At 36.2% G+C, this 288358-nt stretch overlaps 1 protein-coding gene and 1 long non-coding RNA gene across 2 annotated transcripts; one reads left to right on the top strand and one right to left on the bottom strand.

Annotated features, from left to right (window-relative positions):
* Positions 1–120383: 120383 nt before the first annotated feature.
* Positions 120384–207534, bottom strand: LOC130858306 (uncharacterized). The gene is made up of 3 exons (XR_009055040.1): positions 207488–207534; positions 204545–204729; positions 120384–120644 (listed from the first exon to the last, which is right to left on the bottom strand). It is a non-coding gene; the product is annotated as an uncharacterized LOC130858306 (long non-coding RNA).
* Positions 207535–207668: 134 nt separating this feature from the next.
* On the top strand, positions 207669–242788 carry WDR75 (WD repeat domain 75). Its single transcript, XM_057744564.1, has 21 exons — positions 207669–207795; positions 213006–213135; positions 218432–218497; positions 219374–219464; positions 223445–223569; positions 225154–225224; positions 226163–226282; positions 226732–226820; positions 229245–229403; positions 230253–230312; positions 230405–230520; positions 231620–231795; positions 232957–233114; positions 233574–233754; positions 234584–234678; positions 235463–235558; positions 236101–236270; positions 236846–236905; positions 239458–239607; positions 239990–240081; positions 240492–242788. Exons 1-21 carry the CDS (start codon positions 207710–207712, stop codon positions 240694–240696), a joined length of 2496 nt encoding a protein of 831 aa, XP_057600547.1. The 5' UTR covers positions 207669–207709; the 3' UTR covers positions 240697–242788.
* Positions 242789–288358: the final 45570 nt, after the last annotated feature.

The raw sequence follows: 288358 nt of genomic DNA, 5'->3' as shown, positions 1-288358 counted from the left end.
AAAAATATTATCAAGTATGCCTTTTCATAATATATCCTCTAATACTAGGTCAATGAAAAATATTTCATATCTCCTACCAGTTGTATCCTTATAACCAGGAAAAGTGCCCATTCAAGTGTGTTCTCCTACAAAATCAAAAGAAACATCTGTGTACTAGTAAATGCCAGAACAAAAATGATTGGGTAATTTCCTTCTTAGGCTACCAAGTAGACGGATCCCCAGAGAACCTAGACTGGGCACTTGAAAAAGCGCTTAAGAGCTTGACTCTGGGCCATTGGACTTTGGCCAAGGCAAACCTGTCTGCTTTCCTCCTCAGAAGGGGCAGTTGTGTTTGTAGTTTAAGAAAGGAAATCACTGATGCCCAGTAGAAAGCCTCCCAGAATTCCAATAGTACAGTTCTGCTGCAGGCCGGATGCAGAACATCACTGAGCACATGAAAAACAGATCTCAGGACCAGAGTAAGTCAGCATTGGTTCTGAGAGCTAGTTTATGTGAGGTTGCTCTAGTCTCTTGCACTGAGAAATTTTCACTCACCCAGCACAAGTATTCCCAGGATGTATGTCAGAACAGTTCACAAATAACAATCAAGGACTATAATAAATAAGCTCTAGATTCCAATCAAAAAGGACAAATATCTGGGTTTACTTTAAGTCAGCCCAGCTAAAAATGTGCTCCCATGTAAGTTAGTTCTATAGTACAGTACAATATTTTAGTATCCTGTGTTCATTAGAAAATACATTTCTCCAAATGACTTAGCACACAAGAAACCTTCATGAAAAGAACTTCTAAATGAAGCCATCTTTAAAAAGGCATCTTTCTCATCCAAATTTAAAGCTTTTTCCTCATCCAGATTCTTTCACACACAAGACTGAATGCAACAAAACTGTATGTTCGAACAATATTTTATGCATAAAACCAGTCTGGCCTACACTTGCCTAATCTATACTCCCTTCCTGTTTTTCCAAATTCAGATTATCCTCTTCAGTTGCTGGGTTTCTGTGAATGCTAGACCAAGCTAAGCAGTCAGAAGGTCAGAAATAAGCCCGGAAAACTAGTAAAAGCTAATGACGTCATAATGAATGTACATGTGTGCTCACCAAAAGACACGTATGAGAACAGACATATCAGAACTTATTCCTAATAGTCAAAAACCAGTAGCCAGGGCTTCCTAGGTGGCACAGCGGTTGAGAATCCACCTGCCAATGCAGGGGACACGAGTTCAATCCCTGCTCCAGGAAGATCCCACATGCCGTGGAGCAACTAAGCCCATGTGCCACAACTACTGAGCCTGCGCTTTAGAGCCCGTGAGCCACAACTATTGAGCCCATGTGCTGCAACTACTGAAGCCCACTGAAGCCTAGGGCCCGAGCTCTGCAACAAGAGAAGCCACGGCAATGAGGAGCCCGTGCACCACAATGAAGAGTAGCCCCCACTCACCGCAACTAAAGAAAGCCTGTGCACAGCAAAAAAAGACCCAACACAGCCAATAAAATAAATAAATTAATTAATTAGTTAATTAATTAAAAAAAACATTAGCCACCAAATGTGTATCAACCACAGAATGGATAAATAAATTTACGTTTATAATCATACAGCAATGAGAATCGATGATCTATAATTACATGCAGTTAAGTGAAATTGTTACAAACATAATGTTAAGCAAAAGAAGTCAATATTATGTTGTTGGTACATATTCTCTATTTCTATTTCTAAAAAGTTCAAACTCTGAAAAATTCACCTATAGTCTTCTAAATCAAAAAAGTGGTTAACTTGAGGGAGGAGGAGGAAACATACAGATTGGTTGTTTGCACAGAGGGGCTTTCTGGGTTGTTAAATAGTTTTGTTTACTTATCTGGCTCCTGACTACATGGGTCTGTTCACTCTGAGACAATTTATTGAGTGTATTGTACATACAAGATATAACACTTTTCTATATGTACATTATACTTCAATAAAAAGTTCATTTAAAAAATCCTATCATGTGTAACCTCTGAGGAAAAATAACATGTAAATGGACTAAAGGAGATGTAAGGGCAGGGAAAGCTTGTACCAGGGAAAGCTAGAAGAGAAAAGGAATAAGATGGAAGAAATATCTCAGAAAGTGACTGCCAGGCTTCTTAAGGGGGAAGGTATGGGAACTGAGGATAAACCCTAAACAGAAATGCTTGAAGAACACCGAAGATCAAGCCCCCAGCAAAACCCCAAATCAGTTTCTCCCTTAATAAGAAAATACATGTCAAAAACCAAATGCAACCAAGAAAAATAAATGGCATTGACTGTCTTCCCTAACTAATGATTGAAAATAAATAGTGAGCTGCCTAGCTCGTACCATGCAATCTCCCCAGAAATCAGTTGTCCTTTCAATTTAGATGAGATAGATAAAGTATAAAAAAAGGAATAAATAAAATATAAAAGAGGAATCAATTTTTTAAGTAAGAAAATAAGTATAACTTTGAAGCATGAGTTACTACGCATAACACCAAAAATGTTTTCAACTTGAAAAATCAAAAACATCTATACACCCAAAAACCATAACTGGAAGTAAGACAATTTTAAAGAGATTTGGGGAAATATCTGCAACTTATTTGAAAGACAGAGAATGAATATACTTGATTTGCTAAGAATACTCACAAACCAATAAAAATGTTTTAACAGAAAAATAGATAAAGGACACAATTAGGCATGTCACCAAAGAATACAACTAAATGAAAAATGAATCATTCTCAATGCATATCAAAACAATTATAGCATTTTGCAATTAAAATTGGCAGGGGGCTTTTAAAAATGTTAATAACTATTGTTGGTATAATACAGAGATATGATGGAGATATAAATATTAAAACCATCTTGGAGGACAATCAATCAGGCTGAATCAAAACACTGCATGCTGTACATACCAAGTTCAAGCTTGACCCTCAGCAGTCTTCAAAGAGAATCAGGAAGAGGTGGTTATGTATGAACAGTGATGACAGGAACTGTAGGATCAGAAGCTTGCTGGACTGTTTTGGGTGTGACACCAATGAGGAAGCAGATGGCTGGGCTTCTCGGGACTTTCGATACAGTAGGAGCTGGTCCATGAGGAGGCTAAAAATGAAGAAAAATATTCATGACAGACTAACTCAAAAGGGCCAGCTGCAAAATGATGAAAACCTCTCCTATCTTGAAAATGGTCTCTAATATTATTTTAACCTAAATATCTCTTACCACACCTTAATTATCACAGTCAGACTCTCAAGAAAATCTGTATTCAAATTTGGCAAAACACTAGCTGTGTTCCCTTTGCACCATTTTGCTGAAGAATAAAGCTGCTGTGGGCTTTTTTTCCTATTTACAACAAAGAGAATATAATCAGTGTTTTAAAAATATTTTTTTAAACAAAAGAGATACTTTTCAACTATGAAAAATAAAAAGAATTAACTGTTTAAAAGCAAAACCAAAGCAACAACAACAAAAACAAGCAAAAAATCCTTCACATATAATATATGTGCCAAGTTGGACACTGAGTTTTAGGGATATCCTGGGTTTTTTTCAATTTTTATGTTGCTGTGTTGTTTTGTTTCTTCCTATTCTGTTTTAGTTCTAGAGTGACCACTGAGTTAAGCCACATTAGTATGACAGTTACTGTGCACTGTCCCTGACTCCAGGGCACAGGTTCTATAGTTAAGCTGCCTGGGTTCAATCCCCAGCTCTTCTGCTAATAAGCTGCATAACTTTGGGCAATTTAAATATTTTCTCTGTGCATCAGTTTCCTCCTCTATAAAATTAGGAAAATAATAGTAATATATCTGCACTATTTTGTGAACATTAAATATCATTGCATAAATACTAAGGATAATTATTGATGCAGTAAAAGCGCTACATAGATAATGTCATTACATTTAGGTCTCTTAGCTGTTTCTGTTATTAAAGATAAAAAGTGTAGAGCATGATTTGTTGGTGATAACATTTCCAAGAACTCAAACCTGAAAAGCATATGTAAGTAACAAGAACTAGTACTAAATAGAGGAACTATAGAGGAGTGATGTCAGCAAGATGGTGGAATAGGATGCCCCAGACCCTCCTTCCTCCCACAGAAACACTGATTCAACAACACATGCACCAATTCCCTTTATGAGAAATCCAGACACAGTTAAGAGACTCCTGTACCCCAGGCGAGACAAAATCAGCCACACTGAAGCCAGCAGGAAAATTCATGGCATTCTCTTTCCATAATCCCTCTTCCTGGCACAGCACCACAATTGGGAGGAAACCCATCTCCTGGCTTTTTCCTGGGAAGTAAAAGAGAAGACTGGCCCACACATCTAACATTCTGACTTTTCAGAGGGGCTTCCCAAGGGATTGGCTTCTGTCTCACCTGTTTTAGGATGTTAATGGAACCCCAGCTACTCTAGGGGGGGCCACTGAACACAAAAAAGCTGGCTGGCACACTGATGCTCCAGAGGGCCCATAGTACAGCAGACAAAGGCTAATACAGCTCAGCAGCCTCTCTCTGGAGAAAGAGAAGAGTGGAGCATGTGACCAATTTTCCAGCTTTTGAGAGCCACCCAAGGACTGGTTTCTGTATAGCCCAACTCAAGCCCAACATACATGGATGATACTATAATAGGAGAACACTACAAGCCAATATTCCTGATGAATATAGATGCATAACTCCTCCACAAAATACTAGCCAACGAAATTCAACAGCACATGAAAAGAAGCATTCACCATGATACAGTAGAATTTATCCCAGGGATGCAAGGATGGTTCAATATTTAAAAATCAATTGATATGATATACCATATTAACAGAACACAGGGTAAAAATCACATGATCATCTCAATAGATGCAGAAAAAGCATCTGACAAAATTCAACACCATTTCAAGATAAAAACACTCCATAAACTAGGAATAGAAGGAAATTACCTTAACATAAAAAAGACCAAATATGACAAGGCCACAGCTAACATCTTACTCAGTGGTGGAATACTGAAAGCACTTCCTCTATGATCAGGAACAAATCAAGGATGTCTACTCTTGCCAGTTGCATTCAACATAATGTTGGAAGTCCTAGCCAGAGAAATTATGAAAGAAAAAGAAATAAAAGGCATCCAACTTGGAAAGAAAGATTAAAACTGTCCCTCTACACAAATGATAAGTAGAAGACACTAAAGATTCCATTAAAAAAAAAAACTGTTAGAATTAATAAATGAATTCAACAAAGAAGCAGGATACAAAATCAACATACAAAAATCATCTGCATTTCTCTACACTAACAAAGAATAATCTGAAAAGGCAGTTAAGAAAATAAATCCATTTATAATAGCATTCAGAAGAATAAAATACTTAGAAATAAACCAAAGAAGCAAAAAACTTGTATAATGAAAACTATAAAACTTTGCTGAAATAAAAAAAAAAGACACAAGTAAATGTAAACACATCTGTGTTCACAGATTGGAAGACTTAATATTGTTTAAATGTCTGTATTACTCAAACTGATCTACAGATTCAATGTAATCTCTTTAAAAGCCCAATGATCTTCCATTGCAGAAATAGAAAAAATAACCTTAAAATTCGTAGGGATCCACAAAGAACCCCAAAAGCCAAAACAATCTTGAAAAAGAACCACAGTGTAGTCCTCACACTTCCAACAGGATAATAATCTTTAAAGCATTAACTAATTTAAGATGAACTCTTGCCTGCATAACACAGGGATGCATACTGTCAGTGTTTTATGGCATGACTCTTCTTTCTGAGCTACTCTAGCTAATCAGTGCCTCTTGTGATTGGCTTATCTGGGTTTTACTCCAGTCTTGTTGACCCAGTAGTCATCAGTGTCTTTAAGATAGCTTTATAGACCCCTTTTCTGAAACATTATGTGTTGTTTTCATAATATGACTTTCAGAGGTTTTCTTAATTTATTTCCAGGTTCGCAGAAGAAGCTACATGGTAACTCTCAAGTGCAGTCAATATGTGATATAACACATTAACATTAGTAACATATAATGGGAAATTAATGGATCAATTAATCAATCAATAAATCTCCGGAGGGAAAAATCTAAGCCATAAAACTATATTCAGAGTACACATCATGAACAAAATCACATTATAATATTTTGTCTTTTCTATCCATTGGGATTTGTTCCCTCAAATTGGACTTCAAATCATATATTGTTTTATCATTAAAACCAAATAGCTTGCCACTCAGACAAGAAGATCCATTAATCCCCAATTTTATATTATTAATGTTTTATAGAATTTGCATTTTCATTCTTCACTTTTCTGCAGTGTTCAATGGTGCCCTGTTTTCTTCCACATCAAATATAATCTTCTACTTTCCTCACCATATATCCTCATTACTCTCTGAAATACAACACAGCTCTTGAAATTGAAGCTTAGAGAGGTGCATTGTCTTGCCCAAGGTTAAACAGCTAGTAATCAGTAGATCCAGGATTCAAATACAGCTCTAGCCAACACCAAGACCTCCTTCTTTTCACTGCATATAATATGCCTCACAAACAAACATGCCCTACAGGGTCCTACTTCACTGTGTTCATTCTTAGCTGAAAACTCGTCTGTTCAAATTTTACCCATCCTGTATGTCCAACTCAAACTTTGCTGCCTTCCATTCAAAGATACGTATTTTTTGTGAGAAACATCATTGCTATAATGCTGAAAAATATCAAATTGCAATAAAATATTAACTTTAAAATATGCTCTCAAAATCTATACCTGGAAGAGGTGCTTTAAATCAAAACTCAGATGGATTATTTAACATGAAGAAGCTCAAACTATGGTATGCTTACTATATGTGTTTTACTCTAAGGTTAATTTAGGCATGCATAAATTTTTTAAAAGAACTAAATAATATATACTTGGAAATCAATATGAATTTTTTCTTTCTCCTCACCAATCAAGACAGTTTCAACTCCTAGCCAAGACAGGGTTTTTTCTTAGGACATCTAAGGAGAACGCCTCTTCCTGGGTTTCCCAAAAAGCTCCTCTGTGTGCACCACTCTGTCTAGTGCAATATTGGCCTTGTGGAATGTCACCTGTGCTACTGGACTAGAGTTTTTATTCTCAGATGTTCTTTTAGACATTTCTCATTCATAAATCTTTATCAATTGATCTCTTTCAACATCAGCTTTTCTCTAAAAATATAATGTCCCCAAAATTTAATGCCTTTTCCCAACTTCTCTAGAGATGTATTCTTTCTCTCTGATTATTCTTTCCTCCCTTCCATTGGCTATGTTTTAATCTTTCATATTTTAAACTGCAATATGGTATAGGAATATTTTTAGAATCAATTTTGCTAGAAAGTATAGTTCACCATATGGTAGAGTCAAAGTTGAAACTGTATTTTCCCTATTGATGCCATTACAACTTATGTTTAGTATATTTCCTTTGGCTGGAGAAATGTATGCCATGTACTATTGAACTATTTCATAGCTAATACTGTGGAAGCCACAAAACCACTTAGCTTAATGATGAAAATAAATTAGACTTCAATAAATAGAATTTTGTTGATATTGTTGATTTTACTTATAGACCATTGCAAATACTTTTGATAAGTTATTTGGTTATTTTAAACAGAAATGCACCATTTTATTTCTGAAAAAAAAATTAACCTGTCTAAATAAAAAATATATCATATGAAACTTTCCAATCACTCATAAATACCTGAAAAATCCATTCCTAACCCAGAAATATAACCCAAATCACACCAGTTCACACAGCAGTTAATTACTCAGTAGTTCTAGTTTAGTATCTTTGTTTCATGTAACAATTTATTGAAAGAGGTGTCCCAGCTATGTCAGAGCTGAGACTGGGAATTGCAGCAAATAAACGGAAGTAGGTGATTTCCCCACTAGCAGTTAGCCACATGCTTTAGCTACATGAAGCTAAGGAACCACACAGAAAGGAAATTGAACCTGTCCACATTTGGGCTTTAGTTATGTACAGACTTGTGATAGACTTCAGTGTGGGGATGTGGTAAAATGTAACAGAAGCCAAATAATAGGCCAATAGAGAACAAGGCTACTTTTAGAGAAAAATCAGCATAAACGGAAAATAATTTCGGTACAATGGACCAGATTTAGCAAAACATCTCCTTGGTGAGAGAGACTGATGGTTGGAGATATAGCCTTAAGCAATATTCGAATGCATCAGATCCAGCCTTCTGAACTGGAGAGGGCTGTCTGTGGTCCTTGAGAAGGAGAAAACTATGGTGCAAACCTAAAACAACTCAATTGCTTCCTAATCAAAGAAGGAAGCAATTCATCAGATCAATTCTTCTGAGGAATAGTAACTTCTCCTCCACCTCCAAACAAAACAAAAAAGCAAGGCTGAGATGGAAAAAATGTTTCTCTGCTGGTCAGATAAGAGATCACCCTCAATCCAAGACAGGTAGAATACAGTACTAAGGAGGTTCAAGCATAGGTAGTAGAGATGCAGTCTATGCACCCTAATGAGACTTAGGCAAGCTGCGGCTCCTATGCAAATTGGCCAAGGAATACTGACAGCATCACAGATGGTGAAAGAAACAACGAAGTGAAGAGCGGGGTGATGGACAACAGTCCAGAGAGATGGCAGGAACGACAGTAGAGCTGCAGGACTGTGGAATGAATTAAAGAAGAGATAAGAACTGAATTTTCTTTGAGAAATCTCAGAGAGCCAAATAAAAGGGAAAAAATATTTGGCAGCTGATACCTCTTTACCTAACAGTCTTATTTAGTGTCCACAAACCAGTAGGTACATAGGCATATATTAATAGGAGCTAGGTTCCCCATCCTCTCTCCCCAAAAGAAGCTCCGTGGTTAAATAGGATTGTGAAACAAGCACCTATAACCTCTCTTCAAAATTCACAATACATATCAGGGTCAGAAAATTCCACAGTAGAGAAACCTAAAATAATCAAATTTATCTGCCCTAAGGATGCTTTTATTGCAACATACTTATTGTCACACTGAGCATTACATGGCATATTGACTATGGAATCCTAGTTTGAATTTTTATGTTTTTAAAATGCAAGTAACCCAATGCATTGAACAATGATAGGTTCTGAAAATATATTTGATGAATATTCAAAACCTTTAAAATCAATACATATTCTAATTTTTCTAGGAGTAAAATTAATTGTTGTAATTCACTTGGAAATATTTTACTCCCCAAATAGCTTAAGCTGCACTTCAAAAAAGTCAGCTTTTAGCTAGTCCTTATTATTAGCTCCAAAATATCAGATAAAGGGAATGTACTATTCAATCTACAAAATGTCACAGTTTCTATCCTAACAGAATTTCTAAGTTTTGCTTTTAACAATGTCACAAATTAGTAATTTTCATTCTCAAGATACAGCTGTGTATGCCATAATTTATGTTTGTACAACAAAGTCTGACATTTCAGAGACGTTTCTCTTATCTACAGCTATTTCCATGTTTTAAAAAATTGGAGAAGAAACAGATGTTGAATGGCGAAACATATTCTAAACTATTTCAAAAATATTTGGCAGCAAGTGCTGGAGCATTAGCAAAAGAACAGCTCTGTATAAATGGCAAGTTTATTTTGTATGTACTTTTCTTGAAAGAAAAATAATTTGAAAATAAACAAAGGAGAACTATTGATGTGTATTATATAAACATTTATTAATATGGAAACAGCTTTTAGTGAATATTATATTTCATGATTTTGAGTCTCTATAAAACGCCATATATATACTCATACATGTAATATATTTTAAAATTTTCAAGTTCCTTCTGCTTATTATAAACTGTGATTTTTTTTTAATTAGCCCTGATGATTTTACCTTTTCTTCCTAACTTTTAATTTCTACTATAGCTTTTAAACAAATCCTTGCTGAAGAAAACAGACCAATCCAATATTGCTCTACATTTATTTCTGAAAGATTCTTGTAGTTGAGTAATAACTCAAGTATTTGGGCATATCTGGTCATTTTGGATAATATGTTCATTTTACTCTTGGTCATCAAGCTATGTTTCTACATCATTAAGTGGCTTTAAACTATCTTTAAAGCTATTTTGGTGGATAGATTAAAGATGATTCCACTAAAATGAAGATTGTTATAATATTTCAAAGAGGTTGGGGCAAAAAAGCATTAGTTGGCTTAACTTAAATTTTGTTAATGAATTTTTTTTAACCACTTGTCCCAGGGATAGCCAATTCTGTAGTTTTCTTTGGCATACCAAGGACAATTTTATTAAAACAAACTTTCAGGGAATGAAGTTAGCAATATATAGGATAAGCATATACTATAAGCATATACTATCTCAAATTATTTTTCCTTTTGCTAAAATTCTCTAAGATGATATCATTTTATCACTAATCACAATCATATACCAAAATAGCCAAAATTCAGAGATAGTCTACCTGTAATATCAAAAGGAGGTAGCAATTTTAGATTTCAGTTAACGAACCTGTCATTAATGCAAAGCTTAAATTCTTTTCTAGTTGGCCTTGAAGTTTAAAGGTTGTGTATGATGTGGCCAAACTCCAGCAACTAATTTATGAATAAGCAGTAGACTGGTTATACTTTCCCATGGTAATTCAAGATCCAAAGTTTCTTTATTCAAAAATAATCTAGAACTCATTAGGCAATTTTAGGATACTTGAAGTACAAATAAATTGTCTTTGTCATTTTATTCCAGCATTCCAAATGTAGGTTTAGAAGTAGTCCTTTTATCTATGATCCCCTGAATGAATACTCCTGCTTAATTATTCAATTAAAAGTAAAACAATTCAAATAACAAAGACATCCCTCAATCACTAGCTGTCAGCTGGATTAAGGCCAGTGTAACTATTTGTGTGTCATCTTGTACATAAGCATGGTTTTAAAAATTGAGGAGGACTTGCTAGGTGGCACAGTGGTTAAGAATCTGCCTGCCAATGCAGGGGACACAGGTTCGAGCCCTGCTCTGGGAAGACTCCACATGCCACGGAGCAACTAAGTCCGTACGCCACAACTATTGAGCCTGTGCTTTAGAGTCTGTGAGCCACAACTACTGAGCCCATGTGCTGCAACTATTGAAGCCCACTCACCTAGAGCCTGTGCTCCACAACAAGAGAAGCCACTACAATGAGGAGCCTGAGGACCACAATGAAGAGTAGCCCCTGCTTGCAGCAACTAGAGAAAGCCTGTGTGCAGCAACAAAGACCCAACACAGCCAATAAATAAATAAAATAAATAAATAAATTTATAAAAAAAAAAGTAGAGGAAAGAACAGCATGTTTTACTTCTAGTCTGCAGCCAAGCCACATCTTCCAATGAAAATATATACTATATGAAAAGAGTGAACAATATTCAAGATACTTAAGGTGCTAGGGAATGGGAATACATAGCAGCGGCAGCTCCCACTTATATATAGGGAGCTTTCTCTGTGTACAGAGTACATTTCCTAGAGCTTTGGCCATATTAACTCATACAATTCACATATAACTCATATAATACACATATCAAACCTATGAAGTCGGTACTATATTACGCCATTTTACAGAGGAGGACTAAAGTGCAGAGAAATTAAGTAACATGCTAAGATCTTGCAGGCGGTAAAAGGAGGAGCTGTGATTAACATACAGACAGTTTGACTTCATGACCCTCACTCCAAACCAAGTAAAGAAGATTAATCAGGCTATTCTGCAATTCTAGAGACTGATATTTTAACCAACTGCTCCCAATTATTTGTCCAAACAATTTAGAGTCACTTTAGCTGGAATCTTCAATAGAGTGGCTAAACTTACTGATATGATTTCCTACAACCTTCTTCCCACGCCTACGTGAAACTTTATCTTGGAGCACTCCAATTTTCTCTACTTTTTTCCTTCATTGAAAGAATAAATATCACTCTTACTTTCCAAGACTAACTAAAGGTTCCACTTTAACACTTAATTCCATCCCCTACCATACACCTTAAAAGACCATGATACTTAACTGTCCTACTGCTGCACAGCATTTCTCCCTTCACTCAAGATTATAACATAGTCACATCTCTACTTTCTTTGATTAAAATAAATCTTCCCTCAACCTCTAGAGCTATTATCCCATCTTCACTCTTTTACCTCAGGAAATTTTTATTTTAACTAAGGAAAAGTGGCTAAAGCAGGGCCAAATTACTTACCATGATTTAGTCAGAGACCAAGAAGGAATCACAATATGAATTGCTCAACTGCTCTGCTATAAAGAGATCAAGACTTGGAGCCAGACATAGCCTCACCCACCAGAGGGCAGACAACAGAAGCAAGAAGAACTACAATCCTGCAGCCTGTGGAACAAAAAACACAGTCATAGAAAAACAGATGAGATGAAAAGGCAGAGGACTCTGTACCAGATGAAGGAACAAGGTAAAACCCCAGAAAAACAAATAAAAGTGGAGATAGGCAGCTTTCCAGAAAAAAAAATTCAGAATAATGATAGTGAAGATGATCCAGGACCTTGGAAAACAAATGGAGAAGATGCAAGAAATGTTTAACAAAGATGTAGCAGAATTAAAGAACAAACGAAGATCAACAATATAAGAACTGAAATGAAAAATACACTAGAAGGAATCAATAGCAGAATAACTGAGGCAGAAGAACAGATAAGTGACCTGGAAGACAGAATGGTGAAAATCACTGCCTCTGAACAGAATAAAGAAAAAAGAATGAAGAGAAATTAAGACAGCCTAAGAGACCTCTGGGACAACATTAAACACACCAACATTCGCATTATCGGGGTCCCATGAGGAGAAGAGAGAGAGAAAGGACATGAGAAAGTATTTGAAGAGATTATAGTTGAAACCTTCCCTAACATAGGAAGGGAAATAGCCACCCAAGTCCAAGAAGTGCAGAGTCCCAGGCAGGATAAACCTAAGGAGAAACACACCAAGACACATAGTTCTCAAACTGACAAAAATTAAAGACAAAGAAAAATTAGTAAAAGCAACAAGGGAAAAATGACAACATACCAGGGAACTCCCATTAGGTTAATGGCTGATCTCTCAGCAGAAACTCTGCAAGCCAGAAGGGAGTGGCACAGTATATTTAAAGTGATGAAAGGGAAGAACCTACAACCAAGAATAATCTACCCAGCAAGAATCTCATTCAGATTTGATGGAGAAATCAAAAGCTTTACAGAGAAGCAACAGCTAAGAGAATTCAGCACCATCAAACTAGCCTTACAACAAATGCTAAAGGAGATTCTCTAAGTGGGAAACACAAGAGAAGAAAAGGACATACAAAAACAAACCCAAAACAATTAAGAAAATGGTAATAGGATCATACATATCAAAAATTACCATAAATGTAAATGGATTAAATGCTCCAACCAAAAGACACAGACTGGCTGAATGGATACAAAAACAAGACCCTTCTATATGCTGTCTACAAGAGACCCACTTCAGACCTAGGGACACATACAGACTGAAAGTGAAGGGATGGAAAAAGATATTCCATGCAAATGGAAACCAAAAGAAAGCTGGAGTAGCAATACTCATATCAGACAGAATAGACTTTAAAGTAAAGACTATTACAAGAGAAAAAGAAGGACACTACATAATGATCAAGGGATCAATCCAAGAAGAACATACAACAATTGTAAATAGCTATGCACCCAACATAGGAGCACCTCAATACATAAGGCAAATGTTAACGGCCATGAAAGGGGAAATTGACAGTATCACAATAATAGCAGGGGACTTTAACACCTCACATACACCAATGGACAGATCATCCAAACAGAAAATAAATAAGGACACACAAGCTTTAAATGATGCATTAGATCAGATGGACTTAATTGATATTTTCATAGGGCATTCCATCCAAAAACAACACAATACACTTTCTTCTCAAGTGCACATGGAATATTCTCCAGGATAAATCACATCTTGGGTCACAAATCAAGCCTGGGTAAATTTAAGAAAATTGATATATCAAGCATCTTTTCTGACCACAGCACTATGAGATTAGAAATAAATTACAGGGGAAAAAAACATAAAAAGTACAAACAAATGGAGGCTAAACAATACACTACTAAATAACCAAGAGATCACTGAAGAAATCAAAGAGGAAATCAAAAAACACCTAGAGACAAATGACAACAAATAAATGATGACACAAATCCTATGGGATGCAGCAAAAGCAGTTCTAAGAGAGAAGTTTATAGCAATACAATCCTACCTCAAGAAACAAGAAAAATCCCAAATAAACAATCTAACCTTACACCCAAAGAAACTAGAGAAAGAAGAACAAACAAAATCCAAAGTTAGTAGAATAGAAGGAAAGAAATCATAAAGATCAGAGCAGAAATAAATGAAATAGAGACAAAGAAAACAATAGAAAAGATCGATAAAACTATGAGTTTAGTAAAGTAGCAGGATAAAAAATTAATGCACAGAAATCTCTTGCATTCCTATACACTAACAACAGAAGAGCAGAAAGAGAAATTAAGGAAACTCTCCCATTCACCATTGCAACCAAAAGAAAAAAATACCTAGGAATAAACCTGCCTAAGGAGGCAAAAGATCTGTATGCAGAAAACTTTAAGACATTGATGAAAGAAATCAAAGACGACACAAACAGATGGAGGGACATACCATGTTCCTGGATTGGAAGAATCAACATCGTGAAACTGACTGTACTACCCAAAGCAATTTACACATTCAATGCAATCCCGATCAAATTACCAATGGCATTTTTCACAGAACTAGAGCAAGAAATCTTATGATTTGTATGGAAACACAAAAGACCCCGAATAGCCAAAGCAATCTTGAGAAGGAAAGATGGAGTTGGTGGAATCAGGCTTCCTGACTTCAAACTATACTACAAGGCCACAGTGATCAAGACAGTATGGTACTGGCACAAAAATAGAAAGGAAGATCAATGGAATAGAATAGAGAACTCAGAAGTAAGCCCAAACACATATGGGCACCTTATCTTTGACAAAGGAGGCATGAATATACAATGGAAAAAAGACAGCCTCTTCAATAAGTGGTGCTGGGAAAATTGGACAGCTACATGTCAAAGAATGAAATTAGAACACTTCCTAACAACATATACAAAAATAAACTCCAAATGGATTAAAGACCTACATGTAACGCCAGACACTATAAAACTCCTAGAGGAAAACATAGGCAGAACACGCTATGACATACATCAAAGCAAGATTCTTTTTGACCCACCTCCTAGAATCATGGAAATAAAACTAAGAATAAACAAATGGGACCTCATAAAACTTAAAAGCTTTTGCACAGCAAAAGAAACCATAAACAAGACTAGAAGGCAACCCTCAGAATGGGAAAAAATAATTGCCTATGAAACAACGGACAAAGGATTAACCTCCAAAATATACAAGCAGCTCATGCAGCTTAATACCAAAAAAGCAAATAACCCAATCCACAAATGGGCAGAAGACCTAAATAGACATTTCTCCAAAGAAGACATACAGATGGCCAACAAACACATGAAAAGATGCTCAACATCACTCATCATCAGAGAAATGCAAGTCAAAGCCACAATGAGGTATCGCCTCACACCAATCAGAATGGCCATCATCACAAAATCTGGAAACAACAAATGTTGGAGAGGGTGTGGAGAAAAGGGAACTCTCCTGCACTGTTGGTGGGAATGTAAGTTGGTACAGCCACTATGGAAAACAATTTGGAGGTTCCTTAAAAAACTACAAATAGAACTTCCATATGATCCAGTCATCCCACTCCTGGGCATATACCCAAAGAAAACCATAATCCCAAAAGAAACTTGTACCATAATGTTTATTGCAGCACTATTTACAATAGCCAGGACATGGAAGCAACCTAAATGCCCATCAACAAATGAATGGATACAGAAGATGTGGCATATATACACAATGGAATATTACTCAGCTATAAAAAGGGATGAGATGGAGCTATATGTCATGAGGTGGATAGAACTACAGTCTGTCATACAGAGTGAAGTAAGTCAGAAAGAGAAAGACAAATATTGTATGCTAACTCACATATACGGAATCTAAAAATGGTACTGATGAACTCAGTGACAAGAACAAGGAAGCAGATACAGAGAATGGACTGGAGAACTCAAGGTTTGGGAGGGGGCGGGGGGTGAAGGAGAAACTGAGACGAAGCGAGAGAGTAGCACAGACATATATGTACTACCAACTGTAAAATAGATAGTCAGTGGGAAGTTGTTGTATAACAAAGGGAGTCCAACTCGAGGATGGAAGATGCCTTAGAGGACTGGGGCAGGGAGGGTGGGGGGGACTCGAGGAGGGGAGGAGTCAAGGAAGGGAGGGAATATGGGGATATGTGTATAAAAACAGTTGATTGAACTTGGTGTACCCCCCAAAAAATAATAAATAAATAAAATTAAAAAAAATAAAAGATCAATAAAACTAAAAGCTGGTTCTTTGAGAAGATAAACAAAATTGATAAATCTTTAGCCAGATTCATCAAGAAACAGAGGGGGAGGACTTGGGTCAATAAAATTAGAAATGAAACAGGAGAAGTTACAACACACACTGCAGAAATACAAAGCATCATAAGAAACTACTATAAGCAACTATACGCCAATAAAATGGACAACCTGGATGTAATGGACAAGTTCATAGAAAGGTATAACCTTCCAAGAGTGAACAAGGAAGACATAGAAAATATGAACAGACCAATCACAAGTAAGGAAATTGAAACTATGATTAAAAATCTTCCAACAAACAAAAGTCCAGGACCAGATGGCTTCACTGGTGAATTCTATCAAACTTTCAGAGAAGAACTAACACCCATCCTTCTCAAACTCTTCCAAAAAATTCCAGAGGAAGGAACACTCCCAAACTCCTTCTACGAGGTCACCATCACCCTGACACCAAAACCAGACAAAGATACTACAAAAAAAGAAAATTATAAACCAATATCACTGATGAATATAGATGCAAAAATCCTCAACAAAATACTAGCAAGCAGAATCCAACAACACATTAAAAGAATCGTATACCATGATCAACTGGGATTTATCCCAGGGATGCAAGGATTCTTCAATATACACAAATCAATCAATGTGATACACCATATTAACAAATTGAAGAATAAAAACCATATGATCATCTCAATAGCTGCAGGAAAAGCTTTTGACAAAATTCAACATCCACTTATGATAAAAGCTCTCCAGAAAATGGGCAAAGAAGGAACGTGCCTCAACATAATAAAGGCCAGATATGACAACCCACAGCAAAAATCATCCTCAATGGTGAAAAACTGAAAGCATTTCCTCTAAGATCAGGAACAAGACAAGGATGTCCACTCTCGCCACTAGTATTCAACATAGTTTTGGAAGTCCTAGCCATGGCAATCAGAGAAGAAAAAGAAATAAAAGGAATCCAAATTGGAAAAGAAGTAAAACTGTCACTGTTTATAGGTAACATGATATCTATAGATCCTAAAGATGCCAGCAGAAAACTACTAGAGCTAATCAATGAATCTGGTAAAGTTTCAGGATACAAAATTAATGCACAGAAATCTCTTGCATTCCTATACACTAACAACAAAAGATCATAAAGAGAAATTAAGGAAACAATCCCATTCACCACTGCAACAAAAAGAAAAAAATACCTAGGAATAAACCTACCTAAGGAGATAAAAGACCTGTATTCAGAAAACTATAAGACATTGATGAAAGAAATCAAAGATGATACAAACAGATGGAGAGATATACCATGTTCTTGGATTGGAGGAATCAGTATTGTGAAAACGATTATACTGCTCAAAGCAATCTACAGATTCAATGCAATCCCTATCAAATTACCAATGGCATTTTTTTTACAGAACTAGAACAAAAAATCCTAAAGTTTGTATGGAGACACAAAAGACCCCAAATAGCCAAAGCAATCTTCAGGAAAACAATAAATAAATAAAAATAAATAAATAAAACAGAGCCAGAGGAATCAGACTCCCTGACTTCAGATTACTACAAAGCTACAGTAATCAAGACAATATGGTACTGGCACAAAAACAGAAATATAGATCAATGGAACAGGATAGAAAGCCCAGAGAAAAACCAACGCACCTATGGTAACTAATATATGACAAAGGAGGCAAGCATATACAACGGAAAAAAGACAGCCTCTTCAATAAGTGGTGCTGGGAAAACTGGACAGCTACATGTAAAAGACTGAAATTAGAACACTCCCAAATACCATACACAAAAATAAACTCAAAATGGATTAAAGACCTAAATTTAAGACCGGGCACCATAAAACTCTTAGAGGAAAACATAGGAAGAACACTCTTTGACACAAATCAAAGCAAGATCTTCTATGACCCACCTCCTAGAATAATGGAAATAAAAACAAAAATAAATAAATGGGACCTAATGAAACTTAAAAGCTTTTGCACAGCAAAGGAAACTATAAATAAGACAAAAAGACAACTGTCAGAATGCAAGAAGATATTTGCAAATGAATCAACAGACAAAGGATTAATCTCCAAATATATAAACAGCTCATGCAGCTCAATAAAAAAAAAAAAATCAAAAAATGGCGGGATAATAGATGTTTCTCCAAAGAAGACATACAAATGGCCAACAAACACATGAAAAGATGTTCAACATCATTAATTATTAGAGAAATGCAAATCAAAACTACAATGAGGTATCACCACACACTGGTTAGAATGTGCATCATCAGAAAATCTGCAAACAATAAATGCTGGAGACGGTGTGGAGAAAAGGGAACCCTATGCACTGTTGGTGGAAATGTAAATTGATACAGCCACTATGGAGAACAATATCGAGATTCCTTAAAAAACTGAAAATGGAATTACCATATGACACAGCAATCCCACTACCGGGCATATACCCAGAGAAAATCATACTTCAAAAAGACACATGCAGGGCTTCCTTGGTGGTGCAGTGGTTAAGAACCCACCTGCCAATGCAGGGGACACGATTTCGATCCCTGCTTGGGGAAGATCCCACATGCAGTGCAGCAACTAAGCCCGTGAGCCACAGCTACTGAGCCTGCAATCTAGAGCCCATGAGCCACAACTATTTAGCCAGTGTGCCACAACTACTGAAGCCCATGCACCTAGAGCCCATGCTCCACAACAAGAGAAGCCACCACAACAAGAAGCCCAGGCACCACAACGAAGAGTAGCCCTTGTTTGCCGCAACTACAGAAAGCCTGTGCACAGCAACGAAGACCCAATGCAGCCAATAAATAAAAAATAAAATAAAGAAGAATAAATAAATAAATAAAACAAGTTGTAAGAAATTAATTAATTAAAAAAAAAAGACATATGCACCTCACTGTTCACTGCAGCACTATTTACAATAGCCAGGTCATGGAAGCAACCTAAATGTCCATCAACAGATGAATGGATAAAGAAGATGTGGAAAATATATACAATGGGATATTATTCAGCCTTAAAAAGGAATGAAATTGGGTCATTTGTAGAGACGTGGATAGATCTAGAGACTGTCATACAGAGTGAAGTAAGTCAGAAAGAGAAAAACAAATACTGTATATTAATTCATATATATGGAATATAGAAAAATGGTACAGGTGAACCAGTTTGCAAGGCAGAAATAAAGACACAGATGTAGAGAACAAATGTATGGACACCAAGGAGGGAAAGCAGTCGGGGAGGGGGTGATGAATTGGGAGACTGGGGCTGACATACATATGCTAATATGTATAAAATATATAACTAATAAAAAATTTATTTTCAAATAAAGAAAAGAATCAAGACAAGTCATAGAATGTCAACCTTGAAATACTGAAAGAAGTTTATTCCCTGATATTAAAAAAAAAAAAAAAGATGAAGCCAGAAATCTGCTTTGCTTAATGCTGTGAATTCTGGGCATCAGTCATTTGCAAAATATGGACAATGATGTCTATCCTATTATGTTCTTGGGAGAATTACATGTGACCAAGGGTGAGAAAACCCCTCAAACTCATCTTGGAACATAATAAATAATTTGGAAATATTTGTTGAACAAGAATTATAAGTAATAATTAAGTTAAAATTATTTTATATTAAGAAATAAGGAATGAGATCAGAATGGATAAAAAGGAGAGAGCACATGTATGTGAGGGAGAGAGACAGAGATCCAAATGGAGAAAGAATGAACAAGACTGTAAGCACTAATCCCCAGAAGGTGCTGTGGAATTCATTCATTCAACGAAGATTTATAGAGCACCTACTACGTTCCAGGCAGGGTTCTTGGCACCTGGGATTCATCAATAAACTAAGCAGAAAGAGTCTCTCTACATATTATTTTGTCTACTCCAAAAAATTAATCCTTCTAAGAAACCACCATGATAAGTTATTTCCTTCTTTGAAAGCCTTCAGCAGTTCTTCATCATCTACTTAATAAGTTCCAAACCCCTTAGCCTGTCTTTCAATGTCATTTTTTTTAACTCCAATCATTTTTTCAATGTATTTCTTACTATTTTAGCTTTTCCCTTACATGCAATCTCAGGAGGTGTAAAAAATAAGGTTTTAAAGGGACTCTAGAGTTCTTTTAGAGTTTTGAAGTTGAAGCATATTTGAGTACATCTGGGACATCTAAGAGACCTCAGGAGAAGGTGGAGTTGCAGATGATGGGGCTGTGAAAGGAAATTGGACTAGAGCCAGATTATAAAGGACATTATGTGCCACACTAAGAAGTTTGAGTTTCTTCTTAAAGGCAATTGGACACTATTCTAACAAAGGAGTGACATGACCAGATCTGTGTTTTCCAAAGGTAATTCTGGAGGCAGTGGTAGAGTAAATTTGAAGAGGAGATGTCTAGTGGCCTGGAAGGCAGCTAAGACAGTATTGCAATAATGATGAGAGATGGTGTTAGCTAAATAATACAGTGGAGTTGATGAAGCGGAGGATCTCATTTCTAAGAAACGTTTCAGCATTATTATCCATAAGGTCAAGGATAAGTTGGCAGAATGATTTAATGGTTATGTTGCTCTAGAGTCAGACTGCCTTTATCTGAACCCTGTCTTCCACACTTCCTAGATACATGACTTAGGTCAAGTTAACCCTGAGATTCATTCTTCTCATCTGTAAGATAGAGATAACCAAAGTATGTATTTCCACAGATGCTGTGAAAATTAAAGTCAATAATTCACACCAAGTTCTTGGCATCCTAACTGCTTTATTAAGGGTTCTGTAAATTGTTTCCCTAGAATGTAGCAACACATCATTCAGCCTTTAGGTCTCCCTCTCAGCTTTCTGTCCTCAAATTTGTTAAATTTTCCTTATATTCTATACATAATGCAATTTTACCTCTATTGGATCATTTTTCATGCCATCTCTTTCACTCTGGTTTCCATCTACCAAAATCCAACTTAATGCCATAGTCTATGGTTTAAACATCTTTGAATTCCCAGCACTTAGGTTAATTAAGCTGGAATTAAATTTGTTCAAAGTTCTCTGAAAACCTCTCCAAACATGATTTCTCCAGCCCCTGAACTTTCATAGAACTTTATATCAGTCTTGACCCTTACCACACCAGTCTTGCATTTGAGGACTTGATGTACATAACTAATATCCCTCCATTGCTACATGAGTCATTTCCCCACTTCAACTTTTCTGGGGCTCTACACATGATCAGATTGGTATTTTAGAAAAATAAATCCAATGCATAACTATTTGATGATTTTCTCATTCACTCAATGACAGATAATTGCAAGGAAAGCCACCAACTAGATTATAAAATCCTTATTGCCATAAACTGTCTTTGTAGTCAATACTTACATTTAATGTTTTATCATCTTAGAACCTGTTGCTGGGGAAGTACTGGAAGGGCTCATTAAGTAATCTTGGGTTCACAAGATTTGATCTTCTGTTGATTGCCCTTGGGTATTTTATGATTCTCAAAAATCTTTCCAAAAAGTAAAACTCAAATCTCAATTAAGATAATTTTAACTTTTAGGCACATGCTGTGCTGTAATTTAACAGAAATGATAGTTGTTTGTCCAGCTTGGGTCACATTACATTTCATTGTGTGGGCAGGCATCTGAATGTTTCACAAACAGCAGTTATAAGGGGTGTAAATATTGGTTGGCTTATGCTTAGCTTAGAAACTCAAGACTACTATGGCCAATGATCTAAACCATCACCACTGTTCCACTAAAAGATCTTGGGCAGCGCTTTAAAATGTCTTAGGAGGGCAGCCAGCCAAACACATGTGCCATCCACACTTCCAAGTCTGGGGATATGAGAAAAAAGGAAACCTGCCTGAACATGCTCAGGGCAGACTTTATACCCAGGCTGCTTCTGTTCTCTGGTGTTGTGCTCCCACCTGGGGCCCTGGCAGCACTCCCTCACTGCCTGCTGCCACTCAAGGCCCCGTGGCACAGAACATTCCCCCTGACATTACACCAGAATCAGGCTGCCTCTGCTTGTCACCAGAAGCCAGGAGACAGTATTCTACTGCATTTGAAGCAAATGCTGCTGAGGGATGCCAAGAAAAATGTGAACCTGGGGCCAATTTAGGAAGTAAATCACCTCACAGATTCTTGCTCAACCTAGCAACAAAAACCCTATGATTTGAAAGTATCAGTACACACCTCTTTCATTCCAAAGACACCCTAATCACTCTGTATCTTAAAGACTTTATTCTGCTCCTCGCAGACAGTTGTTATGCTTATTCATCAAATGCAAAAAAGAAAGTATCTGCATACTCCATCCTACGTTTTTTCCCAAGGGATAGCCCTAAGATTGTAAAGGACAAAAGTGATGTATCACTCCCACTTCCACCAATCAGAAAACAGGCTACCCAGGTTCTTCCCCATATATTAGAAACATACGCCTCTGATCTAAACACTTTGGTTCACAGGAGTCTAAGAATCAAAAGTTACATTCCAAATGTTGATTAAGAGAATATATGATTTAAGTTAAGCAGCTAAAATCCAAACATATTAGAGGTCAGAAAGATGGCGGTGAAGTAGAAGGACGTGGAATGCATCCCTCTCCACAGATGCACCAGGAATACACCAAAATATGCAATAATTCTCATAGAGAACCAGCTGAACACCAGCAAAAGACCTCAGACACCAGAAAGGACTGCAAAGATACCAACATAACTGGGTAGGACAGAGGGGGAAAAAAAAGGAGAAAGAGGAGGAGAAGAAAGGAAAGGGATGGGTCCCACACCCTGGGGCAGGGGGATCTGAAACAGAGGGGAGATTAACGAATCCCTTACCTGACGGGGAAACCCCTTCTCCAATAGGGAATTTCCCTGGGTCAGAAGGGAGACATTTGGGATTGTTCAAAGAGGGTAAAGTGGCTGATCTGTGGCATACGGGAAAGAGTGAGAAACAAACTGAGGATCTGCACTATGGCTCAGTGTGTCCGGATTGAGACATCTGTTCACAGCTGAACAGGGGGTCTGGGAGCTGGAATGTGGGAACCAGGGAACTGGTTCAGGGTGAGAAGCATTATTGGCAATGGGGAGACGGACTGAGAAGACAGGAGGGAAGAAATCCGCAGTGGAGAATGCCTACCTTGGAAAGCTGGGTGGCCATGGCAGCAGCTCAATACTGCTGACTCACAAACAGTAGGGAGGAGCCGTGGGTGTAGCCTTTCTCTCTCTCTCTCTCTCTCTGTGCCTTCAACGGACAAAGGAAGGGCCCCTGTGGGCCTGGCTAATGCACTCAGGGATAATAAAGGCCCCTGGGCAGGGCTAGCCTAGAGTGCCTGCAGCCAAGAGACAAAAGCCCGCAAAGTGGTCCGGCTCTGGAGACATTGTGTTTACACCTGAGTCACCGGGCATCGCTCTTCAACAGGAACCACCATGGCTGAATGAGCCACCGTAACCAAGGCAGGGCACCCTGGCGGAGTTGTAGCATGGGGGAGGAGCCACGGTTGCAGTCGCTTTCTCAGCCTGAGCCACCAGTGTCCCTCTGCAACAGGCACTGCCTGAGCTGCCGCAACCCAGGCCAGGTGCCACTGCTCACTCACCCCCAGGGGAAGGAGCCACTATTGTACCCTCTCTCTTCCCACACACCAGCGCTTATAGACGAACAATAAAGGAAGCTATGCTGATCACACAGTAATACAAAAAACCCAAGGTGGGTAGAAGGACACTTACAGCTGAGACCCCAAGGAAACAGAAATATTATTATTAATTCTATTGATCTGGTCCATTCTGGGGTCAGTTCTAGTTTTGTTTTTTGTTTTTTTGTTTTTATCAATTACGATCTTAGTTCTAAGGGATCTACATGTTTTATAACATATTTTTTTATTCTATATTTTATTCTGTTTCTATTTTTAGCCTTTTTATATATTTCTATTTCTAGCTAAGTTTTTTGTAGTGCTAACTGCATCTCTCCTATTTTCTTTTCATCTCTATCTTTTATATGTTTAAATTTCTTTCTTTTTCTTTTCACATTTCCAGTCACACTACACTCTTCTGTTGCCCTGTCTTCTATCCTTTTTTAGTTCATTTTATCTTAATATACTTATAAGCAATATTATCGATCTGCTCTCTTTCCTTGCTCTATTCTCCAGATGACACACTGCTTTGGTTTTTATTATTAGGATTGGTCTTTATCTCAGTTCTAAGTATAATTGTCTGATTTCGTGCTGAGAATCTTCAGTCTGTCTGGTGGTACTCTTGCTCTTTATTATATTTGATCCTAGCTTTCAAAATCTCCCTGGATTTGTGTTTGCGTGTGTGTGGTTTTTTTTTGTTTGTTTGTTTTCTTTTGAATTTCTGTTGGTTTTCTCTTTGATTGTCTGATGGCATACTGGGGTTGTTCTGTCAGGTCTTTCTAGTGCCTTATGTTCTATTGGATTCAGTATTTGTGTGTCTTATACATGTATGTTTCCTTGACTTAGTATTTGTTTGATTCAACACTCAGCCATTAGTGGGCTCAGACAGTCTTCTTTAAACCCCTTTATTGCCTGGACAAGCAACCTCTGAAGTCTGGACTAATCCATCAGAACTCAAGCAGGAGGGTCTGGGGAGGGAGCACTGAATCCAGGATGCTAGACTAATAGGGAGTCCTCAGAAACAGGGAAGATTAATGGCAGAGAACTCTCACAGAGCCCTGTGTCAGAGTCTAAGATTTGGCTTCATCCGAATTTCTGCAGCTGCCAGTGCTGGACACCTCACACTAAACTACAAACAAGACAGAAACACAAACCCACCCATCAGCACACAGACTACCTGAAGCCATATTGACCTCACAAATACCCTAAAACAGACCTCCTGACATGGCCCTACTCAGCAGAGAGAAAAGACACAGAGCCACACACCAGAAAGCAGACAACAGACGCCCCCACCAGGAAGCCTACTCAAGACACTGGACAAACCCCACCACAGGAGGCAGAAGGCAGAAACAAGAAGAAATATTACTAGGCAGCATAGGGAAATTACACAGCAAATCCTTTAAATTAGACAAAATGAGAAATCAAAGAAACACCATGGAGGCAAAGGAGCAGGAAAAAACCCCACAAGACCAAATAAAAGAAGGGAAAATAGGAAAATTGCCTGAAAAAGAATTCAGAGTAATGAAAGTAAAGATGATTGAAAATCTTGACAAAAAAATAGAGAAAATACAAGAAACAGTTAATAAGGACTCAGAAGAACTAAAGAGCAAACAAACAGTAATGGATAACAAAATAACTGAAATTAAAAATACTCCAGATGGTATAAACAGCAGAATAACTGAGGCAGAAGAATGAATAAGTGAGTTGGAAGATAGGATGGGGGAAATAACTGCCACAGAGCAGGAAAGAGAAAAAAGAATAAAAAGAATGGAAGACAGACTCAGAGACCTTGGTGACAACATCAAGCGCACCAACATTCGAATCATAGGCATCTCAGAAGAAGAAGAAAAAAAGAAAGGGCCTGAGAAAATATTTGAAGAGGTTATAGTGGAAAACTTCCCCAACATGGGAAAGGAAATAATTAACCAAGTCCAAGAAGCACAGAGAGTCCCATACAGAATAAACCCAAAGAGAAATACACCAAGGCACATATTAATCAAACTAATGAAAATTAAACACAAAGAAAAAATATTAAAAGCAGCAAGAGAAAAGCAACAAATAACATATAAGGGAAAACCCATAAGGATAACAGCTGATCTTTCTGCAGAAACTCTGCAGGCCAGAAGGGAATGGCAGGATATACTGAAAGTCCTGAAAGAGAAAAACCTACAGCCAAGAACACTCTACCCACAAGAATCTCATTCAGATTTGATGGAGAAATCAAAACTTTACATACAAGCAAAAGGTAAGAGAATTCAGCACCACCAAACCAGCCTTACAACAAATGCTAAAGGAACTTTGCTAAGTAGGAAACACAAGAGAAGGAAAAGACCTACAAAAACAAAGTGAAAACAATTAAGAAAATGGTAATCGGAACACATGTGTCAATAATCACCTTAAATGTAAATGGATTAAATGCTCCAACCAAAAGACACAGACTGGCTGAATGGATACAAAAACAAGACACTTTTATGTGCTGCCTACAAGAAACCCACTTCAGACCAAGGGATACATATAGACTGAAAGTAAAGGGATGGAAAAAGATATTCCATGCAAATGGAAGTCAAAAGAAAGCTGGAGCAGCAATACCCATATCAGACAAAATAGACTTGAAAATAAAGACTATTACAAGAGACAAGGAAGGACACTACATGATGATCAAGGGATCAATCCAAGAAGAACGTATAACAATTGTAAATATCTATGCACCCAACATAGGAGCACCTTAATACATAAGGCAAATGTGAACAGCCATAAAAGGGGACATCGACAGTAACACAGTAATAGTAGGAGACTTGAACACCCCACTTACATCAATGGACAGATCATCCAAACAGAAAATAAATAAGGACACACAAGCTTTAAATGACACATTAGACCATCTTGACAGTTAATTGATATTTATAGGACATCCCATCCAAAAACTACAGGATACACTTTCTTCTCAAGTGCACACTTTCCAGGATAGATCACATCTTGGGTCACAAACCAAGCCTCGGTAAATTCAAGAAAATTGAAATCATATCAAGCATCTTCCCCTATCACAATGCCATGAAACTAGATATCAATTACAGGAAAAAAACTGTAAAAAATACAAACACATGGAGGCTAAACAATATACTATTAAACTACCAAGAAATTACTAAAGAAATCGAAGAGGAAATCCAAAAATATCTAGAAACAAATGACAATGAAAACACAATGACCCAAAACTTATGGGACACAGGAAAAGCAGTTCTAAGAGGGAATTTTATAGCAATACAGTCCTACCTCAAGAAACAAGAAAAATACTGAATAAACAACCTAACCTTACACCTAAAACAATCAGAGAAAGAAGAACAAAGAAACCCCAAAGTGAGCAGAAGGAAAGAAATCACAAAGATCACACTAGAAATAAATGAAAAAGAAAGGAAGGAAGTAATAGCAAAGATAAATGAAACTAAAAGCTGGTTCTTTGAGAAGATAAACAAAATTGATAAACCATTAGCCAGACTCATCAGGAAGAAAAGAGAGAAGATGCAAATCAACAGAATTAGAAATGAAAAAGAAGTAACAACTGACATCACAGAAATACAAAAGATCATGAGAGATTACTACACGCACCTATATGCCAATAAATTGGATAACCTAGAAGAAATGGATAAATTCTTAGAAAAATACAATCTTCCAAGACTGAACCAGAAAGAAATAGAAACTATGAACAGACCAATCACAAGTACAGAAATTGAGGCAGTGATTAAAAATCTCCCAACAAACAAAAGCCCAGGGCCAGATGGATTCACAGGAGAATTCTATCAAACATTTAGAGAAGAGCTAACACCTATCCTTCTCAAACTCTTCCAAAATATAGCAGGAGGAACACTCCCAAACTCATCCTATGAGGCCTCCATCACCCTGATACCAAAACCAGGCAAAGATGTCACAAAAAAAGAAAATTACAGGCCAATATCACTGATGAATATAGATGCAAAAATCCTCAACAAAATACTAGCTAACAGAATCCAACAACACATTAAAAAGATCATACACCATGATCAAGTGGGGTTTATCCTTGAGATGCAAGGATTCTTCAATATATGCAAATCAATCAATGTGATACATCATATCAACAAATTGAAGGATAAAAACCATATGATCATCTCAATAGATGAGGGAAAAGCTTTTGACAAAATTCAACATCCATTTATGATAAAAACTCTCCAGAAGATGGGCATAGAAGGAAATTACCTCAACATAATATAAAGCCATATATGAGAAACCAAAAGCCAACCTTGTTCTAAATGGGTAAAACTGAAAGAATTCCCTCTAAGAAGAGGAACAAGACAAGGGTGTCCTCTCTCACCATTATTATTAAACATAGTTTTGGAAGTGTTAGCCACAGCAATCAGAGAAGAAAAAGAAATAAAGGAATCCAAATTGGAAAAGAAGTAAAATTGTCACTCTTTGCAGATAACATGATATTATACATAGAAAACCCTAAAGACTTTACCAGAAAAGTGCTAGCCCTAATCAATGAATTTAGTAAAGTATCAGGATACAAAATTAATGCACAGAAATCTCTTGCATCCCTATACACTAACAATGAAAAAGCAGAAAGAGAAATTAAGGAAACTCTCCCATTCACCATTGCAACAAAAATAAGAAAATACCTAGGAGGAAACCTGCCTAAGGCAGCAAAAGACCTGTATGCAGAAAACTATAAGACACTGATGAAAGAAACCAAAGATGACACAAACAGATGGAGAAACATATTTTCTTGGATTGGAAGAATCAACAAAGTGAAAATGACTGTACTACCCAAAGCAATTTACAGATTCAACACAATCCCGATCAAATTATCAATGGCATTTTTCACAGAACTAGAACAAGATATCCTACAATTTGTATGGAGACACAAAAGACCCCGAATAGCCAAAGCAATCTTGAGAAGGAAAGATGGAGTTGGTGGAATTAGGCTTCCTGACTTCAAACTATACTGCAAGGCCACAGTGATCAAGACAGTATGGTTCTGGCACAAAAATAGAAAGGAAGATCAATGGAACAGAATAGAGAGCCCAGAGGTAAACCCAAGCACATATGGGCACCTTATCTTTGACAAAGGAGGCACAAATATACAATGGAAAAAAGACAGCCTCTTCACTAAGTGGTGCAGGGAAAATTGGACAGCAACATGTAAAAGAATAAAATTAGAACACTTCCTAACACCATACACAAAAATAAACTCAAAATGGATTAAAGACCTAAATGTAAGGCCAGACACTATAAAACTCCTAGAGGAAAACATAGGCAGAACACGCTATGACATACATCAAAGCAAGATTCTTTTTGACCCACCTCCTAGAATCACGGAAATAAAATCAAGAATAAGCAAATGAGACCTAATGAAACTTAAAAGCTTTTGCACAGCAAAAGAAACCATAAACAAGACTAGAAGACAACCCTCAGAATGGGAAAAAATACTTGCCAACGAAGCAACAAAGGATTAATCTCCAAAATATACAAGCAGCTCATGCAGCTTAATACCAAAAAAGCAAATAACCCAATCCACAAATGGGTAGAAGACCGAAATAGACATTTCTCCAAAGAAGACATACAGATGGCCAACAAACACATGAAAAGATGCTCAACATCACTAATTATTAGAGAAATGCAAGTCAAAGCCACAATGAGGTATCACCTCACACCGGTCAGAATGGCCATCATCAAAAAATCTAGAAACATTTTTAGATTCCGTATATGTGAGTTAGCATACAATATTTGTCCTTCTCTTTCTGACTTACTTCACTATGTATGACAGATGGTACTGATGAACTCAGTGACAAGAACAAGGAAGCAGATACAGAGAATGGACTGGAAACTCGAGGTATGGGAGGGGGCGGGGGGTGAAGGGGAAACTGAGAAGAAGCGAGAGAGTAGCACAGACATATATATACTACCAACTGTAAAATAGTCAGTGGGAAGTTGTCGTATAACAAAGGGAGTCCAACTCGAGGATGGAAGATGCCTTAGAGGACTGGGGCAGGGAGGGTGGGGGGGACTCGAGGGGGGGCATCAAGGAAGGGAGGGAATATGGGGATATGTGTATAAAAACAGTTGATTGAACCTGGTGTACCCCCCCAAAAAAAAAAATAATTAAAAAGAAAAAAAAAATCTAGAAACAATAAATGTTGGAGACGGTGTGGAGAAAAGGGAACCCTCCTGCACTGTTGGTGGGAATATAAGTTGGTACAGCCACTATGGAAAACCATTTGGAGGTTCCTTAAAAAACTACAAATAGAACTACCACATGATCCAGTAATCCCACTACTGGGCATATACCCAGAGAAATCCATACTCCAAAAAGAAACATGTACCACAATGTTCATTGCAGCACTATTTACAATAACCAGGACATGGAAACAACCTAAATGCCCATCAACAGATGAATGGATAAAGAAGATGTGGCACATATATACAATGGAATATTACCCAGCCATGAAAAGGCATGAAATTGAGCTATATGTAATGAGGTGGATAGTCCTAGAGTCTGTCAAACAGAGTGAAGTAAGCCAGAAAGAGAAAAACAAATACTGTATGCTAACTCATATATATGGAATCTTAAAAAAAAAATGGTACTGATGAACCCAGTGACAGGGCAAGAATAAGGATGCAGATGCAGAGAATGGACTGGAGGACACGGGGTTGGGGGGGTGGGGGGCTGAAGGGGAAGCTGGGACGAAGTGAGAGAGTAGCATAGACATATATACACTACCAAATGTAAAAGAGATAGCTAGTGGGTAGTTGCTCTATAACAAAGGGAGATCAACTTGATGATGGGTGATGCCTTAGAGGGCCAGGACAGGGAGAGCGGGAGGGAGTTGCGGGAGGGAGGGGAGCGTACCTCAAAAGCTGGTACAAGATTGTAAAGCAATTATATTCCAATAAAGAGCTTAAAAAAACAAAACACCAAACATATTAAAAGTCTATTTCAAATATACATTCTATGCAAGTCAAAAATGTGTGTAGTTAATCCCCAATTAATTATTAAAACAGTTAAATCTGTGAAGTCACTTGAAATTCTTTCCAGTGTGCAATAAACTTTATAGGGTAATTTTAATGCCATCTGTACTTTTACTTTTCTCCATCTAAATGACCATCTTCTTTTCCCCAACCTCCATCCCAAAATTTCTTTGATGCTGGAATTTTGTTCTGAAACCCACCATTATTTGGATAAATGTTTGAAAAATGCCAATATTTTCACAAAACAAACTAAATTTGTATTGCCCATGGTATAATACGAGGGTGAGTCAAAAATCTGCACTCCAAGTTATATTAAAACCTCTGTTGGCCGCACTGTCTTTTCAGCACTTTCCATTCAAAGCTACTGTCTCCCCAGTAATTGCTGTGCAGGTGTGGATGTGTTATTTCAATTCATTTGTAATGGCAGTGCGAGCAAAAATGGATGTCCCACTTGTGATTTGCAAGAAAGAAGAGCAGTGTGCAGTGATTCATTTTTTGTGGTCTGAGGGTGTACCTGGTGCCGTTATTTATTAAGACTTTGTGTGCAGTGTGTAGAAAGTGTTTTATTGGGAAGAAGTGTGTATGAATGGATAGAGAAGTTCAAGGAAGGTTACACAAGTGTTAGCCATCACGAAGGAGCCGGATTCACTTCTGATGAAGAAGTGAAGAGAGTGGTGCATTCGTGGCTCGCAGCTCAGCCTAAAACATCTTTTAATGAGGGAATATGAAAGTTTGTTGACAGTTGGACAAGTGTATTGAAAAGTAAGGAGATTATGTCGAAAAATGATGTAACTGTCTTTTCTAAAATTTAATTAAAATAAATTCTACAGCCAGCGTGCGGATAATTTTTGACTCACCCTCGTAATTATTTGTGCATCAAAAGTGTCACTGCCATACAAATAAATACTTTATTTTTTTTTAAATTTTGACATGATTCAGTTTAATAAATATTTATTAATCCTTATTATAGGTTGGTGCCAATGCTAGCCACCATATGGAGCATAAAATAAAGTAAGCTCCTTTGAGGAGGTAATACTCTAATGGGTAAAACAGACATGAAAATATCTAACTATAACATAAAGTGGAATGATGTAAGAACTAATGTCGACTGTAAAGATGTTGTGAGAGTAGAGTAGGGAGAACTATTCACCTTGTTGCGGGGAATCGGGTAATGTGTTATAAAGGAAGTAGCACTTGAGTATTTGGAAACATGAATAAGATTGTTACAGAAAAGAGATGGAAGAATATTCTACTCTTTGAAACATCATGCCTTAAAAGTACAAGGAGGAGGAGGGACAAATAGTGTGGAATGGCCGGAGTATATAGAGGGCTGGAGCAGGAGCTGGGGCTTTAAAGGTGATTAGAGACTGATTATAACCTTCAGCATTGATTTGTTATTAATTTACTGTATACTCAGATGTAGCTATTGCAGGCCCGTTGTATTTCAAGTAGAGCACTCCTCCTGAAGAGTCAATGGGGATTAGATTCAGTCCATGTCTTCCTGTCTGCAAAGTCTAGAAGGTAAATTTAAGAATTTTTAATTTCATTTTTGTAGGCAACAAGAAGCTTCTGAAGGTCGTTGTGGAAACAGATGGAATAAATGAGCATGTATTTTGAGAGCACTGCTATTTGGTAACATGTTAAATAGATCAAAGCCACAAAAATGAAAACGAAATGGGTATGTATGGAGAGACACTTTTTCCTTCCTCTGCTATTTCCTTCCTGATAAAATGAGGGCCACTAGCAGTATTACTCATGGCTTCTCTTCTCACCTTGAGGGAGAAAATGACTTAACAGATTCATGAATTTCAAAGGAGAAACCAGTCTTATGGTGCCCTCCCATTCCTCCTCCTGTCCTCTTGGGAGAGCACATGTCCTCAAAGAACTTATGTTCCCCTGAGTTTCTCTAGTCTCCAAGTTGTCCACAGTTGACTCCAACTGCGCAGGTAAGGCTGGCTCATTCAGGAAGTTATCATTAGGAAAACTTGAAGATCTTTCCAAATCAATTAAGAGTGTTCTCAATATTTTTTACACCCACATGGTATTTTCTTTTTAAATGTACCATAATTATTTAACCTATCTACTATTGTTGGAATTTAAATTACTTGCAAACTTTCCTGTTATAAAACAATGTTGCATTTAGTGATGTGTACTTTTCTCACTTCACATACATATGAATGAATTTACCTTTAGGATAAGCACTCAGAATCAGAGGCTATATACATTCATAATTTTAGTCGATATTGCTAAGTTGTCCTTCTTAAGAGTTGTGCTAATTTATGTACAGCAACATATGAGAAAGCCAATTTGCTCCCACCTTGCTTGCCAACACAGTGTTTAGATTTTTATGCAGAGTTTCTCAGTTTCTAGAATATGTCTTTTATAGATCATTTTCTAGTCATGGCATTGTGAAAATTTTTATGTTTATTATTACATGATGTTTCTCAGTTTATATAATCCATGAGGTTCTGAAATATAAAAATTGTGTAAACGTCAAGGTATGTAAATTCCCTCAATTATTTGATTTTAATGTTTTATTATAAGATATCATTTGTCATACTATTATAGAAAACACAATCTGAGCCTCAATATAATTGAATTTAATTCTAATATATGGTTGTAAAATATATTTTACCTTTCTGGATTGAAATTTGAAATGTAAAAATATCTATATCATACTTGGATGTAATGTTTGTTACAACAGATATAGTAATAAATGTAATTATTGTCAATTAAACATAATATGCATTGAAATAAACCAGATCTTGGGAACAAAATGAAAATTAAGATAATGGTTGTCCCTGCCTCAAAGAAATTACCATCAATTAATAGCTATAATAGAATATATTTTAAAAGCAAATCTTTCAAATATAATATAACCCCAAATAAAGATGTGTATATTTTATCTAATCCAATGACAAGTCTTTTTAGCTACACCATAGTATCTCTTATTAAAATACACCAAAATGAAAAGTTAGCCTGCTGAATGGGACAAGATATTTGCAAATGATACGTTTGATAAGGGGTAAATATCCAAAATATATAAAGAGCTCATACAACCCAATATCACAAAAACAAACAACCAGTTAAACAATGGCCAGAAGAACTGAATAGACATTTTTCCAAAGAAGACATATAGATGGCTAACAGAAACATGAAAAGATTCTCAACATCACTAAGTATCAGGGAAATGGAAATCAAAACCACAATGTGATGTCACCTCACATCTCTTAGAATGGCTATCATCAAAAAGACAACAAATAATAAATGTTGGTGAGGATGTGAAGAAAAGGGAACTCTAGTTTACTATTGGTGGGAATGAAAACTGGTACAGCCAGCCACTATGGAAAACAGTATGGAGGTTCCTCAAAAAATTAAAAATAGAACTACCAACTGATCCAGGAATTCCACGCCTTGGTAGATATCTGAAGAAAATGAAAACAGTAATTCAAAAAGCTATATGCACCCAAATGTTCATAGCAGCTTTATTTACAATAGACAAGATATGGAAGCAAATTGAGTGTCCGTCAACAGATCAATGGATAAGGAAGATGTGAGATTACATACACACACACACACACACACACACACACACACACACACACACAGTGGACTATTAGTCATAAAAAAGAATGGCATTTTGCCATTTGCAATAATGTAGATGGACCTGGAGGGTTTTATGTTTAGTGAAGTAAGACAGAGAAAGACAAATACTACATGTTTTTACTTACATGTGGAATCTAAAAAAATAAATGAATGAATAAAAAAAAAAAAAAAACAGAAACAGGCTCACAGATACAGAGAACAAACTAGTGGTTACCAGTAGGGAGACAGGTTGGTGGAGAGGCAAGCTAGAGGAAGGGAACTAAGAGGTACAAACTACTAAATATAAAATAAATAAGATATAAGGATGTAATGTATAGCACAGAGATATAACTAATACTTTGTAATAATTTTAAATGGAGTATAATCTATAATAATATTGAATCACTAGATTTTATAATTGAAACAAATCTAAAATTATAAATCAACTATACTTCAATTAAAAAAATGCTCAAAATATAAAAAAAGAAAAAAAAGAAAAAAGAAAAGAAATACTTTTGTTATGAAATAAGTATATTCAAGTTTATTATAAAAGTAAGTTTTGTTGGGTTAATTCCTATTATTTCTGTTAAGTTAATTTCTGTCCATGCAAGAGTGTAACTCCAGACAATTAATAGATAACACTAAAAACTTTGGCAGAACAATCACCTACCTCATATTTTCTTCTACTGGTCCATAAAACCTAAAATATTTGGGCTGATAATTAACCTATGATGTATAATTGTGTGTCCAAAATAATTCATTTACATTGCTGCTTTTTCTCTATAACTTTAAATTACCATCCTTTTCTGAACAGACATCTTAGCTAATTACACCCGATCATCTGATTGGGAAAAGGAGACAACTAATTCAATAAAAAATAAAAGTGTCCTATCTTTGCTTAACATAGTAATTCTGGCCCCAGAACTGCTGAAAGAGCAATATGCGGTTTCTTAATCAAATCCTACCCTCAAAATGAGTGATTGTAAGGAAGGTGATATTTGATTGAGTTTTTGTGTATAAAAAGGGAGACATAATGTTGGGATTCTTTTTCATTCATGTTGAGATTTTATTCCTTTCACCTGAAAGAAGGCGGATTGGGATCTGTAGCAGCCCAGGAGATAGCCAAGTAGCCAGGGAGCGAGATGGTGGCACACGAAAAACATGCATCCGGGAGCCCAGGAGAATGCGCGTCAGTCTCAACGCTGACAGCCGAATGAGCCAAGGCAAATCACCTGTCAATCTGTTTCAACTTGTTTCCTTGGTTCAAAGAATTTAACCAGATGGTCTCCAAGATCCCTTCCTGGTTCAATATTCTAGTCTGTACTCTGATAATTCCAACCTTATCCATCCTTATCCAACCTCTGACTTCCACTATCCCAAAGAGAGCTGAACAGAGAAGTGAAACTTCTGTGAGTATGAAAGGAGTAAGCTGTGACTTCCAGTCTCCTTTCACCCACCTCAGGCAAGTAATCTGTAATGTACCCTTGGTCCATTTTAGCCCAAAAATGCCTCTGGTGGCAGAACAGTTGTTAGTCAAAGAAAAGAGTGTGCTAGGAGATAATTATGCATGCAAGAAATGTGTATTAATTTCCTTCTCAAAATGTGAAAAAAGTAACAATGTTGTAAGCCATTCTAAGATTTTCCATTTATAGATTCTTATATTAATATTCATTCAAGTCTAATTTTCCAATGTTATTTTTAACCTCACATAGTGTGATTATTCTACTTCACTATGGTAACCATATGTCACCAAGGCAGCCTCAGTTCCAATTGTCCCAAATTTAGACCAAGTTTCAAACTTTATCTCTTTTTTTAAGTTTAGGAGATGTGATTACCCATATACTTAATTATTCTCTTTCTGTGTCTTTCTTCTCTGATTACAATAACAAACTTGATATGAAAAGAGTAGACTAAGGAGATATCCAAAATTTTAAATTTCATATCTTTGTACTTGGCTAATAGTTTCACAAGCTGATGTGGTGACAGAAAAAGTTGGACCCTGACATAAGATTTACCCATTAAGTAGACACAGAAAGTGGGAGATATTTAGCTACAGTAACTGACTACACAGTTTTGAATTCCTGTGAAGGAAAGTCAGGATTGTTCTACTGTTGATAGCATTTCCATAGTGGATATATGAGGGTCCTTATGAAGGGAAAGAAGCAAATTAAGTTTAGGAAGCTGGACAGACTGGCAGTTGTCTTCTGGGCAGAATATACAAGGGCCCCAAGATCTTGGTAACTGGCCTGAGAGCCCAGTTAGTACAAGGAATCCACGCAAGAAAAAGACAAAAAAGAGCAAGGCGGGTCATCAGATACCCCGTGCTGGGCATGAGGATATATGGAAGCAGGGGAAATGTTTATTTCTTTAATTTTATTTTATGGTGGCTGTAGATATCATGATATTTTACTTTTAAATCCTTCCGTATACATCTCTAAAATATAAGTTGTTTTTAAACCTGTATTACATTCCTCTTTGAGAAAGTGCTGAAAACTACAGGGTCAGAAAAAAAATACATACACATACAATGTCTTATCGGCAATTTCAGAGGATTCACAGCTTTCTAAAAAGTTAGCCGCAGGCTTCAATCTAAAACCTTTAGCGAAGAGAGATTTGACTTTGCAAGGTGATCTAGGAGGGTAGTGGCCAGCACATGTCAAATCTAGTTAGCAGCTAAGACCAGTGGAGAGGCCCCAGTTTCTAGAATTGGGAGGATAATTAATAGTCAGCCTCCATGGGAAGCCAAAGCTGTTTATCACCATCTTCTGTGTGTCCTATTTGGTCTAGAAAGTAGAGCAGGGATGACTTGTGGTATGAAAATCAGTGGGCCCAGCTCTCAGGAGCTGAGTCTAACAAAGGTCAAAAAGTAAGGTATCCAATAAGGCTGAGGCAATCAAAGAATCTGCTGCCTGTGCACCATGCCCAAACACCACAGACAAAAATAAAGTGGGATTTTAAGGGTCAGACTTGAATAATAAAGGTCAGAGGAGAGGGTTCTGCTAATGGTTTTGGCAAAAGGTAAAAGAAAGAAAGAAAGATGTCGACCAGATGTTCTCTATTTGGAATCTGTAAAAAGGAAATTACATTACAGTAGTAGGAATTCAGGTCATATAAAAGGAATATCTTGCATCCAATGAACTTTGTAAAGCATGAGAACTAGTTACTAATGGCCACTGCTATTCTCCTTCCACGTAATATTTGAAAACAGAACAGACATTTGTGTGTTTTCAGGGATTTGAATACAAGGTTGTCAGAAAGAACAGATCAGGTCAGATATATATGGGCATATTCAAATTCCTTGAAAGACTAGAGTATCTATATCTGACATTTATTTAATTATAATATTTTACAATTAGTCTTCAAATGCATTGAATTCCTCTAATCCGACACTTCACCGAAACTCTTCTATACAAAATTGAGAATAAAAAAATGCTTAATATCACTCATAATCAACATAATCACAGGATCCATTCATCATCATCACTATTCCCATTAATTCATATTAATTCATCAAGATGTAGCAGCCCAGTTATAATTTGAAGTTATATTTTTTAAGTAAAATAACTCATATCTACATACACGTGTTGAAAATAATTCTTAAGTAAAGTACAGTCTGGAAAACTATGCAAAAAGTAATGGAAAAGTAAATACAAAAAAAAAAATCTGAAAAGACTGTTAGAAAAGTAATGAGATTTACAGATTGACTAAAAACAGCAGAAAAACCTCCAAAAGGTATTTGACATTTGGTCAGTCAGTCAGAAAAGAGAGTTGGCAGTTGGTCAGGAGAAAATGTGAATCATAAAAGTCTATCTCCTCCATAGTATAATGCATATGAATCAGAAGTCTGATGGCTAGTTCTTGGTCTCAATTCTAAGAGTCAGTAACTACTTTATAGATTTGGCTTCATGAACAAGCTTAGAGTTCCTATTTTTTTAACTTGTAATATACATAGCTCACGCTCACACAGAATGTAGGGTAGTGTCACAATCCTCTAATCCATTCACACCATCCTTTATTTTGGCCAACGGCTGAGGCACAATTGCCATGTCTATCACCTACAGCAGAAGTTTGACTTTTAGCCAAATATTAGAAGCACAGTAGTGACTGCTATAGCAACAGACTAAACAGACAATCTGAAAGGGAGGGTTAGAGGAAGAGGTAAGCAATTCCAAATACACAGAGGTATGAAAGTAGTTTGAGAATTTTCAAACATAACTCCAAGGCATTAAAAACTCTGAGAATCCACATCAGAGTTAATAATATTCTTTATAAAAATATAATTATTTTCTATAACTGTTTTACCAATATTACCATCTAAGAATTTTTAAATGGTTTAACCTCAATTTCTAATGAACTACAAATTCAAAGAATACATAGTTTCAAAATAAGAATTCTAATCCAAAATTTCCAAATGCTGACTCTTTAAATAAGATCATATACAAATAATTTGAAATTACTCCATTCCTTTAGAGATGTTCCCTACTAGCCTTCCAGTTGAAAAGGAAAATGTTAGCAGCACCAAATGTAAGCCACAAAGGAAAAAACGACACCACCTGTCCAAACTCTACTTCCTTCAGTTTACTTTTCTGAAAGCTTTTAGTTTCCTTTCCTTTCATTATAACCCGCGTCCCCCCACCCCCCACATACACACAAACCTTCCTATCATCTTGTGAAGAAAAAAATCAATTTTAAAAAAATCTTTTTTTGTATAATAGTGTAAGATTATTGCCACTCTTAAGACGGCTGTGTTTGTGGAGTTTGGTGAAACTTTAAAACTGTTTACAAAGAGAATTACCATTTATGGTTCACCAACTGATTCTCTATTTAGACCATTGATTCTAAACACTGACTCAGAGCTGTCTTTTATAACAAATATTTTGTAACACTTTTGTACTATCGTGGAATGAAGTTCTTAGAATATATAACTTACAAACATACCTAATTTTAACAAATCTATATAATGTCTTAATTGCAAAGCAAACAAGAAATTTAAAAGGAATTTAAAATAAAATATGTATTACAATATGTAAGTGCTCAGCCATGACTACACTAGATGATATAGGAAATAAGATCCTCGTACCTACTCATAATCAACAGATATGGATATAATACAGGACAATAGTCATCTGATTATTACAGCACTATTTATGCTCAACATCTAGATATAAAGGCTAAATAATTATAGCCATACACTTGGCAGCTGCGTTCCAGAGAAATGCGTTATATATTAAAACTGTACAGAAAATATTTTGCGTGTGAATATACAACGAAGTTGTTTCCAGGCTCAAATAATTACGAATGGATTTTTCATTTACATGAATGACTGGCAAGACCATCAAGTCAGGAAAGATGTAGAACAGTTTTTCCCTGCATATCAGAAAATGTAGTATCCCCAGCTTCCACCATAAAAAATCCTCTTACAAATATTCTAAATTCTCCCAGAGAGCAGCACTCCACCCCCACCTAAACCTTGAGAACCCCACAGGGCTAAGTGGAGACACCTAGACACCTCAGATCCATCTTGGATTTATGGAAAGAGATGGAGTGGCTCCTCTGGGAAGATTACAAAACTTATGTGTGCCATTACAGATATTTTTCAGGTCAAAGAATTGGAATCACGCAAACTATGATTTCTGACTATAAGAAAAATAAGCTATAAATAAATAAGAAAATGTTTAATTATATATGCAAAAAATTAATTGCATTCCTGCATACAGCTACAAATGGCTAAAAATTATGTTTATAAGATAAAATTTATAGAAGATGGTTTTTTGAGGAGACATTAGTCTGCCATCTTCTCAGTTTGCTGGCTTTCTGAATAAAGTTGTATTCCTTGCCTCAAAAGAAAAAAAAAAAGATAAAATTGATAATAGCAAAAAAAATACAAAGTACCAAAGGAAAGCATAACAAAATATGTTCAAAAAGCACTATGAAGCATAATATAAAATTTTATTGAAATTCATTAAAGAAAACCTAAATAACTGGAGGGATTTATTATACTCATTAAAAGTAGAACTCAGTAATATAACCATGTCTATTCTCCTCAAGTGACAAAAATATTTAACATTATTTCAATTAAAATCTCACAAGAATTTCCGGTTTCTGGCCAGACCACTCCATCCTAACAAGTAAAAATCTGAACAAACTGAAAAATCGACAACTCTTCTTTTATCTGTCAGAGAGGTGGTGGTACAGGGCAAACCACTGCCCCCCAAATTAGAGAGACCAAGAGAGGAATACAGAGAATCACAACCCATGAGAGCAGAAAACCCTACAGGAACTAGCGCTGGGGGTATAAACTCCTGAACTATAACTGACAAACTGCTGGAGTCTCAGTGTGAGCAAGTCTGAGAAATAACATCTCAAAGGGGATCCAGTCATTGGTGGGGGTGTGAGAAGGGAGGGGGAGGAGGGCAGGAAAGGGTGTTTCACAATTTTGTTAAGTTTTATCTTGTGAAGCTCTACCAGGTTCTCACAGATAATATTGAGGAAAAAAATGCCTTTGTGATTCTGGTAGGGGGAGGGTGAAAAAGGATCCATTTTGAAATTTACCAGAGCACTCTGTTCTTCATAACATTGTGTGCCCTCAGGAGAACCTATTTAACCAGAGTCTGAAATGTTGGGCTTTTATCAGAGCCTAACTGGCCTTGAAGAAGGAAAACACCCAAATCCAGCCCACACTGGTTATCTTGTCCCGCCTAATGGGGAAAAATATTGAAATGCATACATGAGGTTTACAGTCCAGAGGAAGGGCACAATAAAAATCTGAGATCTAACCATAAGACCATAGAACACTTCCTCTTCCCCTCCCACACCTTACTGCCACACTACTAAAGGCCTATTTATAACAATTTCTTTTAACCAGTACATCACACGTCTGGCTATCAAGAAAAAGTTACAAGACACATGAAATGAAAAAAGCATAGTTTGAAGAGACAGAGCAAGCATCAGGACCAGGCATGGCAAAGATGTTGGAATTATCAGACTAGGAATTTAAAACAATTATGATTAATATGCTAAGAGCTCTAATAGATAAAGTAGACAACATGCAAAAACAGATGAGCAATGTAAACAGAAAGAAATTCTGAGAAAGATTCTAAATGAAATGCTAAAGAAAAAACAAAAACTCTGTAGTAGAAATAAAGAATTCCTTTGATTGGTTTATTAGTAGACTGGACATGGCTGAGGAAAGAATCTCTAAGCTTGAGGCTATCGCAACAGAAATCTTCAAAGCTGAAAAGCAAACAGAAGAAAAGGCTGGAAAAAACAAAGACCAGAAGAGAAAATCCAAGAACTATGGGACAACTATAAAAACATACACAGAATGTAATATACAGTGTAATACACACAAATGGGTATACCAGAAGGAGAAGAAAGAAAAGGACACAATAAATATTTGTAAAAGTAATGACTGAGAATTTCCCCCAAATGAATGCCAGACTCTAGGCCACGGATCCAGGAAACTCAGAAAGCCCAAGTAGAATAAATACACAAAAAACTACACCTAAGCATATCATTTTCAAACTACAGAAAATCAAAGATAAAGAAAAAATCCTGAAAGAAGCCACAGCAATAAAACACTTTACATATAGAGGGCAAAGATAAGAATTACAGCTGACTTTTCTTCAAAAACCATGCAAGCAAGAAGAGAATGAAATGAAATATTTAGATTGTTCAGAGAAAAAGTCACCAACCTAGAATTCTGTGCCCTACAGATTTGTTTTTCAAAAGTGAAAGAAAGAGAGACTTCTTCAGACAAACAAAAATTGAGGGAATTGGTTGCTAGTGGACCTGCCTTGCAGGAAATGTGAAAAGAAGTGCTTTAGTGAGAAGGAAAATATATCATTCAGAAACTCTGGTCCACATAAAGACAGGAAGAGCGTCAGAGAAGGAATAAGTGAAGGCAAAAGAAAAACTTTTATTTTGCTTATTCTAAATTGATGTAACAGATAACAGTTTGTTCAAAACAATAGCAATCATGTATGCTTATGTACAGGCATACCTCAGAGATATTGCACATTCAGTTACAGACCACCGCAACAAAACAAATCTCACGATAAGACAAGTTACACAAATTTCTTGGTTTCCCAACACATATAAAAGTTAGTTTACACTATATGATAGCCTATCAAGTGTACAATAGCATTATGTCTTAGGACAATGGATAGCCTTAATTAAAGATACTTTATTGCTAAAAAATGCTAACTATCATCTGAGCCTTCAGGAAATTATAATCTTTTTGCAAATAGTAACCATTTAGTAAGATCACTGATTGCAGATCACTATAACAAATACAATAATAATGAAAAAGTTTGGAATATTGCAAGATTTAACAAAACGTGACACAGAGACACAAAGTGAGCAAATGCTGTTGGAAAAATGGTGCCAATAGACTTGCCTGATATAGTATTGCCTCAAACATTCAATTTGTAAAAAACACAATATCTGTGAAGTACAGTAAAGTGAATCACAATAAAACGATGTGTGCCAGTAAAAGCAAAACGAGTGACAGTAATGATACAAGGGACAGGATAAGGAACTGGCATTACATTATTATAAGGTACTTGCACTATCCATGAAGCAGTATAGTGTTATTTGAAAGTCAACTTGGATTAGCTGTAAATGTATATTGCAAATTCTAGGGCAACCATTTTTAAAAATTTTTTTAAGTATAACTGATACGCTAAGAGGAGAGAAAACTGAATCATATGAAATGCTCAATTAAAACCTCAAAGGGCAAAACAGAGTGAAAAACAAAAACAGGAACAAAGAACAAGGGCAACAAATAGAAAACAGTAAAAAAAATTATATGTATTCATCCAACTATATCAATAATCATTTAGAATGCCATGGTATAAATGCACCAATTAAAAGGCAGATATTGTCAAAGTGGATCAAAAATCAAGACCCAGCTATATGTTTTCTACAAGAAACCCATTTTAAATATGAAGACAAATATAGATTAAAAGTAAATAGATGAAGAAAGACATACCATGCTACCACTAATCAAAAGAAAGCAGGAGTAATTATATTAATTTTGAAAAGAGAGACTTCAGAGCCAAGGACATTAGCAGGAATAAAGAAGGACTTGATATAATGATAAAAGGGTCAATTTTCCAAGAAGTCATAACAGTCCTTAACATATAAGAGTAAAGATAGAGCATCAAAATACATGAGGCAAAAACTAATAGAACTACAGGAGAAACAGATGAATCCTCTATTACAGCTGGATACTTCAATACCCCTCTTTCAGAATGAACAAATCCAGCAGATAAAAAATGAGTAAGGACATAGTTAAATGTAACAACACCATCAATCAATCAGATATAATGGACATCCATAGACTACTTCATCCAACAACAACACAACACATATTCTTCCCAAGCTCATATGAACATTCATCAAGACAGACCACATTCTGGACCATAAAACATACCTTAACAAATTTTTAAAAAATAGAAATCATACAATGTCTGTATTCACACAATGGAATTAAATTAATAATCAATAACAGAAAGACAGATGGAAAATACCAAAATACTTGGAGATTAAACAGCACACCTCTAAATAACACCCAGGCCAGAGAAGAAATTTCAAGAGAAATTTAAAAATATGTTCAACTAAATGAAAACAAAAACACAATTTATCAAGATTTGTGGGATGCAGCAACAGCAATGCTTGGAGGAAAATTTACAGCATTAAATGCACATATTAGAAAAGAAGATCTAAAATCAATTCTCTAAGCTTCCATCTTAGGAAACTAGAAAAAGAAGAGAAAATTAAACCCTAAGTATGCAGAAGAAAAGAAAATTATAGCATAAATCAATAAAATTGAAAACAAGAAATCAATAGAGAAAATCACTGAAACCAAAAGCTGGTCCTTTGAAAATATCCATAAAATCAATGAGCTTCTAGCCAGGTTAACTAAGAGAAAATGTGAGAAGATACAAATTACTAATGTCAGAAATGAAAGAGAGGACAAATCTCATGAACATTAGAAGAATAATCAGGGAATACTATGAACAACTTTGTGCCCACAGATTTGATAACCTAGATGAAATGGACAAGTTCCCTGAAAGATACAACCTGCCAAAACTCACACAAGGTATCAGTGAGTCAGGATTTCAACAAATCTTTTTAGGAGATGTAATTCCACCCACAGCAGATCTGAAGAGACATTTCTCAAAAGAAGATAAACAAATGGCCAATAAGCATAAGAAAAGATCCTCAACATTAGCCATCAGGGAAATGCAAATCAAAATCACAATGAGATACCACTTCACATCCACTAGCATGGGTAAAATCACAAGGCAAACAATAACCAGTGTTGGTGATGAAGTGGAGAAACTGGAACCTTCATACACTGCTAATTGGAATGTAAAATGGTGTTGCCACTTTGAAAAACAGTTTGGCAGCTCCTCAACAGGTTAAACACAGAGTTACCATATGACCCAGAAACGGCACTGCTAGGTATATACCCAGGAGAATTAAAAACATATGTCCACATAAAAACTTGTACACCAATATTCACGCCCCCACTATTAATAATAGACAAAGGTAAAAACAACCCATGTCCATCAATTGATGAATGGATAAACATTCACATGGTAATATTCCATACAATGGAATATTATTCAGCCATAAAAAGAAATGAAGTACTTATATATGCTACCACATGGATGAGCCTTGAATACTTAATGCTAAGTGAAAGAAACCAGACAGAGAAGGCCATATATTGTATGACTCCATACAATGAAATGTCCAGAATAGGTAAATACATAGAGACAGAAAGTAGAGGCATAGTTGCCAGGAATGGGGGGGGGGGAGGGGGGATGAGGTGGGATGTGTACAGGGTTCCCTTCTGGGGTGATGAAAAGGTTCTAAAATTAAATAGTGGTGTTGCTTGCACCCTGAATATACTATAAAACACTGAATTGTACATTTTAAAAGGGTAGATTAATGGCATATAACTTATACCTCAATAAAAATGTTATAAAAAGAAAGATTTTTTTAAAATATGGTTTCAAAACAGCTTTCTGTCACTAGTTAGTCAAATTAAGTATACAGATAATCCATGGCCCAGCCATTCTTCTCCGAGAGGGGGGTGTGTGTGTGCATGTGTGTGTGTGTGTGTGTATCTCCAAAAATTCTTGGACTGTTACATAATAACATCTCTGAAAATGTCTATTATAGTGTAATATGTAGTGCTGGGAAGTTGAAGGCAACCTGCACATCCATCACTAGAAAAGTGTATAGGTAAAATATGATAGATGCACACTGTGTAGTAGGCAACCATTCAAAAAAACAGATTAGATACACATATTTCAAAGTCTTTATGTGGATGAACCTCAACAATATGATACGTGGCAAAAAAAAAAGTATATATTCATTTATTAAAAATTCATGCACAAACATTCATTTTTGCAAAAACACGTACAAATAAAAAGATAATGTGTTAAATACATTTAATTGATTGCTTAAGAGGAGAGGAAGAAAATAGGAGCAATGTAAATAGGAATAAAAGGAAATTAATTGATTCCCATGTGATGTACCTATCATTTTAACATAACAATAAAATAAGAATGCCAGGGAATTGAGAAGCCAGGATATTAAAGGCAGAGAAGAATAGGGATTGACGCCTAAGTCTGGGCTTCTATTTGCTCCGTATGATTCACAGGCTGACTCCATTTAACAGACTTGTGGTAGACACAGATGATGTCTTACATCATATTTATGTTTACAGAAATGCTTTTAGGGTCAAGAATAAGTGGTTTACTAAAAGTTATTTGGCCAACGATAAAAATACCTCTAGCAAACCAAGTAAGTCAACCAAACTCATCAGCACAAGAGTCTTGCCATTAAATTGCATATTTTAGTTGACCCCTAGTCCAGTGTTTATCAATTCATTTGTTCTTTTTTTATACTTTTGTACATTATGATTCCTTCTATATTGTCTGTTACTTACTATTTAGTACAAAGATAAAGCTATACATATTTAGGCTTCATATATCTCCCTACCCCCAAACTGGAATTAAAATGTTATATTAGCCACTATTTTTTTTTATTCAGTAAATAGAGCTCCGGTTTATTTTTCCCACACCCTTTGGGTCACAGAGGTTTTTTTATAATTTTAAAACAGAAGCTCTTCATTACTATAGCCTCTTCCTTTAGTCAGTCTTACAGTCACCAAACTAAAAATTCTAGGGAAATTGGCATTGTTTCCATAAGAAACAAAGTTACCATTTCATTTCTAAGGTATAACAGTCTCTTATTTTTAAATAAAACTTCATTTTGTTGCCTAAAATTGTTAGTAATTCCAACACCATTTCTCTAGCTTACTGAATATGTGGCAGAAGTTTAAATTGTTTCCAGACCTCATGCTATTTTTATATGAGTCATCTGAGCAAATTCTATTCCGCATACACTTCACTTAGAAACAATTTTTCAGACAAACATTCTACCTCCAAGAAGTAAGAAGCAATAAGAATTATTGTGCTTGAGGTTCAAAGAAAATCTTCATGCTTGACAAATGTACGTTTACTGATAAATTGTTCAAAATAAAAGAAATTTCTCAACTATGAGTGACATATAGAAAATAATATGCCTTTTCTGGGAATAAAGTTTAAAGAATACCTAAGAAGCAATTTATCATTTGACCAAAAGATGAATCATCTCTTTTTAACAAAATTTAGAGAAAAAAAAATGCCACTAGTGGTGGCTATTTTGTATAAATTTAATTCTTCATTAAAACAATATCCCTTTTACATAGAGCTACACATTAGAGAAGACAGAAAAATTGTGTAGCTTTTGGTCAAGAAGACAATTTTACATAAATCAGATTTGAGTGTTAGCAAATACTCAGCAGTTGCTTAAACTCTCAGAGCTTTTGTAAAGGAAGGATATTAAATAAGATGATCACTTATGTCCCCAAAACTCTGTAATTCACTGAAACCAAAGTCTAACCTTGTTTTAATGGAATGAAATGAGAGATTCCAAACATTTGGTCGGCTACCAACTCTAATACTTAACCATTTTCACAATCAGGAAATTCTTCTGGGCTAGCCTAAATCTTAAGCCCTTCCAATAATTCTTTCTATAATGTGGTTAGAAAACAGATGATTACTTTCCCTTGTATGGAAAAAATTAATTCCATATTTGAAAAAGCTAATAAATCACACCTTACATTTTGTTCTCCAGGCTGAATAGTCCCAAACTTTCCTTAAAAATCTCAATTTCCATCTATTTAATCATGTAGTGGCTTTCCTGTGATTCTACTCCAAGTTTTCTAGATTTTAGCTGTGCATCTTGAACCCAGACAACAAAATTCATGGAGGATCAGAAGAGAGCTGAGTGTAACTCTCTACCAGTTTATGAACATGGACAAGTAGCACAGATATTTCAGGAACTAAGAAAACCTTTACTCCTAGTATATCACGACCACCGATTTTGTGAAATGATTATACCTTTCTCTTTGCCAAGAATGTCAATGTAAATGACTGCGTGGTTCTCCTCTATCAACCGCAAACTAGAAGGTACAAATACCTTTTCTTTATAGTATTCTAAGGCAAGATAGATTTCAAATTAGGTGGATCAAAACACTGGCTATTTTCTGATCTCTTACAATAGCAGTGTGGACATATGTTGTGCTTTTGTACATGAAGTCTCAGAAAAAATTAAACTGCTATGATGAAAGAAGGCATTTATGATGAAAGAAAGCATAGAAAGCTTTGAATGTGAGATCTCATTCAAAATTGTATTACTTACTGCCACTTGATGGCCCATGTCCTTCCACAGGTTATTATTTAATTTCTCTGAGTCTTAGTTTCCTCAATCATGAATATGCAATCGAGAATAATAATATGTACCCCCTAGGATTGTTGTGAGATTTTAATAATAATATAATTAAGGTATAACCCAGATGTACATTACCCTCTCATCCACTCAGGCTAACTCTGGCATAAAGCTGACACACAATTAGAATCCTTCACAAACATCAACAGGAAATCCATTTATAGCAGCATATCATGATTGGGTATTTTTACTGAAGATTTACAAGGTCTCAGGGGGTTGCACATAAACTTCACTCATAGTTCTCTGCCATCTTTCCCCAGATTTTAACCACAAGGCTTGTCTTCTCCTTAACCCTAAGTCCAGCCTTGTAGGTGCTGGTCTCCCTCTTCCATCATCCGCACAACCTTCATTGCCCACTCTCCGTTACATGACAATTTGTCCCCAGGTTCTGCGCTGAAAACATAGAACTTTTCCCAACAAAGCGCTCAGTAAATTACAGAAGGCACTGGAGAATCATAAGTACCTGTGTTTTCCTACTACGAAAGCAAAGAGCTTTCTGAACAAGGTGCTTGATGAACTTTACCTCCCTTCCTTCGTCCTTGTGGGAAACTGCACTACAGGGAGTTACTATGGCATGCCAAAAACCAAAAATAACAAGTACTGAATCATTGTAACTATTTTAATCTTTAAAACACTTCTGTTTTGTGCTTTACAATTTGCAGTATCAAATATTTTAGTGTCCATGGTCAACTATTCCAGTAATAAAAATCAAAACCAAATGCATTGATACTCTTCAAAGCAAAACCTGTGGGCAGTGGTTGAATAGACACTATTTAAGTTTGTGTTCAATTATTTTTATCATTACCTAACTCATGTCTTTTTTCTATTTATGGTATTTCTGATTTTGCTCTGCTAAATGAATTAATTATTTGTATAATGGCTCTTGACTGAGGAAGCATTTCTATGACTTTATTTTGGCTATAGTAAATCAAGCATTAATTACACAACAGTAAATTTTACTGAGGCTCTGAGATGATTAACAGGAAAATAGTCTTTCCAATTATTTATTTTTCTATTATAAGCCTTGCCTAGAAGTTATTAAATCGTGTGACATTTGGATCCCAAACCTCATAATTGTAAATGTTAGCAAAGCATTTTTTTAAGTTTAAAGAGTACAGCATAATGGTTTGATTTACATATATTGTGTAATGAAATGATTACCACAATAGGTTTAGTTAATATCCATCATCTCATATAGATACAATGAAAAAAAATTTCTCCTTGTGATGAGAACTCTTAGGATCTACTCTTGTAACAGCTTCCCTATGTATCCTACAGCAGTGATAACTATAGTCATCATGTTGTACATTACGTCCCTAGTACTTATTTTATAACTGAGTTTCTACCTTTTGACCACCATCATCCAATTTCCCCTCCTCCCACTTCCCACCTCTGGTAACCACAAACCTGACCTCTTTTTCTATGGATTTAGTTGTTTGTATCTGGGGTTTTTTTTTCCATTAGATTCCACATTTAAGTGAGATCTTACAGTATTTGTCTTTATTTGTCTGATTTACTTCACTTCATATAATGCCTTCAAGGTCCACCCATGTTGTTACAAACGGTAGGATTTCCTCCTTTTATGGCTGAATAATATTCCTCTGTGTGTTTGCGTGTGTGTGTGAAAACTTCTTTATCTATTCATCCATCAACGGGCATTTAGGTTGTTTCCATGTCTTGGCTATTGTAAATAATGCTGCTTTGAACATGGGGGTGTAGCTATCTTTCCAAGTCAGTGTTTTCATTTCTTTTGGATACATTCCCAGAAGCTGAATTGCTGGATCACATAGTAATTCTATTAGCAAAGTGTTTTTATTAGTATTGAATTAGTCTCCTTAAAGAAAAAGCACTGCCTTCTAAATATCTGCAGCACATTTTTCTAATTTGGCATTTTAAAAATCTTTTTTCAAAATATCATTATTTAAATAGTAAATTAATGTATACGTAATAGTCAAAACATGGAATATCCCTTTAATTATATTATTTTTCAAATAAAAGAATACTTCTAAAATTCGAATCTCTTCAAACTAATGCTTTTGTTTATAATTTGGAGTCAGATCTTACAGAGTACCATTAATTTACTTTGTTTTATATTTTAAGCCTTCCCCTCAAATACCACCAGCTAGTCCACTAACTGCAGATATGTAAAAATACGGAAAGCTTTTTTATTTCTAAATAAAAATATTCTTTTTCATTGTTTATAACAAGCCAACATTTTAGATCAATTAATTTAGTATTTGTACCTTATGAAATTGCCACTTTTTAGATCAAAAATGGCTGAATATCAGCACTTTATATGGTTCAAACTACTAATTATATTTCTATCCCAAAAGAAAAATGGTGACACATATTCCTTTCTATCAGTTACATGTAGAGCCAATAGGAAATTGTGGGAATCTGTCATATGTGCTACACAGACTGCTTATGATTTCAATTTTTTTAAGTTTATTTATTATTTCATTTATTTATTGGCTGCACTGGGTCTTCGTTGCTGTGCATGGGCTTTCTCTAGCTGTGGCGAGTGGGGGCTACTCTTCGTTGCCATGCACGGGTTTCTCATCACGGTGGCTTTTCTTGTTGAGGAGCATGGGCTCTAGGGCATGCGGGCTTCAGCACTTGTGGCACAGGGGCTCAATAGTTGTGGCTCCCAGGCTCTAAGAGCACAGGCTCAGTAGTTTTGGCACATAGGCTTAGTTGCTCCACAGCATGCGGGATCTTCCCGGACCAGGGACCGAACCGGTGTCCCCTGCATTGGTAGGCGGATTCATAACCACTGCGCCACCAGGGATGTCCCTCAAATTTTTATCTCAGCCAAAAATCAACTTTTATATTGCTTTTCTCCAAATTAGGCAGTCTGTATTCTGAGCGCAGAGTTGGAGTTGGTTGAGCATTATGACCTTTATTCACTATGTGTAATGACCACCACATGCTATTTAATGTCATATATTCGCTGGATTACATGTCTGGTGAGATGCCTTACTCCCTGTTACTTATTTATGGTAAATTGTCTCTTTTGAGGTTAAGGACATAGAAAAATCTGGGGATTTTTTTTCTGGTTTAACCAAGGACATCAGATTTCCAGAGACTGCTAAATATGTACTAGAGTTTTAAAGTGCGTGCTTACCATATTGCATACAATTACTGTCTTATTGTCACACAAATTCCCCTTAGGAATTGCTCAGTTATGACTCATATTATATGGGTTTGATTCACATAAGGCTGTAGCATTTTAGAAAATTACTTCAAAAAGATATTTAAACAGAAGTTGGCATATTTCTATACTGCTTTTAGGAAACAGCATCATAACTTAAATTTTAATACATTAAAAAATGAGATTTATTTTCTCCTATACAATAATATATTGACTTATTTCATACTTTCTTGTAGTCTTCCAAATTTTTTAGTTCTCATCTCATTTTCATTATATCTGTTACTTTGAACTTCCTGTTCAATTGTCATAAATTATGTCTAAAAATTAAATTCTTGACATTAGAATTTTAATTTTCTTATTTTTCTAATGTAAAAAAAGGTACATTTTGAAAGTGTATTTCATGAATGCTTATTATTAAAGCTTAAGTTAATTTTTGGAGTAAAATATATGTATTTGAATCTCCACTCTACCATGTACCAGCTATGAAACTTTGGGGACATTATTTTACCTTCCTAACTCTGTTTTCTTATGTATGAGATATTGATAATAAAAATTATATGCAGAAATTAAATTGGGTAAAATATATAAACTACATAATTTAATGACACATATATTAAGTGAATAAAGGTACTAGTTATTAACATTATTAATGTTATTTACCCAATAAATCAAAACAAGAAGCCTTCTAACCATAGATCTTTTCATTATATAAGGGCTATCTACATATGTGAATGAGTCAATCAAAATGTTCTTTAACATGGTACCATGATTCACTGAAGTGCATCACAGAATTCACATAAATCAAGAAAGCAAGAATAAGTCTGGCTTATTTAGTTAAATAACAGACTGAAAACACAAGGGCTAGGTTAACGATTACCTGTGAGCTTAAGTCAATCACCATAAATTCTTGCCCGGCTCTATACCCCTTAATGGCAAAACAGCATGGATATTACAAAGGTCTACCCTAGCCATTTTTCCTAGACTTAAGAAGCACACAGGGGAGGTCCTCTGAAGACCATAGTTTGGGAAGACATTAAGCTACAGAAATAAGAAAAGCCTTACTAGCCTCAAGGTATCCACAAATTCTATGGAAATATATACATATATTTTTAAGATTTTTTTGATGTGGGCCATTTTTAAAGTCTTTATTAAATTTGTTACAATATTGCTTCTAAGTTTTTTGACCACGAGGCATGTGGGAATCTTAGCTACCCAATCAGGGATTGAACCTGCACCCCCTGCATTGGAAGGCAAAGTCTTAATCACTGGACCACCAGGGAAGTCCTTGAAAACATATATTTTAAAATAAAACCACCGAAGATTGCTCTGTATTGTTGCATACAGTTAGTTATAAATCTAGTATCTTCTTTATCACAGTCTCATTTAAGAAATTCTAAGAGATAAGCCACTTGTCAGTGTTTCCACCTATTTATTCTTTGACCAAATACAATGGACAAAACAATAGAGATCTGCCAGCCCCCGTTGGCAGTATTTGAATATGGGTTTGGCTGCCAGGAACTTTCTTTCTCTTTTTGGAAAAACAGGAATCTGTTTAGGTTTCTAAAGTGGATGAGTCCCAGGAGGTCAAAGAGCATCTCCAGAAACCTTACTTTTACAACTAAAAATAGGGAATTTCCTCTAGGAAAATAAATAGCTTCCACTTCCAGAATGCTAATGGCAGACAACTAAGACATGCTGATACAAGACCAGGAAATCACAGAGATGCACTATGGTGTGGTCAACACTGACTATAAGTGAAGACAGAATAGACAGGGATGGTTCTTACTGGAGATTAAGCAGTACTGATCAGAGTGGCCCTGGCAACACAAGGGAATTTAAGCACCCCAGGGCCAGTGCATCAGCGTCAACAATGTAGTGTAGCAAACTAAATCTGGATCTAAAATTATACTTGAATCAAAGTAGATTCTTACTTGAAGCAAAGTGGAGGCCTCTGAGAGGCCCTGCAGCCAACTGATAAGTTTTGGTTTGAAATTTTTGACCAATATCAAATGAGTCAGAAGAGTAAGGGATAACCAGAAGGTGAATTAGGACCTTGACTCTAGACAAACATGCCTAGATAGATATAAATTCCTAGAAAGGAAACTCATTCTAAGATAAATGTAAAGAGTTGTATTTATATCTAAGTTAATTGTTGGACAGCATTTACCTTAAATGTTTTCTCAATCAATTCTTTGCCTTGATTTCAAGTCATCTCTCAGATATTATAGCTTGACAACCCAGAGGTTGTTATAAATATATTTAAATAAGAACTGCTGTGCAAATGACTTCCTTAAAATTAGTTCCAGAAATATGACCCAGTGGGAGACATACCTGACTTTGGATGTTTCCAGGAACACAAAGGCTTTAAATAGTTGTATGCACAAATAATTGTATTTCAGTTAAAATTCTGCTAAGTAAACGAGACATTTTACAATTTTCACAATTCTAGGAAATATTTTCTGCCACATTTCTTTTAAATCACAATTTGATGGTGTCTTTACTATATTCCTCTTCTTTGTAAGGTAAACTAGATATTCTATTACTGGCCAGACATTGGGGTAGGAATAGTTAGGTTTAGAAAAAAATATTTAACTTCCCACGGAGAATCTTTTTTATATAATTTCTGGAAAACTGACCTAGTCATTTCCCAGTGACAGTAGAGTTTTCCATCTTCTTGGTTTTTACTCAGGAAATTTTGCTGGAGGATAGTGGATGGCATTACCTTCCTGCTTGGTTAGTAATTAAGGAGAACATTCAGGCAGTCAAGAAAATTTATTGCACATCAACAATCTGCAAAGCACACTTCTGGGAAGAAGTAGAAAACAAAACATTAGAAGTCTCAATTTTTCTTTAGTTCTTGAAAATTATATGTAATTACTTCATGAAATATTTTTCTTTTTAAATTTTTAATCTTTTTATCTGGGACTGCTAATAGATACTGACACTTCCTTTGTTCTCCAAATCTTTTAACTATATTCTCAATCTTTCTGTCACTTTATCTGATTCAAATGCTCCTAAGAGAGTTCATTGACCTAATATTTCAAACCATTAATTAGTTCTGAAGCAGTATCTTTCTATTTAGTTCATTATTTTAATAATTGTGTTTTCATAGCCATCATCTGGTTCCTCTTCATAACTTTTTCCTGCCTCATGTTTTTATTCTACTCTCTTAGCGCTCTGAAAATATTTATTATGCTTACTTTAAATTCTTTTCTGTTTGTTTAATTTGTTCTTTCTCTGGAATGTGTTATTCCAGATAATTACAACAGTAATAACATGGAAGTATCCTTAATTTCAATATATTACATTTGTTTTCAAACTCTACTTTCATTTTATATTGAAAATTCCTAGTCCAAAAAGAAAAAGAAGGTAAAGAATGGAAGGAAGATAAAAGGAAAAGAAATAAATAAGGAAGACAGACATACTGCCCTATGGCAAGAGGTTGATAAAGGAAAGAGGACATAGATTGGAGAGAAGAGGGTTAAGCTTTCAAGTTAAAAGGAAAGACAATTATTAAGCTAAAATATGAGTAAAAAACATACATTCTTAGATGATATCAAAGAGAAATCTCTAGAGATTTAAGTGACAGATTCTTTAGAAAATAAACATACACCATAATGGATAGGAAAACAGAATCATTTTTGAATTGGCTGATATGTTAACAAGTTGGAGATAGATATAGATATAGATATAGATACATAGATACAAATTCTGCCAAATCTCTAGTATGTGTAATTAATGCACAATGAAGATAGTATTTTTGTAAGGAAGTCAGTCACAAACACTTATAGACTAGTCATCAAAACTTAATTTTTAAAAAACTAATTAAAACAAAATTTTCAAGTTAAGGATTTATTATTTTTGTAGCTAGTGTTTTGTAAGATAGTTTATTAAAAAGAATCTACGAAAAGTACTGAATTGAATTTTTATCATTGTAAATATAAGTATGTCTATGTCTAAAATATTTCACAAGCAGGGTAAGCTAGTTGGGAAGACATCACTGGGCAAGAGAGACCTTCCAAATTTTAAGTTTTTTGTAATGCAAAGAATGTATTCAAATGGAAAGTTAAAACTAATTATTTTAATTTAAACATATACCAACACAGATTTTCTTTAGCTAGATTTTCTGACACATGTATTCTTCCCTACAGTAAAAAACTTTGTTTAAACATTTTTGCTTCAGTTATTTTGATATACTGTAAATGCCATCAAGTTCATTCTTGCAGGTATAGGTGCTGCTGTTTCCTATAACGCTTGAAATTATTGTGCAAACTGTATTCTTCATATAATTACTTTAAAACTCATTTTGTGTCTTATTTATTTTGTCAAAAGTCCAAAAATAGCAAAATTAAAACCACCAAATCAATAAAGTTAGTATAGCTGTCCCCGGTATCTGGGAGGATTGGTTCCAGGACCCCCATACCAAAATCCACAGATGCTCAAGCCCCTTTTATAAAATGGCACGATACAGTTGGCCCTCTGTACCTGCAGATTCCACATCTGCGGATATGGAGAGCCTTCTGTAGTTAGTAAGCGTTTACTGTAGGGTGTAAGAACAGTGTTCAACTGGCAGCTTTCAAATTTAAAATTGATATGAAGTTCAGGAGCCTTTACAGAATGGCTTATAAAATGAAAACGGGGAAGTTGTTTAACCTTTACAATTATTGGTTATTACAATGGAGGTTTCCAGACAGCAAGACATTGGTTTAAAGTGATTATCTTATACCGTTTTTAGGAAGATGACTTAGATTTCATTTATACTTATCAGAGGTATTTACAAGAAATAACCTAAGATAAGTTTCACTCATATTCATGAAATAAACTAGATTTAGTTTCGCTTACATGGTTTAAATGGTTTTGGTCTGCTCAGGAAATTCTCAAATCCATTCTCCACTTTGTATTTAGCAATTTCTTACACTTTTTGTGCAATATCAAGGAGTATACAATAAGAAATTATATTATACAGATCTTTAGCAATAAACCATAAAAGAACAAAGCAAGAGACCTGGAATACAGCTTGTTTGTTTCAGAGCTAATTAATTATAGCCCCAGAATAAACATCTCTGGACAATGCTGTTTCAATAATTTTTGTATTTCCTAAGAAATATTTCCAAATATTTCTTAATGTTGAGCAAGTCAAATACACGAGTTGAGGCTCCTAGCCTTAAGGATTTCTATGTATTTGTAGAGATAAAACTCAAGAAAATAATTTCCCAGCAAAAATCCAATTCTCAGTTAAAAAAAGGCAAATAATTGACTCAGTTTGCAGCCTCCCATGTATAATTTATGATTAACCAATAATTCTAATACTATTTAATAAGTATACTATTTTATTGAAATATATAACAGTAAATTTAAAACTATATATATATATTTGTAATTTATACTAAATTTGCATACTTTACAATAAATTTGAGTATTTATTATATAACTTAATCTTAAAGAAATCCTGTGACATTGCCAGGATGGGTATTTTTATTGTCATTATTTCCATTTTATAAATAAAAACCCAATTAAGTGACATGCCCACTGTCATATAACTAATATATGGTGGAACCAGATAATATATCTAAACAGAAATTGGACTGAAAGCTAAAACAGGGGATCATAAGCAATAAGAGTAAAAGGAACTTGGAACTTTATGGACCAAACCAATGACTCAAAAATGCCACATGGTTATGAGTAATTAGGAAAGAACTACATCAGGGTGGCCTGCTTAATGTAAAATTACAATGATAGAGTGCTCATATGAGTAAAAGACTTTGAGTTTACTGGATATTTAACAGACAGTGTCTAAAAAAGACTCTCCAAATAGTGACTAAAGAAAGATAAAAAGGCAGTTGTCACCAACTCATCTTTATGTTTGCTTAGTGAGGCAAAGAATTTCTGTCCCATATTAATCTTTTAACTATACCCTATAATCAGACTGACTGCCAGTAATATCACCTCTAAAAACAGTAAGTTCAACTGTCTGCAAAAAATTAATTGATTCAACCAACAAATATTTACTGAGTATGTACTATATCTAAGGAGACATAGCAATGTACAAAACAAAGACCCTAGTCTTTGAGGAATTATACTCCTCTGAAAGGGTCAAATAATAAAGAAACTATAATGTATACATGTTATTAAGAAGAACAAAAAAGGTAAAGGCATGGTCAGGGAAGACTTCTCCGATGACATAATTTGAGCAGAGACCTGAAGGAAGGAAGTGAATGAGGTGTATGGATATATGCAAAGAGAACAGTCTAAGCAGAGGATCAGAAATTAACTGCAAAGGCTCTTTGTGTGTTTGGCATATAAACATGGAAATCATTCTCTCATCAGGCCAGGAAATGGGACAGGGATGACTGAGTGGAAGGCAGAAATGAGAGATAATTGACTAGAGTCTTTAGAAGAAAAGTGTGTATTAAAGTTTCATAAGTTGCCAAGGATCAAAACGGATCAAGGTCTAAAATGCAAGGACCAGAGAGTCCTTAGCCATATGAAGTCAAGGCACAAAATGTTGAAGGTGATAAGGGGAGGTTTCCACTCCATCCTTGACCCTTTAAATATGCTTGTCTCATCCACACACCACCTGCTGAACCTCAGAAAGCTCCAGTGTGAGGATAGTCCCCTGACACAACTACCATAACCAAAGAGAAGTATATATCTTGAGAATTACATTCAGATACACATATCAGAAATCCAATTAGTGTCATCAAAAAACTAAAAAGTTTTTTTTTTTTGTCATTTGAAATTTAGAAGTTAGTAGTCTTGTGCTGCTGCAGCAACAATACAGCATTATCAGCATCCTTCATAACTTCAGTGTTAAGAGATGGCTATACCACATCCAGCCCCATCCCTAGGAAGCTAAACTTCCCCCAAATCCTCAGTTAAACCTACACAAAACACCCATTAAATTTTCATTTCTCTCTCAGTGGCCAGACCTGTGTTAGCTGCGAGGGAGTCTTGAAGTTAGTTTTGTGAAAAGACCTGATGGTACTTCCAACAAAATTGGAGTCTGAAACATTGAGGAATTATGATATGCAGTACCATCATTCAGTAAAGAAAGCAACAACCCAGATTCTAGTTCATCAGTGAGTAGACCCAGTAGTACCAGTAACAGGTCAGGTGTTCTCTGACCTAAGAATCCTTTATGTATCAGAGGCAGGAAGTGGGACCTCAAACCATGAATTACATTAACATTAATATTATTGATAACTTAAAAGTAAAAATATAATAAATAAAAATTAAATAAAACTTTACAATATATAATTCTGTCTCTTTACTCAGCTCTGGAAATGTACACCATATGATAATGTATTTAGAATATTTATATTGTTTCTCAGTGTCCAGAATGTTAGTTCAAAGATAAAATGATAGAAAGCATTCCAAAAGAAGCATGATACTATACAACAAATGTAAATGTTGGAAAAAAATAATTTCATTCCTATATCTGTTTCCATTCTCTCTCTGATGCAGTCACTTGCTGTCAACTTTGCACTTATAATATGGAAATAACAAAACTATGATAAAGGTAAAGAAAATTATTAAACAACGAGGCTAATGGAAAGCATATATTAACTGTAAGAAATTTCATGTAACAGGATGTAAATTGATGAATTTGTTTTCATCTACAGGATATGGAATAAATGGATTAATTGCTAGCATACCATTTGTACACATTCTGCCTTCCATTCTTTTTTTTTTTTTTTAACTAGGCACATTATTATTTTTTAATCATTAAAGATCTAAGACCTATAACATAAGTGAGACTTTAGGAATTGATATTTCAATTTTTCCACTGACACGTCCAACAGTAAGGAATTGGTCTAATACAGTATAACTATACAATGGAATTCTATGTTAGAATTACGTTAAGGAAATTTTTAATGATTGCAAGAAAACGTTCGGATATACTATTATCAAATGAATTTAAAAAAATCAGAAAAACCAAACCAAGCTATAGAGTATGTTTCCAATTGAATTTAAATTTATCTTTACATATGCATGGATAAAAGCAACTGGGAGAATGTATACCAAAATATTAACAATGGTTCCCTGTGGGCACTGGCATAACCAATGCCCTTTTTTTTTAAGCTCTTTACTGGAATATAATTGCTTTACACTCTTGTACCAGTTTTTGAGGTACGCCAAAGTGAATCAGCTGTATTTATACATATATCCCCATATCCCCGCCCTCCCACGACTCCCTCCCACATTCCCTGTCCTGGCCCTCTAAGGCATCACCCATCATTGAGCTGATCTCCCTTTGTAATATAGCAACTTCCCGCTAGCTGTCTATTTTACAGTTGGTAGTGTATATATGTCAACCCTACTCTCTCACTTCATCCCAGCTTCCCCTTCCCATTGCGACCCCCAACCCCGTGTCCTCCAGTCCATTCTCTGCATCTGCATCCTTATTCTTGCCCTGTCGCTGGGTTCATCAATACCATCTTTTTAGATTCCGTATATATGAGTTAGCATACGATATTTGTTTTTCTCTTTCTGGCTTACTTCACTCTGTATGACAGTCTCTAGGTGTGGGAAGACATTCAGGAACCTTTTTGATGTGGGCCGAGCGATGGGATTCTTGAGCAGTGGAGGAGCTGAGGGTGTGGGGCGTGGAGACTAATATCACCCTGTTTGGTCCTGAGGGATGGCTGGTTAGCCAAAGACGGGTAAGATTCCTCAGAGGAGGAACAACCTAAGACAGGCACAGCCGCAGAGGGGCCAACAGGGGTGGTACATAGAGCCTTCCTTATATCACCGTGTTTGGCCCTGGAGGATGACTGGTTAGCCAGAGACGGGTAAGATTCCTCAAGGGAGGAACAACCTAAGACAGGCACAGTCGCAGAGGGGCCAACACGGGTGGGGCACAGACCCCCAATATCTGAGAGAGGTCTCCTGCCCCCAGGGCTGTTTTGCTCTCCACCCCCAGCTCAAATCCACACCTGCTCAACTCGGACCCAGGAAGTAAACAAAGATAATTGCCTCAGTCATGTGAGGCCCTTGATTGTTTATGAGTGTAACCTGAGAATGTTAGCCCACGAACTCAATAAAAGCAGCCTGGGATGAGTCAGCGGGGCTCTTGATCCGAGAGGTCTTGAGCCCCCCGGTCCCACTTTTCTCTTCAGTCTGTGTCTGTGTCTTCTTCAAGCTTGCGGCACCCGTCACTCACCTCGAGTCGCCGAGCTGGTCTCGGCATCTAGGTCTATCCACCTCATTACATATAGCTCAATTTCATGCCTTTTTATGGCTGAGTAATATTCCATTGTATATATGTGCCACATCTTCTTTATCCATTCATCTGTTGGTGGGCATTTAGGTTGCTTTCATGTCCTGGCTATTGTAAATAGTGATGCAATGAACATTGTGGTACATGTTTCTTTCTGGAGTATGGTTTTCTCTGGGTATGTGCTAGTAGTGGGATTGCTGGGTCATATGGTAGTTCCATTTTTAGTTTTTTAAGGAACCTCCAAACTGTTTTCCATAGTGGCTGTACCAATTTACATTCCCACCAACAGTGCAGGAGAGTTCCCTTTTCTCCATACCCTCTCCAACATTTATTGTTCCTAGATGTTTTGATGATGGCCATTCTGACCGGTGTGAGGTGATAGCTCATTGTGGCTTTGACTTGCATTTCTCTAATGATTAGTGGTGTTGAGCATCTTTTCATGTGTTTGTTAGCCATCTGCATGTCTTCTTTGGAGAAATGTCTATTTCGGTCTTTCACCCATTTGTGGATTGGGTTATTTGCTTTCTTGGTATTAAGCTGTATGAGCTGCTTGTATATTTTGGAGAGTAATCCTTTGTCCATTGCTTCATTGGCAAGTATTTTCTCCCATTCTGAGGGCTGTCATCTTGTTTATGGTTTCTTTTGCTGTGCAAAGCTTTTCAGTTTCATTTCTGATGGTCTGGACAGCTTTGAGGAGCACTGGTCAGGTATTTTGTAGAATACTTAATTGGTATTTGTATAATGTTTGTCTTATGATTAATCTGGAGTTATGGGTACTTTGGAAGAAGACCACAGAGATTAAGTTCAGCCCACATTTTGTTCTTTCAAAAATTTCACAGGCTAATTTTTTTTCTTTTCTTTAAATTTTCTCTGCTTTGTTTTGCTTTCCCTTATCTTTTACTTTTCTGGTTCCCTCTCAGTTTTTTTTCTCTTTTTCCCCTATTTTTTCTCCCTGCCATCTTTCGCCTTCCTTCCCTTTTTTCTTTGCCTTCATTTCCAAAGAAGTCAACAACATTTACTAGTATTTAAATACTAGTAATGTATTTTCCTTGTATATGAAGATTCCATAGCTCTTAATACACCTACGTTTATTTATTTATTTTAATTAATTAATTAATTTATTTATTTATTTATTTATTGGCTGTGTTGGGTCTTTGCTGCTGCACACAGGCTTTGTCTAGTTGTGGCGAGTGGGGGCTACTCTTTGTTGTGGTGCGCTGGCTCCTCATTGTCGTGGCTTCTCTTGTTGCAGGGCATGGGCTCTAGGTGTGTGGGCTTCAGTAGTTGTGGCACACAGGCTCAATAGTTGTGGCTCATGGGCTCTAAAGCACAGGCTCAATAGTTGTAGCACATGGGCTTAGTTGCTCCATAGCATGTGGGATCTTCCCGGAGCAGGGATCATACCCGTGTTCCCTGCAATGGCAGGCGGATTCTTAACCACTGCACCACCAGGGAAGTCTCAATACATCTACATTTAACTGAAAATCATTAACTATGTGTTTTTGTTGACACAGGAGGCAAATTTAGACATTTGTTAAGTTGAATAGGCTGCCCTTGAATGCTGTTTCTCAAATTTTATATTTTAGGATGTAAGAAACTATATCTGCCTAATTTGTACAATAACTCACAGACTTTGTAGTTGTTGCTCTTGAGATTGATTTTAACAGAAAATATGATGCACGTCATTTATAATATCTATAATTAGTATTTTGTCTTTATTCTAGGTTTTAGATCTTTTTGGAGTATTCAGAGATCATCAGGCACAAAAACTCTGTTGAGTCAAGCAGTTTACTTTGATCCCAGCCACATGTACTAACCTCTTTTTGCTTTTAATATCCCACTCTGGGAACAAAATCACTGAGCTAGAAAAGATGAATCCAAGCATCCACATAGCCAGATAAATAAATCAAGAATCGAAGGCAGATATGGACACCTTATCTTTGACAAAGGAGGCAAGAATATACAATGGAAAAAAGATAGCCTCTTCAGTAAGCGGTGCTGGGAAAATTGGACAGCTACATGTAAAAGGATGAAATTAGAACACTTCCTAAAACCATACACAAAAATAAACTCAAAATGGATTAAAGACCTAAATGTAAGGCCAGACACTATAAAACTCTTAGAGGAAAACATAGGCAGGACACTCTATGACATACATCAAAGCACGATCCTTTTTGACCCATCTCCTAGAATAAAGGAAATAAAATCAAGAATAAACAAATGGGACCTAATGAAACTGAAAAGCTTTTGCACAGCAAAAGAAACCATAAACAAGATGACAGCCCTCAGAATGGGAGAAAATACTTGCCAATGAAGCAATGGACAAAGGATTACTCTCCAAAATATACAAGCAGCTCATACAGCTTAATACCAAGAAAGCAAATAACCCAATCCACAAATGGGTGAAAGACCGAAATAGACATTTCTCCAAAGAAGACATGCAGATGGCTAACAAACACATGAAAAGATGCTCAACACCACTAATCATTAGAGAAATGCAAGTCAAAGCCACAATGAGCTATCACCTCACACCGGTCAGAATGGCCATCATCAAAACATCTAGGAACAATAAATGTTGGAGAGGGTATGGAGAAAAGGGAACTCTCCTGCACTGTTGGTGGGAATGTAAATTGGTACAGCCACTATGGAAAACAGTTTGGAGGTTCCTTAAAAAACTAAAAATGGAACTACCATATGACCCAGCAATCCCACTACTAGCACATACCCAGAGAAAACCATACTCCAGAAAGAAACATGTACCACAATGTTCATTGCATCACTATTTACAATAGCCAGGACATGAAAGCAACCTAAATGCCCACCAACAGATGAATGGATAAAGAAGATGTGGCACATATATACAATGGAATATTACTCAGCCATAAAAAGGCATGAAATTGAGCTATATGTAATGAGGTGGATAGACCTAGAGACTGTCATACAGAGTGAAGTAAGCCAGAAAGAGAAAAACAAATATCGTATGCTAACTCATATATACGGAATCTAAAAAGATGGTATTGATGAACCCAGCGACAGGGCAAGAATAAGGATGCAGATGCAGAGAATGGACTGGAGGACACGGGGTTGGGGGTCGCAATGGGAAGGGGAAGCTGGGATGAAGTGAGAGAGTAGGGTTGACATATATACACTACCAACTGTAAAATAGACAGCTAGCGGGAAGTTGCTATATTACAAAGGGAGATCAGCTCAATGATGGGTGATGCCTTAGAGGGCCAGGACAGGGAATGTGGGAGGGAGTCGTGGGAGGGCGGGGATATGGGGATATATGTATAAATACAGCTGATTCACTTTGGCGTACCTCAAAAACTGGTACAAGAGTGTAAAGCAATTATATTCCAATAAAGAGCTTAAAAAAAAAAACAATAAGGTCATCTGCAAATTATATTCACCATGAAAATGGAAACTTTACTTTGAATTAAGTGATTAAAATACCAGATTCGAATATCAAAAAAAGAAAAGAAAGACCATCAGAAACAAGGAAAATGTGAGGAATCATCACAGCCAAGAGGAACCCAAGGAGACATGACAACTACATGTACGTCCTAAATGAGATACTGGAACAGAAAAAGGATATTAAGCAAAAACTAAGGAAATCTGAATAAAGAATAGACTTTATTTCATAATAATCTATCAATATTTATTCATTAATTGTGAAAAATGTGTCCTACTATGTAAGATATTAACAATACAGGAAATTAGGTGTGAGGTATACGGAAACCCTGTTCTACCTTCACGACTTTTCTATAAATAAATATAATTATTCTAAAGTTAAAAGTTTATTTTAAAAATATGTGCCTAAAAATCACTCTAGCAATTTCAAAAACTACCATGTGAATCCAAAGTTGGTCTCTGATCTGAACCACATTCACCATTAATCTGGAAAAATGTACTAAAATTACGCTACAAAGAATAATGTTGCTTAGCCTAACTTGTTGAAACAAGAATTTTAAGAATAGATGGCACCCTTCCAGTTGCCTAGGGATATACATCTTCAGCCAATGGGCTGACCTTTCTTCATCAGGCTCCTCTTTTTAGAAATGAAAGAGTGAAATGTTGTCATGGGTAACACAGGAAATACACAGATCTCAATCGTGATGTCTTTCACGGTAAATCTGATCCCTGACAGTTGTGGACATTTTTGAAGAGTGAAGTATGGTAACAGTTGCTGCCTCTGGGGTCAGGCAGATCCAACTCGACCCCTCACTGACTCTATTCTCTTGGACAAGCAACTTAAACTGGATCATCTCTTTTCCCAGTTTTAAAAATAGACATAAAACAACTCATCCCGTAGGTTCATTGTGTAATTTACATGAAAGAATGAATGAAAATCATTTAGCACAGGACTTGACATATAGTTAGCTCTCAAAAAAAATATTAGCCAGATTTTTAATTTCTTTACAATTTATCCTCACTGTGGTACTCAGAGTTATTTGCCAAATATTTCTGGTTCTACCTACTTCCATTCCAGGCACGTGGCAAATTGCACTTTCTGGTTCTCTTTTGGTTGGGTAGGGCATGTGACATTCTGGACAAAAGACTGTGCACAAAATTGATGCATGTCACTTCCAAGCCAATATGAAATCCTGCATAAGTCCTTTCCTCTGGCAAGGGGACCATGCATGTTCAGGCAGATGGCTGTCACCCTTCGTCCCTGAGTGACATCAATGAGCAAGGCTGTAATGTTGACCCACAATGATCACACAGTAAGAAGTAAACTCTTTGGATTCAAAGCCACTGAGATTTGATAAGCATAACCTAGCCTGTCCTGCCTAACATAGTTCAGTTCTCAACATTAATAACAAGGTTCTCTTAGCCTATAATTCAAATTAATATGCCATGTTGAAACAGACTTTTATACAGACCTGGTTTTGTTAATAGGATAACTAAAAATGCAAAGAATGTCTAGTTCAAATACAAGAGATAATGAAGTATTAGCTGTGTTATATAAAAAATAGCAGAATTTTTTAAGCAATGTAAAAGAAGGAGGCACTTACTGAATTATGCTCCTCCACAGGTTTCTCTGTCCCAAGGATCTTATCGAACCTCATTTGATGTTCATAGTATTTTTCAAAGTAGAATTAGTAATCACTTATTTGGAATACAAAAGTCTTTTTTTTTAATCAAAGTATAATTAATTTACAATGTTGTGCCAATCTCTGCTGTACAGCAAAGTGACTCAGTTTTACATATATATATACATTCTTTTTTTAACAGTCTTTTCCATTATGGTTTATTCCAGGAGAATGGATATAGTTCCCTGTGCTATATAGTAGGACCTTGTTGTTTATCCATTCTAAATGTAATAGTTTGCACTGGAATAAAAAAGCCTTTTGATTCCATTTTTTAATAGTTGAATGTTCCTAGTCAATGACCACTTTTTGGTTTAATACAGCAGCTATATATAGCCAGTCCTTGCAAAACCCAAGGATTGACCAAAACATAAGGCATGCTTGGATAACAAGCACTTTTTGTTTGGAGATGGAGTTGTTGCTTTTGTTTGCTTGTTTCTTTTATGAAGCCCCTTCCTCTATGATATCCATATGGACACCTCTGAGTTAGCCTCCAGTGTACTATTGTGTAAGCATGTGTGTGTATGTGTGTGCGTATGTATGAAAGAGAGAGACTAGGAAAGCATTATCTTGAGGCTATATATTATAAGGAGGGAGAAAAATAAAATGCAAAGCAAGACAAGATGAACCTCTCTGCTGGCTGCTATCCTTGAATATGAGCACCTGTCTTCTGAGACAGGCCACCATGACAAAAATTGGCACTATCCCCCTACTGCCAGACCATATGTCAAAACTTCTCCAACACCTGAAAAATCACAACTCTACTTTACATATAAAGTCCTGGACCCATCAACACCTAAACAGTGCTTGTAATTCCAGGTCTTGCATCTCTAGAGAGAGTTAAGACCATTTGAAAGGGTCCCCTGAGTTCTAACCTACATTCATAATGCAATTTCTCATTAGTATCATTTCATCTGGTGCTCACAAAAATCCTATAAGATAGGCAGAACAAGAAATATTATCTTAATTTTACATAAAGAAAAAATGAAATTGAGATAAAATAACTGATTTCCAGAAGGTCACATATCACAGCTATCAAGGTGGGACTAGAATGATGCTAGGTCACCTAACTTGACATCCTCCCACCAGCACCGATTCTGACCAGGCACAGTGTCAGACATAATTTCAGAGTAACTGGTAAACTGGTCCTTTGAAGTGAAAGAGAAACGATTTTTAAAGATGTGTATCCCTGGGAAAATTCCTTTGATAAAATACAATGTCCTTTAGAGATTAATTTCTCTCACTACTATATTTTTCCTTATTTTTATCTTATTAAATGTAACTAGAGAATCTTTCCATGAAGCAAATGAGGGACCAGCTGAGGCATGAATATTTCTGGTTGAACATATCAATTAATTAGAATGTTGCCTATCTCCTCAAGTATTCCAAATGAACCCATTTCACACCAGTATCCTAACATCCCTTTTGGCATATGTTTCACCAGGCAGCCATTTATTTTACAGTACTTTGAAATTCAGTGCTTGGATTCTTTGGGTGGCCTAAGGGTGACTCCACAGAAGCTTACACGTGATAAAACAAATGACTGAAGACGGAAGAGAGCATTGAATGACGCAGGCAGATCAGATTGCAGTTTGGCATTGCATTTAGTAAGTTACAGTCAAGCAGCTCTTAGTCGCATCCTAACTGTCCATTTTCAGATGGTACTTCTGCCAAACACCAGATTACTAGGGCTGCATTAAAAAGCTCAAATAGTACATTCAAATTTGAAACTATAGGTCTCATTTATTTCTAGTTTTTTCAGCTGGAAGACATGGAAAGCACTTTTGAGCAGCCAAAGAAGATGAAGAAATAACTTACAGTGAATGGAAAATGTTAGGAAAGTGAGGGCTAGACAATTCTATGAGTCACTACTGAGATATCTAAAGGGATAGGGATTCCAGTCCACTCATTAAAGTGTGGGTTGAAACATTGCTTTATTTTTCAAGAATTTCCATGGGAGGCACTTGGAGGGAAAAATAGGAGGTGGTCACACTTGACTACAGCCAGAAAAGGCATATCTTGAGAGTGGTGAGATACTGGCACAGCTTGGAGACACTCCACAACACAGACGAGATTTCCAGTCTTAAATGATTTTAAAAGACTTTATGGCACTATTTCAAAAGTGAACCAAATCCGTCAAGAAATTTTTCTAAATGAACAAATGTAGCTTCTAAAATCATTTTTAGTTTACTTCTGGGTCCCTAAATACAACAGAATTTGTTTTGTCTAAGATTTTAAATCTTTGAATATCTATTTCTAACAGAGGAGGAAAATATTCTAAGATAGGAACTAATTTTAGATTTACAATTTTTAGGAAGAAATTGTCATCTATTATTTTTTCAAACAACAGGAGCCAAATGAAGAATTAACCTAAAAAGAAATATTTACATTGTGTATATTAATTTAGAGCAAATCATAATATCCATTATCTACTTCCCGGAAAAAAAAAGATGATTTGTACTTTGAAGACAATCTGCCTAGAGTTGCAAAGCGTTAATTGCACCCTTGAGAGGCCATAACCAGCAGTAACTAGGAATACAGTGCTATGCTGGTTCTGTCACTTATCAGCTTAAAGTTTCAGTGTCCTCTATAAAATGAGAAAATAACAGTACCTAATTCATAGAGTTATTGTGAAAGTGGTATAGCTCAGGGATAGAGCATTTGACTGTATAGAGTTATTGTGAATTTAAGTAAATAACATCTGCAAAGTACTTAGCACATAATAAATGGTAGTTGTTCCTATCATTAAAGTTTCAAAAAATTTTTCCACAAAAAGCTAAAGAACAGCTGAATAAATAATGTTATTTGCCTTTTCAGTGTTGTTACTGACCACTGAGATTTGGCATAGATATGGCACAAGCACACTGAACACAGGACCAGCGACTTGGAGGGATAAGGAGAGTGCGAGGGAGATATAATGACTTCTATGTGGAAAAGCCCCACCTTCAGGCACCTCTTTCATTCAGCTTGACAGGTATTAATGGCATCCCACTATGGCCCCAGTCCTCTAAAAGATGCCCTATCCCTGCCTTCAAGAGCTACTCATCATGATAAGACAAAACTTGTACACATGGAACAAAGAAATTTGTGAGTAGATACTAAAACGAATGGTATCATAAGGGTTATACAATGGGTTCTTAATAACAAACCGTTAAATTATAAGATTTAGAGCCATACACATGCAGAGCCAGCTAAAAAGGGAAATCATTATGAATACTCTTCTTAATATACCTCAAAATGCCATATTCTACCAATCTCTTAAAAAAAAAAAACAGAAAAATGCCAACTGCTTTCCATCACTTTAAATATCTAGTTTACGTGTGCTTTCTAAATTAAACTGGAAATCCTCTAACTTGGGTTTCATCTGTCTGAATTTTAAATGTAAAATTTATCTCTAATAATTTATCAAACATTTCAAAGATATAAAATTATGATTTATTTCAAAGATATAAAATTATGATTTATTTCACCCTTATGAGCCCAAACCATTCATGAATTTCCAAAATTGTGTATTATACATGTGCAAGAGGCAAAGAGCAACAGCCCTGGAAAGTTCAACATATGTCAACAGCTCTGCTGAAAAAGAGATCAGAAAAGAAAGTATGCCCCCTGCTGTTTATGGAATGAATGTTTCTGAACATGATTGTAGCTGAAGAAAGGTTTGAGTTGCATCTCTTTAATTTCCTAGATTTTGATTCCAGCGCACTGTAACAAGTTTATGACCATGCATATGTACCTAAAGTTATTGGAAACAAGTCTAGTCGCTGTCTCTCTCCTCTGCACAATATGGAGGTGGTAGATTGTTTAACTATATACTTGTGCTGATCTCCTATTTAAATTTTAAGTACCTGAAAATAAAGGCTTTTGTGTTTTCCTAAGTATGACTGTATAGTTATTAAAAAGCTCCAATGTGACTGCTTGGTGTTAAAACAAAAGGAATCACGCGAATCGTTATCATTTCTTCTGCCTTGAGTCCCAACCAGAAACCAAGGAAAATCACACTTAGGAACCTTAGTGAGTTGACAGGAACTCTAACACTTAGAAACTGCCTATTGGCCTACTTATTTCATAAAATTCTAAAAACTAACAAATATTTTTGACATTAATAATTCACAGCCATTTTGCTGCACTCTCTTATTTATCCCGGGTACAGTTAAATTAAGGACCAATATAAGATAGTGGTTACGAGTTACAGACCCTGGGCCCAGACCGTCTGATTTCAAATCCCGGATGCACCACTGACTGCTTGGAATAGTTACTCAAAGTCTGTGCCTCCTTTCTCTCATCCATAAAATTGGGCTAATATTTATAACTACATCTTGAGATTATAAATGACAACATATAGAAAGAATTGAGTCTGGAACATAATTATTACTACACAACAATTTACCAGCATCAATGTTATGTGTTATTACTACTATTTATTTCTTCACTTTAGTCTATCATGTATTGCCCCAATGCTTTATGCAAAACAAGGTTTTTAGATTGTAATAATTTAAAATGTACTAGAGCACCCAGAAATAATCAAGTAACATGTATCTATGGGAAGAAAATAATACAACTTTGCTGACATATACAAAAACAGTCTTAAGGAAAATATCATACCATGTTTATGAATATGAAAACAGGAATATTATAATGATATAATATCTATATAAATCATTTTATGTGAAAATAATCTAGGGGAGCAAAACTTGCCACCCCAAAATGTCTCTTTGCCACGTGGATTATTTCGAGCTGAAAACAATCAAGGCCCAAAAGACTCAGGAATAAACTTTGACTCTTACCCTAACTGCTGAAAAGAATTTACCTAAAGGGCCTGTTTCTGGAATAGAGCTACCACCAGAGGTATCTGCAAAGAATATGGGCTAGGTTTAGTTGGGGAAACTTGGTGGGGCCTGGAAATCAGAGTCCATTCTGTGTCTCATTATCTCTGCATGGCTCAGCAAACATTTGTTTACCAAACATTTACTTTCCATCTCCATGTGAATTGCCTCCCTCCCCTCTGAAGTCCCAAATATCCTCTTTCATCTATTGAAGATGGTATATAAGGTGAGGATTTTAGTCATTTTGGAGAGTTACTCAGTTTTCCTGGGTCTCTCCCATTATATATTACACCTTGTTTGATTTTTTCCTGTTAACCTGTCTCAGATCATTTAACCCTTATACCAGCCAGAAAAACCTAGAAGGGTAGAGGAAAATTTCTTCCTCCCTGACAGTAATAATAAACTTAATTCAAACTGCCTTTAAAACCTGAAAAGAATTTGCTGGATCTCTTAACTAAAAAATTCATATATTTCAAATGAAGTCTGATCCAGTAGTCCAACAATGACACAAAATACCTGAATTCTTTCTATCTCAATTATCTGCCTAATGCTTCTTTTCCCAGCATTCCCTGTGAACACTGAGGTGCCCTGTAATTGGATTGACTTAGGTCACTAGCCCACCATCTCTGTCACAAGGGAGAAGGCATGTCTGATTGGCTTAGCTGGCATAGTTTCCCTGAAACCATATGATTCTCAAATGAACAGAAAGTTCTGATGGGAATGCAATAGGGAAGAAACATATTTTAAGAAGAAAGACAACACATACCGATTCAGCTAAAATTAACTTATAAATTTAATCTGATCAAATGGTAATGGTAAATGGAATCTAATCAAAATTCCAAAGTGGTTTCTGAAGAGTCATTTAAGAATTTTAATCATTAAGAACTTAAGAAAAATATCCATGAGAGAGAAAAAAAAAAGATAACTTTAGGGAAGAAGAAATAAGAGTAATATCAGAGATGACAATTTGATATACCATATATAAATATATATAAAGCTATTAAAATTAAAACATAAAAAAATTGGTAAATGACATAAACTTGTACTTCATAAAAGAAATATGCATAATTAACAATATGAAAAGTCTTTTACTTCACTAGTAGGCAAATAAATATAAATCAAAGCAATGAAATGTAACTTTTAAGCCATAAAGAAAGCAAAAATTAAAATACATAATAATGTTAACAATGCCTTAGCTAGTTTGCGGTGCTATAAATAAGTGCCATAGACTGGGTAGCTTATAAACAACAGCAATTTCTTTCTCAGAGTTCTGGATGCTGGAAATCTGAGATCAGGGTGCCAACATGGTTGGGTTCTGGTGAGAGCCCTCTTCCTCTTCCAGGTTGCAGACTGCCAACTTCTTATATCCTCACATAGTGGAAACAGTGAGCTAGCTTTCTGGCCTCTTCTAAGGGCACTAAACCCAATCATGAGGGCTCCATCCTCATGATCTAATTACCTCTCAAGGGCTTCTCCTCCAAATACCATGACATTTGGGGATTAGAGTTCAACACATGAATTGGAGGTGGGGGAAAGGACCAAACATTCAATTCATAATAATTGGTAAACAATAAGGATGTACTATCAGGCATAGGTAGCAGGATCATATACTGATTAAATTTCCTACAGAAAAATAATTAACAATCTCTATCAATAACCTCAAATATATTTTAGTTCTTTGACACAATAATTTCAATTTTAAGAATCTATTTGGAAAATATCATTTAAAAACACAAAGATTTACACAAAAAAAGTTACTGCACCATTATCAAATAAGATATAAAAATTTTTAAATGTTTCATAATAAGGGACTATCAAATAAATTAAGATTGTTTCTATATTATGCAATAATTTGCAAAAAACTAAATATATATATAAAGAATATGTAGAGGTCTATGGAAATTCTGAACGTTGAGAGAAAAAACAGTATACAAAATGTGTGTCTGTTTGTGTCTGTGTGTAATTTCACTGAGGAAAATTGGAAAAATATAAACAAAAACTGTTAACAGAGTCTCTGGGTGGAATACAAGTGATTTTTATTTTCTTATTTATAAAGAGTTTTCTATAGTGCCTACTTTAAATAATATAATCAGATCAAAAGAATTTTTAATATATTAGAAAACTTTCATTTGAAATTAGATTATTATGAGTTGCTTGTAAAATAAGGTCTTTTGTAAAGAAAGTATTTAAATATTAAAATGTATTATGTATAAATCCCTATTTCATGTATCAGCTTTATTTACAATGATGCACACTTGCAAAATACAACAAGCATGTTTTTGTCATTATTAATCCAGAAAAAAAAATACATGATCAAAAATAAGCACCTCGAAATACTTCTATAATTCATATTCTTTTACTAGTTGTAACACTACTTTTTAATAGCATTTATAACACTAAAGAAAAATATTGCTAAAGAAATGGATTCTGTAACTGAAGAACTGGAGATAGCTAGAAGGTAATTCCTGTTGGCCTTTTTGCATTATAGTAAGAAAGAATGTGCATCAGATTTTTATTTTAAAATAATAAACAATATTAATGTAATAATATAGACAGGTAGTCTTTAGATTTGGGCTGGTTGAACTGTGTCAGTTTATCTCTGAGAATTTCCCAACATCCTGTTTGGATACTTGGGGGTCTAGGGTCTAGTGCCCAAAGGAAAGATTTGGACTAGATAAATTTGAGATTCCATCATATATATAGTAATTGAAACCATACACACATACATGCACACACACATTATTATATAGTTTTTATATATATAAAATCTATATAATATATATTATATAAACATAGATATAGATATTTTATATACATATACACACACACACACACACACAAAGATATACAGAGATGGCACTCCAAATCCCTTTAAGAAGGAGGTGTGTTAGACATAACAAATACATGAATGGTATTAAACCTCAAAGCCAGGGAAAATATCCTTGCATATATGAAAGGACCTTAGGTTGAATTAAGGAGGCTGTCAGATATGTACAAATGCATAAATAATGGCTTTGTTGCAGATTCTAAAGTACTGGGCCTTATTCTTGAAGATATGAATGTTTTAGCAAATAAAAGGTATCTTAAAATGTCATATGCTGTTCTTCTTTTATATTGATAAGTCACAACACAGCATATCAAAGAAACAACCAATTAAATTTTCATAACATTTAATTAAGGTATTTAAGAACTCCCATTTAACAAAAATCATAGTGACTTGTCTAAATTCAATGGATTAATTCCATAAATCTCAATAAACATTTTGGTTTCACGTACTTTAGGTAAAGATACTCTTCTCTCTAAAAGGTTTAAAGAAATGCAAGTGTACTGGTAGTTATCTTTATATCCATTCAAGGCAAAAGACTGAAAAGTTCGCTTTGCTGCTGGTTTCTGGATCCAAGCATTAGCTCTATAATCTTAACTACATCTGGCAGGAAACAGAAGATCAGTTTTCCTCATTTTTCCATACATGGTATTTCAAACATTCATTAATTCCTACAATTGCTTAAGAACAAAATGACAAAATTCATAAAATTTTGAGACATTTTCATTTTCTCAGTTTTAGTCTCTTATATTTGAAATCAATTATTTCATCCTTGGCATCTCTTTCCCCATAACTTTATTATGACATTTGATTATATTTTAATTTAAATTTAATGATGGATAAATTCTTTCAGAGTAGGTGTGATTCTCATTCCAGAAGAACCTTAAACATACCATATAATGCACTTGTAAGCCACAGTCGAGGAAACTCACTTGGAAATTATGACTCACTGTAATGAACAAGATCATTTCTCTTCATCATGCCTTGAATTTTTATATCCTGGTAAAATTTCTTCTCATTCTGTATTATTGAAAATTTTTCTGGTATTTTTTCCTATGGGCAATTAAGCTTCTTGGTTTAAAAAGAGAGCTTGCTATATTCTGTATTGTTTTGTTCCAAATTGATTATACTAAAAGTATATTAATTTAGTACCTTTGATATATCCTCTGTGCAAATATTTCTAGACATTTTTGGATTTTCTCTATATTATAAAAATGGAGAGCTCAAGGAATCCATGCACCCTTTTTATTACATGATCATAATTAACACCCCAGAAGGAAATCAGTTTAACATATAGATAGCTCTATGACCTATGAAATGGAATTTTTGCATTTCTTTAGAAAGAACTCTACTCAGTACTCTGTAACAGACTTCATGGGAAAAGAATCTAAAGAGTGGATATATGTGTATGTATAACTGATTCACTTTGGTGTACACCTGAAACTAACAAAACATTGTAAATCAACTATACTCCAATAAAAATGAAAGAAAGAGAGAGAAAGAGAAAAAAAAAGAAAAAGAAAGAAAGAAAGAAAGAAAGAAAGAAAGAAAGAAAGAAAGAAAGAAAGAAAGAAAGAAAAAGAAAAGAAAGAGAGAGAAAAAGAAAGAAAAAGAAAAAGAAAGAAAGAGAGGCAGGGAGGAAGGAAGGAAGGAAGAAAGGAAGATAGCATTCTACTCAACCCAGGAAACTCCACTAAGTGGTCTGGTTCATGGGAACTTGGTAACCCAATCTGATGTAATTAGCTATATATTCCGTGGTAGACAAGGACCACACATATTGTATGGCAGATAATAGTTTAAAATTACCTACATTAGTTGGTCATTCACTTTTAGGGTGAAAAATATACTTAGAAAAACTAGTCCATTTAAGTAAAAAAATTATTTGGGAACTAAATTGAGACTAGAAGACACTGTCAGTGTCTCAACCTCTTACCTATTGATGTAGACAATTCTGCTGCATGCTAAAGAAAGCCTGAGGGCTTTACCTGGTCAGAGCCTACGTGCACTGCACAAGAGTCAGACCAGAAATGCTTGGGAGTCCATGCCCTCTGGGAGAAGTTCTCAACCAATGACTGATTGGTGGGAATTGATGCATAAGCATCCCAGACAGTCCTTTCCTCAGTTTGGAATTAAGTCTGAGGTATTCTAGTCTATCTCCCCAAATTACCCACCAGGATAGAGCAAGTCTTAAATTGCATGGTAACACACCCTATTGTTTGTCTACCTGCTTTTCTTCCTTCCTTTCTCCTTTTGAACTCCTCTACCAGTGTTTCCTGGAAACAGCATTCAAATCACTACTTGCACTCAAAACTTTGTACCCAGGTCTGTTACTAGGGGAATACAAAATAAGATAGAGGTTATTTAATTTTTTTCTTCCTCTAATTTTGAAAACTGTATTTATATAACTTCAATGGCTGTATGAAAATATATATACTTATATAAAATGAGGCAGAAATAGTTATTCCATATTTACTTTAATCAACTCTAATATAATGTTTGGAGGAAAAAACTGATACCACTTTTCACTGATCAGACTTTATTATTTATTCCTAATAATCTGTGATTCTTGGATACATCACACTTGTCAGTGCAATAAAATACTCTTAATATATTCAATATCCTTTAACACAATTCATTTTTAAAGCAGAATATACTCATATGAACTCATTAGAAAATTTCAAAGCAACAGTCAAAAATATCTTCAATATATACTGGAAAATCAAATGTCTTCCAAAAGAAAAGCTAAAAATATTTTGGAATTACATTTTCATTTCTACACATATACCCTTAAGTGAATGGAGACAATTCTCCCACATTCTCCAGGCACCATGGCATGAGTTTCTAGTTTACACTTTGAGTGAAACTTTACACCTTAAAATTACACACTAATTCCACTCCCTGATATTCCTGTGTTGCTAGGAGTATTGACTTTCAAGGTAAAAAAACTGTCACAGAAATTTCATATATTACACTTGAGCTAAAAATTAAAATTGCCCTTGAGGCATATCTATGCTAAATCTTTAAAGTTTCTCCCCCACCTCTGAATTTTTAATATTTTTTAGTTCAATTCTTGGTAACTTTTACAGTGGAACACTAATAAAGAGGAAAAAATGAAGTGTAAGAACAATCATGCCAGAAAATATGTTAGTTCATCTAATGTGGAATACTGCACTATATTTTTTCAGTCATGAGAAATATTAAAAAGGCAGTCAAATAATTTGGGGAATAATCATAGCTAAAAAAAATAATGTTTCCCATATGATATTCACTGAGGTAAAATTCTATGCATGAATAGACTAATCCTTTCAAGAAACTCATGAGGCAGTTACAGTTAATGTCCTCATTTTTCAAAGAAAGAAAAGAAACTGAAGCTCAAGAAATTTAACTTACCCAAAGTCATACTCCTAGAAATGGTGGAATCAGATTTGAACCCAACTGTTTTGAAAATAATGTGCTCTGTATATCCACATAGCTCAATTGATTCGGTCAAACTAAGTCTTCTCTGCTTCACAACCTCTCAAATCTTTAATATAGTGATTTGAACTCAGGATCTCCAAAGGGATAAATAGTTTCTCAAGTTTATTTGACCATGCTATCCTTTTGTGTCAGGCACCTTTAGAGAAAAATATTTAACATTCAGAGGAACATACTTTAGGAAATACCTCCCTAAGTAACAAAACTGGGTAACTATTTTTAAAATTTGTTATATAAAATTATTTTGTCAACAATAAACAGATTACTAGAAATCATAAGAAGAAAGTGTATAAAAATGCATATTTCTTTCTCAAAAAGAAATTTATTTGAATATTTAAAAATTATAATTTGCATAATTCTTAAAGTCAAAATTAGTTTTCATAGAAGTCAAAAACTCTTGATATGCTGTTGATATATTTATTATAAATGATGATATGATGCCAAAATATTACTTGAAAATATATTAATCAATAAAAGAAAACAAGTTACTAGTAGTAACTCAAAGAATGATGAATTTAACCTTCATTTCAATTTCAATTCTTTCTCAAATAAATCCATAACACAAAAATGTACACTATAAAGCTTATTTTTATTATATTTTTATTCAAGGACCTTAAAATGCCTAAAGAAACCTCCTAAACCTCCTAAACCTCTGACAGCATTAGCCCTATGTTTTCTGGTTTCCAGCTAAATTTTATTTTGACTACTCTGAGTGACTGACTTCTAGTCTTCAGCCTGTGACTAAATAGATATGTGACTTTGAACAAGTCATTTAACCTCTGAGTTTTAATTTCCTCAAAAATACAATGAAAAGACTTAGACTATTTTAAACGTTTGTTTTCAGCTTCACAATAATATAACTCTAATGAGAAAATCTAGTCATAGTACCATAAAATTTTCTCCGCTTTAATTTAAGCCATTTTATGGAAATAAACCTATAAGACACTTTACCAGGTAGAATTCTAACAAAACCAAAGTAGTTGACACAAGTATTATAGTTTCGGGTATCCTTTTATTTTTTTAATTGAGGTATATATAAGTAAAATTGGGTTGAAGTGCAAAATTTCATGAGTTTTGACAAACCCAACCTCAATCAAAGACAGAGTATTTTCATCATCACTTTATTTTCAGCAGTTTGTGATGTTCATAGACATAGTTTTACTTTTATTTATGCTTCTTGGGATTTTCTAAGCTTCCTGGATTTACTGGTTACTAGGGGCTTTTTTTTTACAGTCGGTCCTTGTTGGTTATCTATTTTATATATAACAGTGTGTACATGTCAATCCCAAACTCCCAATCTATCCCTCCCCCTCCCCCTTCCCCTCTGGTAACTATAAATTCATTCTCTAAGTCTGTGAATCTGTTTCTGTTTTGTAAATAAGTTCATTTGTATCATTTTTTTTTAGATTCTGCATATAAGCTATATCATATGATATTTGTCTTTTTCTGTCTGACAAGTCACTTACTTTGATAATCTCCAGGTCCATCGATGTTGCTGCATATGGCATTCTTTCATTTTTTTAATGGCTGAGTAGTATTCCAGTGTATGTATATACCACATCTTCTTTATCCATTCATCTTTTGATGGACATTTAGGTTGCTTCCATGTCTTGACTATTGTAAATAGTGTTGCTATGAACATCGGGTGCATATATTCCTTTGAACCATGTTTTTCTCTGGATATATGTCCAGGAGTGGGACTGCTGGATCATATACTAGCTCTATTTTTAGTTTCTTAAGAAATCTCCATACTGTTCTCCATAGTGGCTGTACCAATTTACATACCCACCAACAGTGTAGGAAGGTTCCCTTTTCTTCACACCCTCTCCAGCATTTATTATTTTGATGATGGCCATTCTGACTGGTGTGAGGTAATACCTCATTGCAGTTTTGATTTGCATTTCTCTAATAATTAGCAATGTTGAGCATCTTTTCATGTGCCTCTTGGCTATCATCTGTATGTCTTCTTTGCAAAAATGCATATTAAGGTCTTCTGCCCATTTTTTAATTGGGTTGTTTGGTTTTTTTTATATTGAGTCACATGAGCTGTTTATAAATTTTGGAGACTAATCCCTTCTCGATCCCATCATTTGAAAATATTTTCTCCCATTCTGTGGATTGTCTTTTCATTTTGTTGATGGTTTCCTCTGCTGTGCAAAAGCTTTTGAGTTTAATTAGGTCCCATTTGTTTATTTTTTGCTTTTTTTTTCTTCCATATAGTCATCAGAACAGTATGGTACTGGCACAAAAACAGATATATAGATCAATGGAACAGGATAGAAAGCCCAGAAATAAACCCACGCACCTATGGTCAATTAATCTATGACAAAGGAGGCAAGACTACACAATGGAGAAAAGACAGTCACTTCAGTAAATGGTGCTGGGAAAACTGGACAGCTACATGTTAAAAAAAAAAAAACTAGAACATTCTTTAACACCATAGAACATTCTTTAACACCGTACACAAAAGTAAACTCAAAATGGATAAAGTTCTAAATGTAAGACCAGATACTATAAAACTCTTAGAGGAAAACATGGGCAGAATGCTCTTTGACATAAATCACAGCAATATCTTTTTCGATCTGTCTCCCAGAGTAATGGTTACTAGGGATTTGTTAAATCAGATTTGATAAACATAGAAAAATAAAAACATTTCTCTGCCTCATTCTCATTATCCTCTCTTTCTGGGGCTCTGCTTACATTTATGTAAGATTGATTGACAGTATCCCATGATTGATTGACAGTATCCCATAAGTCACTGAAGCTCAGTTCTTTCTATGTTTCAGTTTCTGAAATTCACCCAAGATCTTTGCTATTGCTTCCAATCTGCTGTTAATGTCATCTGAAGAATCTTTCAATTTCAGATAATATACTTTTTTCTTCTGGGATTTCTATTTGATTCTTTTTGATAGTTTACAAATTCTCCTGAAATTCCCTATCTCATCATGATTATACCCATCTTTTAAAACTGGTTCTTTTATGTGGTTATCCTGCTGATCATTTTAAAGTCCTTCTGCAAATTCCAACATCTGTATTGTCTGTTGATATGTTTCTAGTGACTGATTTTTCTCTTAACCATAGGTCACTTCTGCTGTTTCTTCGTATGTCTAGTTATAATAAATTGTTGAGTGACTTTTTGTTATGTTCCCCTAAAGAATGGTTAGTTTTGTTCTAGCAACTAGCTAAATGACTGGTGGAATAGTTTTGACCTTAGTCCAAAGGTGAAGCCCTAAATCGTAGAATGTAGTGTTTACTCATAAAACATAATCCTTCTTCAGTTTCAGTAAAAATCCTAAAATATTTACCAAGACTCTGTAATCTAATAGGACTGGAAATCCAAACTTTGTCTTCCTTTGGGAGGCAGCTGCTGAACTCTCTGTCCATCCTTTTCAATTCTCCAGCTGTTGTCTTCTCCTTGAGCTACTTGATGAGATCCTAACATGTGTGCAGTTTAAGGACAGCCAAAGATTTGAGAAGAGTCATTTATAAAAATGGATTTATACAGATTTTGAGGATTTCCCTCTGAGGCCTACCTAATTCTTGTATTCCCTATTCAATTTCCAGCAACTCTGGCAGCCCCTATCCTCTGCCTCTTCAGGACAGTAAGACTGACTTTCTGATCAAATCCTATACACTGTGCCCAACAAGTCTTAAGAATGTCCTCAGTGGAAAAGCCATATACACATGAATCTAAATTGTGATCATTCCTATTTTTCAAGAGAGGATTCTCCTCCAGTTTTGCCTGCTTTTGATTGATTCCATGAGCTTCAGAGACTTAAAATATTCTGTTCGAAGTTTGCAATTATTATTGATAAGAAATTTAGTGCAATACAAGCTCCTGCAGTTCCTGGAAACCAGACTTCACATCTTTTTGTTATTGATTTATAATTTTATTATATTACAGTCAAAGAATATTATGTTATGATGTTGATTTGTTGGAGTTTCTTTGTAGTCTAGAGTGAACACAATTTTGTATGCTCTGACTCCAGATGTGAGGCACTCAATACATTAATAAAGAGCTTTTGCTTAATTGGATCATTTTTTCTCTGTAATTTTTTTTTAAGATTCTTTTTGATGTTGACCATTTTTAAAGTCTTTATTGAATTTGCTACAATATTGCTTCTATTTTATGTTTTGGTTTTTAGCCCCGAGGCATGTGGGAATTTAGGCTTCCAGATCAGGGACTGAACCGCAGCCCCTGCATTGGAAGGCAAAGTCTTAACCACTGGACTGCCAGGGAAGTCCCCTTCCTCTGTAATTTTCTGACTTGATGTAAACTATTTAAGTTTATCTCTACTATACTTTATGTTTTTAAGTTTCTCTGATTTTTCTTTGTTTTCTTCCTTTCTGTCTTATATTGATCCTTGGCTTAATCAAATTAATCAGGTAGTCTTTATTTTTTTTCCACCTCTACTATTTTTTGTTACACATCTATTTCCATTCTTTTAGCAGTTACACTGAAAAATCTTAGCATACAAATTTAACATGAGAAAATAATATCTTTATTCAGCACCATTTTATACAAGAACAATAAAAACACTTAACTCTGAATTCTTCTTCTCCCATCTTCCATGTTATTTTTGTCTAGCATTTTAATTCTACCTTATTTTTATAAATTTATTTTTTTTAATTTATTTTATTGGCTGTGTTGGGTCTTTTTTTTTTTGCTGTGCACGGGCTTTCTCTTTTAGTTGTGGTGAGTGGGGGCTACTCTTCATTGTGGTGCGTGGGCTCCTCATTGCCGTGGTTTCTCTTGTTGCAGAGCACAGGCTCTAGGCATGTGGGCTTCAGTAGTTGCAGCACATGGGCTCAATAGTTGTCGCTCACGGGCTCTAAAGCGCAGGCTCAATAGTTGTGGCGCATGGGCTTAGTTGCTCCACGGCATGTGGAATCTTCCTGGAGCAGGGATTGAACCCGTGTCCCCTGCATTGGCAGGCGGATTCTTAACCACTGCACCACCTAGGAAGCCCTCTACCTTATTTTTAAACTCTCCAAAATTTAGCCATTTTTACATAGTCAATTAATTATTTAGGTTAAACCACGTCTTCACCAACGTATTTGTTTCCATTTGCTTCTCACATTCCCCTTCTTCCTTCTATGTTTAAATGTCTTCCAACAATTCTTTTCTCAGTGAATGGTGAGTGGTATACTCTCAATCCTTATTTATCTGAAAAAGTCTTTGTTTTCCTTACACTTGAATGATACTTTATTCCCTCACACTTTGTATATAACTAGTCCTTCTCTTTGGTTGCTTTAAAGATTTCTTTGCCTTTTGTATCTATAATTTCACTCTGATATTTCTAGGTGGGAATTTGATTTTATTCTATGCTATTTTGATTTGGTGTCTTGTCTTCTTTATATCTGGTAAACCCTCAAACAATAAATTATTTTACTATTGCTATTTTTCCATTTTCTCCATTTTCACCACGGAGATGCCCTTTACATATACATTTAACCTCCATGTTCTATTCTTTATATCTGTCAACTGCTTTTTTACTATTCGTCACATCTTTATTTCTCTGCACTATAGTCTTTATTTTCCAGAGATGATTTCCTCAAATTAACCATAATTTCTCTCTTGAACTGTGTCTCCTTATATATTATACTTATATTTTATTTTATATTTTCTTGTGTCATTGTGGTCTCTGTTCCATCTTTATCTTTTTAAACACTTTAAACTTATTTTATAATCTCTTTCAGGTTGTTTATTATTTTCTATTCATGACGGTGTTATTCCTCCTGTTTGCTATTTCTTCTTACTCTCCCTCATAATGGTTCATTTGCTAATGTAGTTTGTAATTTTTGATTATAAGTTCATCTTCAATGGGTTTGTGTTTTCCATAAGAGTTCTACATTCCCTGAGTTGTGAAATTATCCCGACAAATCAATTTTGCACTTTTTTTGGACAGAATACAATTGATTTTAATGGTCCCTGACTAGCTTTTATTTCAATTTCTCAGCTTGTATTTCCCATAGCATTCAGGAAATATCAATTGTGACCCATCTGGCACAAACCTGGGGTTTCAGTTTCTCACTAGTATTTTTTTTTTCCACTTGGTGCTCCTAACAGAGAGCAAACTTTCAGGCTGCTTCCCAAGGCTTGTGTGCAAGATGTCTCTAGTCCCATTTTTGCAAGGAGAGCACTACTTTAAAAAACTGTTTTTGTTAAACTGGGTACCCAGTACCAGCTCCTCAGCTCTTGTGGATCAAATAACATGTCTCTCATCCTTACGTGGGTATAAAATTCTCATGCCATAGAGCCTGTATCAAGCCTAAAACCTATGTGAACTTTCATTGGCTCAGCTTCCATTTAAGACTGCCTTTTATTTCTCTCAATTCCTGGCACTTATAATCTTTTCTTTCACTGAAAATAGTATTGCATTTTTAAATTATTTTAAATATTTTATCTAGGGTTTTTTTAGGATGATCTGCATTAATTTAGCCCATCATGTTTTGCAAGTCTCAAAATAGAAACCTAAGGACATAGACATAATTCCAGGCAAATATCAAAGCATAAGAGATTTTGACCTCATGCTTGTGTCAAATAGTACAGTACTTCCAAAAGAAACAACTGGTTTGGTGATTAGAAGAATGAAAGTTAATCATAAATAAATTATACTCAGGTATAATATATCCTTGGTCTTCAAATCACACTAAATAGATTTGTATGACACAGAAAGTTAGAGAGGCCTAATTAAAGAATGAATTAAGACAGTACGAACTACTATAAGAAAAAAAGAGTTACAAGATCATAAAACTTACTGAAATGAGAACAGAACAAGTCAGGAACATTAGTAAAGATGCTATAACAATGCAAGTGAGAAATAACTGGAATTTGGATAATTAATTTGGCAGCAAAGATGGAAACATCACATCCAAGAGATGTTCTGCAGGAGGAAGCAGGAGCAACATTTGCAGGGAAAAGATAGTAAAGAAATGCCTGAGTTTGTAAAAGAGGTGTGCAACAGGTATACATTTCAGATTCTACAAAAAGTTATGCTATCCCCCAAAATGCATTTGTGCAAAAATGTAGCTTACTTTAGTTTCCTTTAATTTTTTTGACACTCAGGCCCCATGCTGCCATATACAGTAAACTCAGTCCAACTATGTGATTTTCAAAGAATTCAGTTTTAAAAGCAATCATAGACTCTTTGTCCCCACTCCTCTTTTCCTGGGACTGAGACCGATCTCCATGAATGCATATATAATTCATCCCATAATTGTTCCCAGGTATCTCTGACCTCCCTCACCACAGTTCTAGGGGCCTTCTCTGAATCCAAGTCCTGGCATGGCCTCAGGTGTCAGCTTCTCACAGGTCCCTCTACACTCTTGAATTTTCTGAACTGCTCTACCCATTCCACCCATCTCATGAGCACAGAAAAGATCTGACTATTCTCCTATGCTCTACTGAGGACTGTGGGAAATTTAGGGATAAGTGCAGTGTCTGCTCTTCCCCGACTCCTCCCTTCTATTTCTGTGAGGTTGCAACCGTTATTGACCAGATGGGACAAGTGTGAGACAGGGCCCTTTGGTTCTCATATCTCTGACACGTGGTGGAGGATGTAGACCAGGTTCAATGCCTCCCCTGTCTGTTCTTCCTTACCTCTAAAATCTTCTTCCTCTGACCACAGGACTGTGCTGCAATGGCAGACAGACATGAGGAGTCCACCTGTAGCTTCTGTCCCTGATTTTTATTTGGGGGTATATTTGGGGAGTGGAGGTGGAAAGAGGTGGGTTTTTTTGGTTTGGAAGTTTTTCAAGCTTCATTTTTTAATGTTCATAGATTGGGATAGGATTTGTATTACCTCTTATTTCTTATAAGATGATACTAATATCAGGAGGAGCAAAATTCAATGTGTTTTAATAGTGTAAGGTGTGATCAAAAGTATCTTAGAAGCATATGAGAAACATTTGTAGTTTTAGCATAAAATGGGGACCAAATGATAATGTAAAATGTCACTGCTTAAAAACACAGGTGTCGGGGGCTCTCTGGGCAGCTCCAGTTTCTCGCAGAGGCTGTATGCTTTACCATCTGCTTGTACTCCTTTGGAATCATTAATGCACACTGGCATCTCCCAGATGTGTCCATTTCAAAAGCTGATTCACAGTGATTCACCTTTGTGCTCACACAACTGACAACTTGTTATTTGATGAAGAAAAATTAAGATGTTTTTTATATTCTGTGAGATTTTCTTTTAAATGTTCTTACGTAGACATCTAATCCCATATAAAACCATAACCAGGAAAATGACATTCATGTCATTGATTGTAACTTAATACCCAAAGTCTTGAAATTCTTACTTTTTCCAGAAGCTGAAGTGAAAGAGGTGGCCCCTCATTGCACATTTTCCCCATTATTTCTCCACTCTGTTTGGCAAACCAATGAAGACATCTTATCAAAATGAATACCAGTGCAAACTCAAACAGTTGGAATATAAATATGAAATCACTTATTTTTTCAATCACTGCTTTCAGTAAAGCTTTCCAATCTTCTTTCCACCCCTTAGTATCATATTTGGTAGACTCCATAGCTTTCCAGTCATTTTTTGTTATTAAAATTCAGTCTAATATAAAACTTCAGTCTCAAACTCAATCTAAATCTCATCAGCTCCAAGCATGAGGGCAGACATAGACTGCTAGGGGTAGTGATGAGGTATGGGTTGAAGGGAAGTCTGTGCCTCTGTATTCTTCTTCTCCCTTTGCCACCCTTTATCTTCAAGGCCTAGCTTCTTCAGTTGTTTGGGGTAGGGAGAAGGGAAACAGAGAGGAACAAATGCCTCTTTATATACCTGCTGCTTTTATAGCTGTCTTTCCATTGGCTTTCTCTGCTTCTCTGGCTGGATATTGACACCATATGTGAGGCAGCCATCCAAATGCTGACTGTCTTGTGAGGGCTGTACAAGTTCTTGAGAAAGCCTTAAGGGGTCCCCTCATAGCACAGTTCTATGTTAAGGTAGATTAAGCTCCAGGTCAACCTCATTCTCCAATCCCAACTCCGTCCCCTGGCAATACATCATCTGCCTCTTTCTGTTGGGGCCTCCCTGTCTAGCAAGAAGCCTTAAAGATTGGGTATTATAGTCACCTTAGGCTGCTATAACAAATACCATAGACTGAGTGGCTTAAACAACAAATGTTTACTTCTCACAGTACTGAAGGTTAGAAGTCCTAGGTCAGGGTACCAGCCTTGTTGGGTTCTTGGTGAGGTCCCTTTTCCTATTTATGTCCTCACATGACCTTTCCTTGATGCATGTACACACTCAAACGCACATACACAGAGAAAGAGAGAGAGAGAAAAAAATCTCGTGCCTCTTCCTCTTTCTGTAAAAGGACATTAATCCCATTAAGGGACCTCTACCCTCATGACTTTATCTACAACTAAGTTCATCCCAAAGGTCAAATACCATCACCAACATATGAATCTTGGAGGGACACAAACATTCAGCCCATATCAGTGGGTAAGCAGGCCTATGCCTGTTTACATTCCTTGATATATGTCTGAGATCATCTTTACCACACCAGACAGTGAAAGTACAGACTCTCTCCACTCTGCCAACAATCTCTCATTGTGTTCTCTTCTGTTGAAATAGGCCAAGAGGTAGACTAGCAAATTTTCTGGTTAAGCAGGCACCCAATCAAGAAACACAATGCCAACCAGTCTCTCCTGGTAAGAGTCCCCATTCTTTATGAGAAATTCTCTTGGAGTCCCTCGTATTCCCAATTTGGCCTTAGAAAGGAAAGCATCTCTATTCCTCACCAAGGGAAGGGAGAGTGAAGCCTCTAACACAATAGCTGCATTCATGGTAATTCCCGTCTCCCCAGTCTAGTCATTTTGTACAAAAAGGAGAGTGGGTGGGGGTGGCTGATGCAGAAGGGTTGGTTCTGCCACTTATTGTTAACTCTGAGGGAAGTGCTAATAATTCCCTCTTTGGAGCAGTCCTCTTTAAATTGTGGGATACTTAACACATTAGAATTTTTAAGATCTGACCCTAAACACTGAACATTGAATCTCACTAAAAATCCTGTTGCAGAAGCAAATTTTCATGTTTTTAATTCTACTCCAAAGCTCTTGGCCACTATTTTCTTAAGGTTTTAAATTTTTTTTTCCAAAAGCAGTCAGGAAAATAGGGTATTGAACTCATGGTTATTTACATACAACTAATATTTGAATTTGCAGATTACTACCCAGGAAGGTATATCGTTAAGCTAAGGTTTAAGCTAAAGCTTTAAGCTAAAATCCTTAAATAACTGTATTTTAATATTTATTTCAGATGTGCAATTCCATTGGCTTCCAAAAAAAAGAATAATTCAGAAACTGCATTAATTCATTAAGGTCTAGATTAAATGGAAGTAATCATTAAAAATCATCCTTCATTTTTGTCAAGTGGAGATATCATCAGGTTTAGGCAATCTCTGCATCCTGAATCCATGAACCCACATTGATACATGGCTTAATTCTATGTAACCTGCATGGAAAAACTACCAAAACTAGGTATCACTATCCAACCTATAACTTAGAGAAGACATATATTTCAATATTTTAGGAGTATAATCCACAGACAGCACAACACAGGGTTTTTTAAGCCATTAAATATGATAGGTCTCTAATAAATATTGTTTGATGATACCTACATGTTATAGGGAAGGTATCATTATCACTGACAAATAACTTGTGTTTTTAAAGATAGCAATGCCTTCTGGAATATTCAGTTCTGTATCAATTCCAAAGTAAGTCATGGTGCTTCCATATTATACTGCAGTGCCTGCTTAAGCAAAAACTTAAAAAAATGTGGCCCTAAATAAGTTCTTTCTTAATGTAGATCAGGCCACATGACACCTGGGGAAAAGAAAAAAAGCAACACACATAATTTTTAAGGGCTAAGTCCAGAAACAAGATGGAACCAGGCACTTAGGCAAGGATGTCCCCTATGGCCTTTACATTTCATCATAAATAAGGATGTGTTGACAACAGTTCTCATGGTAAACTATAGTATTAATCTTACTCATCAGACCTTTCCACAGCATGCATAAATTTCCAAGTGACACAACCCCTCTAAGTATTGTTATATGCAAATACTTCAGCCAAGCAGGGTCATGGTACTGAAGATTTAATAATTACAGTCTTCTGACTTAAAATACATATCCCTTGTTATGCTATATATTATACTTCTTTACACTTTGTCTTTTGTCCTTGCAGGCAAAGTGGAAATCTTTCTGCATGTTTCTGCCCTTTCTTCTGAGGTTGTATTTTTTTCTTAATCTACTATCTACATCCTCAGAAGGGAGTCAAAAACTACACCTACACCTGAGACTGTACAAATAGAGACTTCTTAAAATTAGAAAACTTTCAATGTTTCTAGACTTTCTATATTTTCTCCTCGTATTTAGAGGTAGAAAAATAAAAAGCTTCCATGTTTGTCAGCTAACTTGGAGAAATAAAAGTAACTCCGCGTTTGAGGCAGCAAGAAAGGAAGAAGTGTGAAACTAAATCACACTCTTCAGTCAGTCTTGGAAGGAGAAGAACTCTGAAGAATAAAGTGATAACCCTCCTCAGGAAAGAGAAGTAGACATGTCTGCAGGAGCCATAGGGGACAGCCCTGCAGACTGGGTGCATCTGAGAACTAAGTAGCAATAGTGTTAATGATAGAATGCCTGGATGATTCCAGAACACCCAAAACAGTATTTATTACTGAAATAGGCTTGGATTCTGGTGTCAGACATGTTGGGGTTTTCATTCCGATGTGGTTCAAAGACTAGAAATGTGACTTTGGAGAAGTCATATATTCTCTCTAACTGTTTCCTCTCCAGGAAAACCAGCATATGCATAGGATTTTTTGTAAGGATTTTAAAAGATGATCTGTGAGAGCATCTATCTTAGTGTCTGGAACATTAAATACTCATGGAATAAAGGAAAATATAAATGTAACAGTGTTAATTACACTGGAAAAATAACATGCTTAAAATATACCTTTCTGATGCCCTATCCAGCTTACTGAACCAGTATAAACCCGGTAAAATAATGAATTATCTCCTAGAATCAAAATCATTAAATTATTGAAATAAGAATTCCTATTATTTTATATTCAAAGGTATTAAATTTCTATATTTGTTTATATTTTAAAGGAAAAATTTGGTTGATCATTGTTACTATTTCTTGAAGTAAAGTGAATTATATTGGATTTATATATCTATATGAGATCACTGTCCAAATTTTATGCATTACCACTTTATTAAAGTCTGTGATGGAAGAAATAGCTAACAACATAGTTAAACAGCTCCAAAGTCTGGTTTTATTGTCTGAGTGACTCAGGAAACAGAAGTTTTACCAGATGTTTAATTAATTCATCAAGCTAAAACAGAAAATTCCTCAAATCTGTAAGGAAGCACAAAATAAAATATTCTCCATGGTTATTTATTTTGCTGTATCTTTGCTTCATGAGACAGCTAAGTAAACCCTAGAAACAATGAAAAGTTTAAAAAGGAACTAGAAAATATAAAAAAGAACCAGTCAGAACTGAAGAACAATAATAATGAAACACACACTAAAAGAAATGAATAGCAAACTAGGTAATACAGAAGAACATATAAGTAATCTGGAAAATAGAATAGTGAAAATCACACAATCACAACAACAACAAAACTTTTAAAAATGAAAACAGCTTAAGGGATCTTTGGAATAACATCAAGCATACCAACATTCACATTACAGGGGTCCCAGAAGGAGAAGAGAGAGAAAGAGAAAGGGGTCAAAAATATATTTAATGAAATTATGGCTGAAAACTTCCCAAACCCAAAGAAGAGAAGAGATATCCAGATACAGGAAGCATAGAGGATCCCAAACAGACCCACACCAAGATATATCGCAATTAAAAAGGCAAAAGTTAAAGATAAAGAGAGAATTCTAAAGGCATCAAGAAAAAAACAAACAGTCATAGACAAGGGAAACCCCATAAGGCTATCAGCTGATTTTTCTGCAGAAACTGCAGAAGGAAGAGGTATGATGTATTTAAGGTACTGAAAGAGAAAAACCTGCAATCCAGGATACTCTATCCAGCAAGATTATCATGGGATAATCTTTCTATCAGTGGGATGCAGCAAAAGAAGTTCTAAAAGGGAAGTTTATAGTGATACAGGCCTACCTCAAGAAACAATAAAAATATCAAATAAACAACCTAACGTTCCATTTAAAGGAATTAGAAAAAAAGAACAAAGTCCAAAGTCAGCAGAAGGAAGGAAATAAAGATCAGAGAGGAAATAAATAAAATAGAAACCAAAAAAGCAATAGAAAAGATCAATGAAAACAATAGCTGGTTCTTTGAAAAAAACAAACAAAATTGATAAACCCTTAGGCAGGTTCATTGAGAAGAAAAGAGAATGCAACTAAAATATTTAAGAAATGAGAGAGGAGAAATAAGAACTGATACCACAGAGACAAAAAATCATAAGAGAATACTATGAAGAGTTACATGCCAACAGATTAAACAGCTAGAGAAGAAAAAGACAAATTTCTAGAAACATGCAACCTTCCAAGACTGAATCAAGAAGAAATAGACAATATTAACAAACCAATCATAAGTAGCAAAATCTAATTTGTAATAAAAAAAAAAAATCCCAGCAAACAAAAGTCCAGGACCAGACAGCTTCACAGAGGAATTCTACCAAACACATAAAGAATAACTAATACCTATCCTTCTCAAACTATTCCCCAAAAACTGAAGACTAAGGAACACTCCCAAATTCATTCTACAAGGCTACTATTACTCTATTACCAAAATCAGGCAAAGACACCACAAAAAGAGAAAATTACAGGCCAATATCTTTGATGGGTATAGATGCAAAAATCCTCAACAAAATACTAACAAATCAAATTCAACAATATATAAAAAAGATCATACATCATGATCAACTGGGATTTATTCCAGGGATGCAAGGATGGCTTAATATTTAAAAATCAATCAATATGATACATCATGTTAAAAAAAAAGGAGGGTTAAAAACATGTAGAAGGGACTTCCTAGGTGGCACAGTGGTTAAGAATCCACCTGCCAATGCAGGGGACACGGGTTCAATCCCTGCTCCAGGCAGATCCCACATGCTGCGGAGCAACTATTGAGCCTGTGCTCTAGAGCCTGTGAACCACAACTATTGAGCCTGTGGCTGCAACCACTGAAGCCCACACACCTAGAGCTCATGCTCCACAACAAAAGAAGCCACCGCAATGAGGAGCCTGCACACCACAATGAAGAGTAGCCCCTGCTCACCACAACCAGAGAAAGCCCATGTGCAGCAACAAAGACCCAACTAAGCTGATAGATAGATAGATAGATAGATAGATAGATAGATAGATAGATAGATTTATATTTAAAAAAAAAGAAACATGGAAAAGGGATTTCCCAAGGAAATAGCTTTGTGCTATATCTAAAACACAGAAAAGTAGAATGCAGATATATACCCAGCTGTGAAATTTCTGGATCATATGGTAGTTCTATTTTTAGTTTTTTGAGAAACCACCAACTATTTTTCATAGTGGCTACACCAATTTACATTCCAACCAATAGTGTACAAGAGTTCCCTTTTCTCCACGTCGTCACCAACATTCGTTATTTGTAGACTTGTTAATGATAGCCATTAACAGAAGTGATATCTCATTGTGGTTTTGATTTGCATTTCTCTAATAATTAGTGATGTTGAGCATCTTTTCACATGCATGTTAGCCATCTGTATGTATTCTTTGGAAAAATTTATATTCAGATCTTCTGCCCATTTTTTAATCGGGCTGTTTGTTTTTTTTAATTTGAAAAGATACATGCACCCCGATGTTCACAGCAGCATTATTTACAAAAGTCTATATATGGAAGCAAGCCAAGTATGCATCAACAGATGAATGGATAAATAAGATGTGATACACACATACAAACACACACACACACTGGAATATTCTTCAGCCATAAAAAAAAAAGAATGAAATTGTGTCATTTGCAATAATGAGGATGGACCTAGAGAGTATTAAGCTTAGTGAAGTAAGTCAGAGAAAGACAAATGCTGTATATCACTTACATGTAGAATACAGAAAAATAAACAAATGTATATAACAAAACAGAAACAGACTCACAGATATAGAACACAAGCTAGTGGATACTAGTTGGGAAAGGGAAAGGAGGAGGAGGAGGGGCATGATAGGGGTATGGGATTAAGAGATAAAAACTATTATGTATAAAATCCATAAGCAAAAAGGATATATTGTACAGCACAGGGAAATATAGGCATTATTTTGTAACAACTTTAAATGAAATTTAACCTACAAAAATACTGAATCACTATGCTGTACACCTTAAACTAATATAATATTTTTAATCAACTATACTTCAATAGAAACAGCAGAAACGAAACACAAATAAATTTTGCTTCCATATGTGACAAAACTTATATTGTGATCTAGCAAAAACTGAAGTGTATGGTATATCTCTAGTGATTAAGTAGATTATTTTATTTGAATAAAGTTTGGTACTAAATTTCTCACCTAATCTGGTAATTTTATAAAGGACTGCCCAGTTATCTAAACCCTAAACTTAGAGCTCACTAAAAATCCACTTTAATTTGTGTCATTTGGTGCCATTAACCAAATTAGTGTATTTCTAGAGGTGTTTGCTTATTCAAATTATTAAATGTTGAAATTTCACAGTGATTTCTCCATAACTTACATGACTCTGATATTTAAACTTTTGCCATGAAATCTCCCCAAATATTGCATACTGATACTTAGAACCTGAAAGTTTCCCTGAACTTAAAAGAAGCCATTTTCTTAGCAGTATTTTAGGATAATGAGCAACATGCTATGGTACCAAAAATCTGAGCTTCAGGAGCCAGCACCCCACTCTACATTATATCCCTCTCAACCTTACCCTAAGAAATACATAAAGTATACTATTTTCTTCAAAAATTAAGTGGCACTCTGTTCTCTAACCCTGCTCTCCATCTTCTAGCTATTTTCTTAGAGGTCACTCTTCCCCAACAACTCTTGACCCAAAGTGCACTAAAAAAAATAATATCTTAGAATTAAGATACTATTAATAATAATAGATTAATAATATTAATCTTATATTGTTTCTTCTACATAAAAGTTCTTTGTAAACTATAACAATGTATAAGACTTGCTATGAGGTGCGGGTGTCTACTCGTTTTCACTTCTCAGTGAATCTGCCAGCCACCACAAACCTTATTGCCTATCAGAATTCCTAAATGCTCAGCCTAGAGCTGGTTCCACAGAACCATCTGAAGAGACTATAAACTGATGAATATCATATAATAAACCCTCCCCTGCTTAAACCAACTAAAGTAGATTCTGTTCTCTGCAACTAAAGACCCTGGCAATATCATGGTTTTACATTTTATGTCCTATAAAGATCTTCCCTATCTCAGAGTTATATTTTGCTATATTTTAAAGCTTTTATGTATGCATTTGTAACTATGAGAATATTTTCTAAGAATTTCTAACTGGGTTTTCCTGGTATATAAAAGTTGCTTTGTTGAACTGTTTTATAAGTTCCAATAGTTTTATAATCAATTCCCTTGGACTTTACAGGTAAATAATATTATCTGAAAATAAGAGTTTTGTTTCCCTTTTTCCCAATATTCATAACTCCTATTTCTTTACCTTTTAAGTTTTAAGTTAACCTTAAAAATGCATTCCAATATATATTAGGTGCAGACAAATACTATTTGATTCCACTTATACAAGGTACCTAAAATAGTGAAATTCATAGAGTCAGAAAGTACATTGGTAGATGCCAGGGGCCGGGGCGGGGCGGGGGGGGGGGGGGCCAGGAGGGGGAGGGGTGGGGAATGGAGAGTTAGTGTTTAAAGGGGACAGAGTTTCAGTTTAGGAAGGTGAAAAATTCGGGAAACAGATGACGGTGAGAGTTGCAGAACAATGTGAATGTACTTAGTACCATTGAACTGTACAGTTAAATATGGTTAAAATAGTATGTTTTATATTATGTGACTTTTATCACAATAAAAAACATTTTAAAAAAGTCAACGTTCAAGTCACTAACATTATTTTATGGATAGTGTATACTGATAAAGCTTCAAATATCATTTGCTTATCTAGAATTTTATTAGAAATGAGATTTCCAAGTGATTTGAATTACTCTAGCATTATTTTCTCTATATAAATTAAAAGAAATAGTCATTTGGTTTTGGTGTTATTTCATGTTATTGTTTTCTAGTATATTTTCTTCTCTGATAAGGAAAAGAGCTAACACATCTATAGTGCTTCCTATATGGCAGGTAATACTATAAACATTTTTCATGTACTGTTAGGTCCTGATATTTGAACCAAGACTGTCTAATCCAAGAATCCACATTCTTAATGACTACAATGACTCAATAATACTCTTGATTTACATACCAAGCAAAGTAAGTCAGAAAGAGAAAGACAAATACCATATGATATCACTAAGTGGAATCTAAAATATGACGCAAACGAACATATTTACAAAAAAAAAACAGACTCACAGACATAGAGAACAGACTTGTGGTTGTCAAGGTGGGGTGGGGAAGGGAAAGATTGGGAGTTTGGGATTAGCAGATACAAACTATTACATATAAGATGGATAAATAACAAGGTCCTACTATATAGGACAGGGAACTATATTCAATAGCCTGTGATAAACCATAATGAAAAAGAATATATATATGTATAACTGAGTCACTCTACTGTACAGCAGAAATTAAACACAACATTGCAAATCAACTATACTTCAATAAAAAACATTTTAAATACTCTTGATTTGAAAGACTATATGAAATTTATAAATAATTTATTTCTACCTATTATCAAATTTTTCCAAACCATTCAATCTGCCAGTTTTATTACTTATAAAGCCAAGAATTCATTTTCATCCACATTGATGGAATGGGGAAAGGTATATATCATCCCAAAGAGTAGCTAATCCAAAAGGTATGTGACTTTAAGGTAATGAGAATCATTTCTATGTCGGAAGTGCAGATTCAGTTGGATTATATTACAGGTATAACTTATTTGCAGGTAACTAAAACAGCTGTGTGTCAACATTCAAAATGACTCAAACTACTGGGACGGGGAGGGTGGGGGGGACTCGAGGGAGGGTGGGGGGGGAGTCGAGGGAGGGAGGGAATACGGGGATATGTGTATAAAAACAGATGATTGAACTTGGTGTACCCCCAAAAAATAATAAATAAATAAATAAATGACTCAAACTAAAATTTAAAAATTGTAAAATTGATTAGCCAGCATCCAAGACAATTAGATTGACCAAGATATTGGAGAAATAAATGTGATTGTAATTCTAATGAAATAAAAATATAAGTACTCACTTGCCCTAATGAATGTTTTCTCTTTAGCTCAAAATTTAGGAAATTTTCTTACCCTCCTGAATTCTCTAGAGAGATGCATAATACACAGAGCTGAATACCATCATGTTGTTGCTTTTTCTAAACCCCGTATCTGATCACAGTAGCACACCTGTGTCTGCAACCACTGATATGAGTGGTCCCAATCAGAAGTGAATTCAAACTGCGTTAATATTTCAATTCATTTCAGTGTCTTAAAGGAGAGTTGGTGAGAGATAACCTGTGAAATTAAGCTAAAGTATAAGGAGGTGTGTTGAGAGTTGAATTTTGTCCCCCCAAATTTATACACTGAAGTCCTAATCCACAGGGATCTCAAAATGTGACCTTATTTGAAGACCGGATCTTTACAAATGTAATTAAGTTAAAGTGCAGTCATTAGGGTGGGCTCTAATCCCATGTGGCTGGTGTCCTTAAAGAATGAGTAAACTTGGTCACAGAGGTAGTCTGGCAGGGAGAATGCCATGTGCACATACACATGATCATTCATAAGACATAGAGGAACTGACCCTTTCCTCATGGCCCTCAGAAAGAACCCATCCTGCCAACACCTTGACCTTGGATTTTAGCCTCCAGAACTATGAGACAATATTGATACATTTCTGTCACTTAAGCCACCAGTTTGTGCTACTTTGTCACAGCAGCCCTAGCAAACTACACAAGGGGATTAAAAATGCCAATTAAGTTTTCCTCACCAGCCAAGTCAACCTATATAACATTATTTATGCACCAACCAAGGAGTTTAGGAAGTTCCACCTGTCTTTACCACCCATTTTACTAAATTCTCCACTTTCCTCGCTTCATTCTGGCCTTTGATTTCTATGCCAGCCTTGAATTAGCTGATTCACTCTACACACCTCCCTCTTCTAGTTATTTAACTCCATTTTTCAAAAAAAGAAGAAACATGGGTTAATTGCCATGAATTTAACAAATAGCCTCCACAAGAAGCCCTTTCAATTTTTTCTACACCACAGCATGTTTTTCTAAACGTTTTCATTCCCCAAGAACTCCTCCAAATAAAAACCCTGACAGGCAAATGATATTTTGACAAGCTATTTTGACATGATATCATTTTGAAGCAGCTAAAAATCAAACCATTAAACTTTCCTCACAATTTTTATTTTTAACTAATTTATGAAACTCATATCATCACTCCATCAAGGGAGGACACAGAACAGAAGCCAAAGATAGAGTGAGGTTCAAGAGTGCCTGCTGGTGTCTCTTTGACTAGGCTGGAGTTTTGACACAGCTGCTTTAGCCACCTGCAAATAAACCTCTGCAGAATCAAAACAGCTGCCTCCAAACGCACAAGCTGCACTTGACTCTGATTACTTAATTTATCATTATACATCTGTGCTTCTCAAAGTTGTATAAATCTCCAGGACATGATGTACTGTGCCAAGAGATGGTTAAAAGCAGAGCTAGCCACGACATAGCTCCTTGAAGTGTCTATTTTCATCAGAGTTAAGAATAAATTCACTTTACGTGTTATTGTTTTTTATATTGAAACAAACATGGATATGGCATGAAATAAAACGAAAATTTTAATATATTTTTAAAATAAAGCATAACACATTGAAGAGATTCTAAAAGTGACTTCTAAGGTCTTTAGACAAGATGATGCTTTTACCACTACACCTCCACCACACAAAAAGTACAACAACATTCATAAAAATCAAAATGAGGGATAAGTTAGATCACGATACTACAAGCTAGATAAACAATTATATTCACTTTCTTTCAGGTTTTCTTTCAGCCTCTGTATATCTGACTACAGAAGATTTAAATTATGCTGATTCATACTTCAAAACTTATGCTTTCTCTTTCCTCCATACTAGTGCACCCCATATGCTACTCTTACATTTTTGTGCCATGTTTACATGAACATATTTAGTACACAAATAGCAAGAAAAAGAAGGATGGGGGGATGAGGAGGAAAGGAAATGTTAGAGAAGGAAGAAAACACAAAAGAAAAGAAGAAAAAGGCAGACTTAGAAGGGGGCCCACAAATACAAAAAAACTGACTGAAGAAAGGAGGAAAATTCTCCTTAGATAACTGAGGAAGAATTAGAAAAAAGAGAGAGGTGTACAGTTGAAAAGATGTGTGAGGAATACATCATCTGAGGTGGAATTGAAAAATAATGAAGAGTATGAACTTTTTCTGATGAAGAAAAAGAAAGAAGTGGTAGTAAAGAGGCTGGGTAGAAAAGTCTCCATACTGATCATCAGAAGGTTGATATCCAGAGTAAGGCAAAGTAGGTGACAAAGAGCAACTTCAGTATAGTAGGACAAGGGAATATCAGTGCCCCAGACATTTATGGTGTGAGTATGTCTAACCCAGGGAATTCCTAATGCACATGTGCAAGCCCAGGAATTACAATGAATGACTGATTTGACATTATTTCTCAAAGACCTTGCTTTGATTATTAACCAAATACATGTCTTTGTTTTATTATTCATAGTTACAGAACTTACTTAAAATGGCCGGGGACGCTCACATGCGGCCCTTGGCTTTCCAGCCGGTAGCAGTGGCACCCAGGAAACCACCGTTTGGCCCACCAGGTCCGGGGAGACCACATGGAGGACCACTTTGATGTTCTTACGGACCTAGCCAACAAGACGCACTCGTCCATCTATGGGATTTTCGACGGGCACGGGGAGGAGCATACCTTAGAGGAAGGATAAAGATGGCGGAGTAGGAAGACATGAGCTCACTCCCTCTTGCAAGAGCACTGGAATTACAACTAAATGCTGAACAACCATCAACAGAAAGACACTGGAACTCACCAAAAAAAACACCTCACATCCAGAGACAAAGGAGCAGCCGCAATGAGATGGTAGAAGGGGCGCAATCGCGTAACAATCAAATCCAATAAATGCTGGCTGGGGGACTCACAAGCTGGAGAACAGTTATACTGCAGAATTCCAGAGGGTTCTGAGCCCCACACCAGGCTTCCTAACCTGGGGGTCCAGCAACAGGAGGAGGAATCCCCAGAGAATCAGACTTTGAAAGCCAGAGTGTTTTGATTGCAGGACCTCCACAGGACTGGGGGAAACAGAGACTCCACTCTTGGAGGGCAGACAAAAAAGTGTGCTCACCAGGACCCAGGGGGAAGGAGCAGTGACCCCATAGGAGACTGAATCAGACCTACCTGCTGGTGTTGGAGGGTTGCCTACAGAGGTGGGGAGCAGCTGTGGCTCACCGAGGAGACAGAGGCAATGGTGGCAGGGGTTCTGAAAAGTGCTCATTGGCATGAGCCCTCCCAGAGTCCACCATCAGCCCCACAAAAAAGCCTGTAAGCTCCAGTGCTGGGGCACCTCTGGCCAAATCACCATCAGAGTGGGAACACCACCCCACCCATTGGCACACAAGCAGATGAAAGAGTCACTGAGCTCCACCCACCAAATCCCATTAAACTTTTACTGAGCTCCACCCACCCAGCCCAACCCACCATCAGTCCAGCCCATCAGGAAGCACCCACCAGCCTCCTAGACAGCTTCCTCCACAAGAGGGCACACAGCAGAATCAAGCAGTAGCAGCAGTATTTCATCTTGTGGAACTGAAAATCACAGCCACAGAAAGACAGAGAAAATGAAAAGGCAAAAGACTTTGTACCAGATGAAGGGACAAGATATAACACCAGAAAAACAACTAAATCAAGAGGAGATAGGCACACTTCCAGAAAAAGAATTCAGAATAATGATGGTAAAGATGATCCAGGACTTTGAAAAAAGACTGGATGCGAAGATCAAAAAGTTGCAAGAAAAGTTTACCAAAGACCTAGAAGAATTAAAGAACAAACAAACAGAAATATGCAACACAATATCTGAAATGAAAAATACACTAGAAGGAACCAATAGCAAATTAACTGAGGCAGAAGGACGAATAAGTGATGGAAGACAGAATGGTGATAATCACTGATGCAGAAAAGAATAAAGAAAAAAGAATGAAAAGAACTGAAGAGAGCCTAAGAGACCTCTGGGACAATGTTAAAAGCACCAACATTCGTATTATAGGGGGCCCAGAAGGAGAAGAGAGAGAGAAAGGACCTGAGAAAATATTGGAAGAGATTCTAGTTGAAAAGTTCCCTAACATGGGAAAGGAAATAGCTACCCAAGTCCAGGAAGCACAGAGAGTCCCAGGCAGGATAAACAGAAGGAGAAACACGCCAAGACATATACTAGTCAAACTGACAAAAATGAAAGACAGAGAAATGTTATTAAAAGCAACAAGGGAAAAAAAACAAATAACATACAAGGGAACTCCCATCAGGTTAACAGCTGATTTCTCAGCAGAAACCCTGCAAGCCAGAAGGGAGTGGCATGATATATTTCAAGTGATGAAAGGGAAGAACCTACAACCAAGAATACTCTACCCAGCAAGGATCTCATTCAGATTTGATAAGAAATCAAAAGCTTTACAGACAAGCAACAGCTAAGAGAATTCAGCACCACCAAACCAGCCCTACAACAAATGCTAAAGGAACTTCTCTAAGCCAGAAACATAAGAGAAGAAAAGGACCTACAGAAACAAAAACAAAACAATGAAGAAAATGGTAATAGGAACATACATATCGATAATCACCTTGAATGTAAATGGACTAAATGCACCAACCAAAAGACACAGACTGGCTGAATGGATACAAAAACAAGACCCATATATATGCTGTCTACAAGAGACCCACTTCAGACCTGGGGACACATACAGACGGAAAGTGAGGGGATGGAAAAAGATATTCCATGCAAATGGAAATCAAAAGAAAGCTGGAGTAGCAATACTCATATCAGATCAAATAGACTTTACAATAAAAAATGTTACAAGAGACAAGAAAGGACACGACATAAAGATTGAGGGATCAATCCAAGAAGAGGAGATAACAATTATAAATATATATGCACCCAATATAGGAGCACCTCAATACATAAGGCAAATGCTAACAACTATGAAAGAGGAAATCGACAGGAACACAATCCTAGTGGAGGACTTTAACACCCCACTGACACCAATGAACAGATCATCCACACAGAAAATTCATAAGGAAACACAAGCTTTAAATGACACAATAAATCAGCTGGATTTAATAGATATCTACAGGACATTACATCCCAAAACAGCAGATTACACATTTTTCTCAAGTGCACATGGAACATTCTCCAGGATAGATCACATTTTGGGTCATAAATCAAGCCTTGGTAAATTCAAGGAAATTGAAATCATATCAAGCATCTTTTCTGACCACAATGCTATGAGATTAGAAATCAATTACAGGAAAAAAAACTGTAAAAAATACAAACACATGTAGGCTAAACAATACGCTACTAAATAACCAAGAGATCACTGAAGAAATCAAAGAGGAAATCAAAAAATACCTAGAGACAAATGACAATGAAAACATAACGATCCAAAACCTATGGCATGCAGCAAAGGCAGTTCTAAGAAGGAAGTTTATAGCGATATAATCCTACCTCAAGAAACAAGAAAAATCCCCAATAAACAATCTCACCTAAAGAAACTAGAGAAAGAAGAGCAAACAAAACCCAAAGTGAGTAGACAGAGAGAAATCATAAAGATCAGAGCAGAAATAAATGAAATAGACACAAAGAAAATGATAGCAAAAATCAATAAAACTAAAAGCTGGTTCTTTGAGAAGATAAATAAAATCAATAAATCTCTAGCAAGACTCATCAAGAAAAAGAGGGAGAGGACTCAAATCAATAAAATTAGAAAGGAAACAGAAGTTACAACAGACACCACAGAAATAAAAAGCACCATAAGATATTACTACAAGCAACTATATGCCAACAAAATGGACAACCTGGATGAAATGGACAGATTCTTAGAGAGGTATAAGCTTCCAAGACTGAATCAGGAAGACATAGAAAATATGAACAGACCAATCACAAGTAAGGAAATTGAAACTGTGAGTAAAAGTCTCCCAACAAACAAAAGTCCAGGACCAGATGGATTCACAGGTGAATTTTATCAAACATTTAGAGAAGAGCTAACACCCAATCCTTCTCAAACTCTTCCAAAAAATTGCAGAGGAAGGAACACTCCCAAACTCATTTTATGAAGCCACCATCACCCTGATACCAAAAGCAGACAAAGATACTACAAAAAAAGAAAACTACAGACCAATATCACTGATGAATTTAGATGCAAAAATCCTCCACAAAATACTAGCCAACAGAATCCAACAACACATTCAAAGGATCACACACCATGATCAAGTGGGGTTTATCCCTGGAATGCAAGGATTCTTCAATATATGCAAATCAATCAATGTGAGACACCATATTAACAAACTGAAGGATAAAAACCACATGATCATCTCAATAGATGCAGAAAAAGCTTTTGACCAAATTCAACACCCATTTATGATAAAAACTCTCCAGAAGGTGGGCATAGAGGGAACCTACCTCAACATAATAAAGGCCACATATGACAAACCCACAGCAAACATCATTCTCAATGGTGAAACACTGGAAGCATTCCCTCTAAGATCAGGAACAAGACAAGGATGTCCACTCTCGCCACTACTATTCAACATAGTTTTGGAAGTCCTTGCCACAGCAATCAGAGAAGAAACAGAAATCAAAGGAATCCAAATTGGAAAAGAAGAAGTAAAACTGTCACTGCTCACAGATGACGTGATATTATACATAGAAAATCCTAAAGATGCCACCAGAAAACTATTTGAGCTAATCAATGAATTTGGTAAAGTTGCAGGATACAAAATTAACACACAGAAATATCCTGCATTTCTATATACCAACAATGAAAGATCAGAAAGAGAAATTAAGGAAACAATCCCATTCACCAGTGCAACAAAAAGAATAAAATACCTAGGAATAAACCTAACCAAGGAGATAAAGGCCTGTACTCAGAAAACTCTAAGACACTCATGAAAGAAATCAAAGAAGACACAAACAGATGGAGGGACATACGATGTTCTTGGATTGGAAGAATCAACATTGTGAAAGTGACTATATTACCAAAAGCAATTTACAGATTCAATGCAATCCCAATCAAATTACTAATGGCATTTTTCACAGAACTAGAACAAGAAATTTTACAATTTGTATGGAAACGCAAAAGACCCCGAATAGCCAAAGCAATCTTGAGAAGGAAAGATGGAGTTGGGGGAATCAGGCTTCCTGACTTCAGGCTATACTACAAGGCTACAGTGATCAAGACAGTATGGTACTGGCACAAAAACAGAAATATAGATCAATGGAACAGGATAGAAAGCCCAGAGATAAACTATGGTCAACTAATCTATGACAAAGGAGGCAAGGATATACAATGGAGAAAAGGCCGCCTCTTCAATAAGTGGTGCTGGCAAAACTGGACAGCTACGTGTAAAAGAATGAAATTAGAACACTTCCTAACACCATACACAAAAATAGACTCAAATGGATAAAAGATCTAAATTTAAGGCCAGACACTGTAAAACTCCTAGAGGAAAACATAGGAAGAAAACTCTTCGACGTAAATAACAGCAAGATCTTTTTTGATCCACCCCCTAGAATAATGGAAATAAAAACAAAAATAAATAAGTGGGATCTAATGAAACTTCAAAGCTTCTGCACAGCAAAGGAAACTATAAGCAAGACGAAAAGACAACCCTCAGAATGGGAAAAAATATTTGCAAATGCATCAACAGACAAAGGATTAATCTACAAAATATATAAACAGTTCATCCAGCTCAATGTCAAGAAAAATAAACAACCCAACAAAAAAATGGGCAGAAGACCTAAATAGGCATGTCTCCAAAGAAGACATACAGATGGCCAAGAGGCACATGAAAAGCTGCTCAACATCACTAATTATTAGAGAAATGCAAATCAAAACTACAATGAGATATCACCTCACACCAGTTAGAATGGGCATCATCAGAAAATCTACAAACAGTAAATGCTGGAGAGGGTGTGGAGAAAAGGGAACCCTCTTGCACTGCTGGTGGGAATGTCAACTGATACAGCCACTATGGAGAACAGTATGGGGGTTCCTTGAAAAACTAAAAATAGAATTACCATATGACCCAGCAATCCCAGTACTGGGCATATACCAGAGAACACTATCATTCAAAAAGACACATGCACCCCAGTGTTCACTGCAGCACTATTTACAATAGCCAGGACATGGAAGTGACCTAAATGTCCATCAACAGATGAATGGATAAAGAAGATGTGGTACATGTACACAATGGAACATTACTCAGCTGTAAAAAGGAATGAAACTGGGACATCTGTAGAGACATGGATGGACCTAGAGACTGTCATACAGAGTGAAGTGAATCAGAAAGAAAAAAACAAATATCATATATTAACACATATATGTGGACTATAGAAAAACGGTACAAATCAACCGGTTTGCAAAGCAGAAATAGAGACACAGATGTAGAGAACAAACATATGGACACCAAGTGGGGAAAGCGGGGAGGGTTGGGGGGGAATGAACTGGGAGATTGGGATACCAAATTGTACGCTCTAAATATATGCAGTTTATTGTAAACAATAAACAATAAAAAAATTTTTTAAATAAATAAATAAATAAAAATAAAATAAAATGGCTTAGTGATGCTATTGTTCTTGATCTTACGATAATGGAACTTAAACGGGATTGTATTTCATAGTTCTGAGATCACTATGTAACAAATTAGTGTCTTTTATTTATTTTTTTAAGCTCTTTATTGGAATATATTTGCTTTACACTCCTGTACCAGTTTTTGAGGTACACCAAAGTCAATCAGCTGTATTTATACATATATCCCCATATCCCCTCCCTCCCATAACTCCCTCCCCCGCTCCCTGTCCTGGTCCTCTAAGGCATCACCCGTCATCCAGTTGATCTCCTTTTGTTATACAGCAACTTCCCACTAGCTATTTTACAGTTGGTAGTGTAAATATGTCTACATAACCTGTCATGTACAGTGCCTTAATATATCAATAAAAGCTGCATGATGATAAAAAAAAATTCTAGCATTGTGAGAAGGCTGTCTGAACATAATTCCTAGAGAGCTAGACACCTACAGAAATAAATGGAAATTCTTTATCTGGATATTAAAGCAAATAATATAAAATCAACTTAATGTTTTGATTAATGTTTAATTAATAACAAGATTTCAGAAATTCAGATTGCCCATATCAAGAGCAAATTATAAGCCCATCTCTTTAAAAAACAAAACAAAAAACAAAACCCAAAAATAAAAACACTGGTTTAAATACTACCCAGCCTTCATATGTTACCAGATTCTGACTCTCCCTGTTTTAGGAAAATTGTAAGGGCTTTCTTGTTTTTAATGTGTGAATTTTATTTGGCTCTAACAATAATGAGATTTTTAAAGAATCTGGTGAATATATATTAAAATGATCATTTCCCAGTCACCTACGTAAAAGCCAAATAAACACTCTTCAGCTTCCTTGTGACACATTATCTCAAACAAAATAAACTAGATGAAGGCTCAAATTGAATTCTTAAAAGATACTCGAACTAGATTTTCATATAATTTCATAAACTTTACTGATGGCTGTCCATATATAAGGAATTGCTCTGGACACAAATCACCATATAACTAAACATGATCAAATTTGTTTCAGGTAGAAGTTTAAAATAATGCTGAGTTACAGACTTTGAAATTTATAGATCATATCCACATCTTGATCTGACATAATTGGAATGTTCAAGTGCTTATTTTCATGATGGAGTTCATGCTGCATCAGTTTAAGGCTTCGCATTTTCACAGCAAGAAATAAGTTGTTATTTTCCAAGCCATTATTCATTTTACAATCCATTTATAATACTTTTGATGTGATTCAAGATTTCAGAATTTAATGGCATGTTTATCCTCTGAGATATTCGGGTTACACATGGAGACACAGAAATTCCTGTAAGTCCACATGAAGAGCCAAATTTGTTCTGTCCCTATTATATAAAAATGCTTTTAACTAAGTTTCTTCTCCTGTATTACCCAGCAAAACTGGAATTTTATAGTTCTTATTAGATTCCAACCAAAAATATATGACCACTTATTGAGTTTCAGTTCCTATGCCAAGAAATTCATATTCACTGACTGATATCTAAATATTACTTTAAGGAGTCAAATACTTAACTAAACTTCTTACTTTTACATAATGTATTTTGAAACTGTATTCAAAAGTTACATGTCCAAAAGTTGAAAAAACAGACACGTTATATTGGCAGCAAGTATATACAGGTTCGATTGCCAGAGAGCTAAATCATTTTACAAAATCCTATATCAAGGTTCCTATAGTCAGTGCCTCTCTCAGGCCCAGGCAATCCAACATGCAGATGGAGGCCTTATAAGCCTCTTGAAACCTAGGGTCAGGAGGCAGTCTACCCTTTTTGGAGATACCAATTAGTACTACCATCTCTGTGTGGGAATTAAGTCAGGTACCTCCCATTCTTACAAAATTGCCTCCAAACCTTTCATAGAGGCCAGTACAGAAGGTAGCAGCTGCCAGGACCCCTTAAATAAGTAGAAGAGATGTATAAGAATAGGGTCTTGTTTCCCTGCCACTATGACACAAGACAACAGTGTCTTAGCCAGCTATCCCATTACCAAATTGCTGGCCATCATGGCAAACAGACACAAGAAAGCATGGTGAACCATGGATCAGCACTTAAAGTCTATATCTGTAGGCAGTACCTGTCACTTCTATACCACTTCTGCTCAGGTTTAATTAAGTCACATGGGCAACCCTCATGTCACTGGGGGTGAGGAAGTATCCATAAAGACAGGTTATATTTGTGAACAAAAAAATTTAATACATCCCAAAGAAATGTGTTTTACATATATCAACACTAGAAAATTAGGGGTGATTTATCCATTATGTAGTCTTGCTATTTGTGCATTTCCCAAGAATTCAACTTTGATTAGTATGTGATAAGTACCTAAATTTTGTAGTAGTTGGTGACTTAACAGAACTCTTATCTTACAGAAAAGTTACATTTAAACCTCATTTATTAGCTTTAGGAATGTCAAAAAAGTACTCAGATTCCTACTCTCGACTGAGTGTGAAATGTATTTTCCGTTGCTGTGTTGACTTGCTTCACCTTTTAAACATGGCTTAAAAATAATAAAATGTGCTTTGGAACAAAAAATTTCAAATTTATAAATAATGGAATATCCACTTCTAGTTGGGATGTGGAAAGTCATAAGATATTGTTGCTGTCATCCTAACAGAAACAAAAACAGAAAAGCAACAAAATAATAAAGATTTTTTTCAAACTCACAAGAGCTAATACAGCAAAATAAACAAATCTAAATGCACTAAGTTCTAGAAAAGGCAAGCTCTTCCTAGGAGAGAAGAAACCCACGGCTGCTTTCATTCATGGAAGTATAGCAGGAGAAAAAACAAACATTTAATTGATAGGACTGAGGAAAAGCAAGCTAAAATTGTAAAGAACTAGAATCCTAATGTGCCCCAGTAAAAAAGAAGTCAACCCACACACCAATTCTGTCCCATGAAGCTTTCACTGAATACACATCAACAGTGTAGCAAAGGCTGGGGGCAGGACAGGAGGTCTGAGAGAAATTCTGAAATTCACTGGGCTGTGACGAAGTGCAAGATGCTTCACAATTTCAAAAGAAGGAAGAGAGCTGAGAAAAATTCCCCTGAGGTACACTGGGTCTTTACTGGTTTTAAGGCAAAAGAACAGCAAAGGCTAAAGACAGGGAAGGAAAATATCTCATAGAGTTTCCCATCCCCTCACCTCCTGCCCAAGTTGCATAGGGTACTGAAATAGCAGCAGCCCATCAAAGGCTGGAGACAAAGCAGGAAACTGAGAGAAATTTTCCTAAGGTGAACAGTGCCTTCACCAGACACAAAGCTGCAAAGGTCAGAAGGCTGGAACAGGATGGTAGGATCTCCTAAGGTGTGGAAAATTGAGGGCAGGGCTAGAGAGCAAAGAAAATTCTTCAGCAACCCCAAATGTAGGCAGTGGGACTATAAAGTAGACAGAAATCTCTTACTGCTGAGAAAGCTGACTACTAGGGCGAAAAGCATCTCCAGAGTCTCACCATTGCTCAAATTCCAAGGCGTATTGAGGGGAAACTCCTGATTTTACCTTCAAAATATGTGAAACCAGTAGGGAACATACCCATAAAAGCTGCAAAGAAGCAAACATATATCTCAATCACAGACTACACTGACTCAAGTCCTCCTCCTTGCAGCTTAATAAAGCAGTGTGCCACATTCTTGAGGAAAATATTACCTAATTCAATTTCAACTGTTCTTTGACACAAGGTCTGGCATATGATCAAAAATTCTGAGACATATATAAGACAGGAATATGTGACCCAGAATCAAAAGAAAAATAGTCAATAGAAACCAATCTTCAGAAGACACAGATGTCAGAACCATGCAAGGATTTTAAAATAATATATAAATATATTAAGGGATCAAGGGTCAATCTATGTGAAAATGTAAGGAATTTGAGCAAAAATGTTGAAACTATAAAAGGACCAAATGAAAACTGTAGAATTGAAAAATACAAAATTAGAAATGAAGAAGTCATTTGATGACCATAACAGAAGAATTTATATGACGGGGGATGGATAAGTGAACTTAAGGATAGGAGGAATTAACCAATTGAGCAAAAAGAGAAAAAGAATTTTTAAAACCCAAACAAAACAAGCAAAATGTGGACCAACAGCACACACCATACAATGTGTGTAGTTTGAAGTCCCAGAAGGAGAGGGAAGAAAAAATAGGAAATAATTATTTTAAATGATTATGGCTAAGAATTTTCCAAAATATGTGAAAGAGATTGTGATGGCTAATTTTATACGTCAACTTGACTGGGTCATGAGGTGCACACATACTTGGCTAAATATTATTTGTGGGTATGTCTGTGAGGGTATTTCTGGTTGAGATTAGCATTTGAATCAGTGGACTCAGTAAAGCAAATTGCCCTACTCAGTGTAGGTGGGCACCATCTAACCCCTTGAGGGCCTGAAAGAACAAAAAAAGGAAGGCAGAATTCATTCCTTCTCTGCCTGATTGCTTGAGCTGGAACACTCATTTTCTCCTGCCCTCAGACTGCGATTTATACCATCACCTCCCCTGGTTCACAGGCCTTTGAATTGCAGATGGCAGATTGTGGGATTCTCAGTCTCCATAATCACATAAGCCAACTCCTTATAATCTCTCTATATCTATCTACCTATCTACCTATCTATCTATATCTACGTATATCTCCTATCTCTGGAGAACCCTGCCTAACTCAGGTATCAAGCCATAAATCCAAGGAGAACAGCAAACCCCATGTAGAATAAACACAAAGAGGACTGTATCTAGGCACATCACAGTCAAACTGCTGAAAACCAAAACTTTAGGAAAAAAATCATTAAAAGAAACAGTCAAATAGAAAAAAATTATGCTTTACTTTCAGAGGAACATGACAGCTTAATTCTCATCAAAAGCAATGGAGAAAAAAAAAAGCAATGGAGACAGGAAGATAATAAAATAGCATCTTTAAAGTTAAGAGGGGAAAAATTCTCAATCCAAAATTTTATACCAAATTAATAATATCCTTGAAAAATAATTAAATTTTCAGAAAGACAAAGGCTGAGAAAATTCGTGTACAGCAAACTTTCACTATAAGAAATGCAAAGGCAGTTTATCAGGCTAAAAGAAAATGATACCAGATGGAAGCCCAAATCTATGAAAAGGAATGAAGAACATCAGAAAAGGTAACTATGTGGATAAACATTTTTGCTATTTTTATATATAAGTACTCTTAAATTGATTTTTTAAATTATTGATTGTTAAAAGCATAAATTATAACAATGTAAGTAAGGAATATAACACATGGAAGTTTTTACATTGTTCATAAAATAATACTATTTTGAGGTAGATCATGATAAATTAAGGAGGTATATGCAACCAGTAGAATAATCACTAAAACATAATTCATAGAGGTATAGCAGAGACATCAATAGAAGAGAAAAAAATACTTGAATAACTCCTCAAAAAAGCAGAAAAGGAAATTTAATTAAAAAGGACAGATGAGTCTTCAAACCAACTATATAAAAAATTATGTTAAATGTAAATGAACTTAACACTCAACTTAAAATTAGATATTCTCACTGGATAAAAAAGCAGAACCAAACTATAATATATGCTATTTACAAGAAATACACTTTAAATATAAAGACGCATGCTAAAAGTAAAAAGATGGAAAATATATAAACTAATTTTTTAAAAGAGTGAAAATAAGAAAGTTGGCAAGGTTATATTAATATATACCAAAGTAGATTATGACTAGAGATAAAGAGAAACATCTCATAATGATATAGTGTCAATTCATTAAGAAGATGTAGCAATACCAATAAAGTATGCACCTAGTAATATAACCACATGAAGCAAAGATTGACAGAACTAAACAGAGAAATAGACAAAATCACAAACATAATTGGGGACTTCAACACTCTTTTGTCAGTAATTGATAGTACAAGTAGTCAAAAACAAATCATTAAGGATATAGACAATTTGAGTGCTATCAACCAAGTTGACCTAATTGGCATTAATAGAACACTATAACTAACAAGTGCAGGATACACATTCTTTTCAAGGGTACATGGAACATTCACCATGATAGACCATATATTAGAACATAAAACAAGTTTCTATATGTTTCAAAAGATTGAAACCATACAGTTATATATTTTAAGACAATATTAGTAAATTAAAAATCAATAAAAATCAAAAATCCCCAAATATTTGGAAACTAAGTAATACTTCTTAATAATTTGTAGATCAAAGAAGAAGTCAAAAGGAAAACTGAAAATATTTTGAATGGAATGATAACGAAAATACACCATATCAATGTTTCACCTAAAGCACAGCTTACAGGGTAATTTATTGTATTAAATGTGTGTATTGGGGAAAAATAAGAAATCAAATTCAATGATATAATCTTATTCTCACAGAAGTTAAAAAAGAAGAGCAAATTAGAACCAATGAACGCAGGAAAATTAAATTTTTTAAGAACTATTATTGAGATATAATTGACATACAATAAACTGCATATATTTGAAATGTACAATTTGATTTTTTTTCTTATTAGTAATGTATATATGGCAATTCCAATCTCCCAATTCATCGCACCCCAACCCTCCAACTCCACTTTCCCCCCTTGGTGTCCATATGTTTGTTCTCTACATCTGTGTCTCTATTTCTGCTTTGCAAACAAGTTGATATGAACCATTTTTCTATATTCCACATATATGTGTTAATATACGATATTTGTTTTTTTCTTTCTGATTCACTTCACTCTGCATGACAGTCTCTAAGTCCATCCATGTCTCTACAAATGTCCCAGTTTCATTCCTTTTTACAGCTGAGTAATATTCCATTGTATGTCTGTACCACATCTTCTTTATCCATTCATCTGTTGATGGGCATTTAGGTCACTTCCATGACCTGGCTATTGTAAATAGTGCTGCAATGAACACTAGGGTGCATATGTCTTTTTGAATTATGGTGTTCTCTGGGTATATGCCCAGTACTGGGATTGCTGGGTCATATGGTAATTCTATTTTTAGTTTTTCAAGGAACCCCCATACTGTTCTCCATAGTGGCTGTATCAGTTGACATTCCCACTAGCAGTACAAGAGGGTTCCCTTTTCTCCACACCCTCTCCAGCACTTACTGTTTGTAGATTTTCTGATGATGCCCATTCTAACCGGTGTGAGGTGATACCTCATTGTAGTTTTGATTTGCATTTCTCTAATAATTAGTGATGTTGAGCAGCTTTTCATGTGCCTCTTGGCCATCTGTATGTCTCCTTTGGAGACATGCCTATTTAGGTCTTCTGCCCATGTTTTGATTGGGTTGTTTGTTTTTTTGATATTGAGCTGCATGAGCTGTTCATATATTTTGGAGATTAATCCTTTGTTGATTCCTTTGTAAATATTTTCTCCCATTCTGAGGACTGTCTTTTCATCTTATTTATAGTTTCTTTTGCTGTGCAAAAGCTTTGAAGTTTCATTAGGTCCCACTTATTTCTTTTTGTTTTTATTTCCATTACTCTAGGAGGTAGGTCAAGAAAGATCTTGCTGTGACTTATGTCAAAGAATGTTCTTCCTATGTTTTCCTCTAGGCGTAGGAAGATTAAATTTTAAAGATAAAAGCAAAAATCCAAGAGGCAGAAAACACAAACAATAGAGAAAATTTTTAAAAGCAGTATTTTTTTATAAAGATGTATAAAATTGCTAAATTTCCAGCAGGACTTATCAAGGAAAAAAGGAAAGAAAGTGCAAATTGCTAATATTAAAAGTGAAAGAGGGCCATGACCTCAGAGCCTATAGATATTGAAAGGATAGAAAGGAAATATTATGAAAAGTTTTATGCCAATAAATCTGGTACCTGAAATAATATGAGCAAATTTCTTGGAACATACAATTTAAAAATGACACAAGAAAAAAAAAAACAAACAGAAAATCTGAGTAGCCATATGTTATGGGCTGAATTGTGTATCTCAAAAACCCTGTGTTGAAGTCTTAACCCCCAGTACCTCAGAAGGTGAATGTATTTGGAGTTAGGGTCTTTAAAGAAGTAATTAAATTAAAATGAGGTCATTAGGGTGGGCCCTAATCCAATATGATTGGTGTCCATGTAAGAAGAAATTTGGACACAGATATACACAGAGGAAAACCATGTGAAGACACAGGGATAAGACAAGCCAAGGAGAGAGGCCTCAGAAACCAAGCCTGCTGAAAACACCTTCATCTTGAATTTCTAGCCTCCAAAATTTCGAGAATATAAATTTCTGTTGTTTAAGCCATCCAGTCTATGGTACTTTGCTATGGCAATCCTAAAAATGAATATACCATACTTCTAACAAAGAATTGAAATTTGCAATAAAAAACTTTTTCACAATAAAAAGAGAAACAAACAAACAAAAAAACTCATGATCTGATGGTTTCTCTAGAGGATTCTATCAAATATTTGAGGAAGAAATAATACCACTCTTATACAAATTGTTTAGAAAATGGAGAAGGACAAAACATTCTGAATTAATTTTATTAAGCCAACCTACTCCTTATACCAAATCTACTAAACACAGTTGTTATAAGAAAAGAAAATTACAAATCAGTAGCCCTCATGAACATGGTACTAAAAACCTCAACATAATTTTAGCAAATCAAATCCAGCAATACTTAAAATGGATAATTCATCATGAACAAGTTGGGTTTTTCCAAAGAAAGCAAAAATGGTCTAACATTCAAAAATCAATCAATTGTGATTCACCAGAAAAGTGAAGCAATAATATACTCATCTCAATTGATTCAAAAAAAGAAATAACAATATTTAACATCTATTTTAATTTAAAATTCTCAGCATATTAGGAATAGATAGGAATTCACCAAATCTGATACAAGGTATTTATGAAAAGAATGAACATTTTTCATAACAGTGAAACACTGAAAGCTGTCACACTAAAATTGGAAATAAAGATATCTAGCCTCACTACTTCTTTACAGCACAAAACTAGAAGTCCTAACCAGTGCAAAAAGGCAAAAAATTCAAAATAGCCAGAATAGGAAAGGAGGTAAAACTAACCAATACCTACAGATAACATCATGGCATATGAAGAAAACCCTAGGGATGCTCCAAAAATCTACTAGGACTAATAGGTGAATTAGCAAGGTCTCAGAATACAAGATCAATGTAGAAAAACTAATTATATTTAAATACTATGAGCAAACAATTAGAAAGTATTATTTTAAATAATACCATTCACAATAACATCAAAAACTATCATATACCCAAGACTAAATCTAACAAAAGAAACACAAGATCTTTACACTGAAAAATAACAATTGCTGAAACTAATTAAAGAAGATTTAAGTAAATGTGAAGATATACTATGTTCATAAAATTGGGAGCCACAATTTTTTAGATTCCCTTTATCCCCAAATTGATAGATTTAAGAAATTCCAGTTAAATATCAGCAGATGTGTTTGTAGAAAATGACAAGGAATTTCTAAAAAGACTAAGGGCCTAGAAGAGTCTAAGCAATGTTAAAAGAGAAGAAAAAAAGTTTAAGGTCTTACATTACCTGATTTCAAGGCTACAGCTATCATGTGGTATTCACATGAAGACAGACATCTAGCAATGGAACAGAATAGAGAGTTCAGAAATAGAACACACATATATAGTCAACTGGTTTTCAAAAAAGGTGTCAAGATAATGTAACCGAGGAAATTATAGTCTATTCAATAAATTGTGCTGCAACAACTGGATATCCATATGGAAAAATAAGTAAATAAGCCTCTACATTTATTTCATACTATATATTAAAAACTTAACTCATTATTGATCACTTATCTAACTGTAAAAGCTAGAGTATAAAACTTCTAGAAGAAAAAATAAGAGAAAATCTTCATGACCTTAGGGAGACAAATATTATTTATACAAAATACACTAGCCATAAAAGAAAAGGAAAAACTTAAAATTTTATCCTAGTTTCATCATAATCATCAAAAATAAAAAATTCATCAAATTAAATATATCTATCAAAAGAAACCATTAATACAAAGCTACAGTAATCAAAACTGTGTGGCACTGGCATACAGATAGGCATACATATCACTGGAATAAAATTGAGTGTCTAGAAATAAAGTCATATATTTATGAGCAATTGATTTTCAACAAGGAAACCAAGACAATTCAATGAGGAAAGTATAATCTTTTCAATAAATGGTTCTGAGACAACTGGATATCTAAATGCGAAAGAATGAAACTGGAGCTGTGCCTCATACCAAATATAAAAAATAACTCAAAATGGATCACAGACCTAGATTTATGAGAAAAACTATGAAACCCTTAGAAGAAAAACCTAGATGTAAACCTTTGTGACTTTGGATTAGGCAATTTTTCTTAGATACAACACCTAAAACACAAGCACGCAAAGAAAAAATAGACAAATTAGGCTTTATCAAAACTAAAACTTTTGTGCCTCAAAGTACACTATTAAGAAAGTGAAACTACAACCCAAAGAATAGGAGAAAATATTTGCAAACGGTATATCTATCAAGGGTCTAGTATCCAGAATACATAGAAAATTCTCACAACATAACTAAAAAAAATTTTTTTAAATAGGCAAAGGATCCGAACAGATATTCCTCCAAAGAAGATACATAAGTGGTCAATAAGCACATGAAAAGATGTTCATTAGTCATTAGAAAAACGCAAATCAAAATCATAGTATTCTATAATTTTAGGAAACAGGCAATAACAATGGTTAGCGAGGCCGTGGAGAAATTAGAACCCTCATACATTGCTGGTGGGAATGTAAAATAGTGTAGTTGGTGTGGAAAACAGTTTGGCACTTCCTCAAAAAGTTAAACATAGAGTTACCGTATGGAATTACCCAGTAATCCAATTCTAAGTAATTATCTTAGTTCAGACTGATATAACAAAAATACCATAGACTGGTTGGCTTAAACAACAAACATTATTTCTTACAGTTCTGCAGGCTGGGAAGTCCAGGATTAAGGCATCAGCAAATCCAGTGTCTGATGAGGACCTGCTTCCTGGTTTGAAGACAGCCACCTTTTTTCTGTATCCTCTCATGACCAGGAGGAGAGACAGGAAGCAAGCCCTCTCATGTCTCTTATTTTAAGGGCATTGATCCCTAATAAGAAGGGCTCCACCCTCATGAACCAATCACATCCCAAAGCCCCCATCTCTAAATGCCATTGCATTGGGGGAATACAACATTCAGTCCATAGTAGGAATATATTCAAGAGAATTGAAAATATTGAACATAAAACTTATACATGGATACTCACAGCAGTATTATTCATAACAGCCAAAAAGTAGAAACAACACAAATATCCATCAACTGATAATAGCAGCCACACACAAAAGGCCACAGACTATATGATTCCATTTATATCAGCTGTCTAGAATAGGCGAATCCATAGAGACAGAAGGTATATTAGCAGTTGCCAGGGCCTGGAGGAGGAGGGGGAAATGGGGAGTGAATGATAATGGATATGGGGTTTATTTGGGGGCCTGTGAAAATATTCTAGAATTACATAGTGTTGATGGTTGCACAACCTTGTGAATATACAAAAAAAAGTATAATTCACTTTAAAAGGCTTTATTTTATGCTATGTGAATAATTTCTCAATAAATAAAAAGAAACCATTAAGGAAGTGAATAGACAAGACACAAACTAGGAGAAAATGTTCATAAAATATTTATCTGACAAAGGGCGTATAGAATAAAGATAACTCTTAACCAAAAAATACAAACACACATACTCACACACACACAAAGTGAAAGAAAGAGAGAACAAAACAATTACAAAATGAATAAAAGAACTGAAGAGACACCTCATAAAGGACATAAAAATGCCCAATAAACACACAAAAAGTTCCTCAAATCATTAGTAATCAGAGAAATGCAAATAAAAACCACATGATAATGTTTCAATCCCACTCAAGTGGTTAAAATAAAAAAGACTAATAATACTAAATGATAGCAAGGATGCGAAACATATGAAACTCCATGCATTGCTGTTAAGATTGTAAAATCATACAATCACTTTGGGAAACTGGAAATTTCTTATAAAGTCCTATGATGCAGTGACCCCACTCCTAGATATTTAGCTAAGAGATATAAAAACATAAAACCAAAAAATGACTTTCACAAGAACGTTTTAGCACCCTTGTTTATAATACCAAAATTGGAAACAATGCAAATATCTATCATCAAGAGAATAAACAGACAAATAGTGGTATATTCATACAAAGGAACACTACTCAGCAACTAAAAGGAATGAACAACTGATACAATATGGATGAATCTTAAAAACTTGTTGAGTCAAAAAAACCAAATCCAAAAGAGTACATACTATATGATTCCATTTATATGAAGACCAAGAACATGCAAAACAACTATGTTGTTTCTGGTGTTTGGAGGAGGGTAGGAAAATGACTAGAAAGGGGCACAGGAAAGCTTTCTGGGTGATGGAAATGTTCTATATATTGATTTGGGTGGTGATTACAGAGGACTGAAAACGTTTTGAACTGTACACTTAAGATTTTCACATGTTAAGTAAAGTATTCCTCTATTTTAATAACTAAAAACAGAAAAAAATCACTAAACAATAAATCAATTTACAGATTATTCAGGCTATCAAAGAATTTAGATTCAGAAGAATTTTGAATTTATGGGCTAAGCATTAGGTACTCTTTTCTCCTGGCCTATTTTTTGGTTCATTCTTAACATTGATAATTATGTTTATAGGATATGTGTTTGTGTTTGTATTTTGCCAAATTCAAACACCAATATTTAAACTAGATTAAGTAACCCCAGTACACACATGCACTCACACTTAGAAATACTCCTTTTCTGGCAGCACTATGAAGTGTTTTTGGCATCCTTTTTTTAATGAAATGAAAACATATGTCTCCAATTACCAGTACTATAAGCTTTTAAAATTGTGGGAGTAATGTGAACGACTTCCTTCAAAGACAACTGAATTAAACATACAGAGGAAGCACAGATTAGGATTCTGATTTTTAACTATTTTAAGAGAATAGAAGAACAGAAGAGGTTACAATCTTGTCATATTATGCAACTCTTCTGCTCCAATATATCAAAAACTTGATGAACCAAGGTCATGCAGGACAGCTGAGAAGCAATCAAAGTAAACAATGTACCTTGTCGCCAAGAAAGCCTGCCAATATGAGATTAGAACTCTCCATTCTAGCAAAAAAAAAAGAAAAAAAAAAAGGTCTTTGGAAAGTTCCTTACGACATTTTATGACTCATAGATGTTCCCAGAGGTTCTTGTTTCCATTCTGCAGTAGACAGTGTTTGAAGACGTGCAGTTCTAGTCAACTGTTAGGCAACTTGGCTGAAAGATCTGTTTAAAAAACATTTGTTGGAAAGATGATATGTTTGGATGTTTTAATTTTTTTAAACAAAATTCCAGATTTTAAATTTGTTTAACTCCTAATTCAACATCAACTTAAAGAATAGCCTAAGAAGAATTAGTATGTTACATAATATGTATTATGAACTCAGCGATTCTCCCATTTGAAAAATTCCATACCAGGGGGTATATATTCTTGGCATAGCCCCCTTTGCATATTCTTCCAAAGTGCCTCCAGATCCCTGGCTCTGTATTCAATAGTTCTGGCTCTGATCTTGGCCACCCAGTTCAGTATCTCACCTTGGCTTCTACTTTGACCAAAACTGCCAAGTCACCTCCCAGCCCACCAGGACTCGATTCCTGGCTATTCTCCACTTTTGTTTAGCCCCAGTTCTCCCTTTCTGTTCTAAGTATTGAATACCATTCCTGAGGGATTTTCTCCCCATACTCATATAACTCTACTTCACTCTATTTACAGATTAGTAGTGTTTACCCCCAAGGCTTATTCTCTACTCCTAGCCAGCTCCCCCATTCTTTCCTTTCTTTTCTCCCAATGTCCCAAACAATAAACTGCCTGGTTCTTAACAGTTCTCATCTATATGTGGTCTCGTTGGTTTGTTTCCTGACTACAAAGTTATAAAATAACTATAAAGTTATGGACATGAGAGAAGGCATACTATTATAAAATATTTTAGCATTATCCCAATAAAAGTTATTCCTTCATTTAATAAGTATGTTAATGAAAGGAGGCCTAATCTCTCTTGACTACTTAAGTGACTCATCACTGCTCTACTCCCTAGCTCAATCCTCCATCTCTCCCTTACTGCTGGCATTTCCCTCACACACACTTTCTCTGAAAATGCAGTTCCTCTCCCAGGTTCCACATCCATCCCATCCTTGATTCTTTTGTGGATCAGGCTCTGCATAGATGTGGCAAACTGGGTTCAGCCCAAACACATGTTTAGTTAGACTTACACAGCATTTCAGACTTTTTTCAGTTAGTTGCCAATATTTAAAAATTGGAAGAGTAAGCCTAAAAGTAGATATTTCCAAAGGAAATGAACACAGGATATCAAGGTATATCTGCACTCCCATGTTCATTGCAGCATTATTCATGTTAGCCTAAGTTTTCATCAAAGGATGAGTGGATAAATAAGATCATGTGAGATAGATTAGATAGATAGATAGATAGATAGATAGATAGATAGATAGATAGATAGATACACACATAGAGTGGAATACTATTCAGCCATGAGAAAGAAGGGAATCCTGCCATTTGCAACAATGTGGCTGGAACTTAAGGGCATTATGCTAAGTGATATAAGCCAAAGAAAGAGAAATATTGTATGGTGTCCTTATATGTGGAATCTTTTAACATAAAAAGTCAAATTCATAGAAACAGAGAATAGAAAAGTGGTGGCCAGGAGCTAGGGGTTGGAGGAAATAGGGAGACATTGGTCAAAGAGTACAAACGTTCAGCTATAAAATAAATACAGTCTGAGGATCTAACATGTAACGTGGTGACTAGGGTTGATAATACTGTACTGTATAATTAAAATTTGCTAATAAAGCAATTATTTTCCAATAAAGAGCTTGAAAAAAAATTTGCTAAGAGAGTAGAACTTAAATGTTCTCACAAAAAAAAAAAAAGATAAATATGTGCGGTAACAGATGCGCTAATTAACTACATAGATTGGAGAATCTTTTCAAAATGTATGTGTATGCCAAATCACCACAATGTACTTTAAATATCTTATAATTTTATATGTCAAATATACATCAATAAAGCTGAATCTTTTTAAAAAATGAGAAGGTATTTGTTTGAGATCAGGGATCAGCAATCTACGTTTTCAAATTTGTGTCCATAAATAAAGTTTATTTCAGTACAGTAATGTTCATTTCTTTATGTCTTATCTATGGCTACTTTGGGCTACAATGGCACAGTTGAGTAGCTGTGACAGAGATCATATGGCCAAAAATATTATAAATATGACCAAGTCCAAAAACACCATCCGACCCTTTACAGAAAACATTTGCCAACCTCTGTTCAAATGGTCCTCAACAATGAATGCTTCACCCACAGAGATTATAATATGATTATTCTGCAGTGGGTGTTGGTGTCCAACACTCAGAGTTTCTGATGTGATTGTTCTGCAATCAGTGCTGACATAGGTATTTTCAAGCTCCCAGATGGTTGTAATGTACATACAGGTTTGTGAACCCCTGAATTAGGTATTCTGGATGTCTTCGACAGTCTATGATTCTTTTCCCCCTCTCTGGGAATATATATTTCCCCTATTTAGATAGGAAAAGATTATCTTCTACCTACCTTCACAAGTGTTCTCAGCAATGCAGAACACCCTCTTATATTATCAGAAAGACATTCTCTAGGTCATCGCTTAGAACTTTATAAAAACAGATTTCAGGCTCCAACACAAATCCATCAAATGAAATCCTCCAAGAGGTAATAATTTTGAAAAATTTGGTAATAATATAATTATCCAAGAGAATAATTCCCAAACAATTCTGATGGGTAACTAGATTTGAAAGCCACTACCCAGCAATGCTAAGGTCATTCATACAGTTATAGCTACTGAAGCTCAACTAGATCTGAAATATCCACAATAGCCTCTCATCCTCCAGGATGTCTCTCCACATGGCCTCTAATCACTAAGTCTAGAGTGAACATTTTTAAAGCATGACAACTAGGCTCCAAAAGGTAAGGACAAGGAAGCTGCAAGCCCCTTAATGATGATAGAAAAGTTCTTAAGGCCTGGACTAGAACATCCCAGAATGTCACTTCTGCCACATTCTGTAACTTAAAGTAAGTCAAAAGTACAGCACATATCCAAGAGGAAGGAAAGTAAACTCCATCTTTTGTTGTGAGAAGCAGCGTGCATCTTCTCAGCATGCTGAGAAGCAGTACAGGCAGGTGAGGTATTGATACTACCCATCTTTGGAGACTACCAATAGAACCTTTTTTTTGTTTTAACTTATTATTTTTTATTTATTGGCTGCGTTGGGTCTTCGTTGCTGAGCGCGAGCTTTCTGTAGTTGCAGAGAGCGGGGGCTACTCTTCAATGTGGAGAGCAGGAGCTACTCTTCATTGTAGTGCACAGGCTTCTTTTTGTGGTAGCTTCTCTTGTTGGGGAGCATGGGCTCTAGCCATGTGGGCTTCAGTACTTGCGGCGTGTGGGCTCAGTAGTTGTGTCTCATGGGCTCTAGAGCACAGGCTCAGTAGCTGTGGCACACGGGCTTAGTTGCTCTGTGGCATGCGGGGTCTTCCCAGACCAGGGCTCGAAACCGTGTCCCCTGCATTGGCAGGTGGATTCTTAACCGCTGCGCCAACAGGGAAGCCCTACCAATAGAATCTAGTAAGGGAGAAAAGTAAAACAATAATGACACTCAAGTATTAGGATTGTGGTGTGAATAAAATAAAGGTATAAAAAGAGAAGTATGAACACAGAAAGGAGCATCAGACAGAACTGTTTCTCAAAGAAACAGTGAACTAAAACAATTGTCTCAACTAAGACATTTAAACTGATATATTTGAAATAAGTTTTCTTTAATTAGACATTAGGAATTAGTTAGGCATTAACTACATGAAGAAAGTGAACAAGAAGTGAAGCATTTCCAATAGGGGGAAGATTGTGGAATAGAGGTATAGAGCACAATGAGAGCCAGAAGCTGCAAATACCTTACTATGAGTGGAGCAAGGATATATATGGATGGAGTGGCTTTCCAGCAGGCAGCTGTACATAAAGATCTGAAGCTTCTGGAAGACCTCTAGGCTAGACATAATGGATTTGGGAGTCTTCAGCACATAAATAGTGGCAGAAGGCCAGATGTAGGCTAAAATAGGGTTGTGTGGGAGAGAAAATACAGTGGGAAGAGCACAAGACCAGGAACAGAGCTCTGGAGATTACCACTACTTGAGATTCTAATAGGAGACATGAGAAATAGCAGTAGAAGGAAATATGGGTCAAGACAAAAGCAGAAAAGTGTTTGTCGAATTTGGCAATATGGAGGTCCTTAGTGAATTCAAGGGTTGTTTCAACAGAAAGGGAGCAGAAACTTGATTAGAGGAGATTTAACAGCAAAGAGTTGAGAAAGTAGAATATGTTAATTTAGCCTCATTTACGCAAGCACTGCTGTGAATAGAAGAAAATGTTGACAGATCTAAGACAGTCAAAAATGATACTAACGCATTGACCCACATCATTACCTTACATACTATATATTAATAAGTGCTAGTTGACTGAAAATGAACAAATGAATAAATATGCAGTATAAAGAAGTAATTGACTTTCATAAAAAGGCAACAAGTTCTCTAACACTGTCCCTTCCAAATTAAAGTTCTCAGCATGATATGTTAATACAATTATCAATTCAAAGAAATCCTAGATTCATTACTTTATTTATGCTCATTTCTTGCCAAATGCTAACAAGTCCTTGCACTGGATACATGTAAAATCATGAGCAACTAAGACAGCTTGAGGCAAAAGAAAGAAAATTAGATTCTGTTCTGCTCCAGGTTTCTAACCACTCACTTATATGACCTTGAGCAAGTCTCTTCATTTCTTCTGGCCTTGGTTTGCTTTCTGTGTAATGGAGTGTGAACTAGATAGATAAGGGATAAGAAATAATAGGCTTCAAGCAATTTCTGTTATTGTAAAACCTACTTGGAACCCCACTGGCAAGGATTAAGTATTTTTGCAAGGAGAAATTACTATCAGTGTTAACACCCATTTTTGCTTTGATTGTGGAGGTACACATATACATTTCACACAGCATATTCCATATCACATAGTAAAAATCATTACGGACATATCACACATTAAAGGCCCAAATCAGGAAAGAATTTTTTAATATAAATCAAAAACATAATATAATGAACTTGCTACTTGATTTTTCCTATTTTTAACACTAAATATAATTTAATATATATATTAGGCAAGTCAAGAAACCACACAGTTTCAGCAGAAGGGCTTTAATGGAGGGAACTGTCTTCACAGGTGTTAGAGGGCTGAACAAGCAAAAAGGTAACACTGAGGTAACCCAGGAGGCAGCTACAAGGCCTGAGGTTAGAGGGCCAAAGGGAAAAGGTGGGGAAAGCTAGAAAACCAAGCCCCCAGATTTGATGTTTTAAGGAAGGGACTTCGGCTGGCTGCTGCTGGTACTTCTGAGGGAACACAATAAGGATGGCTCTGGAAGAGCCAATAGGATCTGGAGGCTAGAGTATCACTTCCACAGCTGTGGCCACCACTGATGCTCAGGAGAGGTGCCATCTGGGAATTGAGGCCAAGAAGAATGGTACAAATTTAAAAACAGGAAGAAAGTCTTATCTCCTCTCTTACTACTCACCTCCAATACCTTCAAGTCCCACCCTAATGCCTTTGAGAACCCAGCAAAAAAATCTGAAGCATGAAGTTTGCAGTCACAGTGCTAGCATCACAGAGTCAAAAAGGAGGACACAGAGCTGAGAGACAATAGGTAAATAACTGGCACATCTAATTTACTCAGAAAAGTGAAGGTTAATTGCATCGTAGTTAACAGGACAAAAATTAATGTTGGAGAAGATATCTTAAAGAATGTAAGAATTATGGACATTTATGCATGAACAGATAAATGCGCTGGAGCAGAAAAACAAAAGCTATCCCATGCTTAAGGAACGACATGCAGAAAGAGGGAAGAAATAAAGAAAACTTGGACCTCATGGAAAAGATCTCTATTAAAAAAGGAAAATGGCACTGGCATGAATATAATAATCATAACATTAAAAGTTCCATGTAATCGACTACACCTCAAAAAAAAATTCTATGTAATCAAATTAGGTTCCAAGGGTAAGAAATTGGCCCTTATATTAGTGTTAAAGACCATCATGAAATGTTCCACAAGACCATGGTGCCTAAAATTTAGGATTGCTGGACTCATATACTCATGAGAAAACACTACTCACCAAGTGCCCCAAAGCTAACATAGACCAACAGTGACATCTGCTGCTGTGGACTTACTTTGAAAAGAGCCAGTCTCAACATTTTAAAGTTAAGTCTCCTGCCAAACCACTGGACTTCTACTGTGATGAGTCAGCACTTCTGGAACTCCTGTTTGTCATCTGTGCTATTAGAAGCTTTGCTTAAGTGAACACAGAACATGGGAAAATGAGAGAATACTTGAAAAAGTAACTAAAACAAACAAAAAACAGTGGGGGTTGGAGGCATAAGTGATGAGAAAAAGAGACTTCATACTGTCTTTTCTCATCCTGTTTCTCCTTTGGCCAAGTAAGTCCAAATTAATTTTGTAGTTGTCAGCAAGCATGAGCATGTCCTCAGTAAAAAGAAGGATTAACTGTTGCCAGCTTCAGTCATTCCAACACAAAATTTACAGCATAATATTCAGACCGGAAGGTGGGGGGCAGGGAGGTCAAATGATCAAAGTAGAGTATGTGGAAAATGTTTGGAGTTACTCTTGCTTCAGAAACCTCTTCCTAGTTATCTAAATGTTTACATTGATTATACCTCCTTCAACATCTGCTGACTCTCAGGCTTTTTCTTTTCTGAAAGCCAACAGAACAGAAGGTTTGAATCAAACAGCGTGGCTTTTAAAAATTATATGTAATCACCAGTGTAAAGTGGTCAGTGTGGCTCATTTATGTAAACTAATAGTTCAAGAAAATCATGGGTTAATTTATTTGCTCAAGAAAAAAAAATGGCAACTGATACTGAATCCCAACTCTGGTTATTATAAAAGAAGATGAACAAGAAAGGCAGACCTGGCGGTGAAGAAGAACTGAACTAAGAGTTCTGACTTCTAATACAAGTTCCGACCACTTACTAAATGTGTCACCTTTAGGAAATCACATAAACTCTCTGAGCCTCAGTTTTCTCTGCCATGATATGAAAGGACTGGACTACATGAGAGATGAAAAACCGGTTTCAGAGAAGGATCAGAAAGATACATTAAGTATAGGGCTGAACTGAAGATCAATATGTTTCTTAAGATACCCATAATTTGCATGTTTTTTAAATGATATTAAGATAGTAAAAAAAAATGTTAAAAACAAAGGCATAGACTCTTAGACTGGCCTCACTCGTAAGAGCTCTGAGCAGTCAATAACCATATGGGGGAAATGGTACTTGTATAATTACAAAAGCAAAGTGTTGCACTATTTTTCATCCCTGCTATTTTAAGGTAATATCATTCCAAGGGATGAGGGCCCAACATGGGATCATGCACTAAGAAAGTCAACACAAGAAAGTCCTGCAAACAGTGTTGTTCCACACATGCTCTGTGACTAATTCTGTTTGTGAAATGAACTGAGCCGTGGTCATGGGTCACATTCAGCCAGCCAAGAGAATGTTTCCAGAGTGTAATTGTTCTGGGCATCAAGGCACTTTACAGCATGTTCCCATTGCTTTTTGATACTCTGTGGCCAGGAGACTGCTGAGAAAATATTATTCACCCAAATTAGACTGGACTAGTCAACCGCCTGGTTATTACATCTCCATGTCAGCACAAGCGGTGTCTGCAACTGAATTTACCAGATGTTTCTAATTTCTCTACCTTCTGAACTACAAGTTGGTTTTCTTTTCCTGATGTTGAAGTATTTTAAACAAAGGACTTTCTGTAATGTCTCAGGAAACTTACAAAATTAAAATCCTGGTTAATATCAGAATAAGAGTCCTGGGACTCCTGCCACTGCCACATGGATGGGATTTCCGCTTTGCAACTCACTACCTGAGATTCTCTCAAAAGACTTCTTTTAGCTCCCAGGAGTTTCATTCACCCTAGAGATTTCCATCCAGCTACTAAATTGAAAAACACTGAATTCTAGAGGTAACTACATGTCCTATATTGCTATATTACCTAAAATAAATGCTACTTCAAATTAAGGCCTTAATGATAATAAAAAATGATCAAGCCACATACCTTCTCAACCAGCAGCAACATTTCTAGAAAGTTATCCACAAAAATTTTCACATACGTTCACAAGGAATCATATACAAGGATATTCATTGCAGCACGGTTGGTCAGACCTTGAACTTGGAAACAATCTAAGCATCTATCAGCAGGGGACTGGTAGAATATTTTATGCTATACCCACACAAGAAATAATATGCAGCCCTTAAAATACCTAGGCAGTTCTCTATATATAATAGGAAGAGAAATCCCCATAATTGTTAGGGGAAGAACTAGGCCAATATGTAGGTGTAAAAACACACACAATATATACTGTGTAACTTTTTATAGCTTTTGAATTTTAATTTGTTGCCATGTGCAAGCATTGTTTATTCAAAAAATTAAATGTTTGATGACAATAAAGTAAAATCAAGATAAAATGAGGTCTTGAGTCTGTTTCATTGATAGGTTCATTTGTGTCATATTTTAGATTCCACATATAAGTGATATTATATGGTATTTGTCTTTCTCTTTCTGACTTACTTCACTTAGCATGATAATCTCTAGTTGCATCTATGTTGCTGCAAAAGGCATTATTTTGTTTTCTTTTTTTTTATGGCTAACTAGTATTCTATTGTATATATGTTCCACATCTTCTTTATCCATTCATCTGTCCACGGACATTTACGGTTGTTTCCATGTCTTGGCTATTGTGAATGGTGCTATGAACATAAGGGTGCAGGTATCTTTTTTAATTATAGTTTTGTCTGGATTATGCCCAGGAGTGGGATTGCTGGACCACATGGTAATTCTATTTTTAGTTTTCTGAGGACCCTCTGTACTGTTTTCCACAGTGGCTGTACCAACGTACATTCTCACCAACAGTGTAAGAGGGTTCCTTTTCTCCACACCCTCTGAAGCATTTGTTATTTGTAGACTTTTTTTTAATTTTATTTATTTATTTGTTATCTGTAGACTTTTTAATGATGGCCATTCTGACTGCAGTGAGGTGGTACTTCACTGTGGTGGTACTTCACTGTAGTTTTGATTTGCCTTTCTCTAATAATTAACGATGTTGAGTACTTCTTCATGTGCCTGTTGGCCATCTGCATGTCTTCTTCGGAGAAATGTCTATTTAGGTCTTCTGCCCATTTTTTGACTGGGTTGTTTTTGTTGTTGTTGAGTTGTATGAGCTATTTGTATATTTTGGAAATTAAGCTCTTGTTGGTCACATTGTTTGCAAATATTTTGTCCCATTCCATAGGCTGTCTTTTCATTTTGCTGATGGTTTCCTTTGCTGTGCAAAAGCTTCTAAGTTTGATAAGGTCCCCTCACCCTGATTCTTGACATGCTCATGTGGTCATTGGTCACCCCTCCCAGGTCTCAGATGGCTCTTCATTCCCCTCTTCCCTGAGATCTCCCTTTAAGGCTTTGGTTATGGGCATTTCCCAGAGCTTAGGGACTAGTCCTCAGTACTTCAGACACTCCCTTGATGGTGTTTCATTTGTAGATGATTCATAAAAATGTATCTCCAACATTTGCCTACATTTTATCATTTGTCTCTTGTCTTCCCTTTCCCTTTTCATTCCCAATGACTTCCACCCCATTCCTTGACTGCCTACAGAGAATTTTCAACATCTGCCATTTAAACACTGAACTCAATCTTCCCCAATCTCTCCTGCTTTCATGTTTTATATATGTATGTGTACTGCCTTCAAAACAAAATGTCAAATTCCTCAAAGTTAGGAAGATTTTTATAGTTATCTTAATATGCACCCCATCTTTCTATCCTTCCTCCAGCCAAGAACAGTGTTCTAACCAGGTTGTTACCCAATAAATTCTTATGTAATACTATATTTTTAAGAATAAACCATTCCCCTTATATAACCACCCGATTTGACTCATAATTTGGTATGCATAATAGGATACAAAAACTTTATGCATTATTGATTTATTTCTAATCTATTCCACAATGGATTATTATTCCACAATGGATTTGAAAGAGCCTATGTCAGAATCATTGTTTACATGTTTCCTCTCTCACTAGACTAAGCTTTTGAGGCTAGTGCCTGTGTGTTTTTTGTTTTCATATTTCCCATATGAATATTTCATATTTCAAGCCCCCATTAGGAGCTTATCATAATTATTTGTTAAAAAATGAATGTTTTTAAAAAAGGTCAGAAGTATTTTCCAAAATGGATTTTAACATTTAGTGAATTAACCCTTTTCTAATAAAAGTGCTGTTTTGTATTCAAATAGAATAAAATGGATACGTCACCAGGATAGCAGGGATAAATGAAGTCCACAAATTCAGATATGCAATAAATGCAAATGTATTTCCCATTACTCCACTGAATTGTTATTATGAGTCCGTAAGGCAGGCTGAAGCTTCTCCTTGAACCTTTTTGAAGAAACCCAATTCTCCAGGGTTTTGTTGAGGTTTAGAGAAGAGTAAAGCATTTTATAAGGTTAAGAACTGGGGAATATGGAAACTAATAGAGCCCTAATGTCACTTCTCATATAAAGGTTACCACTGAGTGTCCATAATGCCATGGAATTATGGTCTTTCTGGTGCAGCTTCCTTACCATTCTTGGAGCATGGAAGTCTGTCCAAAAATTTTCCCATTCTCCATCTGCTAAAAGCCTCATGTTGTTGTTTCCCTGATAGCATCTTACCTAATTCCAGCCTATCAAGGGCATAGCCAGGAAACAGAATCAAACAGTCAGATCTCTAGGATGCCATGAACCTCCCAGCCTTTCTCTTCCTTGCCCAACCTATTTCCTTCTAGCCTCAAAGGAATTCTCCCTTCAGAAATCCACCCAAGACACTTTCCTCTGCATTCACATTCACTTTATCCTACCAATTTCACAAAGCCTTCCTCCATTATGAGGTTTAGATGTCTAACACAAAAGCCAAGTTTTGTGCTTCCAACCAGCCACATCCCTTCCCTGAAACAGTGATCCCAGAACCAAATACAGTACTTAAATAGGAAAAGGAAAAGGGAAAAACACAAAGTGAAGCTTAAAACTAGGTTACTATATCTGTATATTATCCCACTCTGTTTTCCCCAGATCTTTCCATCATTTGTCTCTTACTGTCTCTTTCCCTTTTCCATTTCCATTTTCATACCACCCTTTTCTGGGCACGTATCATCTCACACTTGGATTGTATCAACATTCTCCTTGAGTCTCCAGTTCATCCCAGCTTCCATCATTTCTTTCCTCTACAAAAGCATTTATCATGCCTCTGTATAATCTTCTCCTATCTGTGGCAGAAAGCATAAAGTCTTCTGCCAACTTGAAATATTTGCATATTAAGTTAATTCAACCTAATTTATTTTCACCTGAATCTAGGCACAAAGACCAACCTTTTCACTGCTCCCTCCGCTAAGTACTGCTTTCGGCACTCATTCCTGCTTCTGTACTTTAACTCACATCGTTCTCTCATCTTAAATGTCCTTAACCATTTTCTCCTCTTACATTAAACTTCAACCATCTTCTAGAATCAACTCTAAATTCACTACCACAACCCAGTCTCTCTTATGCATAGTAATTTCACAGTAGGGCATGAATTGTCTAATTTAACCTTTAATTATGTATTATGTATTTTTGAATTGCACCTTAATTATTTCACATATTTTGTCTTTTGCTGCCTCCACTAAAGGCATGCTCCCTGCAAACAGGGAGCATATCTTATCATTTCCTGCATTATATCCAAAGCAGAATCTGACGTGCAATGAACACTAAATCAATATTTGTGTGGTGGAATGATCACATGAATTACTTACTAATGTGGCTCCTCCCCACCTCTGCCTACTCCTCCTGCCTCCAACATGCATACAAACACATTTCCTTCTAACTGATATCCCTCCTCAAATCAGGAGGTAGCAAAGGAATTCTATACTCACTCTCAAAGTAGCGTTGTTCCAGCAGAAATGCAGAAAGAAAAAAATAAAGGATGGAACCAATTCTCAGCCCTTGACCTTCAAAATAAAGTTTTATAGCCCACACAGAGACAGCAAAAAGTCAGAAAGTCTACAATCTAGAGCACAAAATACATGCTTTAAACAACTGAAGGGTGATGAAGAAAGAAATTAGCTCTCCAATTTAGGAAGAAACTTTTAAAAAGAATAATAGAGTGAGATCCTCATGTGAGTCTCTTAGAAGAGATTCTGCCCTCCTTTATTCCCACTCCAAGAAGGTGTAAATAGAATCTCTAGTAAATTTGAGTACTAAAAGCTTATTCTTTGTTTCTTAACTGCTGCCTTGAGAAGAAGCAAGCTGATAGGCTCCAGATATGCACTGGCATAAAAAAATAGAGATGGTTTCATGCATACTTGGAGGACTTAATGAGTTCAAGAAGTATAGGGAGCCTTGAACTAAATGAGTGAGTAAAACTTTTTCACTTTTTTAAGGAGGCCGGGCAGAGAGAAAGTAAGTCTACTGAGTGTACTGCAAAATGACTAGATTAAACTTTCTGCCCTGAGATAGAATGGAAGTTCAAAATGAAGCTTAGGTTGAATTATAAAAAATAAAGAGAGCCACTTTGCACATCCAAATTTTTTGTCTGAGAAATATCACACCCAGCACTATATTTATGCTTGAGTGATTAATTCATTCTTTGATTGGTTCATAATGTAATAAAAGTTTGAGCAAGACTCAGAAGTTGAAGACAATGGAGATGTAGAGAACGGACTTGAGGACACGGGGTGGGGGTGGGACAAAGGGGAAGCTGGGACAAAGTGAGAGAGTAGCATTGACATATATACACTACCAACTGTAAAACAGATAGCTAGTGGGAAGATGCCGCATAACATAGGGAGATCAACTTGATGATGGGTGATGACTTAGAGTGTTGAGATAGGGAGGGTGGGAGGGAGTCGTGGGAGGGTGGGCATATGGGGATATGTGTATAAATACAGCTGATTCACTTTGTTGTACAACAGAAACTGACACGGCAGTGTAAAGCAATTACATTCCAATTAAGAGCTTAAAAAAAAAGTTGAAGACAGAATTTCTAAATGGTCCTAAGTACATTTTAAGAAATCTATTAAAATATTCATAAAATTTAAATAATAACAGTCTCATAAATCAGAAAAAAACTCCCTCAGAAAAAAGCACAATGCTAATTAATAAAGTTTATTTTTTATACCTATAAATGTAACATTTAGATGGGAAAATGAAAATACATGTAATCACGTAATATAAATATCATGACAGGATAAGAGTATATTAGACCATACTTTTAAGGCATTTGTCTGTTTTCTTATACAGTCTAGGATGCATAGCATGAGAAGTCAGTGATTTTTAACACTACAGAATAACTTACCCTCTTGAGTCTTTTTACAAATCTATCAATTGCCACAATTCACAAAGCTTGAAAAGCTAGAATTTTATCTATGGACTCTTTAGGTAATCATATAATGGGTTTAAAAGGCCACCAGGCTATTGAAGAAGAGTGCAGAGTGTTGTAAGTGTTTCAAACCAGTTAAAAAAAAAAAAGTACCCAGCTGATGCCTTAAATAAATAGACCATTTTCCCATTACCCATAACTTGTCTCCTAATTTTACCAACAGCATTCTGTCAACCCAGTACATTAAAACCATGATGATGGAAAAATATTGGTCATTTGTTTCCTTTTTAATTCTATGAGTTATTAACCCAGAGCACAGCTGGATGATTACCTACTTGTCTTAGTCAAAATGTTCCAGTTGTGTCCTCCCTGTCAGAATTTTTTTCATTTTGATTTATAACTTTCCTGAGATGCACATTATTAACTTTACATCTCTGTAGTTAACTGCCAAACATGAACAATAAGTTATTCAACATATCAGCTTCCCTGTTCTGAGTAAGCCTGGCTTCTACTTGGTGAGAAAACATTCAGCAGAAAGTGCTAATTATTTGTAGGAAAATACTCCATATATTGAAATTAAGAATCCAAACTCACATACAGGTCAACTAAATGTTGTAAAGCCTGGTTTATGTGCATTTTTCACTTCAAACATTTTTGAGAAAGTTTTCGATCTCACTGAATGATGTTTAGATCCCATTTTTAAGTATCAATTTTAAGTCATTAAGAAAAGAAAAAAAAGTTAAGTTCTTATGCTATGTACAATATTTGAGGAAATAGGTCTTCCTCAAGAGAATACTCTGAAACAGGTGGGAAAAAGTCCATTTCATTTAACAGCTCTCTAAGTGGTAGCCTGGAGACCATATAGAAGCCTCAACTGAGGCAGATGCCTTGCTAGAAAATGCTGGCCTCCTCAGACATGCCTTTCTCCTCCTCTCCTGGCCACTGGACCAATGTCTGGGGCTGTGTTGCCATAACATGACTTGGGAATTGTCACCCCTACTAGGGAGAAAAGGAATTTTTTCACCAAAGTTGCTGTAAGGCCTTGGTAATGTGAACTGGTAGGAACCAGGAGAGCATGCCTAGAAGTGGCTCTTGAAAGTCCTGAACCAGGAAGGGACCTGAACTTAAAGCTGGATTAGGAAGAGATTGTTGATATGGGGGCATGCTCTTGACTCAGGATTTAATGCCCTGGCAAGTTCTGATATGCTGCTGGGATGAATCTTAGAAACTTGAAAAAAAAAATAATGGCCTTATATTAAACAAATTTGAGATGCTAGAACTGATAAGACTGCTGAGGAAAGGAAGCAAATGTCCCAGAGAAATTAATATGGTAAAATGAGTCTGTTACATAAGATGTGAGAACCCTCCAGCTGACTTTCCCTGGAAGGCGCCAGAGAACATTTCATTAACTGTGGTGATAAGGAATGCACTGGAAACAGAGACGCCACTATTACTGAGAAGCTTAGTAGTGGCTATCCTCTGCAGGCTGAGGCTGATGGCAGGACATACTGTTATGGAACTTGGCTCCCCAGTATCAACAAGAAAGACAAGATTCTAGAATAGCAGAGGCAGGTGGCAGCGCTTGATTGTCAGAGACAAGGTGCATGTAATAACTGTAATTGGCAGCATGGTTGAAATGGCATCCAGGGCACCCTGACCCAACAGTGAACTGTCATAATGACTAACAGATCATGGTTCTATAAAGCAAGACAAGCATTAAACAGGGAGTTTCTTCAAGTGATAGATAGATATATACATACATACACACACATACATACATACATATATACATACATAATAGATAGATTCAAAAGAGATCAAGAATAGATGAGCAGAAGAATGATATCAGCTGCCCCAATGGAAATAATCAAAAGCTGCAATCTCTCACCTATATTTCAGTTCTTGGAGAAGAACTCATCAATTAAAAGAGAGATCAGATCTCTGTAAGGAAAGACCCTAGAATGCAATAGTAAGTGAGGGTAGTAATTCTCTCACTCCTTCCCCACAGTGACCTAAGGTCATTTATCAAATAACCATGATCTTTTTTTTTCCCGTTACATTTTTTTTTCAGATTATTTTCCATCATAGGTTATTATAAGACACTGAATACACTTCCCTGTGGTATATAATAAATCTTTGTTGCTTATGTATTTTCTGTATAGCTAGTTCCAAACTCCTAATTTATCCCTCCCTCCCTTCCCACTTTGGTAACCATGTTTGTTTTCTGTGTCTGTGAATCTATTTCTGTTTTGTATATAGATTCATTATTTTTATATTCGACATATATGTGATATCATATAATACTTGTCTTTGTTTGACTTACTTCACTTAGTATGACATTCTCTGTGGATCTTGTGGATCTATTTTTAAAGAAATTTCCATACTATTTTCCATAGTAGCTCCACCAATTTACATTCCCACCAACAGTGTAGAGGGGGGAACCAGGGTCTTTTGAGGTCTACTGAATTCGGGATCTAAACTGACTATGCTAACAAGGACCACAGTAGATACCACACCCCAGATAAGATGGGAAATCAAGAACGATACTTAACAATACTGCATTCCAGGTAGAGGGACAGAGTTTAGTGCCAACATCAAAGGCTTAAAAAATGCAGCAAAGGTGTTTCCCATGAAGAATCCATTTAATTCACTAGTCTGGCCACAAAAAAATCAAATGGACCATGGTAGATGACAGTAGACTTCACAATTTAATTAAATACTAGTCCCAATTTCAGCTTTTTTGCTAAGTGTGGCGTCTTTGGCAGATCAACATGGACTCTAGTATGTGGTATGGAGCTACGGATTTGGTAAATACCAATCAGGAAGGAGGCTCAACAGCAGTTCTCATTCACCTGAGATAAATAATATGATACATTTATGGCCTCACCCAGGGGTATGTCGAATCACCTCTCTTCTGTCACTGTATAGTCTTAACAGACCTTGATCATCTGGACCTTCTACAGAACATCTCATTGATCCAATATATTGATAACAACATGATAAACAGAACTGATAAGCAAAAAGTGGCAAGTACTCTGAATGTTCTAGTAACATACATGAGCTCCTAGAAATGGGCAATAAATACTACAAAGACTCAAGATCCTGATTTATCAGTCAATTGTTTGAAGTCCAGCAGTATGCTAAAATATCATTTTCAAGATAAAGAATGAGTTATTGAACCTTGCATCTCCTACCACTTAGAAGCAGAGCACTTGGAGGGCTTTATGAATACTATTTCAACCCACTTATCATGTGACTCAAAAGAGTGCTTTGCCATAAATCAAAGTTGAAGTACAAATAGTCCTGCCACTTGGGCCATACACCCCATCAGACCCATAGTTCTAAAGGAATTTATGTTAATCTATGTACTCAACATTATGTAGTCTCTGGGAAGACCCAATAGGAAAGTTGCAGCCAAGATCTCTAGGATTCTGGATCAAAGTCATGATGTCTACAGTACAGAACTGTATCCTATTTAGAAATCAATTCCTAGCATGCTATTGAGCCATGGTAAAAACTAAGCGTAAGACCACAGGATAGCAAGTGACCACTGACCATAACTTCCCATAATGAACTAGATACTCTTAGACCTAAGGATGTCATAAGGTTTGACTGGCCTAGCAACAATACATCTTTCAAAAGAAGTTTCATCCAGGTATACCTAGGACAGAACCAAGGAATTCTAGAAGACACAAGTAAACTTCATGATTAGGTTTATAATGTACCAATGACTCACCCTTTTCTTACACCTATGGGCTCATGGAACAGTTTCTCACTGCCACCTAATAGAGAAAAATCCCAGAACTGGTTGATGGATATCTACTAGATAGGTTAAGGCAAGATTAAAATAGACTGCTGCTGTACTGCAGCCCAACTCAAGGGTGGCCTTGAAAGACAGTAGTAAGGAGAAATTCTCTCAATGAGCAAAACTTGGGTCAGTGCATTTGGTCATCCAGTTTGTCTGAAAAAAACAACTGGCTAAAGGTAAGGATATATATGGACACATGGACAGTGGAAAATGGTTTGACTGGTCAGAGGCCAGGAAAGATCAAGATTGGAAGATCAGCAATAAGAAAGTCTTAGAAGTGTTTAGATGAGCCTATGGGAGTGGGATGAGCATCATGAAACACACTAAATGCCCTTGACAGAGCATCAATTGCAGAAGACATCCTAAACAGCAGGTAAACAGGATTACTCATCCAGTAGCTGTCTTCCAGCCTCTCTACTTGGACACCCTAGTAATATTTCAATGGTTCCATGAATGGAGTAGTGGTGGAAGAAAGGGAGTCTCTACATGGGCTCAACACCATGGGCTCCTCTCACCACTCAACCAAATCTGGGTAGCACTACTGCTGAATATACACATATACATACACATACACACACACACGTATATATTCTTTTTCAGATTCTTTTTCCTTATAGCTTATTGAAAAATATTGGACAAGAAACAAGATGGCGGAGTAGGAGGATGTGCGCTCACTCCCTCTTGCAAGAGCACTGGAATTACAATTAACTTCTGAACAACTATCGACAGAAAGACACTGGGACTCACCAAAAAAAACTACCCCACATCCAGAGGCAAAGGAGAAGCCGCAATGAGACAGTAGGAGGGGTGCAATCGCGTTAAAATCAAATCCAATAAATGCTGGCTGGGGGACTCACAAGCTGGAGAACAGTTATACTGCAGAATTCCAGAGGGTTCTGAGCCCCACACCAGGCTTCCTAACCTGGGGGTCCAGCAACGGGAGGAGGAACCCCCAGAGAATCAGACTTTGAAAGCCAGAGTGTTTTGATTGCAGGACCTCCACAGGACTGGGGGAAACAGAGACTCCACTCTTGGAGGGCACACAAAAAAGGGTGCTCACCAGGACCCAGGGGGAAGGAGCAGTGACCCCATAGGAGACTGAACCAGACCTACCTGCTGGTGTTGGAGGGTTGCCTGCAGAGGTGGGGGGCAGCTCACTGAGGAGAAAGAGGCACTGGCAGCAGGTGTTCTGAGAAGTGCTCATTGGCGTGAGCTCTTCCTGAATCCACCATTAGCTCCACCAAAGAGCCTGTAAGCTCCAGTGCTGGATCGCCTCAGGCCAAACCACCATCAGAGTGGGAACACCGCCCCACCCATTGGCACACAAGCAGATGAAAGAGTCACTGAGCTCCACCCACCAAATCACATTAAACTTTTACTAAGCTCCACCCACCCAGCCCAACCCACCATCAGTCCCGCCCATCAAGAAGCACCCACCAGCCTCCTAGACAGCTTCCTCCACAAGAGGGCACACAGCAGAATTAAGCAGTAGCAGCAGTATTTCATCTTGTGGAACTGAAAACCACAGCCACAGAAAGACAGAGAAAATGAAAAGGCAAAAGCCTTTGTACCAGGTGAAGGGACAAGATATAACACCAGAAAAACGACTAAACGAAGAGGAGATACGCACTCTTCCGGAAAAAGAATTCAGAATAATGATCGTGAAGATGATCCAGGACTTTGAAAAAAGAGTGGATGCAAAGATTGAAAAGTTACAAGAAAAGTTTACCAAAGACCTAGAAGAATTAAAGAGCAAACAAACAGAGATATGCAACACAATAACTGAAATGAAAAATACACTAGAAGGAACCAATAGCAGATTAACTGAGGCAGAAGGACGAATAAGTGATGGAAGACAGAATGGTGATAATCACTGATGCAGAAAAGAATAAAGAAAAAAGAATGAAAAGAACTGAAGAGAGCCTAAGAGACCTCTGGGACAATGTTAAAATCACCAACATTCGTATTATAGGGGGCCCAGAAGAAGAGAGAGAGAAAGAACCCGAGAAAATATTGGAAGAGATTCTAGTTGAAAAGTTCCCTAACATGGGAAAGGAAATAGCTACCCAAGTCCAGGAAGCACAGAGAGTCCCAGGCAGGATAAACAGAAGGAGAAACACGCCAAGACATATACTAGTCAAACTGACAAAAATGAAAGACAGAGAAATATTACTAAAAGCAACAAGGGAAAAATGACAAATAACATACAAGGGAACTCCCATCAGGTTAACAGCTGATTTCTCAGCAGAAACTCTGCAAGCCAGAAGGGAGTGGCATGATATATTTCAAGTGATGAAAGGGAAGAACCTACAACCAAGAATACTCTACCCAGCAAGGATCTCATTCAGATTCCATGAGAAATCAAAAGCTTTACAGACAAGCAACAGCTAAGAGAATTCAGCACCACCAAACCAGCCCTACAACAAATGCTAAAGGAACTTCTCTAAGCCGGAAACATAAGAGAAGAAAAGGACTTACAGAAACAAAAACAAAACAATGAAGAAAATGGTAATAGGAACATACATATCGATAATCACCTTGAATGTAAATGGACTAAATGTATCAACCAAAAGACACAGACTGGCTGAATGGATACAAAAACAAGACCCATATATATGCTGTCTCCAAGAGACCTACTTCAGACCTGGGGACACATACAGACGGAAAGTGAGGGGATGGAAAAAGATATTCCATGCAAATGGAAATCAAAAGAAAGCTGGAGTAGCAATACTCATATCAGATCAAATAGACTTTACAATAAAAAATGTTACAAGAGACAAGAAAGGACACGACATAAAGATTGAGGGATCAATCCAATAAGAGGAGATAACAATTATAAATATATATGCACCCAATATAGGAGCACCTCAATACATAAGGCAAATGCTAACAACTATGAAAGAGGAAATCGACAGGAACACAATCCTAGTGGAGGACTTTAACACCCCACTGACACCAATGAACAGATCATTCACACAGAAAATTCATAAGGAAACACAAGCTTTAAATGACACAATAAATCAGCTGGATTTAATAGATATCTACAGGACATTACATCCAAAAACAGCAGATTACACATTTTTCTCAAGTGCACATGGAACATTCTCCAGGACAGATCACATTTTGGATCATAAATCAAGCCTTGGTAAATTCAAGGAAATTGAAATTGTATCAAGCATCTTTCCTGACCACAATGCTATGAGATTAGAAATCAATTACAGGAAAAAAAGTGTAAAAAACACAAACACATGGAGGCTATACAATACACTACTAAATAACCAACAGATCACTGAAGAAATCAAAGAGGAAATCAAAAAATACCTAGCGGCAAATGAAAATGGAAACACAACGATCCAAAACCTGTGGGATGCAGCAAAGGCAGTTCTAAGAGGGAAGTTTATAGCCATACAATCCTACCTCAAGAAACAAGAAAAGTCCCCAATAAACAATCTCACCTTACACCTAAAGAAACTAGAGAAAGAAGAGCAAACAAAACCCAAAGTGAGTAGATGGAGAGAAATCATAAAGATCAGAGCAGAAATAAATGAAATAGACACAAAGAAAATGATAGCAAAAATCAATAAAACTAAAAGCTGGTTCTTTGAGAAGATAAATAAAATTGATAAACCTCTAGCAAGACTCATCAAGAAAAAGAGGGAGAGGACTCAAATCAATAAAATTAGAAAAGAAATGGAAGTTACAACGGACACTGCAGAAATAAAAAGCACCATAAGAGATTACTACAAGCAACTATATGCCAACAAAATGGACAACCTGGATGAAATGGACAGATTCTTAGAAAAGTATAACCTTCCAAGACTGAATCAGGAAGACATAGAAAATATGAACAGACCAATCACAAGTAAAACTGTGATTGAAATTGAAATTGAAGGAAATTGAAACTGTGATTAAAAGTCTCCCAACAAACAAAAGTCCAGGACCAGATGGATTCACAGGTGAATTTTATCAAACATTTAGAGAAGAGCTAACACCCAATCCTTCTCAAACTCTTCCAAAAAATTGCAGAGGAAGGAACACTCCCAAACTCATTTTATGAAGCCACCATCACCCTGATACCAAAACCAGACAAAGATACTACAAAAAAAGAAAACTACAGACCAATATCACTGATGAATTTAGATGCAAAAATCCTCCACAAAATACTAGCCAACAGAATCCAACAACACATTCAAAGGATCACACACCATGATCAAGTGGGGTTTATCCCTGGAATGCAAGGATTCTTCAATATATGCAAATCAATCAATGTGAGACACCATATTAACAAACTGAAGGATAAAAACCACATGATCATCTCAATAGATGCAGAAAAAGCTTTTGACCAAATTCAACACCCATTTATGATAAAAACTCTCCAGAAGGTGGGCATAGAGGGAACCTACCTCAACATAATAAAGGCCACATATGACAAACCCACAGCAAACATTCTCAATGGTGAAACACTGGAAGCATTCCCTCTAAGATCAGGAACAAGACGAGGATGTCCACTCTCGCCACTACTATTCAACATAGTTTTGGAAGTCCTTGCCACAGCAATCAGAGAAGAAACAGAAATCAAAGGAATCCAAATTGGAAAAGAAGAAGTAAAACTGTCACTGCTCGCAGATGACGTGATATTATACATAGAAAATCCTAAAGATGCCACCAGAAAACTACTTGAGCTAATCAATGAATTTGGTAAAGTTGCAGGATACAAAATTAACACACAGAAATATCTTGCATTTCTATATACCAACAATGAAAGATCAGAAAGAGAAATTAAGGAAACAATCCCATTCACCAGTGCGACAAAAAGAATAAAATACCTAGGAATAAACCTAACCAAGGAGATAAAGGCCTGTACTCAGAAAACTCTAAGACACTCATGAAAGAAATCAAAGAAGACACAAACAGATGGAGGGACATACCATGTTCTTGGATTGGAAGAATCAACATTGTGAAAGTGACTATATTACCAAAAGCAATTTACAGATTCAATGCAATCCCAATCAAATTACTAATGGCATTTTTCACAGAACTAGAACAAGAAATTTTACAATTTGTATGGAAACGCAAAAGACCCCGAATAGCCAAAGCAATCTTGAGAAGGAAAGATGGAGTTGGGGGAATCAGGCTTCCTGACTTCAGGCTATACTACAAGGCTACAGTGATCAAGACAGTATGGTACTGGCACAAAAACAGAAATATAGATCAATGGAACAGGATAGAAAGCCCAGAGATAAACTATGGTCAACTAATCTATGACAAAGGAGGCAAGGATATACAATGGAGAAAAGGCCACCTCTTCAATAAGTGGTGCTGGCAAAACTGGACAGCTACGTGTAAAAGAATGAAATTAGAACACTTCCTAACACCATACACAAAAATAAACTCAAATGGATAAAAGACCTAAATGTAAGGCCAGACACTATAAAACTCCTAGAGGAAAACACAGGAGGAACACTCTACGATGTAAATAACAGCAAGATCTTTTTTGATCTACCCCCTAGAATAATGGAAATAAAAACAAAAATAAATAAGTGGGATCTAATGAAACTTCAAAGCTTCTGCACAGCAAAGGAAACTATAAGCAAGATGAAAAGACAACCTTCAGAGTGGGAAAAAATATTCGCAAATGCATCAACAGACAAAGGATTAATCTACAAAATATATAAACAGTTCATCCAGCTCAATATCAAAAAAACAACAACCCAACAAAAAAATGGGCAGAAGACCTAAATAGGCATGTCTCCAAACAAGACATACGGATGGCCAAGTGGCACATGAAAAGCTGTTCAACATCACTAATTATTGGAGAAATGCAAATCAAAACTACAATGAGGTATCACCTCACACAGGTTAGAATGGGCATCATAGGAAAATCTACAAACAGTAAATGCTAGAGAGGGTGTGGAGAAAAAGGAACCCTCTTGCACTGTTGGTGGGAATGTAAATTGATACAGCCACTACCCAGAACAGTATGGAGTTTCCTTGAAAAACTAAAAACAGAATTACCATATGACCCAGCAATCCCACTGCTGGGCATACACCCAGAGAACACCATCATTCAAAAAGACACATGCACTCCAATTTTCATTGCCGCACTATTTACAATAGCCAGGACATGGAAGCAACCTAAATGTCCATCAAGAGATGAATGGTTAAAGAAGATGTGGTACATACATACAATGGGATATTACTCAGCTGTAAAAAGCAATGAAACTGGGACATTTGTAGAGACATGGATGGACCTAGAGACTGTCATACAGAGTGAAGTGAGTCAGAAAAACAAATATTGCATATTAACACATATATGTGGACTATAGAAAAATGGTACAAATCAACCGGTTTGCAAGGCACAAATAGAGACACAGATGTAGAGAACAAACATATGGACACCAAGTGGGGAAAGCGGGGAGGGTTGAGGGGGAACGAATTGGGAGACTGCGATACCAAATTGTACACTCTAAATATATGCAGTTTATTGTAAAAAATAAAAAAATAAAAAGTTAAAAAAAAAAGAAAAAAGAAAAATATTGACTACAGTTCCCTGTACTATACAATAGGTCCTTGTTGGTTAACTATTTTATATACCATGATGTGTATATGTTAACTTCAAACACCTAATTTATCTCTCCCCCTTTGGTAACCATAAGTTTGTTTTCTATGTCTGTGGGTCTATTTTTGTCTTGTAAATACTGATAAAACAGAAATTTGTATCTTTTAAGATTCCACATATACGAATATCATATGATATTTGTCTTGTCTGGTTTACTTCACTTAGTATGATAATCTACAGATCCATTCATGTTGCTGCAAATGGCATTCTTTCACTCTCTCTTATGGCTGAGTAATATTCCATTTTTTTTTGGGGGGGGGTACACCAAGTTCAATAATCTGTTTTTATACACATATCCCCGTATTCCCTCCCTTCCTTGAAATATTCCATTTTAGATAGATAGATGATAGATTGATCGATCGATTGGTCGATTGATAGATAGAGATAGAGATACGTTCTTTATCCATTCATCTGTCAATGGACATTTAGGTTGCTTCCATGTCTTGGCTATTGTAAATAGTGCTGCTGGGAACATTGAGGTGCATGTATCTTTTCAAATTACGGTTTTCTCCAGGTATATGCCCAGGGGTGGAATTGCAGGATCATATGGTAACTCTATTTTTAGTTTTTTAAGGAACCTTCATACAGTTCCCCATAGTGGCTGTACCAATTTACACTCCCACCAACTGTTTAGGAGGGTTCCTTTTTCTCCACACCCTGACCAGCATTTATTATTTGTAGACTTTTGATGATTGCCATTCTCACTGGAGTGAGGTGATACCTCATTGTAGGTTTGATTTGCATTTCTCTAATAATTAGCAATGTTAAGCATTTTTTCATGTGCCTGTTGGCCATCTGCAGGTCTTCTTTGGAGAAATGTCTATTTAGATCTTCTGTCCATTTTTTGATTGGGTTGTTTGGTTTTTATTTTGATATTGAGCTGTATGAGCTGTTTGTATATTTTGGAAATTAAGCTCTTGTCTCACATTTGCAAATATTTTCTCCCATTCCATAGGCTGTCTTTTTGTTTTGTTTATGGTTTCCTTTGCTGTGCAAAAGCTTTTAAGTTTGAGTCCCATTTGTTTGGTTTTGTTTTTATTTCCATTACTCTTAGAGGTGGATCCTAAGATACTGCTGTGATTTATGTCAAGGAGTGTTCAGCCTATGTTTTCCTCTAAGAATTTTCTAATATCCAGTCTTACATGTATGTCTTTAATTCATTTTATTTTTGTGTATGGTGTTAGAGAATGTTCTAATTTCATTTTTCTACATGTAGCTGTCCAGTTTTCCCAGCACTAGTTACTGAAGAGCGTGTCTTTTCTCTATTGTCTATTCTTGCCTCCTTTATCATAGATAAGTGCATGGGTTTATTTCTGGGCTTTCTATCCTGTTCCATTGATCTATATATCTGATTTTGTGCCAGTACCACACTGTTTTGATTACTATCATCTTGTAGTATAGTCTGAAGTCAGGGAGTTGGGTTCCTCCAACTCTGTTCTTCTTTTTCAAGATTGCTTTGGCTATTCAGGGTCTTTAGTGTCTCCATACAATTTAAAAAAAATTTTTGTTCTAGTTCTGTGAAAAATGCCATTGGTAATATGATAGGGTTTGCAATGAATCTGTAGATTGCCTTGGGTACTATAGTCATTTTGACAGTATTCATTCTTCCTATCTAAGAACATGGTGTATCTTTCCATCTGTTTGTGTCATCTTTGATTTTTTTTTCATCAGCATCTTATAGTTTCCAGAGTAAAGGTCTTTTGCCTCCTTAGGTGGGTTTACTCTTAGGCATTTTATTCTTTTTGATATAATTGCAAATGGGACTGTTTCCTTAATTGCTCTTTCTGATATTTCATTCTTAGTGCATAGAAATGCAACAGATTTCTGTATATCAATATTGTTAAAGAATCAATATTGTTAAAATGAATTGTTTCATGGATACATTTCAAGCTTATGTATGTCCAGTTTTTTAAAACTATTTAATATCATTCAACTTTGCATACTTTATATGTAAAATATTGAAAATGAATAAAAGTCTATCTTTTAATATTTGCTAAATATATGAAAAATTTCTGTAATTATATATAAGAAACTATAAATGGTAACATTTATGCAAGTGGATTAGCAGGAGGATTTTCACTTTTAGGTCTTTTTGAATAGTTTAAGGGTTTTACAAAGACCATATATTACTCACATAATCATCAAATAAGTACATATGGGTTTTTCCAAAAATACAGTTATTATAAAATGGAATTTATCACTTCTTTCTTCTTTTAAAAAAAAATTATTTATTTATTTATTTACTTACTTACTTATTTATTTATTTATTTATTTATTTTGGCTACTCCCTGCCTTCGTTGCCCCATGCAGGCTTCTTAGTTGCAGCATGTGAACTTCTTAGTTGTGGCATGCGTGTGGAATCTAGTTCCCCAACCAGAAATCAAACCCGGGCATTGGGAGTGAGAAGCCTTACCCACTGGGCCACCAGGGAAGTCTTTATCCCTTCTTTCTTCTGATGAAGCATTTTCGCATAAGCTCGTATATTTAAAAATTACATTTCAAAAGATAAAACTTGTTGACTTCTTTGGTCTTTTACTTCATCTTTAATCTGTAGATTTCTATTGTATTCACACAAACAAGCTTTGTTTTTTGAATGCTTCTTATGAACGTACACCTCTCACATTTGATGTTAGGACTGTTCCAGGGGGTGAATTTTGCAAGCCGATCAGTACCAAATGCAATGACTTCATATTTTGGGAAAGTTGACATATTAAAAAAAAAACCAGTTTTTCATATGCTACATTTGGCACACACTTCAGAATGCTGTAGGTTGCTCTGGATCATTTCATGGCAAAACTAATTTCTGTATTACCTCACTTTCTCCTCCAAAGGATGCCTTTTTTCTATTCAAGTTAAGCAGACATTAATATCTCAATAGGGAAAATATGACTTTTTAAAATTTTATAATAGCCTTTTCAGTCCCAAACATTACAGTATTGGTTACAGTTACTGCATGCTAACTAAAAAAAGGTTCTTCCCAGTTCAGCTTAGTTCAATAAATATTTATTGATCATTTTAAATACCACAAACTGGGTTACACTTAAGAGTTACAAAGATAGCTAAGTATTCTCTGCTGTCCAAAATATTCATCAACTAAAAGAGATATTTAAAGAGAATTTCAGTATGAAAACTGAGAACTAAGGACCCACAAAGTACAGGAACGTCTCTCATTTCTACTTTTCAAACTAAGTATACAGATTTTAATTTAAAATTATCAATTTAAATTTAATTATAATCCAATTATAAGTTCCTACTTGGTAAAATCCCTTTATACCTTTCTTTGTGCCAGGCTTTCTAAATAGATATGAATAATTCAACTCAAAATAATATTCCTTGTGAATGACAATGATAAGTATCTGGCAAAAAATATGGCTTGGACGTATATCAAGAGTCTCAGATTGACATGAAATTAAATTTGATATGGGAAGCTTAAATTCTAAGAGAACAAGAAAAAACATGGCTAACATAGAAAAAAAAGAGGAGAGAGAGAAAGAATATAGAATATGAAAACTAAATCAGTTCCATAATTCCTATATCCTGCATGCAGAAATACCTCCAAAGGTATCAGGAAATACCTTTAATCCCTCACATGACTAAAGTATTGGCATGGCTTCCAGACACCTACTTTAAACTCTTTTTTTTTTTTAAGTAATAGGACAATACATCATTGACTTTTGCTGTGAAAACACACAAGTCAAGAGAACTTATACTTGAAATTGATTTCTCTTTTTTTTTCCCAAGAAAATGTCCGATGAAGAAATACAAAGCAACCTGCATAAACCCCATCTGAGAAAGCAGCCATTAAAGCAGTATCAGATCAAAGGACAATTATGAATTAGAAAAGAATACTTTACTTTGAAATGACACTTGCATAGTGCATGAGTGACAGGGCATGAATTGGGCACAAACTTCACTAAATATTGAATTATTAAATCATTTTTTCATATATCGTTTTCTTTCCTAGGTTTAGATCTTTTTTTGAGGGGGAAAGATTCAGATTCCTATGGTTGTTGAAGTCTCTGCGGTCCAATTTTACCCTTTTTTAGTTTTACGATCACTCAGAAAGAAACTGATCATGATCTCAAAATAATTGTTAATAAATTTTACTTATATTTTAAGTAAATGACTTCTAGAGAACCAATTTTATGGAATAACTCAAGAGCAACATTTATAGAACATGTGTTTGTTAAAGGATGCATTGCTTAAAATAATTATCAAAGATACACTTTTTCCTTCGTGTTATATGGAAGGCACAAAATGAAAGCACAGTTGGAGTCTTCAATGAATTTTTACAAAGAATTTTTTCTGTTGTGACTTACAAGAAGGAGCAACCCCACTCAAACAAATCTTCTAAAATGAATACTCAGTACTTACTGTATGATAAATTCTCCTTTGAAAGTGTGCTTTCAGGTCAAGGGAGATGTGAGCTAAGGAAAATATGAGTGAATAGGTAAATATAAATGCATAAGTCATCAGTGCATAATAATTTATAAATTGTCCTTTCACAGTATAGATCTCTTTAAAAATAATTTCTAAACAAAGGAAAATGAAGCACCCTAATCTTCAATAAAGTTAATAGGAAATTTGACTGCTTAGTAAACTGAGTTGTCAAATATGCTCAGAACAAAATGTAAAGAAAATACTATATACCAAAATACAGGTGTGTCCAAATGTAAATAAAGTGTATATGTGTATTCACAATATGAAGTACATGAAATGGAAAAAGTTCATGCCTGAAACTAATGAAAGTGGGAAACAGGAGTTCAAAAGCTCTGTATTTAAGAATGATTCTACAGAAGTAAACTGAAGTGTAAAATGTAATCAATGAGCTACTTTAAATGAAGATAAAAGAGAGTCACTGAATAAAATATTTTTTATTTCTGCACCAATCCACTTTACCAAATAGCATTACTTCATAACTATATTTTGCTGGATAGCTTGTAGGTCCCATTTTAATTTATTGATCAATAATGTGTATAGATTATAAATAATTTATGGATTTCATGTTTGTTTAACACAAAATGGAGGCAATGGCATCTTCTGTCAATTAATATGATGTGTATGTTTTGTTTATAGCATACATTATACACTATTTATCAATGTTTAAATTCTTATAGAGAGAATGTTACTTTCCCAAAGGCTTTTAGGATAATAGGTGAGTTTTCCCAGGACAGTGCTATCTATTATTACAGGAGGTCTGGAAGGGATCTCATACCTAATTGGTCCAAGTTCTTGCCTCAAGATAGGTCCAAAGTGCTTAATAAACAACATAACTTAATAAAACTGAGATATTTGAAAATAATTACATAGACATCTGGAATTCAGAAGACAGTAAGTAAAAAGGAAAAAAATTAGTTTTATACTGCATGACCCTTTCTACTAGCATGTTAACAAAGTTCCAAGATTAGCAGAGGTCAGAACAGTGGAAAGAAATTTCCAACCTTTCCTGGGGAAGCTTTCAACTCAGCCCAAACTTGAAACTGGCTCTAAGTCTTCTTGTCCTCCAAAGGGAGAGTAAGATCTCTTTGCTTTTTTCTAATTTTCTGGCACACAGGGAGAGTTTTCCACAATGTGAGTAAGCAAAGGCTGCCTTTATGACATCAATAAAATATTTTTTCTTTTTTCTTCTTTTTTTAAATTTTTTTCAGATCTTTTTTGGAGTATAATCGCTTTACACTGTTGTGCCAGTTTCCACTGTACAATGAAGTAAATCAGGTGTATTTATACATGTATTCCTATACCCCCTCCCTCTTGAGCCTCCCTCCCACCCTCCCTATCCCAACCCTCTAGGTCATCACTAATCATCGAATTGATCTTCCTGGGTTACGCATCAGCTTCCCACTAGCCACCTCTTCCACATTTGGTAGTGTATATATGTCAATGCTACTCTTTCACTTCCTCCCAGCTTCCCCTTCCCCACCCCCGCCCCATGTCCTCAAGTCCATTCTCTACATCTCTGTCTTGATTCTTGCCCTGCCACTAAAGAGGCAAAATACCTGCATGCTGAAAATTGTAAGACACTGATGAAAGAAATCAAAGACAATACAAACAGGTGCAGATATATACCATGTTCTTGGATTGGAAGAATCAACATTGTAAAAATGACTATACTACCCAAAACAATCTACATATTCAATGCAGTCCCTATCAAATTACCAATGGCATTTTTCACACAACTAGATCAATAAAATATTATACTTTCTTTTATTCTTTGATTTCCTTTATTGAATATTTGAATTTTTTACACTTATAAATCTTTGCATTTTTCACTTTGCTTACTATTGGTATTTGATTACCATCTAAGAATTTACATTTCAAATTCTGCTTCTCTTTATCTATTTATCCTTTTCTAGCCTCACTATCAATAATGAAGAACTAATATAATTATTCTATCACCAAATACATTTCACCTTCCATAGTTTACCCAGTAAAAGATCTAAGATAAGGCCTCCAGGCTACTTTAGTTGACTAATTTTTACCATATTCTTGATATGTTGATACCAAATTGTACACTCTAAATATATGCAGTTTATTGTATGTTAACTGTATCTCAATAAAAGTTCTTAAAAAATAAACTAAAAAAATAAAATAAAACAATATACTTATGGCACAAATAATAAATATTTTTAATTTATTTATTACTGAAATATAGCTGATGTACACTATTATGTTAGTTTCAGGTGTACTATATATTGATTTGACACATACATATATTACAGAATGATCACCACAATAAGTCTAGTGAGCATTTGTTCTCATACAAAGTTATTATAATATTATTGACCATCTTCCTTATGCTGGGTATTATATCCTCAAGGATTATTTACTTTATAACTGGAAGTTAGTATCTCTTCATCACCTTCACTTGTTTCACCCAACCCCACATCCCCTCTGGCAACTACCTGTTTGTTCTCTATAACTATGAGTCTGCTTTCATTTTGTTCTGTTTGTTTAGTTTTTCCACATGTGAGTGAGACCATAGTGTATTTTTCTTTCTCTGTCTTATTTCACTTACTATGATACCCTCTAGGTCCATCCTTGTCATCACAAATGGCAAGATTTCATTTTTTTATGGCTAACACTCCATTGTATTTATATATATCTTTTTTTTTAATTCAAAAGTGTTATTTTATTAACAAATAAGCAGGAAAAATTTACAAATCAGTCAGGGAAAGTGGATGATGCATCACTGAAATTTGGTAAAAATATTTTAAAGTTCTCCCTTTAGAAAAGAGAGCAGAGTGCAGTGGTTTTCATTATCTATAAATCTGTAAAATTTCAGGTACCAAAGTGATGCATTCTTTTTTTATTTTTTTATTTTTTTTGGGGGTACACCAAGTTCAATCAACCGTTTTTATACACACATCCCCGCATTCCCTCCCTTCCTTGACTCCTCCCCCCCCCGAGTCCCCCCCACCCTCCCCGCCCCAGTCCTCTAAGGCATCCTCCATCCTCGAGTTGGACTCCCTTTGCTATACAACAACTTCCCACTGACTATCTATTTTACAGTTGGTAGTATATATATGTCTGTGCTACTCTCTCGCTTCTTCTCAGTTTCCCCTTCACCCCCCGCCCCCTCCCATACCTCGAGTTCTCCAGTCCATTCTCTGTATCTGCGTCCTTGTTCTTGTCACTGAGATCATTATATATATCTTTTTAATTCATTCATCCATTGGCAGACACTTAGGTTGTTTCCCTATCTTTGTTGTTGCAAAAAAAAAAATGCTACAGTGAACACTGGGGTGCATAAATTTTTTCAACTCAGAGTTTTTATTTTCTTCAGATAAATACTTAGATGTGAAATTTCTGGATCATATGGTAGTTCTACTTTTAATTTCTTGAGGAACTGCCACACTTTTCCATAGAGGCTGCACCAATTTACAGTCCCACCAACAGTGCATGAGAGTTCCCTTTTCTCCATATCCTTGCCAATACTTATTTGTTGTCTTTTTGATGATAGCCATTTACAGATATGAGGTGATATCTCCTGGTTTTGCTTTGCATTTCCCTGATGATTAGTGATATTGAGGATATTTTCATCTATCAATCAGCCACCAGTATATCTTCTTAGGAAAAAGGTCTATGATCTTCCACCTGTTTTTCAATGAGTTGTGTGGCTTTCTTTATATTGAGTTGTACGTGTTCTCTGCATATTTTGGATATGAATCCCTTACTGGATATGTTGTTTCCAAATATCTTCTCCCATTCAGTAGACTACATTTTTGGTTTGGTGCTGGTTTCCTTCACTGATAAGTTTTATTATGCCCCATTTGTTTATTTTTGCTTTTCTTTCCCTTGCCTGAGGATACAGATCCGAAAAAAAAAAAAAAAAACTTCAAAGACCATACTGCCTATGTTTTCTTCTAGGAGCTTTATGGTTTCAGGTCTTACATTTAAGTCTTTAATCTAGTTTGAGTTTATTTTGTATGTACTGTAGAAAGTAGTTCGGTTAGATACTTCAGTAGTTCAGTTAGTTCAGTAGATCTATAGATTGCCTTGAGTAGTATGGTCCTTTTAACAATATTAATTTTTCCAATTTATGAGCATGATATAAATTGTTCTTCCATTTGTTTATACCATCTTCAGTTTCTTTCATCAGTGTCTCAGAGTTTTCTCAATACAAGTCTTTTACCTCCTTGGTTAGATTTATTCCTAGGTATTTTATGCTTCTAGACTTAATTGTATATGAAATTATTCCCTTAATTTCCCTTTCTGCTAGTGTATAGAAATACAATAGATTTCTGTATATTAATTTTGTGTCCTGCAACTTTAACAAATTCATTGATGAGCTCTAATAGTTTTTTGGTGGCATTATTAGGATATTGTATGTATAGTGTCATGTCACTAGCAAATAATGACAGTTTTATTTCTTCCTTTCCAATTTAGATTCCTTTCAATTTTTTTTCTTTTCTGATTGCTGCAGTTAGGACTTCAAATAATGCATTGATTAAAGGTGGCCAGAGTGGGCATCCTTTTCTTGTTCCTGACCTGAGAGGAAATGCTTTCAGCTTTACTTCATTGAGTATGATGTTGGCTATAGGTTTGTCATATACGGCCTTATTACTTTGAGGTATGTCCCCTCTATACCCACTTTGTTGAGAGTTTTTATCATAAATGAATGATAAATTTTGTCAAAAGCTTTTTATGCATCTATTGAGGTGATTTTTATCTCAATTTGTTAATGGGGTATATCACATTGATTGATTTGCAAATCTTGAACCATCCTTGCATCACTGGAATAAATCCCATTGGATCATGGTGTATGATCCTTTTAATGTATTATTAAATTCAGTTTGCTAATATGTTGTTGAAGATTTTTGTATTTATGTTCATCGAGGATATTGGCCTTTAATATTTTGTGTGGTGTCTTTGTCTGGTTTTGGTATCAGGGTGATGCTGGCCACATAGAGTGAGATCGGAAGCATTCCTTCTTCTTCAGTTTTTTAGGAGAATAGGTATTAACTCTTCTTTAAATGTTTGGTATGGCCCACCTATGAAACTATCTGGCCCTGGACTTATGTTTGTTTGGAGTTTTTTTAATTACTGATACAATTTCACTACTGGTAATCAGTCTGTTCATATTTTCTATTCTTCTTGATTCAGTCTTGGGAGATGGTATATCTCTAGGAATTTATCCATTTCTTCTAGGTTATCCACTTTATTGGTATATACTTGTTCAAAGTACTCTCTTATGATCCTTTGTATTTCTGTGGCATCAGTTATAACTTCTTTTTCATTTCTGAATTCATTTATTGGGACCTTTCTCTATTTTCTTGTTGAGGCTAGCTAAAGCTTTAACAATTTTGTTTACCTTTTCAAAGAACCAGCTTTTAGTTACATTGATCTTTTCTATTATTCTTTTAGTCTCTAATTCATTTACTTCTACTCTCATCTTTGGTATTTCCTTCTTTCTACTAACTTTGAGTTTTGTTTGTTCTACTTTTTCTAGTTCCTTTAGGTATAAGGTTAGATTGCTTACTTGAAATTTTTCTTATTTCCTGAGGTAGGTTTCTGTTGCTTTAAACTTCCCTCTTAGAACTGCTTTAGCTGTGTCCCACTGATTTTGTATCATTTGGTTTCCATTTTTGTTTGTCTCCAGGTATTTTTTATTTCCTCTTTGATTTCTTCAATGATCCTTTGATTGTATAGTAGCATATTGTTTAGACTCCATGTGTTTGTGTGTTTTTTTGCAGGTTTTTTTTTCTATAATTGATTTCTACTCATACTGTGTGGCTGGAAAAAATGCTTGGCATGATTTCAATCTTCTTAAATTTATTGAGACTTGTTTTGTGGCCTAGCATGTGCTCTATTCTGGAGAATGTTCTATGTGCACCTAAAAAGAATATGTATTCTGCTTCTTTTGGATGGAGTATTCTGTACATGTCTATTATGTTCATCTGGTCAAACTTTTCATTTAAGGCCAGTGTTTCCTTGTTGATTTTCTGTCTGGATGATCTGTCCATTGATGAAAATGGGGTGTTAAAGACCACTATTATTATTATATTACTGTCAATTTCTCCCTTTATATTGGTTAATATTTGCTTTACGTATTTAGGTGCTCTTATGCGGAATAAATAGATATTTACAATTGTTATATCTTCTTGTTGATTGATCCTTTTATCATTACGTAATGTCCTTCTTTCTTTCCTGTTACAGTCTTTCTGTTAAAGTCTGTTTTGTCCAATATAAGTATTTCTACCCCAGCTTTTTGTTTCCATTTACATGGAATACCTTTTTCAATCCCCTCACTTTCAGTCTGTGTGTGTCTTTAGATCTGAATTGTGTCTCTAGTAGGCAGCATATACAGAAGGTCCTATTTTTTTAATCCACTCAGCCCCTCTATGTCTTTTGATTCAAGCATTTAGCCCTTTTACATTTAAAGTAATTATTTATAGGTGTGCACTTATTGCCATTTTTTTTTTTTTTTGGTTGTCTTCTGGTTGTTTTTGTATTACTTTTTTGTTCCTTTCTTCTTCTTCTTTGGCTCTCTTCCTTTGTGATTTGATGACTATCTTTAATGTTATGTTTAGATTCGTGTGTGTGTGTGTGTATCTATTATAAGTTTTTGGTTTGCGATTTCCAAACCAAATCGAATTTCATATATATTGAATTTCACATATATATATACACACACACATACATACTATATGAATATATATGTTATTATATATTTTGAGTTGATGATATCTTAAGTTCAAACACATTCTAACAATCCTGCATTTTTACTCCCCCTCCACCCATGTTTTATGTTTTGGACATAATACTTTACATTTTTTGGGGGGTGGTCATGCTGTGCAGCTTGAGGGATTTTAGTTCCCCAACCAGGAATTGAACCCAGGCCCTCGGCAGTGACAGTGTGGAGTCCTAACCACTGGACTGCCAGAGAATTCCCTAAATCTTTTATTTTGTATATTCCTTAACTACTTATTGTGGATATAGATGATTTTACCACAACTTTTGTCTTTTAACCTTCTTACTAGCTTTATAAGTGGTTAATCTAATACCTTTACTATATGTTAGTCTTTACCAACTTTTTTTTCCTTTCTTAGTTTTCTTATTTCTAGTTGTGGCCTTTTGTTTTCCACTTAGAGAAGTCCCCTTAACACATCATTGACTGGAGACATATTAATACATCTTTTGTTAATTGAACATTATTGACCAGAGACATATAAATACATTTTTAGAAAGTGATACAATTAATATCACCATGTGAAGTTGTTAGAGCTTAAAACTGATCAAGGGTTCATTATACAACTTATGACTGTCCTTATCATTCACATTTTGCTCCATTAGGTTTTTGTTCCAACCTGCGTATATCATAAACATAAAATTTTCAAAATGATGCATCATGAAATTTTGAGTGAAGAATTTTTTGGTGAATTTTATGCAGATACTTTCTCTGATTGAGCAACATACATATTAGTGTCTCAGAAGATGATAGTTCTTCAGAATATAGTTCTGATTCAGATGATGTAAATATTAGACCAACAAAAAGACAGAAAACTTTAGTGATTGATTCTGATACAGAAAGTGAAAATGAAACTCATGGTGCTGGAGAATGCTCCCTTTGCTTCTACAGAAGAGTGGACTGAAGACAACATTTCACAAAAATTAAAAGACTTTACAGTTGTGTCAGGTGTAACTATTGAATGTAATAACCTGTAAAAGTGCTAGTGAAATAATAAAATTAATTAAACAAAAATCACTGGCCACAGGCATTAGTTTCTGCAAAAATCCCCGGGTCAATAATGAGTTAACATTTCTTGTTAAAGCTGGTTTGGTGGTGAACTCTTTTAGATTCTGCTTGTCTAAAAATAAAACCTCTTTATCTTGCCTTGAAAACTGAATGTTTGGTTTTTCCTTTCATCATTTGAATATATTGTGTCACATCTTTCTGGGCTTCAAAGTTTCTGCTGAAAAGTCAGTTGATTGTCTTATGGCACATGCCACCCACCTTTATATACAATATCAAGGAGTTCATTGACCCCCCGAAGGCCACCCATAGGTCCCAAGGACTTATGTGTAGATGGATTACAAAGCCTTTGGGTAATTTCTCATATATGTCAATTTTAGACACTACTTTTGATAAAAGATGAGGAGAAAATGATTCAAGACTGCAGTTTCACTGAAATTCCTAAAATATTTAATTTGAATGAAAACCCTCAAGGCAAAATTCCTTCCTCTGATGATAATAACTTTTCTTATAATAACAGTATATTCATCTGCTGAGGCAATGTCACTTTAATTTTCCGCAGGTATTTTTTATGGCTGGATGAAAGAGGATCCTTAGCCTCTGGTAACTGAACTGTCAAGATTGTAAAGTTGACATCTCATTATTAACGGCTATAGAGAGGCAGGAAACAGAGATATCTAAGACAAAACAAATTTTTCTTTAAAGAGATTTGAGATTTACTCCAGCTGAAGAAATGGTAGCTGATACTGAATGCTTTTTATGTCTTTGGTACTTTACAGACATTATTTCATTTCATTCTTACAATAATTTAGGCACTACCATATTATAAACATGAAGAACCCAAAGCTCTGAGATGTTAGATAACTTGCCCAAGTTTTTATAATAAGTGATGAAGCCAATATGCAATCTGACGTTGGTAACTCCAAGCTTATGTATGGTCTTTGTAGCATACCATATTGACAATTCTCCTTACTCTGCTTTACAAACTAATACTGGAAGGAGTTGGGAAACTCTACATTCTATCTCCAGAAAGGCAAATAAGATCAAGATTATTGTTAAAATTAAATCTCTGGCATTATTTTAAGAGTCTTCCCTTAATGGAATCTCCAATCTATTTCCTCAGTAGTTTTATAGTCATTTCTTTAATCTGATATGTTCAATATGAACTAGTTTTTTTAAGCGCTTTATTGGAATATAATTGCTTTACACTCTTGTGCCAGTTTTTGCTGTACAGCAAAGTGAATCAGCTGTATTTATACATATATCCCCATATCCCCTCCTTCCTGCGAGTCCCTCCCATCCTCCCTATCCCAGCCCTCTAAGTTATCACCCATCATCGAGTTGATATCCCTGCGTTATGCAGCAGCTTCCCACTAGCTATCTATTTTACATTTGGTAGTGTATATATGTCAATGCTACTCTCTCACTTTGTCCCAGCTTCCCCTTCGCCCCCCACCCCACCCCACCCCCTGTCCTCAAGTCCATTCTCTACATCTGCATCTTTATTCTTGCCCTGTCACTGGGTTCATCAATACCATTTCTTAAGATTCCATATATATGAGTTAGCATACAATATTTGTTTTTCTCTTTCTGGCTTACTTCACTCTATATGAAAGACTCTAGGTCTAGCCACCTCACGAAAAATAACTCTATTTCATTCCGTTTTATGGCTAATATTCCATTGTATATATGTGTATATATATCTTCTTTATCTATTCATCTGTTGATGGACATTTAGGTTGCTTCCATGTCCTGGCTATTGTAAAGAGTGTTGCAGTGAACATTGTGGTACATGTTTCTTTTTGGAGTATGGTTTTCTCAGGGTATACGCCCAGGAGTGGGATTGCTGGGTCATATGCTAGCTCCATTTTTAGTTTTTTAAGGAACCTCCATACTGTTTTCCATAGTGGCTGTATCAATTTAAATTCCCAGCAACAGTGCAGGAGGGTTCCCTTTTCTCCACACCCTCTCCAACATTTGTTGTTTCCAGATTTTGTGATGATGGCCATTCTGATCGGTGTGAGGTGATACCCCATTGTGGCTTTGACTTGTATTTCTCTGATGATTAGTGATGTGGAGCATCTTTTCATGTGTTTGTTGGCCATCTGTATGTCTTCTTTGGAGAAATGTCTATTTAGGTCTTCTACCCATTTGTGGATTGGGTTATTTGCTTTTTTGGTATTAAGCTTCATGAGCTGCTTGTATATTTTGGAGATTAATCCTTTGTCCGTTGCTTCGTTGGCAAGTATTTGCTCCCATTCTGAGGGTTGTCTTCTTGTCTTGTTTATGGTTTCTTTCACTGTGCAAAAGCTTTTAAGTTTCATAAGGTCTCATTTCTTTATTTTTTATTTTATTCCCATTATTTTAGGATGTAGGTCAAAAAGGATCATGCTTTGATTTATGCCATAGAGTGTTCTGCCTGTTTTCCTGTAAGAATTTTATAGTGTCTGGCCTTACATTTAGGTCTTTAATCCATTTTGAGTTTATTTTTGTGTGTGTTGTTAGGAAGTGTTCTAGTTTCATTCTTTTACATGTAGCTGTCTAATGTTCCCAGCACCACTTATTGAAGAGGCTGTCTTTTTTCCACTGTATATCCTTGCTTCCTTTGTCAAAGATAAGGTGCCCATATGTGTGTGGGCTTATCTCTGGGCTCTTTATTCTGTTCCATTGATCTATATTTCTGTATGCAATAGTTCTTTATAGATTTTAGCATATGTTACTCCTCTTAAAGGGAACCACAGCAAATTGTGAAAGAAAGAGTCTCAGCAGTTAAAAATGCTACTCACATAAGTAGTGATTATGATTATTACAAGGAATTTGGCCTGTGAGTTTTCAGAATTGTTCACATGAAATATTCTAGGAATGTCAATGATAAATGGAATGAGATAATGGGATCTAGGGAAGGTAAATAAGCTGTTCCAGAACTTACTAGGGTGAAAAAGAGCATCTAATCTCCCTTATTTGGAATGTGGACTGTACTTAAGTTAAAAATTTTCCTCCTTACCTTTACATTAGCTAAAAAACAAAAACACTGAACTATTTTAAGATACATAATACAAAATTTTAAAAATAAGCTCAGTAAAAATAACATTAAAGTTATAAAGATTTAAAGCAAATCATGCAATGTTAGACCCAGTGGGGTGGGAACAATCCTGGCAACAGAGTTTTGGAAAGTGCCTTGATCATACAGTGCATTAAAAATTAGGCAAACGTTTACTGGTTATTTCATATGCTTACTGGTTCATGAGAATCAAGAATGTTGTTAGAAACTTATGGCTACCAGAGGGGGAAGGGGGTGGGGAAGGGATAAATTAGGAATTTGGATTACAAACTACTATATAGAAAATAGGTAAACAACTAAGTCCTGCTGTATAGCATAGGGAACTATACTCAATATCCTGTAATAAACCACAATGGAAAAGAATATGAAAAAGAATATATACACTCTCTATATATTCATATATATATACATCTGAATCACTTTGCTGTAACCAGAAACTAACACAACATTGTAAATCAACTATACTTTAACTGAAAAAAAGAAAAAGAATATTGTTAGAATGCAAAAGGGAAAAAGAAAAAGAAAAAGAAAAAGATTTAAAGCAAATCAGAATTGAAACCTAACAGCACAAAATGATCAATAGACAAGAAAAAGATCATGTTAAATACAAGAGATATTTGCCCCTTTTTTGGCCTTAATTTTTAAATGAAAAGCATCATGGTATATTCCATTTTAAAAGCTAGAATTAATTTTTAAAATAATAAAAGCACAAATAATTAATATAGATCTTGTTATAATTTATATACATATATTCATGACATCTGATTATTTTTCCATATTAAATATGGGAATTCATTTCTGAATGAATCCACCCTTCCAGGCAGAAAATAAAATAAGTCACCTCTTGTATATTTCTGCATTGCTTAAATGTTTATAAACAGTATTATCAATTCTGTGAACAATAAAGTAATAATTCTATAACATTTTACTTAAAATCATGAAGCATTATAAAAGAAGATGGAATGGCAGATAATCTTAAAAATAATAAACAAGGTATTTTATACATTCTTCTATATATGGAAAAGATTGTGCAGCAGTTTCAGAAGAGAAGACTGAATGAGAAAACTTGAAATAAAATTGTATTCTTTCTATTTCTTGAATAAATTTGTAAAATGACATATCTTTCCTACCTCAAACAGCCTTTAAATAAAATTCAAAGTTGAGATTAAAACTAGAAGAGTACTATAATATGATTTTTATTTTTAGTAAAACTGACTTTTGAAAAATAAGCTCTTACTATGTGTGTTACTGGATAATTAAATTAGACTATAATATAAATTATTTACTTTCATATTGTTTTTTAGAAACCATGTTTGTTGAAATTTAGTGAAATGAAAATAGGATTATGCAATAATTTTCTGCTGATGTTCAATATTTTTTCACATTTATTAAATATACCTTGAATAAATAGTTAGTCAACAACTAATATTCTGAGTAATTTAAACTTTTTGTTTCAATAAGCTAAATAAACAATTATCTATATGCCTAATTATTGTCAAGCCAGCAATAAATAGAAGGTGGTATAAAGCTGAGTGTTTTTGTGTTGAAACCAAAGAATTTCCCTTTAAGATAGTCATAAACAAGTGAAATGATAGCCAGTATTTACCTAAGTAGTTAAAGATCAAGTTATTAAAAATCTTATCTTTACCATGTAGTTAATTACATTTATGAATTTTTTGTAATTTCCATTTAGAGGTAGTTATATGTAATATGAAGAAAAATTTTGGTTCATGTATAGTTATCTTCTATCCAGCCATCCAACCAAATTCCCTTATCTTAATTTGTACATTTTTACTTGTGCTAGTTTTCTAGGCCTGCCATAACAGAATATGACAGACCACGTGGCTTAAACTACAGAAATTAATTTTCTCACCGTTCTGGAGGCTAGAATTCTATGATCAAGGTGTCAGAAGGGTTGGTTTCTCCTAAGGCCTCTCCTTGGCTTGCAAAAGGGAGCCAAACTTTCTTGCTGTGTTGTCTGTGTCCCAATACCCTCTTCTTATAAGAATGCTAGTTATACTGGATTAGAGTCTCACTCTTATGACCTTATTTTAAACTTAATTACCTCTTTAAAGGCTCTGTCTCCAAAGAGGTCACGTTGGAGGTTACGACTTCAACATATGAATTTAGGAGGGGACATAATTCAGTCCCCAGAAATTTCTAAGGATACTAAGATATCATAGACAAAAAAAGAAAGAGAAAAAAATCATTTTATGTTTTTGCTTCCATTATTTTAGTTGTTATTTCACTTTTTTTCCCACTGCATTTTAGAGAACTTCCAAATCAATGTTGAATACTAACAAAATACTGGTCATCTCTGTCCTTTTTCTAATCATGACAGAAATGTCTATAATGTTTCATCATTTAGAATAATGTTTGCTATTTATTTCTAATAGCCTTTATCTGATTTAAGCTTATTGTACTCAGATGTTTTATGAATAATGTATCTTTTATTCAAGGTTTTTCAGTATCTACTATGTAATTTTTATTTATTTATTTATTTATTTTATTGGCTATGTTGGGTCTTTTTTGCCGTGCACGGGCTTTCTTTAGTTGGAGTGAGTGGGACTACTCTTTGTTGTGGTGCGTGGGCTCCTCATTGCTGTGGCTTCTCTTGTTGTGGAGCAAGGGCTCTAGGCGCATGGGCTTCAGTAGTTGCAGCACATGGGCTCAACAGTTGTGGCTCACGGGCTCTAAAGCACAGGTTCAATAGTTGTGGCGCACGGGCTTAGTCGCTCCACGGCATGTGGGATCTTCCTGGAGCAGGAATCAAACCTGTCCCCTGCACTGGCAGGCAGATTCTTAACCACTGTGCCACCTAGGAAGCCCCTCTACTATGTAATTATATAGCTTTCTCTTTTAATTGGTAAATGTAATGATACGTGACATTAAAATAGGCTTGCAGTCCTGGGATGAGTTTTACTTAGTCATGATGTATTATTCTTTGGAGGCACTGCAGTATTCTGTTTGCTAATATTTTATTTAGAATTTTTGCATCCAATAAAATTAAAAATTTACATAAACTTTGATTCAACAACCCCATTTCTTTCTAGCCTATAGAAAGAAATCACCAACAGGTTAAGATTTTTATGCTTAAAGTTGTTAATTTTCAAATGTTAAGTAGCACAGTTTACAATGGGAAAGGAAAGTTTTAAAAAGTTATCCTATAAAGAAGTCCATTCACAAAATTTCATCTACTGACTAGATAGATAGTGTTCTCTACTGACTAGATAGATGGTGTTCTCAGCATATTATAACACCCGTAATTTTACAGCAAGGTTGGATTGTAACTGATGCAGAAAGAAAGGAATAAAAGAGAGCAAAGAGTTTATTTAAATGTTTACAAATTAAACTCTCAGAGGCCCATTTCTGTAGAACTTGATAAGCTGATTCTAAAATTCACATGAAAATTGAAATTACATAAACTACCCATAAAAACTGAAAAACAACAAAGTTTGGGAACTTAATCTCATTTAAAGATTTACAGTAATCAAAACTGTGCAGTACTTGTGGAAGGATAAATTGATGGCCAGTGGAACAGAAGAGTCCTTAAATAGAGCCACATTCATGGTATATTGATTTTTGACACAGATCTCAATAAAGAAATGTCCCAATAAAGAAATATCCCAATAAAGAAAAGAAAGGCTTTTCTAGAAATAGTGCTGGAATAATTGAATATATATATGGAAATAAATGAAACTCATTTCTCACATAAGACTATACACAAAAAGTAATTTAAAATACACATAGTCCTAAACATAAAAGCTAAACCTATAAAATTTCCAAAAGAATGCATGGGGAAAATAATGAATGAATGAATGGAAAAGAAAACTGATATATTCATAAAATGTAACATTACCCAGAAAACTAGAAATTAATCAAGCAGCATGGAAGAAACTCAAAAACATTAGACTGAGAAAAGGAAACCAGACACAAAAGAGTATAAACTACATGAGCCCATTTGTGTGAAAGTTTAGAACAGACTAAACTAATGTATAGTGGCAGAAAGTGGGACAGTTATTGCTTGGGGCCAGGACTGGGGGTGGTGGTTGATTGCAAATGGACTTAAAGAAACTTTCTCATGTAAAGAAAATGTTTTATCTTTTCATTGTGGTGGCCAAAATTCTTGAAAGTATACATTTTAAAAGGGTGTATTTATTATATGTAAATTATTTCTCAACATGGTTGATTTAATAAACAGGAAGAAATATATTACATTTTTAAAAAGGCTTACAGAAAAAACATTGAGAAAATGCACAAGAAAGAACTAAGAATTCAACAATCAAGGTGCTGAAGCATCCAAGCTCAAAGTGGGTGAAACAAGCCCTTTGTGGGACATACAGAACAGAATGTATGACTAAGTTGTCCAACAGAATTGTCTATGATGATGTAAATGTTCTACATCTATCTGACATAATAGTCACTAGCCACATTTGGCTATTGGCACTTACTTTTACTTAACTTTATTTTAATTATACTTAATTTCTATTTCAATAGTTACATATGGTTGGTAGCCACCATACTGGAAATCATAGTTCCTCATGTAGAGAGATTAAGGCTATTTCCAGTTTCTTCAGGAAGAGAAAATTTTTTTAAAAAATAGTGAAACACACTATGTGTATTATTTACTTTTAGTTGTATATAATAATATAGCATACTCCAGAAAGTCCTCATTTTGTAAAATTTAAAATCATTTAAATATTATTTTTATTTTAAAATAAAAATATGACATCCTTTTGAGAGTTCTGGGGGCTGTCTCAGCTGGGGGAAGGACGGGAGAACTGGAAAAACATAGCTAACACTGATTAATCCTACTCATTCTTTAAGTTTGGACTTTATGACTCTTTGCTGTGATCACAACAAGGGAACTAGAGTAATGGTTAAATGAAAAGTAACAGATCATTGAGTAAAGAAAAACTTTGTTCTGATAGTTATCTCGATGTTTGTGAACTCCTGAGGAAACAATAAATCTTTAGGTAAAGGTGGAATTTATAATAAACTCCATTCTGAAGGTATATAACCTACTCATGTAAAACCCCTTCTCAGGTCTCTCCACCACCTTCTGGTGTCTGTGCCAGAAGCTGTTATGCTCTCTTCTTAATAAACTGTTATTCTGTGACTTAAACCTGAGTGACATCTTGTTATTGATCCTGAGGAGAAATTCTTTTCCTTCAGAGATCACGAATCCACTCCCTAGACAGATTTTACGGCAACACTTTGAAAGCAGAAGTATACACTAAATGACCTGTCAAGTCGGTATTTATTAAACCAAAGAGGGCTCAATGAGTAACAGACACCAAGCTTGGTACCTTCATAATTTGAATACACATAGGATTATTACAAATGAGAGGCTTAGAGGACCAATGTTAGAATCATTCAGAACCACACTTATACCACATGGAAACATTTTCTCTCTTCTGCTCTCACACTCATCACAGAGCGGGGGCAGGGGGCAAGCCTTCTGTCAGGACAATTTACTGAATTTACTATACCCACTGTCTAAGTGAGGAGCTTACAATAGTAAATAAAAATTAATGCAAAAAATAATTGTACCTATGACTAAATATTGTGTTCAACTGCCTGGTTTGTTGGAGATACATGGAAAGTTCCTTCCTAAATAAATCCTGACTATAGGAACATTGAGTTCTCATTTATTTCTGCCATTAAGACATAGTATAAAATTAAATGGGCAGAAGTGCATTTTATTCATTTAAGCTAGGATATGGTACAATTGCCTGAGATTTTAAATTTTTATATGATCCTTATATTTTGAAAGTAACTTCCTTAATACAAAACATTAGTTTATTTCCAAAAGAAAAATGTCACTGTCCATGGCAGGATCTGTTTACACAATATTTTTATATGTGAAAACATATTTTACATACACACACACACCCCCCAGAAACCATTCTGAGCTCCCAGTATATGAAGAATGTTGTATTCTGTGGAGAATGAATTAAACTGTACATGAGAGTAGGGACTATAACTGTATGGATTACCAGTATATTGGAAATATATACTCAATTATTTTTCTAATAAATAAGTGAATATTTAGAAAGTATAGTCATACATTAAGCCACTAAAAGGAAGAAACCATATTTAACTTAATGTTACAGCTCTAGCACTAGTACCATCCCTGGGGTACATCAAGGGTTGTGCCTGCTGATGTGGTTCAATGATCTCTAGATATAATGAGATTATCACATAAATTATATGTGATAATAATGTTGTTAATAATATAACAGCAAACACTTATATAATACTATGTGCTAAGAATTGTTCTAAGATTCTCCTTTTATTAACACATTGTCTTAAAATTATGTTTATGAAGTACATAGTAGTATTATCCCCATTTTAAAAAAGAGAAAATGATTGTACAAACAGAATAAGGATAGATAGAGTTGGATAGATAGATAAAAAGGAAGCAAAGGAGGGGGAAAAGAGAGAGAGAGAAAGGAAAGAAAAGGAGAGGAAGAAAAAGAAAGAAAGAAAGAAAGTTAAAATGGCCCAAAAATAATAAAAATCATATCCCTAAGTGAGATGACAGACCACCATTAGGATTTGCAACAAGAGAGATGAAAGAAAACCATTCTTAAACTTTTTGCCCAAACAGAAAGTATTAAAAAGTCTAGACTAAAAAAACGAGGAATTATTTAAAGAGTTACTGGTGTTCCCTGAGCCCTATGACCCTCAGTGTGAAAGAGCGGGAATGGTTCCCCTCCACCTCCAGTTCAAAATAATTGGGAAGATCAATTATTTGTTTCTTGTAGTTTGGGGGACAAGATAACATGCTACACTGCTCCCACCTGGAGAATTTGAAGGATAAAAAGACATTCTAGTTAGCTACTTAGATGAAAGAGAAAGGAGATGAGCTATGTTGGGCAGCCTGAAATCCCTAAGTCTCCTGGGACAAAGCATGCATTAGCACACCACACACAAGAGAGAGAGCAAGTACATAAGGTCTCTTAGGTATTGTCCAAAATGGGCCACCAAAAGGAACAAGTTGACTTCTTCAGACCAAAGCCAGAGGTTGTTCAGGATACCTAAGGGGCTAATGAAATAGTAGACTAACAGCTGGAATAACAATGCACTTGCCATCATCAAGAGAAATTCAAGTAAGGGATCCCTAGTAATGTGGGAACACAGAAAAGCCAAAAAGAAAAGAAAATCCTTGTAAGAGTTTTCTTCAAATATCTACCAAATCCAGAGACCAGCAATTCTGCGTTAACATACCAGGAGCAGACTAACTAAGAAAGTTCCTGTTCTCCATGCATTTTCTCCCTTCCAATATTCCCATGCTGCAGGGGTCAGAAAACGTGGCAGGCCACATACCTACAGTCAATTAATCTTTGACAAAGAAGGCAAGAATATAAAATGGGAAAAAGACAGTCTCTTCAGCAAGTGGTGCTGGTAAAGTTGGACAGCTGCATGTAAATCAATGAAGTTAGAACACACCATCACACCATGCACAAAAATAAACTCAAAATGGCTTAAAGACTTAAACATAAGACATGACACCATAAAACTCCTCAAAGAAAGCACAGGCAAAACATCCTCTGATATAAATGGTACCAATGTTTTCTTAGGTCAGTCACACACAGCAATAGAAATAAAAACAAAAATAAACAAATGGGGCCTAGTCAAACCTACAAGCTTTTGCACAGCAAAAGAAACCACAAAAAAAAAAAAAAAAAAAAAAAAACACATGAAAAGACAACCAACAACCTATGGAATGGGAGAAAATATTTGCAAATGATGCAACAGACAAGTGCTTAATCTCCAAAATATGCAAACAGCTCATACAACTCAACAACAAAAAAACAACCCAATCAAAAAATGTGCTGAAGACCTTAATAGACATTTCTCCAAAGAAGACATACAGGTAGCCAATAGGCACATGAAAAGAAGCTCAACTTCACTAATAATTAGAGAAATGCAAATCAAAACTATAGTCAGAATGGCCATCATTAAAAAGTCTACAAACAACAAATGCTGCAGAGGGTGTGGAGAAAAGGGAACCCTCCTACACTGTTGGTGGGAATATAAGTTGGTGCAGCCATTATGGAAAATAGTGTGGAGGTTCCTCAGAAAACTAAAAATAGAATTACCATATGATCCAGCAATCCCACTCCCAGGCATAAACCTGGACAAAACTACAATTCAAAAAGACAGGCACCCCTGTGTTCACAGCAGCACTATTCACAACAGCCAAGTCATGGAAACAACCTAAATGTCCATTGACAGAGGAATGGATAAAGAAGATGTGGTACATATATAAAATGGAATGCTACTCAGTTATAAAAAAGAATGAAATTTGCAGCAACTTGGATACAAATAGAGATTATCATACTAAGTGAAGTAAAGTCAAACAAATACCATATGATATCATCTATATGTGGAATCTAAAACATGACACGAATGAGAAACAGACTCACAAACATAGAAAACAGACTTGTGGTTGCCAAGGGGGAGCTGGGTTGGGGAGGGAAGGACTGGGAGTGTGGGATTAGCAGATGTAAACTATTATATACAGGATGAATAAACAACAATGTTCTACTGTACTGCACAGGGAACTATATTCAATATCCTGTGATAAACCATAATGGAGAAGAATATTAAAAAAGAATCTCTATATGTGTATAACTGTCACTTTGCTGCACAGCAGAGATTGGCACAACATTGTAAATCAACTATACTTCAATAAAAAAATAAAATTAAAAACAAAAGAAAATGTGGGTGGTGAGATAGGAAGAAAGAGTAGAAAAAGGAAAAGGCAAGGAGCAGACCATAACCCCTATCTTCTCGCCAACTACCTGCCTGCATATTGCTAATGCTGGGAGAGCAGGAGAGCCACAAATACAAAACAAGATTGAAATTTTAACTAGCACTAGAAACCGGGCATTTTAACGATTAAACTACAACTCTGATCTTTGACTTCAAATAACCAGAGGACAGTTCCCAGAAATGTTAGAGGGCCTGCTTGAGTTTTTTCCCAAGGGCAGAATTGCATAGAACATATTTAAAGGGAGAATAAATTATGAAAATCAAGTCCCTGTACAATTACAAGTGTGCAGGAATTTAGGAAAAATTACAGAAAAGTGAACTACATAAATCACCCCCTATATTATTTTTTGCAGCAAATAAAAATGTGTCTAACATCACTGATGTATTGTTTCCAGGAAATGGAAACTATAATGAGAGTCTAATTGAAAGCTGCTGCATCAGTGTGAAAAAGAAAAGTTCTGAGCATAAACCTCAAAAACTTTAAGGAAGACAGAGCTACCTTTTAGAAAAGAAAACCAAGACCGGGAGAATCCAGTGTTTTCAACATATGGTAAATACATTTGATCCTGCAAAGGGCCTCAAACAAAATAGGCAATGGACAATGTTAAGATCCTTAAAAGGAGTTTTAATCTGTTCCAAGACAGTATGCTTCAGAGCAGGGAAATCGCACGAATAAAGAGGCATTTAGGAAAATTTGTTCTTGTTCCACCCCAGGAGACAGAGTATTGAAGGAAATATCATTGGGAAGAAGGAAACCTCTAAGGAAGCTGCTGCGGGGGTTTGACAAATAATGCAAATGGGCTGAAACCTTAATATTTAAAGCTAGAAGGGGCCTTGTAGATTTTCTAGGCCAATACTTCCCTCTTGAAACCAAGCAAGGAAAACAGGTTCATAAAATGTAACAGACATTAAAACTCAGACATGCAGCAAAATCTTAAGTTCCTTATTTTGTCTAAAACTAATCTGTCCTGTTTCCTTTTTCTCCACATAATACCTACTGTGTTTAGATATAAACATAATAGAGATCTAGACACAGAGAGATCCTCGATTCAATCTGGTCATTTAACAGTCTCTTCAAGTAAGGCCCACTCTCCCATTTGGATAAAAACTCTGTCTCACAAGAACCTCTTCTTGCCCAACCTCCAGTGATGTCACGACCATTTTAGGTATTACATTCTCCTGGTGTTGGGATGAAGTGGCCACCAGCCTCACACCAGTCCTTGCACTGGTAATGCCGGTGTCTGAACTGAGGTCCCCTGTCCTGAGGGTTATGGTTTGCTGCCCTGGCCTCTATTGCTACAATTTATAACCAGCAAATTTATAGTCCATTCCTCTGGCTTGGACTTTGTTCCCAGAAGAAACTGGCTTCTTCCTCTTGCTTGCCAACTCAGCTTTCCCACGATTCTTATTGGCTTCACACTCGTGGTTCTCCCTGCTGCCTACATATAGTCCACTGGCCTGATGACTTTTTCTCAATCCCTGTTTTGGAGTCACCTCACCCTCACTGTCTCTCATGTTACTGTCCAACCTACTCCCTTCTCCACATTGATCAGGATCTCTCTGCTCAGTCTCCTCCGTGAATCCTAGTTAGGGGAGCAAGGAAGAGCCGCATGACATTGATTTCCCATCAAATGCCCAAACTTTCAACCCAGGCAAAGGCCACGAGAGGGAAAATCAAACCACATATTTAATTGGCTCCATATTCTTCCTCTTGCTATCCCTTCTGTTAGGCCAAAAAGGAGGTCAGTTCTTTTATTTTCCTAACTTCATTCCTCTCTTCTTTCTGGCTTGTGTCTCTCTGTTAACCCTTAGAGGAGATTAGGGGAACCTTCAGTAAACGCTATGACAAGAAATACATACACCTAAGGACTCTGGGCTAACCTTAAAATAGTAAATTGACTTGAAGGGTTAGGAATTCCTAACTCTTCAAAAGCCTAACTTTCAAATCTATTATTTTGAAAATTTATCAAGTGTGTGCCTTCTATTGGTCAAGCGTTAATCATCAGAGAAATGAAAATTAAAAGCACAATCTTACTTCACACCTGTCAGAATGGCTATCATCAAAAAGAACACAAATAACAAATGTTGGTGAGGGCGTGGAGAAAAGGGATTCCTCATACACTGTTGGTGGGAATGTAAATTGGTGCAGCCACTATGGAGAACAGTATGTCAGTTTCTCAAAACACTAAAAATAGAACTATCATATGACCTAGCAATTTCACTCCTGGGTATATATCCGAATAAAACTAAACACTAATTCAAAAAGATACATGTACCCCAATGTTCACAGCAGCATTATTCACAATTGCCAAGATACGGAAGCAACCTAAGTGTCCATCAACAGATGAATGGATAAAGAAGATGGTACAGTGGAATACTACTCAGCCATAAAAAAGAATGAAATTTGCAACAAAATGGATGAACTTGGAAGGTATTATGCTAAGTGAACTAAGTCAGACAAAGACAAATACTGTATGAAATCACATATGTGGAATCTAAAAAAAAAAAACTAATGAATATAACAAAAAAGAAACATACTCACAGATATAGAGAACAAGCTAGTGGTTATCAATGGGGAGAGGGAAGGGAGGAGGGGTAAGATAAGAGTAGGGGATTAAGAGGTACAAATGATTATGCATAAATAAATAAGCTACAAGGATGTATTGTACAACACAGGGAATATAGACAGTATTTTATAATAACTATAAATCACTATGTTGTACACCTGTAACTTATGTAATATTGTACATCAACTATATTTCAATTTAAGAAATGAATAAAAGATAGTATTCAAAAGAAAAAGAAAAGAAGTCACCAGACCAGCCATATTCAAAGGACAGGGAAACAGACTCCACCCCTTAGTGGGAAAAACTGCAATATACTGTGGCCAAATTTTTCAAGCTACCATGGTGGAATAAGAGCTGAACTAATCCATTAAATAGTTTTCCCAAAGACCCACCCAACATCATCTATTTGCATATCATTGTCCCCTAGCTACAAGGGAGACAAGGAAATGAAATCTTTCTGTTTGGCCCATGACTGTCCGAAATAAAAGCAGGAAGCTGATAGAAAAGTAGAGAGGGAAAGGGATTAGGGAGGTAAGCAACCAGCATTCTCTGTCACATTAAGCACTTCCCAAGGTTATTTGGGTTTTTCTGAGTCTATGTTCTTAACCCTTAAATAAATATGACCCAAAAGTAATATTTGCTTTCATTGTATGTGGCTTAACATGTGCTTAATAAATTTAAGCCTCCCTTTTCCAAAATAACTTACTGAAATCTCCTGATATGATCAGAATCATGAGATACTAGAGATCCATCCCCACTAGGGGATCACAATTGGTGGATAAGATGGCTAATAAGTGGTAGGATGTAATATGTTAATTATATACGTGCACAGAGACTGAGGGAGCTCAGACAAGGGTTAAAATCAATCTTCAAAGATCTTCCTGGTAGACAATTTTTAAAATGTAATAAAAAATATATCACTCACTTGAAGCTAATATAATGTTATATGCCAATTATGCTTCAACTAAAAACAAAAAATACCCAGAATTTACTCATTCAACCTGTACCAACTTCTGTTCTAGACAGTGAAGACACAGCAGTAAAGATGGCTCTCCTGGGAGATAATATCATAAAGTAATTACTGCTGTATAAAAAATAAAGTGACCTGGCAGGGAGTGCTAGAGGAAGATCAGGAAATGGGTGGTCAAGGCAGACCTCTTGACCGAGATGACTTTTGGTGAGAACTAAATAATGGGGAGGAACCAGGTATGAGAATATCTGCCTTCCAGGCAGGGGCAAAGTCCCAAGGTGGAAACCAGCTACAAACAGAAAGAGGGACAATGTGACCAGTGTGCAGTGCAAGAAGAAAGAGCCATAGGGCATGAGATTGGATAAATGGGCGAGGATCAGACTAAGCATGTATTTGTAGGCTATGATAAATGGTTGGATTTTGTACTAACTACAATGAAAAGACAAAAGAAGATTTCAGAACAGAAGTGTGACATTATATGATTTATGTTTTTAAAAAGTCACTGTTCTGTGAAAAATAGATTATAGGTATAGAGGGTTAAGGGAGGAAGAAAATTAAATTATGAACTAGGAACCTAGTACATTCAGAAACTGAAAGGTAATTATTCTCCCTTTGTTTTCGTAACATTAAGTAATAGTAATGCTGAGCAGAGATTAGCACTTCAGCCTATCTGGTATATATTTCCTACCTTCCACTCATTTTCTCATTCATCCATTCTGCAAACATTTTCTAAACACCTTTTATGTTCCAGGCACTGATACTTATCCACAGGATATAAGATTTTCCCAATGCCTTAGGCAATCTGAACGCAGGAAATACTAATGGAAAAACCACTGAAAAATACCTAACATCCTATCTCAAGCTAGATGGAACAGCTGTGATCAAATATTATAAATCAGATATCTTCTGGTTCTAATATTCTATGATTCTATGATAGTTTTACATTACTTTTTAAGGAGTTTTTAAGAAATTACTTTTGGGAAGTAACATGCTGAGAGAAATATGGAAACACATATAGGGACACACATTTTATTCAACTTAATAAAAAAAAACACTTTTTAATGAAATCATCATGGACAAATGGCAAAGATTCTAGGAATTTTTCTCCAAGATCTCTTTTACCTTCTCCCTCAGAGAATTTATCTGATCTGGTGTCTTTAGGATGCACAAGTCCACTGTCAGTCCAATCTTTAGTATAGAATAACTCTATAAATTTTAAGTTGGAAAAAAGCAATTTGGCTTTACAACCATATGCATGATCTGCTTGCAATTTGTGAAGGGGCTGTGATATTACTGCTCACTCTCCAGGAGAAGAAAATATGATAAGCTAGAGATCCTAGTCCCCAAATCTCAACCACATATATATTGTGATCATTAACTGGATCATTAACGAAAACAAACGCTATTACAATCTAAACTGAAGATCACTGCAGTGGGAAATGTTAACTTATAATGACCTGCCAACATTAATGAGTTTTTAGTAAATCTAAATATATCTGAAGACTGGAAGGAAGATATTACTTCATTAAGAAGCTAGAACCCATCAACACATTTTGTCTCTCATTAAATTTCCTAAAACCTGGAAATACTTACTGTGAAGCATTTTGAATTGTGAAAACACATTAGTCAGTGGAGGCACACTAGTCTATCATTCTAATGAACAAGATGACTGAGCCCTGGAACAGGTATGAGTTCTTATGGACCTCATGGTTCTCCAGCGCATGTCCCAAATTTGTAAAGTCCAGCCTAAAATACTGCCTAAATAGAGCATAATGTTGTAAAATGTATCCCCAGAGGATGACCCTGTGCTTAACTACAGATTCACCACCTTAGCAGCCCCTGGCCCAGGAGCTCACCAGCACAAACTGCAACAGCACATACCCAGATGGTTTGGTGCTTCAAGCTAAGACATGCATAGTCACAGCAGAACATAACTATGTGGTATGAATCAAGAGTCACCAAAAAGGTTTGTAAGGACAAAACAGGTCTAATGAATAAAATATTTATTTTTAATTAAAAAGCCAAGATGATTGAAACTACCAAATTTTAGCAAAATTTCTACAGGATCAAAGAATAAAGGTAAACTTGACTGTCCACCTGTCCTAATGGAGAAAGACCCCGAAAGAAGGGAACAGAAGACAAGTTAGAATTAATGGGAATGAAATCCGGCTGCAGCTCCCTAGCAAAGCACAGCCATAGAATTGGAATGGAGGAAGGAGGGAAATGAGATTATGAGGTAAGGGACACAGACAGAAAAACCAGGCATAAAAAAAATTGTGACAATAAGCTATCCAAAAACAGTGGCTGCCCTGTCCTTGAAGGCCACAAGAGCATGTGGTATGAACTATGCTCACCTATATCCCAAGGTTGTTTAATGATCTTAATAATCAGTTCCCAACTGCAGTCTTTTCATTACAGTCTAAATGAATACAAGAAAATAAAAAATAAGGTTAGGTAGTCAGTACTTAGAAGCCATTTCCTGGATTTATTTAGCAAATTGAGCCATTTATAACAAATTAATAAAGCACTGCTAATTGATTTTTGGAATTCATTACAACTGAACTATTTCTATGTTCTGAAATCGTCACCCTGGGGTGAGATGCTAACTATAACAGAAGCTAATTTCTTAAAATAATAAAGTTTTCCTTTTGGTCATCAGGTCTGTTTGGTTTAAATGTGAATTTATTAAAGTTGGCTTAAAAGGTAAGTCACTAGTCAGGAAAACTGGTGATTGCTCTTTTCAAAGATTTTTTTAAACTACTTTGAGAGTAACAAATGCTCTGAGACTCAAATTTGGCTGTATTTTTTAAGATGACATTGAGGTTTAGATCTGAAATGGAGGTAGGATGGTAGGACACCTCCTAATCTTGTGTTCCATACACAACATCTGACAGACATGCTATACGGGGAATTCAATTTAAGAGCTGAAGAAGCTCCTAGGCTATATGGCAGTGAGAATTATGGAGAACATCTCTGACTTGTGGCTGTTGTTCCACTGATGCTAACAAACTTAAAATGGGAACCCAATGCTCTCATCACATAACAGAAGTTAATTTGGTAACTTCTTAGACAAAGGCTGATTGGGGTCACAAAGAGCAGAACCAGGATGAACAAGGTGATACATGAACAAAATAGCAACTAGTCTCAAAAGAGGTAACATGTGCAAAATGTAATTTACTCCAGATTCCCTTTTAGGAAGAGAAACTAATTATCTGAAAAGGTAAATGTACTGTTCTCAGAGGGCATCCACCAGATTTCTCCCACTAGTACAAGGAACAGAGTTGTTTGTTCTGAAAAGATGAATTTACAAGGTCTTTTTACGTATACTCGGTAAGTGTCTTCTTATTTCTGGAATATAAAAATGGGAATATTAAAACTTGCTTTAAAAATTACTTAGATCAAAAAAAAATGATTTACATCACATTAGCTCACTCTACCTGCTAAAATTATAATGTGTTGTTCATGCTTTTGCTAATAGGCCACTAATTTTTTCCATTTAAATGGATGTTTTCCTCACATTAATTGTATATCTCAATATTACTAACTTTGGCATCATATTGAAATCACATCCCATTAGGTAACTAGCCTATGTAAGTTATTAATGTTCAGCTGAGATACTAGTTTAACCTTTATTAAAGCATTTCTTTGCCATGTTAATACATGATAATATTCCTTTATTCCCACTATTTTAAAAATAAACTAATTTGAGAAAATATAATCTTGAAATATACGGAACCACTTTTACTTTTATGTATCAAGTTATACTATATCTTAAAAATTTAAACACTGAGCTTAATTTGACCACTCAAAATTCCACATAAACCTGGAAAGAAAAATTTACGGATGTGAAAAACCACCAATGCAGTACTAAGACAGACTTTGTTTACAACTTTGGTTGATAGATCTCAGATTCCAACAGAACTGGAAATATGTGCACAAAATTTTAGAACCACTTCCTCAAAAATGTCATACTGAGTTTGACCATACCCTCTACAAGCCAGTTATTGTCTTCCTGTGCTCCTGGCTGTCTCAGACTTTCATGTCCACATCAAGTGATTATCTCTCCCTTTTCCTTAATGCTTAAAACAAAATCAGAGTTTATATTTTCCTAACTTTAATGGTAAAGAATGTGCCTTCCTTAGTCCTCCAACTGCATAGGACAAATGTGCTTCCACATCTCCTGATCTAAAGAAGCAAATCATCCTACTTTGTCACTAGTAGCATGCTTCCCTTCCATCCCATCACTCTCAGACTTGTAAACAACTCGGACTCAGCCATGCAGCTGAGTTGGGGGAAGAAAGGGGTAAGACACGGTAGGAACTCACTGCAGTGTTAGCAGGAATCACAGGCAACAATAAATCACACGTTTCACATGGCCCAATCTGCTGGAAATCATTTGAAGCACCAACTATTGTCTAGCCCTGCTTGGAAGCCCTGTTTAGCATCCTCTCTTTGGATTTAGTCTAGTCATGAATTACCTGATCACCAGAGCAGCTTAAGTACCTACCCTGAGGGTACTGTCACCAAGCAAGGGGAATTAATTTAAGACATATCACACCTATCTGTTAAAAAAAAAAAAAAAAAAAAAGGCTGTATACTATAGTTACATCTAGGTTGCCCTTGCAGTCACGTCTTATTACTCCTGTTTACTGCACAGACCTCTACCCACAAATGAAAAACTTAATTGTAAGAATAAACTGATTAAAATAAGTCCTTTGCCAATTTGCTCCTAATTAGCAATGCCAATTTAGCATAATATATATGCCTCTAGAATTCATAGTCTCCCACTTTGGGGACACATTTTTGAAATCTTCCAACCTTTTTTTTTTATAGAAAAACACAAAAAGAAGTTGGTTCCAGCTGTGACTTCACTCCCTATGTCTAAAGGAACTATGATTTTCCACTCTTGGGTCTGGCAACATCTATGTTTATTCTTTAGTCCAACACTTAAAAAATAGTAACTAAAAATGAAAAAAAAAACTAACTAAACAGGATTAGACATGTCCCATTTTATAGTAACTGGAAATTTTCATATTTTAAAGGTTTTTACACATTCCCATTAATTCATTTTTTTAATATTTCTATCAGCTTGAATACTGGCTAGAACTATAGAGACCTGTTTTTCTATAGTCTAACTAATATCTCTACTTAAATTTTACAAAACTCTCATTTCTACCCAGAAAGAGAATGCGAGTCATTGTCAAAGCAGTATCTGATTAATGTCTGATAGTTGATAGGATGGGTTCATGGTTTGAGGAATGCTGTTTATAACAGGGAGATTTAAAGTTGGATTCCCCTGGACAACAGTGATGCAAACAAACTCCTAATCTACATTAGTCATAAAGTGATAACTGGATCTTTCAATAACTAGTTCTTACCCCCTCTATTCTTGTGCCTTCTCTTTAGCATGCTACTCCTAGAAACCAAAAGAAATGAACGTGCCAGTGCCTTTATTTAATGCAAAAATTCCCTCAATAGTTCTTATTACAGTGGCAAGAAATACTGTCTGACTGTTCACGGTACACAGGGCCTTCACCACACACTAACTCCCACCTGCTTGCCTGCTGTTAATACACTAAAAGACATTCTGTCCACTTAATTTCCACTTCTTCTCAGCCACATTCTTTATGCTTCCCCATCCGTAGTAGGCAATTTCTCTCTGCTGAATTATACTAATCAGAAATTATATTAGGCCTCCCCTTGGGCACACCTCTCAATAACAAGTTTCAGTAGCAACCAATCCCTTTAATTGCTTACTAGTCGTTATTGTGCTTTGTTTTCAAAGGTTTATCCCTCTTGCAGAAAAGTTAAGTTGTTCCTGGACAATGTTGACCTTAACCTAGTTGCAAAAGGTAATGCAGTATGAGAGAGATCTACAGGAAAAGATTAAGGAATATCAGGAAACTTCTGAAAAAAAAAAAAAGAAAATTCCTTTAAGGCTCTTCATACAAATGTTCCCTTTTACAATACAAATACACTCGGAAAGGTTATGCAGTGGATGAAATGATTATGTCCCCCAAAACTGTATATGTTGAAAATCCTAATCCCCAACATGATGCTAGTTGGAGATGGAGGCTCTGGAGGTAATTAGGTCATGAATGTGAAACCCACAGGATGGGATTAGTGCCCTTATAAAAAGAGACACAAGAGCAAGAGAACTTGGTTCCTCTCTCTGGTCTCTGCCCTGTGAAGATACAATGAGAAGATGGCCATCTGCAAACCAGGATGAGGGCCTTTACCAAGAACCCAACCATGCTGGCACACTAATCTCAAACTTCAGCCTCCAGAACTGTGAGAAGTACATGTTCACTGTTTAAGCCACCCAATCTAAGGTATTCTGTTATAACAAACGAAACTAAGATGGGTTAACTCAGCAAACTAATTACATGACAAAGTCAGAGACTCATAAAACATTTTCCTCCTCTACAGGCTTATAAAAGCACAAAGATTGAGAGTCAAGATGGTAGGGGAAAAGGTGTGCAATAAAATGAGATGAAGCTCCCAGAAAGCTAATTCTACCTAATTAAAAATGGTTCCTGTCCCAGATAGTCACATTGGGCTCATGACACTAAACCTACTCTAAACTAGACTGAATAGTACCTAGTCTTGATTTACACACTTTATTTTAGTCACTCATTTTAGGTTTGTCTTTTCATGAGATGGTTTATAGCAGCTCCAGAATTCGTTATTTTCTTAGAGTACAATGCTTGTTATCGAAGCTTCCACAAAGCTCTTTAGATTAAAAAAATACCAGAGAAATTTCTGAGTCACTATAAGCATGATCATTTTTAAAATTTTCAAAGTCAATAAAATTACTTCCACATGGTACTACAAAAATAATCTAATTTAAATAAAAGATGAGAAACTATACAAAAGTGCCTAAAATGTTGACAAGTTCTGTGTCATACTTCTTGAATATTTTTTAACATCATTTAAGATTTTTTCACACTTTTCATGATCCTTTGAATGAGGATAATTTTTACATTATGAATTAGAATGAAATGAATTTAGAAAGAAAAGCATAATATAGATATAAACTGGAAAGAAAGCAATGAAAGAGTTTTCATCAATTAATAATTTCCAACTTCATGTCATAATTTGTAGACCAAACTTTAGTCTCTTCTCTTCTATTTTTAAAAATCACTTCTAGGCATATACTTGTCATTCACCACACACACACACACACAAAAGTATCAATAAGCTCTAGAAGCTCTCCTTTTGGTTTTTATCTTAGAGATGCCAGGTGCAAGTTGGAATTTCTTACTGCTACTAAATTATTCATTTTAATTAACAGTTTCAGGAAACTATAGCTGAAGGTTCACATTTCTAAATAAAATTTGGAACAAAGGTACTATAGAAATCCATTCTTAAGAGGTTATCAGCTAATTTCACAATTTTGCATGAAAAGTGGTAGCTACATATTTTTGTTGCTATTGTGTTGGTATTTAGAATATACTATTAACAAAGAATACATATAAAGCATCTACTAGATGGGAATCAGGATATTTGAGTAAGAAATATACTCGAATATCTCTTTTTGGTATTTTGTCCTGATATAAGAAACTTTATTACCGTTTGGTCCAAATTTCTTACTGGCATCAGCTTTACTAAACTTTATAAAGTTTAAGAAATTTATAAATATTTTCTTAATGGTAAATGTACCATGTGAAAAAGCTGAAGTGTGTGATCTCAAATTATTTAACCTCTCTAATTCTCAGTTTGCTCCTTTCTAAAATTTACATTCTTTGATTGAGCCCTCTTAGGTTACATACAGTAAATTTGGAAACCACTAGTATAGTGGAAAGAAATGGGCTTTGAAGACAGTTCAGATTCAAAGCCTGTCTGAACTGTTTTCAAAGCCCAGCTCTACCACTAATGAGCACAAGCAAATTAATTGGTTGATTTAAGGTGTAGTCCTCTCACAGGACCAAAAATTTCTCTCTCATATCTTTGACATAAATCATAGCAATATTTTTTGGACCTGTCTCCTAAAACAAAAGAAATAAGAGCAAAAAAACAGAAACAAAAACAGAAAACAACAACAAAAAATGGGACCTAATTAAACTTAAAAGCTTTTGCACAGCAAAAAGCTCTGACAAAATAAAAAGACAACCTACTGAATGGTAAAAAATATCTGCAAATGACATGACTGATAAGGGATTAATATCCAACATATATAAACAGCTCATACAATTCAACATCAAAAAAACCTGATTTCAAAATGGGCAGAAGAAACGAATAGACATTTTTCCAAAGAAGAAACGCAAATGGATAACAGGCACATGAAAAGATACTCAGCATCATTCGCTAATCATGAGGGAAACATAAATCAAAACCACAATAAGATATAATCTCACACCTGCCAGAATGGTTATAATCAAAGAGAGCACAAATAACAAATGTTGCTGAGCATGTGGAGAAAAGGGAACCCTCGTACACTGTTGGTGGGAATGTAAATTGATGCAGCCACTGTGGAAAACAGTATGGAGGTTTCTAAAACTAGAACTACCATATGTCCCAACAATTCCACTCCTAGATATATATCCAAAAACACCAATTCGAAAAGATATGTACACCCCAACGTTCATAGCAGCATGATTAACAATTGCCAAGATACGGAAGCAAACTAAGTGTCCATTAGCAGATGAGTGGATAAAGAAGATGTGGTATTTATGTACAATGGAATTCCACTCAGCCATAAAAAAGAATGAAATTGTGCAACTTGCAGCAACATAGATGGATTTGGAGGGCATTATGCTAAGTGAAATAAGTCAGGCAGAGAAAGATAAATACTGTATGAAATCACTTATATGTGGAATATAAAAATTAACAACAAACTAGTGAATACAACAAAAAAGAAATAGACACAGATAAAGAGAACAATCTAATGGTTATCAGTGGGAAGAGGAAAGGAGAGTAGAGGATTAAGAGGTATAAGCTATTATGTATAAAATAAGCTACAAGGATATATTGTACAACACAGGGAATATAGCCAATATTTTATAACTATAAATGGAGTGTAACTTTTAAAAATTGTAAATCACTATATTGTACACCTGTAACATATAATATTGTACATCAACAATACTTCAATTTAAAAATTTTTAACAAAAAAGAGAAAAAATAAACACTGTGAAAGACATAATTTTAAAAATTCCTCTCTCAAAAAAGTAAGATACTATGTACATGTTCCAAGCACAGATACTGGTGTGTAGAAGGCACTCAGTAAACATAACAGTTCTCCTCCTTTTTAATGCAATTATTCAACAAATTTTTATGACCAGTTATAAGTACTAGTCCTGGATGCTGGGAAAACAAAGATAGCTAATATACCATGCTTCATTCAAGGATATCATGGTTTAATAGAAGAGACAGATGTATAAACAAACATAAACAATACAATAAGAATATTTCAATACTAGAGACTGATATACTCATTCAACTAGTATTACATGAACATTGCTATGAACCAGGCATCCTACTTGGTACTGGAATTTGAAGGTAAAACATAATTGCAGGTGGGAAGGCTTTCAATTACTGATTCTATTTCTTTAATATCTGGGAGGATTCATATTTTCTCTTTCATTCACGTCAGTTTTGTTAGGTTGAGTTTTTAAGAAATTTGTTCTAAATTTCAAATGTGTTAGCATAAATGTGCTTATAATATTCCCTTATCATTGTTTTAATGTCTATAGCATCTCTGGTGATGTCCTCTTTTTCATTCCAATTTTGGACATTTATGCCTTCTTTCTCTTTTCCTTGATTAATCACACCAAATGTTTATCAATTTTACTAGTATTTTATAAGAATCAAATTTTGCCTTTTCTATTTTCTCTATTGCACATTTTTCCTATTTTATTAATTTCTGCTCTTAACATTTTATGTGTTTTATTCTACTTTCTTTGAGTTTAATTTGCTGTTTAATGAGTTTGAGATGAATCATTTACTTTAAGCCTTTCTTCTATAACATATTTACTCAAGACTGAGTTCACCTCAAAGCAGGGCTTTAGCTGCATTCCACAGATTTTAATATGTCATATTTTCATTAACATTCAGTTTGAAATGTTTTCTAATCTCCGTGGCAATTTTTCTTTAAACCCATGGGTTATTCATAATGGCATTTCTTAATTTCCAAATGCTTGGAAATTTTCTAGGTGATATTTAGTCATTGATTTCTAGCATAATTCAGCTGAGTTCAATGAATATATTTTGATGTTCAATCTGATGAAATGTGTTGAGACTTGCTTTGTAGCCAAGCACATGGAGAATAGTTTTTATAAGTATTCTGCAGTTTTTGAGTTCAGTTTTACATGTGTGTAAACATATTTACTTATTGGATGATGCCTGTTATTACTCAAATATTATATATTATTCTATGCTCAATCTAGCATTACTTAGAGAAGTTATGTTAAAGCTCTTGCTTTAATTGTGTTTTGTCCATGTTTACATTTATTACAATCAATGCTTGCTTTATATAGCTTGAAGCTTTTTCATGATACACAGTTTGAAATTATTATATCTTCCTAAAATATTGACACATGTCATTATAACTTACCTCTCCTTATCACTTATAATGTTTCTTGAATTGTAGTCTAATTCGTTTTCTGTTAGTTTAGTTACACCAACTTTTTTTTGGTTGCTGCTTGCATGATATATCTTCTTCAGTTCTTTTTCATTCAACATTTCTGTATGCTTACAGTAATTTAACCTGTGAGTACTGGAGAAGAATATGGTTGAGATTTGTTTTTTTATCCACTTGGACAATCTTTGTCTTTTATTGGTGTATTTTATCTGTTTAAATTTAATGTAATAATTGGTCTATTTGGGTTAATCTTTCATGTTATTATCTGTTTTCTTTCTTGCATTATTTTGGGTTTTGTAGTTTTTTGTTATTTCATTTTCTTCTATATTAGCTATTTAGTTACACATTCTTTATTCTATTAAAAGTTGCTCTATAATTATAATATATATCCTTAACTTTTTAAGTCAGACAGTATTTTTACCATTTCTTAGACAATTTACAGACTTTAGAATAACTGAATTCCCCTTCTCCTCGCTCATATTTTATGCTGTTTTTGTTACGTTCTTAAACCAGTAGCACGTTATTAGCATTGGTTAATGCAATAAATATCATTCAGATATATCCATATCTTTACTATTTCCATAAATTTTCATTTCTTTTTGCATTTTCATGCTTCCAGGTAGAATTATTTTCCTTCTGGATAAAGTACTTCTTTACTATTTCTTTTAGTATAGATCTTCTGGGGATAAATTCTTTGAGTCTTTGTTTATCCTAAAATCTTTATATCATCCTCCTCTTTGAAGGATGTATTTCATAGAATAGAATTTTTTGGCTGATACATATCAATTACATATAATATTTGTTTTGCACTTAGTTATTATTTAAGTACCCTCTGCTTTCCATTGTTTCTATTAAAAAGTCAACTGTAAGACGTGGCTCAATTGGCAATAATAACTCTCTTGGTCTGATTTTATACTTCTCTTTCTTTTTGCTATGGTTTTCAGCAGTTTTACTATGATTAGCCTAGATACCTTTTATTTCTTCATATTTACTCTGCTCAGAATCCATAGTGCTTCTTGAATACATGGCTTGACTTCTTTAATCAGTTTTGGAAACTTCTCAGCCATTATATCCTCAAATATTACTTTCATTCCATTTTCTTTCTTCTGGAATTCCAACTACACGTATATCATACCTTTGAACTTTGTCTTACATATCTCTTATATTCTTTTCCTACTTTTTCTATTCTTTTGTTTCTGTGCTGCTGTCTTAACATTTTCTTGCTCTCTATGGAGAACCAAATTACTAATTATCTCTTTAGTTGTACCAAATATGCTGTTAAGCTATCCATTAAGTTCTAAATTTCAGATATTTATTTTGAGTTCCAGAATTTCCATTTGATTTTTTAATAGTTGTTCTCTGCCAAAATTCTTCCTCCTTGACTATTAATCACAGTTATTTTAAAGTCTTTGTTAGGTAATAGCAGCATCTGGACCTCCTGAGAGTATATTCTATCATTCTTAGTTTGGTCAATTCTTTCTGTATGAATGAATTAGATTTTTATTGGGTGACGAACACTGCAGATTTTAAAACATTGTAAAGATAATTCAAGAATCTGGGTGGTTGTTACCTTCTTCCAGAGAACGTGGGGCTAAGAAAAAGTTTGCTTTAATCTAATTAGAGATCAAGATAATGTGAAACTGTCCTTCAGTTCCTGATCTTCATGACTAGCTTATTTCTGGTTTACCCTTACTCTAGGATGCAGCCCTGAGGGTCCCAACTGAGAAGATAGGCTATTTACCAGGCACCTACTTCCTTAACAAATCCTCAATTCCAATTTTTATTCTTCAATATTTATAATACTCAAAGAAGCTCTGTTCAGCTTCTCAGTCCTCCAATCACTGCTTTCACTTTTGAAATCTGCAATTTCCTTGAGGGAGAAAGCATCCCCAAATGCCGGGCTTATTTTTGCTAGTTTCCCTCTTCTTTCAGATCTTGGCTTAAAAATAATTAGTAGCTATCTGATTCCTTCTTATAGATGCTCTTTTCTTCTTCATATTTTAACCAAATTTTATAATCATTCTCAACAGAAAAATTGGTTTCAAATAACCTAGTCACTAATGGAAACTCTTTAATTTCATTTTTTAATCCTTTACCTTGTGGCTACTCTCTTCCTTCTACGCTCTGTCACTTCAGTTTTTAAATCTTAAAAAAAAAACATTTCTAGCCAGAATACACTGGTGCACCCATACTAGGCTTAGATAGCTCAGAAAGTCCATATCAAGAATGCACCATGAAAGAAAAAGAAGGGAAAAATAAAACTATGATCCAGAAAAAATGCTTCAGTATCTAGGACATTCAGAAATGTTGATACCTCCCCCAAGTTATCTCCTCTAGTTTTTTCCTTCTTAGCAAATCCATTATGGGAATTCTGAGTTATTGATCTTTTAGTTGTGGCCAGCAGAAGCCAGAGCCACCAATTACGAGCTCTGCTCGTGACTTAACAACCCAAAAGGCAGATATGTCCAGTTGAACTAACCCACCTTTAACAAAGAAATCATAGTAATGTGCTTCCTTTCATGGACAACAACTATTGTTCAAGGGAAGAAAAATAGTTGTCCAGGTTACAGACCAGAATAATTGAATCAGAGTCTCTGTCATTAGCATTTTCAAAGCTCTCCAGATAAAACCAGTATGCAGTCAAGATTGAGAATCACTGGCCTCATGGATAATATGATCCATTTTTTTCCTCCTTCACAACTATGTCTAATGGATACAAGCTCCATAATTAGCACACAATTTCAAAAGCAAGATTACAAGCATATTAGTAGACAATAATTCGGGTAAAATAACTCTTTGGACTAAAATAAACATCCCCAAATAATGTATGTGTGTATCATATAACTTTTTCTAACACTTTAGGTATATTATAATATTCTGTATTTTTTCAGATGTTTTCAGATATATATTATTTTAGTGATTAATCACACTTTTTGCTATAATAACATTGAAACAACCTAATTAGTCAATAGAGGTATAGTAGAAGTAAAAATCCATGTAATTATCTGCCATATAAGATACAATCACCATCTGTACTATTCCCTTAATTTCAAGTAGAACAGAACCACAGTGACATGTAGTGATGAAAGGCACTCCAGTTAAATCTTAACACAATTAATTAACCACATTATCCTAAGTTATCCAAGTATACATATGCATCAGAGGTGTTTTGATATAATGAATTGTTTGAGAAAACACTGCAAATTATAAAACATATATGGTAAAATTCTATATTTGTAAAAAATCAATAATATACAAAATGTATACATATAAGGTATCTAAAGAGATATAGTATTTGTGTCAACAGTGTTTCTCAGATTGATTATAGTTATTCTTCACATTTTTCTTTCGTTAAATGTTTGGTTTTTCATTTATATGATGTACTGCCTTTTTTATTCAAAAGAAATTCTAAAAAGAAATGTGGAACTTGGGTGTTCTGCTTTTCACAAAATATTTTATTTTAAGCGAAATATACTTGCTTTCCTTGTTTATGTTTTGTGCATAAGAAGACATGTGGTTTGTGCTAATTTCATTATCAAATATTTACATCCTTCCAATTTTTTCCTATTAAGAGAGTCTAAGCAAGGGCTCTAGAGACACTGTCTGGATACAAATACTGGTTCTGCCATTTGCTAAGTATATAATTTTGGATGAATTATGTAATATCTGTGTGTCTCAGTTTTCTTGTCTACAAGATAGTAATAACTACCTACTTTATAGGTTAGCTGTGAGAAATAAATCAGATAATCCAGTAAAAGTACTTTGCTGGCATATAGGAGGTTCTCTATAAGCATTAACCATTTTTATCAATATATTTATTACTAACTGGAAAATATTTGAATTAACTGAATGAAAATAAATAAAATAAATAAAAAGAAACACACACACACAATGACATAGGTATCCATTTGCAATTAAATTACCCTTTAACAAAGTTTACTGTCACAGAACTTAAGATTATTGCATTCTATAGAACATTTTACTTATTGGCCACTGGGGAGGCACGCAGAAAATGGAGACCAAAAAGAACTTTGTTAAAATATAAAGCAGAGGCATGTAACATAATACTGTGCTAAATCAAAAAAGACAAACTCTTGCACACAATTTATGTCATGCTGACAGTGGAAAATGCATGTAAAACCATCTGGGTATCTATAAGCATGAACCTAATATAAAATTATAGCGCATTTCAGTCAAAAATCTCTGTTGTCCCAGGTTTTTTTCTGATAACTTTTAAAACTACTGTCAAAACCTAGTTAACATTTATGATGCTTTAGGAGCTATTTTTTGGACTAATGAATTAATCTGTTGCATCATTTGAAATTCTTAATTTATTTTCAAAGCAACGACTGTGAGTAGCTTAGTTCTTTCTAGAGTGTTTGCAACAACATCATACAATGATTAAAGGAAAATATGCAGATAACTTATTTCAGCTAAGATCAAAGTATATTTACTAGCAGTAATTAATTTTCATATTTCCAAGTGCTAACATTATATCTTTTAATAAATAAATAACTAAAGAAATATGTTCACAATAATAAATAAAATCCATTATCAATAATGTGTTGGAAATTGCAATTTTAATTCAATCTCAGTTTAATTTTTAAGCTATACTTCTAAAAACATGGAATTAATGCGTTTTAAGATACATTTCTTCTGAAGCAGCGGTCCCCAACCTTTTTGGCACCAGGGACTGGTTTCTTGGAAGACAATTTTTCCAAGGATGGGGGGCGGGCAGGGAAGATGGTTCAGGTGGTGATGTGAGTGATGGGGAGCAATGCAGAACAGCAGATGAAGCTTTGCTTCCTAGCCCACCACTCACCTCCTGCTGTGTGGCCTGGCTCCTAACAGGCTGCAGAGCCTTTGCGGGCCTGTTCTTAAGTGCTGTATTTTTTGGTAACAATATATTTGACAAATAAAATGAAGAGGTGATAGACTCCATCACTGAGATAATTCCATCTCAGACACTACTAATAGTTGACTATGTTCAGAAAAATCCAAGACCATCAAAAAAGCATATATTAATAAAATCTTAAAAATCAGTTTTAGTGCATATTTCCTGCCGCAAATTGTAATCTTATCCTTGCAATTCTCCTCAATCTAAAATCAAGTTCATCCCCCTGCTTAAGCTCCACAAGAAAATGCACTTCTTGAGGTCTTAGAAGAAAATTTCAGTACAGAAAAAGTTCTATAACTAAACATGATTGACCCAGCTCTGACCTCTAGCCATGTGACTAGGAAAACTGCTTGAAAATTGGTTTAGACTGGATTACTTATATATTAAAAGCCACTTGTACATGATGTCATTCCAATACAAGATGCCAAGAAAAAGCTATTAATTTGTTAATACAGCTTCTAAGGTGTGGAAAATTCATCAGTGATGATGCAACATCTTAACATTATTCAGACAAAAAGCCCATAGACAAATCATCACAAAAGCAAGAAAGATAGATCTATAATTTATAGGGGTTGAAGAAACTGGATCACATCCTGTAAACTCAAAAAGAATTATAATTGGCTTGCCTGTTTCAACCCAAATATCTATTGAACATGTATTAATTTGTATCATCTGTGCTGGCCAAGTTCTTCCCCAGCAGAAAACACATTTGAAAGTTTGTTAATGGCTATACTATAGGAAGATGTTTTAAGATTACATTAAATTTTCAAGAAAATGGTTAATCATTTTTAGGTTATTTGCTTCAACTAAGCGTTCAAACTCCATCTCTGTAAAAGGTTCTTTACTAAAAAGGCAAATAATTGTAGGAAATGCATGATAAGAAGAAACTGCAAAGTTTTGAAATCCTTTGCCTTGAGCCTGGAAAGTGTAAGGTTAAGGAGGAGGTGGAGGGGAATGTTTACATCACTCAAAACATAGCTACAGCTGTTTTGTATGAAAGGAAAGGTTTTTGAAATGTGCTAAAAGCCAAGTTCAAAATACCTAAAAAGAGGTCCACCACACATGGAAAGGCATATCTACCTTCTCCAAAACTTAGTTTTCTAAGCTATTATGTTACTTGATATTGGTTTAATGTAACCATTATCTAACATTTTAATTGAAAAATATAAGATTTTTTTCTGCCTTTGAAAAGTCCAAAATACTCCATCAATTCAGCAGCTGTGCACGATTAAGAATGTAAATAGGCTCAAGAGACTGATTCCATTTCCAGGTCCTCTGCTTATGAATCACCTACCTAGAGACATAATTTTAATGGAAACAGAATTTCTTTCTAAAGCAACAAATAAATTAACTTGCAGGAATACTACAGCAAGACAACACTTCTTTACTAGCACTATTGTACTGAATAAAAGCAGGCTCCATTTTCTTTGCTTTAAGACATACAGTCAGGAAATGAGTTTCTCTGTTTTTCATTTTCTGGGAAAAGAAAGATATTATAGTTGCCTTTCCAGTAATAGCAACTTAAATTCCAAATCTCATTAGGCAGTTTAAAGATCTTTCACTGAGGATGGACACAGTATTTTGGATGGTGAAAGTAGAGAGCATTATTTAAGGCTGTCAAATCAAGGTTAGGTTGACTGGTTCTGTTTACCTGGCCACATTTGACCCAGATTCATGTGCTCAATTTACAGATTAAATCCACTCTAATGTCTAGAATTGTAAAAAATATGGTATATTATTTGCCAATTATTTAGCACAAGGGACCCATTTCAAGTGAGAAAGCCAATATTCTTTCTGAGTGAAGGACAAAGGTTAAGTGAATACAAATCTGAATAAAAGTAATACTAATACGTATTTGAAATAAGAGGCTATAGCTGAGACTGAAGCTAAAGGAAAATTAATTCAATCTCACAGACGTTCATATGCTTCCCATTGTATTATAAACTATAGTGCCTAGACATGTGCACAGTTTTTCCTTTTGCCTCTCAGATAATATGATGTCAAAAGAAAGTACTTAGCATTATTATGTAAATAGACTTGACATAGTTCATTCAAATCTGACTCTTAAAAAATATGTCTGACTAGTGATGCCGCAACTAAAGATACTGTATGCAGCGACTAAAAATTCTGCATGCCATATGAAGATCCCATACTGGCAATAAAGATCTCATGTGCCACAACTAAGACCTAGCAGAGCCAAATAAATAAATATTTTTTTAAAAAGGTGTGACTATCAAAACATCAAGTTGTATACATTAAATATATGCACTTTGTCAATTACACGTCAATGAAGCTGCTTTTTTAAAAAAAAATTCTGTGGCTATTAATTTTTAACACTCGTCTGAAGAACACAGGATATAAATCATAAAAAGGAGAGCAACCCAGAGGATAAAATTCAGTGATCATAGTGACTTTTAATAGTCATTCTTTAAATTGGAATATAAAATAAATGTACCCAATCACAGTGTACATCTTAAACTTACACAATGTTATATGTCAATTATATCTAAAAAAATAAATAGGAATTTTTATATTAATAAAGATATTGGAATTTAATAAAAATTAAAATACTATGATTCAGATTTACTAATTTATTTCTTTACCACCAGCCTTACTTTAAATCATCTTTCTAAACACTGGATTGAAGCCATACAAGATACAATCACCGCCTCTACTATTCCCTTGACCTCACGTAGACTTGAACCACAGTGGAATATAGTGATAAAAGGCACGCCACATCCAGACACAATCATTTAACCACATTATCCTGAGTTATCCGGGAATATTTGTAAATCCATCAGATGTTTTGATGTAATGAACTGGACTGTTTATTCAACTGGTCCTCTTGACTTTGGTCGTGGAAGCCCAGCCTGGAACCAGTCAAAGGAAAGTGAAATAACTGAGGGTGTCCATGGTCTGAGTGTTTACAAGTTTAATTTTTATGACTATAGTCCTTTACTTGAAAATCAGCATAAATCCATTCTCTTATTTGAAGTTGTGCTTATAAAATTTTCACATCATAGCATTTATTCTTTTTTAGTGAAACTTCTTTCTGAAAGTCACCGGTATTTCTTTCAATAGAAAATTACACTCACAAAATGACACAAAATAGATTCTGCTCCCAGAATTATAGAAATACCTTTACATTTTATTGATTTGTTTTTATATCCACTCAATGCCAGGACATATGCCCTAGTCAATCAGAAATGCAAGTCTAATTGCTCAATTAGCACTATTCATCTTATAATACTGTGTAAGAGGTTAATGAAACAAGGAAATTATCTTTAGTTTCTCCTTAATAAATACTTTATCTGAGAAGATCTGGAAATGAGAGTTAGATTCTACTTCCAATTGGGAGGCAAAATGGGAAACCTTAAGTAACTGGAAAAATTCAGATTAAAACTACCACTTAATTCCTTAAAAACTATTAACTTCACCTTAAAAATAGAATTGTTTAAATGTTAAAATAAAAATACAATCTTTACAACACCCCTTTAAAGGACTGAATTTATTTAGACAGTTATTTTTTCAAGTGACTTCCATAAATGAAATTACTGGAGTTTTACTATTATTTATGACCTCTCAAACAGACTAGAAAACCTAAAGAATGTCATAATAGTTTTCTATCCACTCCCTAACCACAGTTTGATGGAAACTTTAAAGTGGAAAATAGAGCACTTAGAATCTACTTGTTTTAGAATTATAATTCAGGCCGAAATAAAAAGAGTGAGTTCAATATCAGGCATTAAATATAAGAAAGCAATATGACTGCTTCTCTCTTAAATTAGAAGTATGTTTTATTCTGATCCAATAGAAAAATAATGTATATAAAATACTTTCAGGGCAAACTTCCAACATCCACATGCATCCCAACAAATAACATATATTCCAACAAATCACATCATTTATTTCCATGTAACTAAGACTGTAGTGGCAAGACCAAAAGATGTTTACATCAAAAAAACAAAGAGCTCCTGAAACACCTCCATCAGTGATTCTAAAAGCTAGCTAGACAAAATAACATAGAATTTATTTTTTGAATGTTTCTCCACATACATTTTGAATTTGGTTTTGTAAGGAAAATACTATCCAGATAACTAAGTTATTTCTGTTACATCTAATATATATTAGAGCTATCATTTAGCCATCTAAGTTGACCATTAATAAAGGCCAAATTATCAATTAATTACCAAAACAGCATTATAATTATACATACATATTATAATTATACAAATTCATAATACACATTTTTCACTAAAGCTTTGCTTCTTAATCTAGAAGCTAAATATCTATGGCCTTGAATGATTAAATATAACGACAAATTAAAGGGCTTTTTTATGTTTATTTAACAAAGGAAAAATATGTGAATATACATGGAATTGCATAAATTTTTAGTCACTGACGTATTTTACTGATATATGTAGAAGGTAACTCACTAACTTTAAGAACATCAGCTGTTATGATACTCATTAAGTTTTTACTATGCAGAAAAAAAGGTCAAGTATTATCACCTTGAAATAACATAAATCAAAACTTTTTCATAAATGAAAACATATGAAAACTTTAAAACTATAAGCTTTAAAAGATTTTGCATTTATATTTCCAAACCTTTGGGCATAACTGAATCTGGTCTCACCCTTTCTTTCAATTCTTTCTTTCTGGGAGGGAGGGGGAGAACAAGCTAGTGGGGGCAGTTCTGCTGGGCATTTTCATTTTTGTTTTTTTGGTTTTTTGACCATGCCATGCAGCTTCTGGGGTCTTAGTTCCCTTACCAGGGATTGAACCCAGGCCCCCAGCTATGGAAGCATGGAGTCTTAACCAATGGACAACCAGGGAATTCCCCTTTCTTTCAGTTCTTTCTCACCACCTAGTTACTCCTCCCATGTATCTGTAGGAAAACCAATCTAGAGTCCTTATATTCCACAAACCCATCACACTAAATGCTCATTCCATTCTGCTGCCTCAAAACTCTGCTTTTCCCTTCACTGCCTAGAGAAATTCACCTCTATCATTCAACACCTACCTTCAATAACATCTCTTCTATAAAGTCTTCTTTAGTTCCCCTAGATTATGGGTTGGCTCTTCTGTGCTGTCAGAAATTTTTAATTTATGCTTCTTTCCTAAGTTATATTGAATGTTCCTTAAGATGAGGATATGTCTTAATCCTTTTTGAGCCTAGCACAGAACCTGAAGAAGGCCCTTAACAAAAGTTTTTGAAAAGAGATAAAGGGAGGGGAGAATAAGATATAAAGAAAAAAGAAAGTAGTTAATTAATAATTAATAACTCCACCTTTTTTTTGGAACCATGAATTCTGTGTGGTTAGAACTCTATAATCTATTATCAACATAAATCAGATATTAGAATACTTTCAAGTATAGTACTTAAATATCTGATACATGAGAAGGTACATAGGTGTTGCACAAAAATCTGCCTTTATTAATGCTAATCTTTAGGAAAATAAAAGTTCAGTTATTATTTAGTCTGGTTTTAAGAAAACGTGTATTATTAGAGTGAATAACTTCCTAATTAAAGAATAAACAAAGCTTATAGGGAAGGAAAGAAAATCATATGGTTATCAAGGAAGAAATTTAAAGCAAAATCCAACATTTATTTGGGCAACTGTTTCCCAGGAATAAACTGCTACTCATTAATGGGGTCAAAGACACTAGATGGCTCTCCAGAGGCCCTCTTCTATTCAAAAGGGCTTTCAAAATCAAGTGGGGGTGGGATAAGAGGCTAGGGAACTGTTCCTTCGAGCACCAAATGCATTCTCAGAGTAATAACATCTGTTTCAGTTTACATACTTTAAGTATGACTTTACACATGGAAATTAAACTTAGGCAACATGCCTAAGAAAGCCTGTCTGCAAAAGAACTACATGTACCATCAACAGCTGGAATTTGTATAGGTCCACATTCTACACAACATAATATCCTGTGAGCCACCAACGATCCCCATCTCAAAACCCAAATGTCAAAGATCAGCTTCTAATGCTCATGAAATTTTTAGAGTATAAAGGGATAAGACAGTGAAGGACAAGGAATCTGACTCCAAAACAATATAGAGGAGTTCTAGAACTTAAAGACATCTTTTGTAAATAAAGACAAGTAATGATCAAAGATCTTTCTGAATGTTTCTATACTAAGAAATGCTCATTCCATGACACTCTACTAAGCTTAATTATTATATATTTAAAAATATTTTTCAAAGTGCTAACAGGATAATTATAATTTCTGGTAGACTGAAGTACGATATAATGCAAAACCTGCAAAAATAATGATGTACCTTTGGTGCCACCATGTGGTCTATCTTTATTTTTGCAGTTATAGTTTTTTTTAAATAATAGTTTTCATACCTAGTTCTGCAGACATCATCAGCTCAGAACTCTGGCATGCAAATACTACTAAATGCTTTAGGAATATAGGTCTGTTCCCAGATAATGTACATACTAATAAATTATCAACCAATAAATGGTAATTAGAAACCCACAATGCAGGAAACATTGCATTATGATATCTAGAAGACCTATCTAAGACACTGTCTTACCCTCAAAGAGCATAAACCTGTTAATATGAAAACACAGACAAATCAAGTATTAACATGAGACAACTCAAGCTATTGTATAATTAAATCGCAATAAGTGGTAAAGAAAAGTTTAAGTGCTCTGATTGGAAAGTAGGAAGATAAATGAGAATGTTCATGGAAGAGAAATGAGAAGGTTTGAAGCTCTTGGAAAGGATGTAGATATTCAGAATGAAAATAAGTGGGCATTTCAGGTAGAAGCAACATTAAATAAAGGTACACATCTAGAATTATCATGGAATGCTAAGAGGACCACACCCACAGTGAGGTTCACAGAGGCCAGAAAAATTAAATAGATTAGAAAAGGTTAGGACAATTTGTGTCAATCCTTCATTGCCAGATCAAGAAGCCTAGATTTTTGCCTATAGATCACAGGGAATCATTGACTCAAAATATCATGCTTTTAATTCCCACTGTAGATATAATCCCTCTGTCATGTGAATGTCTATGAGTTTATATGAAAATAATTTATTTCCCAAATTAAGGATAATCTAACAGCTCAGATCCTTAATCCCTCACTCTGAGTAGGTAATGTGAGGTTGCAGAGCCCTGAAATCAAAGTCAACCAGTAAATCACCCCAGAGGGAAAAAAATTAATAAATAAATATTAAAAAGGATGATGACTGGGCCCAAGGAGTTGTGAAACCCTTCTAATATTTTACTGAGTTATGTTCTGAGAGGATGGGTGTGCATTGTAAGGAAGGAGAAGAATTTTAACAAAGAAGAAAGGAGAAGAAATTTAGGCTCATAGGCCCCTTTCAAAGCAGAGTGTAATGTAGTGTGTACTGGGGAGGAGCAAAGTCAGGTAAAGGAATGAAGGACTAGGACAATTGCTAGGTAACACTTAGAAGTCCATGCAAAAATAAAAACTCCAGCATTGGGTCAGTTTGCTTCAAATGGTTGATGTAAAAATCAAAAAAAAAAAAAACAGAAAATTTATCGTGGGTCACACATTATTGGCTGCTATACCGATTTCTTCTTTAAAATGCAGTTACAGAGCACCATGAAGAATAAAAGATCTCCGGGAGGGGGTTCAAATAACAGGTCCTCAATCTTCACACGTGACAAATCATGGGGGAAACTTAGGATCTTTGTTTATGCTGTCCATTCCGCCTGGAATGTCCTTTACAGAATCTCTTTACATGGCGTACTTCAATTCATCCTTTAAGAATTAGGTGAATCGGGGCTTCCTAGGTGGCGCAGTGGTTAAGAATCTGCCTGCTAATGCAGAGGTCACGGGTTCTATCCCAGCTCCAGGAAGATCCCACATGCCACGGAGCAACTAAACCCGTGTGCCAAAAAAAAAAAAAAAGAATTAGGTGAATCATCACCTCCTTCAAAAATACAGGCCAGGTTAGGGGGCCTTCTGTGAACCCACATCATCATGTATATACCTAACACTTGCACTTGATCACACCATAACATAATGATTACTTTTGTGTCCATATTCCTCAAAATAATATGAGATCCCTGACATAAGGACCATGTCTTAACTCATCATGTATCCGCAGGAACCAGGACACTGTCATATACTAAATATTCAATGTTTGTTGAATTAGGAAGCAAAATATGTTATTAAAAAGATAAAATTACACACCTATCAGAATGGCCAAAATACAGAACAATGACAACAAAAAATTCTGACAAGAATGTGAAGCAACAGGAATTCTCATACATTGCTGGTAGGGTTGCAAATTAACACAGCCCCTTTGGAAAAAATTTGGAGGTTTCTTACAAAACTAAACATACTGTTACCATACAATCCAGTAATAGCACTCCTTGGTATTTACCCAAAGCAGTTGAAAATTTATATCTACACAGAAACCTATACATGAATATAACAGCAGTTTTATTCATAATTGCCAAAACTTGGATGCAACCAAGATGTCACATCCTCATCGAGTGAATGAATAAACAAACTATGGTACATCCAGATAATAGAATATTATTATTCAGCACTAAGTAGAAATGAGCTATCATGCTATGAAATGACATGAAGGAAACATATTAATGTTACTAAGTGGAAGAAGCCAATCTAAAAAGGTTACATATTGTATGATTCCAACTACATAACATTCTAGAAAAGACAAAACTAGGGATGGAGACAATAAGAAAATCAGTGGTTTCCAGGAGTGGGGGTGAGGAGGAAAGATGAATAAACAGAGCACAGAGGATTTTTAGGGCAGTGAAAATACACTGTATGATATTATAATGCTGGATATATGTCATTATACGTTTGTTCAAACCCATAGAATGTACAACACTAAGAGTGAACCCTTAGTTAAGCTAGGGCCTTGCATGATTATGATGTGGCAATGTAGGTTCATGCTTGGTAAAAAAAAATGTGCTACTCTCGTGAGCGATGTTGATAATGGGGGAGGCTATGTATGTGGAAATGCAAAGTATATGGAAAATCTCTGTAGCTCACTCTCAATTTTGTTGTAAACCTAAAACTGCTCTAGAAAAATTAATTTTTAAAAAACCATGTCACTAGGAAAGTATAAATTAAAACAATAATTATACACCACTATACACCTATTAAAATGATTTTTTGACTGTATGTGTTTTACATTAACTTTATATTAATTAATCTCACTATATATACACACATATTTAAAACATTTCTTCCATCTTATTTTTATTAAGCTTTTTTTTTAAGCTCTTTATTGGAATATAATTGCTTAACACTCTTGTACCAGCTTATGAGGTACACCAAAGTCAATCAGCTGTATTTATACATATATTCCCATATCCCCTCCCTCCCGAGACTCCCTCCCAACCTCCCTGTTCTGGCCCTCTAAGGCATCACCCATCATCGAGCTGATCTCCCTTTGTTATACAGCAACTTCCCACTAGCTATTTTACAGTTGGTAGTGTATATATGTCTATGCTACTCTCACTTCATCCCAGCTTCCCCTTTCCCCCCACCCCCCAACCCAGTGTCCTCCAGTCCATTCTTGCACCTGCATCTTTATTCTTGCCCTGTCACTGGGTTCATCAGTACCATTTTTTTTTTAGATTCTGCAAATATGAGTTAGCATAAGGTATTTGTTTTTCTCTTTCTGGCTTATTTCACTCTGTAGGACAGACTCTAGGTCTATCCACCTCGTTACGTGTAGCTCCATTTCATTCCTTTCTATGGGTGACTAATATTCCATTGTACATATGTGCCACATCTACTTTTATTTATTTTTTTAATTTAATATATTTTATTTAACCCCAAATAATATTTTAACTGTGGTCATATTCATGAAAAATAAAAATAATCATATGAAATTATTAATGAGAAAGTTTACATTTTTTTGAACTTTTTTTTTTAAGCTCTTTATTGGAATGTAATTGCTTTACACTCTTGTACCAGCTTATGAGGTACACCAAAGTCAATCAGCTGTATTTATACATATCTCCCCATATCCCCACCCTCCCCATCCTGGCCCTCTAAAGGCATCACCCATCATCGAGCTGATCTCCCTTTGTTATACAACTTCCCACTAGCTATCTATTTCACAGTTGGTAGTGTATATATGTCTATGCTACTCTCTCACTTCGTCCCAGCTTCCCCTTCGCCCCCCAACCCCCCCAACCCCGTGTCCTCCAGTCCATTCTTTGCATCTGCATCCTTATTCTTGTCTTGTCACTGGGTTCATCAGTACCGTGTTTTGTTTTGTTTTGTTTTTAGATTCCATATATATATGAGTTAGCATACAATATTTGTTTTTCTCTTTCTGGCTTACTTCACTCTGTGTGACAGACTCTAGGTCTAGCCACCTCATTACATATAGCTCCATCTCATTCCTTTTTATAGCTGAGTAATATTCCATTGTATACATATGCCACATCTTCTTTATCCATTCATTTGTTGATGGGCATTTAGGTTGCTTCCATGTCCTGGCTATTGTAAAGAGTGCTGCAATGAACATTACAGCACATGTTTCTTTTTGGGTTATGGTTTTCTCTGGGTATATGCCCAGGAGTGGGATTACTGGATCATATGGTTGTTCTATGTTTAGTTTTTTAAGGAACCTACAAACTGTTTTCCATAGTGGCTGTACCAACTTACATTCCCACCAACAGTGCAGGAGAGTTCCCTTTTCTCCACACCCTCTCCAACATTTGTTGTTTCTAGATTTTTTGATGATGGCCATTCTGACCGGTGTGAGGTGATACCTCATTGTGGCTTTGACTGGCATTTCTCTGATGATTAGTGATGTGGAGCATCTTTTCATGTGTTTGTTGGCCATTTGTATGTCTTCTTTGGAGAAATGTCTATTTAGGTCTTCTGCCCATTTGTGGATTGGGTTATTTGCTTTTTTGGTATTAAGCTGCATGAGCTGCTTGTACATTTTAGAGATTAATCCTTTGTCCGTTGCTTTGTTGGCAAGTATTTTCTCCCATTCTGAGGGCTGCCTTCTTGTCTTGTTTATGGTTTCTTTCACTGTGCAAAAGCTTTTAAGTTTCATGAGGTCCCATTTGTTTATTCTTGATTTTATTTCCATGATTCTAGGAGGTGGGTCAAAAAGGATCTTGCTTTGATGTATGTCATAGAGTGTTCTGCCTATGTTTTCCTCTAGGAGTTTTATTGTGTCTGGCCTTACATGTAGGTCTTTAATCCATTCTGAGTTTATTTTTGTGTATGGTGTTAGGAAGTGTTCTAATTTCATTCTTTTACATGTCGCTGTCCAATTTTCCCAGCACCACTTATTGAAGAGGCTGTCTTTTTTCCATAAAATGATTTTTAAAAGATTAAACAGATGAACTATTTTATATAATAGTGATTTTCTTAGACCATTACAATTTTACATTTGTTTAATATGTTTTTACATTTTCACTTGTTTTTCAGAAAATAATTGTCAAATTTCTGAATTAATTCACAAAGGTTGTATGTCCACTCTAAGGTGTAGAAAAATGACCAGTACCTTAAAAAAAAAGAAATTCATCACTTTGAATAATGCAGTGACACAATCTATTTTCAGACAATTCATCATACATGTTGAATTAAATTTCATGATTCCATGTATTAAAGCACAATCGAGAGCTTATTTAATTCAGATTCTATGAATTACGAATTACTGTAGTAAACATAATTTAATTCAAAAAATGAGGAAACAGAGTAGACATCAGTTGTATATAATCAAGAACTTTTTAAAGTACTACAGTATTTGGAAAACTAATTTGCTCTGAAATGCAGGCTTAAAAATAATACTGTATCACTACTACCTGTAAAATAGCTAGTGGGAAGTTGCTGTATAACAAAGGGAGATCAACTTGATGATGGGTGATGCCTTAGAGGGCCAGGACAGGGAGAGTGGTAGGGAGTCGCGGGAGGGAGGGGATATGGGGATATATGTATAAATACAGCTGATTGACTTTGGTGTACCTCAAAAGCTGGTACAAGAGTATAAAGCAATTATATTCCAATAAAGAGCTTAGAAAAGAAAAAATAATAATAATACTGTATTAAAGATGTCAAGAGTGTCCTCCATATGCACACTCATTTCTTAGCAACTGGGTTCTAATCTTGTTAGATTGTGCACCCAAATAGTTTAAGAAATAATTTTAGTATGCATCCTGAAATAAATGTATACACATAGGATAGGGATGCACTAACATCTTGTAAACACAAAATGAAAATAGACATGAAGATGAAAGAGATCAGACAAGCTCCAAAAAAAGATTAATGAAATCATACCCTCAGCAGAGACAGCGACTGGCCATTCTGTCACAAGACAGAAAAACTTTTCCTTAGAGCTTTCCTGTTCCTATTCTCCATCAAGCCCAGCTATACTTCCCAAAATTTGATTTCATGAAATTCTCCAAATCCCTGTCCCTAACCCCTTGTCAAGGACATTTTGAGGACATCTCTGTTTCTTATAACCAAATGATCCTAAAACACTATTTTATAAGTAAACAATGTGTTTGTCTTTCATTTACATATATTTGAATCATTCTACTTAAAATAATACTATTGTTTAATATTTGAGGCAGTAATGAAACAACTGTTATACTGATAAATTGATTTACTTTAAAAAGAAAGCTGTGTGAACTCACTAATTCATGAATAATGTTAAAATCTAAGTTTGACAACAGGTATTCCATTTCTTGTGATGTTTCCAAAGTATTATACTTCATTTAAACAAACATAGTCCATCACAGTCCTACTGAATTAAGGTCTTCTTCTCTGATCTTTCTTCTATTCAAAAATGACCTCACCAAAAGAAACAACTTGCAGCTTCAGAATCCAAATCCTTTCAGTTTCAGTTTCTTTACCTCAAATTCCTATTTGGGAAGATTAAAGTTTTACTGAGCACCGCCCACCAAATCAGATTAAAGTCTTACTGAGCTCCGCCCACCCAGCCCTACCCACCATCAGTCCCTCCCAGCAGGAAGCATGCAGGAACCTCCTAGATAGCTTCCTCCACAAGAGGGCAGACAGCAGTATCCAGCAGTATCAGCAGTATTTCATCTTGTGGAACTGAAAACCACAGCCACAGAAAGATAGAGAAAATGAAAAAGCAGAGGACTTTGTACCAAATGAAGGGACAGGATAAAACCCCAGAAAAACAACTAAATGAAGAGGAGATAGGTACCCTTACAGAAAAAGAATTCAGAATAATGATGGTGAAGATATCCAGGACTTTGAAAAAAGAGTGGATGCAAAGATCAAAAAGTTTACCAAAGACCTAGAAGAATTAAAGAGCAAACAAACAGAGATATGCAACACAATAATGGAAATGAAAAATACACTAGAAGGAACCAATAGCAGATTAACTGAGGCAGAAGGATGAATAAGTGACCTGGAAGACAGAATGGCAGAAAAGAATAAAGAAAGAAGAATGAAAAGAACTGAAGACAGCCTAAGAGACCTCTGGGACAATGTTAAATGCACCAACATTCGCATTATAGGGGTCCCAGGAGGAGAAGAGAGAGAGAAAGGACCCGAGAAAATATTGGAAGAGATTCTAGTTGAAAACTTCCCTAACATGGGAAAGGAAATAGCTACCCAAGTCCAGGAAGCGCAGAGAGTCCCAGGCAGGATAAACCCAAGGAGAAACACACCAAGACATATATAGTAGTCAAATTGACAAAAATTAAAGACAGAGAAAAGTTATTAAAAGCAACAAGGGAAAAATGACAAATAACATACAAGGGAACTCCCATCAGGTTAACAGCTGATTTCTCAGCAGAAACTCTGCAAGTCAGAAGGGAGTGGCATGATATATTTCAAGTGATGAAAGGGAAGAACCTACAACCAAGAATACTCTACCCAGCAAGGATCTCATTCAGATTCCATGAGAAATCAAAAGCTTTACAGACAAGCAACAGCTGAGAGAATTCAGCACCACCAAACCAGCCCTACAACAAATGCTAAAGGAACTTCTTTAAGCAGGAAACATAAGAGAAGAGAAGGACCTACAGAAACAAAAACAAAACAATGAAGAAAATGGTAATAGAAACATACATATTGATAATTACCTTGAACGTAAATGGACTAAATGTATCAACCAAAAGACACAGACTGGCTGAATGGATACAAAAGCAAGACCCATAGATATGTTGTCTCCAAGACACCCACTTCAGACCTAGGGACACATACAGATGGAAAGTGAGAGGATGGAAAAAGATATTCCATGCAAATGAAAATCAAAAGAAAGCTGGAGTAGCAATACTCATATCAGATAAAATAGACTTTAAAATAAAAAATGTTACAAGAGACAAGAAAGGCCACTACATAAAGATTGAGGGATCAATCCAAGAAGAAGAGATAACAATTATAAATATATATGCACCCAATATAGGAGCACCTCAATACATAAGGCAAATGCTAACAACTATGAAAGAGGAAATGCAAGGCACAAATAGAGCCACAGATGTAGAGAACAAACACATGGACACCAAGTGAGGAAAGCGGGGCGGGCTGGGGGAGAATGAATTGGGAGATTGGGATACCAAACTGTACACTCTAAATATATGCAGTTTATTGTCTGTTAACTGTACCTCAATAAAAGTTCTTAAAAAAAAAAAGAAAATGAGAGAAAACAAAGAAGAGAATAATTAAACCAATAAACAAACCCACATACAAATATATACAGTAAATATTAAACTAACAAATACATAAAACCAAGAATAAGTCAAGCAAAGTAGGAAGTCCTGCAAAACTTCTAGGTAAGTCTCTGCACCTGCTGTGGGGACTGTGGAGAGCTCAGATTGTGATCTGGCCTTAGTCTTGTGTGTATTTGCCCCCACTGTCCACAGCTGTCCCTTAAGTTTACAGCCTCCATTTGTAGAAACACTAGTCTATTCAGGTAATCCACAGATGCACGGTCTATCAAGCTGACTGTGGGTATTAAATCTGCTCCTCCTACAGCTGTTTCCCTTTCTCTTCTTTGGTCCTACATTCCCCGGGGGAAGGAAAAAAAAAAATTCCTATTTGGGAGAATCTGATTGGCTTCTCAGTTCAGATACATATCTGCCATATTTTTTCACTATTTTCTATTTGTTGCCTTTGTTCTTTGTTGCTGTCTTACACTCACTTTCTGCCTTCTCTCGTAGTTTTGTTTTTGTTTCTTTGTGTGTTTTTTAATAAATTTATTTATTTATTTATTTATTGGCTGTGTGTTGGGTTTTCATTGCTGCACACAGGCTTTCTCTAGTTGCAGAGAGCGGGGGGCTACTCTTCGTTGTGGTGTGTGGTCTCCTCGTTGCATGGCTTCTCTTGTTGCAGAGCACAGGCTCTAGGCACATGGGCTTCAGTAGCTGCAGCACACAGGCTCAATAGTTGTGGCTCAAAGGCTCTAGAGCGCAGGATCAGTAGTTGTGGTTCACGAGCTTAGTTGCTCCATGGCATGTGGGATCTTCCTGGAGCAGGGATGGAACCTGTGTCCCCTGCATTGGCAAGCAGATTCTTAACCACTGCGCCACCTAGTAAGCCCTCTCTTGTTTTAATTGAGCATTTGATATGATTTTGTTTTCTCACCTATCTTATCATGTCAATTATACTTTTCTCCTTTTCACTGTTTTGGTGGTTATCCTTGAGTTTGCAATATACATTTATAACTAATTCAAGTCCACTTTCAAATAACACGATACTACTTCTCAGGCAGTGTATTTTATAACAGAGTGTTCCCAATTCCTTTCTACCATCCTTATAACATGCTATCATTTATTTCACTTATCCATAAGCTATAACCATCATATACATTGTTGCTATTATTATTTTGAACAAGCTGATATGTTGGATCAATTAAGAATACAAGAAAACAAAAGATTTTATATTACCTTCATGTATTTCTTCTCTAACACTCCTCCTTTCTTTGTGTAGATCTGAGTTTCTGACCTATATTATCTTCCTTCTTTCTGAAGAACTCCTTTTAACATTTCCTTCAAATCAGGTATACTAGATACAATTTCCTCAATTTTTGTCTGAGAAAATCTTTCTTCTTCACATTTGAAGGATAATTTCACTGGATACAGAAGTTGAAGTTAGTAATTTTTTTTTCTTTCAACATATTAAATATTTCACTCTACCCTCTTTTGGCTTACACAGTTCTCAAGAGAAGTACAATGTAATTCTTATCCTTGTTCCTCTAGGTTACATGGCTTTTTTCCTTTGGCTTCTTTTAGGACTTCTTCATTTTTGATTTTCTACAGTTTGAATATGATATGCTTAGGTACAGATTTTTTGGTATTTATCCTGCTTGTCCTGGATCTATTGTCTGCTATCTATCATTAATTTTGGAAAATTCTCAATCACTATTACTCTAAATATTTCTTCTTTTCCTCTATTTCCTTCTTTCCTTCCTGGTATTCCCGCTACATGTACGATTACACCTTTGGTAATTGCCTCATAGTTCTTAAATATTCTGTTCTATCTTTTGCATCTTTTCTTTTTTTGCCTTTCAGTTTTGCAAGTTTCTGTTGACATTTCTTGAAATCTCACTGATTCTTTGTTAGTAGTGTCCAGTCTACTTATGAGCACATCAGAAATTCTCCATTTCTGTTATGACCTTTTTTAATTTCTAGAATTTTCTTTTGATTCTTAGAGTTTCCATCTCTCTGCTTACATTACCTATCTGTTCCTGCAGGTTGTCCACTTTTTCCATCAGACCCTTTAATCACAGTTGTTTGAAATTTCCAGTATGATCATTCCAACATCTCTGCCATATCTGAGTCTGGTTCAAATGTTTCCTCTGTTTCCTCAAGCAACGTTTTTTGTCTTTTAGTATGCCGTGTAACTTTCTGTTGAAAATCAGACATGATGTATCGGATAAAAGAAACTGAGGTAAATAGGCTTAACATAAGGTTTTGTGTATCTGGCCAGGAGTTAGGCTGTGTTTACTCTTTATAGTAGCTTTAGGTGTCAAGGGCTAAAATACATATCCTATGGTATCCTTATTTTTGTCTCCTTTCTTTCAGTTTCCCTAGAGACTAATTCTTAAATAAGGTCTGAGACATACAGTTATTTTAGTTGTCTTCCTCTGTTATCATAGAGGAACCCCATTGATGTGGTGGTAAAGCATGGGGGAGGGGAAGTGTTCTACAGTTCTATAATTAGGTCTCAGTCTTTTAGTGAACCTATTCCCCTAGCCTGTGACCGTCACAAGTGCTTCTCAGACTTCCTCCCCTTTAGGTGAGACAAGAAGGCTAGATAGGGTAAAGTTAGGTATTTCCCTTCACCCAGGGTCATTTAGACTCTGGTAAAACCCTTATCAGCTAGTCGCTGGTAAAACAGGCATCAAGGGCAAGCCTTATTAAGAATGGAATGTGCTGAGCATATTTCAAAATGGCTACTTTTTTCCTCCCCCTGATGGAAGCACAAGTGAATTTTTTTCCCGTGTACACTATGAGAACCTGGCAGGGTTCCTAGATAAAACATGAAAATGTGGGGATACTCATACAGTTAGGCCCCCTTGGAGGTTTTAACTATCAAAGTTGTCCACACTGAGCCTCCAGTAATTTGTCAATTATAGCTTAAGTTTTCTATCCCAAGTAATGCTCCAGCAATGGCAGTCTGCTCTTAGGTATCTGCTCTGATATGCTGTGATTCTATATGCTTGTCTCTAATTTTGGGAGCAGGGGCAGTGCTTTTCTTTGTGACCTCAATTATTTGATGGATCTAAGAAGCACTGTTAATTTTTAGTTGATTCAGCTTTTTTCTTGTTGTGACTTTGAGAGTGATGACTTTCAAGTTCACCATAAGCTAGATCAGAACTGTGACTACTGTGACATACCAGAAGGGACCCTATATGACTTTTGACACTAGATCATAAAAGGTCACTAGACACTCTCTCTGAGGAATGTCAGCCACCATGTAAAAATTTCAACTACCCTGAGGCTGCCATGTCAGAGATGCCAGGTTTAGGTGCCCTGGTTGATAACCCCAGGCAAGCTTGCAGCAAACAGCATCAACTTCCGGTCATAAGTGAGCCATTTTGGATGTCCAGTCAAGTCAAGACTTCAGATGACTGCAGTACAGCCAACATGAAAAATCCCATACAATCATCTCAACTGACACAGAGAACTCACTTGACAAAATACATCCTTTCATGATTAAAAGACTCAGCAAACTAGGAAGAGAAGGGAATTTCCTCAACATGATAAAGGGTACATACGAAAAATTCACAGCTAACATCATACTTAATAGTGAAAAGATTGAAAACTCTCCTCCTAAGATCAGAAATAAGACAAGGATGCCTGCTTTTACCACTGCTATTCACCATTGTGCTGGAAGTGCTAGGGAGATCAATTAGGGAAAGAAAGAAGGAGAGCGAGCGAGCAAGTGAAAGAAAGAAAGAGAAAGAAAGAAAAAGAAAGAAAGAAAGAAAGGAAGGAAGGAAGGAAGGAAGGAAGGAAGAAAGGAAGAAAGAAAGAAAGAAAGAGAGGGAGGGAGGCGGGGGGGGGGATGGAAGGGAAGAGAAGAAGAAAAGAAGTAAACTGCATCCTAATTGGAAAAGAAGTAATATCTATTCATGGATGACATGAATAATCATAAAAAATCATAAAGAATACAAAAGTATTAAAGCTAGTAAATGAATTCAGCAAAGTTGCAGGATACAAGATAACACACAAAAATCAGTTTTATATCCATACACTAGTAATTGTGAGGATGGGGGGAATAAGAAGTAAATACTTAATGGTAAAGGATTTCCTTTGGGGTGATGAAAATGTCCTGGAACTAGATAGAGCGGTGGCTGCACAACACTGTGAATATACTAAATGTTACTAATAAAAAAATTTGTTATGCGTTTTTCACCACAATTTAAAAAAAAAAAAAAAAAACGAAACCTGATGTCCAGGTGACAATGAAGACCAATTACATCAGAATTTCTGAAGACAGGACCAGGTTTCATTATTTTCTAAAGCACACCAGGTGGTTCCTATGTGTAGCTAAAGTTAATTATGTCTTTATATATATTAAGGGGAATTTAGTAAAAGGTTGGTATGAATAGTTAGAATATCCTTGGGGATATAACTAACATAAAATATTTATTAATGCCAGGCACTTAGAAGTATAATGTTTTGTATAAGTTAATTTTTATGTGGGTAGGACTTGAGAGTCTACTTAATGGCTTATTTTGCACAGTTGTCATTAAATTGTGGAACTTTTTTTAGCTTTATGAAGCTACTCCTTATTGCCTAGCCTCTCAAATTGAAATGTGAGAGTTCAATATGAATTTTTAATTTTTGAGATGTCATTTTAATAATCTGAGAAAAAAATACCACAAAAAAAAGTTCTCTTTTGCAGTGTTACTTCCCAATTGAATTACATCTTCAATCTATACAACATAAAATAATACTACCCATGTTTCCAGTCTTCATGGACACCCTCCACTCTCCCTTCCTGGCTTACCATTGACCAGAAGCCTTACCAATAACATAAACAGTCAATTAACACATACTTTTATGTTAAATGTATATCTACATACATTTTATCATTCCTGACATACCTAAATTTCTCTTAATTTTTTCGATATTTCTACGCAATGCAGTGGATCTGAGTTTTTTCAAATTGTCACAAACCTCCAAAAAAATTTTCCAACATATTTATTACAAAACGGCTGTGTATAAGTGGACCTAGAGTTCAAACCTGTGTTTTTCAAGAGTCAACTGTATAAAACTCTTCATATAAAACACAGCGGAATATCTTTATAAACTTGTAATAGATAAAGTATTCTTAGATACTCAACAAAAGCATGATCCACGAAAGAAAAAAACTGATAACTGTACTTCTTCAAAATTTAAAACTTCAGTTCTTTGAAAGACACTATTAACAAAAGGAAAAGACAAGCCACAATCTGGGAGAAAATGTTTACAATTCACATATCTCACAAAGGAATTGTGTCCAAAATGTATAAAATATAAAATATATAAAGAAATCTCAAAACTCAACAATAATCCTAGAGAAATAAAAACTTATGCTCACACAAAAACCTACAAATTAATGTTTAAAGCAGTATTATTCGTAAGTTCCAAAACTGGGGGGAAAAATTAACATCCTTCAACAAATAAATAAACTGTGGAATATCCATATAATAGAATACCACCCAGCAGTGAAAAAGAGAAAATCACTGATTTATACAACATGAATTTCAGATACATTATGCTAAGTGAAAGAAGCTAGACTCAAAATGTTACATACCATATAATATCATTTATACAACTTTCTGGAAAAGGCAAACAATACAGACAGAGAACAGATTAGTGGTTGCTCAGTGTGGTAGTTAATTTTATGTGTCAACTTAACTGGCTCACGGGGTGCCCAGATATTTGGCTAACGATCATTTCTAGGTTTGTCTGTAAAGGTATTTCCGAATGAGATTAGCATTGGAATCTGTGGACTCAATTAGGACTCAATAAAGCAAACTGCACTCCCCAGTGTAGGCAGGCATCATTCAGGGCTCATTAAGGGTCTGAGCAGTACAAAAGGAAGAGGAATAGAGAATTTATTCCTTCTCTACCTGACTGCTGGACTGGTACATCGTTCTTCTCTTGTACTTAGACTGGATTTACGCCATCCGCTCACCTGGTTTTCAGGCCTTCAGACTCAGACTGAATTACACCACCAGCTTTCCAGGGTGTCCAACTTGCAGACTGCACACTGTAGGACTTTTCAGCCTCCATAATTGAGTGCATGCACCAATTCCTTGTAATAAACAAACAAATAAATTCAATTGGCTGTGTTTTTCTGGAGAACCCTGACTAACACAGATTTTGGTACTGAGAATGGGGTGCTGAGTATTCTCTATAATTAACGAATACCTAAAAGTGTGGAAGCAGCCTTGGAACTGGATAAAGGTAGAGGCTGGAAAAGTTTTGTGCTAGGAAAAGTCAGTTCTTTCATGAAGGGACTTTTAAAGATGATTCTGGTGAGGACTCAGAAAGAAAAGAAAAGAGCTGATGAGAACCAGGGACCTGTCAAAGATGCTCAACTCTCAATAAATGAGTCAAACTTCCCTTGCTCTCTTCTATGAAATGCCTAGGGAAGTATCTGATGCCATGTGCAGAGAGTGTCTAGCCACCTCTATCACCCCCAATATTCTATCACTTCTTTTCAGTCCTCCAAACACTTTAGAAAATTTTGCTTTTATTTTAGTGTTTGTAGGCCAATCAACAGAGACTGTTGTATGATATACAAATGCCACTATATGAAAAGAAATATTAGACTTAAGAAGCAGAATTCATTATACTTAACAATTCTTGAAAAAGTGACTCCACATTACACTCTTAATTTTAAACAACAAACTGCCCACCCTTGCTAACTTTCAACTGTTGTTCACTGATGCTGTATTTACAGGCAACTTTGTTTGCCTTACACCATTTCATCAGTCCTTTTCCCTCCTGATTTCTTCTTAAGAAAGCATACTCTCTTGTAATACTCCCTCTTCTTACGGGTTTTCCCAAAACTTTAGACTAAATAGTTCCCTTTTTTGCCTGCTATTAGTTATTCCTATTGCTTTTCCCAGTAACACACATCTCTAGTCCACAAAACATCCTATCAAAATAAAAAATGCAAGTATCCTTTAACCCCACAATACCTATTCTAGGAATCCCTCCTACAACAATACTGTCACAAATTTATGTGTCCTGTAGCACTAGGTGCCACTTTTTAAAAAATGGAAATGACGGGACTTCCCTGGTGGCACAGTGGTTACGAATCCACCTGCCAATGCAGGGGACATGGGTTCCATCCCTGGTCTGGGAAGATTCCACATGCGTGGAGCAACAAAGCCCATGTGCCACAACTACTGAGCCTGCCTTCTAGAGTGCATGAGCCACAACTATTGAACCCGTGTGCCACAACTACTAAAGCCTGCGTACTTAGAGCCCATGCTTCACAACAAGAGAAGCCGCCACACTGAAAAGCCCACACATCGCAATGAAGAGTAGCCCCACTCTCTGCAACTAGAGAAAGCCCGCATGCAGTAACGAAGCCCCAACGCAGCCAATAAATACATAAATAAAATTTTAAAACTTAAAAATGAAAATGACTAAGTATCAACCTTTGAGAGTATGGTTTAATCAATTATGGCACATTTACTCTATGAAATACTATGTAGTTATTAAAAAGGAGATAAAAGTCTGTATACACTGCAGTGAAAGCATATAGAGAGGGAGAAAAAAAGAGAATACATGGTGCATTGCATTAAGGAATAATGTTAAGGTGTATGTATGCCTAGAAAAATATCAGGAAGCATATACACCAAACTTTTAATGATGGAGAGATACTCATAACGTATAGGATCCACTGGCACCATTCTATTTCTGCACTGAATTATTTTATGTCAAATTTGTATTACCACTGAATTGTAAAAATATCATTCTTAACCTACACAACCTAAGCAAACATATTCATCAGGTTAAGCCTAAACATCCTCAGAGAAAACTATTCTCTCTCACATTACTGTTTTATTTTCTTCAGCACACAATCTGTGATCATCTCATTTGTGGAAACATTTTTGTCTCTCTCCCATATAAGGTAACAGAGCAGAAATCACGTCTATCTTGCATCGTGTCTCACATATAGAAGGCTCTCAATAATTATTTGCCTCCAGAAAGACTGAAGGGATGTGGTAATCTCCTACACAATCAAGGCAGATTTCCTGTTCCTATTAAAGTTAAGCTGTCAGTGGCTCTTTACCCTTAGGAGTGTTACAGAGCCCAGCACCGAGGAGACAGGTAAACGCGTAGTTATTGAATGAATGAATGAATGAATGAAGATAAGCACTCCCTAACATACAGGGACCACGAAAATGATACACGTAAGTTTATAAAAGGGAATGGAGATGCATGCGTAAACATTCCGAGTTCAGGGCTTCAACTGACTAACTGGGGAAGCTAAAACCACGGTGACACGCACAAAACAGTAGCAAACCAGGGACCAGCGGCCCTGGAACTTGGCCAGGGTAGAGTGCAATGTCAGATAGGCCGAGAAGGTCCAATGAACCAGGGAGAGAAGTAGGAAGCCGAATCCCGGAATAAGAGCCAGTTGTGTCAAGGAAAAAGCGAGGCTCTTAGAGCTGGGAAGATTCTGTAGGAACGTATGCTATGCTCAAAGGAACAAGACAAAGTCACGGCTAAGGAGACAAGCTAATAGCTATGCAAAAAATATACCGCTACGTTTCCACCCAAGAACTCAACTGCGAGACCAAGAAAACTATTGGCTTGAAACGCTGACGTCATCTCGCAGCGCCCGAAGCGGAGTTAAGAGAATGGCGAAGCCTGGCGGGTACGAGAAAGGACTGGAGGTCACCTGACACACTTTGGACCACTTTTCCCTTCCGGCGTTAAGAAACTTTAGAGTCAGATTAACAAGGCCGGAGAGAAATTTATCTGTACTAAATAAAAGTTTAGAGGGATCTAATATAAATGCATTTGTGTCTGTATCTTTGTTTCGCTTTTACCTTTATTTCGTGTCCTAATTTGACGTTGCCCAAAACCAAAGATGGCCGCACCAGCCCTGGGTCTTACCATAGAGACGTACCATAGAGACTGAGGCCTAGAGGAGCCCTGCGTGGGGTGGGGCGTGGGGTCTGTGGGCCCAGACAAGTGCCCTATCAACCGGCTTCCGTCGAGGAAACTCGGGGCGGAGCCGGCAGTAAGCGAGAGCTGGCGCCTGCGCGAGGATGGCGGCGGAGGAGAGTCTCCGCGTGGTTCGTTGTGGCGGCAGCGAGTTGAACTTCAGGAGAGCGGTATTCTCTGCGGATTCTAAGTATGAGGCCACCGCGCGTTGCCGGCGCGGCTGAGGGGCGTGAGTCCCCAGGGTGTAGGGGGGAAGAACTGTCGGGCGTGTCTGGACATGCCAGCCGGCGGTTTCGGGCTCGGGGAAGGGGCGCGCGTGCGGGAGACCGCAGGGCCCGCAGGAGGGAGCCGGGCCTGTGTGCTGTAAGAAGAGTCAGAATCCCTTAGTCCCATAGCACCTCAGGCCGGGGCACGCTTCCCTCCTCCCTGGACCTGCAGGTAGCTTGAGGGGCCGCCGGGCGGACCCACGTGTCTAGAATCGACTCGGCCCTGGGGCGGCTCGAAATGGTCCAGGCACGGATGCTCTTGCAGTACCGCGAGGAGTATCCCTCTTTCGGACCGAATCGTGGCTTGGAATTACTAAACGATTAATGATTCCGATTTCTCCACACTTCCCTACCCCCTAAAAAGGCATTTTGGCAACCTTTTTGGACCTCTGCGTAAAAACTGCTATTAGATTCTGTGTAGGATAAAAATGTGCGTAAGCCCTGGTCCTCTTGCTCAGGAGTTCAGTGTAGCTGGAAGCTTAACTAAACCCGGTTCATCCATCGTGTGCCCTTCGCAAGGTTCTTCATCTCTGCCTCAGTTGTCATGTATAAAACGGGAATAATATTTAGTAATCCATCTCAGAGTTGTTGAGGGTTGTTGAGAGGATTAAATGCCTTAATACAATATATATGGAGCACGGCAAAACAGTGCTTGGCACTTAATGGCTCAATATACGTCAGCTGTCACCGTCGTTGCTATATTGTCAGCATAATCTGGAAGTGACACTGTAGAAAAAGAAGATTTTCAGGTCACTCAGGGAGAGAGAGTGACACTTAGTAAAAACCCTTTCTATCTTAGAGAAGTAGAGATAGTATCTTAGGAAAGTTTGTATCCCCCACAATATCTTGCTTACAGGCAGGTAGTTATTGAATGCATGCATGACTGCAGGAGTTTTCATAAACTGCCTTAGAGGTAAAAAAACAAAAACAAAAAAAAAACCTTGGTTTTTACAGTAAAGAGGGCTTTGTTGATACTCATCTTGGGAATCAGAGGAAGAAACAGGCTTCAAGAGATTGCCAGAATTCTGCCACTTTGGACTTATATCCAGTGTCTTCTTCCAGTGTACCAGTGTACTACTTTTGCACCTTATTCATTATATTGGGATCCATTGTATTTCACTTATTTAGTCCCATACTTCATTTTTAAGTATTTATCAGCTGTGTATTTATAACAAGCTGAATTGACAAAACTAATTCCAGGACTGATCTACCTTCAAGAGCTTTCAGCCTGGTGAGGAAAAGACTGAAAACAGGTGTTTCATAGTGACATTTTGGGAACCCATAAGAAACAGAGTACTTCAAACTGGAGGGATAGAGAGGGTTGATGAGGAAGTGATGTTTAGGCTAGATATAGGTGGATGGATGGTATTTTGACTAGGGGATATGGTGGAAGGCATTCCACATAGGGGGCACAGTACAAGCAGGACTGTGGTACAGTTAGCTAGTAGGAATAGTATATGAAGAGAGCTAGTGGAAAATGAGGTTCAAAAGGGAACATAGAGTCAATTATTGGTTGTTGTTTGATCCGAAGAGAGTGTTGTTTTTTTTTTATTCTCCAGATAAGGTGGGAGGGGTAATAACCTAATTGTGTTTCCTCAAGAATATTAATCTGAGAACTCTATAAAACTATGTAATATGTGGTGGAAAGACGAGAGGTGGATAGGCTACCGTATTCAAGGTACAGTGATGGCATAGAAGGAGGAGTTACACAGTGAAAGTTTCCCTTCAGCAGTAGGATCTTGCACAAGTAATAGGAGGTTGCGCCTTCTGTGATATTGAGGGAGGGCATTCAGCCAAAGTGAGCAACTTGAAATTGGGGTGGGGGAGGGTTGTCAGGTGTGTCAGGTCAGCATACTTGCAGCACAAGGTGAAGGGAAGTGGTGGGAGAAAAGTCTAGATTATAGACCAGGGCTTAGAAGGCTAATGCAGGCATCCAGGCAAGAGATGACTTTGGCCAGAATTAAGACAATATTGAAGATGAAGAGAAAAGAAGAGTTTTGGAGTTGATTTAGCAATTAGGATTAACGAGGAGAAGATGTTGGGTTCACATTATGCCTGTTGAGTTTAAAAGTACCTTTAAAACAAACAGGTGGACGTAGCAGGTATTTAGGTAGAAATTCAGAACGGGAACTTAGTCAAGATTTACAGATACATTTTTTTTTCATATATATAGAAACTAATAATTAAAACCAGCTTTCTAGCAAATTAACAGGGTTATAATGAACTCACCAAGGACTTGAATATTATCTAAAAGCTACTACAAGGGGTTGGCTAGCTTATACGAAGGAAAATAAGGTAATTTTGTATTTTACCTCAAGGAGCTCATCAAAAAAGTTGAAATAGTAAATGAAGCAACAGAATCGTGTAATTTTAACAGCTTCCTCTTGGTCACTAAACCCTCTTAGAACCGGGACAAAACTCTGTTCTGCCTACTTGAGTCTGTTATTATGAGAGCCAAGCAGGGAGGTGGAGTGTGCATGAAAATACTTGGCGTCCCAGTATCAAGTATTGCTGACACCCAGTCCAGCTGTTCGCATCACACCATATTGCTTCCTACAGTTATATAGTGCTGTGTATCACAGCAGTAGGTTGTCGGGGTATAGAAAACTAAAACAATGGGTCATTCTTGCCTTTTACATTCTAAATTATCACAGAATTTATGTCCCTGACTCTAAATATTTTTCACTTGCAGATCGTTCTGGATACTGCTGCTGTAGTGATTTTCTTAAACTGTTACTATCATAACATTACCCTAACTCTTATTCCTAGTCTTGCTCAGAAGCCTGTAACAGTTCTGTTGCCGCCCTTAACTATAGCTCTTCTGTCTGGCTTTCAGGGCCTACCCTGATCTAGTTCAATTCTGCTTATCAGGTTGTGTTTCCTGCTAGTACCCATTATGCACACTTTGCTACTTATGTAGGTTTCCCTGTCGCTCCTAGGTTCCATGTTAATTGTTATTTCCCTATTATTGTTTCATGTTGCTCTTCTTTTTCTTTCCCAGCCCTTAAATCATGCATCCTTCAGAACCTCACTTAAATCCTGATTCCTGCTTGAAAACATCCCTAATTTCTTACTTCACCACTTAATCAACAAAGATGATTTGAGTCCCGTGTGACAGGCATTGTGGTGGTGCTTTACATACATTCCTGTCTGCCTGGTTTAGGTATTGTTATCCTCGTTTTACAGAAGCATTTATTGAGTGTTTGCTGTGTATGCCAAGCTTGCACTTGCATGCATTGTTTGATTTAATCCTTATAATAATCCTGCGAGTGGAGAACGGTGAGGTTTAGAGGGGTTAAGTAAATTCTTCAACATCATTCAGAGTGTACAGGTAAAGCTGCCATGTGTTTGACTTCCTAAAAATGTATCCTTTTCTACCACACCAAATTTCTGTTATTATTTGAAATAAGTAAACACACAATTCCTCCCCTCAAGGAGCTCACAGTCTGGTAGGGAAGGTCTCTCATAACACTGTGTGGAAAGTGCTAGGATAGAGCTAAGCCAGGCACCCTGCAGAAGCATGTTCGCATTGGTGCTGATCTGGAAAGAGAAAATGAGGAAAGGCTTCCGGTGGAAAGACCCTTGAGCTGAATCTTAAAGAAGTAGTCAGAAGGAATATACAAAAGCATGTAGAGTGTTTCCTCTAGGAGTTTGCATTCAAATAGTTAAAGCCATTATTCTCTGCTAAGGAGCAAGGAGAGGAGATTACTTTCCACCGGGGAAGAATGTCAGTGGAATATTACTTTCCACTGGGGAGTTTTCTTGGCAAACAGTGCCCCTTCACCCACCACCATCTCAAGGAAACACTGCCTAAAGGACTAGTTAATGTTAAGCGGGGGGGGGGGGGGGGTGAGAGGTTCGTTAGGGTTCTGAACCAGTTAACCTACTGTTAAGTGAAAAAATAGTTCCAATCAGACTGGTGTCAAACACAGGAATTTGGATCATATCCCGAAGGCACTGAGAAAACATTGAAGAATTTTAATTTAATTTTATCTTTATTTAAGGAAGTAATATGGTCAAGTTTGTGAAAATTAGTCTGGTGTGAGTATGAAAGGGGAATTGAAGGGCCACACCTGAAGGCTGTAGGAAGCCCTTAAGAGTGGTCCAGGCAGGAGATGGTAAGAACTAGGGTAGTCAATCTAAACCTTTGAAGATCAAGGAAGTTCTGTTTGACAAGCTGGGTTGGACATTGGAAATCAAAGGTAAATAAGGCCTCTGTCCTATAGGAGCTAATGGCTGGATAAGGGAGATGGGTTTTTAGATAAATGAGGAATTTCAGCACAATTTAAAAGTAACCAGATCACATCATGCCCTGGGTACTTTGGGAGCACAGAGAAGAGGTCCAGCCTAAGGAGTCTGTGGTTTGTACCTTCTACGGTGTATGAGAAAACACCATGTTAGACACGTACAGTGTCAGATGTAATAGGCGCAGAGCGAACATTTTGTATTTGATAGATTCTAGAAGATTTGCAGTTCTGCGCTTTGTCTTATGGTTATATCTATTATGAAAAAAGTCAAACAAATATTACCCCAGGTTAACCACATTTAATAATTTAGTAGCCTCTGATACATGGAAGAAAGCCACAAATCCAGAAAAACAAAAGCAAAATCACCATTTCAGCAGTAAGAAAAGGAACTGTCATAAAGTCTGTATACTTTTCTATGTAAGGGACCTCGTTAACTAGAGAGAGTTTTTGACTTTGTATTTGTAAGTTGGTGTCCGCAATGAATAATGGAGTGTTGGAGGACAGGGGAAGGTGCTGCTGTTAGCTGAACCACCACAGAATAGTAGCTGATAGTGTGAAGCACAGTGTCTGCATCCATTACTGAGCAGGCAGCTTGGTTAGGTCAGCTGTTTTCTCAAGATGATTCCATACAGTCTCTGCCCCTAGAACAGGTCAGAGGTATGACTTTATCATCATTGATCTACTTTCAGATTAATGAACTAAACTGTCTTAGATGTCCCCATAGGCTTAAGCAGCACAATTTGAATATACAGCTGTTAAACAGTTATTTTGAAAGAAATCTCTGTTGCATGTTATAGTTTCCACACACCCGTCCCCCCTCCATAGACAATGAAAAGATTATACTACCTATACAGTATGTGAATCTTATTTTTCTCTCTTATTTCCAGGTATATCTTCTGTGTCTCTGGAGACTTTATTAAAGTTTATAGCACAGCTACTGAAGAATGTGTGCATATATTGCAAGGGCACAGAAATCTGGTGACTGGAATCCAGCTCAACCCCAACAACCATCTACAGGTGTTAAACAATTTACAATCAAATATTTTAATATTGGCTCTATTGTTGCCAGAAAAATTTGAATTGAATTTGACCGGGAAGCTTTCTAGGTGATGATCATGGAAATATCTATTTTGATTTTGTGATTCAGCATATTTTTCACTTATTTTTAATTATTAAAATAGGGGTCACAGCCTATAACTACATTGTTTGTGGTGTATTCAGTGAACCATTTGTTCACAGAATGCTAATAGGTGTTACTTGAAAGAAGGCGTTCTTGTTTGTATAGTTTCTGAAATTCAGGATTTGGCACAGTTAAATAAATTTCTTGATTATAAGACTTCTCAAATTTATTTGACCTCTAAACTCCTTGGTTTCTGGAATACATCTTTGAGGTATTGATTTTGTAGATCTAATTTTTTGGAGATGAGGCTCTTTAGTGTTAATGCAGATGTCACTGAATCTTAGGGGAGGTATCTAGACAAGAAGAAGGGATTCTTTAGTCAGTGAATCAACCAGTTAATTTCAGGACAAACTTGGGGATCTGGTGTAGCCTGGACCTTCCTACTCTCCCCACAAAACAGCCCTTGCTTTTCAGAATTCAAGAATAAAATGGTCATTTTAATTCTGTTCTTAACTGTCAGCAAAGCCACTAGAGAGTTATCTCAAAAATACTTGCTCTAGTTTTTGATCAAGTTCCCATTTTCTGGATTAGTCCCAGCCAACTTGACAGTTACTGCTTGATTTAAGAATAGATTTGCATTGCCATTCATTATGTTGTCATAAAAGAAGTAGAGCATAAAGTAACACACAGACCTTTTCTTTCTGAAATTAAATGAGCTAGTCTTGAAAATCATAATTAAGTAGCTTTTCTCAGGGTTCAGGCACACATTGTATCCTTGCTGTCCTCTGAGGATCTGAGAAAAGAGGTTATGGTTATGTGTACTATTTGAATGTTTTTTGTAGCAGAAATAAAAATTAAAATTGGAATATGTGAAGTTTTTTATTACCAAGTTTTACATCATAAAAATCTATACACATCATGAAAGGTGAGTTTTGTGGAGCTGAAAGTTTAAAAGGTTAGAGAAGGGCAGTTTTAACAAGCTTAGTTGAGGTGAAGGGGTAGGTGCCAGAGATTCTGTGGACTCTGAACTCACAGTATTTGTGTACGACCATTGTTTTATAGTGATTGTTTGCCTTATGTTTTACTGATCTGTGTCCACGATTAATGTTATTTGTAGTAATTCTGGTGTATATTTTCTACCTAGTATAATTCTTTTATTTAAATAGATAATATTTTCTTACTCCATTTTTTACCTTAATTCTCTGATTTCATGTCCTCACTGGCAGAAATCTTAAAATTGCCACTTTTTTTTTAGGTTGAAGTACAGTTTATTTACAGTATTATATTAGTTTCGGGTGTACGGCATAGTGATTCTTTAATGGAGATTATACTCCATTTAAAGTTGTTACAAAATAGTGGCTATATTTCCCTGTGCTGTACAATATATCCTTGTTGCTCATCTATTTTATACATACTAGTTTGTGTCTCTTAATCCTGTACCCTATCTTACCTCTCCCCCTTTTCTCTCCCCACTGGCATCCACTCGTTTGTTTTCTGTATCTGTGTTTCTATTTCTATTTTGTTGTATACATTCATTTTCTTTTTTAGATGCCACATGTAAGTGATAACATGCAGTATTTGTCTTTTTGTCTTATTTCACAAAGCATAATACTCCTAGGTCCATCCATGTTGTTGCAAATGACAGAATTTTATTCTTTTTTATGACTGAGTATATATATCACATCACATCTTCTTTATCCCTTCATCTGTTGATGAACAGTTAGGTTGCTTACATGTCTTGGCTATTGTAAATAACGCTGCTGTGAACATTGAGGTACATGTATCTTTTCAAATTACTGTTTTTTATTTTTTCAGATATATACACAGGAGTGGAATTGCTGGATCACATTGTAGTTCTGTTTTTAACTTTTTGAGCAACCTCCATACTGTTTTCCAGTAGTGAGTGCTTCTGAAGGGTACAAGGGTTCCCTTTTCACCACATCCTCACCAGCATTTGTTATTTGTAGACTTTTTGATGATAGCCCTTCTGACAGGTGTTAGGTGATATCTAATTGTGATTTTGATTTGCATTTTTCTAATAGCGATGTTGACCATCGTTTCATGTGTCTGTTAGCCATCTGTATATCTTCTTTGGAAAAATGTCTGTTCAGATCTCCTTTTTTAATCAGGTTGTTTATCTTTTTGATGTTGAGTTGTATGGGTCGGTTATATATTTTAGAAATTAATCCCTTATCAGTCATATTATTTGCAAATATTTTCTTCCGTTCAGTAGGTTGTCTTTCTGTTTTGTCTGTGGTTTCCTTTGCTGTGCAACAGCTTTTAAGTTTCACTAGGTCCTATGTTTATTTTTGCTTTCATTTCTTTTGCCTTGGGAGACAGATCAAAAAAATATATTGCTATGATTGATGTCAAAGGGTGTTCTGCCTATCATCTCTTCTAGGAGTTCTATGGTTTTCAGCCTTACATTTATGTCTTTAATCCATTTTGAGTTTATTTTTGTATATGGTGTGAGGAAATATTCTAATCTCAATCTTATGTATGTAGCTGTCCAGGTTTTCTAGCCCCACTTATGGAAGAGACTGTCTTTTCTCCTTTGACTGTCTTGCCTCCTTTGTCATATATTAATTGGCCATAAGTATGTGCATTTGTTTCTGGGCTCTCTATTATTCTGTTCCACTGATCTGTGTTTTGTTTTTGTGCCAGTGTAATACTGTTTTGATTACTCTACTATAGCTTTGTGATATAGTCTGAAGTAAGGGAGCATGATACCTCCAGCCTTGTTCTTTTTTCTCAAGATGCTTTGGTAATTTTGTGTTTCCATATAAATTTTGAGATTATTTTTCCAGTTCTGTGGAAAATGTCATGGGTATTTTGATAAGGATTGCATTAAATCTGTAGATTGCTTTGAGTAGTTTGGAGATTTTAACAATATTAATTCTTCCAATCCAAGAACATGGGATATCTTTCCATTTCTTTGTATCATCTTCTGTTTTCTTCAGTGTTTTATAGTTTTTAGAGTATAGATCTTATTTATAGGTATTTTATTCTTTTTGATGTGATTTTAAATGGGATTGTTTTTTCTTCTGTTTCTGGGAGTTTATTATTAGTGTATAGAAAAGCAACAGATTTCTGTATGTTAATCTTGTATCCTGCAACTTTACTGAATTCATTTATTAGTTCTAATAGTTTTTCAATGGAGACTTTAGGATTTTCTTTAGAGTCTGCTTGGGTTCATCTTGTTTGGACCTTCTGTGCTTCCTGTACCTGAATATCTGCTTCCTTCTTCAAGATTGGAACATTTTCAGCCATGATTCCATCAAATACATTTTAGATCCCCTTCTCTATCTTTTCTCCTTCTGGAACCCCTATAATATGCCCTATAATGTGAACATTGATACTCTTGATGTTATCCCAGATATCTCTTAGCTGTCTGTCCATCCTTCCTCCTTCCTTCCCTCCCTTTCTTTTTTTTTCTTTTTGCTCTTCTGTTTGGGTGATTTCCACTATTCTACTTTCCAGATCACTTACGCATTCTGCTATTAATTCCTTCTAGTGTGCTTTTCATTTCAGTTATTGTATTCTTCAGTTCTGAGTGGGGTTTTTATTTTCTCTAATTCCATGTTTAAATTCTCACTGTGTTCATCTATACTTTTCCCTAATTCAGCTAGCATTCTTTATGATTTGAATTCTTTATCTGGTAAATTGTTTATTTCTATTTCGTTATTTCTTTCAGGGGTTTTCTTTTGCTCTTTCTTTTGAGACCAGTTCCTCAGTCTTGTCATTTTGCTTAACTTTCTCTGTCTCCATGAATTTAGGTGAACCGGTTACTTGCCCCAGTATTGAAGGGGTGTCCGTATGTGGGAGCATCCCTATGCAGTCTTCATGTGCCCAGTGCCTTTGATGAGAGAGCTGGATTTGACATGAACTACAAGTCACATCTTTCCTCAGCTGTCACCTTGGTCAGAGGTGGGGCTAGAGATGGAGGTGCTAGGTTGCTTTTGTGTTCCATAGCCAAGCTCTCTTCCCAGTCACAACAGACCTTATTCCAGTGTGGAGCTACAGCAGGGAAGTAAGCAAGGCTGGAGTGGTCATAGGAAACCAGGCAGCCACTCAAGCAGCCTTCAGTCTACCCTTTTCCTCCAGAGTAAGCCCACATGTGAACTCTCCTCATGAGTGGAATCCAGGCTTCCCACTGCCCTACTGTTAGTTCCAGCGGCCCTCCAGCCAAGGGGATTTGTCTTCCCTGTATCAGACCCAGGACTGGGGCACCACATGGCCCAAACCACTCCTCTCCGGGGCCGATCACTGCCCATATAATCTCCTTTTTCCTCTGTGTTCTCACCTAGGAGAACAGGTCCCAACTTGATTGCTTCTTTTCCCTTCCTGATTCCATGTGGATCTTTCTTGCAGCCTTGGTTGTATAGGAGTCTTTCTGACAGTTTCCAGTTAGTTTTCAGTGAGAATTGTTCCACATGTAGATGTATTTTTGATGTGTTCGTGGTGGGAGGTGAGCTCTATATCCTTCTACTCTACCATCTTTCTTCCAAAAAACTCAAGATTATAGTGTTTTCACAGTAACAGCAACAAAAAAAATCCAATGTGACCTTAGTAAAACTCAGTCCACTAGGGCAAAAGTAAAAACATGCTACTAAGGCATTCTGGTGTTACCAGAATATGGCCCACAAACTGTTGGTTACAGGTCTGCAATGAGATAAATATAGAAATTGAGTATCTAAAACTTTAGGGCACTTTGACATTGCGACAACATCCAAGTACATAATAACTTATGTTGTATTTTACAAAAATACTGGTTTGTGATATGTTAGAAACTTCTTTTTAAAAAAGGACATTCTCAGATCATTTGAGAAACACTCCTTTGATATCAATGTAAGATAAAAGCAGTTCTGCTAATAAAGGACTGTGCTCTGGGAAAATAGCAACAAGCTTTCAAGTGCTTTTCATAACCCAGTACCTTACCATTTCCCTGTTGAAGATAGAGAGTTGACTTTTTTCTTTATTTTAATTAAAACTTGAAATTGATAGGTCTGCTTTCTATAAAGAGCTGTGATAAGACTATTTTGCAAAAACAATATAAAGAAATGACTTTAACCTCTTTAGAGCTAATAATGAATTAATGAACAGGCAGTGCCTTCTGTATCAGCAATTAAGTTACTTGATACCTTAATGTAGTTCTTTTTTTTAATCAGTTTTGTACTATTTTTACCTTTTTAGTTGTATTCTTGTTCCTTTGATGGCACGATTAAACTGTGGGACTATATAGATGGCATTTTGATAAAGGTATGTGGATTGAGTTCATTTTCATTATGTGAAGAGCAATGGCAACATAATTTAACAACAGACATTATTTATCGAATACTTCTACAAGCCTTCCTAAACAAACCATTTACTTACCATAAAAGAAAAGATAAATTTGACTATATAACACTTTAAACTTTTTTAACCAAAAAAAAATGAGCAGTGAAAGTGGAAGAAACTATTTACAAGAGCTATTTCCCCTAATATACAAAAAATTATCAAAAACCGGTAAGGAAAAACTGACCCAATGAAAAAAAATTGTATAGAATAGGAATATATAATACACAGAAAAGAAATAACAAATAGCCAATAAACATGAAAAGATGCTTAATGTTGTTAATAATTAAATGTAAATTAAGAGATAACACAGCATTTTTCCCTGTCAGTTTATCCAAATTGCAGATTGAAAAAAATATATAGCAATAAAGTATAAAGAAATAGACATTTGTACACAGTCAGTGAGAATGAAACTGAAAATGAATAAATAACCTTTTGCTCCAGCAATCTCACCTTTAGGAATCTTTGGTTGAAATAATGGCCGGTACATGTAGTTCTTAAAACATTGTTCATGGTAGAAAAAAAATTGAATATAATCTTGAGGTCAGTTAAAATTTGATATTCATTCAATAGAATAATGTAAAACCATTGATAAGAAACAGGTAGATCTATATGTACTAACTTAAAGATTATTCAGCAAATATGTATTGAGTATCTCTAGGCCAGGTTTTCTTCTGATGTTGGCAATATAGCAGTGAGCAAAATGGATTTAAAAAAAATCCCTGCCTGTGATGGAACTTATGGTGGTAGTTGGGAGGAATGGGGTGCAGAGTAAACAATATGGTGCTTTTTATCTTTCAGACTTTCATAGTTGGATGTAAGCTTCATGCCCTCTTTACACTTGCCTGTGCTGAGGATTCTGTCTTTGTTATAATAAATAAAGAAAAACCAGGTATAGTTTATTTTATATATATATATTTAGCATTGAGTGGCTTTTTACATTTTACAATGTCTCAAATTTAACATTTTGGTTTTAATCTGAAGTTAACAGTTTTTGGAGTTGGCTTTTAAATTAGTTTCATCATTATTCCATTCATTTTGGGGAGACTTTGTATTATTTCTGAAATATTGATGAGGGAATGATTACTTAATAAATGGCTGTGATAGTGGACAGGGTAACTCCAGTTTTAAAGCTGTTTTGAGCTATAGTGTGTTTTCCTACTGAACTTAAATCCATCATTCTTAAGCATCACTATCATTTTACCCATCATTGAACACCCATTTGTTGATCTTGAACCTGGAGGAAATGGTATAGAGAACAGGTTATTAGGAACTAATAGTGTGGCTAAATTATTATTATATTTTCATTATCATTGGAATATTATTCCATTGCAACTGCCATGTTCCAGTGCATTTAAGGAATTCTAGAATATCTTCAGTGGTTACAGATAATTGTCCTTTAGCAGTAAATTTAATACATTAACGTTGATATGAAGGATCTATCCAAAGAATTTTTCTAATCTCAGACTTTAAGACTGCCAGTGCACCCTGTGCTGTCCTCCTTAAAACAGAGTTGTATTCAGAATTCAGAGTACAAAGCTTTAAACTGGTAACTGGGCAGTCAGCTGGATTGGCTCACAGCTCATTAGCTAAGTGAGTCCTTTCCACAGTGGGGGTTGGAGTGGTTTGGAGTTTGTGGGGGGAGGGTGTTTGGTTTATGTGGGGTGTTTTAGTAGTGGTTTATTGTTTGGGATTTGGAGAGTTTTGTTGTTGTTTGCTTGTTAAAACAAATGTACAGATTGTTATATCATGGACTTTTAAGTAACTTGAGAATAGTCAAAACTGTGAAAGCTAAATCTTTTTTAGCTAAAAGTCATTTGGTGCCAACTCTGTTCATGAGTAATCTATCAAAAATGTGACATGAAAGAATGAAAGCTGTAAGTTTATTTTTCTGATGTGGCCCATAAACCATCTCTAAGGGACATTCCAAAATATGTTCTGGAAATAGCAGTATATTTCTTAAAATAACTAAGTTGCCTTACCAGATGACTATTTTAAAATAGCACTTTACCGTATTTAGGTACTGTTTTGTATATAAATATGTGAATTCTTAACGTCTATCTAAATGCTTACTAAAAATTCATGTTTCTAAACTCCTTGACTGACAGTTGATTCACTAGGTCTGGGATTTCGTCTAGGAATCTGCATTTTTTATATCTCCCCAGGTGGTTCCACTCAATACTCTAGTTTGGTAACCACTCCCCATACTCACTGCATGATTCCTCAATTGGAGGGATAGTTGTCGATAGCAGTAATGAAACTTTTTATCCATATCAATGGGACAAGTGATTCTTTTTTTTTTTTTTTTAATTTATTTATTATTTTTGGGGGGGGGGTACACCGAGTTCAATCATCTGTTTTTATACACATATCCCCGTATTTCCTCCCTCGCTCGACTCCCCCACCACCCTCCCTCGAGTCCCCCCCATCCTCCCCCTCCCAGTCCTCTAAGGCATCTTCCATCCTCGAGTTGAACACCCTTTGTTATATAACAACTTCCCACTGGCTATCTGTTTTACAGTTGGTAGTATATATATGTCTGTGCTACTCTCTCGCTTTGTCGCAGCTTCCCCTTCACCCCCCACCCCCTCCCAAACCTCAAGTTCTCCAGTCCATTCTCTGCATCTGCGTCCTTGTTCTTGTCACTGAGTTCATCAGTACCATTTTTAGATTCCGTATATGTGAGTTAGCATACAATATTTGTCTTTCTCTTTCTGACTTCACTCTGTATGACAGACTGTAGGTCTGTCCACCTCATTACATATAGCTCCATCTCATCCCTTTTTATAGCTGAGTAATATTCCAAGTCTGTTTCTTTTAATGATATTCATTAGTTTGCTGTCGTTTTAGGTTACACATATAAGTGATATTGTACAGTATTTGTTTACTAAGCTAGCTGATAATCTATTATTTGTGATTCTTAACACTAACTACAAGTGATTCTTAACACTAACTACACATTACAATCACTCCAAGGAACTTAAAATGTAAGATTCTCTGTGGTCGGGCCTGTCTGTTTATTTAAATATTCCACCAGTTGTGTCTAATGTGCAAGCCAGTGTAGAAAACTTCAGAACTAAAGTAAGTCTAACTATAGATCTAAAGTCATTAGCCTTTTGGAGTTAACTGGCAACTTCAAATGCTGTAATCTAATCTGAATTCTGTTTGCAGTGGAGTCTAGTGTTACTCTTTGGTACTTGGCACATCATGGGCACTCAGCCTGTGAAAATCTAGTTACTGCATAAAAATATAAATAAGGCTTAAAAAAGACTCCCTGTGACTGGTATCTCAAAATATATATTAAAATATATGCTTCATTTGGTTCATCTTTGTTCCACAGTCCAAAACCAGAGTCTCTGATAGAAATTTGTATAAACCATATCAAAATATGCTTCTCTGGTTTAAAAACAAATTGATCTTTTATGGTTATTTTTTATGGTGTCATTTCTTGACTTTGTAATTAATTTATTCACCAGCTAATTAAACACCTACCATGTACCAAATAATATTCTAGTTGCAGAGAACTAAACAGACAATAAACCCCAACCTGAAGCTTACTAGATCAGTCATATAATACAATAAGATGACCGGTGTTCTAGAGAAAAATATAGGAAGGGGAATAGGCAACATTGGTAGAAAACATATTAAATAAGTGATCAGGGGATATCCTGGGAGGAAGAATAGAATAAGCTGTGCAGCTGTGTTGGTGAAGCACATTCTAGAGCATTCCCGGCATGTTTGAGGAATAGCAGGGAGGATGGATTGGAGTGAGCCTAAGGAGAACAGATAATGTAGAGCCTTGTAGGCAATTGGAAGGACTTTGGTGGCTTTTACTCTGAATAGACAAAAAGCCATTGAAGATTTTTGAGCCAAAGAGGGACATGATCTGATTTAGTAGTAATAGAACACTGGCTTCTGTGTTGAGAAGAGACCATAGGGGACCAAGGGTGGACGTAGGAAGAGCTGTTAAGAGATCACTACTCCTAACACTTAGGATATGAAGCACTGTCATGGCTGTAGACTAGGTGGTAGCAGCAGAGGTGGTGATAAATGAATCTTGGATGTCTTTTGAAGATAGAGACAGCAGGGTTTGCTGCCGGTTTGGTGTGGGGCATGAGAGAGAAGTCAAAGGTGAGTCACAGATTTTGTCTGAGCAAGTAGATGAATGGTGGTGCTGTTTCCTCCAGTGGGCAATGTGGAGGAAGACTAAGTTCGGAAAGGAAAATAAGAGTTTAGGATTTAGGCATGTGAAGTTTGAGATGAATGAAAAGGCTAGAAGAATTGAGTTCAGAGCATATAATAAGCAGACTGGAAAACAAAAAATTGTAGATCAGTGTCTTACAGAGTTTCATATTCATTATGAAGTCTTGGAGAATAAGGAAATAGTGTAGTGAAATATAGCTATTTCCCCTTAAGGAGAAATTTTTTAAACAGAATGCAAAGAGAAGAGCATGCCAGTTTTACAGAAAAGGAGATTTAGTCTGTGAGTGTGTGACAAGCCCATAGCACTTCTGAAAGCTCTCAGGTGGTTCGTTGCTTTTGGCTGCTCAGTGCGCCAATGTATCATATTCCATCTTCATTTTAAAGCTCATCTCAGTACTTTGGAAAGCAGTATGCACCAGTAAAACAAATTTTCTGTTTCTGCATATATGAAGCACATATATATATTTAAGCACATTTATGAGTTGTGGAATTAGACTTCCAGTTAAAACTTTCATATATTCAAATGAAGAGTAGCCTAGTTCAGATAGCCTAGAATTATGATCTTGGCATCAAATTAACTCGAGTACTAATAAACAGTTTTATATGAACAAATGCACATCTTCACTTTCTCTAGAGAAGCTTTATATTAATATAGCTGCCTTTGGCTAGATGTATTTCAGCTGGTTTCAGTGAAACTACCAAAATCATCAAGTCAGGAAGTAGAAGCTAAGGAGCTCACCTTTGTCTTGGATTACATAAACCAGTCACCTAAGTGCACTGCCTTTGGAAATGAGGTAAAATTTGCTTTGTTGGTTTTCTTTTTTGTATATAAAATCTCTTTCCTGCAATCTTTCCTCTGAAAATTTTATATTATAGTGGTTTAATATTGCCTTGAGTTACAATATTTTTATTGGTAACTAAGAAATCTGTCTTACTACTTTAGCATGTGTTTGTGGTATAGAGTTTTTTTAGGACTATTCCAGTTTTGCAGATTGTCTTATTGCTCTTGTAAACTATAATTGTCCAAAAAAACAAAAATCAATGTTTTGGCATTTGTACTATACTTCTTAGCCTGTACCATGTAAAAGCCACTTAAATCCTTTGATTATAGATACTTGTCTTTTGAAAATATGACCTCCATTTCTATAAATATGCCCTTATAGAAAATTTTGAAAATGCAGAAAAATATAGTGAAAAAATTAAATCTCACCAGTGATAATATTTGAGGAATCTTTTTCTAGACTTTTTCCTAAATATGTAAAATAATTTTCCCAAACCGAATAATTATCTGAGGGTTTTATCTTTTTTTTCTTCACTTAACATTGCAGCATGAGTGTGTACTTAAATGTTTATTAGAAATAATGAGTGTATGATGTTCACACCGTGATTTATTTAGCCATCCCTTGTTAATAATCACATAATTTATTAAAACCAATTACCATCAAAAGGCCCTATATACCATTGTGGTGGCGTGTTTCTTTAGTATTAAGCTTTGTAGCATGATTTTTGCTTTGTTCTGAAACAGATTAATTTCTTAGAGTAAAGAAAACACTCTAACATTACAAACATCATTATTCTTTAACGTCATAGTCGTCAGTTAAATACAAATTAAACCACAGTGAGATACCACTTCATGTCCACTAGAACAGATTAAAAATTAAAGTGACAGTATTGAGTGGTGGAAAGATACGGGGCAAAGTTAAACATACGCCTTTACTGTGACCCAGCAGTTCCGCTCCTAGGCAGAGAAATGAAAACATGACCACAAAATGACATGTACAAGAATAGTTAATACTCATAATAGCTCCAAAATGGAAATAATCCAAGTGTTCATCAATAAGAGAATAAATGATTTGTGATACATAGGGCAGTCATTGGAATGCTGCTTCACAAAAAGAAACTAATGACACACATAAGAGCATGGGTGAATCTCAAAAAGGTGATATTGAGCTACAGCCAGACATGAAATGTAGTTGCCATTCTGTTTGTATTCCGTTATAGAAAAGGCAGAGAAGTAAGCTACGGTGATTGAAATCAGTTGTTGCTGGCAGAGGTGGGGCATTGGGAAATAACTGGAAAGAGGAACAAGGGAGCATTCCTGAGGTGAAGAAATTGTCCTAAATCTTGATTGTGATGGTATATACATGGTTATACACATGTCAAACATTGCCTTTTATTGTATGTATAAATTATGTATGCCTTAATAGAAAAAAGTTTTAATCGTTATACTTAAAGTTAGAGAGTCTACTTTTAGGATCTACATTCATCTTTTAATTTTAATTCTATATTGTTACTGTGTTACCTTTTGTGATGAGACTATTTCTTCTTAAAAGGTTTTGACTATTTCTGTGAATGTTATCTTCTCTTTGAAATACCAGGGGGAGTATGTTGCTGCAGTACGGGACTTTTACTTGTCTGTTTATTTTTTCAAAAAGAAAACAACATCGAGGTAAGGTTGACAGCTTTATTTTATTTACTCAGGAGTTCATTATAATTTTATTCGTCCTTATAACTGTGACCCAAAGCTGTTTCTATTTCATGTTACAAGTAATTGTGAAGCCACAAGATATAGAGGTAGAGTTTTTAACCCACAATGTGTTAAAATCATTGGTCACAAAATCCTAGGGAGCTTTTTCCCCAAAACCCTTTTCACACTTAGATTCTGCTGTGTATACTTGGTGTCAAAATTGGATGTGGTTTGAAAAGTCTTCCCTAGATGATCCACATTGTCATTTTATGGCTATAGGAATGAATATAGGCTTTGGGATATCTGGCTTTAAAATGAGTCAGATTAGTCCATTGAACTTTGCTGCACTTCAAATTAACATATATTTTAAATGAGGTAATATCTACCTAATAGAGTTGTAAGGATGAATGAGATATTTAAAGAGACTAGTGCTAAGCATGAGTCATTCTTCAAATGACACTGTCCCCTCTTCCCTTTTACCCTGCCAAGATTGGCATTTGTTTTCCTTTGCAGTATGACAAGGTTCCTAACATCTCTGGACACATTAGCCAGTTGTCTCAGATATAGTTTCTCAGGCTTGTCCATACTTCATGCTAAAAGCTTAGCTTTAACAAGAAATTTGTGCAAATTTTACCCAGGCAGAAAACCGCAAAACTGTCTTTACTTCACTCTCAGTGACCTCCATAGGCAAGTTATTATGGTAGAATGTTATTCACACGAAGTTTATATTGTGTATTAATAAATGTTTATGAAATAAAACTTGATTCTTGATCACAATTTTTCTTGAAAGTTGTGCCTTTATATTCAGTGAATTCTGAGAGCTCACCAATTTGGGTTGATAAGGATGGGACCTCCATTTTACCTAACTACATCACACTTACCAAGTCTTTAATAATCAGGGGAAAATTTTTTTCTTCTAGGTTTACTTTATCATCATCAAGAAATAAGAAACATGCTAAGAACAATTTTACATGTGTAGCATGTCACCCAAAGGAAGATTGCATAGCAACTGGTCACAGGGATGGCAAAATTCGTCTTTGGTCAGTTAACTCATGAACAGCCTGGTTTATTTATTTTAGATTAGTCCTGCAGAACAGGGGTATGTATACCAGGGTGCAGGGAAAAGGATAGAACTGAAAAGCAACAGCTGATAATAGAGATGAAGGTTTGCTGGCATCCTCCCTTTCTTTTATTACTGTACTCTTCATTGCATAGATTTACTGTTTTCAGATTTCAACCCTTGGCCCTAGGAGTAAAAAAGTCCATTTTGTCTATAATCATTTTATTCAAGAGAACTTTTTGTCAGCCTTTAAGTAAAAAGGAAAGTGTAACAGTAGTGAATATTGAACTAGTAGCATGCTTTGATGGCCTGCTGTTTGCAGAAATGTCTGGTTTAGAAGCAGAAAATGTACTTTTTGCACATTAAGACCAGTAAGCTTGATAAACATATGCCTTTGGCCAAATTAAGAATTCCGATTTTCTCCAATAGGAGGAATTTTGATGATGAAAAGAAATACACATACACATGTTTACATTGGCACCACGATTTGGTCATGGATTTGGCTTTTTCAGTAACAGGTAAGTACAAGTTTAATAATTAAAATGAACTTTTGAAGTATGTGAACCAGATATTTCAATTCACTGTATTTATAGCTTGAGAGATTTAGAATTGCATGAACCAAATGAATTTTTTAAGCGCTTGTATACCACCCCTGTGTTTTGGGCTTTGCTCAGCGCAATGCCATATGCTTGAGGTTTCAGAGCCCTTCAGAGTATCAAAGTGTACACCTGTCATAAAGCCTCATTAATATAAACCTATTTAAATTATATTACCTTTCCTTTTTAATGTATGTGCACACAGCTAAGTGCTTATTGTCCATAAGTATAGCTACAGTTTATCAGGAGCAAATGACTGCTGTTGCTTTACGTCCGTTTTCTCATTTAATCCTTGACTCTGAAAATAGGCATAATCATTCTCATTTTACAGATGATGGAAGTGAGATTTGTAGTTGAGAACTAACTTGCCTAAGGTCACATGGCTAGTAAGCGGGATTTGGACCTAGGTCTAATTCAGAAGTTTGTTTTTAACTGTAAAATCGCCGCATTCAGTATTTTAATTCAGATCTTTATTCCATTTAAGCTGCATGAGAGTGGTTATGATGAGTAGAAATACCTCCTTGGAAACAGGATGACCTTCAACAAAAATTTGAGGAAGTACATTTTGGTTTTGGTTACTGTTGGCATCCCACACCTATGTGGTGAAAATTATGTCAGTATATTCTGACTGGTCCTGAAGGGGGTGGGGGAGGGAGGGTGCTAGATGTTCCAGAAGTTAATGTGCCTAGAGAAAGTGGTTTTTCTTCCTGTAGGTCTTCCTAGAGGCTGCCAGGACAAGTCTTAGTACCATGTGCTCTGAATTCCTACAGGGTTACTTGGATTTAACTCACTGGAGCCTTGGGAATTAAGAGGCATCTTCAGCCTACTTGTGCTTTTGATTTTGGGGATCAGTGACTGGTATATGGGAGTGGGACCCAATCTAACATACAGCAGTACAACAGGAGTATAGCTGTGACATACAGGAACTAAGAAGAAGAATGAAGAGGGTGTTGACCCTATGGATAAAAGACATAGGCTACTCTTATCTTCACCCTCCTCCCCACGCCACTCCCCAAAAATACAATTGAGTATGTTTGTGGCATTGCGTGTACATATGTCTATAATATTCCAGTCAGTGTCTATTTTCCCCTGACCTAAGGTGGTTTCTTCTGCCCTTCCTCCTCAATTTCTTTTTCTCTGCTGTGGCCTCTGCCCAAATTAGGGCCAAGACCAGTTGATGGACATTGTCACTATGACTTGTTTTGTTGCCCTTACCCATCTTGTCCACCTCCTCTCACACTAGTTATTAGTCACAGCTTTCTGTGATGTCCTTATTTACCCTAAGCCCTGGGACATTCAGGATTGGCTTTTTCACGTGGGGGTTGAGGAAAAAGGAATAGTTAGATTCATTGGCACTCAAAAAAAGAGAAGAAAGAATACCAAGTACCTCTACTGTGAGCCAGGGCTTTCCTATAGGAGGTACTGCAGATCATCTTGGCTATTAGAGAGTTGAATTCTTGATGTCATTTTTTTTTTACTTTTCTTATCCCTAAACTTTTCTTATTTCAGTAGTCTAGGACCTCCAGTTAATGTTAAATAAAAGTGGTATTGGTGTTCCCAACACGGGGAAAGTTTTCACCGTTTTACCATTAAATTATTTGCTATAGATTTTCTGTAGATATTCTTGATGAAATTTTAAAGGTCTCATCAATTCCTAGGTTACTGAGAGTTTTTCTTATGGCTGTAGAATTCTATCATTTACTTTTTCTGCATCTATTAAGATACTGATGATTTATTTTCCCTTTATTCTGTAAGTAGAGCTGATACATTGGTTTATTTTTCAAATGTTAAAATAACCTCACATTCTTGCAATAAACTTTACCCTGCAATGATGTCTTATCTTTTTAATGTATCATTGGATTCAGCTTGCTGATATTTCATTTGGTAGTTTTCATCTGTTATGAAATTGGCTTGTACTTTTCTTAATGATGTCCTAATTTTGGTTCAAAATTATGCTGGTCTTCAAAACAAATTGGGAAGTGTTTTGTTGTTGTTGTTACCTGGAAGAGTGTAAAACTGGATTATTCCTAAAATGTTTGGAAAAGTTCAGTAGCAAAGCCAGCTGGGCCTGGAGGATGTTTGTTTCATCTAGTTTTTCTAGTTAATGGCAGGAGAATTGGTCAGCAACGAAGTAGTCACATATTACTGGGAAGGAAAAAATCCCTGACCAGTGATCTTTAAATCTTTTGTATTCTAAGTGTATTAAAAGATATAAAGATACTTGTTTGCGTCTTTTTTAAAATAGTTTATTTCTCTAAAATAGTAGGAAAAATCAAAACATCGATTATGTCTTTCTGTTTTTTCCCCCAAACACTGTCCTTTTCATTTCTTTGGGTGGATGAGAAGGCAGCAGTCTGCTGAGTGGTGGCCGTGAGTCTGTCCTTGTAGAGTGGCGCGAGGCAGCTGAGAAGAATAAGGAGTTTCTCCCCCGTTTAGGAGCTACTATTGAACATATCTCAGTGTCTCCAGCAGGGGATTTGTTCTGTACTTCGCACTCCGATAACAGTAAGTCTGAATTTGTTGTCATGAGGAAATATATGTGTAATGTCATAAATTAGCTAGCATCTGTAGGGGATAGAAAATAAGAGACCTCAAATTAAGGTCTTATTTAAATAGCATAAGATTTAATGAACATTTTTTTTCTATTCCATTTCTCCTCTTTCCTCCATCCCTCTTGCCCCTAGATGCCACCAGAATCCAACATTTCCAGAGTTTTTATGAAAGTATAGGGCTAAGTGTATTTGGTTATTGTTGTGCCACTTATGTTTAAAAATCTTTTCATGTGGAATGATTGAGGGAATAAAAGGAGGGTTTTGAAATGGGCATTTGTGTTTTCACAATATAATGGCATTTTCGAAAGAATGCTATGAGATTTTCCTTTGAAATAAGCATTATCTTGGTGTGGGAGTCCTGTGGATTCTGACAGAAATGGAGGCAGTCTTGTGATTCCTCCAAAGCACTTGGTCATCCTGTTACAACTCAGCTTGGTTGTAAATCCTATAGCCCACTGCCTCCTTTCCCTTCAAAAGAGAGAATAACTGAGCAATCCGTTAGTTCAGTGACTCATTTCAAAATAAACTATAACCGTCTCTTTCTGAATTAACACTTTTAATGTATTCATAGTCACAGCAGAAAACTTAGAGGTCAACAGAGAAGCCTTCATCCCCACCCCTAGTTTTTCTGTTAAATCACAAAATATGTTCCTCATTTTCCAGTAACACTCTGAGAAATTGAACATATTCAATTGTTTAGTATTCTGGTATATTTCAGAATTATATGAATTCCCTTTTTTTTTTTAACCTTGAAGGTTTGACCTATTTATGTTTAGATGTTTGTTTATTTTTTTACCCACAGAGATAATAATCATTCACCGAAACCTTGAGGCGTCCGCAGTTATTCAAGGCCTAGTGAAAGGTATTGAAGACCTCAGTGGATGTGGGATTGTGTACATTTTTAAAAGTGACTATTTGTCTGATTTCACTTATTATTCATCACTTCTTTTGCAGACAGAAATATCTTTACTGGTTTGATGATTGACCCAAGAACTAAAGCTTTGGTTTTGAATGGGAAACCTGGCCACTTGCAGTTTTATTCTCTCCAAAGTGATAAACAGTTATACAATGTAAGATTTTGATCCATTAACTAGCCTTAAAACTAATGAAAGTTCTTTATAGCACCACTGGGGTCAAGTAACTTATTTTGTAGCTTCTAAAACAAGATTTCTGTGCCTGTGTTATTTGAACATAGTATTATCAGTTGTTTACAGCACAATTCTGATGAAGCCACAGTTGCAGATGAAGTCTACATGTAAGCCAGTTAGCACTGTTGTGTGGGTTCTGTTTATTTTATTCTGTTTAAGACTACACTGTAATTAACTGTCGCATACATCTGTGCCTTTGAGTCACAAGGATAGGAAATGAGAATATGTGAATTGACAATACAGACATGTCTCTGCTTTGTGGTGAAACAGTGTCATATGTACATGCTGAAGATAAACTTTTCAATGTAGATTAAAGAGGAACACTTCCTGTAATCCTGATAAGTGCAATCCAGACTTTCCACTTTTTCTTTAGTTTCCCACAGTCCCCTTTACAGATTTCTATCACAGCCACTGTAACACTTTATCTCTTTCTCTCCAGCACCTTTAAGCCTCTCAAAGAGAGGAAACCTACTGATCTTTGTACATTTCTATTTCTAGTACAATGCCTGGAAATAGTAGGCACTTAATACATTTTTAGTAAGTGGATGAGGAAATAGAATACAGGAAACAACTATAAATAAAATGCTGGCCTGTTTACAATATTGTTCTTTTTTGACTTCTTAAAAATTGTAGGTTTTATTTTTGTTCTCCTTGTTTCTAGTGATGTGCAATGTAGCCTTGAGATTTTATGTAAAGCTGTTTGTTCTTAGAAACAAAAGAAAAGCATTACTGTAGCCTAAGGCTCTGTTGTATCATATCAGTGGAGCATAGTCGTTACTAAAATTCAAGGTCATTGAAGATTCATCACCACCAAATTGGTATTATATAATATGCTCCATTTTTTAATGGTAATTTTGATGTCCATAAATAATGATTAGTTCATTTTTCTGTTTATTTAAAAATTTGGTACTGTAGATTCCAGAGGGTATCTATGTTGTGGTTAATTATCATTCCTTGAATGCTTTAACGTTTATGTTTTTACATTAATAAGAATTTTGGAATTTTTTTTTTTTACCATCAGTTAGATATTATACAGCAAGAATATATCAATGATTATGGTCTGATCCAAATTGAGCTAACAAAGGCTGCATTTGGCTGTTATGGTAGTTGGCTTGCAACGGTGGAACAACGTCAAGAGAAGGAAACTGAGCTTGAATTGCAAATGAAACTGTGGACATATAATAAGAAAACACAAGGGTAATACTGCCTATTAGTCATTTAATTTCAGAGCAGAAAATTATTTGACTTTCCAGTTTATGGTTTCAATTGTTGGTCTTCAAGATGTTTCATTTTGATAAATTTATATTAAGAGAAGTGAAGGAGGTGTTAGTCCTCTAATAAAGCCTTTAAGCTTTCTGCTCTGAGAAAGCACTGGTGTCCTCCAAGTTGAGTCACCTACATTGCATAAATGAGGAAACATGGAGAAGTGACACCCCCCAAGGACACATACCTAATTCCAGGCAAATCCAGGATTAGAATGCAAAGGTCTTAGTTCCTTAGCTCTTTTATTGATGTTTTATTACCTTATTTGGGAAAATGGCAGTGGTAGGTGGTAGAGGTGTGATGTGGTATAGTTTTGATTAGATAAGAAGCCCACTAGTTTCTCACACCATGGCTGTAATAGCCATTTATCAAGTCCTTGCTTGTCAGGAATGCGGTTTGCTGCTTTCATGCCCATTGTCTTGTGAATGGTAACAAGATAAGCCTGGTGTCACATTTTTACAGGTGAGGAAACAGCCCCCGGTCACCACTCTTATAACCTGGACTGATTAAAAATCACAACACTGGCCCTGATGTTCTTTGAAGAACATAGTGCCAGCATAGGTTATCTTTCATTCACAGCAGTGTCCTTTCGAGCCAGAAACAAGCTTTGAGAGGTAGTTTGGGTGACTTTAAATATTACATATTGACCAAGGCAGTTTGAAATAGGTAATATTCTTTCTGTACCTTCTTGCCACAAGTAAGGGCTTTTATAGCCATTTCCTTTTTTGCTTATTTTCAAAGAAGTGAGGTATCTGTGTTCCACACAATTTTCCTGCAGTTTAGTATAATAGCCTTTCAAGTATCATTTTTTAATGACCTCTATTTTATACTCATTTTGTGTCAGTAAGTTGACACTATATGTAATCTCTATTAGGTGCGTTACACGAGGCCAGAGGTAATGTGTTAGAACTTTTTGCATCCTGAAGCCATTAGTGACAGAGCACTCAGTTGTTTGTCATTCTAGGTGATATCAGTTGCCCATTCTTAAAGATGCTGTTGTAAAATGTGTAGTTTGTAAGGAATTCTTAATACTCATATGGTAGCATATCATCATATTGCCCTGGTATAAAAATAAATTGGTTTCCTTCCTGCTAGGTTTGTTCTTAATACAAAGGTTAACATGCCACATGAAGACCACATCACAGCTCTCTGTTTCTGTAATTCAGAAAAATCTGAAAACCCCACCTTGGTTACAGCAAGTAAAGATGGTCACTTCAAAGTGTGGATATTAACAGATGATTCTGATATATACAGTAAGTTACTTAAATATAGTATGTCTATATGTAGTGCACAATTTTAGGAATTGGTGTATTCTCTCTCATGAATTGTATCCATTCTGGGAGGACAGTTTCTGCTTTAATTCTGTAGGATATTGCCCAGTTTCAAAAGATTTGAAAGATTACATTGTTACATGCCTTTTTCCCCAAATCTTTACTTATTTTATGACGTTCTTGGTTAATCATGTGCTAATTATTCCGGTCTATGAGGGTACAGTAAAAAGGGCTTTTGCAGTTAGTCCCTTTACTGTTCCACTAGAGGGAGGTCAAGATCTCTTGGAAGGGACACAAATTTCATATCAGTCAGTGATTTGTAACTAAAATTTGGGGGAGGAGGTTTTTTGTTGTTTCCTTGTTTCTTAGTCTATATTTCTTATAAATTCCCTAAAATATTATCTAGCATTTATACTATTTCTGTGGTCTATATTTCCACAGAAAAAGCTGTTGGCTGGACCTGTGACTTTGTGGGTAGTTATCACAAATACCAAGCAACTAACTGTTGTTTCTCCGAAGATGGCTCTTTACTAGCAGTTAGTTTTGAGGAAATAGTTACAATATGGGATTCAGAGAGGTGGGAACTGAAATGTACATTTTGTCAACGAGCTGGGAAAATAAGGTAGGTAAACAATTGAGGGAGTGTGAAGTACTGGGTTGTTTCTTGTGGCGGTGGGGGGGGGTAGTTTGAGGGGAGTTTTTTGGTTTTTTTAATTCAAAGAAATCTTTCTACATAAACTTTAATGATTTATGCTTTCTCCAAAGGTATCCTGTTGGGTCACTAGTACCAGCAGCTAACCAAAATACTGGGAAGCTAAGAAACGCTGGGTTTATGAACCATGTGCATTACTTTGTATGGTTGTACTACACAATAATAGAAGCTATACATAAGCCTAAGTAGATCTAAACAATGTTTATTTTCTCTATTTTCAAAAAAGCAATGTTATGCTCAAACTTCATTGTTTCTAATAATGGCAAGGGAATATAACAGCAAAATCTTCCATTTTATTTCTGGTAACTTGGGCATTTGAGGACAGAATGGCAAATGGCTAATTGTATCTAATTTCCAACATGTCTCATTCTGAATTTACTTTGTAAAACTTTCTTCAGAATTCATATTACAGATTTTCCTCTTAGGCAGGCAAGCATAAAAAGGGTTTTGTAAAATAACTTGGTACATTTCACATACATTTTCTCTATATGTGTCAATTATTATACCCTACAGCATATTAAAGAATTGTTCATCAAATCTGTTTTCTTAAAGAAACAAAACAGCTAAATCTTTCCTTTTGTGCTCTTTACTCCCTTTCTCTGCAGGATAATTATGAACAAAAATATACATGTTCTGTTTAAAAATCTCCATTGCATGAAGCTAGTACTGTGTGGGAAGTCTGCAGTCCTTTGTAACTAAGTGTGCTCAACTGACTGTTAACTTCCTTGTTTTAATCTAGGCACCTTTGCTTTGGGAGATTGACTTGTTCGAAGTATCTTCTTGGTGCCACTGAAAATGGCATTCTTTGCTGTTGGAATCTGCTCAGTTGTTCATGTGAGATATTTTTTGCTATAAAATGATGACAGAGCACATGGAAAGTGGCCATGAAATAATACTTGGCATCTTAGGACTTCTGGATGATATCTTCATGTCTTTACCCAGAGAATATATAATTTTTTATGTAGTACATTATATCACCAAAATTTGGAGTTCTGTGCCTATAATAGTAGACTTTGATTACAGTTGACCCTTGAACCATGCAGGAGTTAGGGTCACCCACCCTCTGTGCAGTCAAAAATTCACTTATAACTTAGAGAGTCAACCCTCCATGGAGTCATCCAAACTTAGATTGAGCAGTTATTGTAGTACTTGCTATTTTTAAAAAATCCACATATATGTGGACCCTCGCGGTTCAAATCCATGTTATTCAAGGGTCAGCTGTATTAATAAACTGCCTAATTGTCAGCAAATCAGCTTTCATCATCCTTGCTTTTTTTTTAATATTCTCTACAGTGATTCTGGTTAACATTTTGCCCACATTTAGTAGCCGCAGTGGAAAAGCACCAGATAGTAGTTGCACTGAAATAATAACCATTTCATAGTTTGTGGAAGAAGTATCAGTACTTTGTTTTTCTGCTTCCCACCCCTCATTTTAGTGCAGACTTCCATAGATAGTTTGTGTGTTCTCCATATGTTATCTGGAAGTGTAAAATCCCTCTTCCTAAGAATAATTGAATTCATTGTCCCAATAAATATGGAGTACCTAGTTTAAATAACAAGCTTAAGAAAGCTTTTGGTAAATCTCTTCTTAGAAGTGAATCACTTTTTTTTCTCCCAGTGGAATGGAGTGCAAAATTAAATGTGAGAGTTATGGAACCTGATCCCAACTCAGAGAATATTGCTGCAGTCTCTCAGTCTTCCTTGGGTTCAGACTGTAAGTACAGACCATTCTTTCACAAGAGAAATCTATTACCTAAATTTTCTTTTTAACGTCTTTGAGTTAAACTTACCTGCAAATCAGACGTCCATTTGAAGCCATTTGCCTGACCACTGCCTTTCCTGAGTTCCAGCTCCAGCAAATCCCTCATTTTTCAACATGTCATTTCCTGCTCAGCCTTCAAAATCCAAGAGAGATTTTGCCTCTTTGAAGCATTCTTAAATCCCCCAAGGAGCTTTAAGCATTCTTCCTCTATGATCTTGAAGCTCTTTCTACAGATCTCTGTTCTAGTGCTTTAAGACAAGATACTACTCTAGTATTTTGGTGTCTGTTTTCTGCAGTTGGCCCTGCTCTCAGAAACAGGAATTTTTCTTTCTCTTTTTCATCTTCAAAGCCCTCATTCTTAGCCTGCTTGGCACATAGTAAGCATGAAGTAGGTATCTGTTGAATCAGAACCTAAGATAATCATGACCTGGGCCAATCGAAGGCCAGAGCTAACCTGTGCAGGCCAAATATTATTGTCTGTTTTTTTTCTCTAGTGTTTGTATTTAAACCTAGCGAGCCAAGGCCATTGTATATTCAAAAGACTATCTGCAGAGAGGAAGTCCATTGGGGAGTGTTTGTTCCACGAGATGTCCCTGAATCATTCACCTCAGAAGCTTACCAGTGGCTGAACAGATCCCAGTTTTACTTCCTAACAAAATCACAGGTAACCATCCACCTCAGAAAAGGCGGTCATTTTGTATGTATAATTTTCAGTTGCTTTAATATTTGAGAGTAATAGCCCATGGCAAGTGGAATAGTTTTATTAAAGGAGTACTCCTTCTCTCCCAACCTCCCCTTCTAAATCATCTAATAATGCTCAGTACAGTCATATTACTGGTGGGAGTATATTAGCCCAGACCTTTGAGACTAAGTATTGCTTGCATTCATTCACTCCATGACAGCCAAAAAAAATATGACCTAGAAGATAACTAGAATACTTTAAATTGTATTCATTACAGTGGCTATTTTTTAATTTTAGCATATGATTTACCATAAAGAAATGAGTGGCTTAAGTTTGATCCATCAGTTGAATCTTATTTCATTACCAGCTCTTAAATATGATCTTTCAGAACAGTCACAGCTGTCACAGAAATTATTAAATGTTTTAAATCTTTTATTACTTTTCTGTGAGCAGATACATATATCAAGATGGAAAGTTGACATTATTTTATAACTTTAACACTTAGATTTGCACTCTACAGTTTATACTTTGCATCATGAATTGACCTCTCTTTTCAGAGTTTATTGACATTGAGTACACAGTCCCCAGAAGAGAAACTCACACCAACAAGCAAACAGGTACGTTCTAGTCACTCATGGTGCAGATCACGCACATTGACTCCCTGCAGAGATCAGGTTATCTTTCAGAACTCAGCTATGAGAAAAATGTTTTACCTGCCCTAAAGTGGAATTTAAAATTATATGCTTAGAAACTACTTTCTTCGTTTGATGTCATACAAAAATGTAGTCTTAATTTGTAATATCAGTAATATATGCTCGTGATTTAAAGAATCAAATAGTTCTACATATAAGACTTTTGGGGGAAAACTTGAATGTCACCACCACTGGCATTACCCACAAAGATACTCTTAAGTCTTTGAGTTGAAATTTTTATTTATCTCCATATCTCTAAGAAACATGTTCATATTGCTAATTCTGGATTTTTCAGATCTAGGTATTATTTGTTAACTCCGATCTATTGAAGTTTCTTTCACACCATTCCCCCCACATACATAACATACCCCCACGTATTTTCTGGCCCCTAATTTTTCCAATGTAGATAAATGTTAAATTGGTCAGGTCACTCTTCATCCTTAAACATGTGAACACGATTCCTAGCTGAGCCATGTGGTGATGAACAGGTTGTTTTTCCTTTTGTGGCCAACTTCTTTTCTCTGGAGTTAATGAGTGCCTTTTTTTTTCATTTGCTCAGTTTCCCATTTACTTCTCACCTAATTTACCCCCAGACTCTACCCTGTAAGTCCTCTCTCATTATTTTCAGACATATTAGGTATTCTTTCAAGTCTTGAAGAAATATTTTCAAGAGCATCTGACCTACTTCATTCTGAACTGAGTGCCCTGTAAACCTGCTGCACAGTAGTCATCTTAGGATCTACATTTGCTACTATTCTGGGGGTTTATTCATGTCTCCTGTAATAGAGCCTGTGGTTTTTCTCTTTTCTTTGGTCACTCCCTTACTTTGGTAAAGCACATCCTATTGGTACGTGGAAGTAAATTTAAGACATTGCATGTTTGGACATGTTTTTATTCTCCCATTTGGTTGGTTGGGTAGAGCTCTAGGTTGAAAATCATTTTGTCTTAGAACTTTGAAGATACTGTCTTGTATTTTACCTGTAACCTGACTTGTTTATTATTTTCTCTGAAAATTCATTGAACTCATTTAACATTTTTTTGTTGATCATTACTATATGTTCTAGACATTTGAGATATATCAGTGAGCAAAAGAGTCAAGTCTCTAAATTTGTGTTTATAGTGTAACAGGAAGGTACAGATAGTAAACATTAAATAAGTAAAATATATAGTAGTTTAGAAGGCAAAAAGAATTATGGGAGGAGGAGTGGTGGGAAAGGGAGTGTGGGGTGCAGTTTGCCTTTTTATATAAAGCAGTCTTTTCCTCTGAGTTAAATGTAGAGCCCCTTTGGAAGGTTTTAATCAAAAACCTAAGGAGAAGAATTATTTCTTTGCCTTCATTTTTTTTCTAGAACTCCCATTTAGTGTTGGACCTTCTAAAATGGTGCTGTAATATTCTTATTTTTTCTCCTGTTTTCTTCCTGTTGTCTGAGAGGTTTTTTTCCCTTTTTCATCTGATCCTCTATTTTTTGTCTCTCTCTTGCTTGGTTCATTTCCATTAGGTTTTTATTTTCAATGTATTTTGGAGATTTTCATCCAAGTCTGATGATTCTTGGCTGTCTGCTCTTATAAAAGTGAACAAAATCGCCATTTGAAAGTTTTTTACCTGGGTGAAACTTGAGCTCTGGCCTCCACTATCTGACTGAGCTGTAATGAGAAAATCTCTAAAGTCACTATTTTTAGGACTTTTTCCTCTTAGATTGGTCAGATTGCCCAGATGAAATTCTTTCAAGTTCTTGCCTCAAAGATGTCAACCTGGCTGCCAGTGTTCTGAGAAGCACCCACTAGGAGCACAGCTGCCCTCCGCTGTGAAGCCGCCACCACCCCTCCGCACACCAAGCCATCCTGTCTAAAGACACTTTGTTTCACTCCTCCAGGAACATACCAGCAGACCCTACTGGGGCTGAGGAGGAGATCTGGAAACCTGAGTGCTCTCTAAATAGACCTTCAACCAGGCTAACTGGGTTTTTTCTCTTTTTCCTTTTTTTTTTCTTTTTAAGCCTTTTACAAGAGGTACTGTTACTGTTAGTAGTAATTCTTGAGTGTTTGCGGGATTCTACAGTATAAATTGGGATGTTTCTTGGCTTTCTTCACCACCAGCTTAGAATCCTGCTTTCTCAGGTCTACTAAGCTACCACCATTCAAACTGCTTTCCATTTTCCACATCACTCAGTCTCTTCATTAGTGTGGGTTTATGCGCTTTTGAAAACCCCTTTGCTGCCATTTTTGTAGGATTGGGGGAAGAAGCAGTGGTAGATGCGCATTTTGTTCTGTCATGTAAGCGTCCACTATTAGCTTTTCCCATAGTAAATGGACTGCCCTCAGTTGCTTTACCGCTAAAATGAAAGAATCATAGTAGATAATTTCTACAGTTCCTTCCATCCCTGACATTTTATAACTGTGATACTTCTTATTACCTCAAAGGCAGTTCCTCCTTTTTATTGAAATAAGTTATTTCCCTTTGTATTAAATTCTTACAGCTTTTAGCAGAAGAAAGTCTTCCGACAACCCCATTTTATTTCATATTGGGAAAGCACAGGCAGCAACAGCAGGATGACAAGTTAAATGAAGCTTTGGAGAATGAACTGATACAACTACCCTTAACAGAAAACATACCTGCAATTAGTGAGGTGTGTAATTATTAATTACTTATTAGTGTGAAACATAAGTTTATTATAAGATTAAGTAAAACTAATAATATAAATTAATTGCTTATACCAGTGTGAAATGGCTCAAACACCGTAAAGTATCTTAAATTAGTTTTTATTCAATCAATCTGTAACATAATTTTTGAATAATCATTTGTATACTGTGCAATTTTAATTCGCAAGCTAAATGGCATAAAGCTTACAATTTCTGATTATTGTGGCCTGACATGGGGTGGGGGTGTGGTTTTGCATGGAAGTAGGGAGTTCTTTGGTTTAGTTTTTCTGTGGGGAGAGCGTACTGTTGATGAAAGCCTTGGCATTTCATCTTTTTAAATGAAACCCTGTTTTTTTTGTTTTACTGTAGCTTCTTCACACTCCAGCCCATGTACTGCCATCCGCTTCTTTCCTGTGCTCCATGTTTGTAAATTCATTGCTGCTGTCTAAGGAGATGAAGAGGTAAGGCAGTTCATAAGCTATGTTTAGATACTCTGTTTTGAGAAATAGGATGCTTTGTGTTATCCTTGATTAGAATGTTCTTTCCCTGTTTCTCTTTATTTCAGCTTTACCTATAGTTTAAGGATATAGGATTACTAAGTCAAATAAATAAAATACATTGAAAATAAGTAAAATACATTGGAAATAAATGTCAGAGTTCTTTTGTGATGTTTTAAGGGTTTCAAAATTACACTTTTTATAAATTCACCTGTTCTTTTATAATAACCCATAATTTTTAGTGTATTCAATAACAAGAATTTTCATTTATTTTGTTCATATGATTATATTTTTCATAGGTATCTTAAATTGGAAAGTTAATGTTTAGAAATATTTTTAAATAGTAATTGTATTTTATTCTGTTATTGTTAAAGTGCTGAAGAAATCCCTGGTGATGTCAATATGGAAGAAGAAAAAGAAAGTGATGATTCAGATGAAGAAAATAATTTCATTGAGAAGGTCCAGGATACAAATAACACAGATTTGGGAGAAGACATTATACATCAGTTGTCAAAATCTGAAGAGAAGGAACTGAGAAAATTTAGGAAAGTGGACTACAGCTGGATAACTGCTCTTTGAGCCTTGGAGAATAGGGGAGGGTTTTGCACTTTGGTTTTGTGGGTTTTTTGGTTTCTTTTTTATTGTATGTTTATACTCCAAAAATCTATTTTAATGTTATTTCTGTTCTTAAAATGTTAAATATTAACAGGCTTTACTTTTTACATGACTGGTAATGTGAAGGTATATTTTCATCACGTTTTACAGTTGCTATATACATCATCTCATTTCACTTATCAGCCCTATAGGGTAGCTATTTTCTTCACAGGTGATGTAGCAGAGCTGGGACTTGAATTTATATAGCATAAGTCCCCTTATCTGCAGTTTGGAGATAAAATATCATCAACAAAATCTTTTGACTTTTTATAAGTTCAAAATTCATTTGGTAGCCAAATATGAATTGAACTGATGTGAGGTTCTCTCTAGTCTTGTTTTATCCCTCTTAGTGTATTTCTCAGAGAAATTTAGAGAAATGATTTGATTATGCTGGTATTTCACAGACCCACTGAGGATGTTGTATAATATGAGCTGCCTAAAATCTGAAAATGTCTAAATTCATATCATCTGGTCCCATACCTTTCAGATAAGGTCTTGTCTACTATACTTGTAAATACAATTTTCATGACAGCCTTGGCAGATGAAGAAGAGCTGATATTACTCTGTCAGTGTTATGCCTATGTATACTGAGTCAAATAACAACTGCTTTTTAACCACAGTCCCATTGCTAGTAGAAAAGAATGCAAGATTCCTTTGTATTACCTAAAGTAGTGAAATTTCTGCATTTTAACCACAGCATTTGGAGTTTTCCAGTTCCATGATACACTTCCATAAAATTTATATTTAAAAAGTTAACAAAAACGGGTGTACACATCACAAAAGCATATCTCAGGGAATGTTCACAAAATTGCTGTAAGTGGCTTTTTAAGTATGTCTGAGTCAGTATCCAAGTAAGGTCTATACATTCATTTAAATAGCTAGACTGAGATAAAGAGAACTTACAAAGTGTACAATTCACCCATTTAAAATGTACAATTCAGCAGTTTTTAGTATATTCAGAGTTGCACATCATCACCACAGTCAATTTCAGACCATTTTCATCAATCACCCCAAAATTCAACCCATTACCAGTCACTCCCCATTATTCCCAGCCTGTCCCACCCCATGCCATAGGCAGCCACTAATATTTCTGTCTCTATAAATTTGCTTCTTCTGGATATTTCCTAAAAATAGAATCGTATAATATGTGGGCTTTGTGATTGGTTTCTTTCACTTAGCATTCATTCTGTAGCACATATCACTACTTCATTTCTTTTTACTATTTTTATTTCAGCTAGTGATATACCTAGGAGCAGAATTACTGACTCACTTGGTAACTCCGTGTTTAACTTTTTGAAGAATCACAAAACTGTTTTATAAATCAGCTGCACCATTTTACGTTACTTACATGACGTGGGACATGAGTTGTTCCACAGTCTGATCCGTTAAATTTAGGACCCTTTGCAGGCTTAGTTTTTGAGGCCAGTGTTTGAGGTTCTTGGGAGGATTCTTTAGCTGTCTCTCTTCCTGGTTCTTTTTTGTAAACTAGCTGATGTGTGGATTAGCTTGTTGTTTTCATGGAGCTACTAGCCTCCTCTTAATTGCTTACCACCAAAATCTCCATTGCTTTCAAGAATACCTTAGGCTTGAACTTCACTCTATTTCAGATAAGATCAGAATTCTGTATTCTTATGGACTGTCTCTTGCTCCCGGGCAAAATCTCTCACCCACTGTCCAGAAAGGGGGGCTGGGGGAGGGGTGAGGCACAATGGCTCCTGTCAGAGTGACACCTCTGCTTTACTAACGGTGGAGATAATAGCCTCTGGTCTTTGTCTCTCCTGACATGGAACCTCTGCCCTAAGTACCTGGGGCAAGGACAGCCAGGTGACCAGTATTCTCAGCCTGGGGAGTGAGGCTGACATAGTTATGTTAATTATTTTGCCATATTCAGACACTGACATAGTACCTCCAGGTTTATTTTTTGCAGTATGTATATGAAAGGTTTCATACTTTGAAATCAAATTACTTGAAGTAAATTTGGAGCTTTTTAAAATGATGATTATATAATCTGAATAACTGCTTTATGAGTGTGGGTTTTTCTGAGGAGTTGATCTCTCTTACACGAAAACATGACAATCTTGTTATTCTAATTTCTTCTCGATACTAAAAATACAAAAATGTTCCCGAAGACAGCTATACAAATAAAAGGGTAATAGCCACTCTGTCCCTTAAAATCTGGACTTCTGTCCAGCAGATCTGTAGTGCCTCCCTCAGTTTCTTTCCCACAGAAAACTGGTCCCATCATAGTAAGCAAACCCATAAAGATTATTCACCTTCTAGCCTCCCTTGTTTATCTGATTTACCTGTCAAGGCACAAACCCATTACTTTCTCTCACTAGTGCAGCCTATACTTCAGGAAGTACACAATCTCAGCCTAACTGCAGGTGGACCACATGTTAACCACCTAACCATGTCTGCATATTTTACACACATCACACTTCGACTACAACTGCATGTCAGATATTTACCCCAATTCGACAGCTGAGGGAAACTGGCTCCTTGGAGCACAAGTATTGATAATGGGTATCTAAGTCACTGGGTTCTCAAGAAGTGGGCCTAAGACAGGAGCCCTTCCTCCACCAAATACCAAATCCTGTTCTCGTCGTAGAAGAGCACGTTGTCTCCCAGACATTTAAAACAACTAGTTAGTATTACAAAGGCATCTGTAACTGGGGAGGAACTGTGATTTTCAAAAAAAACAAATTTTTTAACAAATAGCCCAGGTTTAGGTCTGGTCCCAGCTGCAAACAAGAGCTAGCTAGCTCTGTGACCTGGCTAAAGTCCTTTAATCTGTCTGAGATTCAGCCCCCTCATCCGGAAAATGAAGTGCCCCCTGCCTGTGCAAGTGGTTTTAACTGTATGACCAGTACTATTATGGTCCAAATATAAGAAAAGTATATGCAATTTGCATGTTGTATGAGATTATGCACTTGATTATATGTAAAATTTTAATGAAAAATCTAGGCTAATTAAATAGCTGTATATTAATTAGAATAGGCTCATTGTTAATGTGCTGAAGCAATTCCTCTTTGGTTTTTTTCCCTTATCACAGACTAGCACTCAGTATAGAAATTACAGAATATGTTGTAAGGTGTATAATGTGTCAGATAATTTCAGGTCTTTGTACTAGGACCATAATGGCGCCTTTAAAAAAAACCTATTAAGTTAAACATAACCATTTGGTTAAAATTAATTAAGTCTTGTAAACAGCACTGATTTTTCTGTAAGCCTACTTTATCGGAACTACAGGAAGTTGTGCTTTCCTCTGTCAGCTTCTCGTGTGCTTCTTGATAGCCATGAAAATGGCAAAATTATCTTAATGACATCGAAGTCGAGATTCTGTATCACCACACAATCCTAAGTGAAATGGTAAAAGATAAACCCCAGGAAGGATATATGATCCCAGGAAGATTATTCATCATTGAGATTAAAGAGAAATAGAAATGGAAGTAACTGGGATTTGATAGTATACCATGAAGGGGGGAATGTGAATGGAATACAAGCCACCAGAGAGATGCAGATGCAGTCAATGATTAAAGTATTCAAATTGCTTTTGTTTTTCTAAAAGCATGAGCAAAACTACTTAATCTGAGTTACAGTTCATTCATTTAAATTTCATAATGAGACAAAATGACCTCTTCTAGCTCCGATACTCTGACCACAAAACCAAGATGCCAGAATGGTGTATTACAGCCCCACTCCCACCTTATGCCCCAAAACACCAAGCATCTGGTCTTGCAAGTACTAATTTGTGGTACCTGTATGTAAACATGCAGAAATAGGTCTATCTTAGTTTCCCATCTTCAAGCATGGCATATCTCTGGCTTGGAAACTCCTCTGGAGATCAGAGCACTTAGTTCACAAAATGAAATAACCAGACATGAAAGCACAGCAGTTCCTCCCATTGTGTTGAGTTTTGATAATCCTTGTTCAGTGGTCCACTATTTTAACGGAAGGATGAATGTAAGTGTTCTGAAAACAATCTCTTTAAATGCAAATATTGATGTTATATTCTAGCTCACATAGGAAGGTAAAATTAAACTTCTTGTTCCCTCAGAAATGCTTGTCTGCAGTTGTAAAATTTGTGTCCCTTAGCCCAACTTTATTTGGTGAGCAGTGTTTCATGCCAGAAAGACCACTGAAGACCATTAGTCAGAAGACCACTAATTCCAGCTCTGCCTCTTTGTAGGTTTGTGCTTGTGTTAAATTGATTTGAGGCCTTAATTTTTAATCTCTAAAATAAGAGGGCTGTGTTTCCATATATGGTCCTCCAAGGCCTATTCTTGACTCTCAAATTGTGATTTTTCCAAAGTGCCCAGAGTTCTATTGGCCCTACTCAAAAAGGAAAAAAAAAAAAAAAAAAAAATGGGACTTTGTTGCTAGATTACAACTTACATTGGTGCAGGAGAGAAGAGGAAACAAGTAGTTTAAGATTGCATGTCTGAATAAGTGAGATTTGTACCTACTTAGTCTCAAGATGCCCTTGGCCTAAATCTGCAGACTACCCAAGAGTACAGATTAGAATCAGAGCTCTTCATCAGCAACTTCCCCAGAAAATACAAACAAAAGCCAAAAACAAACAAACAAAACCCACAAAAAAAAAAAAAAAAACACCAAACCAAGTGGAATGAAGGAACAGCAGGCTGTGTGACACCCAAGAGGTACTCATGTTTGTTGAATGAAACCATAAAGAAGGTAAGAGAAGATAGGTTTACACTTACAGGTTTTTACTTATTTTCAAAGTCAAGGTAAAATAGAGCCAAAGATGCCCTATTTAATCAAATCTATTTTCCAGGCTCCAAGTGCTCCCAGAAACCACTGAGGAGTTACATATTCTGCACCATGGGCTGCACAGTCCATAAATCTTAGGCGGTTGTACAGTAGCAAAAGAACATTGTTCCAGTCTTAGAATATAGCGCTTCACAGGATATTTGAGGCACCATCCACTCCCCACGTCCCTCAGAATCAGGATGGGAGGAGGTCAGCTTTCTGCTCCACACTGAACAAGGATGCTATTTCATCCTTGTGTAGGAGCACATCTTTGAGTTTCTTACTCCCACGTCATGGTATTTAATCCCATTTTTCCTGGTCTGCTTGGGACCTTGCTCCAGCAATCATCACCTCCAACTCCTTTTAATTTTCACTTTCCCCTTTCCACTTGGCACAGGAACATGCTGATACTTGGGTACTGTAAACTTTTAAAACAAAATCACACAGCTTACACTTTGTGTTGTATAATGGATCTCAATGTTGGCATTATTTTTCTTTCACCCCAGTTGCGTTTTTGCATTTACCTCCTTTTGTTGTTGTTGTTTGTTTTTTGTTTGTTTTTGTCTTGTTAAGTCGTATGTATTTCTATAAGCTATTTTACATCATTTTGGAAACAAACATGAATCTAAGGGCATGCAAATATTCATATGTTCTAACAGGTATCATAGCCAACTTTTCATCCTGTATCTAGCAAAGTTAAGTTCCAAATGAAAATCTGAGAACTCAATGAGCAAATGAATATCTTAGGTAATATGCATTAGAACAACAAAAGTGAGATTTTTGTTTTAAGATGGTCCCTCGTTCTACAAAAATTGTTGTGGGTTCCAAGAGCTCAATCTGATCTCTGGTAACCTGATCTTTCTAATCACCAATTCTGAAACAACCACCTTTCTCAGGCAGATGGGAAGGTAGTGTATTTGTGGTTACAAACCACTCTCAACAAGCAAAGGACAGTGTTTTCACTTGGATTTGGAACTACCCTAGTCTCTGAGGCTTCAATCATCTCCCAACTTCACAGGGTTGTTAAGAACATTAAATACAATTGTGTAGCATAAAGCCTTTCATAGAAATATAAATTTTTGTATAAAAGTTAAAGCAGGGACTTCCTAGATGGTGCAGTGGTTAAGAATCCACTTACTATTGCAGGGGACACGGGTTCCATCTCTGCTCCAGGAAGATCCCACATGCAACGCAGCAACTAAGCCCGTGCGCCACAACTATTGAGCCTGCGCTCTAGAGCCCATGAGCCACAACTATTGAGCCCACATGCCACAACTGCTGAAACCCGAGCACCTAAAGCCTGTGCTCTGCGGAGCACAAGAGAAGCCACCGCAATGAGTAGCCCGTGTACCACAATGAAGAGTAGCCCCTGCTCGCTGCAGCTAGAGAAAGCCTTTGTGCAGCAACAAAGACCCAATGCGGCCAATAAATAAATAAATTAATTATTTTTAAAAAGTTAAAGCAAATCAGTTGGTAAATTTAGCTACCCTACCTAAAATGCATCCCCTGAACAGCAAAAGGATTTCAGTTTCACTTGGAGGGTGAATTACAGCAAGAATAAATCTACCTTGAGGTTAATACTTGACATGTATGTTGCCAAACGTATCTGTTTTTCAAATCTATTCCTTCAAGAAAACAAAAGTGCAAAGTATAAGCTCTAGAATGAAAAGATCTGATTATCAGTAACAGAAACTAGCCCTCTGATTCCTGAACTACATGTAGTACAGAATGAGGTAGGATTTTGAGATGAATCCAATTTATGTCATGGAGGTGTAGCTCAACTGTCAGCACATCCCCAGTTCACTGGGTAATCATCCCATTCATTCTTTACAAAACTTGTTCAAGATGCAAAGCAGAATCACAACAGGCTTATAGGACTTTGGTGCATTATGACTTACTGAAAAGCTTATTGTCTACAGTGCCACTTATGTGGTACTCCTACAAAAACCATTTAACCTAAATCCAATCATGAGAAAACAGGCAAGTCCAACGTGAGAGAGACTCAGCAAAACAACTGAACTCAGGACTCAAAAAGTAGCAGTCTTTAAAGAAAGACTAGGGAACTACTACAGATTAAAGGAGACTAAAAGAGACATAAATAAATGTAATGTGTGCTCCTTGGATGGATCCTGAATTGGAGAAAAACTATAAAGGACATTTATGGAATACCTGGGGAAATTTGAATATACACAAATTTTAGTTATAGGGTTATATAGATGTTACATTTCCTGAAAGTAGAAAGTGAATTGTAATCATGTAGCCATGCCCTCGTTCTTGGGAAACAGATAATGAAATATTTAGGTGTGAAGTGTGATACAAACCATTTAAAATTCACAGATAATGTAAGTGGTTGAGGAAAAAAAGGTGTGTATGTGACAGGTAGAGGCAAATCTAACAAAACGGTAATCATTGGTAAATCTGGATAAAAAGTATATGGATACTCAATGTACTCTTCTTGCAAACTTTCCATAGGTTGAAAGTTTTCAAAGTAAAAATACAAAAAAAATAAAATTATATAAAAATCATTCTACTTCTGCTATTTCTATTGTTGCAGGACCAAATCTTTGCAACCCTGTCTGGCTGTCTTGAGCTTGTCTCCAGAACTACTCAGCTTCTTCACTTGATAAGTCTCCTAATGAGTTCATTCTTTCCTCTTAGATTTTTACTACCCTCAACTTTCCCACCATTTCTTAAGCAATTTATCTAGGTTCAGCTCTGATACCAGCACCCTTTGTTTATTCACCTTACTCTCTGCTTCTTTGGCCTCTTCTGCATTTATCTTGCTCTCCTATTCTCTTGCATTAAGACCAGTTGTCATCCTCCAAGTCGAGTTCTGAGATCTTTACCATTTCCATGTTTCCTGCACTAAGGGCACCAAGCACTCCTGCTCAAATAGTTCTCCTTATGTGACATACTCTGTTCTGCATTCCTGCCCTAACTTCAGTCCCATAGCTTGGAAGATCTTTGGAACTCCAGCTAACTGAATATGCCTAAACCCATTCCACTCTCTCCCTCTGGTGTATTTAACCTGTGTAACACTCCTCTCATCCTCCCAATTCATAACCTTGATAGAAAATATCCTATTGACCATATAAGCCAACCTAAAGGAAATATTGAACACTACAAAATATACTGATATGTTCATGTCACTTAAATAAAGGAGCATGGGGATATGATTGGCTATTGAAACTAAACTATCCAGAAAGTACATTTTTATGGGTATGTCCAATAATTGGGAATATCTTGAACCAAGGACAATAAATTGCTACTTTACATTTTGCCTTTGTCTTCTAACACTTCCAACTTTTAATGGGAAATTCAGCCACCCTTAATATCTCTGCATCTTTTGAAAGATCTCTATCAGGAGTAATCTGTATGCCTAACAATATAGATCTGTATTTCCCATTCAGGATATTATAGAATCTTCCCCCAAGCAGCTCTTTGAGGGCAAAGCAAGTGTAGCTCAACCCTCAATTTAGTCACAGTGGCTCTGCTGTCTCCATCTGTCCCTATACCTTCAATGCCTCCACCCTATTCACACCAAAAAGTTAAAAAATCAGAATGTTTTTCACTGTCCGTTGCTTTGTGTGTAATAAACAGTTTGCAGTGACAAAAAAAAAAATCACTTAAACTTCATGGACATGTTTCCTCATCAGTGAGGCAGGAAGATGCTGTCATCTCTGAGGTGCCTTCTAGTCCTGAGGGTCCCTGATTGCAAGAGTGCTACACGATATCTTTTGCAATTAAGATGGTAATGCTTTGATAGCAATAATTCATTGTTGAATATACGAATAGACTAATGGTGTGCAGAATTCTCTATACAACTGAAAGGAGTCATGATTCAACAAATACACCTCCATACAAGCCAGAGAGACACCGATCCTGGTCTTGGCCTCTCAGTGCTCTAATCCAACCGCGTATGTGTGTATGTTGGCGGGACGGGGCGGGGGGAGGGGCTCATAGTTGGGATGGGCAGGATGCGGAATGGCAGAGGGAGAATCAAACATAAAGCATCTTATCACATAGATAATTCCATCTCTCTTAGGGACCCCAGAGATGTGATAATAACAGAACACCCAATGTTTATTTAGGGCTCACCTAATACCTAAATAAATGTGCCATTTAATCCACACTTTAGGATGTAGTTACACGTTCAAATGCATCTTATTATCTCTATAATTTTCAGAGTAATACACTAAGATCCAGGAAGCTGAGGTGAATTGCCCAAAGTCACAGCACTAGTAAGTGGCAGAGTAGATATTCAAGCTCCATTTGGCTCTAGGACCTGCTCCCTTAGCCACTACAGTTCCCAAAGCCAGCGAGCAGGTTTCCTCACCATAACCCCAGGGCCTTCTGCAAATTTAGCACCCCCAGTCTGGAGCGTCTTCCCTCCCATGAGTCTGAGTTGGAGCTGGGGTCCCTGCCCAGCTGTGTGGTGGTCTAGCGATACCCTCTTCTGCCCCCATCCCCACCCACTGGAGGCTCTTTGGTCTCCTGCATACCTCTTCTCAACCTCACCATAGACTCAGCTGATTGGCAACCCTGGGCATTGATTGTCCTGATGTTGCTCAGTTGGGTGAATGCCTGCACCCTGCTCCTGTGGAAGGTGACCACCCACCTCAGAAACAGAATCACTGCCAATCCAACCGGTATGAGAGGAGCTATGGATGTCCTGTATGGTACAGAGCTGGAGTCAGAGGCAGTGCAAGGCTGCCCACATCCCTTTGTATCACCATCTTCCTCGTAGCTCTGCTGCAGCTGCTTGTCCACATCACTGGGCCCAGGTATAACACCTCTGCAGAAGACAAGGAGTCCATGGTCCCCCTGGTACTCACTTCTGGGATTATCCTTTTCATCCCAGACCTGACCCTAATTCCCATCTGCTGGACAGCCCACATCATCATGCCTGACGTTGATAAGCACCTGGGCTGGGCTGCCTCAACCTCTAGCCTTTTGCTGCATGAAGGTGGGGAGGCTGATATGCTCTAGGTGCAGCTCTGAGGGATCCAGGGCTGCAGCCCTTACACGATGCTTTGGGAGAGTGAAGGCTCTCTTAACAATGGAGACTTCCCCTCTTACAGTGGAGTCATCAAAGAACTAGTGATGCTTGTCAGCTTTGGGGTTGTTTATTTAATTATTTATTTTCTTGCTTTTTGGCAGGTTGGGGTTTTTTTCCCCCATATTTTGGTTGTCGTTTTTTTAACTCCATTGAATGACTGAATCAAAACAATGACTCAGATTCCTACCCTGGGCTCTGTTGCTGGTGTTCTCATCTTTGGATGATGGAGCCAGAAATGATGCTTTGAAGCTTCTGGATCTTCATCCCTCCTCCAAGTCCTGTAAATTGGCGCTCCTGCTCATATTCCCACCTTGGAGGTAAAGCTGGAGCTGTAGACCCACTATGAAAGGCTGCTTTCTGTCCTGGGTCTTCCTGACCAAAACATTCTCTCTCTGAGAGGACCTGCTGCTGCTGGGGGAGGAGCCTCTCTGACCCTGAAGGTCATTACACCGGCTCCCCTCTCAACCTCTGGACCACCCCACCCCCACCCAGGGCAATAACTCCTAGAACTTCAGCAGATAAGTTACCAAAGAAGCCTCGCCTCCACGACGTCTGACCTCTGGTTCCTGTGTCCCCTTCAGCATGTCACAATGTGCCCTCTGGGAGTGGGGACTCCTGGCCCTCCCCAAATCCCGGCTGCGCTTTACTCCCTCTGCCCTTTCACTTCTTACTCACTGCAAGTTTCTGCTTATGCCCTGCCCCATACTCATAAGCTTTTCCCTAAACAAACGAAGGAACTGTGTGTGTGTGTGGTTAAAAAGGAGGAGTTAGGAGAGGCATCTATAGTTCAGGGGGCATCTTGACCATCAGCGGCCTTGGTTAGAAACTCAGTAGATAAGTTTATAACTATGGCAAAACCATTGAGGCTTTTTATGTTTATCTTTATTAATTTTATCCTAAATATGCACATGAGGTATTCTGGATCAGAGACAGATTCTGTGTTCATTATCTTACAGTTAATAAGAAGCATACTGGCCCCCGTAGAGCATTGCAATGAGAGCCAGGTTAAGTGTCTTACACAAGTAGCTGGACACTGTGTAGTGAGTGATGACGAAAAGTGATTTTTCTCTGCTTATAAAGAGAAAGGGAAGCAGCTGTCCCCCTCCCTTCCTGAAATGGTCTCCTTAGAAATATCTCTGAGTCCTTGCTCCTTATGTGCATAAAATAACTCCAGGGGCCAGATAACCCCACGTACCTCAGTTTTTATGACCTAGAGATGTCTCCAAGGTCTGGGCTTCATACCAAAGGAGACAGCACTGCCATTGGTCATCCTGGCACTCTGGGGACCTAGGCTGTGTTGTAATCTTTTGGCTCTCTCAGGGACAGGAGAGAAATTGTATTATCACCTCAGATCAAAGCAATCACCCAGACAAGTGGATACAGACCTAATTCTCACGGTATGTAAAAAGTATTGGGAGGTTTGGGCTTTTTACTACCGCACAAGGAAATCTAAGGAAATTTTATTTCCCTGTAAACACCCACAGTGTTCTAAAACCAAGGAGCGCCTAGAAATTTCTGGTGTCCAAAAAATTAACTTTATTCAATAGGTTTTTGAAAATATACTTTGTGAAAAAGTAAGAGGTAGTTCCTGTCCCTTGCAATGGTGCATGTGGTCAATCTGTTACAGGCCAATGGGACTGAAAACTACTGCTTACGCAGTTTCAGAGCAGACCCATCAAGATCACATGTAGGCAGGCTTACTGTTAAATAGCAAGAAAAGATTCTAACCAGATGTTTTGTCTCAGATCAACCACATGAAAATTGCTGCCTCACTGTCACTGCACACAGCTGTCCTAAAGATGTGTACTATTAATAGAAACTGATCTGTCCAGACCCCTCTACAGTTTACAAAATGCAATGACCATAGAATTGATCTCCGTAAAAATTAGAAGAGTGATTAGTGGAACCCAGAAGTGACTTTCCCAAAGTCATATGATGAATAAAAAATAGAACTCAAATTCTGATTCAGATCTTTGATTACAAAACGTGAATCCTTTTCACTAAGTGAATTCTATGTAATTCTGTGTAAGCACTCAATAATGCTTATAATATTATAATGTTAATTATTGTAATAGTTGATGTATAGCTCATTCAAGTTCTCATGATACGAAAATGTTAAAAATTCTTAAACCAGACCAGTTTAAGAAACTGTATAAGAATGCATTGAAGTCCGACTTGTTACCACACAGCATAAATCAAATACTGGGAAATGGCAGCAGTAAATGGGCTAATAGAGTATGTGATCATCTAAGATGTCATCATTTTTAATCCCTCTCCCCGTACCGGCGATTCCTGGCAACCACTGATCTTTTTACTGTGTACATAGATTTGACTTTTCCAGAATGTCATAGAGTTCGAATCGCACAGTATATAGCCTCTTCTGATTGTCTTCTTCAAATTAGTAATATGCATTTAAGGTTCCTCCGTGTATTTTCATGGCTTGATAGCTCATTCCTTTTTAGCACTGAATAATATGCTATTGACTTGATATACCACAGTTTATTTATCCATTCACCTACTGACGTCGTCTTGGTTGCTTCCAGATTTGGTAATTATGAACAAAGCTGCTGTAAACATCTGTGTGCAGGTTTTTGTGTGAATTTCCAACTCTTGTGGGTAAATACCAAGGAGAGTGATTGCTGGATTATATTGTAAGAGTATGTTTAGTTCTGTAAGGGACCACCGAACTGACTTCCAAAGTGGCTGTACCATTCCCACCAGTAAGTTCCACATCCTTGCCAACATTTAAAGCTGTTAGTATTCTGGATTTTGGCCATGCTAATAGGAGTGCAGTGGTATCTCGTGGTTTTAATCACATTTCCCTGATGACTTATGGTGTGAAGCATCTTCTCATATGCTTATTTGCCATCTGTATATCTTCTTGGTGAGGTGTCTGTTAGGGTCTTTGGCTCATTTTTCAATCAAAATATTGTCTTATTGTTGAGCTTTAAGAGTTCTTTTACATTTTGGATAGCAGTCCTTTATCAGATGTCTTTTATAAATATTTTCTCCCAGCCTGTGGCTGTCTTCTCATTCCCTTAACATTGTCTTTCCCAGAGGAGTTCTTAATTTTAATGACATACATTTTATCAATTCTTTCTTTCAGAGATTGTGCCTTTGGTGTTTTTTTTATTTTGTTTTGGTTTTTTTAAATTTTATTTTTCTTGGCCTTGCCGCAAGCATGGCATGCAGGATCTTAGTTCCCTGACCAGCAGGTGAACCCATGCCCCCTGCAGTGGAAGTGCGGAGTCTTAACCACTGGACCAACAGGGAAGTCCCGTGCCTTTGGTGTTGTATCTAAAAAGTTATTGCCATACCCAAGGTCACCTATATTTTCTCCCATATTATCTTTTAGGAATTTTGTAGTTTTGCATTTTACATTTAGATCTGTGATCTATTTTCAGTTAATTTCTGTGAAGGGTGTTAGGTCTATGTCTGGATTCAATTTTTTTGCATATGGATATTCAGTTGTCCCAAAACCATTCATTGAAAAGACTACCTTGTGCCATTGTACTGCCTTTGCTCTTTTGTCAAAGATCAGTTGACTTGTATTTTTGTAGGTCTATTTCTTGGCTTTCTATTCTGTTCCACTGATCTATTTGTCTGTTCTTTTGCCAATATTATACTGTCTTGATTATTGTAGCTTTATGTAAGTCTTGAAGTCAGGTAGAATCAGTCCTCTAACTTTGTTCTCCTTCAATATTGTGTTGGCTATTCTGGATTTTTTGCCTCTCCTTATAAACTTTAGAATGAGTAGGTCAATATCCACAAAATAATTTGCTGGGATTTTGATTGGCATTGCATTGAATCTATTATCAAGTTGGGAAGAATTGACATCATCACAATATTGAGTCTTCCTATCCATGAACATGGAATATCTCTCCATTTATTTAGTTTTTTGATTTTGTTCATCAGAATTTTGAGGTTTTCTTCATATGGATCTTGCACATATTTTGTTACATTATACCCAAGTACTTCATTTTTTGATACTAATATAAATGGTATTATGTACATTTGAAATTTAATTTCAAATTTCACTTGTTCACTGATGGTATATAGGAAAATGACTGACTTTTGTATATTAACCTTGGGTCCTACGATCATGCTATAATAACTTATTAGTTCCAAGAGTTTTTGGTTCATTCTCTCAGATTTGCTACATAGTTGATTGTGTCACCTATGAACAAACACTGTTTTATTTCTTCCTTCCCAATCAGTATCTCTTTTATTTCTTTTTCTTATCTTGCTGCATTCACTAGAACTTCTAGTATGATGCCGAAAAGGAGTGGTGGGAAGGAACAGCCTTACCTGGCATTCGATCTTAGTGGGAAAGCATCAAGTTTCTCACCATTAAGTATGATGTTAACTATAGTTTTGCTGTTGTTGTTGACATTCTTTATCAGATTGGGGAAGGTCCCCCTATTCATAGTTTACTGAGTGTTTTTATAATGAATGAGTACTGGATTTTGTCAAAAACTTTTCCATCTATTAATATGGTCACAAGATTGTTCTCTTTTAGCCTGTTGATGTGATGGATTATATTAGTTGATTTTCAAATGTTGAACCAGTCTTCCATACCTGGAACAAATTCCGCTTGGTGGTGGTATATAATACTTTTTATATTGTTGGTCCTCCATATCCATGGGTTCCAAATCTATGGATTCAAACAACTGTGGGATCAAAAATATTTGAAAAAAAATTCCCAGCAGTTTCAAAAAGCAAAACTTGAATTTTCTGAGCACCAACAACTATTTACTTAGCATTTGCATTGTATTTACAACTATTCACATGGCATTTAGATTGCATTAGGTATTATAAGTAATCTAGAGATGATTTAAAGTATACAGAAAGATACACATAAGTTATATGCAAATGATACAGAATTTTATATAAGGGACTTGAGCACCTACAGATTTTGGCATCTGCAGTGGGTCCTGGAACCAACCCCTGGTGGATACCGTGGCACAACTGTATGTTATTGAATTTGATTTGCTTATTTTTTTGAAGATTTGTACATCCATGTTCATGACAGATATTAGTCTGTAGTTTTCTTTTCCTGCAGTGCCTTTGTCTGATTTGGAATTGGGGTAATGCTGGCCTCATAGAATGTGTTAGGAAGTATTCCCTCTGTTTCTCTCCTCTGAAAGAGACTGTAAAGAACTGGTATAATTTCTTCCTTAAATGTTTGGTAGAATTCACCAGTTGACTCATTTGAGCTTGCTGCTTTCTATTTTGGAAGGTTATTAACTATTGATTCACTTTCTTTAATAGACATAGATCTATTCAGATTGTGTATTCTTCTTGCATGAGTTTTAGCAGAATATGCCTTTCAAAGAATCAGTTCATATCATCTGGGTTATCAAATTTATGGGCATAGAGTTGTCCACAGTATTCCTTGATTATCTTTTTATTGTCCATGGGATGTATAGTGATGTGCCTTCTTTCATTCCTGATATTAGTAATTTGTGTGCTCTCTTTTTTTCTTAGCCTGGCTAGATGCTTATCAATTTTATACATATTTTCAAAGAAACAGCTTTTGGTTTTACTGATTTTCTCTATCAATGTCCTGTTTTCAATTTTACTTATTTTTGCTCTAATTTTTTTTACTTTTATTGAGATATAATTGACATACACAGCACTGTATAAGTTTAAGGTGTACTACATAATGATTTGACTTACATACATCGTGAAATGATTACCACAATAAATTTAGTAAACATCCATCATCTCATATAGATACAAAACTAAAGAAATCAAAAAAGTTTTTTTCCTTGTAATGACAGCTCTTAGGATTTACTCTCAAACAACTTTCATATGTAACATACAGCAGTGTTATTTTATTATGTTGTACATTACATCCCTTGTCTTTATTTGTCTTACAACTAGAAGTTTGTACCTTTTGACTACCTTCATCTAATTCCTCCTCCCCCCACCAGTAATCACAAATTTGATCTCCCTTTCTATGAGTTTGTTTGTAACTATTTTTAATTTTAATTTTATTGTAGTATAGTTGCTTCATTTTTTTAATAATAACTAAACAACACTATGTTAGCTTCTGGTATACAGTATAGTGATTCAGTATTTTTACACATTCAAAATACCAGCACAGTCTAGTTACCAGCTGTCATCATACAAAGATAGGGCATAATTATTGACTATATTCCCCACAGTGTACATTTCATACCTATGACATTTATTTTGTAATGGGAAGCTTGTGTCTTTTAATCTCTCTCACCTATTTCTCTCATTTTCCCACTCCCTTCCTCTCTGGAAACCACCTGCTTTTTCTATGTATCTATGACATAGAGTATCTATGACTCTTCCTATTTTTTCATTTTTTTGTTTGTTTTTCAGATTCCATGTATAAGTGAAATCATACATATTTTTCTTTATTGACTTATTTCACTTAATACCCTTTGGGGTCCATCCATTTTGTTTCAAGTGGTAAGATTTCATTCTATTTTATGTCTGAGTAATGTTCCATTACTATATATATTTCATACACACACACACACACACACATGTGTTTCATCTATTAACTGGCACTAAGCTTGATTCCATATCTTGGTTATTGCAAATAATGCTGCAATGAACAGAGGGGTGCACATACCTTTTCAAATTAGTGTTTTTGTTTTCTTCAGATAAATACTCAGGAGTGGAATTGCTGGATCATATGGTGTTCTATTTTTAATATTTTGAGAAAACTCCCTACTGTTTTCCATAGTGGCTTTTAATTTCATTGATTTCTGCTCTAATTTTTATGATTTCTTTTCTTCTGCTTACTTTGGATTTAATTCACTCTTCTTTTTCTAGTTTCCTCAGGTGGAAACTTAGATTACTGAAATTTCTTCTTTTCTAATGCCTGCATTCAATGCTATAAAATTTCCTCTAAGCACTGCTTTTACTGCATCCCACATATTTAAAGTTCTGTTTTAATTTTCATTCAGTTGAAAAATTTGTAAATTCTCTTGAGAAATCTTCTTTGACTGATGTGTTATTTAGAAGTGTGTTGCTTAATCATAGCATATTTTGGAACTTTTCAATTATCTTCCTTGTCTTGATTTCTAGTTAATTCCATTACAGTCAAAGAGCAGACATTTCATTATTTCTATTCTCTTAAATTTGTTAAGGTGTGTTTTATTCCAGAATGTGGTCTTGGTGAATGGTCCATGTGAGTTTGAGAAGAATATATATTTTACTATTGTTGGATGAAGTGGTCTGTTATTATATCCAGTTGATTGATGGTGTTGTCGAGTTCAACTATGTCTTTACTGATTTTTCACCTGCTGGATCTGTCCATTCTGATAGAGGGGCACTAAAGTCTCCAGTTATGACAGTGGATTTATCTATTTCCCTTTGTAACTCCACTAGCTTTTGCCTTACATGTTCTAATGCTCCATCAATTTTTTTAGCAAAGGTATTTTGTAAATTTTTAAAAAATTATATGAATATTTTAATGCAAATGCTTAACACTTAAAATTATCAAAGCTTAATTTAAGTTAAAAACTTTAATAAGGATTATTAACTAAGAATTGTACAGTATTTCATTTCTGCTGTAAAATGCCAATCCTATGCAATACAATAAGAACTGCATCATTCATTGTTCATTTCTTTTCACTGCTCTTCTGAATCCTAAAGGGCAGAGTGGGGGTAATCAAACAGACACAAAATAAAATACAATCCAAATAAACTGTGAAGAGTGATTCCTAACAGTTATAAGTACACTTTGACTAAGCTCTCTAACCAAGTAGCTAGGGGATAAATGCAGGTATTGCTCCCAGGCTGATAAAAGGTTTTGTTTTCACAGCTTAGTTAAAGGTAAGGTCACAGGTAAAGGATGAATGTTCTTTTCATAGTTATTACACATATACATTTAGCGTCTGTAAACACTAGAAATATATATTAGACAGGGTCTATGTATTCCTCAGAAGTTGGGTACAGTTTTAAAAAAGATGAAGTAACATGATTTTCCAAGTCCACAGGAATCCTGCCTGAACAGGATTGGCAGTTGGAACAGCTGCCAATAATTCATCTTCATTGTGCAGGAGTTAAGGCATCTCTGGGACCCTTAGGGTTTGTGCAAACTGGATTTTCTAGCTTTTGTATAGCAAGTGAATCTTTCACTACGTGGTAAATAACATTCTTCACCTGTGGTTTATCTTCATAATTAGTATGAGTTTGTGACAGATACCAGAATTCCTGAGTAAGGCAGGAGCATTTTTTCATATGCTCTGGAGAAACAAAATCTTCAGTCACTTTGATACAGCTATATAAGTTATGAACCTTATATGGAATTCCAGCAGGGATAAATGCCAATATCTGAGGAACTGTATAGCAGCCCAGCCTTGACCTCTATACTGTTGATGAAGAAGTTTTCTTAATGATCAGTCTAAATACCAGCTCTGATCACTGACAGGATCATAGTTGCAGGGTTTTCTTGAATGTACTCTTCTGATGCCTTTCTAAGGAATCCTCATATCTTCTTTATGTCTTCAATTGCATATATTTGACAGGAGGTCCTGGCTTCTCTTTTCTTCCAATAAACTGCTTTATTGTGTGTTCATGAGAATTTCCATCTTGCACAATTTTAAGGTCATACTTGGTCCTTTGGGAATTCTCACATAGACCAGGAGATTAGCTGCATCTGATATGTCTCAGTAAAGACATTTCTCCACATTTTTTATTTTCTGGAGTAATTAATCCATAAGCATTATACATCTTGGGACCCCAATCTAGCCAAATAAAGTAGTTTGGCAGGCTAGAGACAAAATTTAATTTGTCATCTCACCCTGTATACTCAAGCAATGTGATGCTGGCCATCAGATCATCAAACCTGGAGAGTATCATATCTCTAAAATTTCCCCCGATAGCCAGTCCTTAAGTATCAACATTGTTAATTCTTTTTCATTTTCCAAGAGATTTGGAACATCTTCAAATTCATTCCAGAAGTATCCTACTGTGGCCTCTGTGATGATTTCATTAGTCCTTGGTGTAGACTGAATATTGGTGTCCTCCCAAAATTTGTATGTTGAAACCTAATCCCCAAGTGTGATGGTAATTGGAGGTGGGGCCATAGGTTTGAAGGCAGAGCCCTCATGAATGGGATTAGGGCCCTCATAAAAGAGACCCCAGGGAGCTCCATTACCCCCTTCCATCACATGAGAACCCAACAAACACAGCCATCTAGTCCAGTGGAAAGTGCTACAAAGTCATGTGCCAAAGGTGTAGCTGTATAACTGTAATGCAGGGATCCCCTCATTCCAACAAACTGGGGAATGAGAGAGAAAAGAATGGCTGTTGAGTAGCCACCCAATAGTGTCTTCCACACCAGTGTAGTCAAAAGAAGCCTTAGAAACTTATTTTCCTGATTTAGTTAGCAGAAAGAAGAGGAGGAAGTAAAGAAATGATAGAGTTACAAACTGCTTTCCTGGGCAAGGGTTTCCAGTTATAACACTGATAGACAGTTGAAGAGGCTGATATAGACTGTTTAACAACTCAGACTCTCAATTTCATAGTCTGAATGCCTGTGAATAGCAAACACCTCCAATGTAGTATGTGCCAGGTACTACAGCTAAATACTTTACATGCATTAGCTCACTTCATCCTCGCAACAAACCTAGGAAGCTATTCTCACTTCACAGTTGAGGGGTCAAGTAACTTAGGCAACTGCTTACACATAGCAAAGCTATGATTGGAGCCCAGATTTCTCTGATTTCATTCACTCAGGCATCCACTACTTGCCAGGCATTGAGCTGAGGATGCAGACCAACAACACAGCCCCTGCCCTCCAAGATTTCAGATCTTAGTTTCTAAGCTGTACATCCCACTAGACGTTACATGCCAACTAAAAAATGAGTCCAAGACAAATATGTGTTATTTTTTAAATGAATATACTTTATGTCAGTTACACTTCTGAAGGCTTATCATGTCATATGTCAATAAACCGTCATACCAACTCTTTGAAGTAGGTACTATTGCTCCCCAAATATTAAGTAACTGAGATCCCTAGAGGTTACCTTTGTTACACACTAGAAAGTGGTACAGCAGGATTAGAAACCAATCCATCTGACTCTAGAGGTCATCTTTTCACCACATCTGCCACATGCAGCCCATAACTAATAAAATACAAGTTTCTTCCAGTGTATTAATGAATCAATATAGCTTTTTCTGCTGTATTTTCTCATTAAAAGATACTAGTTATTAACTTACCACATAAAGCCCTGTAAACTAGTTTATGTTAAAAAGGGTTAATCACACTTGAAAAACTTGAGATCATGGGTCTGGTATTTTTAAAGTGTTTCAAAATTATAAACTAAGAGGGAAGATATTAAAATATAAAACAATAAGTGTGGTTTCTTTTTCCTTAAATCGCAGAGACTGGATTTCATTTATTCCACTATTTTATCTGTGTATAATGGTCACATAATACTTTACAACTGCTAATTAATCACGGTACTCTCTAGCGATAGTCATGACATTATTAAAATCACTTCGCGTGGCGGTACTGGAGGCGCCACTGCAGCCCGCTTGCCTGCCAGCTCCACAGAGAAGCCAGAGGTTGGGCGGCAGTTCCAGCCACGTAGGCTCCTGGTTCCTGGCCACCTGGCGGCACAGCTGCGGGGGGACGCTGCCGCCGCGCAGGCGGCGCTGCTGAGCGCGGTTCCCAAGCGGCGGCGATGCCCGGCGATGCGCACCGCACTCCGGGCCCCAGACCCCCGGCCCCCAGGACCGCGCTGAGGACAGGACCCCACCGCCCACTCTGCAGCTGCCTGGGGCTGTGCGACATCTAGGGCACCTTCTAACTCTAGAGCAAATTTTTCAGAACATAAAGCAGGAGTACAGTCATTATCAGAAGTGGAGTCACTCAGAAGTTGTTCTTAATCAGAGTAAAGCTTATGTTTAGGAAAGTGGTCCTCCCTCCTCAGCAAGCCCAGCACCTAGCTCTCCAGGATCCTCCTGGATGAAGAACGACCAGTCCCCCTTTTTACCCTCCAACAAGTTGGAATAACATGTGAGCACCTCTTAAAAGACTGGAAAGATCATACCTGGGAGGGATATGAGCAAATCCTCTATACCTAACTAGCAGAATGACATGAATCTTCTGTGAAATTCACACATCATCAGATTATGCCACAAGATGGGAGGAGGCCAACAAACTACGTGTTCTGAAGCTTTCTGCATATCTAGGTACCAGGCTTGATGTCAAGAGATGGCTGCTATATATAATACTCTTCGCAACTGGTTTGATAAGACATTTCACTCCAACTTTACACCTTGAGAACACAAATGTTTCTACAGGTCCATTTTATGACCTTAAAACTTCCTGGTTGCAACAAGTATCTCTTTCTTTTCTGCTCATCCAATAAATAGCCGTGCCCTGATGGGATAGATTTTCCGAACAAAAACACCTGAAGCAACAACTTACCAAAATATACCTTTAGTAGCATTTAACAAATGGAGTTTCCCCTTGCACAGTTCTGTAAGAAGTGTGTGTGTGTCTTTTATGTTATTGTTTGTTTTATTCAATTTTTTTTAATCTTTGAGATTCTGGCTGTGAATCTGACACATGATGACTGTGGTGAAAAACATTTCCTTGGTCTGCACAAGATCATTAATGTTTTGTGACCATGAACATTGTAACAGTGGATTATGTGTAGTTGTTGTTGTTAAATACAGGGGCTGTTTCCAGACACAGAATGTGAATCATAAGTTAGTACGGACATCAGATGTTCTTACAAAGACATAGCAAAGGTCTGTGGTCCGTGGTCTACACATGCATGGTGGGGAAATAGAACAAACTGGAAAATGAGCCATTTGACAGCTGGATTCTCCCTAGCTGGTATTAGGAAAATACATGGACTCCAACAATTAAAATACCCACGTGGTGTCTGTGTTCACCTCATTCACACAAAGAGCTCCCTGGACATTGAACCTCTAAAAAGGAAATTTCTCCTCTAGAGCAAAAGCATCAGGATTTACTTGAGAGCTTAGAATAGGTGAGCAAAGGGTGGGCCAGATTCTGGAGGCACTGCTACTTGGGAGAAACCACTTGACCTTTGTATCAGTTATTAAAAATAGAATCTGGATGCTTTGGTCAGGTTCCCCCAAATTCTTTTAAGAGGTGTCCATGTTCAACTGCTTGAGCTTTGTTTTGGCAACCCCCTGCCCGAAAATGCTTATGGACCGTTTTTCACCTTGTTTCCAAGGCTGAGGAACACAAAGTAGCCTTTGCTTGGAGGAGGTAGAAGTTAAGTATACATTTATTTTATTTACTGTGACTTGTTCAGGGCCATGTTTTATAAAATGCTTGGTTTCTTCTATTATTATTTCTAGAAAGAAAAGTTCTATTAAAATTGTTTTAGTTTCAATATAGGATAGTTTGTTTTTTTTAAATAGGGCTTATTTTGAAAAATTGGGTTTAATGCAAATAAAAAAAATGTTATAGGTTACCACATTGATAAATACAGTTGCAAAATGCCTAAATAAAGCATTTGCAAATTACAGTCAACAATGTACAAGGAATAACAGTACATCATAATCAATGGTGAATCTAGAAATGCAAGGATTTTCCAACACTGGAAAATCTATTTATGGAGGTCATTGACATATAAATAATATTTAAATTCTTGGTAATGAAGAAGATTCCCTAAGAAAGACAAATTAAATAAAGAGAAAGTGACTCCCAAGACTGTGATCTGCAGCACTTAAAACTTATGCAAAGGAGACTCCAAAGGAGCAGCCAATGAAATGAGGGTGGGATCGGAAAGAGGGATGTGTGGTGTCAAGGCATCTAAGACAAGAAAGTGTTTCAAGTAGCCAAGCCCTGAGAGATCAAGTAAGATGAGGACCGAGAATTGACTATTAATTCAGCACAGTGGCGGTCAGTTTTTCTGTGATAAACACAATCTCTGTGGAGTGATGGGAGAGAAGCCTGATTGGACTGGGTTAGGAAGACATGTGAAGTGAGGAAATGGAGTCCAGACTGTAGAAAACTCTTTTAAGAAGTTAACTATTGAAGGGAACAGATAAATGGGGTGGTAGCTTGGCTCTTTTAAGAGGAGTGGGGAAAAGAAAAGTTTGTTTGTATGTTGTCTCATATTTGTTGTTACTTAAGGATGATAGGTACTGGACATATTTTATACCACAGGGAATAATCAATGAGAGTAAAAGTTTGATGATGCAGGAGAGAAAAGAGAGAATTATGGGAGCAATGCTTTCTCCCTCAGCCAGGAACACCTTACCAAGCTCCAACTCAGGTGAAACTCAACTGTCTGCCATGCTCCTGAACTCAAGCAGCTGAACATAGTGGGGAAAAAATACATAGCTAGTCTCACTTAAAATCCATGATTACAAATCTCAAAAGAGCACATAACACTAACCAACAATCCTTCCACACTTTGTTAATAAGATGATTTCGCATCTCTCCAAAATAACTGCATCACACATTCTTCTCTCTCCAAAAACATAAGTTCTTCTTCTCCTCCACCAAAATAGGAGCTGTTAAATAGACATCCTCTCATCCATCCTCCCACTGCCAAATCGACCTGCTTTTCTGCACCTGCCTTCTTTCTTCTGTCTCCATGTGGTCTGGTCCCCACTTAATGATAATAAGACATCAGCTGAAGGCTAACTGAAATATTTAAGCTTTCTTAGAAGAAATAACAAGCCCAAATAAAACTGAAAAATCACTAAAACTATACACAATAAAAATGTGACTAAAATTAGTGGAAGAATTCAATCTCCTTGCAAAAGTTAGATTTACAAACTTGACCTGGGAAAATTAGATTTGGTAGCAATAATGCATCCAAATAAAGGTCCAATACTATGTGCCATCATCAATATAAGTCTTCATTACAAAATTTACAAAGAAAAGAAAATATTTTCCCCCAAAGAAAATAATTCAGTAAAATAATAAAGAAAATAGAAAGTATATTTTAACTGTGAAAATCAATCAAGGCCATAAATAGTCCTTACAATGCTGATATTTAGAAACAAAGTCGAAACCATATTGCGTAAAAATATTGAGAAAGAAAATGTCAACAGAGAGGTCAAAAATGTCCTATACTAATTTGGTATATTTCCTTCTAGACGGTTTCCTATGTATTCAGACAGAATAGTGGCGTTCACTCCCCACTGCCCCAGCTTAGGGTCCTCAAGCATAAACTGATGAGAACATGGTGCAGACAGAGGACAGTTTGCCGAGTGTAGATTGAATCATCAGCAGGCATAGCCCCCGCAGGCAGGCAATGTGAAGTTCTCTTCCATAGGAAGTCTGTGTGGCCAGGTCTCTAATCCAATATGTTTTTTGGAGCCTCACAGCAGTCCTTCCAGACCGTCTGTCCTTACACCTTCTGTACAGGGACTCTTTCTTGGACCGCTTTTCCCACGGGGGGCTCCTGGTATTTTACCTTCCTTTTCTACCCACTGTGTCTTTCCTCTGCTCCCCTTTTGCCCTATAAACTTTTTCTATTTCTCTGGTAATATCCTTTTTTTTTATGGTTTCCAAGGATTTATTTTACTAGAAAAAATTTAATATCAGTCTCACTAGTAATCAAAGATAAATTCTATAATTTAAAATAACGAGATACCATTTTCACCTATCAAGTTGGCAACAGTTGACAAAATTAAAGGGGGGTGGATATAACTCAGAGCAGGTAAGGAAATGCAAATTGGCTCAACTTTCTGAAAGATGATTGGGCAAGACATCAAAAAAAACCTTTAAATATTCACCCTTGTTAACTCTAATTCTGCTTCTAGGAACCTATCTTTTTATCCTTTTCCCTTTTTCATTGAGATATAACATTGTTTAAGGTGTAGGACATGAAGGTCTGATACACTACTGCAAAATTATCACCATAGTATTAGCTAATAGCTACATCAGGGCACACAATTCCCATTTCTTTTCTGTAGTGAGAACGTTTGTTTGTTTGTTTGTTTGTTTGTTTTTGGCACACGGGCTTAGTTGCTCCGTGGCATGTGGGATCTTCCTGGAGCAGGGATCGAACCCATGTCCTCTGCATTGGCAGGCGGATTCTTAACCACTGCGCCACCTAGGAAGCCCCGAGAATGTTTAAGATCTACTTTCTCAGCAACTTTCACATATATAACACGTATATAACACAGTACTGTTAACCATAGTCAACATGCTGTGCATTAGGGCCCCCAAACTTATTAAACTTATAACTGGAAGTTTGTACTTTTGACAAACATCTCCCCATTTCTCTCACTCCTCAGCTCCTGGTAACCACGGTAGAATATCAGTTTGGATTTTTTTTTTTTTTTTAGATTCCACATAAATGATATCATACAGTATTTCTCTTTCTCTGTCTGACTTACTTCACTTAGCATAATACGCTCAAGCCCCATCCATGTTGTTGCAAATGGCTGTAACATCCTTTAATGTTTGTTAGAAAGAACCTCAGTGTCTTTAACTGACTTCAAACCATTTCTCACTCTGCATTTACAGAGCTTGGCAGTAGCCACTCCAACCTAACAAGTAAAAAGCTAAACATACTGAAGAATCAACAACTCTTCTTGGATCTATAACAGAGGGGAGGACACACAGCAAACTTCTGCCCCCAAGACTGGAGAAACAGACAAGAGAACACAGAGTCATGACTTACCAGAGCAGAAACGCTCTTAGCAGAAACCACCTTAGCCACCAGCAGCAGGGTAGGAAAACTGGACCTGTAACTGACGAGTTGCTGGTGGCTCAGTGTGGACAAGTATGAGGGTTAAAAACTCCACGGGACCCAGTAACAGGGAGCCCCCACAATATCGTGAGATTTGCTTCCAGGAGTCTGAGCAGGTTCCTACAGTAAATGTTGGAGAAAAATCCTCTCCTGCTTCTAACAGGAGGAAGAGAAAATATGCCAGAGGACTGCGTGCTTCTTAACAAGGCCTGCCCTCAGGAGAAACTAGTTAACCAGAGCCTAAGAGCCTAACCTGCGGGTGTATTATTAGAACCTAACTCACCTGGCAAGAAGGCAAAAACTCCAGTCCGCTCTAGCCTTCCACATGGGGGAGGGGAGATACCCAGCACCAGCCAGCTCTAGCCATCCTGGCCCCACCTAAGGGGGGAGAAAAAACCAGAGAAACACTTGACGAGTTCACAATCCAGAGGCACAGCTTCACGAGGGACTGAGACCTAATCATAAGGGTATAGCGTGCTTCCCCTCCCCCACCTCACCCCCCAAATGCATACCTCATTACCACACTCCTAAAGGCCAGTACAGCACTTCCTTTTACCCAATACATCATTTCTGGCTATCAAAAAAAAAAAAAAATTACAAAGTATACTAAAAGCAAACAATGACAGCAATGCCTACATAGTATTCCAATAGAAGGATGCATCATATTTTATTTATATAACCTCCTATCTATGTTGTTTAAATTTTCCCCCATCCTAAAGCAATAAAAACCCAAATATATGTATTTGTGTAACCAGATGGTAAATTTCCTTAGGATATATTTCTAAAAATCATTTGCCAGAAGTTTGAAAATAATAGATTATCAGCTAGCTTAGTAAACAAATACTGTACAATATCACTTATATGTATAACCTAAAACAACAGCAAACTAATGAATATAATTAAAAGAAACAGACTCAGAATATTACTCAGCTATAAAAAGGGATGAGATGGAGCTATATGTAATGAGGTGGATAGACCTACAGTCTGTCATACAGAGTGAAGTAAGTCAGAAAGAGAAAGACAAATATTGTATGCTAACTCACATATACGGAATCTAAAAATGGTACTGATGAACTCAGTGACAAGAACAAGGACGCAGATGCAGAGAATGGACTGGAGAACTCTAGGTTTGAGGGGGCGGGGGATGAAGGGGAAGTTGAGACGAAGCGAGAGAGAGTAGCACAGACATATATATACTACCAACTGTGAAATAGATAGCCAGTGGGAAGTTGTTGTATAACAAAGGGAGTTCAATTTGAGGATGGAAGATGCCTTAGAGGACTGGGACGGGGAGGGTGGGGGGGGAGTCAAGGGAGGGAGGGAATACGGGGATATGTGTATAAAAACAGATGATTGAACTTGGTGTACTCCCCTCCAAAATAATAAATAAATAAATAAAATTAAAAAAAAAAAAAAAGAAACAGACTCATAGTCTGTTACCAGTAGGGAGAGAGGAGGGGGAGGGGTAATCTAGGAGTAGGGAATTAAGAGGTACAAACTATTAGGTATAAAAAAAGCTACTAGGAGATACTGTACAAGAGGAAAATAACAAATATTTTATAATAACTATAAATGGAGTACAAATTTTAAAATTTTTGAATCACTATATTGTACACCTACAACATACAACAATTTTAAAAAAAAACCTCTCAAAACAAAACAAAACAAAAACACCCCAACCTCTGGCACAGAAGGAAATAAGAACATAGGGAAAAATGTGGGAAGAGGAGAAAATAAGTCAGTCTAGGAAAGTTTATGACCACATATTTTGCTTCCTTCTCCTCTTAAAATGTTTATATTAATTGTTTGAATGTGGTAAAAAAAATATCCTTGGATGGCAAAGAATATGTGGAGAAAAGTAAGTCCGCCTCTGATATGTCTCCCAGTTCCTGGTTTTCTCCCTAGGTTCTCTATTCTTCTGGATATCAGGGTGAAGCATACAAAAAAGCCATTTTTGTGGAGCAAACACGGTTTAAAGTTTTAAGAAATGCAGTATGGTTCCACCTAATATGATATCCACATCCATATGCTTTTCCAAATATATGACCATAATATACTCAGTGACTTTTTATATATATATCAGGATGTTTTGCTCTCAACTTCTCTCCTCAGTGGGAACAAAATATCTGAAAATCAGGTTTTAAAAATTAAAACTGCCAAGGGATGTCAGATAGAGGAGGTCTTGGGTGTGGTGTGATTCATCTTCCTAAAATGAAAAACGGTTTCCTTTAACTTGAAGAGGGAGCAACACTTTTGAAGTCTATAAATTACATAAACAAATGATAAGAAAACATATTGTGTGAAGAATATCTCACACTAACAAAGCCCAATGGTTTCCTACAGTCCAAGACAGCCCAGACTCCGGCTATGCAGGCCTGCAGGCTAGACAGTGCTGTGGTTCAGTCCTAACGTGTTGGTTCCTGCAGCCAGGATCTGGAGATAAAATTGCATAGAATAGTTTTTGCACCTTTGCAAAAACCATGGGTGAATAGTTTGTCTATTGCAACCTCACTTCCTGAGGTACCTTTTCTACTAAAAAACGAAACAAACAAAACAAAACAGAAACAAAACAAACAAAAAAACCAAGAGGAAATTATTAAACCTAAGCTGTGTAAGTAAAATAATATCTTTTCGAGGAAAATTCACTTTGTAGAACTGGAAGAAACCATGGAAGGTCCATGGTTCTCAACAGGGAATTATATCAGTATTGCCATGGCATTTTGACTAATCTTTCAAGGGCAGTAAAGTGATTTTTTTTTTTTTAAGTCTGAACCCAGATCTTTGGACATGGCAGTGTTGGAAAGTGATCCTTCCTATTTCAGCTGTCCAGCTTTTCTGAACTACTGCTCAGTCACCTCTTCAAAAGACATTCCTTATTATTCTCTCCACAAAGTGAATCTAGAATCACTATATCCTCGTCAACTCTGCTAACCCCCAAAACACATTTCCTCACTTCCAATCTCTGAAGTAAATTTATCCCTACATGCAATCTAAATTCTGTCCATTCATGTATTGGTTTTATTGTGACCTTCCCTTGCCTCTCTGTAGTGCATTCATGTTCCTGCTGATTTCTAATTTAAAAGCATTCAGTTGTATGTTAAGCTGTTTGTTTCAGTGGGAAAATATGTTCCTGCATCAGATTAGAAAACGGTGGTTGGGCTTCCAAGCCAGACCACCACAAGCTATGTAATCTATAATTTACTTCAACCATGATGTTGATGCCCCTTTTTCAATTATACCTCCGTTCCATTGAATAAGCACTGACAAGGCGTGCATTGGGAGATTCTGTTGAGTTCCTGATGTGGGACACTTGCAATGAAAATTTCTCTTAACTTCAGTAGGAAGCATGATCACTGGCTGTAGAATCAAAAAGGATTGCTGGGCATCAGTCTTAATGTTCAGTCACTGTATTTGAAGTACCCCTGGTCCTCAGGAATATTCTTGTTTTGTGTTCAATAGACATCTATTCTGAAAAATAGTGTGTAGTAGATCTCAAGCTAATGACAGAATGAAAACATGGCAAAATTCAAGTGGAAGCAGTTAGTTCAAACAGTATTTCATTTAGTAATTAAATTAGTGAACCAAGGTAAGTCAGCCTCCAAATACAGTGACCCAAACTGGCTCCTTTTATTTCAAGTTAGCAGCAGATGGGGACTTCCCTGGTGGCACAGCGATTAAGAATCTACCTGCCAATGCAGGGGACATGGGTTTGATCCCTGATCCGGGAAGATCCCACATGCCACAGAGCAACTAAGCCCATATGCCACAACTACTAAGCCTGCACTCTAGAGCCTGTGAGCCACAACTACAGAGCCTGCGTGCCACAACTACTGAAGCCTGAACACCTAGAGCCTGCGCTCTGCAACAAGAAGCCACGGCAATGAGAAGACTGTGCACCACAACGAAGAGTAGCCCACGCTCACCACAACCAGAGAGAGCCTATGCGCAGCAACGAAGGCCCAAAGCAACCAAAAAATAAAAATAAATAAATAAATAATTTCTTTTTTAAAAAAGTTAGCAGCAGATATGTAGGCAGCATTAGGGCAACAGCAAAAGAAACCTAGAAGACTTCTCTAAATCTTGCCACTTCCCAAAATGGAAGTAAAAGAGTATGGGGAGAAATTAAAAAATGAAGAAGAGAGCAAGGTTATCTGGGTGACTTCGGCAAGAAGTAGGGTCAGTTCCTACAACCTGGTTAAGTATGGTTTGTTCTGGTTCATTTGTAAATGATTATAGGAGGTTTTCCTAAAAGCAACAATGATGTCACTGCTGTGTTACCAGTTCACATCCTTCATAAACGAGAACACACCTAGACACTATTAAAGACCCCAGGTCTCACTTACATTCCTGACCTTCTGCCAACTGCCTCTCAAATTGCTTATAAGGTCACCAGCAATGAGGCATGCAAGTGTGGATGGCTCCATGAAAATCCACCATCACTAACGGAAACAAACTCCAGTGTCTGGCCCAGTGTCAGTGAGTCAATCATGTCCTATTTGTAAGGAAAGGACAATAGTATTTATTGTATGGAGAGTGGTTCATTAACACAACTTTTTTTCCAGAACATTAGTTTGTTTGCTTATAAGTGGACATATTCACTGCACAAAGACAAATATTCTTATGCTGAACAGAAGGTAGACACTCTTCGCACAGTTTTCTCTCTTCAATGAGCTTTGCTGTACGCATGGAATGTGGAGCGTGATGGGGAAATAGGGAGAATGATTATGGAATAAGTAGCAAATGTTTCCTGGTAGTTGGTTTATATAGGATTAAATGCAATTACCCGTTCCTATGACTCACTAAAAAGTTTCTCAGTCCAAGAGGCAAGGTCTGCACCTGGCATATGAGGGAAGCCAAAGGCCTTTGTGATTGCTTACCTGCCATAATGTCCACATTAGCACAGATCATGTGAGTGGATTAATCCATCATCAACTGTAGTCATCTAAGAGAGAAAATTTCCCTAGAAAACAAATCAACCCTGTTGAGACTGAGGTGTCGTAATGGATGGTGAACGCTCTAAAAAGAGAAAGAGGATTAACATTATAGGACTAGAGGATAGTTTCCTTAGTTGTAAAAGCTTCTTGATCTAATAATTGGTTTATATTTTGGATTTTATCTGAAGTAATATAAATATGGCCTGATGGTATAATGGAAAAGTAATGACTGAAATAATCGACAGTAGCCATCTTTCCATAGATTTGAGGGTTTGTCCTATTGTTTTGTAAGCCTGATCAACAATTTCCTGAACATTGTCATTTAAAAAAAAAAAGATATATGGCCATTTGACAAAGACAACCATATAAATCAAATGTCTCTCAGAAAGACTGATACAGCTGGAAGTATTCCCATAAATTAGGAATATATATATATATGTAATGTGTGTGTGTGTATGCTGTGATATATGTTACATATGCTATACACATAGCTATGATGAAAGCTACATCATTCTTGGGGTGTTGTTAACAATAGAAGTCCAAATTCAGACTTGACCAAGTAAAGAGAAGCAATGAGCAATTATCTAGCATTGGGAAAAGACAGAACTTGGCATTGCAAAATCTGGGATGAAGTCCTGGCTCAGTCCCTTGGGTTAGTCACTTAATCCCTCTAAGCCTCATTTTTCCACATCTGTCAGTTAAGAATAATATGTTTCTTCAGAGGGTGTTTGGGCATTCAAATGCCATAATAGAAATGTATATGCTTTATAAATTATAAAATGCTCTACAAGTGTCATTTTAAAACATTTGAAAAGTAAAATCTGAGACAACTTCCTGGCTGAGCAGAGCCTTCAGGAATTATTTAAATAATCAGAAAAGAAGAGTATCAGAAGTTGAACTTGACACAATTAAATACGAGACAGTCACAATCCATGCTCACTTCCCAGGCCAGTGTTCCTACTCCAGGGTCCCTATGCCCTCTGGCTGTGGAAGACATACTCTGTGGACCTGGAAGCCAAGGGGAAATTTTTCAGGCTCTTGAATGACCAGGACTAGCTGGTTTCTTCACTCATTGTCTGTACTAGGCTCTGGAGATACAGAGAGGACTAATAGCCAAGGCACCTGCTCTTCTGGAGCTTAGAGTCTAGTAAGAGAGACAAAACTTCATCAACTAATTACCCAAATACATAAAAACAGTGAAATGCCTTTAAGAGGTCAGGTGGCTCTGAAGCATATGAAATATGGACTTGATCTATTTTGGTTTTGTCAAAAAGTTTTCCTGAGGAAGTAACATTTGGGCTAAAAGATGAAGGCAACAAGATGAAGTTGGGGGCAGGGTAGAGAGGATGGTAGCAGAGGGAACTGTTTTAGCAAAGACATTGAGACAAAAAGAACTGAAAAGAGGATGTGTTGAAGAAGCCTGAGACTGGCAGCAGTAGAAGGTGCAAGCAGGAACCAGTCTTTAAGAGCAGAGAAGTGACAAGATTACTTTTTTGAAATAACACTGTGGAGTGAATTGGTGGGTTGGGAGGCAAAAGTGAAAAACAGTAAGTTTGATTCACATGGAAAGTTTGATTCAACAGAGAGAAGTTGCTAGCTTCAAAAGAGGTCTGGGCACCATCCCACATCTATGGATGTACATTAAGAGGAAAGGTTGAGGACCAAGTCTTGATGAGCTCCAACTTTTAAGGTCTCAGTAGAGGAGAGTAAGTCTAAAAAGAAGAGGTAGGGAGGTGAGAGGGACCTAAAGAGCCACAGGGGGGAAAGTGCTGCCGAGAGGTGAAGTAAGAAGAAGACTGAAAAAATGCACATTGGGTTTAGTGACATGGAGGCCATTAAGTCACTAGGAAGAACTATCGATATATTGGAGGAGAGAGGGGGACAAATGTCAGTCAAAGAGTGAAAGGAAAAAAAAAGAGTGAGAGGAAATAAAGAAATGAGGCTAACTTGTTTAAGACATTTGGTTATGAAAATTATAAGTAAAAGATTGTGGTCATGAGGGGGAAAGATAGGGACATATTGGGGGATATTTTATTCACCCATAAAATCATGAGCTGGTCATGCAGTCTATTGGTCTAGAATTTCTTTCTCCCTTAAATTTGGGGTGGTGTTGGTCCTTAGAGAGTATCTGAAGAGGAGGATGGAGATTAGACTAATTTTATATAGACTCCAAAATTAAAGAATAAATAAACGAGTTATTCATTTCCTCACTACCCACCATCAACAAACCCCACACCAGGATTTATGATTTTAAAAGTTACTCTCAATGGTATGGTGCTTGAAGGAAAGGACAAAAAGGATGTGATATTTCTCCACATAAGTGTGGGGCTTCCCTCGCTTTCAAAGACTTCTTTTCCCAAACAATATTTAAAGCCATGTCCTGTTCCCCCCTAACATCTCTTGTGAGTCCATTTCACCCATCTTTGTCTTCACTGGCTTGGAAATGTCTCCATCTATATTGGGCTCTAGACAGGTATGGCTCCAGGGGCCTCAGGAGTATACCACTACCTTCTCTATCCCAGTCATCATTCCTCACTTCTTGTCCTCTTATGGTGGAGAGACTTCCACCGACACCCAGCCTTTGGTGTCATGCTGGTCCATGCTGAGGTTGATTGAGATGAGGTTCCAGCCCCTCTTGCCACTCTGTCAGTTCCTCTCTGCCACTCACTGATAATAAACCACATACCACAGGTTGGCAACTGGCTTTTGTCCTGCATGCCCTCCTGAGCCCAGCCCCCAAACATAGGTTCAACATTGTATAGACCCTCATGACTCTTCTTGGAAGTTTTCTTCCCACTGAACCTAGATGTTGATGGGCAGTGTAGTATATTCTACAACTCAAATGTATTTTTTTAAAAAGCAAATTTATTTTCCATTAGTGACCTCATTTATTAACCAATTAACGGAAATAATTAGAATCCCTAAGGATCACCAATACTTTACAAAATTTTTAAAAATAATTTGAGAGTGCTCTGGAAGCCAGTTCCCTTTTGCTGAGCACTCAATTGACTCAAGTACAAATACAAGAATTACGTCTGCGGGAAATGTGTTGGCATCTCTGTTTGAAATGAAACAAGGACAAATAACTTGTGCATGGTATCAATGTATTTTCCAATTTAAAAAAATCCACAACTGAAGTTAGAAAGTTGCATGCTTTGAAATACAAAGCAGAACTCCCAACACACAAAAGCCCAGGACCAGATGGGTTCACGGGAGAATTCTATCAAACATTTTGAGAAGAGTTAACACCTATCCTTCTCAAACTCTTCCAAAATATTGCAGAAGGTGGAACACTCTCAAACTCATTCTACGAGGCTACCATCACCCTGATACCAAAACCAGGCAAAGATGTCACAAAAAAAGAAAACTACAGACCAATATCACTGATGAATATAGATGCAAAAATCCTCAACAAAATACTAGCGAACAGACTCCAACAGCACATTAAAAAAATCATACACCATGATCAAGTGGGGTTTATTCCTGGGATGCAAGGATTCTTCAATATATGCAAATCAATCAACGTGATACATCATATCAACAACTTGAAGGATAAAAACCATATGATCATCTCAATAGATGCAGAAAAAGCTTTTGACAAAGTTCAACATCCATTTATGATGAAAGCTCTCCAGAAAATGGGCATAGAAGGAAATTACCTCAACATAATAAAAGCCATATATGAAAAACCAAAAGCCAACATCGTTCTCAATGGGGAAATACTGGAAGAATTCCCTCTAAGAACAGGAACAAGACAAGGGTGTCCACTCTCACCACTATTATTCAACATAGTTTTGGAAGTTTTAGCCACAGCAATCAGAGAAGAAAAAGAAATAAAAGGAATCCAAATTGGAAAAGAAGAAGTCAAATTGTCACTCTTTGCAGATGACATGATAGTATATATAGAAAACCCTAAAGACTCTACCAGAAAACTGCTAGCACTCATTGATGAGTTTAGTAAAGTAGCAGGATACAAAATTAATGCACAGAAATCTCTTGCATTCCTATACACTAACAACGGAAGAGCAGAAAGAGAAATTAAGGAAACTCTCCCATTCACCATTGCAACAAAAAGAATAAAATACCTAGGAATAAACCTGCCTAAGGAGGCAAAAGATCTGAATGCAGAAAACTTTAAGACATTGATGAAAGAAATCAAAGACGACACAAACAGATGGAGGGACATACCATGTTCCTGGATTGGAAGAATCAACATCGTGAAAATGACTGTACTACCCAAAGCAATTTACAGATTCAATGCAATCCCAATCAAATTACCAATGGCATTTTTCACAGAACTAGAGCAAGAAATCTTACAGTTTGTTTGGAAACACAAAAGACCCCGAATAGCCAAAGCAATCTTGAGAAGGAAAAATGGAGTTGGTGGAATCAGGCTTCCTGACTTCAAACTATACTACAAGGCCATAGTGATCAAGACAGTATGGTACTGGCACAAAAATAGAAAGGAAGATCAATGGAATAGAACAGAGAACTCAGAAGTAAGCCCAAACACATATGGGCACCTTATCTTTGACAAAGGAGGCACGAATATACAATGGAAAAAAGACAGCCTCTTCAATAAGTGGTGCTGGGAAAATTGGACAGCTACATGTCAAAGAATGAAATTAGAAAAAAAAAAAAGAAAAGAATGAAATTAGAACACTTCCTAACACCATACACAAAACTAAACTCCAAATGAATTAAAGACCTACATGTAAGGCCAGACACTATAAAACTCCTAGAGGAAAACATAGGCAGAACACTCTATGACATATATCAAAGCAACATGCTTTTTGACCCACCTCCTAGAATCATGGAAATAAAATCAAGAAGAAACAAATGGGACCTCATGAAACTTAAAAGCTTTTGCACAGCGAAAGAAACCATAAACAAGACTAAAAGGCAACCCTCAGAATGGGAAAAAATAATTGCCTATGAAACAACGGACAAAGGACTAACCTCCAAAATATACAAGCAGCTCATGAAGCTTAATACCAAAAAAGCAAATAACCCAATCCACAAATGGGCAGAAGACCTAAATAGACATTTCTCCAAAGAAGACATACAGATGGCCAACAAACACATGAAAAGATGCTCCACATCACTCATCATCAGAGAAATGCAAGTCAAAGCCACAATGAGGTATCACCTCACACCGATCAGAATGACCATCATCACAAAATCTGGAAACAACAAATGTTGGAGAGGGTGTGGAGAAAAGGGAACTCTCCTGCACTGTTGGTGGGACTGTAAGTTGGTACAGCCACTATGGAAAACAATTTGGAGGTTCCTTAAAAAACTACAAATAGAACTACCATATGATCCAGTCATCCCACTCCTGGGCATATACCCAAAGAAAACCATAATCCCAAAAGAAACTTGTACCATCATGTTTATTGCAGCACTCTTTACAATAGCCAGGACATGGAAGCAACCTAAATGCCCATCAACAAATGAATGGATACAGAAGATGTGGCATATATATACAATGGAATATTACTCAGCTATAAAAAGGGATGAGATGGAGCTATATGTAATGAGGTGGATAGAACTACAGTCTGTCATACAGAGTGAAGTAAGTCAGAAAGAGAAAGACAAATAAAGTATGCTAACTCACATATACAGAATCTAAAAATGGTACTGATGAACTCAGTGACAAGAACAAGGTCGCAGATACAGAGAATGGACAGGAGAACTCGAGGTATGGGAGGGGGCGGGGGGTGAAGGGGAAGCTGAGACGAAGTGAGAGAGTAGCACAGACATATATGTACTACCAACTGTAAAATAGTCAGTGGGAAGTTGTATGGCAAAGGGAGTCCAACTCGAGGATGGAAGATGCCTTAGAGGACTGGGGTGGGGAGGGTGGGGGGGACTCGAGGTGGGGGGAGTCAAGGAAGGGAGGGAATACGGGGATATGTGTATAAAAACAGATGATTGAACTTGGTGTACCCCCAAAAAAATAATAAATAAATAAAATTTTAAAAAAAATACAAAGCAGGACAGAAGACATGAACAGACGTTTCACAGATGAGGATACATGGGTGGTAAATAGGCACGTGAAAAGATATTGAACATCCTTAGCTAGCACATAAATGCAGATTAAAACCATAATGAGATATCACTAAATACCTATGAGAACGGCTAAAATAAAATTAGTGACAACACCAAAAGATGTTCAGAAACAGTAGATCAGACATACATTGCTGGTAGGAAGTAAAAAGGTACAGCTGCCCTGGAAAACAACTTGGCAGTTTCTTATACAACTAAATAAGCAATACTATTCAACCCAGCAATTACATTCTTGGGCATTTAATAATTTAATAACAAAATCATCATAATACTACTTTAAGCATTATTTATTTTAATTCTTTTTACAAAAAGATAAACAATATACTTGAAAGAAATAGAACTAGCAAATGGACACGTGCAGGATTACTTAATGTATTTGTGTTTCCGTTCATTTTAAAACTTGAGACTCAGGGATATTTAGTTCCCTATTTTAACAACTTCGCAGATTCTCCTGATGCAAGAAAAATTGATTGCTTGGATCTAAACACAAATTGCCAAGGTTAACTCATACAGTAGACATAGTAAAGAAGCAAAAAGCCCAGATTCCTCCTAATAGTTTCTGGGACTAAATAAAAGAAATGACACAAGTAAATGTATTTTCTGCTTGGATGTAAGCAAAATCAACAAAGGAGGGAAACTTACGATCACTAAAAGGCAATATATTAGTAAAAAAAAAAAAATGACTAGGATACAAAGTCACCACTGAAGGAATCTCATTTCTGATCTGCCAGTTTACAAACCAAAAGCCAGTGCCAAAGAACGTCACACATACTTTGGCTTTATGTAGCCATGTTTTCTCTTACCCTGTACCAGGAGTCCAAGGATACATTATAATTGTGTACTAGTTGGTCCAAGCTGGCAGTCTGTTTCCCAATTTATCTCCATCTCTGTTCCTTTCTTTTATATCAGAGTGACTTCGATTGGAATTTCAGAGAAAGTTGGATAGGGACCACTGAGCCATGTGGCCTCCCAGCCTGATCCTGCCAGGGGCCATTTCATCTTGGGGCTCTCAGCTGTGGTTTTCCTTCATTTCTTTTGCCAGCAGTTCCCAATGTCAGCAGTTCCAGGTGGTTGATCAAATACACGTCTCTGGCTTACTACGGCCTTCCTTGAGGATTGTTCTTGCAGGTGATAGTTCCAATCAGTGATGACCTTCCTGTTACCAGTGTCCCTCACTTTTGTCTGCCATGACCCTATGGCTTAACTGAGGCCAACTTATACAGGCAAATACACTCAGCGCCCAACAAAGAAGAACCCAAGCACCATTACTCTGCTCATTGCAAAAATTCCAGACCTAGACCCCTTCACTCATGTGCTTTTAGCTACTCTTCCTCTTGTTCCTGGATTCCTAGATTTCTTCTTGACTTTTGGACCCATAACTGACTTTTTATTTTTATTTTTTTCCTGATTTTGACCCATAGCACTCTTTCTTAGACACATGCTACAGACTAGCTCTCTGAATGCCTCTGACCCCTGTGGTTAAACAGTAACTACCTTGTGTAGTGTCCGACAGGCCTGTCCCACTCTCCCTTCAACCCCACTATGGGGCCTACAGCTCTTTCAGGGATTATCGTCAAAGCCTCTTATGAATGCTAATTCCTATTCCTCTAGGGAAACTGCCCCTAATAAGGGAGAGATGAGGATACTCAGAGCTGCTTCACAGACTTTCTCCTGCTCTTTTTGGGACCAGAGCCTAAGCCTACTCTTGTCGCAAATGAGCCCTCAGAATATTTAATATTCACCCAGGGGATGCTGTGTAGAGTTCATTACTTCCCTATATCCAATTCAGATGTGAAGGCAATTGGACCAAGCACCCAAATTCCTTTTCATTTTTCTTACTCACCCAAGGCACTCATCCAAATTGGATCACAGGAATATCCTTAGCTATTTCATAGTCCCTCAAGCTGCATCAACTTATTGAACTCTATTGTTCAAAGTGGTCACCACTCATACTGATAATTCTAACTATTCCACTTAGATGGTTCCACTCACGGTGCTCTCCTTTCAATTCCTCAATTACACCAAACACATGGTAACAGGGCTTACTTGGCCTTACGTGACCTAGCTTTTGCTCACTTCCCCATCCTCATCTTTTACCACTTCCCGTCTCACTTCAGCCATGCTGAACTTGTTTCGGTTCCTCGAATGCTCTTCTTGGGATCTGGGATTCACACTTATTTGTGCTTTTGTCTGATACTATTTAGCCCCCAGCTTTTATTCATCCTTATAACAATACCTCCTTAGCCCAAGTTTGGATTGTATGGTCTATCTGTGCGCATGCATGGTGGGGAGACGCAGAGTATCATGATTTAATGGGAATTAAAATTATATTTGTTTAGCATTTTCAAAGTGTTTCCTGGTTACACCTGTTTACACCTGTTTACTTGATGGTCTCTACCATTAGACTGCAAGTTTTGTGAGGTCAGGGGCTGTGTCAACATGGTGAATGGTCAATTCATATTTGAATGAATGAACTATCAAACTATAATTTTCCAATAAATCTCTTCAATGAAGTGTCTCACTTCCACTTAGATTGGTTATACTAGTTATATTCACACTCTTGTGAACATAGAAAGCCTACCCTGCTGGTGTTGTCTGACCTGGTCTCCCTACATCAGTCTTACAGCGGAGGTTTAGCTATTTTGACAGTGAGAAGTAAAATGGGGCTGGCTTGGTTTTACTGGTAAATTAATTTCCTGAAATAACAGAAAAAGCTCAAACAGCAAATACACTACCATGTTCACAGGCTAAGCATGCAGGCTTCAACGAAAGGTACTTGAAAAGCCATTTCGTTCTTTATTCTTATATATGAAAATGTTGATTAGGACAGTTTGTAGTCCAAAACACAGAAACCTCCAGGTTGGCAGAGAATGTTATCTGGAAGACAATGTCTGACCAAATGTTGAATTATTATTTCATTCCCAGGAAATGTTCTCCCTATCAGTCACTTTTGCCATGATTCTACCATAAGCTTCAAATTGAGTGAGTTTTCATAAAGAGTGTAATTTTTCTTCTTAAGGCAACAGTAAAAGCAATGTTTTTGAGAGTAAGTAGAAAGGGCACTAATAAAAAGATCTGAATTGTTTTTTCTCTGACCAAAGCCATCCCCATTTTTGCTGAATCACCAACTATGCTATGCTTTGCTTTTTTTGTTCTCACTGAGATGTGTTTATGTATCTTACCAAAATAGAAACACTGGAATCAGTTCCTCTGAAAAGGAAGTAAACATTAGCCCTTGCTTCACAAAAGGAGGTTCGTTCATAGGAAAAAGTAACAGCAGTAAGTCCTGACCAAAATATAAGGAGCACTGATTCATTTTTTTAAATCAGATTTTTATATGAGAATAGGTTTCAACTATTCCAGAAAGTTCAATACTTGTTAAAGAGTAAAATACTAATTTTTTTCTCCAAGTTTTTTCTTGAGTTTATTACATCTAATTAATAGATTCTTCTAATCAAACATTTGAAGAGATACCATTTTATTCTTAAGCCTTTTAAGAATGAAAGAAATAATAACCATTTTAACCTCTAGTTTCAAAAATCCAGATTACCTTTCAAATAGTTTTATCGTTAATCAAGGCAACTGCCTAAGAAAACACTTTAATCCTATTCAGTGTCTTCAACTATTCAAAGATTGTCTTGAGACCTGAGACCCAAACAGGTCCTAAAACTCTCAGGTCAGTTCTAAGATCCTAGACCATGTCTAACTCAAGAGCCAGTATAGTGAAGTGGGGGGTGCGGGGATGGTTTGGTGAAGTAGAAAGATCAGTCCTGTGGGAACAAGGTACAGAAAAGAGAAATGTTGATGGTAAGGGGGAAGCAAACATGGCAGATTCTAGTCTTGAATTGAGCCACAGATGTTTTTTTAACTGAGGTAACGGTGGTTTATACCATTATATAAGTTTCAAGTGAATAACATTACATTTCTACTTCTGTAAACACTACAGCATGTCATCATGAGAAATTTAGTTTCTATCTGTCACCATAGAGTTGACCTCCTTTACTCCTTTTGCCCTCTCCCCTGCCCTTCCCCTCTGGTAACCATTACTCTATTCTGAGCATCTATGTGTTTCTTTGGTTTGGTTTATTCATTTATTTTGTTGTTTGTTTGTTTTATTCCACATATGAGTGAAATCATATGATATTTGTCTTTCTCTGACTAATTTCATTTATCATAGTACTTTCAAGGTCCATCCATGTTGTCACAAATGGCAAGATTTCTCTTCTTTTATGGCCAGTGGTATTCCATAGTATGTATATTCCACTATTCTTTATCCTATCATCCATTGATGGGCACTAAGGTTTTTTCCATATCTCAGCTATTATAAAGAATGCTGTGATGAACATACGGTACATATCTCTTTTCAAATTAGCATGTTTGTATTCTTTGGGTAAATACCCAGAAGTGGAATAGCTGGATGATATGGTAGTTCTATTCTTAATTTTTTGAGGAATCTCCATACTGTTTTCCACAGAAGCCACAGACTATCTTAAGATATTGACCCAGAGAGAGATATCTGGGATAAGTACCTCGTCAGCCTTCCTGAGTTGTTACTGCAATTTGGCCAAGGAAGGCAAGCCCCAGCCATGGGTTGTTCTGCTTATTACTTTGAGGAAAATGATCTCCTCTCTTACCTGTTGCACATGTCTATCATGTGTATACCTAGTTATGCAGCTATCTTTTTAAGCTTCTTGAGGCAAGCATCTGCATCTTGTAATAGTCTGCATCACCATGCATCTGTGCCTGGCACAGAGCAATATGCAAAAAAAGATTTGTTAAATCAATGAATAAATTCATTTTTATAACACCTGAGGTTCAATGTAACAAATCACAGAGAAAAGCATATCTTCAACATAGTTCAACCTGTACTGTTTACATTATGGACAATACACAATTTGGTACTTGATTAATACTTCTAAACGCATACATTTAAGGAAAACACTAACTCACCAACAGAAAATGCAAGGCAATGTCTTCTCATTTGGAATATGCTGGTGTTTAAGTGGAACAATACTCAACATTTTTAATTGCTTCGTTTGGGACCAGTTCTGCTTTCTCATCTTTGCTAATCTTCATGTTTGTCACAGGCATGGTCATAATCTGTATTTATTCCACAATATGAGTTCATCTCTAAGCAAAATGTGGTGCTTCCCCTCTTTTACATCTTCTCTTCCAGCTTCCTCCACAACACATCTGTGGCAGGCACAGATGGGTGGTGGTGCAGACTATTATAAGAGACAGATGCTTGCCTCAAGAAGCTTAAAAAGATAGCTACATAACTAGATAATATACAAGGTGTTTTTCAACTTGTTCAACAAAACATGTATAAGTAATAAAAAATAATATTCATTGATCTTTATCATCCCTAGAACATGACAAGAAATGTTGTATTCTTTAATCTTAAAGAAACATTTTAGTGATGAAAAAAAACTGGAAGTTCAGTAACACATAAATCGTCTACAGTCACATAGATGTCAAAGCTACTGTCACTAATACCTAAATGGAGCTTAAAAGAGGGGTCAATGTAGGAGAAATAGATTTGATATTGGCAGTTGATGGCACAGTGGTAATTGTTGACAGGGTGGAAATGCATGAAATGACTATCTCAGGGAGAGAACATGAATGTGAATGAACAATTCCAAATTAATCCTGGGTGAACATTTAAGTGTCAGAATGAAGAGATAGAAAGAGTGAGAAAATGAGAAGGAACAGTAAAATAGGTAAGAAGAGAACTAAGAAAAGGTAACACTGTAGAAATCATGAAGCAAAAAATGACCAATAGTGTTGCTGCTACAAAGAAGTCAAGGAAGGTGAGGACTGAAAACAGGTTCTGGGTTTGTCAATTATAAAGTTATTAGCAATCCTAAGCATCATATTTTCCAAGTTGTGGAGATAGAAGTCAATTTGCAAAGATAGATCAGGAAGTCAAAGAGAGCAAATATAAACAAATCTTATACACATTTTGGTGTCAAAAGAAGAACATAAAGCAGTACAGTTGGCCCTCCATATTTGCGAGTTCCTCATCTGCGGAATCAACCAAATTTGGATAGAAAATATTGGAAAAAAATTTCAGAAATTTCCAAAAAGTAAAACTTTGAATTTGCCATATGCAGAAACTATTTACATAGCCTTTACATTGTGTTGGGTATTATAAGTAGTCTAGACATGATTTAAAGTATACGGGAGGATTTGCATAGGTTATATGTTATATAAGGACTTGAGTGTCTGTGGATTTGGGTGTCTGAGGGGGTCCTGGAACCAATCTCCCCACAGATACCAAGGGATGACTAGCATTTGAGGCAGAGGCAGAATCAAGGGGAGATTCTTTTAGTCCTTTCTGACCCTTTTAAGAAGGAGGAGACAGCACGTAGAATGTGAAGCCACCAATAGCTGATTGAATAAAGTCCTAAAAGGGAGAGAAAGAATTCCCTTAGGGAGACAGAATGAGAAGAGGGAGTGGTGGGTGAAGTTATTCATGCTGGAAGGATAGGAAAGGGAAATAAATGGGCTTTATTGTATGCATGACTTAAGAGATAAAGTGATACACCTAGAATAAGGAGATGAGTAGGATAAAGAGTTGCAGAAAATTTGAAACTATTTGGGACCATCCCAGTGAGGGAAAAGAAAGGAAACTTAAAGAAAAAGAAAGAAAGAAAAGAAAGGAAGGAAGGAAGGAAGAAGAGAACCATCTGGAAGTACTAAGTGCTCAGAGGGAGGGTGGACTCATCATAAATTCCTCCATTTTCCCAACAGAACTCAGGTCAGCAAGTTTCCTGCCCACCAAGTTTCTTAAAATCAACCACTCTTTCTAGTAAAATGAAGCTGAAGACGGGAAGCCAGAGTAGCAGTCTGGGGGGTTGTATTCTGTGGAATGAACTACACTCAAGATAAAGCGAGAGTTTCAAAACCAAATTGTGAGACAAAGTAAAGGCTTCTTTGTATCTTTACCCTCCCTACCCTCCAGTTACTACTCCTTCTCCAGAGGATATACATCCTTCACTTTCCTTTCCTCTCCCCTCACTTATTTTTCTCAAACCCAACCCAAGTTGTGCCATCTCTTAAAATTAAAACTGAAAAATGCATATGTGTTCTTTCTGAATCCAAACATCACATGATTGGAGAACATTTCATTTTTATTTCACATTGTCTCAGGTTAGTGTGCCAGGTTCTTAAGCCCGTCACAAGTCTCAGAGATCATTCCCGAGAACTGCAAAACAAAGAATTCTGTGACAGAAATGCTGACAATGTGGAAGGACTTTGTGATTTGCTGAGTTGCTAATCATAACTTGCAATTTTGAACATTTTCTTTTGGAATTAAGATTCCATATCTTAACATGCCCATCTCTATGCAGATTAAAAATCATTTAAAATCAACTTGCCTTTATGAATGAAATGGTAAATTATGTTTTCAAGTACCTCTCCCCCCACTTAACACATGTGACTTTTAAAATGATCAATTTTTCATTATTTCAACCTTTCCTCTTACTGAAAGTTTGTGGTAATTTAGAAATGGGCTAACTGTAAATTTTCCTTTTGCGCATCTTTCAAGAAGCAAATAAATAGAGTAAACACAATTTCAAGGGTAGTTTTTACATGAATGTATAAATTGTGCTAACATTTGGAGTAAATATACGCTGATGGAAACATTTCCTATGGTGAGGCAAATCAATGCCACATTGTCTAACTATAGATTTGTTAATCATTCTTCCATATTCTTTAAAAAGGACCTCTACTAGAATGCTTGTTAACCTAGATCTAGGTCCTATCTCTATTTGAAAATACAGCTGAACCTTGAACAACAGAAGTTTGAACTGCTAGTGTCCACTTATATGTGGATTTTTTTCAGCAGTAAATACAACAGTACTACATGATCTGTGGTTGGTAGTATCCACAGATGCCAAACCATTGACATGGAAGAACTGCCTATACAGAAGACCAACTATAAGTTATGCTTAGATTAGCAACTGCACAGAGGCTTGGCTTTCCCAACCCCCAAGTTGTTCAACTGTAATAAAATTGCATTCCTATATAAATATTTTATTGATTTAAGTAGTACACTAATTCTAATCAGTCTTGATCATAATTACTTAGTGTTTTAATATAATCTTATGTTTATTTTACTTCTACCTTTTGAAGTATACATTTTTATTCCTATGAAATTCCTTAAAATAAAACATTTATTTCACTAGTGTCAATCTATAACACTTCTTTAATGTTAGATCATAGGTAGTGTTTCCAAAGGAATAGTTCTCAAAAGCCCTGACAGTTCCTGCCGTATAGCTGGGTTAAAATGAAGACTCTCTACCAGGCAGCATTTTTCAAGCCTAGTGTGAGATATTTTCTCTACTTAAAAATAAGAAACTACATCTGCTTTTAAAAAACAACAAATACAACTTTACTATTTACATTTTACATTAATTCTGATGAGGTATCTATTATGTATTGACGTATGGAATTTTTAATGGAATTTTACTATACCTTTACTAGACCTTATTTGAAACAACCTAACTTTCTCTTCTATTTCAGAGTAATTGCCTAACAACGCCCTCTCTAAATTTGTCATTTCTGAAATCTGCACTAGTTACATTCATCTCCGATAAAATGGTCCAATGCTTAGAATTCTCTCAGTCATTCTACAAGTTTATTAATGCTGCAAACGTATATTGAGGACGTGCTGTCTCTAGCCAGGCACCCTGCTGGATGTGATAATCCAGAGCACTGGCTCTCTGTTCTGGAGGAACTGACATCCGGGTGAAGGATCCAGTCACGGAAGAGAACCTGCATGAAGCAAGATGACTTTAAAAAAGGAATAAGAAGTATGCGGTGGTCAGGGCAGCACCCATACCCTCTTGGTGAGGTCAGTGTACCGGGCTGTTTCACAGGGGAGGTGATGCTGAGCTGGGTCCTAGAGGAAAAGGCCTTGAAGATCCCTCACTTGTGCAAGAGAGGCCTGCCAGGGCGGGCAAAGGCCTGGGAACGTGATCTGCTGACAGCCACGGGGGTACAGTAGAGAGTCTGTATTGCTAGATTTTCAAGCGCATAGGAGAAGGGGAGGGGTTCATTCTCCCTGACTTTATAACGGTCAAAAGATTGGACTTTAGTCCTAAATTCAAATTGCTTCAACAATTAAAAAGTTTGTATCTAAGAGTTTGACTGAAGTCACAGTTCCTTTGTTCTTGAATGCAAGGTGTTCTAGAAATGGGAAAGGAACATCACTTTGGGAAAGGAAATGTCCAAAGGGCAAAATTTTTAAACCATGGAGCCCTTCTGAGGAGGAATGTTTTATACACACCAGAGGAAGCCAAGGCTCAGTGAGCTTGTGGGTTGAGAGAGAAGGTGATGGGGTTCAGGACTCTGGGTTCTTTCTTGTATGGCTCCAGACTGGAGTGACTGTGGAGGGCTGTCCCAGAAGTGTTTCCTAGTCATGAAGGAAAGTCATATGAGACATGGTCTCCTTCCTGATTGTTTCACTTTTAATCCAACACAACAAATAGAAAGCAGATTTCTCAGACATTGCAGAAGAAGATAAAGAGCCTGAGGAAAACCTGACATCTGCAAATCAGCATAGACTAGCTCTCAAATACTTTACATGAATAATAAATTAAAACAGCAGCCAAGCAGCACATGACAGACGGGGGACTGGGTGGAAAAGAGAAGCCTGGGCTGAAGATAAGTACCTGATAAAATCATTCTTTTCAAAGAATGCCAAGAACTCAGATTTGAAGATTGGCCTTGTGGACTTCTTAAGTCTCTGATTGCTCTCAAGACAATATGTGATAAATAGATAAGAGGGTAAATTATAATGAGCATTTTAGTAGTTGTTTATAAAGTACTTAAAAGCAGTTCACTTAAGCCTCTTAAATGTTTGGGTATGCTATTAATTGACGTTATAAAGAAGATGACTGACTTAGCAAATGCACATATTGGTCCAGCCAATTATCACAAACCTCAAAGTAGTAGAGTCCAAACCAATGAGGCTGTCCTGATGCATGTTTGCCCACACTGTTAATTTAGCATTTGAAGCTAGTTTAAAAGCAGAAACTATTACCCTTCATATGAGGTTCCATCAGTTATTAATTAAAGATTATGCATTCTTACACATTAAATACATATACTCTAAGGCCTCATTTTAAGACAAGAAAAAAACTTTATTAATAGACTGCAAAGCATGATGCACCTCCCTAGCCAGTTGGCAGGGTGCTCCCTGTTGCTAAAACATCCCAGCTGAGGAGTCTGTCATCTGTTAGGAGGCCTCCAAGGATCTGAGAGCTTGGGAGGGAGAGCTCCTCTCTAGCTCTGGGAATCGTAGTTCTGGCTGGAGGCCAAATCAGGAATGACTGTGAAGCTTTTGAAACCTACAGGTACAAAAAAAAAAAAAAAAATCTCTCAGATATCTTGTATTAAAAATTTGGGGCAGAGTTCTAGAGATAGCAGACTCAAAACATAGGTGAGGTTCTAACAAAGCTTGACGAGGGGTCAGATCAGTACACCTTGCTGCTGATTTAAAAACCTAATCTAGAGTATTGCCTCAAAATTAAGAATTAATGTGCTAGTACAAACCTAAATTTGTAAAATTATTGTTGAACTCTGCTTCCTAAGAAAGATCTTTCAGGGTCCTTTGACCCACTTAGTTCTTAACGGCAGTATTAAATGGAATATTATCTTTGTCTGATGTAAGTGCGGTCACCATTTTATAACTGGCAGACATGAAGTCAGAGAGGTAAGGAATTTTCCTTATATCACACAGTGGATAAATGAGTTTGTAATAGAATTCAAACATCTTCAACCAGTAACTAGAAATGACAACCAACATAGAGCCGACTTTTTTAATTCTTTACATGACTTTTTGTATTTATTTGATTCTCCAATAATGAGTAGGTACTCCTGGCATCTTCACTTTACATGTGAGGAAAGGAAGCACAGAGTAGCTACATAACTGCTCCAGCATCACACAGAGCCGATAAATACGGAGGCAGGAGGGAAATTCACCGTCTGTGCTCTTAACCACTATTCTTTCACCCTTTATGTCTCTACCTACTTCCCTATAATAACAGTTTGTGGGT

Source organism: Hippopotamus amphibius, chromosome 8, assembly GCF_030028045.1.
Source record: "Hippopotamus amphibius kiboko isolate mHipAmp2 chromosome 8, mHipAmp2.hap2, whole genome shotgun sequence".
Lineage (NCBI taxonomy): Eukaryota > Metazoa > Chordata > Mammalia > Artiodactyla > Hippopotamidae > Hippopotamus > Hippopotamus amphibius.
This window is presented reverse-complemented; position numbering and strand designations above follow the sequence as displayed.

Excerpts from the sequence above, each read along its gene's own strand:
- WDR75 (XM_057744564.1), top strand. The coding sequence starts at position 207,710 with ATGGCGGCGGAGGAGAGTCTCCGCGTGGTTCGTTGTGGCGGCAGCGAG. Across the intron at positions 229,404-230,252 it reads TACTTCGCACTCCGATAACA|AGATAATAATCATTCACCGA; the intron begins GTAAGTCTGAAT and ends TTTTACCCACAG. Across the intron at positions 235,559-236,100 it reads GTCTTCCTTGGGTTCAGACT|TGTTTGTATTTAAACCTAGC; the intron begins GTAAGTACAGAC and ends TTTTTTCTCTAG.